Here is a 234,109-nt window from a genome sequence, read left to right as displayed (position 1 = left end):
TCCTCATCACTAATGCTCAGTTCTCAAGATTCAGTCATCAGTCCTCAGCCATCTTTATTTGATATACTTAATGAAATTAAATGCTTTCGAGCAGACTTTAATACCATGAAAAATGAGTTTGAAAACATAAAATCTGTAATCACAGACATAAACAATAAATTATTCACAATAGAGGCTAAGTCTGATGAATTTGATGGGAGACTAACCACTGCTGAAAAGAAAATTTCCTGCTTTTCTGATGTAAATAAAGGTTTAATTGAGGCGCAAAATACTATTGTTGAACTGAAACAAGAAAACAATCTGCAAGATCAATTCTCTAGAAAAAACAATGTAGAAATATCCGGCATACCTATGAAAAAGGGTGAAAATCTAGTGTCTATATTATATGACTTATGTGCTGTCGTGGGTCACAAATTGTGCGACACAGATATTGACACCATACACCGTGTGCGGCCGTACCCGTCCCAGGGCGTTGCAGGTTCACAGCAACAGCAACAGCAACAGCGAGAGGGCAACAGCGATGTGAGTGTGCGCACGTCATCAGTGGTCGTACGGTTCACTCAGCGCCGTCGTAAGGAGCTGCTGATGGCGGCCGTGCGCGCCCGCCGCGGCATCACCACCAACGACATCAATATTCCAGGCCCGCCCACCACCCTATACGTCACGGATCACCTTACACCAACGAATAAATTATTATTGAAGCGAGCACGCCAATTGAAAACTGAATATAACTACGCCTACTTGTGGGTTAAAGATTGCAAGATCATGATTAGAAAAAGTGCGAGCTCCAATATCATACAAATCTCAAAAGAATCAGATCTTTGCAAAATCAAATGACTAAGTGCAATATTAAATTTTAATAACCTAATAATTATCTATGCATTTATTGTCTACTGGTCTGCATCACATATTATAATGTATGTGCAAACAATTATGTACGTATGGCTATATAATTTATTATTTTTATTATTACTATATAACTATGCTATTTACATATATTTTACTCATAAACTAAAAAAGGTACGAGTTCATTTTTATATTTGTGTCCATGTATACCTTTGTATTTCAACTGGTATCACCAAGGATGGTTTGCTTAATAATTCCATATCTTTATCTGTGTATGCAGTTATGTGTATGTTTATATGCATATATCTATTTTCATTTATGCATATGGATATTTATATTTATATCACTACGTGCTCTATCTACTTCCTTTTTTACAATGTCTTCTAATCGTCTTGTCATTTATTATCAAAATGTCAGAGGTCTCCGAACTAAATCTGACTCTTTTCTTCAAAATGTATTAGTTAATAATTATGATATTATCTGTCTATCAGAAACTTGGCTAAATGACTCATTCAATAATAGTGAGTTTTTTGATGCCAGATATCAGGTGTTTCGACGTGACAGAGATTATTCTCTTCATAACCAAATATTTGGTGGTGGTGTAATCATAGCTGTGAAAAATAATCTACCCTCTGTCATTCAAAATAATTGGTTAACTTCCACAGAAGACCTTTGGATTACTATTACCACTAAATTTTTTAAACTAAATATCTGTACTGTCTATATTCCTCCTGGTAATTCTCACCAAACTCTATTAGTTACCCATTTAAATAAAGTATCTGATCTAATAACCAATTATCCAGAGGATCGATTCATTTTACTCGGTGATTACAATCTTCCCACTATTGATTGGACAAAATACGACTCAAATCTGCATCTATTTCCTTCCAATTGTATTAATTTTTCTTCCCTTTCCTTTACTCAATTCTTATCTTATAATAAACTTTATCAATACAATTATTTGTCAAATACTAATAATCGTATTCTTGACCTAGCTATTAGTAGTTTCCCCTTATATATTTCTCGTGCTGACTCTACGCTAATCCATGAAGATTCTCATCATTTATCCTTTTGCATCTCAATAATTTACAACAAATCTTCACCCTTGAATTATAATTATAATAAAACTTTCCTCTTTAGAAAAGCTGACTATGCTACAATTATTCCAATTTTAAGCGATATCAATTGGAATTCACTTTTGTCCAATTTAAATATTGATTTAGCTTGTAAAAAATTTTACGATACCTTACAAAATATTATTGAATGCCACGTCCCTTTTACTCTTAAATCTAAACGTACCAAATATCCCCCTTGGTTTACATCGTCTCTTATTAAAATAATAAAAGAAAAAAACAAATTCCATAAAAAATTTAAAATTTATTCAAATCCCTTAGATTATCAAAGTTTTTCACTATTAAGAGCTCGAATTAAAAAATATTCTTTAATCTGCTTTAGAAATTATATTTCTCTTATTCAAAATAATATTAAAACTAATCCCAAATCATTTTGGTCATATATAAATTCAAAAAAAAATACCTCCTCTTCATATCCTTCCGTAATGTATTATGGAAATAAGTCGGCTTCACATGGTTCTGAAATCTGTACCATTTTTGCTGACTATTTTGACTCCACTTTCAATAGTGATTCTACCATTAACCTTTCTATCTCTAATACAGATACTTCTTCTTGTAACTTATCTACTTTTCATTTTGACTTATCTACTGTACTCAGTCACATCAACTCTCTCAATGTTAATCTTGGTGCGGGTTGTGATGGTTTGCCTTCTTTTTTCCTTGTTAAATGTGCTGTCCCATTATCTCTTCCCATAACAATCCTTTTCAATCTTTCTATGTCGAACGGTAAATTTCCTGACTATTGGAAATTATCTTACATCACCCCTATTTTTAAAAAAGGTGATAAGAATCTTATTGAGAATTACCGTCCTATATCTAAACTATCTGTCATTAGTAAAATCTTTGAAAAAATTATCTATAATTTCCTTTTCTCCAATTTCAAAAACTACATTATACCTGAACAACATGGTTTTTTTAAGGGGAGATCGGTAGAGACTAACCTGCTTAATTTCACTAGTACTCTCACATCTTATATGGACAAACGAATCCAAATAGACGTCGTTTATACGGATTTCTCTAAAGCTTTTGATAAAATCAATCACAACCTTTTACTCAATAAACTTTGGTCCCTCGGAATCCGAGGAAATTTATTTCGTTGGATCTCTTCGTATATACTAAATCGTCACCAAATCATAATTCTCAATGGTTTTAGATCATCACTTAGACATATTCCTTCCGGTGTCCCACAAGGGTCGCATTTAGGTCCCTTATTCTTTTTACTCTATATTAATGATATCTCATACATCTTCAAACATTCCTTTATACTTCTTTACGCTGATGATTTAAAAATTTACAAACCTATATACACCATAGACGATTGTCATAAGATACAAGAAGATCTAGATAGATTCTCTATATATTGTTTAAATAATGATCTTTTTATTAATCTAGAAAAATGCTCTATTTTAAATTTCACTAGAAATAAGTCAATTATTACTAATCAATATCAATTAAATCATTCAATCCTTAACACGTCATCTTCTATTAAGGATCTTGGTGTAATACTCAATGATAAACTAGATTTCTCTGAACATATTTCTTTTATTACCAACAAAGCATTTAAATCTCTTGGATTCCTACTCCGCTCAACAAAACCCTTTAATGATCCTTACGTACTAAAATTACTTTATTTTTCCTTTGTAAGGTCTCACCTTGAATTTGCCTCAATTATCTGGTCACCTTTTTATTTATCCCATATTAATTGTATTGAGAAAGTTCAACTTAAATTTATTAAATCCTTACGCTACCTTTTTCCTACCTATACCCATTCTACTGTTTCCGACATTTTAAAAATCCTTTCTTTTAACAATCTTTCTGTCAGGCGACGACATTCTGATGCTATATTCTTCTTTAAGCTCATAAATGGTTTCCTTGATTGTTCTGATTTACTGAATAAGGTTAATTTCAGAATCCCAGTTCGATACCCTAGACGCGTTGCACTCTTTTCACTTGATCCTTTCAATACTAATTCCCAAAAATATTTTTATCTGCAGCGCGTTTATCGTATGTTTAACGGAGAGCTGAATGAGGTTGATCTGTTTGGTATTTCCCTACATCAATTCAGGTCTAACATCAAGAGAATCTTGACCGATTGATTCATTTTTTCTTCTATTCTATTTTTCCAATATTTCCATTATTTTTATACTTTAGTTTAGTTATGTAATGTGCTATTTAATCATATTATAGCTTTCATTCCTTTCCATTTCATTTGTTTATTTTGTATTTACCTTTTTCATTTGTTTTTTATATTTGTAAATTTCAATTTCTTCTTATATTCTATCTTATAACCTTTTCCAATTATTTTAATACTATAGTTTAATTATGCAATGTACTACATATTTTGTCATGCCTTTATTCTTTACTTTTTAATTTGTTTTCCTTATATTTATCTTTTTCATTTTTGTAAAAATCTATTATTGGACTCGGGTGTTACATATATTATTTATTTACTTTTTGTGTTTTTTATACCTATCTCTGTACATCCTGTCTGTTGATTTTTCAATTAATAAAATAAAAATAAAAAATAAAATAAAAGCATAATATACTAATTACTAGTCCACGCTGCTGGTTATTTATGTTGTATATACACGCTGTCACGCTCTAGGGGTTGTTTATGGTTTTAAAAGGTTTTTTTAATGATTTTATTTCATTCAACATCCAAATCAATGTTTGTTTATTAATTTTATTGAATTAAATTTTAAAGTTCTGATACAAGTTATAACGAAGGAGATTAACACTGAATCTTTTATTTTTTAGAAAATACACTTTTCCCTATTTCTATGTAGTAGAAAAGCACTTCTTTTGCACAGATTTTTTTAAAAAGTACACAAAATTATTCAAAACACTTGTTTACATGCATTTTAAAAATAACACGTTCTGTCTCCTCCAAAAATATACGAGATATAAAAGTGAATAAGAATGGCAAAATTTAGACAATCAAAACAAAGATTATATCCGTATGTTAGATTCGTTAAATTGTATCGTAACGAATACGAGACGAGACACGTTTTTAATAATTCATATGTGAAATTATTATAATAGAATATGTGAAATCACACATTTCATGGACCGAAATCACTTTTTATATATGTATATGTATATTATAAAATTTCAATTCTAATTTAGTCCAAAAGTACACTGTGTTGAATAATCGAAGCACGTCTACAAAAGAAAATTGCCAAACAAACGGGCCGCTTAATTATTTTAATTTCACGCTAAAACATGGTTTTTTTATGAAAAGAGAAGAAAAGCTCAACTTGGCCGGGAAATTATGCGCGGAAAAACTAGTCGCGAACAACTCAAACGCATGAATTTCCACGGGAAATAGGAATAAATTAGCGCGGCGTATTGCCATTAAAAAAATTGCCCTTATATATAAAATTGCTTTCATATTAGTCAAAAAAATAATACATTTCCCCCTCCCTCATACATAATGCAACATTTTCAGTGTGAATTAGCTGTGAACATTTTTGCAAGCAGTGTATAGGGGTATGCGACTTCATTAATTTTCACCCCCACCATTCTTTTTGTTTTTCTATCGATGTTGTTCTTTTGTCCCCTTTTTTTATGTGTGTTCATTTATACAGGCAAAATTAAATAACGAATGTTGTGGAAGCAATTAGACGATTGGAATATTTATTGTAATCAAACGAAACAACTTTATTTAAAAGCGTATGTTTGCTAGTTTATTAAATCGTATTTTATATTTTTTGACATATCATGCCTTGATCTAATTTTGAATACATATAAAAATCGTATATGGAAATAACAAAACCATAAAAACGATTAGATAAAATAATTGCTTTAAGAAACAGATATTCACATCATCAGATTCACTACATAAACCGTACCAAAGTATGAGATTCAGTCAATTCAGAACATCAGACTCAGTCAAGTTAATATATTGATTCAACCAGCAAGTCTTAAAAGTCAGAACAGTGCGAGCAAAAGCTCTTAATAAACAGATTTGCACGTCTTTCAAGTTCATCGTTTCAATATTAGGTCCGATTTTCAAAATCAAATTCTGTGCTTTTAATGTGTATAATATTTATAGTGATTTTCTATATATATAAAAATCAATGTTTGTCTTTCACGTATGCGTTCTTATACCATTCAATTGATTGCGATGAAACTTGCAGGAGTTATTGTGTGTATGTCTGTGATGGTTTCTGTAAAAGAAATCACCCAAAAACGGGAACCGAAACGGGGAAAACGGGAATGAGTGGCTTTGCACCTCATTCCCGTTCTCCACCTGCTTTGTTTGGGTAAAATAAACAAACAATTGAATTTTGAATTTCAAATGTGTTTTTCCGACAATTGGGAACAGATACAAGTACGAGAATGAGAACGAGAACGGGGATAAGATCGATAATTGCATGCATTATAGTGGCATTGCAACGCATGCCGGGTTTAGCTAGTAAGTAATAAAAAAAATTTTGAACAAAATCCAACAACCGGAAGTAGAACTTTTGTCTTGTGTAAATTTTCCTACATTTGCGATCAATTTTTATCGAAAATGCTCTTCTAGCCGGTATGTGTATGTTTAATTATCGAATTTTGTCTCATTGCCTTCTTATATGCCTCAAATACATATGTAAATAAAATTGTGGGTTGGTCACATCTGATTAATTTATTTTATTTTTAGGTCAGAAGTATGTGTTTTAGTAAAAAATAAATAAAAATAATGCCCGTCGTTTCGTGTATGATGAAAAACCAATCACTCTCCGAATAAGAAGGTTTTATTTTGACAGAAAAATACAATATATTCACTCACAATTTTATCATCAATTTCGATTATAGCTCTATTGGTATTTATTTATAAATATATATTAGATTATTAAATAGCAAATTGCTAATAAATTATTTAACAATTAACAATTTTAAACTGAACCCATCAACTATTATATAACATAGTTAACAAAATTAATCATAACTATAATTAGTAACCCTAAAATAATATAGTATAATTCCAAACATTTTATTAAACTTACATTAATAATTACGTGTAGGTAAAATGTATGTATGTGTGCAAAATTTAAAGAAAATCTGCTTAAAAATTCAGCACAAAGTTTTCAGCATTAGAATAAATACGCATTTTTCTACACAAGCAAACATGAATAATATACATGAACGATTTGGTTTATTGTGGACCACGTTAAATTTATGACGGACATAAAACACGCGTAATAAAACCGTCAATTGCAAGAACAAAAGCGCCACTATTAATTTACTCGTATATATGTATGTATGCACATGTGGATGGATGTGCTTATAGCTTATTGTTGTTGAAATAACCCGATGAAAATTTCCAATAAACCCCATAGATGGATAATTAACTGACCTCGTGCACACTTAAATTATAGTTAGTTTGAATTTGATAAGCCTCAGTTTGATGGGAATTGTTCGGAAAGCTAATTTGCAGATGCGGTCCACTGACAATATTGGACTTGGACCAAATATGACCTTACGAGGGACAAAATGCAAACAGCCGAGAGTACATATCACGTCTTTGCAGCGCAAAGGTGATAATTTCACAATTCGACTAAATTGATGTATCAACGCCGGTTTGTTCCTATTTTTCACTTACCTCCTTTACGTTTCACATGGCTTTCGTGTTAGTGGTCATTTTTATTTCTTATCCGATCGTTTTCATACTTTGCCATATTGCTCATTTTGGTCATCAATACACGTTAATGTATCGTCTGCCATTACGTTGAAGATAAAATATCGAATACAATGCATTTTAAAAACGGGGAAAGTAAATCTTCCTGACGTTTAACAAGCGTTGTTTAACAAGGCGTAAACTGTTCGCCATGACACGGCCTTATCAGATTTTAATTGTTTAAACGCCTATAATTCACTCTATATTTTATGAAATTTGCTCTATTGGTTCTCGTTATCTTTAATATATAAATAATTATAGTTTTAACTCTCATATGTATATATAAATTTCAAATTTGGCGTGTAGCTTCTTGTAGGGTAATACACGATATATATTGATTTTTGGCCAAATATGTCAGATTTGACATTTCACGGCTAAAAGTATATCTCTTCACTGAGTTTTATCTGCGAGATAAGTATTCAATAATAAGTTATGTTGTATCTAATTGTTAATATGATTTACAATAAGCTTACATACTTTTAGTTTTTTACAATAAGCTTATTTCATATTCTGTTGGTAGGCTTTTAACCCTCCCTCACCGAAGTGGGGTATGCAAGTGCCGCAATTTTTACGTTTTTCATAATAACTATGTGGTTTTCAAAGCTATACACCCTATATTTCTTGTATTCCTAGAATGAACTACAATAAATTTATTTTTAATAGATTTTGTATGATTTAGAAAAGGGGTACATCGTAACAAAATACATTTATACATTTCTACGTTCCAAAGTATGATTTAAAGGCGGTAGTGATAAGTCATGTTTTTGACTGTTCGCTTGCATATTCTTGTTGATCGATGAAGCAATGCAAGAGAAAAAGACAGCTATATTTTCGTAAGCTATTGTTTTCGTTGCTTTTGGCGCGTGGCTATTGAGTCATGCAGTCGCCTGATGGCCTTTCCTATGTGCTTTTTCGTGTTGATACTTGTCGTTATTTTTTAATACAAAAATAGTAAAAAACATGCTATAGGACTAAAACTTTTTTATGTTGTATAAAATGATTAATAAGATATACATATATTAAACCCATTTCAATAATAGAATTCGTAGAATAGAATTTCAATAATAGATTCAATAATAGAATCCCATTTCAAAATATAATAATAGATTTTAAGAATTTATAATAGAATCGTAGCTCCCTTATCAGGCACAAGAGCTACTCTTATCTGATAAGGAATACATGTCCAACTTTGAAATAAACATTATATCCTGTAAATATATGTATATGAATAAATAAATAAAAAAAAAAAAAGAAAATTTGTATTGAGACAAGCTGTATTTTGATAAAAAAAATACTGGGGTCTTTCTCGGCCCCGGTTCGGGACACTCGTTCGATCTCGACGCTCCGTCCTTAAAAGGTTAAAGTGGCATTTATTTTTTTTAAATATATTAAACAAAATTTATAAGCACAAGTTTATATTCTAGGGTTCATATATAAACATTTAAAAATACAGTATTATAATTAATCAAATACTTTTCATAAACGGTCTTTAAAACGTTGGACAATTAGATGGGTCTTGTGAACTTGTCGACTTTGTGCTCTAAGGACGCGATATACATACATATGTATGTACATAAGAGTTTCATATTTGAGTGTTGGTGTGTGTGTGTGGGGAAAAAGGCATTTTCACGGATGATAATACTGTTACGACCTAATAGCCACTTCATTTCGGGAACATAACCAATTTCGGGAGCGGAAAAGTCTGGGGTTTCCCTCTCGCCGAATTCCCACAGACGTCATTATAGGGCTGTGTAAGTTGTCGGAACCTCGAGGCTATTATCTCTATTTTATTACAGACACCTCAACACTTGCAAGACTGTTAAAATGTGTGTGCTTGCGTATGATTCTTCCCCGGCCAAGGTCATATATCAAAAGATTTTCCGTGGAAATGAATCGCCCCGTTCGGGTCGAAGTATTCAGAATGAGATCCGAGTTTGCATAACTAAGATCTTCAAGTTTTAAAATTTCAACAGGTGGTTTCGGAAAATAATTTATGTATATATGTTTTAAATGAAGTTACAATACGTATAACAATAATAAATCAGAACCGGAACGAAACAGATATTGAGAATCGGAATTGAAACAGGAGTCGGAAATCGGTACTGAAACAGGAATCGGGAATTGGAGTTTTTTTTATTAAATAATTAAGAACTTTGGCTTATAACTTTCGTTATTGTAAGCTTTTTTTTTTTTTTTAATATAAAATCAATATACACTCGCCATTACAGATTTGCTCTAATGCGACGGGTGTTCGCTAACGAAATACAGTAACAATCAGAAATCAGAAATACAGTAATACATACATATACAATCAGAATATATAGCATATAACAATTAAACAGAAATAATAATCATAGAGACATCTATGGATTATTTTTAGATTTTTTTTTTGTATACAATTTTTATACATATAATAAATACGAAATTATAGGGATGTTTATAGGGATATCTATAGATTTCAGATTACTGTGTATAATTATTACAAATTATACACAGGCAGATTTTTGTGACAACAGGATTAGATCTAATACCAATTTTAAGGAACCGTTTCAGCAATGATCAGATAAAATTGGCAAACCCTGATAGAAAAACGATCGATTTGGAGTCACAAAACCCCCAAATCTAACCAGCAGTGGCGAGGACTCGAACCTTTGACCTCAGTGGTGCTAAATATATACGCTACCACTAAGCCAAACTGCTGGCATATATGAGCTTGGAGCTTTTATAAGTAGGAGAGCACAAATGAGAGAGCTTTTGAGACCACTCAAAATTGCATAACTTTTTACTCAAGAGCTTTAAACGTAGATGGCTAGAAAACAAAACGAGTTTTTTTTAATTAAATAACTAAGAACTTTGGTTTAAAACATTAGAAGCATTCATAATCCTGAGCTTATTTTAAGTTGTGAGCTTTGAAAGCTTGGAGCTTTAACAAGTAGGAGAGTAAAACTAAGAGAGCTTTTAATTTTGTATGGGACCTTTAGAGTATGGGACCTTTTGACTATTAAAAATTGGTTTAATTTTTACTCGAGAGCTTTTTTGATTCGGGAGCTTGTTTGATTCGGGAGCTTTTAACGTAGATAGCGAGAAAACAAAACGAGTTTTTTTTTATTAAATAATTAAGAGCTTTGGTTTGGTATAACATTCGAACCCTTCATAATCCTAGGCTTATGCATATGGGAAACTTTTAGGTGATGAAATTGGAAGTTTTTTAATTGTGAGCTTTGTAAGCTTGGAGTTTTTACAAGTAGGAGAGTAAAACTAAGAGAGTTTTTAATTTTTGAGCATGGGACCTTTTGACCACTCAAAATTGGATAACTTTTTACTCGAGAGCTTTTAAAGTAGATACCGAGAAAACTTTAAATGAAATAATTAAGGACTTTGGTTTATTATATTAGAAGCTTTCATAATCCCGAGCTTATAAGTTTTTTAAATTGTGAGCTTTGTAAGCTGGAGGGTTTAAAATTAGAGGAGTAATAAAAATAAGAAAGTTTTTGAGTTTTAGAGTATGGGACCTTTTGACCACTAAAATTTGATCTGCTTTTTACTCGAGAGCTTTTTTGATTGGAGAGTTTTTAAACGAGAATTTTTTATATAAAAATAATTAAGAACTTTTGCTTAAGACTTTACAAGCTTTCATATAACGTTTGGTCACTCAAAATTGGATTACTCGAGAGCTTTTTGATTCGGAAGCTTTTAACGGAAATAACGTTTTTTTTTTAATTTATAATTAAGAGCTTTGGTTTATAATATTTTAAGCTTTCATAATTCTGAGCTATTGAATATGATAAACGTTTGGTTGATGAAATTGGAAGATTTTAAATTTGTGACCTTTTTCAAGAGAGCAAAAACATGCGATCTTTTACCAATAAATAAACGGGCTTTTAAAATTTCGGGCTTTCGATCATGGAACCTTTTGACCACTCAAAATTGGATAACTTTACATTCGAGAGCTTTTTTGATTTGGGAACCTTTAACGAAAATGGCGTGAAAACAAAACGAGTTTTTTTTAATTTAAATAATTAAATAATACGAGTAAATAAAAATAATACAAATATCTATGGAAATTGTATAATATATATCGCATTGAAGACATTCATTATATTCTCGTAAGTACATATGTACATATGTTAAGTTGAATTGCGTAATGTGTGGTTAAACTCCAGATATATATTATTTCAAAATGAAAATTACCGTGAGTCGTAATTTGTATGCTTATTTGTGTGTCAGATTAGTAAATTATGTTTACAAAATAAATATTATTTCGGATTGCGAACGACTCGAATGTTTTCGTGCTTGTTTTGAAAGCTCGTGCTTTCACAACAAATTAAAATTTAATTATGGCAAATTCAAACTACTGAGGAGGGAAACGACAAGATGAATAAAATAAATTTGAGGACTGCTCTTTTTGACTAATTATTTTTTAATACTGAATTAATCACCGTACTGATTACCATGTCACGTGTAAGAAAGTTTGATTTTTGGTTTGTTTTAATTTATACATTAATGCACTTTCATAATTTGAGTTAACTTATTATAAACTTTTAAATTCTGATGTGTATTTCAGAAGCCTTTCAGTGTATCAAATTGAAATTACATATCTATAAGTATAATAATATAATAAATTTGATACGTGAATTGTAAGCGGTGGTTTATTATTATGGTTGTGTAATGTTTGAATGTTTTTTTTAAGGTCAGAATTCAACTCGGTGCTTTTGGCAAGATTAGGGTTAATTTTTTTTAAATGGAAAGAACGGAAGAATGCGTCGACATTTCATTGAAATATTACCATATAGAAATGGTAATAACAAATGTAATAATCATTTTCCCATGAGGGTGTTTTAGAGGGTGGGGAAAAAACCACCAACACCACACTTCTGTCCCGTTTTGGAATTATAAGGGGATCTTATATTCGCCCTACGTTCTCGTTATCTGTAGAGGGGAAAAAAGTACGTTTTAAATGGTCCATGAATATTTTTTACATCGCACGAATGCGGGCGAAAGCTCGCACATGAGAATATTTAATTATTGCTTCATATTCATATGTGGAAAAAATAAAACGTTAAAAATTGTATTCTACATTAACTTGTCGATGAATTTCATCGAATCAACATGTTAATTAATAAGGCTTTTATTAGTTTTATTTCACTGTTTGGTCTGACACTATTTCCTACATTCTTCCGATCGGTTTGAAACTTTGTGATTTGGTCACCGATTGACATTTAAATCGCGTCCCCCAATTCGACGGTGAAAAATAGTCATAAAAAACACGTTTAAGAATCCAAAAAATTTGGAGCCGATGGCAGCTCAGCTTCGCCATTGACCAGTAGCCAGAGAAATGTTATAATAATAGAAATGTCTTTACGAATAAATAAATTGTGTCAATAATACGCGGTACATCTCCATACTACGCTACAACGCACGGTATATAATCAGGGTCATCTCATATTCACTAACGAAATTAAAGTTTTATTTTTATATAGATTGATTTACAATTTTAGTATATGATGGTGTTGGGCGTTGGTGGCCAATCTGTTTCTTTTCTCAGTTGACGGATTTTATTTATCCATTTTTTTGTATTTGTCTGTTCTTGTGAGCTCTTAAATTAACGTGTAACGTATAGTTTCAACAAAAATATGTATAATATAAAATGAACAATGTTTATAATAATTAAACTTAAATAATTGGTTATTAATATAATTGAGTATTCGGCACTACCAAGACAAATGGTTTTACATTTATCAAAAAATAATTTTTACATTTCTCTGGTGCCACCCCTGAAATTTTATGTAGAATGCGGGCGATCGCCATGACACTTTTAAAAACTGCCAAACTACGATGTTAATTGAATAATATGTTACTTAAATGATCAATTTACTTATAAAAATGTATCCCATGTTGTTTATTGTGTGTTTTTGAATGCATCGTGCAATTTTTATCGATGCACTTTCCCATTTTGTGAGTAATATAAACAAACAGAGAAGTTTTTATCGGACATATGTACATACATACGTCGAGCAGCAAGCATCAGAATACGACTGATATTAAAATTATTTGAAAAAGTCTGTGGACATTCCTAAATTGACAACAATATGACGCCTAAAGCCACTTCTATTATTATAAAATTTATCTGCCAGTATCCTTATATTTTTGACTATCATCCACCCACTCGTTTTGTCAGATTTATTAACCCTTTGAACCCTTGGTCAGCATTCAAAGGGTTAATATAGTTGAGTATTCGGCACCACTAAGATAAGTGTTTTTACATTTATTTAATATTAATTTATTAATTTATTTATTAGTCAAAGTGAAGTGCATAAAAGAAACACTACCTCCGAAAGAACTCGCCATTAAGTGAATACTATGTAATAGTATGTTATTGAAAATTTGTATTCGATTTGAAAAATAGTTTAATTTGCAAATTTTGTCATTGATTTTATTAAGGTTGTGCAAATAATGTAAATTTTTCGCAACAATGAAGTGAATCCAAGTGTGAGCTAATTTGACTCGAGCTATTACTGAAAGAAATCGGAGTCAAATATGTAGCATTCAAACAAATAGTGAAAGAAAAAAATATGTTGTACGCAGAAAAGATTACACGTGGATTGTGTCAATGAAAAGCTTGAAAATCCTCGTTTCCATCCCGTGGGAAAATTCCGAAGCAGACGGAATATATCTGACACGGCCAATACGTTACTTGATCCCTACTTATCTGCATACACAAAGGTATAATAACGATGAATGAAATATTTTTTAAATAAATCTTCTTTCATAGCAGAAGTAAATCGATTTTATAAACTGATACTAGAATCAACTTGTATTTTAAAATCGTTACAAAGACTTTCAATATTATTATATGTGTGTATTGGTTGCCATAATTGTCAAGCATTGATACGGGACATTTAAGTGCTACATAAATAAAACATGGAAAAGTAGGTAGGTAATAGTTTATTTTAAAAAATTAGTCTTTTTTAGCCCAATTGTATTTTAACAATGATTTAACTTTTTTAATTAAATCGTTTTCCTCTTTTACATGATGATATAATTGGGCGCAAGTCATTTTAAAATTATACTAGCAAACCAAAATTACTCAACTGTCTCAACTGCCAGCTTATTTCTTTCATCCGACCATTGTGTTGACATCAGGGAAAATATTCTCTCCACATTGGCATTGTGGGCTGGAATGGCAAATATATACTCACATAGTTTTATTAAACATGACTTATGTTCAATATGCTTGGTATCTCTAAAAAACTTCAGCCATTTCTCTTCCATACTCAATTTCAGCGTTGTCTCCCACTTTTCGTTGGTATTATTTTTATTTAAATAATCTTTTAAATATACGAACTGGTTGAAAAGAAGCTCATTGTTTCCAACATCGATGTTCCTTACTTGCGAATATTCAACGGTTCGTTCTATTTCCCCCATTCAGGAACTTGCTTGAGAGTCATCCAATCGAAAGCATTAAATTTTTTGAATGATTGGGACCACTTATCAATGTATTCCACATCAGTGTTAAGGAAATCGACAGTCTGTTTTTGGAGAAAAGTTTAGGGAGAAAACGGGACAAATACGGAACAAATTGTAATACGGGACATGTCCCGTATATACGGGACGTATGGCAACCCTACATACATATATGGGATAATATATGATACGATAATACTCGTATTCCGTAAAGACAGGGCAAGTGTATACAAATAGGGAACGGAATTGAATAGTGAATAATGCGCATACCTTTCTAATAATAAGTATGTATTTAATAGTTGAGATGATGGAGAGCCAGGACTTATTCATCATCGGAAATAGCCATTGTCTATTTTATGGAAACCGCGAAGGGGCGGGATGCCTTCTGGCCGTGAGAGCTGTCAAGCCAACAATGATTGAATGATTCGCATTCTACTTACTCCTTTTGTTTCTTTTCGTGAAAAATATATATTTGTCAGACGGCACTGCTCGCTTATATCCCACCTGTGTGGGTTTAGAAGCGAGAAAAGTGAACAAAGTCCACGTCGAAAGCTTCAATAGTGAACTTAGAACCGACATATATGCATGTACGATTTGATTTAGATGCATGTACGAGTCGTAATTTGTTTTCTCCTTCTGTGGATCGCAAAAATTTGTTGGCAACGTCTCCAATACAGCGATATATCTGCTCAAAAATGAAAAATGCTGGTGAAAATGACTTGTTTAATGTAAGGTGCGCTGAACTGGTTGAGTGGTTGTGGAGCAACGTTCCTATTCCACAGACATTCAATTTTATATATAAGTACATATGTAGTTATAGATATATTAAGCCAGCAGTTTGGCTTAATGGTAGCGTATATGTTTAGCACCACTGAGAACGATGGTTCGAGTCGTCAAACTGCTGGTTAGATTTGGGGGTTTTGTGACTCCAAATCGATCGTTTCTCTATCAGAGTTTGCTAATTTTATCTTATCATTGTTGAAACGGTTCCTGAAAATTGGTAATAGATCATTTCCTGTTGTCACAAATATGTGTGTATAATTTGTAGAAATTATTCACAGTATCTATAGACATCTCTATAATTTCGTGTTTATTATGTGTATAAAAATTGTAATAATAATTGTGCACAAAATCTAAAAATAATTCATAGATGTCTCTATGATTATTATTTCTGTACTTGATTAATTATTATATTCTATTTATTCTGATTGTACTCTATGTATTATTGTATTCTGACCGTTATCATATACTCGTCGCATTGGAGCGATCTGTAATGACGAGTGTACATTGATTGTAATAAATAAATAAATGTGTTTCTGGTACAGCCCTGAATGGTCAGGTACATTCGAGTGCAAGGTAGGCGTGGCGCGATTATTGTCACACTCGTGGCGTGATGCGTTGAAGGCGGGATAGCTTTACTTTCGCGTCAGTAAAATTGTAGTTATGAATATTATTATTAAGAGGTTTTTTCCCTTTTTTTTTCACATTAGTCTTCACGAACATGCATACAACAAATCCTGAAAGTTCCATCTTAATTGGTTCAAAGGCTTAGGAGCCAATTCGAGACCCACAGACAGACATTCATTTTTACATACCTCTTTTTAGCTTGCAATCCATTTGGTCGTGAGACAAAGCTTGGGTTTTTATCCGATCGTTTTCGAACTTTGCCATTTAGCTCGGTTTGGTCATCAATATAAGTGGAAGTGTAATCCACCATTACGATGGTGAAATAATCGTAATAAACACGTTTGAAAACACTGCATCGTTTGACACGGTGACGTTTATCTGTCAAATTCAGCTTTATACGACTATAACTTTTTCTTTTTCACTCTATATTTTATAAAATTTGATTTATACATAGGTTCTCATTATCTCTCATATATATTTTCAGTTCACTCAAAGTGTTATTATATGTATATATAGATATATAAAATTGAATGTCTATTTGTCTGTCTGTCTGTCTATCTCGTATAGGCTCCTAAAACACTCAACCGATTACGATGGAACTTTCAGGGTTTGTTTTATGCATATGCATGTGAAAAAAACACGGGAAACACCTCTTAATAATAATATTCGTAATTACGATTTTACCGACGCGAAAGTTTGAAACGCCATTATGTATTCAAGGAAATTTGTTGGTTGGTAACCACGTTAACCACGTTATCAGTTGGTTTATGATGACAAAGCTAGAAAGAAACGTTAGTAGAGCTCCAATCATCACTTGAAACGGGAACGAGAATTCAATGCCTTATTCTGGCATGCCGGGTTCAGATAGTCAACTATATGTAAATGTCAAGCACGGATGTTTATACCTTTATTTGTGTTATGATTGTTTGACAGGCCACAGTGACGCGTTAGAGTACTCTGTAATGTCACTGTGGCTAATATGTTAAAAATAAAATTTCCCTAATCGAAATCTGTAATTGCACTTCACTTATTGGTAAAGTATAGTATGAAGAAGCTTAAAGCATTATATGCACATATATAATTAATAGGAATGATTCATATTTGAAACCTTTTTTAAAATTTTGGAACAAACATCATTTAATCCACATTAAATTTTTCGTACGATACAAAAATACAAACACTTGTCTCACTGTGTTTGTATTTTTGAGTGACCAGGCCTTATATTTTATTTTATATCTCCAAATATAGTGAATGCAGGTTCTTTATATTTTATGTATTAATCATCAAAGCCTCTATGATTCGCATGAAGACATTTTAAAATAAAACCATTGATTAATATGAACAGAAATAATTATTTTCGCGGGAAGCTCATAGTACACGTGCCTCATGGATGCGAAAGAGAGGGGGAATTCAGTACGTCGCGCTCAACGGTCAGTGTGAGAACGATATCCGCCTTGGAATGACGGCTCTACTTCGGCCGTTATTTTTATAATTTCTTGCATTTATTTTATATTATTCGACGCTTAATCACAATCAAATAATTTTTATAGCTAATTACAATAATCAATATCACAGATTTTGCATCATTTTAACTACATATTTTTAACTGGACGCTTGGTGTCCAGCATAGTGACTTACGGATTTTCTTAGCACAGAAAGGCAAGTGTTAAATAAAGATTAGAATTTAACTTACAAGCTATGTATGTAATTATTTAAATATAGACTGTAATGTATATAGATTCTAAGCAGTCAAATCAAAAGCCTCTGTTATCTAGTAAATCATTATTTTTTGTAGTTTTTCGTAACCTAGTACTTCAAAATAACTCATTCTAATATGTCGAAATATCTTAAATAAAATATATGTAATACAAATAGTATATGAATATCGAAATATCTTAACTTCTAAATATTTACATATGTAGTTCCGATGCAATCTTCGATTGCATCGGCAATAACATTTTTTCATGAATTATTATATATATATATAGGTATATAAATATACAGAAATGGATTCGACATGCATATATAACATGCTTTATATAAATTATGTGATTAATTACAGCGCGATACAATCTTAAAAGCTACCTGTAATTTATTAAGTTAAGCCACTAAACATTCCTTCATTTATACTCTACAAAAGGTATACGTATGTTTATTTTCCTTAAAACCACTCTATAATAACACTCGAGTATTACATCGGTATTACAACCGTAAATCTTACGTTCTAGTATATATATAGAATTACGTATAATACAACGCATCGAAAATGTATGTAAGTATAATGAAATTGCTAAAGATTTTAATTATCTTAAATGCTTTATTTAGCGGAAAATGTCATCTGTGCGCAATTTCAAAAGAAACGATCGTTGAACTTTCGAGTGTAATTCGAGGTATGCTTTAAATCAGCGTGGCGTGTAAAAGTGGTCTAAGCTCTCGAGAAATGACGGGTTTGATTTGAAAAGTCAGCTTTTTTCTATTTATACATAGCTTACGTACTGTATTAATACGATTAAATTATAACCGCATGTTGAAAAAGTTGAAAATGTATTAAAAATTACTTATGTTTGCTTGGGGTTTGGAGTATAGGAGTTTAAAACTAAAAAAATGTTCGAAATTAGTAGCTTTGTATGTACTTGTTTAATAAATATTCCATCTCAATTCTAAGAAATTCAATTTAAAAAAATCGGTCAAGTTTACTGAAAATTTAATATGGGTTGCTTTGTAGGATTTTTTAAAATAAAAAAACCGATATTTTTTAATCAGTCGATCTCAATTTCCTTTCTCAGAATTTAAAAAAATTGGCATAATTATAAAATATGTTTACATATACGAGTATGTATATAGCTGTAATATTTTATGATTAGTTTCATTAATTTCATAACCAAATATAAAAATATATTATAAAGATTTATTTCTAATTTAGACAGAACCTCTACATTGGTTAAATACAAATCTATTAGACTAATAGACTAAACGTCATGTACTGCAAGTTTGTATAATTTTCATTTTATTTTAAACCTATCCACTAATAATAATATATATAAAAACGGACACGATGCTTTTATTTATGTATATATGTTTTTATATACATACATATGTGTGACCGATGGTGTTGGGGAGACGCAGGGAGTGGAGCGTCTGAAATGTGCTCCTGATATTGAACTCCTGACTTATAACGGGTGACGTCAGCGTCAGATGTGCTGCATAAGAGCATACACACACATCCACGAAGATGCACGTACACAAAGTAATTTATCAATTTAATGTAAGTGAATGGGTAGCGTTTAATGAGCGCTCGACTTTTTACAATTAATACGCGCACCCGCCTATAAATTACCTTACACTATATTTATATATGTACTAGCTGAACCCAGCATGCGTTTTAATGCCACAATAACGCATGCAATTCCCGTTCCCATTCCCGTTGCGTTCCCGTTGCGTTCCCGTTCCCGTTCTCGTTCTCATTCCCGTTCCCACTTATCGGAAAAATGCCGGCAGCACATTTGAAATTATTCAATTATTTGTTTATTTTACCCTAACAACGCATGTCGTGACGCGAAAACAGAGCCAAAACAGCGACAGACATAGCCGCGCGGCGACTAAACCACGCGCCGACAAAAGCGCGCCAGCAAAACCACTCGGCGACAAAACCGCGCCACAATCCGCTGCCAGATGCAATTTACGGTAAGGAATAGTATATGTTTCGATTTGGCTTTCTTTGATGTCATATGGGTGGGATTGGATGCGAAATCGAACTCGTCCTTGTCAAGCAGTTCAAATAATGCTGGTACAGAAACATTATACGGAATGTTTCACAATTTATATTCAGACTTATCAAGTCAACAGTCTTATCAATCGTTTCAAATGCGAGTAGCAAAAATTTGTTGTGTGGCTATTTTTTACTACCTATATTGACTATACAATGACTACCTACTTATCGAAAGCTAATACGCCAAATCGAAACAGATACTACTCCCTATCGAGATAAAGCGGAAAGCGGACGGCGGTCAATAAGCGCCCCGACATAACCGCGCAGACATTACCGCGCCGTGACAAAACCACGAGAGCCAAAAACGCGAAAGACAAAACTGCGCGGCGACTAAGCCGCGCGCCGACAAAACCGCGCCAGCAAAAACCACTCGGCGACAAAACCGCGCCAGAATCCGCTGTCAGATGCAATTTACGCTCGCGCGTTATCTCAGTAAGGAGTAGTATATGTTTCAATTTGGCTTTCTTTGTTGTCATATGGGTGGGATTGGATGCGAAATCGAACTCGTCCTTGTCAAACAGTTCAAATAATGCTGGTACAGAAACATTATACGGAATGCTTCACAGTTTATATTCAGACTTATCAAGTCAACAGTTATATCAATCGTTTCAAATGCGAGTAGCAAAAATTTGTTGTGTGGCTATTTTTTACTACCTATATTGACTATACAATGACTACCTACTTATCGAAAGCTAATACGCCAAATCGAAACAGATACTACTCCCTATCGAGATAAAGCGGAAAGCGGACGGCGGTCAATAAGCGCCCCGACATAACCGCGCAGACATTACCGCGCCGTGACAAAACCACGAGAGCCAAAAACGCGAAAGACAAAACTGCGCGGCGACTAAGCCGCGCGCCGACAAAACCGCGCCAGCAAAAACCACTCGGCGACAAAACCGCGCCAGAATCCGCTGTCAGATGCAATTTACGCTCGCGCGTTATCTCAGTAAGGAGTAGTATATGTTTCAATTTGGCTTTCTTTGTTGTCATATGGGTGGGATTGGATGCGAAATCGAACTCGTCCTTGTCAAACAGTTCAAATAATGCTGGTACAGAAACATTATACGGAATGCTTCACAGTTTATATTCAGACTTATCAAGTCAACAGTTATATCAATCGTTTCAAATGCGAGTAGCAAAAATTTGTTGTGTGGCTATTTTTTACTACCTATATTGACTATACAATGACTACCTACTTATCGAAAGCTAATACGCCAAATCGAAACAGATACTACTCCCTATCGAGATAAAGCGGAAAGCGGACGGCGGTCAATAAGCGCCCCGACATAACCGCGCAGACATTACCGCGCCGTGACAAAACCACGAGAGCCAAAAACGCGAAAGACAAAACTGCGCGGCGACTAAGCCGCGCGCCGACAAAACCGCGCCAGCAAAAACCACTCGGCGACAAAACCGCGCCAGAATCCGCTGTCAGATGCAATTTACGCTCGCGCGTTATCTCAGTAAGGAGTAGTATATGTTTCAATTTGGCTTTCTTTGTTGTCATATGGGTGGGATTGGATGCGAAATCGAACTCGTCCTTGTCAAACAGTTCAAATAATGCTGGTACAGAAACATTATACGGAATGCTTCACAGTTTATATTCAGACTTATCAAGTCAACAGTTATATCAATCGTTTCAAATGCGAGTAGCAAAAATTTGTTGTGTGGCTATTTTTTACTACCTATATTGACTATACAATGACTACCTACTTATCGAAAGCTAATACGCCAAATCGAAACAGATACTACTCCCTATCGAGATAAAGCGGAAAGCGGACGGCGGTCAATAAGCGCCCCGACATAACCGCGCAGACATTACCGCGCCGTGACAAAACCACGAGAGCCAAAAACGCGAAAGACAAAACTGCGCGGCGACTAAGCCGCGCGCCGACAAAACCGCGCCAGCAAAAACCACTCGGCGACAAAACCGCGCCAGAATCCGCTGTCAGATGCAATTTACGCTCGCGCGTTATCTCAGTAAGGAGTAGTATATGTTTCAATTTGGCTTTCTTTGTTGTCATATGGGTGGGATTGGATGCGAAATCGAACTCGTCCTTGTCAAACAGTTCAAATAATGCTGGTACAGAAACATTATACGGAATGCTTCACAGTTTATATTCAGACTTATCAAGTCAACAGTTATATCAATCGTTTCAAATGCGAGTAGCAAAAATTTGTTGTGTGGCTATTTTTTACTACCTATATTGACTATACAATGACTACCTACTTATCGAAAGCTAATACGCCAAATCGAAACAGATACTACTCCCTATCGAGATAAAGCGGAAAGCGGACGGCGGTCAATAAGCGCCCCGACATAACCGCGCAGACATTACCGCGCCGTGACAAAACCACGAGAGCCAAAAACGCGAAAGACAAAACTGCGCGGCGACTAAGCCGCGCGCCGACAAAACCGCGCCAGCAAAAACCACTCGGCGACAAAACCGCGCCAGAATCCGCTGTCAGATGCAATTTACGCTCGCGCGTTATCTCAGTAAGGAGTAGTATATGTTTCAATTTGGCTTTCTTTGTTGTCATATGGGTGGGATTGGATGCGAAATCGAACTCGTCCTTGTCAAACAGTTCAAATAATGCTGGTACAGAAACATTATACGGAATGTTTCACAGTTTATATTCAGACTTATCAAGTCAACAGTCTTATCAATCGTTTCAAATGCGAGTAGCAAAAATTTGTTGTGTGGCTATGTTTTACTACCTATATTGACTATACACTGGCTACCTACTTATCGAAAGCTAATACGCCAAATCGAAACAGATACTACTCCCTATCGAGATAAAGCGGAAAGCGGATGCTGGCGCGGTTTTGTCGCCTAGTGGTATTTTGCTGGCGTGGTTATGTCGACGCGCGCTTATGTCGTCGCACGGTTTTGTCTGTCGCGTTTTTGGCTCTCGCGGTTTTGTCGCGGCACGGTAATGTCTGCGCGGTTATGTCGGGGCGCTTATTGACCGCGCGGAAAAGTCGGGGTACCGTATATGCCTACATTAAGAAACACGCAACGGTTCATATATTTCCATATCAGTTCTGCACGGTTATTTAAAGTTGTTAACAATTACACATATGTACGTTTTTAAGACTTAGTCCACTTTTGCACGGTGCAAATAGAAAAAATTCACAGTTTTTTATTAGTAGATATATTCTATATCTTTCAAGTGTACCCGTGCGGCCATTACGCGTGATACCCTTTGTCCTTTTCGACGGTCGTTTTCGTTAAGTCGTTAGTCCACTTTTAAGGTCACTTTTTAACCGAAAGGGTCAAATTTACGATTCTTGCGTTTATCTGGATTATCGTCGTTGCGTGTCGCAGTACTTGAAAGCTTACCCGAATATTTAAAAAACCGCATTGAACTAGAATTTATTCAAAAAATTTAACACGTAAAGCGCTTTCGACCCGCGAGTTCTTTTCAACTTTTTAATATTAAGCCAGCAGATAAGTTCCCGTTAAAAAAAGATCCTGAGTGACATAATCAAGTATCCCAGTTTTTCCCAGCCAGGGTACGGGGAAAGTAATCTATCATCACAGGTGAAACTGTCACATTGAATTCAACTTGAAAAGCTCGCGCTTATATATAAAATACTTGCGCTATGTATGTATGTATGTATATACATATATGCGTTGACTTTTCGTAGCTTTTTCTGAAAAAAGAAAGTTTATTCAGTTTTTTTTTATTTAGACGTACGCGTTTAAATTATTATCTCATCGCCTTCTAAATGTTAATAAGCAAAGTTTTTGATACTAACGGCTTCTTTTTTGTTTGTTGTTTGTTATTTTCAAAGCTTTTGCACACAAAGATAATGCTGCTCGGGTTTTGCCACCTCTTCTTTAATTAAAGTACCGAATTAAAGCCGGAATGGCACGGATGAATAGTTTCCTACCAAGTGCTTAGAATTATTTTTAATTACTGAAATACCGCCGAGGAACATTTCACCGACCGACTCTGTACGACGTACGTAATACATTGCTTATTTTCAAAGTTCAAATAAAGTTTGAATGAGTGAAGAGTGAAAAATATAAAGTCTCCACGTACATGAATAATATATTCAAAAATGAATTTTAATCATATTACTCAACTTAGACTTATGATATTAGACTCTCCACTGTCTGTTGTTTTGTTGATTCCAATACATTGCTTGATATCAATTGCTCAATGTCACATTGCTGAAATACAAGTTTTTAAAATATCTAGTAATAAACAATGGTATCATACTGGCTATTCATCTAATTTAAATATCATATATATGTATATTAGTGGCTTTACCCGGCTTCGCTCGGTATTTATAATATAAATCTCTCTAAGTAGTCTAAAAGTCAAAAGTACGTATTTTCAGTTGGGATTTTTTCCCACTGTTGTTACTATCTTATATTGAGTATTTTCTATTTAAACATGTTTATTGAGATAGTGTTCTGGCCACACTATTTTTTGTTTTTGTTTAAAAGGGTTAATTAGAAGTTTGCTGAATTTTAAATCGGTAAAATTTCGAGCTAAAAACTCATACTAGTGGAGCACGGTTGAGACATCGACCGAACAACACCAAGTTATAGAAAAATCACGCGATTCAAATTTGAATAGGAAAAAATGCGGTCTTATGATATTTATAAATACACTGTTCGAAAAATGACGACTTTTTTATTGGTTCAAAGACGAGATATGACTTTTCTTATACATAGATCTATGCTCAGTAAACACGAATCTGGTAATAAAAAATGTTGATTGGCTCGATATTCGGAAATATGTGTTTTTTAAATCACGCGATTTTTCTATATTGTTCAGTCGATGTCTCAAAATCTGTCAATTTCCTGTTCAAAATGAACATTGGAATCTATAGTCGGGTATTTTATCTTTCATTTGTAGTACTTTTCAGCTTTCAAATCCCTCCAAGTAATCGTCCAGTTCGAATCAAAGTCAAAAGTACGTATTTTCACTTGGGATTTTTTCCCACTGTTAATACTATTTTATATCGAGTTTTTTCTATTGAAAAATGTTTATTGGAATAGTGTTCTGGCCACACTATTTTTTGTTTTCGTTTGAAAGGGTTAATTGGAAGTGTGCTGAATTTTAAATCGGTAAAATTGCGAGCTAAAAGCTCGTACTAGTATTTACACGAATCTGAATTTAATTAAGAGGGATAATATATTAAATTGTCTTTATATGAGAATTAAATAAAATTATACTTAGAAAAATCATATTTCGACTATTCTTGTCGATTAAGAACAAAAATTCATTTATTTTATCGAGGTAAGCCAGTTGTCAATGGAATTTTGTTTAATTCTCATATCTCGTCTCTGAACCAAAAAAAGTCGTCATTTGTCGAACAGTATAATAGCAAGCCATATCTATGTACATACTTCGTGATCCAGAGCAGTTTCATGATTTATTTATGCAACACAAACAACAAATAAATAATTTTAATCACACAATGTAAAAACACTCGACATGCAGTGTTTTAATTAAAACTTCTCAGAGCTAAAAGTTCACACAATAACAGCCCCACTCAAAGTCTCCCGCTTAAGCTCAGGAATACATATATGCATCGTATGCATCCCACGTGCAAGTAATAAAGTAATATGCAATTTTTCATATGCAAACATAGCCTGCACACAGTGCAGCTTCGACAGCGAGCAATAATATTTCCAGAGTTTTATTTCTATTTTTTTTTTTTTTTTTTATGTTTGGTAAGCGAAATTTTCCATTTTCTGCACCGCCTGTTGCTCGTGTTATGATAGCTTTCATATCTCAGAAGAGGCTGCGAATGGCAAATGCACATCTGTGTGTGCAACTCGGGCAGACGTCAGCTGAAAATCTTTACCGGAAAAGTCCTTGCATTTTCCGGATGCGCAATAAACGTCTTTTGAGCTTTCGAACGGCGACGAAATTCATACTTTGCGAAAAGAGATTTATATTCAAAATTGCAAATGGAAAGTTCGTTGTTTTCAATGCGATATGACAGTTTGCTCTAAAAATATAATACATTGTTTGTTATCTCAAGTCCTGTTGTATGCTATATTGATAGGAAAGTTGGTGTTGTGCGCTTCTAATATTATTTCGTCTGCAGTCTTTAATGTTTCGGTAAATGTGGGAATAAATCATTTTGTCGAATTGATTTATTATCAAAGTTCAAAAGTTACGCACCGTACGCCTGCCATTTAACGGTCTCATTATTGCTACGTCAGAAATGCTATTATAATGTAAACGAAACTTTTTGGAATTTTTTTAGAAATAAATCTAAATCATAAATATTTCAAGGTACATAGAACAGAAGTGGACAGATAGAACAAATATATATGTATACACACCAAGCATGATGCAGGAATAAAGAATTGCAGACGAACGGTTTGAATAAAAATAATAATTTATTATAATATAGTTTTATTACCCGGCTTTTAAATAAATAAAAAAATAAAAAAGATTTAAAAAAAAAAATCAAAAAAAAATTAAAAAAAAAATGTATAAAATGCCCCCCTGAACCTTTGCCGTCTAGGGCTACGCCACCTGCGCCCCCCTGAGCATTTTCCGTCTAGGGCTACGCCACCTGCGCCCCTCTGAGCATTTGCCATCTAGGGCTACGCCCCCCTAAACCTTTGCCGTCTAGGACTACGCCACTTGCGTACCCCTGAGCATTTTCCGTCTAGGGCTACGCCCCCTGCACCCCCTGAACTTTTTCCGTCTTGGGCTACGCCACCTGCACCCCCCTGAGCATTTGCCATCTAGGGCTTCGCCGCCCTAAACCTTTGCCGTCTAGGGCTACGCCACCTGCGTCCCCCTGAGCATTTGCCGTCTAGGGCTACGCCCCCTGCGCCCCCCTGAACTAAGGCGAATCAACGCCTAATCTAATCAGCGCCTATGAATCGAAAAAAATAAATCGAATCATTTGTTCGATGACGTCACGGATCTACGAACGAACGAACCAAAGATACATACAGTCTCTTTCATTACGAGGTTTTTATATTTAAATAAATTAATTCTATATAAAGAGTTTCGTTTGAAAAAGAAAAGAAATGGTAGGGACAGGTACGAGTAGACTGAAACATTTGAAATGATCGTGTGATGCTCAGTGTCGCGTGGCTTTGTTACCTGTCTGACGGTAATTGGAGAACTAGTCGTCGTCGTCTGGACATATTTTTTTGGTCTGTATATAAAACAGACGATGATACGATTCAAATGGCGTGATGATGTCGTCATGGCTGAGCACAGTGTTCCTCCTTCATACATGTATGTAGCTCTGACATAATTAGACTAATCTCATTTCATTATACTTATTGAAAAAGCTTATCTGTACACATGCATGTAGGAACACGTGATTCAGGTAGTCAACTAGACTAGCTTGTTTATTTCTCGACTTAAGAGGGCTGTACACCTGAAATCTTAATTTTGTTGCCGTTCCTTTCTTCGATATATATATTGAATGAATGTATATATTGAGTGAATACGACAATATATATCAATATATATATTGAGTGAATGCGACAGTTGCGCTTCCACCAGATAATACGTATTTTAAATCGACAAAATCGAGGTTTCGTATTCTCCTATTTTCTCCTCCAAAACTGGACCAATTTTTAAAAAAATTCATCATCGGTATGAGAAAGATATTTTCTGTGCAACTATTGGCGTATTTTTTTTTAAATCGACCGTGAAATAAGCACGCTGGACTCTTTTCTTGGGTGTAAAAAACGGTGATTTTATAGATGTTTGGCGGCTCCTAGCTCCTATAAAAAATAATTAATCAAAAAAATAAAACGATAGATGCACCCCAATGGTGGATATCCATAGCATATTAAAAAAGAATTTCTCTGGTGCCATAATTGAGGAAGGGAGAAGTATAGTACGTTTATATGGACAAGGCGCTGGTGTCCAGCCCCATTAAGCATGTCAACTTAATCATTTATACATGTACTCTTCTGAATTGTATTTATTTCAATTGAATTAATAATTACGACTCTTTTTTGCCTTTACACAGTGCAAAAAATAAAAAAATTAAAGAGAAAAGACACCTCTATATTACATACAATTTATTATTTTATTTTTACTACTTCCGGTTTACGTACACTGACCAAAACCTCATCAGCTCTAAGTTAGTACATAAAGAATAGCTAAGACAGCATTTAAGATACAAATTGAGCGCAAATGTATGGAAATTTGCATAAGACAAAAGTTTACTTCCGGTTGTCCAATTTGGTTCAATTTTTTTTTATTTCTTAAAATCACTATCAGTATTATACACATTACATATCAAGAAAATAAAAATAATTTAAAAGGTCAAAATAAAATAATGAAATATTGTTTAAAAAAAAAATACTACTTCCGGTTTATGAATTCTGACCAAAAGCTTATCAGCTCTAAGTTAGTACATAAAGAATACAAATATAAATTTTCAGCTTAATACGTTTAGGGGTATGGAAATAATAGTGGCCACAACATTTTTGACCTTTCTAAGAGGAAAAAATCCCACTTCCTGTTTATTAAATTGGATTTTTTTTCATTTTGATCACATTAATACAAGGATTATACTTGGATTTTTTCACGAAAAGTACACATATTTAAGGGGTCGAAAAAAATAGTTGAAGAAACATCGAACAAGAGTAAAATGCCACTTCCGGTTGACGGATTCTCACCATATTTTATATATAACTTGGAAATAAGATTAAACTTTTAGATATGAAATTTCAGTTCAATAAACCAAAAGGTTTCCGAGACAAACATAAAAAATATCGATTCTCTAGTGTAAAAGTACTACTATCGGTTCAGTAAAAAATATTCAAAAAATATAAAGTTATAAAATTTATAATTTTTATTACATGTAAAAAACTTTCAGTCCGAATCAGTTAGCGGTTTGGGAGATAATTGAATTCAAACGCTTAAAATAAGAAAGAGGACACATATTAGATGGGCTGAAAAGTTCGTAGGCTGACACATAGATAGCGCTAATAGTATTAAATCCATATGATTTTTAGTTAGCCCTAACCTTAAAAAGACATGTGTATAAATTTGACAGCTGTCGTACTATTAGTTTGTGAGTTATAGCATTTTGAGTGAAGCAACTTTTATTAGTTTGAAAAAATGGATAAAAAGGAATTTCGTGTGTTAATAAAGCATTGTTTTTCGGCGAACAAAAATACTATTGAAGCCAAGTTTTGGCTTGATAAACATTATTCGGACCTTGCACCAGGAAAATCAACCGTTGAGAAGTGGTTTGCTAAGTTTAAAATAAAACTACTTCCAGTTGAGGTAAAAATATTAGATAATAAAATTTATAATTTCTATAACATGTAAAGAATTTTGAGTCTGATTCGGTTGGCGGTCTGAGAGATAATTGAATTTAAAAACTTAAAAAAAAGAGGACACCTATAAGGAGAGGTACTATTTCGGGTCAATTTAAAAATTTGAAAAAAATTGACGTCATACCGATAAGAATTTCAGTAACCGATACTATATTTCAGTTCGATAGGACAAACAGTGTTCAAAAAATTCACAGACATACATACACATACATTTTTTTCTAGATCATGAAAACGTGATCAGTGATCGATTCTAAGTTCGAATTTTTGCATTATCACAAAACTTCATCTATCGATACTATAGATAAAGTAAAAACAAAAGGGCGCCAAATAAGATTTCTACAAAGGGCGCCAAAAAACATCTACGGCTCTGCCTAAATCAAATGTACGTATTTAATATTATAAACGACTTCAACGATGTACCAGCATTTAAAAGGTAAACACACAGCACAGTGAGCTTATGTTTTGTAAAGGTGCACTTTATATCATCTTAATTCAATTTGGAGCACTCGTACCGGTCTTGTAAATCTTTACAGATCAAATGAAACCATTTGCAATTGCTTTTCTATGGTATTATATGCATATACATATTGTATAGGGTAAGTAAACAGCAAACACAAAAAACCTTCAACCTACATAAATATTAGAGTTTTCAACTAGGAAAATAGTGGAAAATGTTTCATTTATAAGTAATTAATCTATATATTTTATTTTATTTTGCAATTTCCGTTCCCGTTCTCGTTCCCGTTCCCGATCCCCTCACCCTCGGCGGCTGCGCCCCCTACGGTCCCTGCGCCCCAGGCGCGAAGGCGGCTTCGCCCTCGGCGCCTTTGCAAGCCTTCCTTCACTGGAGCCGTCACCCTCTAGGGCTCCGCCCCCGGCTGTGCCTGCGCCCTCAGCGCCTTTGCCCCTCAGAACTTTGAATCCTTTGAATCAAAAAAATATCGAATCGGCGCCTATGAATCGAAAAAATACTACAAACCAACGAACGAAGGTTACATATATGCAAAATACCTTACCAAATTATATATTAGACTAGCTGAACCCGGCATGCGTTGCAATTCCACAATGACGCATGCAATTCCCGTTCCCGTTCCCATTCCCGTTCCCGTTCCCGTTACCGTTCCCTTTCCCATTTGTTGGGAAAACGCAGGCAGCAAAAACATTTGAAATTATTGCGTTGCAATGTCACTCATTCCTGTTTTTGACCGTTTTTTTCACAGTAAGCTTCCCGGACATGCATAAAATAAATCCTGAAAGTGCCATCGTTCCATCGTAGAATAACGCATGCAATTCCCGTTCCTGTTCCCATTTCTCGATGCGTTTCGATGGGTTTGGTGCAAACGATCGAAAAGTGCCAGACAAATTGAACCACAGATTAACTGGATGGCTGCTTTAAACGCAACTCTCGACTTCACGAATGAAAAATTGCACATCAGATGACGAGTAACCTTTCGATGTGCACAGATGCAATTATTAAAATTGAGTTGCATCTTTCTGGCAAGTTTTTAATAATTTAATAAGGAAAAATTCGGAACTTAAGTATCACAAGCACAGAACGTATACAAGCACAGAACGTATGTCGGGACTTCGGGTAGATTTCGCTTAGTGTAAGTGCGAGCAGTGCGCACGCATAAGGTACACGTGTCGTTAATCTGTGGTTCAGTCTGTCTGGCGCTTTTCGATCGTTTGCACCGCATCGGTTTCGATAAGTGAATGTTTCAGTTTCAAATTAGCACTTAATAATGAAATTAAATTATAGTAAAGTATAGGAACGCATACGTGACAGATAGACATACATTGATTTTTATATATATGTAGGATTGTTGTGACTGGTACGTATGTAAGGTTGGTATGAGTGGTACGTAATGTAAGGGTTGGCATGCGTACGCGCAAGTTGGTTACCAACGTACACATTTCCTTAACTACACACTGGCGCTTCATACTTTTGCGTCGACAAAATCGTAATTACAAACATTATTACTAAGGGGCTTTTTCCCGTTTTTTTGACACAGTAATCTTTCCGGACATACATACAAAAAATCCTGAAAGTTCCATCGTAATCGGTTAGGTGGTATAGGAGCCTATTCGAGACATACAGACAAACATTGATTTTTTTATATACAATTATAGATAGATAGATAAATTTTTATATTGTTTATATGTACATTTATATGTATGTAGGAATGATTTTTAAACGAGCCGAGCCGTATGTGTGGTTGGTCAAACTGCTAGGGATAAAGTATGTGTGTGGTATGCATGGGAGAGACCGGATGCGTGTTGTTATGGTCACTTGTTGGAGAACAAGCCCGAAGACATGTTATAATAAATAGTCTGACACTTAATCTGTGCGTTTCGCTTGGAATCCTTCACATCCGGATCCTATATGTATGTAGGTAGTTTTTACCATTTTTTTCATATTAAACAATTAAATATATTTAAAAGGTATTTGAAAAAAATTTGACCGCGTGCGAATCGAACAAAGAACCGACACATTTATTCAATTTTTTTTATTTAATAACTAATTATGCCAACACCCATGCGATGATATTTCATCGGGTACAACACTATTGTATAACATATACATATGTAAATGAAAATGGGTTGGACACACCCGATACTTATAATTATATACACGAGTCGAAGTATTCACAACGTTTCGGCGAAAATAAATAAATAGCATTGTCCTTTTTTTGGAATGGAAGGACCATTGTGATGTAGGTGTGCAAAGAGGCATTTCCATAGTAAAATATTAGGGTTTGCCAGGTTTGGTTCTCGATTGAAAGCATCAACGCGAGGCAAGTGTGTGACATTTGTATGGATGAGGTATTCGCAGGCAAAGCCCCACTCTACGTACCCCCAAGTCGATCTCCACTAAACCGTTTTCTTACCACTCTAAATTTAAGCCAACTTAAGGGTAAACGTACCCGTCACAACGCAAACACGTTAACGGAACGTAAACATCTATGCTCTATTTATATTATATTAGTCAATGCGTGGACACGCCGATAGCGTGTGAAATAGCACATACACATACGAGTCTATATTTAAATCATAGACATACTGGGTTTTTATCTCACGATGACATATTTGTCGCTCATTTAAAAATATCCACGAATTTGTACAGTATATATTTATATGGCTATTTTCAGCATTAACAGTTTAAAACGCCGAATGAGTCTCATTGACACCCGTACTACGTGTCCTTTTATAAGGTGAATCTTACGGTGCCGTCATAAAACTGCGCATACCGAAATAGTGCGGCGACAAAGTCGCGCTACGCATATATATATTAGCAAATATAAACAAGAAAATAAATATAATAACAAGTATTATAAATGTTAAAATCAGGTCTAATGTAGAAGAAAAATTTCATAGAACGCAGGAATGATAAAATAAGAATCGTTTATTAAGTTTGAAAGTGTACTTTTGAATTTATTCACACTTTATTTAAACTTGAACAACGAGAATAGACATATTAAATTTAATTATAGATCCTGAATTATTTTATTTTATTTTATTATATTCTAAACAGACCATTGTGGCATAACAGGAATTCCTAAAGCGCCACAATGGTCAAAAAATAAAACAAAAAAAAACAAAATAACAATTAAACATAAATTAATACATAACGAAAATAATATACTCATCAATTATACATAAAAAAATACATTTGAACATAAACATAAATACATCCATACATAAACATAAAAAATAGCATTTAATAATAACAGATAAAGTAAAAATATCAAATAAAAAAATATAGCATAAGGAATGCCTTGCACCTACAGCCAATTTCAATAAATATGTAAGAAACAACAACAAATACAAAACATCCCTGTAAGGCCCACATGGAAGAGAGTTAATCAAAATTTCACTCATAAATCACAATCAATCATGAAAACAATGATGGGCGCAGACTACCAGATAAATGGGTTAGAGTAATTTCCGACAATTTACGCTCCCCAAGGTGGAAAATATCACATTCAGGGACAGCAGCAACGATTTCATTAAGAAGTCGAATAGCTCTTGGAATAGGAGCCATTCGAAAAAGGACTGTGCGGGCAGGAGGTACAGCCAGAAAATGATGATGTCTACCACGCACATAGTGATTAGGGACATAAAGTCCCAACTGCTCCAGCAACAACGGGCATGACGTATTACCACGTACATAAGAGCAGGAGAACGAAACGAATTAAAAATAATATTGAAGAATCAGCACAAATTCAAAAGTACGCTTTCAAAATAAATAAATAAACAATCCTTATTTTATCATTAATGTGTACTATCGGATTTTTCTTATACATTAGATCTGTTTATAATATTTATATTACTTGTTTTTGTATTTATTTTCTTGCTTATATTTGTTTATATAGGTATACTTGTGGTTTTACCCTGCTTCACTCGGTATTTATATTATAAACCGTTTAAACATCTTATGGTAAACATTAATTTGTTTTTTATTAAATTTATTTGAATCAAAAAAATATATAATTAATGGTTTTTTATTTATATATAAGTGAACTGGAACTGAAAAACTAATGCTGATCCAGAACTGAAACAGGAATTCCAGATTCCGGTTGAATCTGAAAAAAGAATCTGAATCAGGAATTGAAGAAAAAATCGCAATCCAGATCTGAAAAAGGATTCCGGATCCGGAACTGATAAAAGAATCTGGATCAGGAACTGAAAAAGGAATCGCAATCCAAATCTGTAAAAGGATTTCGGAACCGGAACTGAAACAGGAATCCGGATTTGGAACTGAAAAAGTAATCGGCATCCGGAACTGAAACATTAATCGATATTCGGAATTGAAAAAGGCATCCGGATCCGGAATTGAAAAAAGAATCTAGAAACGTAACTGACAAAGTAGTCCGAAAACAGAATCGAAATCGAAAGCGGAATCGTCATTTGATTTGTTGAAACTTTGATTTGTTTTCGATGCTCCCAACCAAACTTTTAAGCTTTACATACAAAGTCTCTTTCAAAATTATATATTAGATGCGTTGCGCAACTTTGTCACTACGCTATTTTGGTTTGCGAAATTTTGTCGCTGCGCGGTTTCGTCCGAGCGATTTTGTCCCGCGCGGTTTTGTCGAGAAACAAAATCTTACCATTTATACAAAAATGTTTTATATATACATATGTCCAATCTTTTTACATTCAACGAAAACATTCACCTCAGAGGTCACTTGCTTGGACTCCAAAAAGAAAAATCTAATAAATTGATCAGAGATTCCGTCTTTTCAAACAGAGTGGTTTCAGTTTGGAATAGTATTCCAAATGAAATTTTATTTCTGATAACCTTAATATGTTTAATAATAAACTTGATGTATATCTTAAACTTGAAGGATTTCTGTAATTGTTCTTTCCCAATATATTATTTATGTTTATTGTTTGGTTTTACTCTCTTATTTTTATTTTAATAGTATCATTTTGAATATGTTTAATTTTTTGTCATATAATTTACATATATGTATAAATCAAACTCCTTGGGTCTATCGGCTTTGCAGCCTCCCCCAAGTATGTATATTAAATAAATAAATAAAAATTCACATATGTATTAATTTTCGTTGCAATCATTATCACATTTGAGGTCGAAGTCCTTTGAAAGTTTAATTCGCCAAAAAAATTTAAATTAATTTGAATGAATTCAATCACCTACTGACGACATCTCACTTCCTACGAAGCTCATATTTCAATGAATAGATACAAATGGCCTATAGAAAGTGATGCTGTTGCGTTCCGGAACAGACTATTGACGGTCTGAAGTGACCCTTAATACAAGTGAATAGCATAGATAGACCAACATATTCTCGCTTGGTGACTTTGAATCGCGACCATGCTAATTATCCACGTCTCTTAAGTGTATGTACATATGTTTATACATATACATATAAAATATAAATATCTACACATAAATACTATCGACAACCCGAATTTGAAAATACTACATTCAAAACTACTGAGTTACATTACATTTTGACATCATAAATCGAGATAAACATATTGGAACTATACATTTATAAACTAAAATAGTAAAACTTTGCTATTTTTAAATCTTTTTTTGTAAAGCGGACATTCATTGGTACATTTACCCCCATATCTTATTTAAACTATCACTATCGCGAGCATTTATTATGCCCGTAAGTGTAATAAACATCGATAAGTGGAAGTGTAGGGGTAAGAGGGTTTTGAGGGTGGGCGAGAGCGAGGGGTTAAATGAATCGCAATGAAAACAATAGTAATAATAATCGTGATTGGTTTTGTTGACGGTTGTGGTAATGAATAGGCGGAGATTTACATAACATTAAGCAATCAGCGAGAAAGAAATTTCTATTGGCTTTGGTAAGATAAATTCCTTCTATCGAATAAAATTTCTCAGTTAAATTATTATCACCTGTCAGAGAACAAAGGAGCTCATTAATTTATCGCTCCTTAAATTACAATTTCATGGTTTCATTTCACCTTTTAACTTAACACCCCATTAGGCAATGTCGACTGATAAAACTCTACAACCGCCACAGCCCCTCGTGTTTATTTCCATAATTATCATTGTTATGTATTATATCATTATTATCATGTTCGGCGTTAATTCGATCTCCAAGTGCATATACAAATCCCCATTTTTTTCTATACATCCAATACATTTCAATATTTGTGATTTTATGTATATTACTTTATTTTGAGGAACATGTCTCTCTCTCTGTATGGTTCAACTCTTTAGCCGAATTCTAATGAGTAGATTTTTGCAAGTCTTTGATTATTTTCACGATTTGAGTTAGATGAATTTCTGAGAGAATCGAAATTTGTGAGTTGATTTTGAACCACTTCCACTCTTCCGATCGCTTTGATATACATATACAGTGATCAAATGTCAAAAAAATAAACAAACGGCATGACGCTAGATGAACTTAATCATTGACGAAATAATATTAAATTACATTAGAATAATCTGTCAGATCGACTTGATGACAGTCGGCTTGTCATACAACTTTATCGTTACCCTCACACAGTTGCACAGTTATAACTAGATATATAAACAAAGTCAATGAAGTTCAAAACAAGAGAGCAAAAAAATGTTTTTTTACGAAGTTAACAATGGCAAGAAGCGCGCGTTTATGTCCTTTGCGGTTTCGTTGCTGCGCGGTATTGTCGGGGTGATTATGTCGGAGCACTTTTATCTGTCGCGCAAAAGTCGAGGTACCATAAACTTTATATTATAAAAAGTTTTTACATTTGCTTATTTGTATATATATGTATATGTATATTTTCACTACACTAATAGATCAAATAATTAAAATTTTAATTTTAATTATAATAATTTAGATTTTTAACTTTTAAATGATTTAAATATGAATAGAATATTTCGTTGATCCCCCCCCCCCCCCCTTTCTTTTTCCCAAAACATCTATTTAATTTATGTACGAGCACAATTAGGATCACCGGGCTGATTGTACCTATAAGTCACTATTCTACCCACCTACATATGTAAATTCTCTGTATGTATTTCTCGCAAAAAATTGCTGTATATTGAATTTGTCTAAACTCCCTCCTCTTTTCTATGGCTTCACTGCCAAGGGATAAGGCATATAATAGATTCTCATATTTACAATAGATACACAGAATTAATGTAGGTGTGTAGAATATTTTGTAATAATCAACAAATCAGACATGCTAGGAGCTCAAATTTACGAGAAACGGGGATAGGTTGCCAATTTGATGGAACCGTTTCAATAATGTTTTCAAATTGCCAAATTCGATAGGAAACGATTGACCTGGAGACATTTTTCCAAGGTTTGGCCAACAACACCGGGCCAGGGATTTACCCATGACCCCGTGGTTGAAACTAACCATTTAACTATGCTGCTGGTTCGGCAATAAATGATTTTATGTTATTAGATTTTATGTTATTATTTAATAATAAATCATTTTATACAAAAGATAGCATGCGTAACTAACAGACTACAGAAAAACATCAGAGTGACGAAATAAATATTTTATATATTGATGAGGTCGTTTAACATCTAACATCTATATAACATATAACATCTATATAACATATAACATCTATAACAATATATAATTTTGAAAGAGACTTTCCATTTATGTTTGTTTGTTTGGTACGTAGAATCCGTGACGTTCAATTTAGTAAAAAAACAAATGAATATTCAAATAAATTTAAATAAAATAAAACTATTCAAAAAAATTTAATAAAATGTTAACTATAACATAGATTGGCCATGTTTAAGCGGTTTATATAACAAATACCGAGCGAAGCCGGGTGAAGCCACTAGTAGGATAAATATGTACATACCAATATTTTTTCTGTTATAAATTTAGATTTTTTTTAAAGAGATATGTATTATATGTGTACATTTGCTGGTTGTTGATATGTATTTGTACATTTGACAAGTTGCTGGTCTCTGCAAATCCACTACGAGAGGGAAATCCCTAGAGACTAGTCTGCCAATAAATTCATAAGTGAATTGTCATCTTTGATATTACATATTTTTTAAAATGAAGATTCGAAATAACTAATGTATGTATGTTTGTTTGAAAATAAGCCGTGGCAAAAGGGAAGAAAAGACCAACGGAAATAATAAAGACGATAAAGTCGCAAGCGCCCTTCTTCCGAACACAATTAATTAACGGGGATTGAACGGATTTAACGCCACAAAATATTAGCATTCGTTAATAATATTTGCTCTGGAGTGTTTTCGGCAAAGAGTGCAAAGTCATCCACGAAACGGTCAGTAAATAAAACGTACCTCTTGCGCCAGCTTTTGCGGTCACGATGTGAATTATTCATGTTCGGGTCTTTACGGCCACGACACCGAAATTCGGACACCTGTATGTACATATGTACGTGTAAATTCATGTGTATACTTGGTCCTGTATATACAGTGATGAAATTATGAATGGGTATACTAATAAAATAAAATTCAGCCATTACTTATCGTCCTATGGGGGAGATTACGGTCACGGAAACTGCCCAATTTTACGATTTCTTCATTTCAAGTCAATTCGCGGTGCTAATAAATGTTTCAATTTTACCGTGTTCTTTGAAATTAGCCAGCAGCATAGTTTCGTTAATGCTAACCACCGATAGGTTCCCGGGTTCGAGTTCTGGGTTGACCTCGATTAAAAACAATATTCAGAAGTATTTCTATAGTGCTGCTGGTTAGAATTGGATATTTGTGACTCCAAATCGATCGTTTTTTCATCAGAGTTTGCCAATATCAAGAGTCTGAACTATTTTAAGGTTTTTATCTGACTTTCATCCACTCGATTTGCATTAACGTAACTAGCCAGCAGCATAGTTTGGCGGTTGCATTAATACTAACCACTGAGAGGTTGCCGGGTTCAATCCTTTGGATTGACGTTGATTAAAAATAATTTATTCCGAGTATTATCTGTAGTGCTGCTTGGATATTTGAGCCTCTTAGTCAATCTTTTCCTATAAGAGTTCGCCGATTTATCTGATTTCAATGTTGAAACAGTTTCTCGTTAAATTAGCAAAATCATCTTACCCATTATGTCACCACTATTTGAATATGATTTCAAGTTTACAAGGTCAGGGACAACCCGTAATGGCATCATGGGAAAATATAAATATATTTATTTAAGCTTCATGAAAATGAAACAAAAGTTGTTGTAAAAAATATTATTAAAAACATGTCTTCTACTTGCTTACTTGGTCAAGAGTTCAAAACTATGTCCAAATAGGGGTAAAGCGTAAATAGACACGAGGATAATATGCTTATCCTATCTCCTAGATATTTAAAAAAAAATGAGGTACTTACAAAAATTCACCACCAGCCAGAAAAATTTTAATTGTTGAAAAAAGTTGAAGGCTAAAAAGTAGAAATTATTATGAAAAAAATATATCTAAAAAAAAAATCAAGGTCCATTTCCGTCTTCACTCATAATATAATAAAATTAATATGAGATAGTGTAAAAAAGTAACTGCTATAACTGTTCAACTACGTAGCATTTGAAATTGTGTGGGTGTGGAAAATATGTCGTCTGAAAAGCCAGCTGTCATCATGTCGATATGACAGATGATTCTGATGAAATTTGAATGATTAAATTCCTCTAGCATCATGTCAGAGACATTCGTTTACTGAATTGACAGCTAATCTTTGGTAATCGGAAGAATGGAAGTGGTTCAAATCAGCTCACAAATTTGGCAAATTAACTTGCAACATGTAAAAATGATCTTTTGATAGAAAATTTGAAAGAAAGTATTATATATAAATACAAAACATTGGAAATTAATATTTATATTATAGTTTAGAATCAAATGAATCAAAAAACAATCAGAACACATCTGAAGGAAGATGGAGGAAGAAGAAAGCGTAAATAAAATATCTAGACATTCAACTTAAGAATAACTAAATTCCGAAGACTTAGCAACGAATGAAATTACCAAGCGTTCCCAAGACATATATTTTAATATAAAAACTGTTATATATGTAAATAATCAACAACTAACTGACAAAAACAGTTCAAAAGGTAAAAAATAATACACACATATGTACGTATATGTAATGCAACGTAACTCTATTCATCGCTTATCATCAACTAGGCAGTCACCATTTTTACACAAATAAACGCTGAATAAATTTTAATCGGATTAAAAGCCTTGCATATGTATATTTTTGTATACACACATTTGTATATGTACATATACACGTGAAATTGGTGTAAAGGCTTTAGTGAAACTTCTGACGGATCGTTCGCCAATTTAACGGCCACACCTAATGGACAGAATTCAACAATGTGATCAAATTGAAAATTCAATTTTGAGATTACAGCGAGTTTTCAGCGTTGAAAATGTATGTATATTTATATATGCGGGCTGTGAAAATGGCGTAAAATCGCAATGGCACGTATCAAGAGCTCTCCCCAAAGACTCGGTGCAACTGTAGGTACATAGTTATATGTTCGTATGTTCAAGTCTTGCTGAAACGTTGAAAATCTCATTGAATTTTTACACTGAAGGTATATTATAGGTATATGTATATATGTCTAATATTGGAATAAGTCCAATTGTTAAAATTCTGACGTTTTTTGAACTTCTGCAGTTATTTTTAAATTGTTCAATTCGTGAACGTGTATAAATCTACCATTAAACGTTGCGATTTTAAGGAATTAAAAAAAAATCAAATTATCCACACCTTGTGTCAAAATTAGGATACAAGGCTCGCATCGAGACATGAGGTGCGCTCGGAGACACAAGTTACGCACGAAGGCACAAAATACTAGACTGGACATCTTAAAACAGGGCTCTTATCTCAAAATGACAAAATGTTAACGTTAAAAATAAACGAATTAATACCAGGGCTGTGAAATTGTTACTAAAAGCGTGAGAAACTGACAGAAAATCATCAACTATCAATAAAACTTTTTTATTAATATTTTCTAATTTTTACTAAATATTAAATTAATACAAATTTGATGTCGAGTATTTGTCAAATATCGGTTCTCTACTGGATTCTATTTTTGTTTTTTTCATGAACGATGACAGCTAGCTGTCCAAATGCGGCTTTCTACTGCCCCTTCTCAACCTACTTAAAAACAGTGGTAAAAGTTTATTTTTCATTCTCATTTTTGCATACCTCCTTTTATCTTTACTTACGATTACAATTCAGGAAAAAATTTGCCTCTTATCCGATCGTTTTCATACTTTGCCATATTGCTCATTTTGGTCATCAATATAAGTAAATGTATCCTCCGCCATTACGATGGCGAAAAAAAATCGTTTAAGACGCGTTTGAAATTTGAATTTCTGAAAAGTGCCTGACGTTTATCCAGTTTTTAGTTTTAAACATAGATGGCGGTAGTAAAATAAAATTGTTCATATATTTATTCAAAATAATTTAAGACTGTACATATTAAATTTGGAAAAAAATGTATCGAACTATAATATAAATATCTGTACACACGTAATTTACTAGTCGTAATTTTTTTTACAAATATATACGAATGTATCAGGAAATTTTCCGGCATTGAAACACTGCAGCAATCACGCGAGTCGAAAAGTTCCGTAGAAGAGCAAAGAGCAAAAAATATATATATAGGCCACATTTCAACTCACTGCGGTCGTTAGCTTGCGAAACTTTTTAGAATTATTTACCCTATTTTGTAAAAATCTTTCGCGGTAAACGAAGAGAAGAAAAACCAAAAAAGAAGTGCAGAAAAAACCGCGCACTTCTTTTTTACACGGCGAAGATTATGTGAATGGTTGGCCACTTAGTGGTCGTCTTTTTTGGCGCACGACGCGTAAAAGCGTCAATTCTCTACTAACTTTTAAATTCATCGTTGTTTATTAAAAAAGTTACCGGAGAGTAAAAAGAGAAACGGAAGTCTCCTTTACATATAGAAAATACAGTAAATATATATTTTACAAGGAAATGGGCTTTGAAAAAAATCACAAGGAAATGGGCTTCGACCTTAAGAAAACTCAGTTAGGAACAAAATTACCTTTGACACTCTTGATGTTATTGACACATAGCCTGGAGACAATAAAGACGATGCACTACAACAACTGCTCTACCGGGCTGCTTCACTACGCAAAGGTCTACGTTTCGCGCGCGCATTCACTTGGGAACGTGCTAGCAGCTTTACATGGGTCTACGTGACTTGACAGAATGTTAAATTACAGAAAACGCAAATATCAGAATGCAAAGATCGAAAATCGAAAGATCTTAAGTCAGCGAAATCGAAAGACCAGCGGACTAAGGAGTGGGGGTCACTACGCTTGCCGTACCGCGCACTAACACAATCACACCGGTGTCGAAACGTAGACCTTTGCGTAGTGAAGCTACCGGGCACTCTTTAGTCTACTGAGGGTTTGCAGGGCATCGCAGATGTTTGTAGAGTGACAGGTGCCTCACTTTGAGGCCACTCTCAGATTGAGAGCGGCCTCCCTACGTTGTCATGTATTTACATATATCGTCAAATTGTTTGCTTGCCCCGCATTTTCTCTTCTCCGTATGTTCGGTGGATGGAGCTCCATCACCGACCGCTATAAATTGACTTTCTTATTTATTTATTACTAGTGGTTTTACACGGCATCGCTCGGCATTTTTGCCAATTTGATAGAGGAACCATATCAACAATGAAATCAGATAAATTGGCAAACTCTGATTAGAAACGATCGACTTGGAGTCACAAATATCCAAGTCTGACCAGCAGTATTAAATATTAGCACGGAATCGAACCTGGCTGGTCAGACTTGGATATTTCTGACTCCAAGTTGATCGTTTCCTATCAGAGTTTGCCAATTTATCTGATTTCATTGTTTATTTTTATTTTATTTTTTTATTTTTGCATACATATTTTCACATACATATATGCAAATATACCAGGAAGGCTTATCAAGTAAACCCCAAATGCGCCTTCCTGGTCCACATAATTATTACATAGATACATGTAAATCTAAACAATATCTGACATCTATCGTCAGATATTACAAATATCGTATTAATACGATAAATAACGATGAATAACTTTCATGTAACAATACGAATTTTATATTCGATAAACAACCACAGAGACATCTATGGTGAGCAATATGGCGAAACCTAAGATATAACAATAACTAAAGGTTCGCAACAGAAAATTGGGAAGGAAACGCCAATTTTACAGGAATCGTTTCAATGAAAATCAGAAAAATTGGCAAATTCTGATAAGAAACGATCGACCTAGACAAATCAAGGTCTGGCCAACAACGAGACTTAGCGGGGAATCGAACTCGTAACATCAAGTACGAAATAATTCAACATTCACCACTAGACCACGCTGCTGGTTATTATATTGTTGAAATGGTTCCTCCATCAAATTGGAAAAGATCATCCTACCCGCTGTCACAAATATCTGATTTTTATTTATGTACAATATGTAAAAAATTATATACAATTCTAAATCCATAGATGTCTCTGTGGGTTATTTAATTAATTAATTAATTGTTAATTTCGTGTTCTTTGGCCTCTCGAAATACAGCGATTTATAGCATTGGGGTTAACCTGTTAGGCCTTCCTGGTATATATATGTATATGTAAAATAAAAATGAACTATGGGCATTGCACTATTCTCCCGATCGTCTGGAATAAAAATCTATTATTATATCCTGCCGCCACTCACAGAATGCAATACTATACTTGCATGCGTTCGAGCAGGTGGCAATATGAAAGCCACGCCTACCTCACAACAAGATTCGATCGTAAGAACACAAAACTCTATCATAAGAATTTAATACAAACATTTTACACCCGTACATATGCTTATATGTGTACTTTGCAAGAATAGAATCGTCTTTTCGAAAATCTCTTTCAGACTAAAAGCTTCATTTACTTTATAAATCCTATGAAAAGAAAAATTATACACGTTATGAATCTTTACATAATGGGAGCACTTTTTATTGAGAGCTTGGAAATTTCACCGGGGCTTACATTTTTGAAATATTATGTAATACTTCGCGTGTGGCTGTGTTTGTACAGTAATATATTCGTTTAATTTCGGAAAAGTTGCGTGTTGTTGACCACACGAGTGATATTCAAACTTCGTTCACATTATATTAAATCTATAAATCGGGGCGCGTGTAAAGGGCTCGAGAATAATATTCGCGTTTTCGCGTGAATTATTTGTACATTTTACGTCATTGAATTTAATTTTTTTTCCCATACGGTCATAAGTCACGAGTTATTGAATGGAATATGCATTGTTTACATTCACCAGGGGATACGTGAAGAGCCAGATTAGCCAGGATTTAACGTTGGAAACAAAAGTCTGCTCCAGGGACGATTGTGAAAATCGGATTACTCTTGGATGTGAAAAAATTTCATAGGAAATAATTCGTATGTAATTTTTTTTAATTTATTATGTTTCAATCGAATATGTATACTCGCCTTTACAGATCGCTCCAAAGCGACGAGTGTACTAATACAGTAATACAAGCATTTTATACAATGCGAATTCGTGCAACCATCATCCAGAGTGACATCTATGGAGAAATTTTTGCAGCATTTTATTATAGAAATCGGCAAACCTCAAGACGCTGAATAAATTGAGATTTATAAGAGAGATTGGAAATGAGATGCTAATTTAAAGGAACAGTTTCAATGAAAATCAGAAAAATTGGCAAATTGTAAAGAAACGATCGACTTGGAGACACAAACCAATGTCTGGCCAGCAGCTACTAGTGGGAGCCGAACCGTGACCACTATACTCAAAATCATAATATGCTAGTCTACGCTGCTGGTTATGTACGCCCCAAAGCTTTTATATTTGGTTTTATAAAGATTTTTTTTAAACAATTATGTTTGTAATTGATTATTCAGAAATTGTATAGATTTCACCATTCAATATTTATGACTCATGATATTTAATTCGTATAGGGGTATTCTTCTAACGGTCGGAATAGTAATTATTTTAGTACGGCTAATTTTAATATGCTAATTTTAAATCCACACGGTATATGTGGTTCCCGGAAAGATGCACTAAATTGCACTGAATAGTAGCGCAGTTTCGAGAAGTCCTAATTTTTATAAAGCGCTCAAATAGGACTTACGCAATAGAATTTAAAAAAAAATGGTTAACACCCTCGGATAACATACAACTACCCCTTGATGCTTTTTTGTGGAATTATATTGCGTTAGTTCTCTTGGAGCATCTTTGAAGGTTTGGATGTCTCGAGAATGCAACTATCTCGAGTGCATTTTCCCGGTCACCGGTATATTTATTTATTTATCTATTTATTTATTTATTTATTTATTTATTTATTTATTTATTTATTTATTTATTTATTTATATATTTATTTATTTATTTATTTACAGATTAGCTCTAAGTCGTCACCATGGCTACATATGTGTCTTGTCCTTGTCAGTGTTTACGTCGGTGTAGCCGAGAGCTATGTTCTGGGACATGTGTAATGAAATTAAATATTTATAATATAATACTGATTCTTCAAAAGGTATAATATTCCGACTGTTAAAATATTGATCAAAATGTATAAAAATAGCATTAATTTATGTACAAGTCATATGAGATGATCGAAACATATGTATGTAGTCATATTTATACATAATAATATGTAAATTAAACATCCTCATTCAGCTGTCACTTTGACACTTGTCCACGCTGTCCAGTTCTAAAAAACAACACCGGAGCGCTGCTGTCTATTTGCCGACTCCACGCTTTGAGCAGACAAATTCTTGCCAAATACACGCATTCGGCAAAGAATTTGCCGAATCCGTGAACTGGGCATCGTGCTTGGATTTTTCACGCATTCGGCAATTCTGTTGCCGAATGCGTGTAATAGACAATTTCACGGATTCGGTGTAACATATATATATGTATAACATTTATCCAACACAGTTTCTACTTACTGTCACTTGTGAGCGTAACAGGACTTTTTTTAGGGGTGGTCTAGGAATAATTACATTTTTTTTAATCAAATGCGCCTGAAAATAAATTTGAAAATAAATAAATAACATTCAGTAATGAAAAAAGTTGACTCTCAATATAATTTTTTTCCAAAAACCAAATAAGTATAAAATATATAAATTTGCACAAGTTTTTAATAAAATAATTATTATAATTTTTTTAAATATGATTGATCTCATAAAAATATCACAGATTATAAAAATTGAGCACAAAAACAGCTTTTATATATTAATGGTTGCACAGGTGCGTGTTAGCGTTGAAATTCCCATGCATTATCGCAATTAGCGAACTGAAATTTGTGTTTTTTGTTTTTTTTTTGTGAAATTCTTACTACTTGATTAAGTTAAGCTTAATCGTCGCCTTTCAATAAGACGATTTTATCTCAGTACGATTTTAATTTATATGTGAAGTATTATACATATTTATAATAAGAAGCATTCTCGAATACATACATATATTCATTGTTAAAAAAAAACACATAAATATACAATACATATGTCTGTACATATGAGTCCTATTTTAGGATGAAAAAAATAATAACTTGTTTGTGCGTTTTCCTCCAAAGCTTTATGCAGCGTCGGTATTATTTGCGAGCTTTTATATTCGCGGTGCGAAAAATAAAGGGCGATTTAAAAAAAAATGGTAAGCCAGGGGTTCGCAATCGCCTCTTCGCGGTCCCGCAAGGGGACGACATTAATCATCGACCGGCCGTTTTATGCTAATAGCAGATGAAAAATAAAATAAAAAATGATAACCTTGGTTTAACGCCGAATTGAACCGGTCAAATGTACAAGCCTACACAGAACTACGTTATTCGTGAGGGTACTAATACTAATAAAATACGAATTATAAATAATAATTGCTGATGTCATTGAATAGATTGCCGTGATGATTTATGACATGTATTTTGGACATCTATTTTTGTCAATTTTAGCATTTTCATTTTGCATTTTAGCGTTTTAGGGCATTAAAAATGTTCAATTTTAGCATCTATTTTTATGAAGAGTTTAATTTTAAATAATAAAAAATTTCGATGAATTTTAATAAAATTTATATACAATTAAAAAATAATAGAAAAATTAAAAATGTTTTGAAAGTAAAATTACAATGAAAAAAACATGAATATAAAAATACAAAGACAAAAAATATGAATATAAAAATATAATACCAAATCAAAATTTATTAAAACTCAACATGGTGCATATTTCTACACATTCTTTTTTGAGATTCGTTCGACGGTCCGTAACAATTATATTGTATTTACTAAAATGCCTTTCAGCCTCCACAGTATTGACGGTACACCAAATAGATTTTAGAGCTGCACAACCAAACTCTTCATATTTAATTTTTATTGCCATCAATAATAGCAGTATATCCGGCGTAGATTCACTTTTTATATTCTCTATTAATTGCCTAAAAAAGTACTGATATTCTTCGAAACATTGAGCCTCTGTTACATTAAACAATGGCAGGTTTCTAAAAAACAAAACTTTTTTCTTTAACATTAATATGAGATTTTGTACCTGCCACAGATGGATTGAAGAGTTTACTCAATAGGAGAAATAGATTTGTCTCATTTAGTCTTGAATGCGATTCTAGTTTTAAGACCCTTTTTTTGAGCAGCCTTTTGGATACACAACTCTTCTTTTGTTTACAGTAGGAGACAAAAGCAGTTACTTGATTTCAAACTGCAAGCTCTGTTTTATCCCCTCAATTGCTTCACATAATAAATGGGTAAAGAGATAGAAAGACCCTTCTAAATTGTCTATTAATTTTATAAATTTTATGCAAATTTCACTTTTGTTTGTTATTTTAGCATCTATTCGCATATTTTACGAATTTAGCATCTATTAGAATCTATTCCGAATTTTAGCATCTATTGAGCATTAATAGCAAAATACCCAAAACACGTGTCTCTAGTGATGATCATTGATCGATTATGAACATCACCTGCACAACTAAATAGAACCCTTATGCATACATGTTCGTCTATGAGCGTCTTGTGTTTTCTTTTTGTCTTGGTTTAAAATAAAAATGCAATTTATGTAAAAGTTCGAGAAAAAAAAACAGCAAGCAGACCCGTGGCTAAAAATCATATCATCATACTTCAACACAGTGTGGAAAATACATATTTTTCTCTAGTCGAGTGGGGGAAAAGCTCCCCATTGCACTGGAAAAGCACTCGTGGCGCTTTCTGCGATGACGCAAGCCTTTTCCCCACAGCCTCGCTGAAATGACAGCCATTAATGGATAATCCTGCGAAAGGTGAAACTATGTATGAATATAAAAATATTAAAATGTGCATTCAATACTCTCCAAGCACATGGCAAGCGGTGCATAATTAAGAAATTTCTTGCGTATAATATGTTATATTCATAGTTTGTGAAAAATCGTGATTGCAACACGGTGCACTTTTATCGCAAATTTTCCGTTGCGGAAATCCCGGAAACGTTCCCAACAGCGTGTCATAGCTTGCACTTCCTTTGCAAAGTACAATCTGCATGCATTTTAGTTATGACGATGCGTGTATGCACAATTTTTTGTTCATTTTGCACGAAATTTATTATTATTATATGTATATGTATATTTATTAAAAAATAAAATTTAACCCAATTGTAGGGTTTATAATATTATTTTTAAAATAAATTTATATTTATCTTCTTCGTCTTCAATACCGTTATCTGAATTTGGGGTTGGTACCATTTTCCAATATCGGGTCGGGTTTCTTCCCCCTTTTAAAAGTTGGGTCAAATTTTTTCTTTCTTTTCAATACCCTTATCCAAGATAGACCTGAATTTTTTCTTTATTTCCATAAACAAATACTGTGTCAAGTTTTTTTCTTATTTAATTCCATTTACCAAATTTGGGTTAGGTTTTTCCTTTGATATCAAACTCTATTATTCATATTTTAGTTCAATTTCTTCCTATTTTTCTTAAATTCCAAAAGCAAATAGTGGGTTGCATTTTTTTTCTTTTTCAATACTATTTTGCAACATTGAGTTTATTCCGTCCATTTCATTATTCGAAATTGGGTCAGGATTTTCTTTATTCTTCTTCAAATTTCATTGACAAATACTAAATCGGAATTATTCTTCTTGTTCTTCTTCAATCTCATTATCCAACATTGTGTAGGGTGTATTCTTCTTCTTATTTTTCTTATTATTATTCAAAATTGGGTAGGATTTTCTCTTCTTCAATTCCACTTTTCATTATTGGGTATTTCTTAAATCAAACTGTTTATAACTGAGTCGGGTTTCTTCTTCAATCTCATTATCCAACATTATGTGGGGTGTCTACTTCTTATCATTATTTTTATTAAAAATTGGGTAGTTACAAGCCTCATATCATATTCAAAATTGGGTAGGATTTCTTCTTCTCCAACTCTGCTTTTCAATATTGGGTCGAGTTTTTTTCTAAAACCACACTGCTTAGAATTGGGTCGAGCTTATTTTTCAATCCCACTATCCGAAATTGAGTTGGGTTCATTATTTTTCTACAATCTCATCATACAATAATGGACCAGATGATTCTTCTTCCTATTCAAAATCCCATTATTAGCAATTGAGCAAGTTTCTTCTCCTTCTTTTTTAATTCCATTATTCAATATTGAGTTGGATTCTAGCTCTGTCCAAATCTGCTCGTGCTGTAATCACTTGGGTTAACCTTATCACTTGTGTTAGAAAAACTGATGAACTTATACCGTTAAATTGGTCTACAAACTTGTTAATACAAAACAAAAAGCATTCCGTATGTTGGAGATATTCTTGATAAAACCTAACCCACCTTCCATTACAGCATAGTTGGTTTGGAATCTTAGAAGTTTCTCTGGCTGTTTGAATGAGGAGTTTGAGTGCCAAAGATGGCCAAGCTGAGAGACTCGTCTGCACTTGCGGTTTGTTAATTTTGCGAAATTTCGTCGAAACGAAACAGCAGCCGCCATATGGTCGAATCGGTGAGCAAGTGGTGTATTATTGTGTTAAGTTTGGTAATTGTGTTAGTAGAAGACGGCTCAGTCTCATATTAGCGAGAAAGTTTAATGTACTTCTGCAAGTTTTGTGTAAGCACACGTGAATGCTCATTTTTAGGTCGGAATACTTAAGACAAGTTTACTCAACTACTTTTGGGCTCCAAATTCAAATTTGCACATTGAACACAATTACTTAATACATCGAAATTATAATAATAAGCATATATTACACTAATGTTGAGACCTACATTAGACTGTATTACACATGTATGTATGTATGTATGTAGTTGGTTCAGTGAAACTCAAAAAAATTGTAAAATGCATTTCTAACAAACATACAGCCAGCAGTGTGGCTCGGTGGTTGCGTTTATGTTTAGCACCATGTGGTTACCGGGTTCAATCCCGTGCTAATCTTTAATATTGCTGGTCAAACTTGGATGTTTGTGACTCCAAGTCGATCGTTTCTTATCAGAGTTTGACAATTTATCTGAGTTCATTGTTGAAACGGTTCCTCCATCAAATTGACAAAAATCATCCTACTCGCTGTTACAAATATCTGAATTTGATTTATGTACATTATATAAAAATTTATATACAAGTCTAAATCCATAGATGTCAAAGGATTAATTCATTAATTAATTGTTAATTTTGTGTTCCTCAGCCTTTCGAAATACAGCGATTTATGTTATAAAAATGCTGCAATGTTTGTTATTAATTGTCTAGGAAGGCACATTGGAGTCTACCTGTTAGGCCTCCCTGGTATATATCTATAAAATAAAATAAAAAAATATGCATTTCTAACATATGTATGTATATACAGACTATGCATTTCTTATATATTCATATCTGTGCTATCGTTGTGTCTGGACGTGTTAAATCGTTCGCATTCTACCATGGAGGATATTGTTACTATAAGCCAGAGAATACTCGCGGACCTTTCAAAAAAAGGATCTGGTGCCAATGTCCTTACCAAGGACAGGGTGCGATACATCAGCGACGAAATTAAAAATATAGTATCCATCGCACGCGTCGCTTTTAATAACCTGGCCTCGCTAAAAATCGCTGTGGAGTCCCTCCAGACTATCCATACTGATGTCGGTGAAATAAAGAGGATGATGTGTCGTCCCTTTCCAGCAGCTCTGGCTCCAGCTGTTTTTGTTGAACCTACAACTCTGCAATCGGGCGAGGTAACATTACGAGAACTCTCCACACTGTCAACTGAATGTAACAATACTACAGTACATAAACAAACATCTGTCAGATGCCCGTATGACATTATAGCGGCATCCTCTACCGTTTCACCTCCGCCTTATTCAGCTTCAACTTCACTCGCGTCTGCTTTAGCTTCAGCATCTACTCCTGGGTGTGCTACTGTTTCTGCTTCTACTGTTTCTGTTTCTGCTTCTCCTCCTTCTCCTATAAAACCTGCGAAATCTTACAGTCAGGTCGCAGCGCTATCTTCTACTGCTTCACCTCTGCCATCTTCATCTTCAGCTACACTTACATCAGCTTCTGCTTCAACATCTGATTATGTTCCTGTCTCTTGTGCTCCTGCTTCTGCTTCTACTGTAGATCCTTCAAATTCGTTCAGTCAGGTCGCTGGGACTTCTTCCGGGAGACTGCCATACACTCGTGGATCTGGAGCACCTGATAAAACTTTACAGGTGGCCACTATTCCGAAATTGAAGAATGTACACGTTTTTAATTTGGCAAATAACTGCACTTGTGATACTGTGAAACAGTTCATATTAAATAAAATTAAAAATAAAAGAATCAACGTTTCTCAGGTTGCTAAAACTGACATGTGCTCGTCATTTAAAATTAGTGTAGATACTGAAACTCTTAATATAATTATCAATCCTGAATTTTGGCCTATGGGTACTGGCATAAGAGAATGGTTATTTCTCAAAAAAATCTCTTCGAAACCGATTGCCCAAACCCGTGACCCGTAACATTAAACTTTATTATCAAAATGTGCGGGGTTTAAATACAAAACTCAAGGAATTCTACAACAACGCCGCTTCTAGATCAAATTAATACTATTCGAAACTATTTTAATAATTCCATGTTGGATTTTCTATTAACAAATTTAGATTGTCAGAATATTATTATTTCAAATTCAGTTGATTCCTTGGTTCCTGAAGACAGCTATCATCCTGCTCTTGATATTCATTTAAAATTAACTATAACTTATTCCTCACTTCGTTTAATAAATAACTGTCTTAATACCTCTGTCCTAAATGGATGGTTATTTACAAATGTTGATTTCAAATATTTAAATGATATTCTTTGTAATTGTCAATGGGAGCGAGTTTTTGAGTGCAAAGATGTTAATTTGGCCCTCTCTAATTTCTATGACATTATATATTCTATTTTTAATGATTGTTTTCGGTTGAAAGGATTAGTGACGAGTAAAAGGATTTATCCGCCTTGGTTTACTAAAGAAATTATTAATCTCTTAAAAAGTAAATATCAAACACATAAACTCTGGAAGAAATCGAGCAATCCTCTTATCTTAAATAATTTCCGTATTTTACGTACGGAAATTAAGAAATTAATTAATAATGCATATAATGTTTATGTAGCTGATTGTGAAAGTTCCATAGTTAAAAACCCTAAGAAATTCTGGAACTTCATTAATTCTAAACGTGTAAATCGTGTAAAGTCGACCATTATGTACAATGATTCTGGATTGTTAGAGGGTGATCAAAACATTGCTAATGGATTTGCCGACTTTTTTAAATCAGTTTTCAATAATCCTACTGATTCCATGGAACCTACCAATGACTCGGAATTTACTTTCCCCACTTTAGCGATTAATCATCTTGACTCTTCCGATCTGAAATATGGCTTTCTAAAGTTAAAAAATATTTATTCTTCCGGTCCTGACTCCATCCCTAATTACATCCTAAAAGGATGTGAGGTTAGTCTCTTAGAACCTTTAAAATTCATTTTTAATTTAATTCTAAGGAACTCTTCATTCCCCAATTTATGGAAATGCTCTAAAGTAACTCCTATTCATAAGAAGGACGATAAATCTTGTGTAAGGAACTACAGACCAATAACTATCTTGTCAGTGCCAGCCAAAATGTTTGAGGTAATATTACACAGATACATTTTTAATCACTTTCAAAGTATGCTCATTGATCAGCAGCATGGCTTTCGTCCGGCCAGATCAGCCATTACCAACTTGTTATGTTTCTCTAATGACATAACCAGCACTTTGGATTGTAATAATCAAATGGATGTAATATATACTGATTTTGAGAAGGCGTTTGATAAAGTTGATCATAAAATTTTGGTTAGTAAATTAAGTTTTATTGGATTTACTTATAATCTTGTTGGTCTTTTTATTTTTTATTTACAGGATCGACGTCAATTCGTTAAGTTTGGGAGTTGCTTTTCTTATGAGTATGTTGCCACTTCTGGGATTCCCCAAGGATCAAATCTTGGCCCTTTATTATTCCTAATATTTATCAACGATATTCAATCTTCTATTCACCATTCTAAATTTTTATTATATGCGGATGACTTAAAAATCTATAAGAGAATAATTGATTTACCTGACGCTCTTTATTTGCAAGAGGATTTGAATTCTATTTATGAATGGGCTAATGTTAATAAACTTCCCTTCAATATCCTAAAGTGTCGGGTCATTTCTTACTCTCGTTCTCGTTCTCCTATTAAATATCCGTATAAATTTCATGATTCTCTTCTTCAGAGAGAATTATTTATATCTGATCTGGGAATAGTCTTCGAAAATAGTTGGAGTTTCAACATTCACATTGAGAATATCTGTGATAGGGCAACAAAAATCCTTGGATTCGTAATCCGTAATTCGTCCGAACTAGGGCTCACTGCCATTCGTCTCTTATATTGTACATTAGTTCGCAGTGTGCTCGAGTTTGGCTCCATTATATGGTCTCCCTATCAACTTCGTTACTCTCTAATGTTGGAACGAGTCCAAAGGAAATTCCTTAGATTTTTATATCTGAAGACATTTGGATTTTATCCATATCTGTTCCCTAGTGCCTTTGTCTTGGGATCTTTGGGTTTCAACTCCCTGGCAAAGAGAAGAGATTTATTTCTTGGGAAACATTTCGTAAAATTACTTAGAGGAGAGATTCACAATCCCACTATCCTGGAGAAACTAAAATTCTGGGCCCCGGAAAATCGTAGAGTTTTAAGAAAACATGATATATTTTTACCAATTAGGGCTAAATCAAACGTGCTCATGAACTCCCCCCTCTCGAGAGCTGTTCGACTCCTTAACTTACTGGCACATTACTTGGACCTATTCGATGCCAGTTATGTTGAGTTGGTGGAACACATCCTAAATAGCACGATATAAATTTTTCAATCTTATTTCTTTGTTTTTATTTTGTGTACATATTTTTTACTTGATTTTTATTATTTTTTTATGATGTTTTTTTTTTTATTTATGATTTTTATTATTTTCTTATGTTTTTTTTTATTTATGATTTTTATTATTTTTTTTTATGATGTTTTTTTTGTAATTTTTATAATTTTTATTATTTGTATTAAAATCACATTGACGCTTTGGGGCAACCTGTCAAGTCTCTGTGGTATTGATTTTTTAAAATAAATAAAATAAATAAAATAAATAAAATAAATAAAATAAATAAAATAAATAAAATAAATAAAATAAATAAAATAAATAAAATAAATAAAATAAATAAAATAAATAAAATAAATTAAATAAATAAAATAAATAAAATAAATAAAATAAATAAAATAAATAAAATAAATAAAATAAATAAAATAAATAAAATAAATAAAATAAATAAAATAAATAAAATAAATAAAATAAATAAAATAAATAAAATAAATAAAATAAATAAAATAAATAAAATAAATAAAATAAATAAAATAAATAAAATAAATAAAATAAATAAAATAAATAAAATAAATAAATAAATAAATATATGTACATATATACAATTAATACGGATTCTTCACCAGTGGTACGTGACCCAAAAGAACCCACAAAAACTTGGGGAAAAATACCAAATACTAAACTAAATAAGTATTATATTTTACACTGCATACTATATAGAAGTGAAACTTTCTTGGGCAAAATTTACACACAACTGAATACATTTGTGAAATAATTCACACGGGGGAGGGAAAGGGGTTGCGGGCAGTGACCGGAAAAATGCACTCGAGATAGTTGCACTCCAAACTTTCAAAGATGCTCAAGGAGAACTGATGCAATAGAATTCCACAAAAAGCGTCAAGGGGTATTTGGATGTTATCCGAGGGTGTTATCCTATTTTTTGTGGAATTCTATTGCGCAAATTATTTTTGAGCGCCTTTGAAACTTATGACTTCTCGAAACTACGCTACTAAGGTGATAGGAGTGCAAGAGGGAGAGGCAATTTAGAGAGTGCAATTTAGTGCATCTTTCCGCGAACCGTTGCGGGCACCTTCACGGCATCCCATTATAGTTTCGTGCAATGTTTCAGTATTTAAACTGAAAGGGGTTGGAGGAGGAGAAGGGAGTGAGATAAGGAAGGTGATAGTGATAGGAGAAGGTGATAGGAGTGCGAGAGGGAGAGGTGGAACAATGTGGTTGCCTTCATATCGTTGAGTGAATTGTTTAAACGTTGTAAAGTTTGATGATACATTTTTAAGTAATCTATGTGTCATCAAACTTCAAGTAAAATAATTTACTCAACTACCGTCCGTGAAGAATTTTTACTTAAAATATTGACTATAATCAAAAACTCAGTTTTTAGTGGGCGTCTAGAAGAATCTTAGTGATCATCTGAAAGACTTTGCTGAACACTTCGAATACTAATTTTATTGACTTAACAGAAAAAAGAAGCTGATGCTGGTTGGATTTTATATACAATATGTAGGTACATATAGTTTTTGGTAGCTTAGGTATAATATTCATCTTGTTCCATGCGAATCTACGTACATTGTATGTGCATATGTAAATTTAATGCTGTTAGCGATATTGAGGTGGTGCGTGCTGTCTACCGCACGCTGAATGGTATAATAAAACGAAGCTACATTGGTACAAAACAAATTCTCTGCTTTCCTGAATGTTGCCAGTATAAAATATATAATCTGCGGAACATTTTATGCTAATTTAATGCTGTTAGCGATATTGAGGTGGCGCGTGCTGTCTACCACACGCTCAATGGTATATATATATATATATATATATATATATATATATATATATATATATATATATATATATATATATATATATATATATATATATATATATATATATTATATTGTGACTTTATGTCCCTAATAATTATGTGCGTGGTAGACATCATCATTTGATGGTTGTACCTGCTGCTCGCACAGTTCTTTTTCGAATGGCTCATATTCCAAGAGCTATTCGACTTCTCAATGAAATCGTTGCTGCTGTCCCTGAATGTGATATTTTCCACCTTGGGGAGCGTAGATTATCGGATATTATTTTAACATATTTATCTGGTAACCTGCGCTCATCATTACTTTCTTAATTTGAATGTGATTAATGAGTGGAATCTTAATCTACTCTCTTCCATTTGGGCCTCGCTGTGATTTTATTTTATTCATATTTTGTTTTATTTTATTTTATTTTTTCTTTCTCCTTTGTACATTTTTATATACTATTTTAATTTTGTTCAGTGTAAAGAAAGAATGGGATTTATGGATTTTATTTTTAATTTTTACACTTTTGTTATTTTTTTTCTCTCTGAATGATGTATTATTTTCCTTTTGTTACTTTTTTTTTTTTTACCATGTTTTCTGCTTTTGATTTTTTCCTTTATTTACAGTTTACTTGTTTTTATATCTTGTTTTTATATATTTTTCAAATGTAGGCCATTGTGGCGCATTAGGTTCTTCCTGTAATGCCACAATGGTTCAAAACTATTAAATAAATAAATAAATAATAAACATAAGCTACTTTCGTACAGAACTGATTTTCTGCTTTTCCGAATGTTTCCAGTATAAATTATATGATCTGCGGAACATTTTGTGTTTTATTTCTATCAAAAAAATTGAGAATAACTTAAGATTGAAGGTGTTTTCTCATGTTTAAAAGGGAGTAGCGATATGAAAAAGGTTTGGAACCTTCATTCTACAGGATACGTGTAAATTTTGTATTACTGTTTTACGGCCAAATTCGATTTGTTCGGAACGCGTTTGCGAGTTTTCTCCGACAAATCGATCGAATTAATTTTCAAAGCAGAGGGGATGAAGGGGTTGTTTCCGCGAAAACCTCATCGCTATTTTACGTTAGAACATAATGAACTTTTTTTTATTTCGATAAAAGCGTACCGGGCCGTAACAAATGTGGGAAGTAATGTAGGTTACGCGCCGCCACTGTCTTTTTGAAGGCTTCGCTGCCAAACTCTCGACTTTGCGAAGCTCCATAAAGTTTGCTCAAAAGGTCTCTGAAAACTGAAAGCGCAAACGATTCATACATTTTATTTTGTAAAATTAAAAACTTTTTTTACGTCATTTAGTGCACTCGTCGGAGAGTTCACATTTTATGTATCATTATCATCATTATTATCATTTGCAGGCGTTCACTATACGCTGCTGGGCTAGGGCGTCTTTTTTTTTTCATTCGACATATTCGACTTCGTATATCTATCTAATTAAAGAATTGATGCATGAGTTAGATGGGCCGTAGGGTGCAATGTCGCTTTCTAACCCAACTCGGTCAGGGCAGCGAATTCATTAAGGCTCAAGTTATTGTGAACGGGCAATATCCCACACTTCGATCGATTAATAGTTGTAATATACATAAATAATATAAGGACCATCCTGCAATGGTCGTCATAAATCACAAGGATGCACAGTGGGTCACCGTCTACTTCATCGTAGTTTTTAATGCTTTTCTATCATATGCTATTTGTGATTACGCAAATTACACAATTATAAAAAAAAATCCTAAAGTAGGCATATATGTGTATAATGTGGTAATATAAAAACGGTGTGTCGGTAAATTTGTTTGTTAATGTGACGAACCGTGGACCAGTATGGAGAGCCTATCACAGCCGAGTATTCGAGACGCAAGAATATGTATTTGAACGTAGTACAGTATGGGGGCCAATCACAGCTGAGTATTCGAGACGCGGGGATTTGACGACAGGCACTGTTGACACTTATACAGCTGCAGCGGTGACCGAGTGAATCGATTTCGAATGCGATTTCAAGTTTGATTTCGTATTTAATTACGATTTTGATTTCGATTTTGATTTCGATTTTGATTTCGATTTTGATTTCGATTTTGATTTCGATTTTGATTTCGATTTTGATTTCGATTTTGATTTCGATTTTGATTTCGATTTTGATTTCGATTTTGATTTCGATTTTGATTTCGATTTTGATTTCGATTTTGATTTCGATTTTGATTTCGATTTTGATTTCGATTTTGATTTCGATTTTGATTTCGATTTTGATTTCGATTTTGATTTCGATTTTATTCTAGTTGTTAGTTACTTGACTTAAAATATATGTACATAACTTCAATTAGCTCTTAATTAATACGATGCTATCAATTAGTGGTGAACGCAAGTACCATCGAGGGTACAATAGTTCAAAATTTATTCTAAAAGGCTCTTATTTTCAAGGCGTTCCGTTATAATGTTTCACTCAGTATCATTTTAGAAACATGGAATTTATTGAACAATAATATACAAAAAAAACAGCTAAAATTTTTATAACGTTATATAATATGAATGATAAAAGCCCACTTTGAAGGTCAATGAAGTCGACCTATAAAACCCTTACCGTGATGCCATTACCCCTTAAAAACGAATACATTCCGATAGAAGAACGATAAGTTTGTCCAGCAATATAACACTATGTAGAACAACCGCACATTACGGCTCTATTTAAAAACAATATGAATGATATTGATCGGCGAATTTTTTCTACATACAGTTTCTAAACTTCAAATTCGTCATTTAACAAATCAAATTCGTCATTTACAAATCAAATTTGTCGTTATACAAATCAAATTCATCGTTTTACAAATCAAATTCGTCATTTTACAAATCAAATTCATCATGTTGCAATTCAAATTAAAAAATTGGATGTATTTTTTTGATATTCATTTTATTATACATAGAGAACTTTATAGAGAATATTATTATGTATAGAGAAAAAGACAATATTTAATACAATATGTATGTATAGAGAATATATCATACATCGCGCGCTCATATTACCATTATTAACCTATGCTTCACCTGTATGGAATAACGCCTCGAATACTAACCTTAGCAAGCTCCAAGTAATACAAAATAAATCCCTAAAAATAATTTATAATACACCCATATATACAAACTTGAAAAAACTACATGCCATATATAATATTCCGTTTGTTACAGACATTACTAACAAACTAACCAGTAGATTCTATGACATAATCACTAATAACCATACTAACACACTTGTGAAGAGTCTCGGTGTCTACAACAAAATGTCTATACCCTAGGTATAACACACAGATTACCTAAACACAATCTGCTTTAGGTCATCGACTTTAGTGAGTCTTTAATTAATATTACATATGTATTAGATGTATTATGAGCATTTATAAGGATTGTAAATAGGTTTTTGAGCTCTTTTTCCTATGATGCTGTAGATTAACATTAGAATAATATAATACTATGATTACTAACCAAATTAAATTAAATTGTAAAATAGGAAATGATCAGTAGATCAGTAGCTATTAAAATATATATAAGATGTATTGTGAACATAATTTCGTAATAATAAAAAGCATTTAAAAATCAAAAAAAAATTCAACTCTTAAAGATTAATTAACAAACTTTGTAAACAATACTCATACCAATTGGGACGAATTATTAACATTCGCAATGCTGTGTTATAATACAACACAACATACCGCAACTAAATTCACACCTTACGAACTAGTATTCGGACATACGCCAATACTACCTAGTTCACTGAATGAATTAGAACCAGACGTAACATATGGAACATATATAAATACGTTAAAATTCAGATTAGCAAAAATAAGAAATCTTGCACGAGAAAACATAATTCGCGCCAAGATACAAGCTAAAAGAAATTACGATAAGAACATTCACGACTACAATTACGAAGTGAGTGACTTAATACTTTTTTAAATGAATACTATACCACGTTCATTAAACAAGAAGCTGACTGCGAACTGGAAAGGTCCATATCGCATATATTGTGAACATAATTTCGTATTAATTAAAAGCATTTAAAAATCAAAAAAAATACATAGAGAATGTTATAGAACGCCATATTAAACTATGATGAATCCAATTGAAGAGTTTTTTTCAAAAATTAAATTTTTTGCTAGGAATTTTCTGACGGATCCTCTATTATATTCTCTATAAAGTTCTCTATGTATAATAACATGATTTTTTTAATTTGATTTGCAAACATGACGAATTTGATTTGTAAAATGACGAATTTGGTTTGTAAAACGATGAGTTTGATTTGTAAAATGACGAATTTGATTTGAAAAATATCTAAATTTCCTGGATTTTCGATATTCACTTCCGGGAAACTTGACAGAAACATAAATTCCGGGACAATCCAACCAATCCGGAATGGTTGCAAACTCAATTAACAACACAGAAATTTGGGTCATGTTTACCAAAAACACAAGTACAGTGCTATGAATCGAAGGGTATAGTTTACGCATCGAATTGTTTCATCAGTTTGGCCCGTGCGAGTAGACCAGTGTGCGGCGGCCACCATTTGTAATTACACTCAAAGCGTTTACAAAACGAAGATTTGTCGCATCACCTCCATTAGCGAGTTATTGAAATTCAATTTGCCGAAATGATTTATGCCCCGTGCATAGCTTACACGTCTCGAACGGGAAAACGGAGAGAGAGGAGTGGGAGGGGGGGGTGCGGGGGAGGTTGTGGAAACTCCTCAAAAGCCTTCGAGCGCCGCCATAATGCCGACACGACCAAAACGAACGAGCGGCCATTGTTAAGCTTAGCGCAATACGTTTCGTGCCCGTATGTTTCGTTTTTTCTTCGCCGGCTCTCTAAAAGCATAATGCCATTTCTATATTGAATGTTTACACACGTACAAGCTTTTCGCGAATTCTCGCATACGTACGAGTACGCGTGCACGCGCGTTCAATGTTGTATACTTTTTCGCGGAATTGAAATCGCGACCTTGACTCGTTCCCTATATATGTAAATAAATAATCGTACATATATTGCAAGCCAATGCTGTTTCATTTATGTGTACGTTGAAGTTTATTTATTTTTAGAAATATTCAACATTTCTAAACAAACTTGATATTCTAACGTCTTAACAAGTTTGGAATTGTCAAAACCTATGAGGTTCGTAGGTATCAAAAAAAAACCGTACAAAAAACCCCCGTGCAAACCCCCCCCCCCCCCCCCCCCCCCCAAAATGACAGTATCTTTAATAAAAAAAGTTTTTTAAAAACATACATCTTCTATAAATTGTATATAAAACTATTATTTTGAATAAAAACACTAATAATTTTTTTTACTATCGCCATCTATGTTTAAAATTAATAAACAAACGTCAACGGTAAACGTCAAATAGAATGTCGGCGGGCAAATTACAAACGCGTCTTACACCATTATATATTTGCACCATTGTAATAGCGGAGGCTTCATTTACTTATATTGATGACCAAAATGAGCAATATGGCAAAGTATGAAAACGATCGGATAAGGGGCAAACTTTTTCCTGAATTGTAATCGTAACTGAAACGTAAAGGAGGTATGTAAAAAGTCAGTATCAATGCTAATTTATTTCAGCCAGAAAAATACAGATTCAGAAATATAGATATTAATAATACATATATCAGATTCTTTATCAATAACCAATTACCAATAATCAATAATAACAAAATCAGTAATCAATAATTACAATTTAAAATATACAAAACTCCAAAATCAATTGTATTTTAAACTCTATTTCTTTTCCTTTTCTCGATTTTACAAATTCCATTATGGATAGTCTAAAAATATTTCAAATATAATAATAGTAATATAACAATTATATATACTTTTATTAATATTTAGTTTCAATACCACAGAACGCAAACGCTAACTGGTGACTAAAAGTCTTTTAAGTTGATATTTATTCTACATATTTAAAACAATAAACTGAAATTCAATATGTCCCATCACACTGAATTTATTCGTATTTATTAATTTACTTTATTATCAATTATTAATTATTAATTACTATTTTTAAACAATTTTTATCCATGGCTTATTGCAGGGGGGATTAATATCTAGGGGGATTTTGGCCGGGGGTATGTGTCCGGGTACCACACCAGTTAGGGCGAAAACACACAGCGATACAAGTGGCACGTGGTTTTTTTTTAGAAACATGTGAAAAAAATGGGCCGTGCCTTGCATATTTTCATGGAACGCCAATCACGCCCCGCCCCAAAATGACCCCCGGGGTATTTTCGGTAAAATTGTATTTAGCCTTGCTTGATAACGGTATATCCCATATTTGAAGAAATATAAGAGACCCCCCACAACGTGGAGCCAAGCACATGATGTGCCGTTCATCGCTGTGTGTTTTCACCCCTAAGCAGAGACTAGGCTGATTGATAAAATATACGAAAAAAATTAAGTTAAATAAAATAACTATGATACTGGTTTAAATGTCGTAAATATTGAATGATAAAATGTATACAATTTCTTATTAATCAATTTCTTATAACCACAACATATTAAATTATAATGCAGCGTAGACTAGTGGTTAGCATATTATGCTTTCGATCTGAGTGGTCACGGTTCGATTCCCACTAGTAGCTGTTGGCCATACCTTGGTTTGAACTCCAGGTTAACCGTTTCCTTTCAGAAATTGCCAACATTTTTGATTTTCAATGAAACGGTTACTGTAAATTGGAATCTCCTTTCCAATCTCTCTTGTCAATCTCAAGCCAGCAGTTTGGCTTGGTGGTAGCGTATATATTTAGCACCACTGAGGTCAAAGGTTCGAGTCCTCGCCATCTGCTGGTTAGATTTGGGGGTTTTGTGACTCCAAATCGATCGTTTCTCTATCAGAGTTTGCCAATTTTATCTGATCATTGCTGAAACGGTTCCTGAAAATTGGTATTAGATCTATACCTGTTGTCACAAAATCTGCCTGTGTATAATTTGTAATAATTATACACAGTAATCTGAAATCTATAGATATCTCTATAGACATCTCTATAATTTCGTATTTATTATACATATGTATAAAAATTGTACACAAAAAAATAATCTTTATGATTATTATTTCTGATTAATTGTTATATGCTATATATTCTGATTGTATATGTATTACTGTATTTCTGATTTCTGATTGTTTACGTATTCTGTATTTCGTTAACGTACACCCGTCACACTGGAGCAAATCTGTAATGACGAGTGGGTATTGATTTGTAACAGTAAAATAAATAACAATTAGATACAACAAAAAATAAAACTATCACTGTTTGATCCTTGTACATGTGTAGCTTGTATTGGTTAGAAAGTTTGTTATGAAGGAATAAACAATGAAATTTGAGGTTATGAGTTGCTGCCGGCAATATGTATACTCACTTATGCCGGGAACCTTACAGTTTATAGTAATAGTTTATTAATAACCTTACAGTAATAGTTTATTAATACTAAGATTGCTTAAGAATAGTTTATCAATATATGATTGTCCATAAATGAGTTTATGTATTTACAGAAATGAACTTTTCAATCATCAGATAAATTAAATCAGCTGATAACTAAAAATAATTGTATGTGATGTATGTATGTATGTAAGCTTATTGTAAAAAACTAAATGTATGTAAGCTTATTGTAAATCATATTAACAATTATATACAACATAACTTCTTATTGAATACTTATCTCGCAGATAAAACTTCGTGAAGAGATATACTTTAAGCCGTGAAATGTCAGATTTGACACATTTGGCCATAAATCAATATATATCGTGTATTATATTACATGAAGCTAGACGCCAAATTTGAAATTTATATATACATATGAGAGTTAAAACTATAAATATTTATATATTAGAGATAGCGAGAACCAATAGAGCAAATTTCATAAAATATAGAGTGAATTATAGGCGTTTAAACAATTAAAATCTTATATCGCCATATCAAGGCGAACAGGTTGGAAGATACGGGACGAACGCTTATTAAACGTCAGGGAGATTTACTTTCCGCGTGTTTAAAACGCGTTGTATACGATATTTTATCTCCAACGTAATGGCAGACGATACATTAACGTGTATTTATGACCAAAATGAGCAATATGGCAAAGTATGAAAACGATCGGATAAGAGATAAAAATGACCACTGACACGAAAGCCATGTGAAACGTAAAGGAGGTATGTAAAAATAAAAGTTATTCAGCGTCCAGCGTGAGGTTTAATAATTTATATAATAAAATGCTTCAAAAATTTCTCCATAGATGTTACTATGGATGATGTTTGTATGAATTAGCATTGTATAAAAATGCTTGTATTGATTGTATTATTGTATCGTATATGTATTAGTACACTCGTGAAATGTTGAGTACATGTTCATGTGTACATGATAAATTGCAATAAAAAATAAAACATTATCTTTAAATCATGTTATGACCTATGAGTTCCAAAGGGACGGTAGAAAGCCACGTTCATTCGTGATTAAACTCTTCTAGCTTCATGTCAGGGACGTTAGCTTACTTCAATGCAAGCTAACTTCCGTATGTCGTGATTCAAAAACAGATCATAAATTTTTGACCGGCATGAACCTAGTGATTGATTTCACACGTAATTTTTTTTTATAATATTATATACATATATGTACATGAATGTTGAGTACATAAATTACCTTGATAAGATAAACCTCAATTATTCCAGCATCTACAAACTTAAAATTCGATAAAAAATCAAGAATGGACATTGTGCACCAAGCTATCGATATATACTATTATATTTGCGTTATATTATAACGATCTCGAAACGGAATGTACGACAATTTGATCGAAGGGCATTGAATCAACGTCACCCCTATTTCGTACACGAAATGCGAAAAGTATGTACGAGGGACACGTGGAGGGGTTGGGGTAAGAGGGAAGAAAACGCGTTTAAAATATACAAATAACTTTTCCGCGTCATTTAAATATTTGCTTTAATCTCCCGGTGCAAATAAATACGAAACGGAAAAGATTATTTCCTCCGGAAAGCTCGCGAAAGCCCACCGAAGAAGTCACCCGCGAAAAATATGCCGAGGGAGGGGCGAGAGAGTGATGGGGGGGTTGGATTTTCCATCCACCAGTGATTTGATATGTACATATTATGTATACCTATTAGGTACGTACAACTATAAACTAACCGTTTAGAATTCAAGTATGTAGTAACTAAATATGCGCTTATTTAAACTAGTCGTCTGGTATGCAATTTTTTTGAAAAAAAAATTGTTTTTTTAATTTATTATTTTGTTTATATCGGCCGATCATGTGAACAAAGTGACATGCGCAAAGCCCACACTATGCCGCGTCTCTTTCCATGATATACGATTTCAAGGGGAGAAAGAGACGGAGCATGTTAACGGACATTCACACGCACTTCGCACGCAGGCACGTAGGTACGCACGCACGCAATAGACAATTATTACCTATTTATGCGACAGTGGTGTTTTTTTTTTTTCGATAACTTTATATATGAACAATCACTGTGCAAGGCTTTTAAATAAATAATTAATAAACTGTTCGTTATCTAGAAACATTAGTCGTGACAGTAATATTTGCAACAAATCTTAAAATAATATATATATTTTTTTTAATTTATATTATATTATCCCATGATGTCATAGCGGTTGGCTTCTGAGCGACATATATGGCATCAAACTTGTACATGTATAAATTTTGAAATCATATTCAAATACTGGTGACATGTTGGGTAGGATGGTTTTTGCCAATTTGACGAAGAACTGTTTCAACAATGAAATTAGATAAATCGACAAACTCTTATAGGAAACGATTGACTAAAAGTCACAAATATCCAAGCAGCACTACAGATAATACTCGAAATAAATTCTTTTCAATCGAAGTCAACCCACTGGATCGAACTCAGCAACCTCTCGGTGGTTAGCATTAATGCAACCACCAAACTGTGCTGCTGGCTGGTTGCGTTAATGCGAATCGAGTGGATGAAAGTCAGAAAATCATCTAAAAAGGGTTTAGACTCTGGATTTGTTTATAGTTCCAATCGTAATACCATAAGATAGTATAATATGTACATCGATCGAGGTGGACCTATACATACATATAAGTTAAAAATTGAGGATGTGCATAAGAAACATTCAAATATTACAAATAAATTATATACATATGTATGTACATATGTACACTTACATACTTCTTACGTAGATTAAATAAATTTACTGTAAAAAACTTTATCTAGATTTTTGTTTTATTTATTAAAAAAAAAGAGCAGTCTAATAAACATCGCAACTTTTTTTTACACAGCGCTTAGAGTTAAACAATAGCCTTGAAACGAACCGTATTGCAATTCCTTAGAGTTGGTTTCAACTTTTATGAGGGTTTTAGTACTTTTTTTCGTATTTCGAACATTTTTTGATTAAGTGCGGATTATAGAATTTATTACGAAGCTAAAAAAATAGTAAAAAACTTTTTGATCTTACCAACAGTTTTGACAAAATCTATTATTAAATAAAAAAACTTTTTTATTTTTCTGATTTGTTACCAACCTCGTCACTCATTCTACTCAAGCGTGCTAACTTAAAGAAGTTTAGAAAATTAAAACCCACATTTTATTTTTATTTATTTTTTACACATGTACACTCGCCTTTACAGATCGTTCCAAAACAACGAATGTACTGATACAACCTTTATAAATACTAGCCTTTTTATACAATGCGAATTCATACAAAGATCATCCTAAGTGACATCTGTGGAGAAATTTTTGCAGCATTTTATTATAGAAAACGGTGAACCTCAAGAAGCTTGAGAATAACTTGAGATTTACAAGAGAGATTGGAAAGGAGATGCTAATTTAAAGGAACCGTTTCAATGAAAATCAGAAAAATTGGCAAATTATAAGGAAACGATCGACTTGGAGTGACAAACCAAGGTCTAGCCAGCAGCTACTAGTGAGAATCGAACCGTGACCACACAATCAAAAGCATTACACTCTTATCACTGATCTATGTTGCTATGTACATGAACGCTGAATAACTTGAGATTTGCGAGACAGATTGGAAGGGGGATACCAATTTTACGGGAACCTTTTTCTATGAAAATCAGAAAATTTAGCAAACTCAAACAATCGAACTGGAGTCACGAACCAAGGTCTGACCAGCAGCTACTAGTGAGAATCAAAGCGTGACTACTCTGCTCGAAAGCATAAAATGCTACCCACTAATCCACGCTACAGGTTACATACTACCACTAAGCCAGCAGTTTGGCTTAGTGGTAGCGTATATATTTAGCAACACTTAGGTCAAAGGTTCGAGTCCTCGCCACTGCTGGTTAGATTTGGGGGTTTTGTGACTCCAAATCGATCGTTTCTCTATCAGAGTTTGCCAATTTTATCTGATCATTGCTGAAACGGTTCCTGAAAATTGTTATTAGATCTAATCCTGTTGTCACAAAAATTTGCCTGTGTATAATTTGTAATAATTATACACAGTAATCTGAAATCTATAGATATCTCTATAGACATCTCTATAATTTCGTATTTATTATATGTATAAAAATTGTATACAAAAAAAAATCTAAAAATAATCCATAGATGTCTCTATGATTATTATATCTGATTAATTGTTATATGCTATATATTCTGATTGTATATGTATGTATTACTGTATTTCTGATTTCTGATTGTTTATTGTATTCTGTATTTCGTTAACGTACACCCGTCGCATTGGAGCAAATCTGTAATGGCGAGTGTATATTGATTTGTAACCACAAAATAAAATATGCTAAATTTACTTGTAAATTAAAATTTTATTTGTATAACAATTTAAAAAAATTAATAAGAGATATAAAAAAGACGTCTTGATGTGAAACGTAAAGGAGGTTTGTAAAAATAGAGGTGAAAATACTGACTGCGCCTAGTTCCAATTACTTAAGAAGAAGTGCAATTAAAAAAGAAGTGCATTCATTGCGTTATAGTCACAAGTGCGTGTTGACTATAAAATACTATATTTTTCTTCAATTATCGATTCATTTTAAAATAGCCCGTTGATTTAAATGTTTCAACAGTCAAAACCCTAGTTTAGACGCACGGTAAATAAAATTTCTGTAAAAAACCTTGTAAAAATATGTATATCATATTTTTACAAGGTTTTTACTAGTTTCACTTCGCCAAACGGTCTGACAAACTTCCAATATTCTTCCAATCGCTTTGAAACTTTGCCATTTTGCCAATGAGGTTTGACCGCCGATAGATGTTTCAATTGCTTCCGCTAATTCGATTGTGAAATACATATAATCGTAATAAACAGAATTAAGAATCTAACCCTTTGCCACTAGTCTGTAGCCTTATATTTTTGACTTTCCGCCCCCCACTCGTTTCGTCAGATTTTAATTATTCAAACGCCAATAACTTTATATTTTTACTAGTCTCTTCCTACTTCGCTTTCGATTTTAACGTCTGATTTTATGACGAAATTTTGGTTCTTATCTGATCGTTTTCAAACTTTGCCATTTTACTCGGTTTGGTCTTCAATATATGTAGAAATCAAATCCGCCATTACGATGGTGAAAAATAATCGTAAAAGACACGTTTGAAAATACCCCATTATCTTTCTCGGTGACGTCTATTGTCCACATTGCCGCATTTGTCCACAATGTTCCGATCAATTTTTCCCTTTTCGCCACCCTCTCACTATGTCAAATTTTAATTGTTTAAACGCCTATAACTTTTTCTTTTTTCACTCTATATTTTATAATCCACACTATATCTTATAAAATTTACATTATAGACTCTCATCATCTCTCATATATGTATATTTATGTAATTCACTAATAGGCTAATACGTGCGTGTACAAACACATAAAAATCGAGAAATAATTAAAAATAAAATTTTTATATTACAATATGAAAGTGGTTCATTGTATAGGCAAGGCGCGATATCATATATGTATTCTAGATCGGCAAACAATATGTCGTGTTTATAGAAGAAATCCCAAATCGGAATCTGATCATACATATGTACATATATGTATGAATAAAGGTATATATGATTTTTAAATGCTTTTTATTATTACTAAACTACATATGTTCACAATAAATCTTATATCTATTTTAATAGCTACTGATCTACTGATCATTTTCTATTTTATAATTTTAATTTAATTTTGTTAGTAATCATTATTCAGTATTATATTATTCTAATGTTTATGTACAGCATAAGAGGAAAAAGAGCTCAAAAACTTATTTACAATTCTTATAAATGCTCATAATACATCTAATACATAATATTAATTAAAAACTCTCTAAAGTCGATGATCTAAAGCAGATTGTGTTAAGGTAGTCTGTGAGGTATATTTTTTTTATTTAAATTAATCATGCACACTCGCGCCTAACAGATTGCTCCAAAGCGGTGAGTGTGCTAAACAGATTAAGACTCGAGAAATTATATATTACACATATTAAATACATAAACAGATAAATCGAAACAACACCTGACATATATGGTCAGACATTACAAACATCGTAAACAATACGATCAATCACAATTTTCATGTAACAATACGAATTTTTACATTCAATAATCATCCTCAGAGACATCTATGGAGAGAAATCTGGTGAAACCTGAGATAACTCAAGGTTTGCAATAGAAAATTGGATAGAAAGCCAATTTTTACGGGAACTTTTTCAATGATAAACAGAAAAATTGGCAAATTCTGATAAGAAACGAGGTCGATCCTCGACAAACCAAGGTCTGGCCAACAGCGAGGCTCTAGTGGGAATCGAACCCGTGACACCTTGCACGAAAGAATACAACACTCACCACTAGACCACGCTGCTGGTTGAGTTATATATATATATGTATATATGTCAGTATTACATATTATTTTTATCTACATATGTATGATTTATGGATGTTGTCATCGACATAAAACCGCAGTGATGTGTGAAAATTTTACTCAGCTACAGAACAATCTTTTTTTCTTCATCTATTCCTTTCATATCTGTTTCATAATGACTTAACAACGCTTTGACAGTCTTATCTGGAAAGGTGGGGGAAGGGGGAGGTAAAATTCGAATCGCGGGAAATTCGAGTGTTACGCACTTACGCCTTACTCCCGAACATTATCAAGTCGAGGGGAACTTGTCGAGATTTATTCAATCACACGCACGTACAACCCCACCCCTAGAAAAAGCGAGCAGGGGTCGTCAACCGTCGACGGATTGACAAGCGATTTTCTTCGAGTGCGAAATTGAACGCATATTCGAATCACCGTGAACAAAAAATAAACAAAAAGAACAACCCGATACAAATATATGTATATAAGTGTGTACAAACACCATATAGACAATACATACATACGAAGAATGTTCAATACTATCATATACATATATATACGAAATTACGAAAGCTAGACCGCTTCCAACAAAACGACGTAAGAATGTAATACGAATAATAACAAAAGAAAAAAGTTATATATATATATATATATATATATATATATATATATATATATATATATATACTGTTTGATGCTAATGTTACCGCTAGGAAAATAGACCGAAATAAAAAACCGCCATCTATTGAAAATTTATTAAATTAATTAATTAATTTCTATCGGTGTTTTATATTGTTTATATATATGTAGGTAGTGAGATAGTTTTTTCATTTTTTTTCACATTAAATAATGAAATATAAATATGAAATTAAATATATTTAAAAATTGGTTTCGTATCAGAGTTTGCCAATTTATCTGATTTTCATTGAAACGGTTCCAACAAATTGGTGACCTTAGCCATTTTCTCGCAAAATCTCCAGTTTTCAACAATCTCGAATTTCGCTGAATTGTATAAAATGCTGCAAATTTACAAATTGGATCATAAATGTCTCGGTGGATGTTAATTGTATTTTTGTACTTATTGTACTTTGTACTAATAATATTTCTATAAAATCTACAATGTTTCTGGTCAGAAAGGCGCATTGGGGGTTACCTGTTAGGCCTTCCCGGTATAAACTTACTAAAAACAGTTGTAAAATAAAGTATAGAGAATATTGAGGCAAAATTATCGAAGTATATACTTCTTTGCATCTATTAATTAAAAAATGGTTACGGTTTCTTTTTCTTAACGCATTCACGCTCTGTAATTTGACGAATTATGTATTTAATGAATATCTTTCAATTACCACTAAAATTATTAAGAAAACAACTCATTGCTATTTCAATCAAAACATTTTTTTTTTCAATTTGACATTACAAATTTTCAGTTTTAAATTATGAATGATATAAATATGAAAACAAAGAGCTTTTAAAAGGAAAACGGATTCATTGCAAGATCGTTACGAAAATAATGTAAAAAAAATAATGTAAGACAAAAGCCACATGCTAACTCTAATGAACGACTCTCATGTGCATGAAAACCTATTTCGAAGGCATCATCAACAGACTATTTGAAAGATTCACTGTCAATAATTCACCCATCTTATCAATAAAATAAATATATCTAATATATAATTTCGAAAGAGATTTTGTATTTAACTATTGTTGGTTCATAGAAAAACAAATTAATATTAAAATAAATTTAATAAAATGTTTACTATTAGATTGGCCATGCTTAAGCGGTTTATATTACAAATACCGAGCGAAGCCGGGTAGAAACACTTTTATAATACATACATATATGTATATATGTATACTATGTATGTATGTACAAAATATGTAGGCCAAACTAAAAAAAACTATTGACAGAAGCGAAATAAATATAAATAAATGGAAGTAAGGGGAAGTTGTCACACATTTTAATTAAATCTCTTTCTTAAGAACAACAAAGTTTGGGAGGCGCTTGAAGTGGATTTTCGCCAGTCATTGCCAAAGGCAAGAACAAAGTGCGACGTATGTGAAGAGTGTAGGGAAGGCAGGGAGACAGTGAAGGAGAGCGTGGAGAAGGGAGTTTGGATAATCAAAGAAAATGATGATGGCGTCTCGACGATAAGGAGAAGTTGAATGGAGCTGCTGCTGCTGCTGCAGATGGTTAATCTCAGATGGAGCGGCAAAAAAAGGGCATTTCAAAAGGGGGTGACAGAAAGTCTCCCTAACCAGAGACATAGTACATAGAGCGCGAGGAAGAAAAGGGCACCAAAATCCGCTCACCTAAATAAAACTTCGTTGAATTATCTACTTGAAAACTTTTGACACTACTTACCCACATAGACCAAATATTCAACAAGCTGAAACCTGAAATTTAAATACACATACGTACATACATACATATGTACGTATGTACGAGTATGTGATTCACATGCAGAAATATTAAAACTCAGTTCTAATAGTATTAAAATAATTATTGAAATATTTAAACTCAGTAAAATTGGCTTTTCCTTCCCAATTTTCGGTTTCAAACCTTGAGTTATTGTTATATCTCAGGTTTCGCCAGATTTCTCACCATAAATGTCTCTGTGGTTGTTTATCGTATGTAAAAATTCGTATTGTTACATGAATTAAATCAGCTGATAACTAAAAATGATTGTATGTATGTTAGCTTATTGTAAAAAACTAAATGTATGTAAAGCTTATTGTAAATCATATTAACAATTAGATACAACATAACTTCTTATTGAATAATTATTTCGCAGATAAAACTCACTTAAGAGATATACAGTGAAATGTTAGATCTGACATATTTGGCCAAAAATCAATATATATCGTGTATTACATTACATGAAGCTAGACGCCAAATTTGAAATTTATATATACATATGAGAGTTAAAACTATAAATATTTAAATATTAGAGATAACGAGAACCTATAGAGCAAATTTTGTAAAATATAGAGTGAATTATAGGCGTTTAAAAAATTAAAATCTGATATGGCCGTATCGTGGCAAACAGGTTACAATACAAGTGACAACGCTTGTTAAACGTCAGGAAGGTCTACGGGCCCCGTTTTTAAAACGCGTTGTATACGATATTTTATCTCCAACGTAATGGCAGACGATACATTAACGTACATATATTGATGACCAAAATGAGCAATATTGCAAAGTATGAAAACGATCGGATAAGAGATAAGAGATAGAGGTGATAAGAGGTATGTAAAATGTTAAGAGGTATGTAAAAATGAGAGGTATGTAAAAATGTTAGATAAGAGGTATGTAAGAGGATGTAAGATAAGAGGTATGTAAAAATGTTATTAATCGTATTTATAGGATGTTTGTAATATCTAACCATAGATGTCAGGTATTGTTTCGATTTACATGTATATGTATGTAATAATTATGTATTTAGATGTCTCGTTAATTATGAGTTTTCAATGTCTTGTAATAAATTAGCCATAGTGATGACCTGGAGCTGATCTGTAATGTCACTATGGCGAAATTGTAAAAATAAATAAATAAACGCAACCACCGAGCCATACTGCTGCCTATATATATGTATGTATATATTTGATTGAATTTATGAATGATTGTATCTATTGATAGATCCTTTGTACATAAAATACTTTATAAGAAAGAGTGGTGGGGATCGATTTTTCCTTATTTCCTTGAATTTAAATCCGTTCAAAAAATACATCGAAGATTTGTACGGATCCAAGAAAGGGAGAATTCGTTGATTACATCCCACGGGAGTGAAAATTTAAAACCTTTCTCGTCACTGCATAAAATCGCAAAGTTGTACATGTGCACGGTTGTAAAAGTCGGGGAGAAATATAAGGCAAGTCTGGAGTGGAAGCCAAATGAGAAAACAGCATAGGAAATAAACCAAGAGACTACTTGATTGCAACGAGTGCAGCGAAATAAATGATTGCGTGCAATTTTTCCATTTTCGCGACGAGATTGCATGCAACGCTAACTACGAACTTTGGGTGCGACACGGCACACTTAATTGCACGAAATTAACGACACGTCTCATACATAAATGACAGTAATTGCATATTGCCTTTAATTGAAATCGGGAGCTGTGGAGTCGTTGAAAATAACAGTGTTTCCGACTCTGATCAGGTTGGCACGCATGAGTTAAAGAATGGTCGAGTTGGTAAACTTGTCAGGTGACGCTTAACGAGCGATCAGTTCGCTGCGGCTCTCCGCAATGTACACAATAAACGTTTTAAACTGCCCAGCGAGTCTTATTTAATATAAGTCTTATATTTTTCCATTGTGCCATTACCAGTTTTGCCCCAAGTTTTTACAAATCTACTTTATTAAAATTTATAACATTATTATTACAAAATATAAATTTGATATCACATATATTCAAATAATGGTGAAGTAGGTTGCTAATTTCTTTGAAACCATTTCAACCATTAAATTAAAATATGGCAAACTCTGATAGGAGTCGATGGATCTGGAGTCACATACATATATCCAAGGTCTAACTATCAACCTGGGCTAGGGATTGAGTCCATGACCCCTCAATTTATAGCATTATGCACGAACCACTGGGCTATGTTGCTGGTTATATAGTGTTTCAGCCCTCCTTCATAAAATAAAAAAAATGAAATTTGTATTTAAGGATCACGGCTGTATCCACGATTTTTTTAGGAAAATAACTAAAACACAGGTTCAATCCCCAACAAGAGTTTATTCAAAAGATAAAACGAAACTATATATAAACTTTTTTTCGTACTTGGAATTGCGGAAAAATTAGTGTATATAAATATTTATATTTATCTAGTAAATTCATACGAATAGAATATCGTGTTCAATAGTTTATCTAACTTTTCATTATTCTTATGACTTTTCCGGCCCAAATTATCAAATTAATTAATCATGCTATTTTCCGAATAGTTTTATTCAAAAACGTTATGAATCATATTGCGAATTATCAAAAATAAATATAATAAGGCATACATGTGTGTATAAGCATAAGATCCCTGTGTTAAAGCCGTAGTTAGTCTCACTTTTGCTAAATCCCGTGGCTATTGCCGTGATTGAAGAATAGGTGAAATGTGGACAAGAAAAGTCCTTGAGTTACTTCCAATATGGTGTAAATGGATGTAAAGAAAGCCACAAGTGAGATATGTGAACGAATTAAGGAAAATGTGTGAGGTTAGATGATGATAATATAATAAAATATAGGTATATAACCAGCAGCTTGGACTAGTGGTTAGCATATATGCTTTCGAACATAGTGGTCACGGGTTCGAGTTTCTTGGTTTGTAACTTCATGTCGATCGTTTACTATTAGAGTTTGCCCATTTATCTGATTTTCATTGAAAAGGATCCAACAAATTGGCAGCCTTTACAAATTTCTCACAATTTTCGAGTTTTCAGCATCTTGAATTTCACTGATTCGTATAAAACTGCTGCAAATTTGTCCATAAATGTTTCGCAAATTTCGACATTTTCAACATCCCGAGGTATGACGATTTATATAAAAAAATATTCTGAAAATGTAATTTTATCCAAAAATAATTTTATCTCTATGATCATATGTTAAAAATATTTATTCATTTATTCATTCATATGAGTTTTGGACCATTGTGGCATTACAGGAAGAATCAAATGTGCCACAATGGCCTACATTTGAAAGAGAGAAGAACACAAAAATAAAATACACTAAAATGCATAAAAAAAAAGAAAAAAGCAAAAGCAGAAAAAAAATGATAAAAAAGAATAGTAAACGAAAAAAGACAAATAATACATAATAATTGTATGTGATGTATGTATGTTAGCATGTTGTAAAAAACTAAATGTATGTAAGCTTATTGTAAATCATATTAACAATTAGATACAACATAACTTCTTATTGAATACTTATCTCGCAGATAAAACTCCGTGAAGAGATTTATACTTTTAGCCGTGAAATGTCAGATCTGACATATTTGGCCAAAAATCAATATATATCGTGTATTACATTACATGAAGCTAGACACCAAATTTGAAATTTATATATACATATGAGAGTTAAAACTATAAATATTAAAATATTAGAGATAACGAGAACCTATAGAGCAAATTTTATAAAATCTAGAGTGAATTATAGGCGTTTAAACAATTAAAATCTGATATGGCCATATCAAGGCGAAAAGGTTGAAGATAGATTATGGTAGCTTGTCGTCACCGTCATAGACGTCACCGTACCCGAGATTGTGGATATTTGATACGCATTGTATACGATATTTTATCTCCGACGTAATGGCAGACGATACATTAACGTATATTGATGACCAAAATGAGCAATATGGCAAAGTATTAAAACGATCGGATAAGATATAAGAGATATAAAAAATGACCACTAACACGAAAACCATGTGAACTGTATAAGAGGTAAGTAAAAATGAAGATAAGGTGAAAAAAATCAAATAAAAGAATAAATAAAATCTTCAAATCCCATTCTTATATAGTAAATATAATATTTATTTAAACATTAGTTTGGACCATTGTGGCATTACAGGAAGAACCAAATGCGCCACAATGGCCTCCATGAGAAAATAAGAGAGAAAAATAAAAATCATAATAATAATAGTAATAATTCATAGATCAAAAATAAATAAAAGGTAAAAGCAGAAAAATTCTATAAAACAAAAGAAAAATATGTATGTAAAAATAAAATGTAAGAACCAAAATACACCTGACGAAATTTTGTCCCAAAAAAATTTAGTACTTTTCAAAGAAAATTTAATTTGTTGTCATAAATTTACGAGCATATCAAAGCGTTGGTGATTTCGATTGTGAGCAATTAAAATCCCGCACGATATGCATACATTAGTCCTCGTCGCGAAGGGGCTCTCGCATTTGTCTGACCTTTAATCAGTGAGGGTGGGAATGGGGTGGGACCGACTGGGACGGGGCAATAGCCGTTCTGCGGCCGGGGCTTTATGCGCGTCGGTGCGACGGCTACCGTTTCGTTTCTAATCTACGCTAATTGCTCGCCGGGATCCGCTACAAAGTGTCCATCCCGGGATCTCGGGAAAAGTCCCCCACCCCCCCCCCCTCCCTCTCACCTCCCAACCTCCCACTCGAGCCCTTTCGAGTGTGAGCCCTTAAAGCGCGGCGCTTTAAGTCGTAAGCTCGCGTTCGATTTGTCAAATTTGAGCTGCAGGGACATCTTTAATACTACTGGCCAATAGATGGCATTCGTTTCGTACGTACCTATGTAATACATGCATAAAATAAATTCATATGACTTGGTAATTTATCGCATAATGTCTTTCCGAATCCGTCACAACGGGCACAACACTGGCACCTACACATATATGTACATATTTATATATACATTCTGGTCTTGTTAATCATCATCATCATCTACAGCAGTGCTTCCCAATTACTTTCATGTCACGACCCCCTAAATCTGAAAGAATTAATTCCCGGCCCCTAAAAAATTATTTTTCTAGTTAAAAGGTTTATTTGACAGTAATTATTACAATTATAATACACATATTTATATTCAGCACAAAATTATAGGAACTTTTTTAAATAAAAACTATACACACATTAAACATTTTTATGCGATAGATGAGGTCGCATCTTTTTACGTAACAAATCGATATCGGGTTCAATGTCAGAAATGCTAACTCACGAAGCATCTTCCAAAGTTTCCGTGGAAAGGCATGACCCTTGCTTATTTTTTAATATAAGTAATGACGAAAATGCTGTTTCGCATAGGTACGTAGTCGCGAAAGGAATAAGAGTTACCAGGGCTTCTTTTCCAATAGCAGGATATTATTGCTGTCGCCTTAACCAAAATTCTGAAATACTTTTTTCATTAAATTCCACTTCAAGCAAATTATCTGATCTGATATCGATCAACTCTTCTTGGGCTGTCCACGTAATATGATCATATTTTAAGGACTTGGCAAATGGTATTCTTATCCAATTGTTCCTTTCATCCTCATTCAAGTCATTTAAGTCAAATATTTTTTGAAAAATAGTATCGATTCGGCCATGTGATCAAGTATAAAATTTTTCACTGAAGTCGGCAATGATATTTCATTATTTGAGAGAAAACATCTCCATGCATCCTTGAATACCTTTTGACCACAAAGAAAGCTTTTGTTGGAAAGTTTTCATATAATGTGTTATTATTTAACAGACTTAAATATTTATTTATTTATTTATTTTAAACAGACCATTGTGGCATAACAGGAATTCCTAAAGCTAAAATTCCTAAAAATATATACATTCCCTAAATATGTAACGTGGAAAAATATTCATAAATGAATATTTATACTTTCAACTGAATATTTTCGCGGCCCCCGCGAGAAATCCTACGGCCCCCCAGGGGATCGCGACCCCCAATTTGGGAAGCACTGATCTACAGTCATTCATCATCCACTGCTGGATGAAGGCCTCTCCAACAAGCTTCCACTCATCTCTATTTTGCGCAACACTTGTACATCTCACCCCACACATTTTCCTAATTTCGTCTACCCATCTTCCCTGCGGTCTACCTGTTACCCTTTTGTATTCTCTCATGTACCATTCAAGCACTTCTTTTGTCCATCTTTCGTCCATTCTTCTAGCCACGTGGTCCACCCATTGCCATTTCAATCTCTTTACTCTATCTACTATGTCCACTACCCTTATCATATTTCTCAACCACGTGTTCCTCTTCATGTCTTTCCTCGTTATGCCGAGCATACAGTGTTCCATACTTCTTTGAGTGCATTGGACTTTGTGTAGCATCAGTGTCCAAGTTTCACATCCATACGTCATCACTGGCAAAACGCATTAATCGTAGATCTTTTTCTTCAGACAGAGGGGCATTTTTGATTTAAAAACTACATTCATTCGTTCAAATGCACTCCATCCTAATTTCATACTTCTGTTTATCTCTTCATCTATACTACCGGACATTTGAATAGTTTTATTTTATATAAATTGTCACGAACAAACAAACATATATACTAAGTCTCTTTCGAAATTATATGTATACCAGAATCTGGCCACGGACTTCGAATCCTTTGAATCGAAAAAAATCGAATCGGCGCCTATGAATCAAAAAAAAAAAATCGAATTTGTTGTCTACGAACCAACCAAGCAAGGTTACATATATGCAAAGTCTCTTTCGAAATTATATATAAGATGAAATATAACATACCGTCCCATAGAAAACTAACTTAGACCATGGCCGATTTTTAAAAGAGGCCGAAATCTTAAGTCAGCGTGTCTCCGTACAAACACCCACCTGCCCGCCGGTTAATTCAACTACATAGTATTATATATGTTACACCGAATCCGTGAAATTGTCTTTTATACGCATTCGGCAAGAGAATTGCCGAATGCGTGAAAAATGTTGAAACATGTTGCCCAGTTCACGGATTCCGTAAATTCTTTGGCGAATGCGTGTATTCGCCAAGAATTTGTCTGCTCAAAGCATGGAGTCGGCAAATAGACAGCAGCTCTCCGGTGTTGTTTTTTAGAACTGGACAGCGTGGACAAGTGTCAAAGTGACAGCTGAATGAAGATGTTTAATTTAGTTTAATTTACATATTATTATGTATAATATGACTACATACATTTGTTTCGATCATCTCATATGACTTATACATACATTAATGTCATTTTTATACATTTTGATCAATATTTTAACAGTGAAACATATGTATGTAGTCATATTATACATAATAATATGTAAATTAAACTAAATTGAACATCCTTATTCAGCTGTCACTTTGAAACTTGGTTATAATATATCACGCTGTCCAGTTCACGCATTCGGCAAAGAATTTACGGAATCCGTGAACTGGGCAACGTGCTTGCATTTTTCATGCATTCGGCAATTCTCTTGCCGAATGCTTGTAATAGACGATTTCATGGATTCGGTGTAACATATACATAAAGTTTTGGAAGCAGTGGTCATACATAACTACATATATAGTTTGGACGCACGAACAGAACGTCATGAATCAAGATCGTCAATATGCAAGTGTGAGTTCGCGAACACGGGCACGCTCGCGAACATGCAATTTCTATAACTTGTTTTTTTTTTCTTTTTTTTTCCGATACACCCCTCGACAAAATCAAACTGTGACACATCCATGCATACATAAATACATATAAGATTATGCGTATTTCAAGCGAACGTGCGTGTATGAAATTATTATAAGGCTTTTTGAAAACCCGTTTTGCGGCGTGTATCGTCAGCATATAAATATTCAGAGGCCATCTTATGAGACGTTGAAGGGTAGTTGACGTACGGTAAGGGTTACATTATATCGGGCAGGTGTAACCAACCGAGGAGGCGTCATTACATTTGCATGTTTATTTGTCGACACGTGCTCGGCTCCGGGAATCGCTCGAATCGGGGAAATTCGATCACTTCCAAGCGTACGGTACACAAAAAACCCCGCATCGACTCTCAAGCTAAATGCCGAATTTCTTTCAGCGAATTTATTACAAACGAACCGCGGTTGAATACCTCTGCTAGAAACACTCCGTAAGCAGCTGTCAACATGTAAGGAAACCTCTGACAGATTTTCTAATAGAAACAACCTTTAGTCGAATACACTAGCGCCTAGTCATGCCTCGTATATACATACATACATACAAATAACATATGTATGTATGTAATTCATTGAATTTATTCCATATTTTTTAAGGTGCCAAACATATTGGGGTGACACAGATTGAGCAGTGAGATGCAACCATTCAACGCACAATGACTATTTATAAAAGGGTAAAATTCAACTTCGTATTTAGAAAATTACTTTGCTCCATAGAACGAATATTTTGCGCATTAGAAGAAAAGATAAAAATAAATACATTTCTGTTAAATACAAATTTTACATGAGCAACATTTTATTTGTAGTACATATGAAATAAAAAAAAATATATTTCGATCAGCAGGTAAAAAAACATGAAATCAATAATGAAAAATATTGTGCTTGGTCATTAAAAGCTCGAGAGGCGTGGCAACCTTGCGAAAGTGAATATATGCGAGATTCGCATATATGTATGTACATACATATGTACATAAGATGCGTTAATGCGCATTTCATTCATTTTAGGTTGCTTTATATTTTTCTGTTGTAAAAGTAAATTATCAAATAACCGCGTTTGATAAGCTACACAATGGATTTGTAGTTTTTCAAATGATCAAATCTTTTTTTATTATTTATTTATTAAAGGGTTTTAGTTTTATTTCTTATATTATTTTTTTAATAAAACATTTGTAAATCGACATGCATATTTAAAACACTGTCAACAAAACGTACGAATATAATACGAACATTATAACGGATCAATAAAAAACTACATATGTATATGTATATACTGTTTGCTACCAATTTTTCCTCTTAGGCAACTGTCTCTGAGCATTTACCGCAATGTTTTGAAAATTTATTTAATTAATTGATTTTTCTATTGGTGGTACATATTGTTCATATATAGGTAGGTAGGTAGGTAATTTTTGACCGCGTGCGGTCAAAAATTTGTGTGTGATTTGGTGTGATTTGGATAATTGTCACATCAAAATCGATCGTTTCATATCCCAGTGTGCCAATTTTCTGATTCGCCATCTTTCTGATTCTGAGACAACATCTTTCATTTCTTTCAGGAATTTACGGTAAAAATTTGAATCTGCGTTCATGTATAGATATCGATCTATATAATGACTCGTGAAATTTGGCTAGGGCGGGTTTTGCACGCGAAGAGTAATTAAGACGGGATAATTGAATTTTAACTATTGCACCCTCGCATAATACCGAGGCAAACTTTGTCGGTAAATGACTATAATTTGTGGCCAACTGTTGCAAACACTGATTATAAGGGTCGCCCTCGTGTGTTGCATCATAAAAAATATACTCTCATACAAAGTGATGCATTGATTACCCCTTTCATACAATTTAAATGTTTTATATTAAATATATACGTATACATATGTGTACAAATAAAGTGAATTGAAATTCTGTATTTAACGTATAATATTCAGCGATACAGCCACCGCTACAGCAACTAATCACCGAGTGTGGCACCCCTCAGTACAATTCTATAAATAGTACATACATTTTGTACAAGCCAGTGAGTTAACTGGTGTAGCATGCTCCATACAATTGCATACATTTGATCTGGTTGGGCAACAAAGTCACCCACTAAGTTGCCCGCAAATCTCCTGGAACTGCTTTAACCTTTTGAGTAGTGAGTTAATTTGAACACCAGAAACGTCTCAGGAGTGAGTTTTTTTTTCGGAATCAACTGACTTGAAAAATCCGAGCGAACACTCTTATTTTGTGGGAAGTTTTAAAGTTGACATATTTCGCTCGATTATATGATTGATTTATTGCCCGGCGGGGTTTTGCCTTGCATCTCAAACCAAATTCTCTCGAAAATAAATCTATAATTTTACGCTAAATTATTTTTATGAGGGTCAAATGAAATAAATTTAGTCAGAGGTTTCAATGTTATTCGTTCGGAACATATTTTATAGTTTTTACATGTGGAAAATATTACTTTAGAAAAAAAATTGTCATCATGTTCAGTCATAAAAATTTAACTGACTTTCACGCCTCGTTAAATTTGGTTTCTTTATTCGAATACAAAAATATATATACACAAGAGTGAAAGAGAAACCTCAGCAACACTTGAAAAAAAACGAGATGCATATATGTCGAACAATGAGAGAGGTAGAGTATTTTGAGTGATTGAACGTGTCAAACCGTACGAGTACGGTCGTACGTAGTTTTCTTTATGAAAAAAAGATTATTATCTGTAGGGTGGGTCGCCAAGTGACTAAACTAAAAAAATATTTAGTATAGTGTAAACGTAATTTTTAATCCATGTCAAAAGATATTTTATATTTTTTTATGGATTTAAAATGTCTTTTCCAAATGTACGAAGTCATTTGGCATTATAAAAAGGATCAACATCCAAAAAGAGTTGAAAACCTGTATTTTATATGCTAATAACGACTCCCCCCCGCCCCTCCTATATTAATTCATTTAATTAACAACATATTACGCCAAAATTTAATATATGTTGAAATTAAACTATATTTCCTACGGGCGAAATTTTTAAAAATAGTTTCCATTCTTTTTTAACTTTTAATTTTTTTATTATATCTTTAATTATGATTTATGAAATATCTTTGAAACTATTTTGAACTTAATTATGATATTTATCATGTAGAGCAGACGTTTTTTTTAAGTATAACTCATTATGAATTTTAAAAAATTAGTAGAGACACTAGAAAGAGTGAAAAGAGAGAAACTCCTTATGTAATGAAGAGATACGAATGGAAACATATGGTTGAGAATAATGTGACTAAAATATGATAGCTAACATAGTAGAGTGAGTGAAGAGAAGTGAAAGCCGGATGAATGGGTTAAAATTGGACATGAGAAGTGTTCGAATGGTACCCAACGGAATGTACAAGCCGTAGTAGCACTACACATATACTTCTATGGTCTCTTTCACAAAAAATAATAAATTGGGGTGCTGCTGCAAATCTTAACTCATATTAAACAAAAAGCAAGGAGCTTACAATTTCCATGAACCATATACGCATTCTATTGACAATTTCACGAAATGAGTAACTATACCAGTTGAGTGTAACATAACTACATATATACATACGTTTCCAATGTTATTACTTTTAATATTTTTTCATTTCTCTCCGAGTGTGTATAAGTAACTACATTCGTTTGAAAGTTACGATACGTGTCGAAACTTATTTTCGTTATTGCAAAAGAAAATATGCATGAGAGTGAGATGAAAACATCCCCTGTCGAATATGTACGAGTATGTATGTTTACGTACTTGTCACGGCGTTGATCAAAGGGAGCACGCGTACTCCAGAGGAAATGGATGATCTTTATTTGAGGGAATAATTTTCAGAAGTGCTCGTAGCCCGATCTTAGCCGCGATTAGCAAATTGAAAATTCGCATCAAAGAAAAACATATCTGAAGACTTTTAATTTGCGATATTGAGGCGCAAAGATGGTCTCTCCGCTCGCATGCCGCGATAATGAAAGAAGTATGTCGGGCGCGTAATTAAAAAAATATATTTATCATATTCATATTCATATTACCTAAATTGGTAGTCATATCCAGATCCGCAGAGAGGGAGGGGGAGTCGGGATAAAGTTCCAGGGCCTGGACTAATCGAGGGGCCCTGTGAAGGGACGTCCGAATAACCGTCCTATTGATTATTGCTATTTTATATTATTCTACATAAAAATGTATTTATTTAATGTTAAATGTTTATTATTTTTCAATCCACGCATTATTTGTGTACATGTGAAATTGCACCCGTTATATCATACTTTCTTATTCAATTATTTTAAAAAATAACAACCAACATTTATGTATGTACGTACATATGTAGGTATAATATTTTTCTAATAGTTCTGATAGATTTTTCGTATATTAAAAGTATATCTATAAGATCTTTTTTTTTTAGTTTGTCATAGGGTCTGAAATTATTTTCCGAGGGCCCGCGATTCCTATCAGCGACCCTGGTCATATCAATGTAAGCTTTTGAAACTTAATGAGTGAATTTTGACTGAATTCTGACTAAAAATGAATTTTTTTAGTCAAGATATTTTTTCTCAATTTCAGAAAAACTGAAAATAAATACGCTATATATACCTATGTATATGTACATTATATAATATGTATGTAAGTACATATGTAACTAACAAGTTATTAAATTTAATATCAAGTAAAATAATAATTTTAATGAAGATACGTCAACCGGAAGTGGCAATTTAACTTGTTTTTCAATAAAAAGCAGACTTTTCCAAAATTTTATTATTTATTATTTAATATTGTAATGATTATTATTTATTTATTATTATTATTATTACTATGTATTATTATTATTATTTATTTATTATTATTATTATTTATTTATTATTATTATTATTGTTTATTGTCATTATTACTGTAGATATAAGGTAATTGGTGCTCGTGGACCGCTGGCTTACTATCACCAATCGCCTAAACGCACGTTCGCGCCAAAAAGGCCTCGACGTATGAACAAGCTGTATTCAACAGCCAATAAGGTCTCGTGACCCATCGGCCAATGAGCTCTCTGTACTGAGAGTATACGTTGTATATAAATATTCGGCAGTTTTGTTCCGTGCTTCATTCGGAGCTGGCTGGTCGACGGATCAAGAACAATAAACTGTATGTACATCTACCAATACTACTGCATTTTTCCCTTCGATTTTGGAAACTACTCTACACGTCCACGCTACATTATGTTTAGAGCAAAACTGAACTAGTCAACCCCTCTTCCCCTCCCCGTTTAACACGATTGATCCATCCCGCAATAAAACGAAAAAAAAGTAAAAAGTGAAAAAGAAAAAAGGTCATGCACGATAAAAGTGCTTACTTACGAATGTAAAAAAATAACAATTGTTAAAAATATTTTAGTAAATGTAATATATCAATGTTTTGCCCGCTGAAATTCAATGTGCTGTTTTTGAGAAGAAAAAGGGAAAGAGGAAGTGCACAGAAGTCAATTTTGTATGATCAAATCTCAGAGCCCCTCCCCTCCGTGACTCTCCAGACGATACATGCGAACAGGTTCGGTGATTACTGGTCACAAAGCACTGGTCACAAAGTCACTAAAATCTCTATAACGGAACATCTGGCAGCCGAAAATCCCATATACTTACGATAACTATCATACTAACAAGAAATTTAGTGCCAAATATTGCATATTCACGATTTTAATAACAAAAATTGTCTTTGTGACGAATAATCCAATTACCATGCAAACCACACACGAATATCGAATATGCAACGAAATGTCAGTGGCCAATAATTGTAAGCAGTTGAACTTTCCATAAAAACCGATAAGTTTCGCCACTGCGATTCACCTAGGCTAAAACGGTCTGTTTTACATTCAGTCTACATTGAGCATAAATACATATGTACTTCTTAATTTAAATTTTCAATGTAATATTCGAAATTTAAAAATAATGAACGACTCATCGTAAAAAAATGGAAAAAAAAGATGAATCGGGATTTGCAACGTTTTCGCCTCGGACGGGTTTCGCACAACACAATGGAAGTAGTTGGATCGCGGTTTCGCGAAATTACTTTTCGTAGCAATTAAAATTCTGCACAAATATTCACCGCATTTTTTAAATTTGAAAAATTTCAAATTCAGAAATTCACCGACCTCTCTAGCTTATCTCACATTCATAAATACATAAAAACAAACAATATAAAAAATATATCGAAAAGTATGCACCTTCATACATTGTAGTACATATTTTGTTTTATTTCAATCAAACACGTACAATCGCCTTTACAGATCACTCCAAAGCGACGAGTGTACTAATACAGTACAATAATACAAACAATATAAGCATTTTATACAATGCGAATTCATACAAACATCATCCACAGTGATATGTATCTATGGAGAAATTTTTGCAGCATTTTATCATATATAAATTGGCGAACCTCAAGACGCTGAATAGCTTGACGTTTGCAAGATAGATTGGATAGGAAGTGCAATTTTACAGGAACGGTTTCAATGAAAATCAAAAAGATGGCAAAGACTTATAGGAAACTATCGACCTGGGATCACAAATCAAGTTCTGGCCAACCGCTACTAGTAGGAATCGAACCGTGGCCACTCTACTCGATAATAATAAGTTAACCATTAGTCCACGATGCTAGTTATATGTATATAAACACATAGTACAAATAAATAATGTAACGGTACCATTCACCGACACGACTCAATCTATAGCAAGCTTTATATTAAACTAATTGTTTTAAACTTTTATAAAAAAAAAATTTCAAATATCAAAGCTTTAGGTCACGGACTTTATTTTTAAACTAGATATTTTACTTACATTACAGATAATGATCCATCAAAAATGATTTGAAATGAAAAATGAAATGAACGATACTTATTACAAAGTAGTTGGTATATAAATCGTGCGCGAACTTTTGGCCGAATGTATACTTGGCCGACGGACGTTAGGCGAACGGACATTTGGCCGATTGTGTATCGGAATTACTCAAAACTCACTGAAAACAGATACATTATTCAGAAATCCCCTCGACATCAATGAAATATTGATAAATTTAAACAATTAAAAATTTCATTCAGCCAAGAGGCATTTTTACATATAAATTGATAGCTTCATATTTGGATCACCCATTAGACATTTTAGTATATTCACTTACATTTACAATTAGCATCAATTTGGTGAGTAATATTTACTGAGCTTTTTGTATAAAAATATAATCACCAAAACATTTATCTATATTTTTTGAATAATGTAAAAAAAAAGAGTTAAGAAAAATTTTAAGCAGAAAAAGTAAAATTTTAGTCTATAATACAATTGTCTTGCCACACGTGGTTTATTATGCCACTGTGCTTAATATGTTTAATGGCAAACATACAAAAATTACAAAATAAAGCTATGAGAGGTATTTTGAATGTGGGTAGATTAAAAAGTATTAGAAGTGTGTTAGATGAATTGCGATGGATGAGTATTAGAATTAGTTTAAAGCTTAGTACATTATCTTTTGTCTATAAGTTAGATCATAAGTTATTACCTAAGTTCTTTAAGGATTATACAACAAGGAATAGATATATACATTTTTATACTTGAAATATTTGAACTAGTTGTAAGTAGAATAAAAAAAAAGAAGACAGCTGGGGGTTTTTTTCACAGGGGTGTGCTCATGTACAATGACCTCCCTGAATGCGTCATGTCTTGGATGCCCAAGACCGTGGTCCTTGGACCTTGGTCCAAGACCGTGGATGCATTCTTGTGAGGTACTAAGAGACACCTCTGTAAGGGACAGTACATATAAGTAAAAACATAAAATTTTAGAGTTAAGTAATTAAGAATGTATTTTCAAATCATTTTATATATTAACATAAAAATGTTTTAGTCCTATAGCATGTTTTGACTATTTTTGTATTAAAAAATAACGACAAACATTGACATGCAAACATACATAGGTAAGGCCAACAGGTGACTGCATGGCTCAATACCACGCGCCAAAAGCGACGAAAACAATAGTTTACGAAAATCTAGCTGTCTCTTTCTCTCGCATTGATTCATCGATCAACAAGAATATGCAAGCGAACAGTCAAAAACATGACTTATCGCTACAGCCTTTAAATCATACTTTGGAACGTAGAAATGTATAAATGTATTTTTTTACGATGTACCCCTTTTCAAAATCATACAAAATCTATTAAAATAAATTTCTTGTAGTTCATTCTAAGAATACAATAAACATAGGGTGTATAGCTTTGAAAACCCACATAGTTATTACGAAAAACGTAAAAATTGGGGCACTTGCATACCCCACTTCGGTGAGGGAGGGTTAATAAATAAATGATATAACAATAAAAAAAAAATATATACATTTCGGCACGCACATACATACATATATGTATTCGGTTGCGTGTTTAATTGTAGAAGAAGAGTCTAGTCACGTTTGAGCGTGAGGCATGTTCGCGGGGGTAAACAAGTCAATCTCTCTGGTCCACGTATGCATTTTCGCACGTTTCGTCTTATCCCAACTTTGGAGGCGTTGGAATCCCACAGGCCGATCCTTACGGCATTCGCCCTTAAATAATATAAGGGTTTAGTCCACCCACGTCGTATTGGGAACGCGAGATCACTCACCGACAAAACGATGATTGAAATTGATGTGGATCCTATTGGACCGTTATTACTGGCCCAGTATCCACATACAATACATAATATAACATATTTTGAATTTTTACGAAATAACTACAGTTGTAAATCGTAAATATTGTCAATTTCATGTTCAGTTCGAATTCAGTATGCGCATGCACGCATTCACGCAAGCACGCACTCGCTCACGCACGCACGCATATAATAATTTTAAATATTGAGATGAAAGGCGACGGAGCGAACAAGTTTGCCAAACACTGATATACACATAACGCTTTTAAAATGATACGCCGTACGCAAAGTGCGTATTTTGAAACATATGTAGTTGGCAATTAACAACAAATGTAATTATAATAAAAGGGTGTCTGGATTGTGATGTCATAGTATATATTTCATCAATCATAAACTGCGAAAGCCTTTCACGATTGCCATAAATTGAATTAGTCGGTCGAATGATGATAAATGAACGTAGATAAAAATAATGCTGTGCAAAAAAATGTTTTGTTTGTTTTTTTGCGAAAAAATAAAGTTCGTATTCATTAGATTAATCTGAGAACTCTAAGGGCGAAATCACACTGCGGTGAATGTGGCACGCGGTTTTTTTTTTTGATAATTTTTAACAAATAAAAAAAAATGCAACGTTCATGGCACGCATTCATGATGTACCATGATCTATGTACATATACCAAAATGACCTTTTGGACCATTTTCGGTAAAATTTTATCGTTGCTTGATAGTGATTGATAACGAATATGGGATACACCGTGATCACTGTCAAGCAAAAATAAATATTACCATACAATTTCAACGACATAGGTCGAAAGTGTCGTTTTGAAAGGACGTGTACCATGCATGCATGCCATGAACGTCACATTTTTTCTGGGTTTGGTGCATCCGCTCTAAAATCGCCAGATTAACAGAACGGCAGCTTTAAACGTAATTCTCATTTTCTCGAATGATAGATTGCACATCAGATGACGAGTAACCTTTCGATGTGCACAGATGCAATTATTAAAATTGAGTTGGATCTTTCTGGCGAGTTTAATAAGGCAAGATTTGGAACTTATCGAATCTTGCCTTATTAAACTCGCCTGAAAGATCCAACTCAATTTTAATCATTACCATTTTAATAATTGCATCTGTGCACATCGAAAGGTTACCCGTCATCTGATGTGCAATCTATCATTCGAGAAGATGAGAATTGCATTTAAAGCAGCCGTCCGTTAATCTGTCGTTCAATTTGTCTGGCGATTTTAGAGCGGATGCACCGCATCCATTTTTTCTATATGTTTAAAACTATCTAAAATAAAACCACGTGCCACATTCACCGCTGTGTGATTTCGGCCTGAATATGCTAAAATCAAAAAGAATATACATATATGGTATTTATATAGTTTTATAACCTAGAAGAATGTTTGTATGAATGATTAAGTTGGCATGCATGAGTAGAATGAATGATGAGGTTGGTAACATGTAATGGGTCGGAACAGTCTGTTTAGATCGTTGTCACACTCCAGCAAGTAAACAATGTTTTAAAACCACTCAACGAGTCTCATTACACTCTACCACCTGTCGTGATCCTGACAACAAAATCCTACACAAATGTATGTTTATTACGGGTCTACGTGATGAGACAGAATGTTAAACGACAGAAAACGCAAATATCGGAAGGCAAAGATCGAAAATCGAAAGATCTTAAGTCGAAATATCAAAAAAAAAATGGTGTATGGTAAATGGTACATACTCACTTAATTTGCGCGAGCAGGATACAACAGGAACAAGAGGAACATGCTTTTCCTCCCGTATTCTGCGCGCGCACATTAATACGGGAGGAAAAGTCTGTTCCTCTTGTTCCTGTTGTATCCTGCTCGCGCAAATTAAGTGAGTATGTACCGTTCGACTTAAGATCTTTCGATTTTCGATCTTCTAGTTCCGATATTTGCGTTTTCTGACGTTTAACATTCTGTCTCGTCACGGAGACCGGTTTATTACACATATTCAATTAAATAATTCAATAAAAAACATTCAATGATTGTTTAAGTAATTAATAAGCCAATTATATTTATTCTGAAATATAAATCTATGGAAATTTTTAATAAAAAATCTAAATATTCAATAAATAACCATGTATGAATATTCATTGAAAATTGACAAATATAACTATTTATTAAAGGTATGAACCTATTTCTTACTTAGTATGTATTTAGATTTTATTATTATCAATTTATTTATTCAATCGAACATGTCACTCGTATTTACAGATCGTTTCAAAGCGACGAGTGGACGAGTGTACAGATCAAGAAACACTTTAAATTAAATATAAATTCATAATTATTATTATATATTTTTACATTATGTACGACATCTATTGTCAAACATTGCAAATTTGCATTGCAAGCATTTACATATATAATGCGAATTCATATAAACATCATCCACAGAGACATTTATAAAGAAATTTTTGCAGAATTTTATTATATAGAAATCGGCGAACCTCAAGACTCTGAATGATGTGAGATTTGCAAGAGAGATTGGAAAGAAAACGCCAATTTACAGGAACCGTTTCAATTCAAATCAGAAAAATTGCCAAGTCTGATAGGAAACTACCGACCTGGAGTCATAAACCAAGGTCTGGCCAACAGCTACTAGTGGGAACCGAACCGTAACCACTCTGCTCCAAAGCACAATATGCTAACGACTAGTCCACGCTAGAGGTTCTATAGTAAAATTTTAATTCTGTAATATACGTATATTTATTTTATAATACACATGTATAGACGAAGTCAAAAATTCTTCGAATGGTCGTCTTATTATCTGGTATTAATATTTTCATCTAATTTATTAGATGAAAATATTAATACCAGAGTTTTGTAAATTTTTCATAATAACCGTAACATATGTGTGTAACTGTATATTTAGGAAACTTTTTTATATATGATCAGATATTACATAGATAATCACGCTGTGAATTGCCAATATTAAATACGTTCGCAAAGTAAGATTAATATTTGCCCGAGAGCCTTCATTGAAACCTTATATAATTAATTAAAAGCTTTGATAAATATTAGTGTAGAAAAGGATAATCTACGGCTTATCGTCTCGCGGTCTCTATTCCTCGCATAAAAGTTAATATAACATTGAAGGACCACTGTTCGAGAATACATAAATATATATGAACATACAGAGAAGACGAAAGCATGTAAAATTCCCCGTAAAATTCTTAACATGCATACATATTACACGCAATGTGATAACGCAGCTTTTGTTTAGATTTGGAGATAATTTAATTTAATGCTACATTTAAACGTGGACTTATCAAGCTCGTTGTATGTACTCTCGGATATTTTTCGACGATAGCAGTCCAAGATTGTTTGTTCGAGCTTTTTAACTTGTTCTTATGGCAAAGTCTCTCGACGGGGAGATGCGAAGGAGCGAAATAAATGTTCCAGGGATGAAACAGGATTAAATTTGTTCCCGGGATGTGGCTGAAAACTTTTAAGCCCCGTGATAAATTAATGCACCCGCACCCCATTACTTTCGATTTATTTCGCGTAATCCGACCACTTTTTGCTAGCGATGTTGTGAGAGCATTTCTCATCAATTCGTGAAAGAATGCTTTTATAAATTAAATTTGTTTTTTTATTTGTACAGGTATACAACCATTTTTATTTTACTAGCATGTCATATATCATGTTAGTAAAATTAATGTATGGTATTGTTTCGTAGGGGCCGGGCCGCACTGTGCAACTTTGTCGGCCGACTAATTGCGTGACACGAAAAAATGTATGGAAATGTGTGCGACAAACAAGTTGACGGGTGTGGCATGTTCCATCTACCTGCATGCATTGGTCTGGTTGCCCTCAACCAAGTCGCTCGCAAGTCGCACGGTGCGGCCCGGCCCTAGGGGTGGGTGGAGGATCCACATAAAAGGCCAAAGTTGCTTCACAGCATTTATTGGGTGATTAAGGAGATCCACGCACTGCCAGTGCTCCGTCCAGAATGCCTTAGTATGGCCTAGAGTACCTGCTTATAAAGAGCAGGTCGCTCAGTGCATCTTCCTCGACACGTTTGTTTACTTAAAGTCATATTCACGTACCAGATATGCAGTCCCGCGGTCTCGCGCTGTCAGTTCTGAGAAATCTAGCGGGAAGTGGCTGGGTGCCGTTACCGACCAATAAGTCCATTCGAGGGTCTCCATTGTTATCCGACAGCACTTAAGCTTGGAGATAATTCTCGAAAACCAATTATAACGGCGGCTCCTTTTAGCATATGCTACAGTATTATTCAAGGTCAATTTAAAATATCGATCATCAAACATTACAATCATTATAAAGACATCTATGAACAATTTTCATTTAGCAGCATTGTACATACATATCAACAAACTATAAGATGCTGTAAACTCAAATTTTGTGAGAAATAAATATGAGAAATGAAATCCAACCGTTTCCAATGAAATCAAATAAATTGGCAAACTCTGAATGGAAACGATCGACACATATACAAGGTCTTGCCAGCAACAACGCCAAGAATAGAACTCGTGACCACACAATCGAAAGCATTACACTCTAGCCACTGATTTATGTTGCTATGTACATCAATGTTTACCAAGTAAGCTATGATTCGGGCGAAGTTTATATTTTGGGCGTGAACTTTTTTTTTCGACTAATAAAGGACGAATATCAGTCTGTAGAAACTGTAATTGTTCTCGCATATTTTGAAAAGAAATAACTACAATGAATACTAATGGAATTTTAGTATCTGCTACATATTATAGCCAGCAGTTTGGCTTAGTGGTAGCGTATATATTTAGCACCACCGAGGTCAAAGGTTCGAGTCCTCGCCATCTGCTAGTTAGATTTGGGGGTTTTGTAACTCCAAATCGATCGTTTCTCTATCAGATTTTGCCAATTTTATCTGATCATTGCTGAAACGGTTCCTGAAAATTGGAATTAGATCTAATCCTGTTGTCACAAAATCTGCCTGTGTATAATTTGTAATAATTATACACAGTAATCTGAAATCTATAGATATCTTTATAGACATCTCTATAATTTCGTATTTACTATACATATGTATAAAATTTGTACACAAAAAAAATCTAAAAATAATCCATAGATGTCTCTATGATTATTATTTCTGATTAATTGTTATATGCTATATATTCTGATTGTATATGTATTACTGTATTTCTGATTGTTTATGTATTCTGTATTTCGTTAACGTACACCCGTCGCATTGGAGCAAATCTGTAATGACGAGTGTATATTGATTTGTAACAATAAAAATAAAATAAAATAAAATATGTATATCCATTCATTGAGTCTATTTTCGTATGCAATTACTGTTAAATAAATACTTTTTTTTCAAACTTTGCCATTTTGCTCGGTTTGGTCATCAATATATGTGTAAATCAAATCCGACAGTACGATGGTGAAAAATTTAAACGTTTAAAAAATGCTACAATTTCGTACTTCTTGACGTATAGTATCGATACGAACTATACGATCTTCTTGATGGTATGTTGCCGTATTTACATACATATATGTACATATGCCTCTCTGCTACCCTCGCGCATTATCAGATTTTAATTGTTTAAGCGCCTATAACTTTATTATTATAGATGTGCATGTACTTGTAATAAATTATAATATTGCATAAGGGTGGATCTGATGGATCGATTACGGTCGTTTTGTTTAGCATTGCCGAAACCTTTTCGGTTCCGGTTTTACGTATCTCGATTTATTCGCAAATGTCTACGTATATCCCGTTACGTTGAGTTGAGAAATCGAGATTGCGTCACGAAATCAAATCCTGGAAGACCGAACCGATAAAACGTTCCAGCATTGGGAGCATTGCGCATGTAACCGCCATTACTGATAACGTTTTTACTTCCGGTTTCCGAAATTTTGTGGCTTTCTTCTAAAGCTGGTGCAGTTTTGTGACCTGTTCACAATTCAATCTCTTATATACATACATACATACATATATTACAGGAGAGTATCGAAAAATGACCGGAATTTTTAAATTAATTCTCAAACAAAAAATATATAGTACTCTCGTAGGGTCACAGTTCAGAACCGGTTGAAGGAACAAAGCCATACTCTAAATCAGGGATGGCAAATACGTGACACGCGTCCCTGACTTGGCACACGGGTTCGACTAGTGACTAAATGAACTTTGTAGCGGATTGGTGACCTTGAATGGGCCGTTATCCAATCTAGGCACGAGCATAAGCCAAGTTGGCGAAGAGCTGACTCCAAATTTGATTATCCTTGAATCGCTTCGGCGAGAAACGACGAGGAGCAAAAACCGGGTGTTGCTGGCGAAAATTAAACCATAACTGTGCGGTTTTTGCATGTCCACCCCTGCCTCATCTCCACTTGGTTGATATTTACCCCCGCGCCACGTGACCCACCTCTCTTCCACGTCGGCTACGGCTTTTTGCCGTATATTAGCGAGACATTATCGCCCCGAGGATGTTATCTTCGTTTATTGTTGTTGAACACTCTGTTTATAGATGTAAAATACAAACATATTACTAGCAGACACGCCCGGCGTCACCCGCGTATACAATTTATAGGAAGGGTAAAATCGAGTACGGAAATGTGTGTAAATATGAATGTTATGAATACGTACAGTTAAATATGATGATGAATCCAAAAGTTGACATTATACCTTTGATTTAATACTCGCAGACTAAATTTAAATAAAAAAAACAATTGAAGAATTAAATTAAAACAATTAACGCGTATGTAAATGAATAAAATTCAAATATTGGGTTTTTTTGAGATCTTCCAGTATGCTTTACATATTTTATTTTATTGTTACAATCAATATCAATACACTCGTCATTACAGATTGCTCCAATGCGACGAGTGTACGTTTTAACGGTCAGAAATACAATATACATATACAATCAGAATACATAGCATATAACAATTAATCAGAAATAATAATCATTGAGACATCTATGGATTATTTTTAGATTTAGTGTACAATTTTATATATATATATATATATATATATATATATATATATATATATATATATATATATATATATATATATATATATATGGAGTTCGGTCTTTCGTGTCATGCGGGGAAGACGTGCTTCTGCGTTCTTCCCGCTATTACTCGCTTAAACCCGGCTATTGCACGAAATTTAATCTAAAAACTTAACCATCTAATCACTTATTTTACTAATTGCATCCTAGTATAATTTAAGTGTAAAAATAAACAGCAAATCGGTCGTAAAAAGCGGTTTTATATCAGTTATTTCGAAAAATTTTGTGCTAATTTTTGTGTCAAATCTGAGCAAAAGAATATACGAACGAGATACATCTCCTTACCTGAATACAAAAAAAGGGTCCTTCGTCAGTCAAGTCGGTCCCACAGAAGCAATAAATCTTCCACATAATTGCTTCCAGCCAAAAATCTTTAACGAACTTTACTTAATAGAATAATAGCAAACAGAAACGGTGTTTCCCAACTGTCTATCAGTTCTTTTTCATATTTAAATTATATTAAAGTAATTCGTGTAATTTTATATTCTTTACTAAAGTTATTATTAAAATATTAAATTGCAAACCGCACTCACATATATAAATCCGTTGTCTCCAAAGAGGCGTCTCACGATAAAGATCTGTAAAAAAGTAGTATAACAATTGCTAATCTATTATTATCATAACTAACTACTTTCACTTACAAAGTAACCCTGTTAAATGGCATGTAATAACTCATAAGTGATCCAAGTGATTCCTAGGATGACTATCTGTCAAAGCTGACCACAGAGAAGAGTCTATGGCGGTAAGAACTCACTCCTTGAATGGAAATCTCTCTCAAGTACCGCCTTTTTCTCAACACATCTTGGATAAATGCGAGAAAAATAATATCCAAACCTCCAACAAGGTAAGAGTGACGATGGATGATAGCTTAGCTAATAGAAACCTGTATTTAGCCACGTACAATGTAAGAACGTTATCGAGTGAAGGAAGTGTGCTTGCATTAGAGAATGAATTAGAAAATATCAAATGGGATATAGTAGGACTTAGTGAAGTAAGACGAAAACAGCAAAACCAAATAATCCTAAAAAGTGGTAACTGTCTCTACTGGAGAGGGCTACCAAATGGTAGAATAGGAGGAGTAGGGTTTCTTATCAATAAGAGAATAGAAAGAAATATTATAGAAATAAGCGACATATCGGAACGTATATGCTATATAGTATTAAGAATCTCGAGCAGGTACACTTGTCAAATCTTCCAAGTGTACGCCCCCACATCTAGCCACCCAGACGAGGAAATAGAAGACTTCTACGAAAAAATACAGGACGCATACGATAATAGCCGTCACCACTTTAAAATAATCATGGGCGACTTTAACGCAAAAATAGGACAAAAGGCAAATACAGAAAGAGCAGTAGGCAATTTTGGTACCGGCCAAAGAAACGACAGAGGCGATCGCCTCATAGAATTCGCAGAACACAACAGGCTCTTTATCACTAATTCATTTTTCAGGAAAAACACCAACAATAAGTGGACTTGGGAGAGTCCTAAAGGAGACAGAAACGAGATCGATTTCATCCTAACAAATGCCCTGCACTCCGTTAAAGACGTTAGTGTTTTAAGTAAAGTAGATATAGGTAGCGATCACAGATTAGTCCGTGCCAAGATGGCCATTAATATAAATTGCGAACGTAGAAAATTAATAAAAGGATGCAGTAACTCTCCAGATTTCGCTCAACTAAGGTCTAGGAAAAAGGAATTCGAACTCGAACTTGGAAATCGATACGGGAAATTAAAACCAGAAGCAGACATCGAGGAATTGAACACTGTAATTAGTTCGGTTCTAACCTCAACAGGTAAGAAATTAGGTGGATTCAGGAAACAGATTAAATTAAGCAAAATTTCAGCGGAAACAAAAAACCTAATTAAGCATAAAAGGAATTTAGATAGGGATAATAATAAGCAAGAATACAATCTAGTAAATAAGGAAATTAAAAAGAGAATAGTCAGGGATGTCAGGGATTTTAACAGCAAGCTAATAGAAAATACCATTAAGAATAACCGTAGCCTGAAAAAGTGCAAACAGGATCTTTTCTTAGGCAAAAACCAAATGATCGCAATCAGATCAGAGAGCGGAGTAATAATTAGGAATAGAGAAGAAATCATAGACAGAGTTTACACGTTCTATGCAAAACTATACGAGAACGACAACGGCCAATTCCCCACTCTGGAATCGACACACGGCCAAAGGGTTCCTGCAGTATTGCCTAGCGAAGTAGAGGCCGCGCTAAAAACTGCAAAGAACGGTAAAACCCCAGGGGAAGATAATATTCCCATTGACTTACTAAAATGTGGCGGCCCCCCCCCTAATTAATATCTTAGCTAGGCTTTTCAGCAAATGCATCCAGAACCAAGCTATACCAGAAGGATGGAATAACGCAACTATCATTTTAATACACAAAAAAGGCGACAAAAGCGATATCAAGAACTACCGACCCATTAGTCTACTTTCAGCGGTCTACAAGCTCTTCACGAAGGTTATTACAGAAAGGCTGAAGAATATCCTCGACGAGAACCAACCTATAGAGCAGGCAGGGTTTAGGGCAAATTTCAGCACAATGGACCACCTCCAAGTAGTTGGCGAACTAATCGAGCGCGCCAACGAATATCAACGGCCATTGTGCCTAGGTTTCGTCGATTATGAGAAAGCCTTCGATACAGTTAGTCATAATGCAGTACTTAACGCTCTAAAAACACAGGGAGTGCCGGAACCCTATGTGGGACTGTTAGCTGCAATATATAAGAATGCCACAGCTTCGGTTAAAATTTTTTCAGGTACAGATAGATTTAGCATAGGAAAAGGAGTAAGACAAGGAGATACAATCTCGCCCAAGTTATTCAATGCGGTGCTTGAGGGAGTTTTCAGGAAATTGGATTGGGATACAGCCGGAGTAAGCATCAATGGTCGCTTTTTGAGTCACCTTCGGTTCGCAGACGATATAGTTTTAGTAGCTCGTGATTCAGCTGACCTACTTATCAGACTAACACAGCTGGACAGGGAAAGTAGAAAAGTAGGATTAAAAATTAACGTAGATAAGACTAAACTAATGTTCAATAGTTATTGCATGCCTGATAGCATCCCCTTAGATGATAAACCAGTAGAAGTAGTAAATAATTATTTATATTTAGGTCAAATAATTGACATGTCTGGTAGTAAAAATGAAGAGATAAAGAGACGTATGAAATTAGGGTGGAGTGCATTTGGACGGATGAATGCTGTTTTTAAATCAAAAATGCCACTCTGCCTGAAGAAAAGGATCTTTGATCAATGCGTTTTGCCAGTGATGACGTATGGATGTGAAACTTGGACACTGAACGCCAAGATGCAAAATAAAATCCAATGCACTCAAAGAAGTATGGAACGCTGTATGCTTGGCATAACGAGGAAAGACAGGAAGCGGAACACGTGGGTGAGAAATATGACAAGGGTAGTGGACATAGTGGATAGAGTGAAGAGATTGAAATGGCAATGGGCGGGTCACGTAGCTAGGAGGATGGACGAAAGGTGGACAAAAGAAGTGCTTGAATGGTACCCGAGAGAAGGCAAAAGAGTAAAAGGAAGACCGCAAGGAAGATGGGTGAACGAAATTAGGAAAATGTGCGGAATGAGATGGATGAGTGTTGCGCAAAACAGAGACGAGTGGAAGCGTGTTGGAGAGGCCTTCATCCAGCAGTGGATGGCGAATGGCTGTAAATGATGATATATATATATATATATATATATATATATATATATATATATATATATATATATATATATATATATATATATATATATATATATATATATAATAAATACGAAATTATAGAGATGTCTATAGAGATATATATAGATTTCAGATTACTGTGCATAATTTTTACAAATTATACACAGACAGATTTTTGTGACAACAGGAAATGATCTAATACCAATTTTTCAGGAACCGTTTCAGCAATGATCAGATAAAATTGGCAAACTCTGATAGAGAAACGATCGATTTGGAGTCACAAAACCCCCAAACCTAACCAGCAGTTTGACGATGACTCGAACCTTCGGTCTTAGTGGTGCTAATTATATACGCTACCATTAAGCCAAACTGCTGGCTTATATTGTTATCATTATAATATATATAAAAATGGACGCGATGTGTATATGTATGGGTATGTATGTATGTGGCAGAACGTTGACCAGTATGGGGATTTCGAAAAAACATATTTTAGAACACCAGGAGTATATGATGTGCTTAGAGATATTTGTATTGTTCATGAACTGGTTTGTATTATTCACATACTTAATATCCATTTGCATACATTTACATACATAATATAGTCGACTAACCAGTAGAGATAAGACACACCATTGATTTGTAGTAAACCTAATTTAATAAGTAGCACCATCGATTTGTGGCACACCTAATTTAATAAGTAAAACCATTGATTTATAGCACACCTTAAATACCGACTAACAAAAATTGTACGACACGTGTCTTGAACACTTCATTGTTTTAAAAAAAGAAAAAATATTTAATCTCTCATTGGAACGTGACATGATAGTATGTATGTATGTACATACTTTTTCAGTGCCCAATAATGTATAATTTATTGACGAAGGCGTAAAACGCGTTGCGTCGTTAAAGTTCAAATTTTCAAATTGGCAAGTTGCGACACCCCGCTCTCCCCCAAGGAGGAAGGTGAAGATGTGACTCGATTGATAATTGCCGTGAACACAATTAACCAAAGTCTCCCGACGAGTGGGTGGGTGGGTGGGTGGTGAACGAACCATTGTGTCTGTCCAAAGTCGTACTGAGAACCAACTTCGAAATCGAATCTGAAAGCAGACGTTACGACACTCGGCACTGTATTGTAATACACCTAGGTGTGTATTATACAGGTATGTACGTACATATTTGTCGTACTCGTAAGGCGTAGATGTATTGCAAGACTACTCAAACAATACTCCGTCAGAATGACTTGCATCGGCGTGTGCGTACGCTGTCGTTTGAAACATCCCTCTGATCAGTTTTTTCAGCCCAGACACTACATCAGAGGCTCTGAACCATTTTCAGGGAACCTACAAGTTGAGGTTTCCATCACTTGTAAAGTTTCCCACTAACGTTTGGCGATTAACGTATGTATCGATTTTCAATATTGTCATACATTTGCTCCATGTTTCGATACATGTCTCATCACGTATGGAGCAAATGTACTACACATCTCTAGATATGTACATTTCGCAATCATTATGATCATGATACAATTCTCAACGTACCTATTTATGAATGTATATACATTAGGCTGAAGTGAAAACACTAATTTTAATATCAAGAAAACATTCTCATAGATTTTAAACAATGTCTTGTGCCTTCAACCAATCGATTTATCTTGACAAAAAGTGAGTTTTTTTCATATCTTTATTTTGAAAACTAGTTTAGATTTTGAAAGTATTAAAAAAATAAGTTTAAAAGAGTCATTTATGTTAAGTTTTGGCTGATTAACGAGAATTGAAAGTAACCGTTTCGCCCGAAAGTCCGCATACAAAATCCGCTGCGCTCGCAATGGGTGTTTGTATGAGAGAAGCGATCTTTTCAGAAAATCGTCATTTTTTTCATGTTCCCGTGATTTTTTAGAAAATAAAAGTCATTGAGAGCTTTCTTAGGTATATATGCACCTTTGATCTGAACATAAAAAATACGAGTTTTATACATATGAGGAGGCCGAAATAATTATAATAATGACATCTTACGTCAACATATAATAGGCATATCATTCTGGCGTCCTTATATTTCATAAAATTTGTTAATTTGTTGGATATTTATGTACATATGTATGTACTCAAGAAAACTTTCAGCGATTTTTTTTCGAAATAATCACGTTAACATGGAAAAATGACGATTTTCTCATCCATGGGAAATATGGCACTGTAGGACCTCTAGAAATATTACGAAAAAATCGTATTTAGATATTTGACATACTGATTAATAATGAGTGTGTTAAATGTCTAATTTTCATTTTATTTATATTCATTTTTATTTTATTTATATTCCTAATATAATATAATATAAGTAGTTAATATATTTAATGTGATTTTTTCTATTACTATTCTAAAAAAAAGTAGATATATGCAAAAACCTACTTTCGTCGAAATAAATCAATTGGTTGGAAGCACAGGACATTATCTCAAATAGATATTTTATTTACTTTTCGTTTCCTTGATACAACGCAATTTTTCCATTAAGTCCATTGACGAAAATCCAAAATTCGCGATTCTCGCTCTAGCCTACAGTCGCGGTTTCGGAAACCGGAACACCATAGAAAAATGTGATTTTGCGTGAAATTTCAGTGATCTTAAATAAAATAAACAATAAAGTCATTAAAATGGTAGATTATATCATAGTGCTTTATTTTAACGACAATCGTTAAAAAAAGAAACAACAACAAAAAAGGTAGGGAGAATTTTAGTCCGACCCGGTTTTTATGACCAAACGCAGTCTCCACAGTTGAATGAAAAAACACAGTTGAGCGTAAACTTTTAATTTTATTAGTCACATGGTATTATTTACAAATTATAAAAACTTAATTAATATTTTGTTGCGGCTCCTTTTAATTTTATGACGGCTTTTATACGGTTAGGCATAGAATCTATTAAGTTTCTTAAAATGTCGATGGGGAAGTCTTCATACCATACTTTTTCAATGGTCTCTTTTAATGATTGATGGCTAGACACATTTGTTTTACTAATCCCATATTTAGTAGCCATCCATAAATTTTCAATTGGGTTTAAATCGGGACTATTCCCAGCCATGTTAATGTCTTTACACCCAATTCCTGCAAATAAACCCGAATCTAAAAAAAAGTAACAAAAATATTTAATTTTTTTGATCGAAATATTATTAATTACATTCAATATCATTAAATAAAATTAATACTCACTAATTTAGTTCGATGACAAGGGGCAGAGTCATCTTGGAATATGACATCATCAGAATTTGAAAGATGGTTTTCCATTGATGGGATAAAACTTTCTTCTAGAATTTTTTTATATGCTATTCCGTTAATGGAATCTTGCACAAACTGTGAGAATTCAAAATGGGGAGCTACAGAAATGAATTGGGCTGTAGTAATTCGTTGACCATACCGGTGACCAAAAGCAAAGAAAAATAGCATTCATATTTGCCATACTGGGAGGTCTGCAATCTGCAGCCCATATGGATGACAAAAATAGTATGAATATGTATGTACTATACTGGGAGGCTGCAGCCCGCAGCCCATATATATGGACGAACCGCCACTGACATACATACATACATATCTATGTATGTAACTCATCTCGTTGTTGCATTTAAATATTGTCATCTCGTTGTTGTATTTAAAATGAATACAAATACCCACCACAGTTAAATGTTCTTATTAACAACAGTCTTCATGTTGACGTACATATATTTATTGTACATTATATATGTATCCCTAGACTCGCAACCCCCCTGTATAGCATCTCCATATTTTACAGTATTTCATACTACCTTAATATACATACAAATATACACTCATTATTTTTACGATTCACCGCGATTTATTGCTTGATACACACATATGTACATACTTGTGTACGAGCATCGCGTCGTATTTCAGTCCAGGTTCCAATTATTCAGCACTTCATCCCGATGCACTTTGGCGCATGTTTGTCCTATTTTGCCAGGATAGAATGTTGGATTTTCATCGGTAAACATGCCATAACTCGTGCAACGGTAATTTTACAGCCTCGCACGTTATTGGATAACTCCCGACTCCGGTATGCGGTCAAATTTGACAATGAACATTTCCTAAGCCTATCCGTCTCTGATCGTGTGAGTATGTCATTCGCCACATTGTAAGGCATTCAACATTGCACTCAAAATTTATTCATTGATATTATTGTTTGGTATTCATTATTCAAAACACAGATGAATAAAATTATTTCTATTTATTTCCCACTGCCTTTTTACAGGGTATGCTAGGCTTTGAATCACCATCTTCGAGAAGAATTATTGCCATTTCCAAATATTTCTTTGGAGTATTAAACGAAATTATTGCCCTTAGATTTTATTGGAATGTAAATTTTGGGCGCCTGAATGCGGTAGAGCTTTGCGTCATCGTTTACTTTTTCAACCTATTCCTGCGAAAACGTCTACTTTCAATAACTCGTCTCTTGTAAAGGCTTTCCGGTTCCTTAATGTGAAAGATGAACATTTGAACCTGTTCAATTGTCATGTTGGTGAGTTGGTCAGTTTCATGAGATTCAACACAAGTCTATTTAAATGAGATGAATGATTATAATATTTATTGTTCTTTTCTTTTTTTGTAAGACTGGGGTGACACTTTGGGGCAACCTGTCAGGTTATATTGGTCATATTATTGTTATTATTATTATAAAAATAGTAATACAATTAAAAAAAGTAGTTTGAAAGGAATGCTAAATTCCGCCATAATTTCAGGTCGGGTTGTTCTCCGCGGTTGTTAAGCTCCGTCATCAGCCCGGCGTTGCCCAATTATTTTTATCGTCTTCCATTTTATTATTCAGACTGCGTTTGACGTGGGAGATGCGGTTGAGTCAAACAGGAGATAGGTACCCAGTCGTAAAGCGAAATGGTTATCCACATTTTGAAAGGCGAGCAAGCGTGACCCAGAACGAGCAAAGGGGGAGACCGCTTACTATATATATTTCGGGACGTTCAGATTCACCGACGATGCGTCTGAAACCAAAAACGCAAATATTATATATATGTATGTATGTATATAAGGTATAATAATTTTATTTGCAATAAGTACCTGTTCGTCGAAGGGTGAATTTTGTCCGTGTAATATTAATAGGCTTAGCATAATGCCGGGTATGGACGGGTCGTCGGTTGGTTTAAACCGGAAACGATTACGTTTATTAAAGTTAGTTTCGGTGGGTAGTGGCCTTTTGGCCGGCGATGATCCCACGAACGCACAGGGGTCACCCTTTATATTAAACTCCGGGCAAAACTCTCGTGGCTAATTTAAATATGATAGTTAATAACAGTGGTGTAGTGCTAAATAAAAAAGAACCAGGTCGGTGTTTAATTTTTATGACCCCCCCCCCCCCCCGCTTTTTTCCTTACTAAAAATAAAGTTGTATCCTAATATTGGTAGTTGAAAAAATCAATTAATAATTAACAAATATTCTTAAGAGGGCTGAACAGCAGCGCCTTGTCCATACAAACGTACTATACTTCTCCCTTCCTCAATTATGGCACTAGAGAAATTATTATTTAATATGCTATGGATATCCACCATTGGGGTGCATCTATCGTTTTATTTTTTTTTGATTAATTATTTAGCCGCCAAACATCTATAAAATCGCCTAAAAAAATACGCCGATAGATGCACAGAAAGAATCTTTCTCATACCGATGATGATTTTTTTTTAAAAATTGGTCCAGTTTTGGAGGAGATAATAGGAGAATACGAAACCTCGATTTTGTCAATTTAAAATACGTTTTATCTGGTCGAAGCGCAACTGTTGCATTCACTCAATATATATATTGATATATATTGTCGCATTCACTCAATATAAACATACACTCAATATATATATCGAAGAAAGGAACGGTAACAAAATTAAGGTTTCGGGTGTACAGCCCTCTTTATTGTTGAAATTATGATATATTTTTTTATATTTTACAAAAACTTCCATAATGCACCCTCTTCAACATCAAATTTTGCAAAACTGGTTTTGTGTGTCAACAGCAACATTTGCCTTTAGCAATGCTAAAATCATTAGCCAGCAGCATAGCTCGGTCGTTACGCTTCTGCTTAGCGTCAAGAAGGTGCCGGGTTCAATCCCTGAATGAAAATGAATTTTTCAGAGTATGCTGTTGGTCAGACCTGGATTTGTGACTCCAGGTTGATCGTTTCTAATCAGAGTTTTCCAATTTTTTCTGATTTCATTGTTGAAACGGTCCCCGGAAAAAAAATTGGCTAAAAATCCTTCCTACCTACTATGTCACCACTATTTGTTAAGTTTGATTGATGTATAATAAAATTTATGTACAATTCATAGATGTCTCGTTAATTTGCGAGTTTTTCAGTGTCTCGCAATTCAACGACTTGTAATAAAAATGCTGCATTTGTATTTGTAATTGGCCAGGAAGGCGCATTGGGATTTACCTGTAAGGCCTTCCTGGTATATATGTAAATAAATAAATAAATGTATGTATGCATACATGTGTCAAAAATCATCTATCAAATTTTAACATGTGCATTTAGAGATGACTATTCATTAAGCTGAGTTCCCTCATTTTATCTATCCTCAAGTGCGTATGGTCAATAGTTTTGTGGCTTGTGTGGTTTTAGATAAAAAATCCAATAAAGTTCATTAAACGTCTTTTAAGTTTTGAATGTGCTCAAATTACTATTCGATTGTGGTCATCAATTGTTAGAACGAGAGTCTGCTCACAATATTTGGAATACAAAACTTTATGTGAAATGTTAGTCAAAATATTTTTTAATTGGACTCGAAAAACAATGTTTATATCAATTTAAACAAGTGCCAGGGTGGCGACCTGGCTCAAAAAGAAGTACCAGATCGGTGACCTGGCCCGACTACACCACTGGTTAATAATAATATCGGCCCGTTGACATTGAACGATTGATTTTTTAAAAGTATTAGTTGTCACGGAATTTTTTTATTTGTCAGTGAGAAATTTTTAGAGACGCTCATAAATATAAAGCAATTCACTGTATCGTGCGAAAAGAAAGTTTTACTTACAATAACAAAAACTTTCGTGAGTCAAATCTGTTAGTAGACAAGTTTATGAGCATCCACCACGGCAGACAAATTTGTAGAAACTCATAAGCTTTATGTACATAGGTACTTGTCTATTGACATACATATGTATATATTTATCTGGTTTGGTGATTATTCCGCAAAAGTGATTTCGCGCAAGTCACTAAAGCCTCGATCATGGAACATATGACACCCAAAAACTCCATCGATCGAAAGCTACACAAGCGAAATATTGTACTAACGAGAACTCGAGTGCCACATGTTCCGTGATCGTGATTTTAGTGACTTGCGCAAGATCGCTTTTTTTATTATTACTAACCTCTTAGCTTGCAAACGATTTGGTTGTGTGACGAAGTTTGGGTTCTTATCCGATCGTTTTCAAACTTTGCCATTTTGATCGGTTTGGTCATCAATATAAGTGGAAATGGTGAAAAATAGTCGTAATAGACACGTTTGAAAATATTGCATCTTCCTTCATGGTGAGGTCTATCGTTGACGGTGACGTCTATCGTCCACACTGTCCCATTTATCCACACTGTTCTGATCGTTTTTTCCTGTTTTGCTTCCCTCTCGCTATGGCAGATTAAGCACTTTGCCATACTCATGATCAAAGTTGATGAGAATTGGTGATTTCTGAATTAGGTTTTTTATATATTGTCTTAATTTTATTACAAGGGTTTTCTTCTATGTTTGACTTCGCAAACGAATGAGCTAAATTTCCTACGGTCTTCCGATCATTTTGAAACTTTGCCATTTTGCGTGTTTTGGTCAACGACGGAAATTTCAATATAATTGAAACGCATGCCGGGTTCAGCTAGTATCTTAAAACATTTGCATCATAGGTTCTCATTATCTCTCATATATATTTTTACTTCACTCATTGGTTATATATTGAATGTTAAAATGTTTATATTATAATGATGATTCGATATGCTTGTTATGGCCATATTTGTACCTCAAACTTAACTGTCATTGTGACATTTGAGATTGTGACTGACATCGCGCTATACGAATCGGTCGAACTTTTTGTTTTGTTTTCAACTAGTTGACATGGGATGGGGTGCATCGAAATGCCTACAACGTCTATTTGGTCGCATTATTGCGGAATAATCCGTTTACGTATGTATAACGCCAACTCTTCATACGTCTAAAGATCTATTCATACTATGCAGGCAACAGCCCGGCACAGCAGTGCACGGAAAATACTACTTCTATTCATATTATACACCAGCGCACGTTCAAACAAGTTTTGGTCGAGTACAAGGAGAAATCGGCTTACATATGTATATGTAACATACATTGTAAAACGCGACGATACGGCGCAATATTTCTTGCGTCGTATCTTCGAGTCAATATTGTCATAATATGTCGTTTCCGAAAATATTCATATGCGCATGCGCACTTTCGTTAGTACGCATGCACTCACTGCTATGACGTCAAGTCATGCGTGAATATTTCGACAGTTGCGGAAGAAAACCGGTTTTGCTTCATTCGTTACAGTGACATGTGCTGCTGTATAGTATGAATGGATTTTGTCAGCTACTGCTGTTCCGTCTACGCCACGTCAGACATGAATATGTCCATATAAAATGTACCAATGAATACTTTTCGTAATGCTGGTTACGTGCAGTTGCCGGTACGTGCCGTGCTAGTTTTAATTGACCTTACAATAGCATAAAAATCTGTTTGATTTTCGTCGATAATCGTTTCATCGTTACAATATGTCAGCGGGCTGCAGCAATAAAATATCGCTGATTGATTACACAAAATTTGCATACATAATAAGTTCAGAAAAAAACTTCTTCAACGAATATAAAATTTATTTTATATTTTAACATAATATTAAATATTTATTATAACGACATTAATTCCACATTAAAACAACATATTTCAATATTTGTATTGAATTTTAACATATTCTTAAGCTATAATTTTGGCTGTATTCGCCAAATCATTTATACATACGCACAGACAATATTCCTTAAAATAAAAACATTTTTCGATTGTCTTAAAATAAAATTCTTGTTGTCCTTAAGCGGAAGAAGCGGATGAAGAATGCAATTTAGCCACCATGTGATGACTGATGGCACACAGGCGTGGAAGAGCTGCCTCTTCGAAAGCCACAACCTCCCTCACCTTAAAAGCCTTCATACGATTCTTCGCAATCATCTTTCCCATCACTCTGAAGCGAAAATCATTATACATTAATATATTCAATATACATTAATATATTCAAATGGCGTAAAGACAAAATTCGAGCGAATGAAAAATCGTAGTAATAAAAACCATCAATCAATTCCACAAATTTCAAGTCTCTTATTAAAATCGTATACATTAGAGGTTCCAAATATGTACTCCACTTCACCAACTATCCGAGTATCAAGTAGTAAAAATTGAAAATAATAGAGTATCCGGACATATTCGACTAATTTTAATTTTTAATTTTTTTTAATCAAAATCAAATAATCAATTTAAATTTAATTATCATTTAATTTTTTTAATTAAAATCAACAAATCATTTGAAAGTAACTTACCTCAAAATTTCAAATATCACTAGTTTAATCTTATCTTATATACCTATATAAAACCGAAACGGTTTCTTCAACGTACATACATACATACATATATTCGGCCGGTCTCCGTGACGAGACAGAATGTTAAATTACAGAAAACGCAAATATCGGAAGGCAAAGATCGAAAATCGAAAGATCTTAAGTTTAAAGATAAAAAAAAATGGTGCATGGTAAACGGTACATACTCACGTACATACATACATACTCACTTAATTTGCGCGAGCAGGATACAACAGGAACAAGAGGAACAGGCTTTTCCTCCCGTATTAATGTGCGCGGGCAGAATACGGGAGGAAAAGCATGTTCCTCTAGTTCCTGTTGTATCCTGCTCGCGCAAATTAAGTGAGTATGTACGTGAGTATGGACCGTTTACCATGCACCATTTTTACTTTATCTATGTACGTAGTAACAATAGATGAAGTTTTTTTTTGATCTTTCGACTTAAGATCTTTCGATTTTCGATCTTTGCCTTCCGATATTTGTGTTTTCTGTAATTTATCATTCTGTCTCGTCACGTAGACCCATATTCGGCATCGAAAAGTACAAACGAAATTATCCCTTATTCGCTAAGAATAACATACATAGTTAATGGCTCATCTTCATTTTAGTAACCATATCGGATAAAAATATTGAAATGTAAAAGAGTGAAATAATTTCTTTTCAGCTTCCAACCTTCAAGGCAACCAGGCCGCAATCAGTCCAACCCAAACTCAAACACGAGTGCGATAGTTAAGTCGAAGACAATTTTAAGAAATCTAGATAAACGAAACATCGACTGCACTAGCATCTACACAGTTTCGTAAAATAATTTCAAAATTTGAAAATATTTCATCAAAATTTTTATATTTTATTGGCTGAAAGATTCGGTAAAAAAAAGTTCGAGTACATATATATACCCGAGTATCGAGTACTTGAGTACTCGGTTTGAAAACTCTAGTATACATCACGATACACTGACAATTTCGGTCATGGTCAAAATCATAAATTAAAACTAACTTAAAGAGGCGTATTCACATGCGTTTTTATTACATGTAAGTGTGTGAATGAATAAAAAATTGAGTCACGAACCTCAGGCTTGAACCAACTTTTATCTCGGGCAGAAGAAAATCGATTTCGTAAAATACGACTTGAAGTACGGGACCGCTCGTATCTCTTACGAGAATATGTTTCTCACATCCGTTGCCCGTTTTCACGCTGACGCATCTGGCTGAAAGAAAAAATCAATCAAATTTTACATACATACATAGTATATCTAATTTCAGTTGACTTGGTAGTAAGCCTCTTAACTAAGACAGTTCCATATAAAATTATACTCCAATGTGGGATTTAGTTTCCTAGCCTACATAGAAGAATGTGTGTATGGAAGAGTTAAGGAATGATTGAGTTTTCATTTGTACATATGACGCTTAGCGGACGATTAGATCGTTGTGGCGCTCCGCTGAATAAGCAATATTTTAAACCGCTCTCAGTCTCGAATCTTTTTACTCTACACCCTATGACTCCTGACAACCAGATCCTATACTAAAAAGCGATACTTATTTGCAAAAATATACCCACAAGAAACAGGTAAGGTTTTTGATGTAATTTTCGTACTCCGTTACAAGCCGTACGTATAAAAGTTTCACTTCAAAATACATATAATAATCAAAATTCAAAAAGAAATGAAGTTCAACGCATGAACTGAAACGTCTAAATAATCCGATTTTGACTCGTCGAATTCAATAGGCGCATTGAAATCGAATAAATTCTTTCATATCCTGCTCACGTGTGTGTTCAAAAGTGAGTTTCACATCACATTTGGGTCACATAATAATTTCAGTTTCAGGTTTTGAACATTCTGTTTTACACTTCAAATCAAATTGACTACGACAAATTTCAGCCTGTAATTAGTTGGACAGTAAGTCAAATTCTTTTGATCAGTTTTTAAACTAAATGGACAATTATAACTAAAGGGCGGAGGTTGATTAAGGCAATACGCTTTTGAGGCATTATGGTTAATGCTAACTATTTGTTGAAAACCATTTTTTATTGAAAGTGTTTTGTATTTTGGGATTTCCTTAATAAATAGCCGAAGACTAGTTATTAAAAAAAATGATCAATTATAACCAGACTTAAGCGGTCAGGATGCAATACCCCCAAAAAATGGTTCACTATTGTCAATTGCTTTTGTCCTACAAAGCAAGAGAGCAAAAAAAAGGTTAGTGAACCATTTGTGTTGGTTAAAGCATCCTGGCAGCCTAAATCTGGTTATAACAAAAGATCGGCGTTGAAACGATGGTTTTTGTACAAAAAATTAAGAATTTTTTTGCTCTTTTGCTATCTAAACTAATGGAGCGGTCTATTGTTATTTGACAAGCTTCCAGCCAACGCCGAAGACTAGTTATAACTAGTCACCGGAGCCTGAGGGGACCGCGTATTGTTCAAAGGTTGTAAATGCATTGTTAAAGGTTTGCCGAACCTTTTTTACAAATGATTTGCAACAATGGAACAATGGATAGCACTGTGACTATCCAACCTCTAGTTTTAACAAAGGAATAGTTTGTTATTATGATCAGTGGTCAGTTATAAATAGTTTTCGGTAGTGGAGCGTGCTTTTTGCAGGAAAGAGGGCGCTTTGGGGCTATTTTCCAGGAAACAGGGCAAACTACAAAGCTAGAGAGCTAAAAAAAAGATTCACCATAAAAATGAACAATGGTGCGCAGGCTCGCGCCGGCCTATGGTTATAAACTCACCGATATATACCAATATGTGAACAATATGTATGTTACAAAGTGTATTTTCAGTTGTAATATATTCTGTAAATACTGTTTTTGGTCATTCGTGTACCATATTACGATAACTCTAAGAATGTGTTTAAAACAAAAATGTAGCAACTCAATTTTCTAGTCGAATAACGTTTTCACGAAAACCTTACCTCTCCATCTTACGTGGTACCAACTTATAGTTTATTTATTTATTTAACATACTTGGGTGAGGCGGCAAAGCCGATAGACCCAAGGGGTTTGATTTATACACATTTTATCAATCTACACATATTTGTAAATTAAATGAGATAAAAGTAAAATACATTCAAAATGACAATATTAAAATTAAAATAGTTAAACATTATTTTCAGTTGTAATATATTTTGACCAGTTAAAATGTAAATCACCATATGAATCAAATTACGTGGGTTAGACAGAATATATTCCAACTAGATAAAATATATCAAAACTGAAAATACAATTCAACTACATATAACGGTAGTCGGTACCAAGTTAGATCGAATATATTCCAACTACTCAAAATATATTACAACTGAAGGATACACTTCGACTGTAACATATACACACACTCACCGATAACTTCGAAGACATGATCGACAGCGATCTCCTGCAGGATCTTGTACCACTTGATGACCTTGTCGACGGGACCGGTGAAGACTCGCATCCCAGCCGCGAATATATTCTGAAATTTTATTCAAATCGCATTATCTACAAATCAATCAATTCCACATTTAAACTGGTCCTGGGGATTTAACTTCAATTTAGTAAATCCCCTCGAAATGTGATATTTTCACGACCGAAATAAATATATTCACACGACCGCATAATTTCTCACAATGGAGGTATCTTCATACTCTTGGATATATTATATTATATAATATATTTTACATATGTACCTACATATGTATATGATACGTCGACCTTTTCCTTGTCGAAAATAAAATCACACCGTGCAAGAAATTTCAACCTTGCGCGACCGCAACGTACCTATGCTACAGTATATAATTTATCGCGTTAAACGTTCGTCTGATGAAGGAAAGGTGGGATGGGTCGGCGAATAGGGAGACCATTTTTGCAACGTAAAAACCTGGAACGCAATATGTTTCTTGAAAATACATGAAGCTAAAGTAATGTAGCACTGGTTTTGGCAGTCAACTCATGGTTGTGTGGAACTATAATTGACGTTTAACTTCAAATGTCGATTACTCTTACTACCCACTGTGACTCTTCATCTACTACCCACTACTTTTCATGTCGATTACTCTTACTTTCACTACGCAATTCAGCCAAATGACAAATTAAGCCAGGGAGCTAAAGCTTTGTTGATTTAAATAAAATTTGAAAATAAACATCCACATTTTAATGGAAACTCTTGCTAAGTTTTTACTTTATAATTTTTCACACATTTACTGTAAGTCACCTAACCAACTAACTAGTTATATTCGTTATTTGCTCTACTCAAGGATTTAAGTATCAATTGTGACAGCTGAATAATTGTCTCGTTCTCCGACAGAAAGCCTTTCAAACTTCGTTAGAAGGGAGGAGAGGGGGGGTGGCTGAGGATATTGTGGATCAACTTCATTGACTTTTGAAATTAATTGAATATACGTGCAATAATCACAAATTCATAGCAGCTTTAAGCACACCGTCACGAAATTTGTAGTTCTAAGTTAAAAATTAATTTATATAAGCTGTACAAACATAATGGTAGTAGATATATAGATATAAGTTGATTATTTTTAATTTCGGACGTAGTTCCGTTTACTTTGTTTAAACACTTAAGCTTAAGACTTTTTGCGGAAATGAAAATTCTCAAAATGCTGTTTTACAATTTTTTTTATTTATTTCATGTATCACTATTTAGCGAATATCATTGGATTTTGACATTCGATTAATTTATTTCAATCTAAATAAAAAAACTAACATACAATACTACCTAGTCACCAAGCAACCCAATTATCATAATATAAATAAAAACGGACGTGTTGTGTGTGGATATGTGACTATGTGGGTGAGTATGTGGCAGACGCGTGGACACACACCCAATCAGAGAAAAGTATTCGAGACGCGGGGAAGCGTGGTAGCTGGCAAGTGGAGGAAGAGGGGGTGTGGAGAGTCATTTGACGACAGGCATGTGCGACGTTGGGCCGAGCCATGACACATACACACACACACACACACACACTTCTTTCATCATTTCGAACGGGTTGTATTGGTGAGCGCGTAATTCGCGCACTTTTTATTACGATTAATATTACGTGCGCCTGCGTGCCTATAAATTACCTAACTAAATATTTATATATAGGTATAACATATAACTTTAATTTAATTCGTGTATCAATTCCTTTCCGAAACCACCCGTTGAAATCAATGGGCAGAACACTAGTTATTAATAAAAAAAAACGTCATTCTTGTTCTTCCAACGATATTACTATTATAGTGTAGACGTGTAGACTTGTAGAGGGACTTTCGAGATCGGAGTGAAAGAGTAGCGGTAGAGGTTGTTTATTGTTTTTAATCCGTCACCCTGCCAACTCTGAATGAAGCACGTACCAAAAGCGCTTAATATCTATACCCAGCGGGTATTCTCAACACAGAGAGGTCATTGGTCAATGGATCGCGACACCTTATTGGCTGTTGTACATAGCTTGCTACGTCGATGCCTTTTTGGTGCGAACGCGAGATCAGCTGATCAGCGATAGTAAAACAGTGGTTGACGAGCACCAATGACCTAATCTTTACTTTATGATTTTATCTATTATATTTAGAGTGATTTTAAAGTGAACACTTCTTGTATCATCTTAACTATCGCTTACAGCGTATGTATAATAGTTCTACGTCAAATTGTCAAAATGATGATTGATACTCCAACATTATGACGATAGGACTAATAAAAATACGTAACAATGAAAAATTTAATTAAACACCCGATGAAATTAGATCGTACGGTATACCTTTCATCGGTGGGCTTAGAAAGAGTAAGAAAGCGGTAACCGGAAGTAGGAGTGGTAGGGAGGAATCGTCGACAAAGGATACACGTGTAAAATACGCGTCGAAAATGTTGTGAATTGTTGATGAAAATCTAGGGTAGATATGTATATGATAGAATAGAAGTCCGACTGGAATGATACAACTGGATAGCGAGTAAACTGTGTTCCCTGTAAGTGTGTACCAGTACGGTGGCTCCCAACCTTTTTCACTCTAGTTCCCCATTCCATCAGTGGTACTCCTCGATGGTATTTACCGACAGTTATAGATATATGTTTCCAATCCAATTCAGATGGAACGCGGGATATAGAATTAGAATCGTAAAGAATGGCACTCAACACGAACTGAATAACCAACTCAAACATTCTAATGCAATCTAATATAGCAATGTAATATTCGTAATACAAGTTATACATATGTACATACAACTTGTCATAATTCAGCCAGGAGCATGGCTCGGTGATGGCGTTGATACTAAGCACCAAGAGGGTGCCGGGTTCGATCCCGTGAGATGACCGTGATTTTATTTATTTATTTATAGCAAATTTCTAACGCTTATATGTATAACAAAAGGAACAACTAAAATTATAACTATGAAACATAATTAACAAAACTATAATTAGTAACCATAACATAATATTATATAATGCCAAACATTGCATTTATTAAACTTATATGATTACATTATCTTCCACAGAGGTATCCATTAATACCCTTCAAGAAAGCACCAATTTTTATAACCAATCACTTACATACTGAAATTCCTACCTACAATATAAACTAGCGTATCATCCGCAAACATATTAACAAATTTACATGCCTCAAATACTTTAACCAAATCACTAGTATATAAAATAAACAACATAAGTCCTAATTTAGAAACCTGTGGAACTCCATATAGAATAATTAAATTTTTTGAAACTCTTTCATTGATTTTTACATTCCGTCTTCTATTATTCAGATAACATTCAAACCAACTTAATACTTTTCCACCCAATCCTAACTTACTTAATTTATCTAGCAATCTTCCCCTATCTATGGTTTCAAACGCTCTTTTGAATGCTGCTGCTCAGACTTGGATATTTGTGATTCCACGTCGATCGTTTACTATCAGAGTTTAATGCCAATTTATCTGATTTAATTGTTGGCAAAAACCCATCAAACTGGCTAAAAGCCAACCTACCCACTATGTCACCACTATTTGAATATGATTTCAAAAATTTATTATCTATAACATAGATATCTCGCTATTTTTCTTATATATGTATATAGTAATATAACCTCCCTAAAGTACTACGCAATGCTTCATGTCTCTTGTTTGCAGACGCCGTTAAACTATTATTTGCTGTTAAGGATGAGAGGCAAGCCTCTCTCCTTCAAGCTGATATTAACGCTGTTTTAGAGTTCAGTTCCAGTTTATGGCTTGAACTGAATACTAGTAAATGTGCCATTATGAGTTATGGACGTGCAAATTCGCTCTATTTTCACGGATATTCCATTGCATCCGTATTGTTGAAGCGCGTGGAATCAATGGTCGACTTGGGTATCACTTTTGATCCTCAATTCACCGTTCACAACCACATCAAGACAATCGCTGACGTTTCCTTTCGTCGACTTGGATTTGTCTTGAGATATGCTAGATTATTCTCCAATCCTTTGTCTTCTCGCTTGCTTTTCAATTCGCTTGTGAGAAGTAAGCTAGAGTATAATGCGATTGTGTGGAATCCGCATGAAGCAAATTACTCTCTGATGATTGAGAAAGTGCAAAAAGCATTTCTTCGTTTCCTATATAGGAAAGAATATGGGTATTACCCATATCTCTACCCCACTCCTTTCCTTTTGGGCATGCTTGGGTATAATTCCCTTGAACTTCGGAGAAACTTCTCGTTAATTCGTTTCGTTCTCCAGCTATTGCGTGGTAATACGTCATGCCCGTTGTTGCTGGAACAGTTGGGACTTTATGTCCCTAATAATTATGTTCGTGGTAGACATCATCATTTGATGGTTGTACCTGCTGCTCGCACAGTTCTTTTTCGAATGGCTCCTATTCCAAGAGCTATTCGACTTCTCAATGAAATCGTTGCTGCTGTCCCTGAATGTGATATTTTCCACCTTGGGGAGCGTAGATTATCGGATATTATTTTAACATATTTATCTAGTAACCTGCGCTCATCATTACTTTCTTAATTTGAATGTGACGAATGAGTGGAATCTTAATCTACTCTCTTCCATTTGGGCCTCGCTGTGATTTTATTTTTATTTATATTTTGTTTTATTTTATTTTACTTTTTCTTTCTCCTTTGTATATTTTTATATACTATTTTAATTTTGTTCAGTGTAAACAAAGAATGGGATTTATGGATTTTATTTTTAATTTTTACACTTTTGTTATTTTTTTTTCTCTCTGAATGATGTATTATTTTCCTTTTGTTACTTTTTTTTTATTATTTTATTTTACCATGTTTTCTGCTTTTGCTTTTTTTCTTTATTTACAGTTTACTTGTTTTTACTGCCATTGGGGCACATTAGGTTCTTCCTGTAATGCCACAATGGTCCAAAACTATTAAATAAATAAGTATTTGTATTATTCTTGTATGTCTGCTCACAGTGAGTATTCTGTAATGTCACTCCGAGCGTACGTATGAGGTGTTGGGTGCACATTCGCCGAAGTATTCGGACGAATGCTCGGCTAGTTCGTCGAGTGAACTCCTGCCAATACTCTCGGTTGGGAATCACTGTTCTGGTAGATACGTGTGTAGGTAGGCGAAGCACGTCGCACGAGATTGATTAAATCCTGCCAAAGTTCTCTGTGGCCGCACAACTGTTACCTCTCTGTGTCATTACCGAATTTTGCGATATAATTCTCCGACAAACAGGGACGACTCGGACAACCATTTGTTGTATCGAAACCGATACGTGTTCCACAAATGGTGCGTACTCGGACTTTGGAGTGTTTCGCCAATACGTACGTTTTAACCCACGCTTTGTTTCGATGCTTGTTCCTGATTCGATTATATATGTATTATATCTACTAGCCGAATAGCTCAGCGTTACAGCGTTAGAGCACCACGCTGTAAATTGAAAACTGTAAATTTACATAGTGGACAAACAAAAAAGTATTCATTTTGAAGTTTCAACTTTTTTGGCGACATGAGTATTTCTAGACCAGGTGTGAAACGAAACGCTTTTAATCGAACCGATCAAACATGATAATTACGTAAAATGTAACTAAGAAATGTAATGTGAAAAATGTAAATGTAAAGTCACTCGACCCGCGATGGCCAATTACATTTCGTTTCAGTTTCGCATTGAATTTTGGTCAAGAAATACAACATTGTTCGTGCGTATCCGGTGGTAGGTAGCATTTAACTTATTTTTTGTTAGTTTTTAGTTCGTGTTTCGTATTTTGAAATATTTACATTAATAAAATTTAAATATAAAATTCCTAAGTTGTTGATATTATTAATTTATTTATGGAATATGTATATATTTTAAATTAATCGACATTTATATTTTTTAGACGATAAAAGTACTTGTCAATGTCATGCTATGGACAGCAAAGCTTACAATAATATTATTAAAGACCTTGCATTGAATTATGTTGTAATAATATTGTTGCGTAGGGGTGGGTGGAGGATCCAAGTAAAAGGCCAACAGTCGTTTCACAGCATTTATTGATGATTCAGGAGATACACGCACTGTCACTGCTCCATCCAGAATGACATGATATCGCCTACGTACCGCCTTATAAAGGGTAGATCTCTCAGGACGTCTAATCTGTTTACCTGTTGTATAGTCACGTATTCGGATATGTATTTCCACGACATTGGGTCTCCCCGTACCGATTCTGAGAAATAACTAATAACGGTCATTGTTTAGCCTAAATGCACTTAGAGTCCAGATATAATCCTTGGAAGTAAGTGCATGTACTTAGTTAACCGATAACAGATATCCGTTGGTCTAAGTGCAATTCGCTCAATCCGCGGCGTACGTAACAATATTATATAGTTAAATAATAAATAATTAAAAAAAAAATAAAGAAATTATTTTATGTCCTTACGATGTTGCAACGCTTTGCACGAATGCAACAGCATGCTCGATTCTCGTAAGTCTCACGCTACATATGTACATTGTTTCGACTATAGGACGCAGACTCATAGAGTAGTACGCGACACGTGTTTTTTTTAGATATTTTTGCACTTGCAAAAAATACACTAGGACGTCTAATCAATGCCATCGCATCCTTGGAAAAACTAGCCCCCTAGATATATTTCACCTTTTTATGACGTATTACGTATGAAAACCAGAATACACGTATTACAGGCCACCAGAATTTTTAAATATTGTTAAACGCAAAACATTATACTTAATGTCTTGCGAAATATTTCTCGAAATGAAGAAAAGTGGACTTATATGTATGCTTAGGTCAGGGGTCGTCAAACTATTAAATAAAAAAAAATCTATTTAATCATTTGTGACGTTACTGTCACCAACATTTCAGAGGACACCACCCTCGTCAAACACCCGTTACATGATTCTCATAATCTTCCATGACTGATATATGTACAATGTACAACATGAATTTGGAACGTACAAATCAAATGACAAAAAAAGGAACATCAACTATTCTCTGGAGATTTGACGTGAGGGGGCGGGGGGGGGGGGCAATTTTTCCCCAATTTTTTCATCTTTTACGATCGTCTCAAATTAAAGCGACGCGTTTGTCAAAATTTTAACGGCACCACTTGGCTCCCTATAGCCAGGTTTAGTATGGGGTGTAAAACGTTTTCCCACACGGAGGGGGGAGGGCACGAGCGAACACTTCATATTGCAAACTTCCATGCAAATTGGAGGTCGTTTCTATAAAATTGAATTAAATTTTCATCTCACACCGGAGCACGAGGGGCGGGGGAAGAGGGGGGAGGGGGGAGAGAGAGAGCAAAGATGGGGTAGATAGGGGAGACGACTGCTCCTTATTTCAAACCCAACGAGATACATCTTAGCGCATTTCATTACGATTCTCTCCCACACATATATTACATAATACTATGCACGTAAGAGGCTGTAATATTTTGCAAGCGAAAACACATTCCTGCTCCAATTTTGTTTTTTATGGTTTTTCATCTTCTTTTCGGAGCTCGTAATTGATTGCATCTGGCCTTCTTTTTTTCCCTTAAGTGGGCACTTTTTATTTAAATTAATCGTCGCCGGGGCTTTTCAGGAAATGATTATACAAAAGGAGTAATTCGGCTCGTAGATGCCAATTAATAACGCAACCGTTTTTCTCGGCGCACCGCCATCTTAATCTTCCTCTATTATGTCTTAATAGAATTAATTTGCTGAGCGCCAGAGTAGGTACGAGCGCGCTTACTTGCCACAAAAGGAAACGAAACCCTAGCTTTACACAACGTTCAAAATGGTACCGATTTCGCAAATTAAATATATATTTTTCCTTTATTCAACAATATTAAAAAATATGTACGCACACCAGTGGTGTGCGGACTGAAAAGTATTATTTTTGAAGCTTTAGTAAAAATACATATTTCTACATTTACAACAAAAAGTTGATACATCTATCATGCGTAGATTTGCACACACTCGAGAAACCAGTTTAATATGAGAAAATACCATAGGTCATAAACATAACGCAACCTTAGAGATGAAACCAGCAGCATTTATCAGTGGTTATCGTGTAATACTATCAACTGCGTGGTCACGGGTTCAGTATCTGGCCCGTTGCTGATGGCCAGGCTTTGGATATATATGATTCCAGGTCAACCGTTTCCTATCAGAATTTACCAATTGACAACCGTTTCCTACAAATTGGCAACCTCATCCATTTTCTCGCAAAATTCATGTTTTCACCATCACGATTTTGTTGATTTTTAAAATGCTGCAAAAATACAATAATTTTTTTCTAATTTATCCAAAGTTGACTCTATGATGCTCTGTCAAATTGCTCTATAAATTGTATATCGACGTTCATATATGCAGGGCTTTTTTTGAAAAAAGGTGTCGGAACTCGCTTCTTGTCAAGTTTTTTATTGGAAAAGATTATATTACATATATGGAATATTCGTTTGAAACATAAAAAATGCTGAGAAAAAAAGGTGCCGAAACGCCGTTTTTCTCCGCGTTACATGGAAAAAAAGCCCTGCATGTATGTATAAAAAATAAAAATAAAAGATTATTTTATTTTCAATATACTGTTTTGCCCGTTGACATTTTAACAGGTGGTTCTAGAAATGAATTGATACGTAATTTGAAATCAAAGTAAATCTCATGATTTTCAAATTATATTGCAAAAAATATTACCTGTGTATTCAATTAAACCAAATTGTTCATGGAGACACATTTATATCAACATATGAGCATTAGTTCGTGAGCATGTTATTATAATCGAATCGAAATTTTGAATTCAAGCTATGAACATATGCGTGCGTGTATATGAGGATACTTAAAGAATAGTCTTTCAATTTGTTGGAAAATATTAAGCGACTTGTTGACGTGAATTGGTCGTTTTCCTTTTCCGAAGAAAATTACCGAGAAGTCGACGAATTTTCCCCATAGTATAAAAAAGATTGCGGAACGTGCAGTTTAAGGTGAATAGGAGGGGGTGGCAAATTACCCACTTGAACGTTTTATGGTGTGATCTCTCGCGTATTTGAAAAGCGAATAACAATTCCTAAGAATTGGCCTATTAAAAAGAATTTTCCTTTCATTTCAATAAAAAAAAATTAAGCTGTTATTATACCTACATATAATATCAAACGCACATACATACACATTAAATATATATTTCACGTTTATGTTAATATTTATGTATACCTTCTGCTTGTCGAAAGTCATAGTTTTGCCTGCATTGCTAATCCCGGAACGACGACTTTGGACCACTGCAGAATTGTTAACATCGTCTTGATTAGTCTTGGATTCTGAAAATATTTAGAATATTGTATATTTATATCATATAAAAGGCTAAGCCATCCGTCCGTCCGCGTATACGATATTAATAATTTCATACTTATAATTAAAGTGCGTGTCGCAAATCGTAGAGCTATGCAAAATAAAACAGCAGAAAGAGCGAGACGGCACGTTACATGGTGCGCGCTCTGGTAGCGGCGCGAAGCGTGCGCATGGCCAGGCGTATTTTTGCGTACAGCTTTAGTACAAATTTTCATACTCCGGACCAATAAATAAATATTATATGGTAAACGGACTATTTTACACATTGCGATCGCGCACACGACAATCGTTGCCTCGAAAATCGCGAATACTGAATATCTGGCCCTCGAGTTCTCGTTAGTATAATATGTATGTAGTTCACGTGTATAGCTCTCGATGAATGGAAATTTCGGGTGTTTATTAGTGTTTTTATCCAGCTTCGCTCGGTATTTGTAATATAAACCACTTAAACATAGGCAATGTAATAATAAACATTTTATTAAATTTATTTGAATATTCATTTGTTTTTTTACTAAATTCAACGTCATGGACATGGCATATCTATCGTATATAATAATGGGACGGGGGTGATCCTGAAGGATGCGGGGGTAGCGGGGGTGATTCGAAGTGGGGTTAGGGGGGGGCGTACGCAATTTAATCTGCCGAAAACAAAATGCTGTACTTCGTCAATTCTATTAATCGTACCCGAGCAACGCCTGGTAATGCAACGTCCGTTGATACAAACATAAATCGAGTTTGTGTTTTAAATAAATATTAGATAAACTACTTCAAAGAAATTTACCAAGTTCAATTATAAATTTCTTAGAGAATTATCAATTCCTTTTCAAATCCATCCGTTGATGTATCAACGGTAAAAACACTAAATAAACATAAAAAAAAATAAAAATTTTGTCAAACTTAAAATAATAAAAAATGAATAGTTCAATAATTAAAAAAAAATAAAATAAAATAATTCTGTTGAATTTTTACTGACTATCGATAAAAAGCAGTTCGTTCATAAATAGCCGCTATATTTGAAATTCACAAATTATTATCACTACTTATTTATAATTCTTATAAATAAGTAGTGATATAAATTATTATCACTACTTACTTATAATTCGATATGTCCAGAATCTCGACAAAGCAGAATAAACTCATTACAAGCTACCAGTGTATTTTAAATATTAAACACAAAGAATTGTATTAAATGTTTTGCAAGGTATTTATCGAAATGAAGAAAAGTGGACTTACGCCACTTACAAATATAACGGCTCAAATAATGAAAAAAAATCACCTATGTGTTGTAAAACACACTCTGGAAGTGACAATGCTAAATTAGGACAGTCTATTTCTTGATTCGATACTACGTAATTATTTTTCAATCTAATATAAAATTTCGAAAGAGACTTTGCATATATGCCGGGGGCGCAGGCGCCGGATTCTGGTATACATATAATTAAGAAAGAGACTTAGTATATATGTTTGTTTGTTCGTGACAGTCAATTTAATAAAAAAAACAAATGAGTGTTCAAATAAATTTATATAAAATAAAACTATTCAAATAAATTTAATAAAATGCTTACTATTAGATTAGTCATGTTTAAGCGGTTTATATTACAAATACCGAGCGAAGCCAGGTAAAACCACTAGTACACAATATTTTCACCTTCGAAGATTCTCTCTACGTCACATACATTTTATATATTTGTATATCTATGAATTTATAAAATTTCTCATTCTACGAAAATGTCGAAAAATGCTTAATTTACGAATGCGGCACGCAATTTTTTTTGCCGATTACATGAAATGCCTAGTGCATGAAATAAGCATTTTTTTAACATTTTCATTAAATGAACAATTTCACGAATCGGATAAAACACATACATAAATACATATATGTATATCTAAATAAAAGTTTTTTTTCAGATGAATTTTTCTGTGGAGTACCTATTCAAGAGCTGGTGCATGAATGGAGGTAGGCGCCTAGGCGTCGAATAATAAGATATAATCAAAGAATGGATAAGGCAAGGCAAGGTAAGGCATCTCTCGTAGCCGTCAGGCATCGCCAGTGAAATCACATTTCGAGTCGTAGCCGTGACAATATTCTCGCATATTGGATTTTCTAAAATAACTCAATCGTCGCTTGCCGTATTGAATGCAGCATCCGATCCACCCGTAGCAGTAGACCAGGGAGGGGTAGATACTTCACTTTTGATGCAACCCCTTCAGCGTCCTATTATCCTTCGCGTTGAATAAATATTATATGATATACATATCTATACGAAACACTTTATCCATAAAAACATTTCAGAGTAATCTGATTTTTACACCTGCATATAACGGATTTAAATCGAAAAAAATAACTTTAGATACACAGGGTGAAACGGAAACAATAATGACCGGTAACTTGAAACGTTTTACGGCACGCGTTTTGTGTATCCGTGCACACTTTGTGTCCTAATTTGGAAACTATTAAAAAAAATCATCATAAATATATGAAATCTAATAACGAGCGGAATTGATTAACTTCACTAGTATTGTTTAAAATCTTAAAAAAAAGACAAGTTAATAAACCCAACATATTTTATTAAAGTCTCTGCTTGCTTAACCCTTTGACTGCTACAACAACGATAAATCGTTGTTTTGAAATCGGCGAAGATTGCTACGATGATCGTTGTTGTCGTCATTAATTGTCGTATTTCAATACTTTCTTTGCCAGCGCATCAGTGGCACGAAACATTTTTTTTTTATATACGTATTTATATTTATTTTTCAATCAAGCTTTATAAATATTTATCAATTTTTTAAAAGCTCTTCAATTTTGGGTTCATCATCAAAGTAAATTTCGGGTTTGTTGTCAAAGTCATATAAGGAGTTATTACTTGGGAATTGATTATTGTCGATAAATTCATTTTCAGTATCAGTAGAGCTGCTGATTTGTCGAGTTCCTCGGCGAGGAGCTATTATTTCGCTTTTGTCACTTTCACTGTCCGATAAAATTTTGCAGAGTTAAAATAAATGGCAAAAAACAATAGAAATCCGCTTTCAATTATATAGGTCACGAGAATTCGTGCAATCAATCAAATGCAACTGAAATGCATACAAAATGTTTATGATACATGTTGAAAAATTATTTGATTATTAGAAACTTCGCATCCTTGTGTGTCTCGCTCACACGTACACAATTAAAACCAAGAAAGAAAGAGAGAAAGACCGCTACCTGTTTCAAATGTATCGCATGTTTTAACAACGACAAATACATCGATGTCTAAAAATAAATTATTGAAAAAAATAATGCGTCGGAAACAATCGTCAAAACTTATTTAGTGTATATATGTAGGTATCTCTTTCGCAAGCACGCATGTAAAAGCAAGACAGAAAGAGAGAGCGCGAGTCCACAACTGCTTCTTAAAAATGTATATAAAGTATTAAAAAAAATACGCGCGTTCGGCGAAGTAAGTATGTAAAAAAATATATTATATTTATTTTTTTATAAAGTAATTACAAATGTTAGCATTTTTCGCTTGGACATTGAAAAACCTCGTAGCAGCAAAGGGTTAAGTCATCCGCTAATAATATCAAACGACAAAAACTTTCACGGTCTATTTATCACGTACAGCAATCCTTGTAAGAAAAACTTTTAAAAGCGCTTTCCGTCTCGGGAAAGTGCAAACTTCGTACCGAGAAAAGTTGCGTTAAAAAAAACACAAAATCCTGATGCACAGAATGTGCTTGAATCGTCAATTTTTCAGATAACATTGTTAAAAACGATCCAAGCGCAATTTTCGTGCTGGACTTTTATTGTGCCCGTGCTTTAATTGAGTTTTCAGCGGCGAACGGACAATTTAGCCTGCGGAAATATGCTTTCAGCTGCTGCATTTACCGTTTTTTAGATTTATCGGTCCCTTGATGGATGTAACCACTAGGCACAATACTGCCAGTGAAACAGTGTTTTGAAAATTGCTACACTTATGGCACACTTTGCCCCTAAATCCTTAATTAAATCATTAAAAATATCAAAATACAACTTGTCTAAATGATTGTCCATCTGGTGTAGGATGACACTTAAATAAAACGTACATGCTATCTCCCTCGCCACCTCTCGACCAATAGCATTTCGCGAGTACGAATGTTCTACTGTCTGCACGGTCTAGAGGTAGTAAGAGAGATAGCATGTAAATTTTTCCTAAGTCAATTCCTAGAGGGGATCAAGTACATATAGAACAAACTAAGTCACGTGATGATCAAGCCTTGCATCTCAATGATCATACTAATGAGAGACACGTAGCATGCACGGAGACACAAGACACTCACACATACACACGGAGACAGCTTCAAATATTTATTTTATTTTATTTAATCAATCATGTACTCGTTTTACAGATCGCTCCAATGCAGCGAGTGTACTATATATGTAGATCAATAAACGTCAAATTATATATAAATTCATAATTATTATACATATATTTTTACATTATACACAACATATACATATGGTCAAACAAATAGCATTGCAAGCATTTTATTCAACACAAGCATTTTATACAACACAAGCATTTATGTAATACAAATTTATACGATCATAATCCACAGAAACTTTTGCAGCATATTTTTACAAACCGGTGAACCTCGGAGACGCTAAATAACTCGAGATTCGCGAAAATTCAATGAAAATCAGAAAAATTGGCAAACTCTGATAGGAAACGATCAACGTGTAGTCACAAATCAAGGTCTGGCCAGCAGCAATACTAGTGGAAATCGAACCGTGATTACTCTGCTCGAAAGCATAGTATGCATAGCTCGAAAGCATACTAAACTTTCCTAATGCATGCGCGCTTTATGTGTTCATGCGTTGTTGTTTATTTTGTACTTGGTTATATAGTGTGGTTTTTTTATTAGAACAGTGATGTGCGGTTGTTCTTGTGCGATATTCATGAACAACCGTCTCGTTCTCCGACAAAAGGGTCTCTTAGAATGTATTCGTTGGGGGGTGGTGGCCTCATGTTGAGGGCTTTAAGGGTCGAATTCTTTGACCTTTAAAGTGGGCTTAGAAATATGCTAAATTTTGCAGCATTTTATTATACAAACCTACGCTGAACAGCTTGAGATTTGCAAGAGAAATAGGAAAAGAGATGCCAATTTTGCAGGAACCGTTTCAGTGAAAATCAGAAAAATTGGCAAACTCTGATAAGAAATGATCGACCTGGAGTCAAAAATCAAGGTCTGGCCTCGAACCCATGACCACTCTATTTGAATGATTTATATGCTAACCACTATTCTACGCTGCTGGTATCGAATAATGAACTCGAAATTATCAGCTTCACGATTTTTGTAATATATGTAAGTACATATGTATATTAAGTCGATTTGATCCCAAAGTTTCACAAAAGATTCTCAAAAAAGAAAATATTTCTCTTGTGGTAAGTTTTCAAAATGTAGAATATCAACATTTCTATATTAAAATAGTAGTATGCCTCAATGGTAGCGTGTATGCTTAGCACCAAGTGATCAGTGGGTTCGATCCACTATACTGCTGGTTAGATTTGGGGGTATTAGTGACTCCAAATCGATCGTTTCTCATCAGAGTTTGCCAATTTCATCTGATCATTGTTGAGACGGTTCCTCAAAATTGGCAAAAAAATCATCTTTCCTGTTGTCACAAATCCTCTGTACTTATTGTATGTACAATTTGTAAAAATTATGTACAAATCTAAAATCCATAGATGTCTCAATGGATTAATTCCTTAATAAATTCTTCAGCTTCTAGAAATACAGTGATTTATGTAATAATAAAATGCTGCATTGTTTGTAATTAATTGTCCAGGAAAGCGCATTGGGGTCTTCCTGTCAAACCTTCCTAGTATATATCTACGTAAAAATAAAAAGTAAAATCATATTTCAACTGTGTATGTAAATAGACAGTTGATAACGAAGTTGAAAACTAATATATTGGGAGCCACTGCTGACAAGTATAAATGAATATTGGAGTAGATCAATTTGCATGAACAACCAAAAGCTCGTTAGCACTGCGGCTTTTCAAACTCCAGGTTTTTTTTTAGAATCGAATGGAAATACGCGAAAGGAAGTAATTTTCTCCGCTCCTCCAAGCATTTATGATTATCAACGCTTGCTGGAAAACTGTGAACTTTTCAATTTCACTAAAGAGATAGAGAGAGCTTTAAAAGCAAACAATCGCCGTGGCGGTATCAAAATGCATTAGTTACGGCTTTGTGGTGTTCTCCACCAACTCCCAACCCCCACCCCCTTTATCCCTTGTCGAGTAGAGGCCATCGGAAGGGAGATAGCGCCACCGCACTGCACTGCAGAATATCTATTCAGTAAGCGAAAATCAGCCAAGTGTGAGGCGAAACTAAAATGATGGCATAATTTAGTTCGGTCAGCCTAACCGTGGTGGTTTTTAAAAGTGAGGAATTTAAAGTTAACACCTCAACCGATACGTCGTACATTCGATACGTAATATGCACAGCAAGACCGACCATTGCTCAATAGTGAATGAAGACAAACAATTAGCCAGCAGCATAGCTCGGACGTTAAGCTTCTGCTTACCGTCAAGAAGGTGCTGGGTTCTATCCCTGAATGAAAATGAATTTTTCAGAGTATGCTGTTGGTCAGACCTGGATTTGTGACTCCAGGTTGATCGTTTCCTATCAGAGTTTGCCAATTTTCTCTGATTTCATTGTTGAAACGGTTCCCGGAAAAAAAATTGGCTAAAAATCCTTCCTACCTACTATGTCACCACTATTTGAAAAATTTGATTGATGTACAATAAAAATTTATATACAATTCATAGATGTCTCGTTAATTTGCGAGTTTTTTCAGTGTCTCGCAATTCAACGACTTATAATAAAAATGCTGTATTTGTATTTGTAATTGGCCAGGAAGGCGCATTGGGATTTACCTGTAAGGCCTTCCTGGTATATACATATGTAAAAATAAAATAAAAAATAAAAAAATATACTCGTACGTATGTTACGGTCATTGTTATAATCCGCTTACATAACGCTAGGGGTTTTACCCGGCTTCGCTCGGTATTTGTAATATACATAAACAGCTTAAACATGGCAAAACAATCTAATAGTAAACATTCATTTTATTTTTTTATTAAATTTATTTGAATCCAAAAAAAAATAATAATCGACGATTTCGATGTCGTCGTCATAGAAACTTTGATTTGTTTTCGATGCTCCCAACCAATCTTTAAACCTTACATGTGTACATACAAAGTCTCTTTAGAAATTATACATCAGACGTACGCACAAAAAACGTATGTTTTTCATGGACAAGTATAGAGACTTGAGACAAAAAATAAATACCTATATTATAATTACCGGAAGATTGCGCCGTGAACACTGACAGGAACACATATACATACACGAAGGCATATACATACACATGCTTATTTGGACGTGGACGGCCGGGCGAACGTACGGGGATGAAATGAGGAGGGTAGTGTGGGGTGTGAAGTGAGAGGGTGATAGAAATTGAAACCGCCAATGATCCAAATTGAAACCATTAGCGACAATAGTGTCAGGTGTGGTTCATATATCGATTAATTTCCAAAACTACCTGCTTAAATATCAACTTATCAACATTAATAATAACTGTTTAATTTAGCGTACATATGTACATTTGTATAGTTCAATGGTCAGCGTATGCTGCTACCGACTATTAGGACCTTGTCAAATAGCTCTTTTGTACCAAAAACCGCAAGATTCATCAATTTTATCGAAAAGAGCAAACAGTAGTATTTAAACGTAACGGGTGAATTTCGTCGACGAATTCGTTACCGCCAGGCAGACGGGAATTTGCAGGCTTCGCTTAAATTGCTTACCATTTCAGATCGGGCCTTTAAAAGCAGTTGGCCCTGCTCTTATTTTAAGGGGCCTCGGCCCTGCTTCTACATATTCAGAGGCCTCGAGTTCAAACCCCGATTTTAAAAAATCATGTGTGTATGTACGTTGGAGATAATTCGGACACAGGTGAGTAAGGTTGAAAAACAATAGAAATTGACAATAGTGAACCCATTTTGCACGCTGAGCGCTGATGTCTGGTTATAACTAAAGATCGACAAGAGATCAAAAAAGCATGGTTTCTCTAAGAAATTGCCAATAGTGAACTATTCTTTGTACGAATAGCATCTATCAGCTGCCTAAGACTAGTTATAACAAGCACCACCATTTTTTTTAATTATTTATTTCATTATTTCTTTATTACTATAAGTACATAATTAAAAATATATAAAAATCAAATCTGTCTGTCACATATGCGTTCCTATACCATTAAACCGATTGCGATGAAACTTACATGAGTTATTGTGTGTATGCCCGCGATGGTTTCTGTAAAAAAATCGCCCAAAAACGGGAACGGGAATGAAAAAACAGGAATGAGTAGCATTGCAACGCAATAATTTCAAATATGTTCGCCTCACCACCTGCGTTGCTAGATTAAAATAAAAAAAACAATTGAATAATTTTAAATGCGTTCGCCGCCTGCGTTTTTCCGACAAATGGAAACGGGAACGGTAATTGCATGCGTTATTGTGGCATTGCAACGCATGCTGGGTTCAGCTAGCTACAAATAAAAATCAACCAAAGAGTAAAAAAATCAACGATAAACTTGCTCACGGTTGTTTTGATTTCCCATGAAAGTCGAAGGGGGTTTTTCTTGGCCACTTGGCGTGAATCTTATTTGTCGGCTTGGAGAAGCTAAATCGCCGCTGGGAGTGTTTGAAATCTGTCTCGGCGTATTTTCGCGCGAATTTCCAAATCCGAACGGCGACAACTCTTTGAAAATCAACGGTGTTTCCGGTTTCTGATTGGTTCGATATGGATGGAAACTGTTTAAGTGCGGCCTCTGAAAAATTTTGTAAATATACATATTTTATTTTTCATATTGTGTCATATTGGCTCTAGACAGTCACTCCAACACGCCTACATAACTCATTTCAATAGTGTTTACATTCGACAGAATTCATATTGATCAAAACATCTTATCTGACCAATAAGAATTGAGTATTTTTTTCCCTACTGCAAACAGCTTTGAAATAAGATACATACATACATATATAATCAATAGATACATTTAATATATGTATATGTAAGCAAACATACATAAACAACAAAAAGGATTTTTTCTTGTGAAGGGGGCTGAAAATTACACCTCTTATCGGAAAAATACTATTCAAAAACACATATTTTGTGAAATTAAATTAATTTTCGATTAGATTTTGCCCCATGAACAATCCTTATATATCATCTCATCACCTAGGACATTATCCTTCTCTACACACCCGGTCGACCCCTACGGCTCTTCACAGTGTAAAGGTCTATTTATTTTATCCAATAGTTACAGCCCGGCACAACAGTGCATGGAAAAGACTACTTCTATGTATACTATACAGCAGCGTACGTTCAGACAAGAAAAGCAAAATCAGCTTACATATAAATAACAAAGCGCGACGATACGGCGCAATATTGCTTACGTCGTATAGTCAATATTGTCACAATATGACAATATGTATGCGCACTTTCGTTAGTACGCGTGCACTCGCCACTATGACGTCACGTCATGCGTGAATATTTCCACAATGGCAAAAGAAAGCCGGTTTTGCTTGATACGTTTCGGTAACATGTACCGCTGTATGATATGAATAGATAGATCGTGTCAGCTACTGCTGTTACATCTACGCGACGTACATACGACGGAACATATAAATGTACTAAAGAATATTTTTTGTACTGCTGTTTACATGCAGTTGCCAGTCTGTGCTGTGCTAGTTTTATACGTTTGTCCCTTTAGAATCAGTGCCGTAGCTACCACATAAAAAAGTGAGCAAAGCAAAACATGATGTTTGACAGGGGGCCCAAATATATAATACATACATATATACACTTCATAACAATTTAGACTAAATATTCTCGGATTGCTGGCCATTGAACACAAAAAAGCATCGAAAATTGAGCTTAAAGTACTTATTAGTGTTTTTACAAACCTTAAATTGAGAAAGAAAGATCTTGAAGGTCGTTTATCGAATAAATTACAAAAAATAATCCCTTCAAATACAAAATAAAACGACATATTTTGGTATCCTGGTTGTTTGGATACGTACAGCGCACACAACACAAAGACGTGCTCCACTAGTACGAGTTTTTAGCTCGAAATTTTACCGATTTAAAATTCAGCACACTTCCAATTAACCCTTTTAAACGAAAACAGTGGCCAGAACACTATCCCAATAAACATGTTTCAATAGAAAATACTCAATATAACATAGTATTAACAGTGGCAAAAAATCCCAAATGAAAATACGTACTTTTGACTTTTGATTTGAACTGGACGACTACTTAGAGAGATTTGAAAGCTGAAAAGTACTACAAATGGAATATAAAATACCCGACTATGGATTCCAATATTCATTTTGAATAGAAAATTGACAGATTTTGAGACATCGACCGAACTGTTACCAAGATATAGAAAAATCGCGTGATTTAAAAAATGCACATATCTCCAAATCTCGAGCCAATCAACATTTTTTATTACCAGATTCGTGTTCACTGGGCTTAGATCTATAAGAAAAGTTATATCTCGTCTCTGAACCATTTTCGTGTCGAACAGTGTTATTATACATTTATGTATGTAGAAAATATGTATCAAAGATTAAAAATTAAATTAAATTAAAAATGTAGGAGTATTTCCTAGGATATTCTTTATGAGACACAATTCATTTATGAGTTCAATAAACACCAACTTGTTTGCAATAAGGATAAAAATAGTACCAATTTTCAAAATGGTTGTACATCACCCGTCGAATGACGGGCTAGCCGCTTAGTACATAATACATATATTATATTTGTATAGTAATATTATTATACACAATTAAATATGCGATACTAACGACTGCACCGTGAAAATTTGGCACATTACCAAACTTGGCAATATTGTTATTGGAATTGTTGCGATACAAATCGTTGTCGGCTATATTTCCGAATTCGTTGCGGTTCGCATTCCTGTTTCGATTGCATTCCATATTTTCGCCATTTTCGCCAAAGTATCGAAGCTCGGCGAACGAAGTAGCGGGCTGCACCACCATCGGCATGTTGTTTTCGAATCTGAGAATAAAATTTGTGCTATACAGCTATTGTTCGTTATTTCGGTGGAATCAAATCGACGCTAAAATATGTAGGAAAATTTCATACCCGTAGATTGAGTCCTGTTCGCGTCTTGGCGGATTTACCGGAATTACTGTCATTTGCGGCCGAAACGTAGCTGAAAACATAAATATTTGCATTGTGTCGAGAGTGCCAAAGTATGGATGTTGCAGTGCGAATGCAATTGTAATGAAGGTGTGAATATTTTACATGAACGGCTGCTTTGAAAATAGTTTTCGATGGAGTTCTGGTTGCGGGCCATTTTGTACGCTCTCCGGTTCGCGGCGCGTCACTTCACTGAAAAAAGGCGTGCCAACCTAAATTGTCGCAGCACTGAACCGACGCTACGAAGCACTGGCAACACTACATTTGTATATCAATAATTAAAAATCACCATAAACAAGATGCATACAATTTGGGACTGGAATAAAATTGCAACATCATAATTAAAAAAAATACGTGGTTTGAATGGGTCTAATTTTAAATTATCATTGAACGATAATTTATGTAGTATGTGGATATTTGGCTTTTTTTGGCCAAAACACTTCGGTATATGTGAAATCGGTCCCCGTGACGAGCCCGAATGTGAAACGCCGGAAAATGCAAATATCGGAAGGCAAAGATCGAAAATCAAAAGATCTTAAGTCGAAAGATCAAAAAACATTTAAATTTTTTACGGAAATATTTAAAAAAAATTTGTCCATCATCCACAAGCTCCTTATACAGTGTCCAAAACTCTCCTTCGGTTTTTCTATTTTTTAACATGGGATGCACATCAAAACGCCTATGTGATTTTGTATTGCCTTCTTGAGCTTCTTCTTCCAACAACAGCGCGATTATACATAATTTTTCGTTCGATAAACGTCGAAACATTTTTGCTGACTTGTATTCTGACGCGTAGCTACGAATTATGCATTCATATTGTAAGTACTCGACAATACGACGTAAGCAATATTGCGCCGTATCGTCATGGCCTGTAACGTATAAGTAAGCTGATTTTGCCTTGCACTCGGCCAAAGTGATGTAAGCGTGACGTGACCGCGACGTGTAGGTAGATATGAATAGAAATGTAATAAAATGACATATTTTAAACGGAGTCGTGCAGTGCTGAAGCCATGCAGTGCTGTTAAGTATGAACAGACCTTAAACCTGTTCGTCACTCTTAAATTAGGATGGGCATTTGCTCGACAAACGAATAACCCTTTTTTTGCTTAGCCATATTGACGACTTGGAGCAGTTCTGTAGTGGTTCGGTGATTATTCCGCAAAAAGCGATCACTAAAATCTCGATCACGGAACATCTTTCGATTGACTATTTAGTGATAATTTTACAAATGCAAACTTTGATAATTGGATTATTAGTCACATTGCGGTGGTCAAAAAGACAATTTTTGCCATTAAAATTGCTTTGCCATTAAAATATTTGACACTCAAGCTCTCGTTAGTATGATAGTTATCGTTAGTATGATGGACTTTTCGGCTGCCAGATGTTCCGTTATAGAGATTTTAGTGACTTTGTGACCAGTGCTCACCAAACCGCAAACTTTATGTAGCAGTTGAGTAACGCGATGAAAGTTGTGTGTTGGCAATAGTGCGAACGAGCGCGGGAGACGCTTGTCAGTTGTCAGATATCAGTTGCGTTTTAGAGGAAGCCAGGTTCTTCAAACGAGGAGGCAAAATGCAGGCGGCAGCTGAAACCGAGGAGCAGCCGAAACCCCGCAAACAACTCACTCAGGTGCAATCCCACTTTAAATCTCGCATAACCTCAATCTGACACCCCTCGCCCATCACCCCTCTCCACTCAGAAACAATGCTCAACTCTGACCTCATATACTTACACGGCATATATTTTACCTCAACTGACGGTATTCCCAACAAATACAAAACAATTTCAGGTTATGTTTGTCTAACTTAATGAGTCAAACCCCATCAGTGGCGACCCGTCTATATTGACTACGGGCCTGCAGCTTTCACAAAATAAAATTAATGTTCATGTCTCATTGCCATCGTTCTTAAATCATATTTTGATTCACACTTTGATTGTTGTGTTAATGATGTCCTTTACTTGGTTAAGTTTTGAGGCTAAGGATAGCAGCTAATTACCCAACTCCCTCTTCATCGGATCGGGCAAGTGGGTATCGCCTAAAGATTCACCAACGCTTGAGTTTTCACTTCGCTTAAATACCGTCTCTGTCAGATGGGCAAAACATGTCCCAACCTGAAGAGCCATTCATCGCCGTTTTATCTTAACATATATAAAGAAAGCAAAGCGAGTCATCCCTGCAGAATTGAGGATATGAATTCTCACAGGCCGCTTCCGAGCCCCACTCTAACGCTTTTCATTTCAACGCCTTATATATAATATCGATATAAACAATGTAACTTTTATACTACCTACATACATTAAATACAAACATTGTGTAATCACTGATAGCATGAACTTTCGATAATCCGTTTCTAACTAACTAAATATTCTTGCAATACATATTGTAGTTATAGAAACCATTTTTCAGTTATATTATACGTCTGTGTGTGCAGTACACTTATATAGTTATTAAATTAGCATACAATTGATTGTACTTTTAAATTTCATACCGTTTAGTAGGATTCTCATCGGGTTTCGAAAGACATCTCTGATATATACAAGTTATTTCGATCTAGATCTTCCATTCTCAAGATCCAGATCGTTAACTATTTTATTTATCTTGTATTTATTTCTTATAAATATTCTATTGTCACGTTTCTGCCAAACGGATCATAAGTTTCTGGAAATATAATATATTTAAATATTTAAACAAAATATGCCAGGGATTCATGTAATATATAATCACAATGAATTGAAAATACTCTTTTAGATAATAACAATGTGAATATTTATAATTATACTAATTTACAGACTAAGTTGCAGCCGCTGAGACGTGGTTTTAAAACACTACAACATGAAGCTACCGATAAAGAAAATTTAGCAGGAAGGCCCACGAAATTGATAACGTCAACCAAATCAAAAGAAGCTCCCGTGTAAGTTTTATCACTGTCGCTAAATACTGTCTGTTTGTATGATTTAAATAAATCAAATTTTATTTCCATTCATAGAGAACAATGGACTGAAAGCGATAAGAAGTTTGTTCATGTAGGAATTCAAACCGAAGTCGATATTGGATTTAATATAGAAGAACTGGTCAGTGCGGATGAACCGTCGGAAGGCTATTGGAAAATCGTAGCTGAAAGGCGAAGGTATCAGTGTTTCAAATTTTGTTACAATCATGCAAAACTTCATTATTATTAATATATTGAGACAATTTTTCAAAGCAATAATAATAATGTAAATATTTTTTGATTGATTTCAGGGTTACTTTAGAAGAGGCATTGGAAGAAAATCAAAAACTTCACGAAAAATTGGAGAAACTTGAGAAGGAAACCGAGTTATTGAGGGAAATGGTCGACGAATCCAAGAGTATCGTTGACGTATTATCTGTACGATGATTCACAATATTACGACTTGAAATGCTTTCAAAATTCCGTGTGTATTAAAGTTTTTTGAAATCTTTACAGGATATGATCAGCGAACAAGAATCTGGAATCGACTTAGCGGAAGCCAGCACCTCTAGCGTAAATGAAGAAGACAACTCGACAGAAAAGAATTAATTTTAAGATATTTATATTAATATAAATTATTTTTACATATGCTTGAACGACTGAAACTAGCATTACTTTTTTTTGTTTTTTTTAATATTTCATAGGATAAGATTTGACTTGCTATATGTACATTAGACGTAATTGAAATGATGATTGAAGTTTTTGGTTTTCTTGGGTGTTTTGTTGAAATTCCAGTTTTTATGATATTAATAAACAATAGCAAATAGTGCGACTATTTATTAAAGCAACTAAAAAAATCTTTTGTATATGAAAATTTATTAAAAATTTTAGCACATTCAACTTCAAAAAATAACAATAAATAAATAAAGGCACGATTTTACTCATTTATAGCTTTTCATCGGAACAAATTCGATATCAATTTGTCGATTTGATTCTCCCATATCCATACTGCGAGCAGTGGATTTTTGGACAACTCTACCAATAGTTTTCTATTAATACCGAGCGGCAATATGCATCGAACTTTTCTGTTTATACAACCACTTCCGTTAATGTAATCGGAAGACATTAAAGTATATATAAATCTAGCGTAAGAACAGTCAATATTATTCGTACTGCTCGAACAAACAGCCATGGGAGATCTGATAGTCTTCAAATAACCTTCGGTTAAGATCGGTATCACATAATTCACCTAAAATCAACGCAACTCATTAGTCGTTATAATAAAAATTATCATAATGTACATATATTGAAATAGCTCACTTCATCAAAGTAATATCTTATATACTGTTCAGGATTCGTCAACACATCCAACTTTTCATTTTCTAAGCAAATAACGTTTATTTGTTTATTTACTACTTGTTGATTTTGTATCGTTTTGTAAATACGCTCAGCGATATCAATACCATCGTCGAAATATGTTAGTAAAATACATGGCTTATTGATTTTCATCATTGCAATCGGTAAGTCGGTTTCTTTCGATTCGACGTCGTCTTTTTTACTCCAGCGTAGAACTTCTGGTAAATTGTTGGCGAAATAATTCGGCTTTATCATCGTGTCATTTCCAGAATTCGAATTGTAACCTTGATCGCTGTCTGTATTATTTAAAATATCCAACAGGCTCTTCAACGGATCGAATATTCCTTCAATCACATCAAAACGCTCCATCTTAATGAGCGACTGAATAATTTGTTCGAAATTGGAAGTCTCTCCTTGACAAAAGACTCTCAGTATTGACTCGGTCGGACACGCCTTCATAGAATTATCTATATACTGAGAACAAAATCATTTCACATAAATACAAACACAATGAGATGGAGAAAGTTTAACATATATGGTTAACAAACGTTGATTTCTTCAGCAGTAAGTCCCAAATGGTATCCTAGATCTTTCCAACCAGACGTATAGAGGTTATCTATCGTGCCGCCGATTCGCCTTGCCATGTTGATGTAAATCTTTTGGCATAATTGGGCCGCCGCATCGGTGCTAATTTTCTCCCGGTGGAATAAATAGCTGGCGTGTAGCCTTCTGGCTGTCGTGCATAAGTCATTATATTCCGTAATCCGACTGTCCAAGTTCGGTATTTCAACACTCAGAGTTGACTCTTCGTATTCAGATGTTAGCTCTTCACTGAAATAATAAATAAAATATAGATATTTATCAAATTGCTTGTATAATAATACAGATTCTCAACTGTTGAGAGGTTGACTACGATACAAAATCCAATACCAAAGTAAATTCCAATCTAAATGTGAACTTAATAAGACTACTGAGCAACTCAAATCCCTTGAAAGGGTACTTCCGTGTGCTTACAGAAGAAGCTGCAACCAAGAGACAAACTGGTTGCTGTAAATGGCATGAAATTTGCTTTAACATACACTGAGGTAAATATTTTGAAGCTGTATGATCACATTAAATCTTAAGTTATTATATTTTAAAAAAATATAATGATAACTTTTTTCCTACATTTTTAAATATTTTTTTATATGCAAATTTGGTCTGGTAACTAAGATGATCTAATGGTTACAAGGAACGAATTGGAAACAGGAAAAAGTTAATAAAAAATACTTCAACGTTATCTACCGTATAAAATAGCTTTAATAAAATTTAATCATTAAAAGAAAAATGAAGATGAAAAGGTAAAATTGATTTGGAGATTAGCAATACTATAAAAAGATCTATTTTACCTGTCCATGACGTTTGAGAGAACATTAGTTGACGGACAACTGTCAATGAACTGCATTTAGCTTTCGACATTGGTGCCAACTTAAAATTACAGCTGTTTATCTCATCGGTTTTTAGCTAAATGGAATTTTTACTACTAGATAAGTAAGTAATTCAACGTCAAATTTTGAATTCGTTATAGAATAATAACAAGAATTAATCTAAAAATCATAAATTACAAATCGGACTCAATAAACTGAAGTTCCAACGTTGGCCATGCAATAGTCGTAGATATGGACTTGAATTATTAAAACAATGCTGTAACGACAATTGTCCCTAAATATACAAAAAAATATTACTATCAGTTAATACCTTAACAAGAGCACCATAAAATATTATTAAAATAAAAATTGAGCTCCACAACATATACGGTGACATTTAATCCACTCTGTAGATATATAAAGTTTGTATTGTATTTATTAATATACTCCAAAATATCGCCCTTCCCTTGGAAAATTTCTGAATTCGTGGCTGATGACTACTGCGGTTTGGTGATTATTCCGCACAAAATTATCTCGTACATGTCACTAAAATCTCGATGCTCGAAAATCTGGCACCAGAAAATACCAATTACCCACACGAACTATCATACTATTGAGAACTCAAGTGTCTAATTTTCCTTATTTGTGGTTTTCGCGGCAACGATTGTTGTGTGGGCGATCACAATGTGTGAAATAATCCGTTTACCGATTCCTGCATAGCCTGCGACTTAAGTTTTTCTTCCAATTTTCAGCCAGTTGAAATTAAAGGTAGACGGATTATTGCGCAAATTACGATCGGACGCACGACAATCGTTGCCACAAAAATATCTATATAAAATTATAACACTCGAGTTCTCGTTAGTATAATATTTCACGGAATTGATGGAATTTTTGGGTGCCAGATGTTCCGTGACGAGATTTTAGTGACGTGCGCGAGATCGCTTTTTGCAGAATAATAACCGAACCGAAATAAAATTGGGTAATTGGATTATTAGTTACAATCATACGTGCATTTTTTTCTGGCAATCACGACTCGATGATGTCCTCATATTTTTACTTTTTTATTTTATTTTATTCTTGGTAGGAAATATCACATGTACTTGCATAGCAGTGGTTCTTAGTTAACAATGTTTTTGAAGATTTGATTCCTGTTATTCTGAATGTATTTATAATACAAATGCACCGACAAAATCGCACAACGCATATATAATTAAATGGTAATTGGATTATGAGTCACATTACGATCGCCCAAAAGACAATTTTTCCATGAAAATCGCGAATACGGAATATTTGGCAGTCGAGTTCTTGTTAGTATGATAGTAATCGTTAATATGATGGACTTCTCGGCTGCCAGATGTTTCGTTATAGAGATTTTAGTGAATTTTGGGCGAGCGCTTTGTGACCAATAATCACCAAACCATAAAATTGTATACTTACGCCAAATGATACATTGGTATCAGTTTTAATGATCCTCGAATTCGATTACTAGATTTTCAAATAATTTTATTTTGATTTTTCAATATGAAAACGAAATAAACTTGATAAAAAGCATGGTCGTAAAAAAATGTGTTGTTGTTTTTCATGGCGGGTGTGTCAGCGTCGCGGTCGTTTTAAATCGACGCAAGGAAATCCTAATTTCTTCTGAAAACAGTATATTATTATTATTTTGAGCTTTGAAAATAATCAATAAACATTAAATATGCACTTACAATGATATTTATGCTAATTTTAGTAATGGACGCCAACAGCAATGACTCTCAGCCCATGTCAGTAGGCAGTATACTTTCCATTCCAAAACATAACCACCCCAGTAAACCATACAGAAATGAGTGTTCAGAAAATGGTTTTAGATCCATAGAAGAAATACGTAAACTCACTTGCAACTAACAATCAAATCACAAACAAAAATATGTAGCAACAATTAAAAATTTCCTTACATTTGATTCACAGCTCCGATATATAGACATATCTTCCAATATCCATACTTCAACAAAATGCAATCGCAAGTAATGGACGACGTGCTATACAGCGGTAAATACGTATAAAATACACTACTTGTTATGTTGAACATGTTTTAAACGCATCATTTTCCTTTTAGATAAATCTGTCGTCGTTTCTGCACCAACCGGCTCCGGAAAGACGGTCATTTTTGAACTAGCCATTGTGAGATTGATGATGCAAATGAATAATTCCAACTATAAGGACGATTTTAAAATAATATATAGTATGCAAAATACAAATATAATGGATGTAAATATATATGTGTATATGAATTTATATTTAAATTGAATTTCAGTGGCTCCGACAAAAGCTCTATGCACGGAAAGATTAATGGATTGGTATGGGAAGTTTATCAAATTAGGTTTGACTTCAATTGAAGTGACGGGAGATAGCGATACGTTAGATTTCAATCAATTAAAAGCTCATCGGTATTTTATCATTGCATTTTTATATTGTTATGATATGTATATATGGTGTATAAAGTTTTCTTTATGTTTGAATTGAAGAATCATTATGACGACACCTGAAAAATGGGACTCGCTCACAAGGAGGTGGAAAGACAACAAGCAAATGGTCGAAATGGTGAAATTGTTCATCATGGATGAGGTTTACATTGTATAAATATTTATAATTATGCAATTGGATTTGTGTTTTAATTTGATTATCGAATTTAAGGTACATTTATTGAATGAAGATGTGCGTGGACCAGTTTTAGAAGTGGTTGTAAGTCGAATGAAAACAATTCAGGTATATTTAGAATATGCTTATTATATAAGTTATATTTTAAGATTGTTTTTATGTAATTTTATACTAAATATATACAGGAGGTTATCCATACGACTTATTCGAAAGATGGTGATATCACTATGAAAGAAGAACAAGGCACTAACATACGTTTTTTAGCTGCTTCTGCGACTATTCCAAACGCTGAAGATATCGCTGCGTGGCTTCAAACTAAATATAAACCGGCTGTTTGTTTTAAGTATGCATTTGTTTTATATGATTCTTTTCATTGTTGGTTTATTTTATTACTATTGTTGATGTTTCAGTTTGGGAGAAGAATACCGATCGGTGAAACTTGTCAAGATTGTCGAAGGCTATCCATGTCGCGACGGTCAAAGTCTTTTTAAGTTTGATATATTTTTGAATTACAGAGTTAAGACAGTTATGGAGAAATATTGTGGCGGAAAGCCGACATTGGTAAAGAGTTAGACTATACTTTGAATATTTAATTCAATACATATTTGTATACAACTTCAGCTGAATAAAAAATGATATAAATTGAAATAGTAATATGATAAAATCGCACAAATGAGAATCTTATTGCTATTAAGAAATAAATTCACTTATAATTAGAGACTTGTATTTGTAGCATTTTATGATAAATGCCGAAATTTCATTGAAATAGAAGATTCTCATATTTCTATTTCAATTTTTTTATTCGTATAATAACTTATGTTTGATTAAACTGAACAGTAAAAAAAATACTGGAGACGAGACTTTTAAGTTTGATCCATCGAATATGACAATGATTTTTGTGGTTTTCTTCTTGTTTTGGCTTTTATAGTCTCTTACTCAAAATTTTGTATTATTGCGCCAAAACTGAGCATTAGAATTAATTTTCAGATGTTTTTTCTATTGATTACGATTTTTTATTGCTTATAATTAATTATCTATTTAATTTTAATTGTTAAAAGCATATATTTTTTTTTCTCAACTATGTATCTATTGGGCCAGTTTTATCTTTCGCCACGTTTTAAAGGATTAATTTTCAATCTTTTCTTTTTATTTTTCTAAATGTACTAATTCGAGTGGTAAATGATTTTGTAAAAATATTGAGATGGAAAACCAATCCTTCTAAATTTAGTGAAATATAATGGATTCATAACAGCTTGAGAAAAAAATATTTTTGACTGAAAATTCGCTAGATAATTAATTAGACGTATTTTAAATCAATAAAAAATCACTATCAATAGAAAAAACATCTGAAAATTGATTTCAATACTCACTTTTGGCACAGCAATACTAGATATTGAGTTTAAGACTACAAAAGCCAAAAATCTTTTTGAATAAAGAAAGAAAGCAACGAAAATCATTGTCATATTCGATTTTAGTGGGTCAAACTCAGTAAATATTGCTTAGTCTCAGCTTCGGTAAGTAAAAAACGTGATTTTTTTGTTGCTCAGTGTTATTAAAACTGTTATGATAATTCATAGATCTTTTGTAATACCCGTAAAAGCGTCATGCTAACGGCTGAAACCTTATCGAAGGAACTTCTATTTCACTTCACCAACGGGCAGGCTACAAAATTCACCGAAATGGCAGCAAGATTGAGCGAAAAAAAGCTACAGGTTTATAAAGAGAAAAATTCAATCCAATATTAACACCAAACACGATACTTACATACAAAATAATACTATATATCGATTACAGAAACTAGCCATGAGCGGCATCGGCTGTCACCATGCTGGATTTTTGCACAGCGATAGAAACATAATCGAGCAAATGTTCAGAGCGGGAAATCTACCGGTGCTCATCACCACATCTACGTTAGGTTTGTAGAAAGTCATCGCGACAGATTCATATATTATCTTAGCCAGCAGTATGGCTCGGTGGTTGCGTTTATGTTTAAATCCCGTGCTAATCTTCAATGCTGCTGGTCAGACTTGGATATTTGTGACTCCAAGTCGATCGTTTCCTGTCAGAGTTTGCCAATTTATCTGATTTCATTGTTGAAACGGTTCCTCCTTCGAATTGGCAAACACCATCCTACCCGCCGTGTCACCAATATCTGAATTTGATTTATGTGCAATATGTTAAAGTTTATGTACAAGTCTAAATCCATAGATCTCTTTATGAACTAATTCATTAACCCTTTGAGTGTTGACGTCTTTTCTGTTGAAAGCATTGCCACGCTGAGAATTTCGCCAACATTTTTAACTACAATTTTTTAGAAATCCAATAGAAAGCAGGTATAAAAATTGTACCTAATCCAAACCTCTACCTTTGAATCGCAGTCGACTATTTTTTTTTGTATTTTTATTGTAGCAATGAAATGTTTATTACAATTTTTGTTTTTTCCTGCCGCCCCATAATGTTGTCGAATCATTTCTATCAAAATATCGTCAGTAGATACATATCTCTTAACCAAATCTTAAATGAATAGGGCCAACCTTAACTTAACCTAACCTATCGTGACCCTTAAATAAATAGGTGTTGGCTGCTAAGCTATCTTTTTTTTGTGAAAATATTGATGAAATAAAACTAAAAAAAATGATATCTTAGCAGCCAACACCTATTTATTTAAGGGTCAGGATATGTTAGGTTAAGTTAAGTTTGGCCCTATTCATTTAAGATTATGTTGTTAGGGTCAGTATTCAGTCTCAGTGTCACACGCGAGAACTGAGACAGTGAGACCGCATATTAAAGTAAAAGTTTGAAGGTAGATCGCATACTAAAGTAGATATGTGAAGGTAGACCGCATACTAAAGTAGCACCTCCAAACAAACCCTAGATAACTACCGTCAAGGATTTCGAGTTTTGTAAAGGTGTCTTTAGACTCTCTAATATATCTTGCAACAATATAAAATAAACAAAACGAGTCTATTAATGAATGTATTTTTCCAAAACTAGTTCGATCTTCTTCTTTGTTGTTAAAATGTAATGCTCACAATCTAAATGCCAAGCCACAATCTAAAATACTCAGCAGTTAGAGATTTCCATCGGGACATTCTGCTATGGTTATAAATACAGAAATTCCGTTGTAAACCAGTCTTAATAAATGTTGACAAATAAAATGACACAGATTACACGACTCATGTTCAATGCTTTTTATTATTAATAAATTATGTTCACAATACATCTCATATCTATTTTAATAGCTACTGATCTACTGATCATTTTCTATTTTACAATTTTATTTAATTTGGTTAGTAATCATAGTATTATATTATTCTAATGTTAATGTACAGCATAATAGGAAAAAGTATTACCTATTTTCAATGCATTATTTTTCAATGCTACCTGGAAAGTCTCAGCGGGTAGTATTCTTGTTTACTTTGTACAAGCTGCAAATACAACGCCCGTTGGCGTTTTTCAGGCCCATGGACTTGTTAGCAAAACGCCGATCAACATTCAAAGGGTTAATTTCAGCGATTTATGGAATAAAAAATGATGCAGTGTTTGTAATTGGCTTGGAAGGCGCAATGGGGTTTACCCGTTAGGCCTTCCTGGTATATATATCTATGTAAATAAAAAATATGCATGTATTTATTTTTCCAATTTTCAGCAATGGGAGTGAATTTGCCGGCACATCTCGTCATAATCAAAACCACACAACACTATGTGAACGGAGCATATACTGTAATCATATTTTTCAATTCTGAATTCAACTGTGTAATAGATGCATATAATGAATAAATTATTCAACGTTTTGTAGGAATATGAGGAGAGTACTATTTTGCAAATGATGGGTCGTGCAGGTAGGCCTCAATTCGACGTTGAAGGTGTTGCCGTCATCATGACTAGAAATCAAGATAGGGTTTGTATTGAAATTAATTAAATATTTGTTTATTTTTACATGCGGTTTATTTTTCTTTATTATTTTTTTTTTTTTGCTTTTTTTACATTCATTACAAAACGGTACAGATAAATAATAATATATATATATTTTATAAGACAAGGAAAAATGCATAGTTTACATCAAATATCACATTTTTTAAATATAATATAACATAATATTATATTATAAAATATACATACATATACAATAATTAAAATAACAATTAGAATGTTAATATAAAAATAATATATGTTTTAATTCAAAATTATTACTGTCGAGAGTTGTTAATTTTGAAAGAAATTTCTAATGATTTTGTTTTATTCAACGATTTTCATTTTAATAGGGAATAATATAAACTGCTAAAAATCTCATTATAACGCTTTATAAATCCATATTTTATTATTGCATTTAAATTTCAGTATTTATAGTGTTTGATGTTTACTCCCTATTTATGTACATATGTAGAAGTGTTAAAAATTAAATATTTGAGTTGCTGCCGAACGTTTGGTTTTAGAATTTAGAAGACTTTAGCGTTGTCTTCGAATGATATTTTGGGTACGAAACCACTCTCTCCGTCGACGCTGTACTCCACTTTCATCAATCGTCCGTCGGGGAGCAAAACTTGGTACCCTCCGGTGACTCGACCGCTCTCGTCTCCGTTTTCGTTCTTGTTGAAGAACAACGTCTTCTCCGGATCTTTCACCTCGTAGTTGTACTCGTACTGAAATTACACACACAATTCTCGCGTACAAAACGTTAATTATATGTCCTAATTGATTTATGTAAGTGTGTGTGTGTGTGTGAAGTGGTGTCATTCAATTTTCATGACAAAGGGTTTCCAACAAAAAATCTTTAAATATAATTCATACTATAGTTTCAGAAACCATGAAACTAGCTGTTTTTTATATTACATATATTTGTTTGAAATTGCAAGAAGTTACTATATATATTAATTCATTATAACTCGTCAATTCATTTCAGAAAAATATTATATATTTTTGTTATTAAATTATATTCCAGTAACTTTGGTACTATATAAACGAGCAATCAAAGAAATGAAATTAGATTAAATGTTATTATTATAAATATCTGAATAACATACTATTATAATATTATAATAATATATAGACCTGTATTTTTAGCATTTTTCATTTCAAGATTCACACTTCATGCAATTTTTTTTGCATTTATTCTCTCATATTATGTACTATTGGTTTTACCCGGCTTCGCTCAGTATTTGTAATATAAACAGCTTAAACACGGCTAATCTAATAGTAAACATTTTGATTAAAATTATTTGAATAGTTTTATTTTATTTGTGCTCATGAACTCCCCCCTCTCGACTCCTTAACTTACTGGCACATTACTTGGACCTATTCGATGCCAGTTATGTTGAGTTAGTGGAACACATCCTAAATAGCACGATATAAATTTTTCAATCTTATTTCTTTGTTTTTATTTTGTGTACATATTTTTTACTTGATTTTTATTATTTTTTTATGATGTTTTTTTTTATTTATGATTTTTATTATTTTTTATGATGTTTTTTTTATATTTTTTTATGATTTTTATTATTTGTATTATAATCACATTGACGCTTTGGGGCAACCTGTCAAGTCTCTGTGGTATTGATTTTTTTTTAAAATAAAATAAAATTGACAACAAAACAAACATACATACAAAGTCTCTTTCGAAATAATATATTAAGATTATTTCCTAAAAATTGTCATTTTATACTATTTTTATTCGTTATGTTAACTTCAAATTGTAATTATTTCCTTAATTGTGATTCAAGGTATTGAAACTGATTTTTTTTATTTTAAAAATCTTCTATTCGCATTCTATTCGAACCATTCTATTCGCTAAAATGAAATATGAAAATGCTTAAAAATTGAGAAAAATATGTCTCTAATAATATCGAAACATTCCTAGCACTGAAAGTTTTGTATTAGTTTCATTTAGTCTGTTATTTATGAATAAATAAGCGGGGTCTAATTTATCATTGAGGGTGTGTAAAATATTGAACAAATGAAAATTCAAGATCCGGTTCCCCAATTGAGACTATAATGTGCTGTAATTTAATTTGCATTTATCTTTTATCAAAAATAATCCATTACCAAACAAAAAAGTTTTTGTGGAAACCCTTGGAAGACTTCTGAATGACAGCATTATATATATATATATATATATATATATATATATATATATATATATATATATATATATATATGTGTGTATATATGTGTGTGTGTATTTACCGGCATCGGAGCTTCGGCGGGAGCTTGCGGAGCCGCCATGACGACCGCTGCAAACATGATCAACCCTGCGCCGAGGAGAATCATGCTCTTGTCGCTTATCATGATCACTGCAACAATGAGCATTTGAATATGAGATGTCGACGTCGGTATCAGTGCAATTAATCATCGTGGCAGCGCACACGAAGCGGTGATCTCTTAGTTTAAAAATTTGCCCATAGGAAAAAAATGAAAGAAGGCAAGCCTTGAAAAGTGTTTCTGGTCTTTGTGTTTGGGCTTTGGCAACTGAAACTGACAACAATGCGCCCAGGTCGCACGCTACGGCCATTGTCTAGCCCGCCAATTATCACACGGCGGAGCAGAATTTCATTTATCTCGGAAATCGAATTGATCCAGTGCTCCAGTGGGGATGTTGCGTCACTCCACGGTCAGATGAGGCCGTACGATTGTGTACGGAACTCGCTCGTTAAAATTTATTCAATTAAACATGCATATTGTTTACCCCACATATCCATATGTACATATTTATATGCTTTATTTCACATCTACAAAGGCAGTATTGAGATACTTGTGCAATAAATCAATAAAGCCATCTATATATGTATATACATGTATAGAAATGGTGTACCATCTCACAGTACTCTAACTTAGATCGTATGTGGTTTTTGAGAGGATTTGAGTGTCCCCGGAGTCAAATTGTCTCCATATATAAACAGACACCTGCCTGAGCAACGCCAAGTAATTTATTTAGTTTATAAATAAAATAAACATTGCACTGTTTGCATACATATTTATATACAAAATCTAGAAGACTAAATATCGAGGGTATAATTTTTTTTTGTATATAAACTTAATTTGGTTTCGTTTGTTTATTTGATTTAATTTATTTTATTCTTCGTTCGTAAAAAACAAACCCATATTTAACTTACTGTTTATAAGTCTACTCAGTTTTATACACAAAAGAAAAAACTCTAGCATTATACAGGTTTTACCTTTTTACAAATCGTATTAAAACGTAAATATAGAAGAGGCTTGTAAAAATTTAATTTGGTCTGCAAAAGGTTGAATTTGATTTGCAAAAGGTTGAATTTGATTTGCAAAAGGTTGAATTTGATTTTCAAAAGGTTGAATTTCATTTGCAAAAGTTTGAATTTCATTTGCAAAAGGTTGAATTTCATTTGCAAGAGTTTGAATTTCATTTGCAAAAGGTTGAATTTCATTTGCAAAAGGTTGAATTTGAATTGTAAAAACTGTATAGAATCACCGTCTTCACAATTTTCTTTAATACAAAACATTATACATATGTTGTAAAATTATATCAATATATTCAATATAAATTTGTAGTGTGGAATATTTATATATAGTTTTATCTAAATTATCAGTTTAAATTTTATTGTATAGTGCCCATTGATATTTAAATGAAGGCTTTGTAGAGTGTTTAAAGATATGAAATCCATATTTTGAACTTTAAGAACCTTTTGGTAGCACAGAAATAGATGGGTTTTTAATTTCATATATACTATTGTATTTATGTACAGTCAAATTACATTATAAAGTACGCATAAAGTCCTCTCAATACTGGGAATTCGTTATTTTATTATGCTTTAAAATGAAATTTAAGTTTATATATGTGCATTAATTAGTCGTAAAAACAAATCAAGTTCAAAGTAAAAATTAAACAATTGAATTCACTTTTAATTGAAACAAAATGTAAAATGCAGTAAAAATAATATAAAAGTGTATCGAGAATTAAACAAATGAATTCACTTTTAATTGAAACAAAATGCAATCGTTATTTGAATGATGCAAGCTTTTACTAAAAGTTTCAATGCAAAGTAAATTTAAAAGTTTCAATGCAAACTGTCACGTTTGAAAGTTGTGCACTTTACGTATTGAAAATGAGATGGTTTCGTTTGATCCCCGCCATCGGTTCTCACCTTTAATTTCCCGTTTAGGTAATAAACACAGAACCACAAATACACACACGAACACTTAAAATTTCTCACAAGACTGGTATCAATTCCAATGTGAGTCTGCGTTTATATACGCCATCACTCTACCTGCACTCTCCCTCTCCGTATGAAATTGAAATTGTATTCTGTCGTATCTGCGATGCGATTTACCCTTGATTTTCCTCTCTTCGAATTTTCCTCCATTGTAAAATGCGTTCGTTTGCTCGTACGTAAACTCAAAACCGATCTTGACTCAATATTATTTACCAACGGTGGTTTTGGAATAAAATACATAAATATACATAGTAGATTTTTTGTATGATGTGGAATGGAAAAAAAATCTACTATGTAAATTTTAATGGCTACTGATGCAGTGATCATTATCTATTTTACACATTGTTTCTTGTTAGTCTAATTTATAGTATAATTTTATTTACATGTAAGAGGGCTGAACACCAGCGCCTTGTCCATACAAACGTACTATACTTCTTCCTTCCTCAATTATGGCACCAGAGAAATTATTTTTTAATATGCTATGGATATCCACCATTGGGGTGCATCTATCATTTTATTTTTTTGATTAATTATTTTTTATAAGAGCTAGGAGCTGCCAAACATCTATAAAATGGCCTCTGTTTTACACCCACGAAAAGAGTCCAGCGTGCTTATTTAACGGTCGATTAAAAAAAAAAATACGCCGATAGATGCACAGAAAATATCTTTCTCATACCGATGATGACATTTTTTTAAAAATTGGTCCAATTTTGGAGGAGAAAATAGGCGAATACGAAACCTCGATTTTGTCAATTTAAAATACGTATTATCTGGTGGAAGCGCAACTGTCGCATTCACTCAATATATATATATATTGATATATATATTGTCGCATTCACTCAATATATAGATTCATTCAATATATATATCGAAGAAAGGAACGGCAACAAAATTAAGATTTCAGGTGTACTTAAGGATTAATAGGAAAAACAGCTAAGAAAATTTATATGTAATACAGTTCGAAACCAATGAAATTAGATTTTTTCATTTTTAAATGCTTTTTTATTATTACGAAATTATGTTCACAATACATCTTATATCTATTTTAATAGCTACTGATCGACTGATCACTTTCTATTTTACAATTTTAATTTAATTAACTAGTAATCATAGTATTATATTATTCTAATGTTAATGTATGTAGAGCATAATAGGAAAAAGGGCTCAAAAACCTATTTACAATTCTTATAATTCATACATCTAATACATAATATTAATTAAAGGCTCTCTAAAGTCGACGATCTAAAGCAGATTGTAATCTGTGTGAAACCAATGAAACGAAGAAAGTTATATGTAATGAAATCGATAATTTTCAGCAGTCGTGTTATATTATGCTTTCAAATATGACATAATTTATGTAAAATACGTATGTATATTTTTTGATGAAAAGTATTTAAAAAAAAAAAAATATTTCTCACTACCGGTGCTACCGAAAAAACCATTAACCGGTATTTATTTGTTTTTGAAAATATTAATTAATTAATTAATTTTATGGCTTCGCCTGAATAACAGGTCAAAAAGGATGTTGAGTATTGACTTATTCTTCGACTAATCCATAAAAACTAGCTGATGCAACGTTTTCTTTTAAATTAACAACAATTCAACTAACATAAAATTGGACTTTTTATATTTACCTAAAAAAAACTACCGGTACTACTAAAAAAACAATTTACCGTTATTTATTTGCTTAGGAAAATATGAATTAATTTATTTTAGGGCTTCGGCTTACCGACTCCTTTGAATAACAGGTCAAAAAGGATGTCGAGTGTTGACTTATTCTTCGACTAATCCTTAAAAACTAGTCGATGCAAGGTTTTCTTCTAAATTCAAAAGAATTCAATTGCCTCAAAATTGAAATTTTTATATTTTATTACTACCGATAGTCCATTTAGTACTACCGGTTGTCCATTTTGTACTACCGCTAGTGCTGAAGGTTGAATTTTGTCCAAAAACCGACAGAACCGGTTTTAATAGTACCGGTATTGTAATCCCTAGTATGTATCAATTGCATGTGGTCAGGTAAAGCCAGAGAAATGTAATATTACATTTCTCTGGGTAAAGCACCATAAATGTTCATATATCTACATACATATATTTTTAAAGTTTTATTTTATTTATCGAAAAATAAACATACATATGTATGCAGTACATAAAATAATAATAAAAACAAATAAATGTCAAAATTATCAAAAGCAATCGGCACAATTATTGAGTCATCCAACGAATCAACAATGAAAATACGTCAACAAATGCATCATAAGCTTCAGCGATCTGTAAATACATATGTATATCATATGTATGTACATATGTACACATTGTGCAATTCGAAACCCCACCTTTTCAATATCGACGTTTCGCTCATAGCCAATTAATATTTATTATTGTTGCGTGCTAGTGTATTTTTTTCTTCATTTAATTTTGAAACGGATGATCTTTTGAATGGCGCCATTATTTGTAGTCGGTTTCGCAATATGTCAGTACGCACAATAAATGTACCTATGTGTGTACAGTACAGGTCAAACGCTATTCACCTGAATATTACCTTTATATTCGCATAAGGTCAGATGAGTCGTGATAGAATTATTAATATTTCCTAAGGTCGAAGAGACCTCAGATGCGAAAACAAATTATCCACGATCTGACAGGTCGTCAATCGAATTTGAGATTTGCGGAACAATGTGCAAGTATCTGTGATGTCTTTGAACTGATGCCTAATTGAAAATTCTTTATCATTATGCTGTCGAATGAAGGTTCAAAGCTTGAGTGCAATGCGTCGTGAGCGCATGTGCAATTATTATTGCACAATGTGATGTTTCCATTGTCAATTCCAAGACCGTATGAATAATACCGAAGATTTATGAGTGATCTGATTTGTATGTTGTGATTTTTGAAGTGTACGCTTCTTCGGGGACGATTCGTCGAAATACGATTACGGAAATTGTATAACGAAATGTCCAGCGCTGCTCTAGGCCCTGTCTATATTTCATTTCATTAGTATTTGCAATAGGCAAACTCCAAATTTCGAATCCTATTGGTTGAAAACAGAGAAATGTTATAATAATAGAAGTGCCTTTACGAATAAATAAATTGTGTCAATAATACGCGGTACGTCTCCATAACTACGCTACAACGCATGGATATAATCAGGGTCATCACATATTCACTACAGAAATTAAAGTTTTATTTTGATATAGATTTATTTACAATTTGAGTATATGGTGGTGTTGGGCGTTGGTGGCCAATCCGTTTATTTTCTCAGTTGGCGGATTAAATTTATCCACTTTTTTGTATTTCTCTGTCCTTGGGAACTCTTAAATTAACGTGTAATGTATAGTTTCAACAAAATATGTATAATATAAAATGAACGATGTTTATATTAATTTAACTTAAATATTGGTTATTAATATAATTGAGTATTCGGCGCCACCAAGAGAAATGTTTTTACATTTATTTAAAAATAATTTTTACATTTATCTGGTGCCACCCCTGAAATGTTATGTAGAATGCGGGCGATCGCCATGACACTTTTAAAAACTGTCAAACTACGATGTTAATTGAATAATATGTTACTTAATGATTAATTTACTTATATAAATGTATCCCATGTTGTTTATTGTGTGTTTTTGAATGCATTGTGCATCTTACGAGTAATATAAACAAACAGAGAAGTTTTTATCGGACATATGTACGTCAAGCACCAAGCATCAAATACGACTGACGCCAAAATTATTTGAAAAGGTCTGTGGACATTTCTCACTTGACAACAATATGACTCCTAACGCCACTCCTATTATTATAACATTTCTCTGGTTGAAAACCTCAAAATACGCGGTATTTGGTCAGATAAAAAAATAAGAATCGCATATTTATACAGGGCTATTCTATGTTTCACTTCGCTTTTTAGTCTCATTCTATTCTTACATTCTTCCGATTTTTTTGAAACTTTGCTATTTTGCGCGGTTTGGTCAACGATAAAAATTTAAATCGCTTCCGCTAGTACCATGGTGAAAAATAATCGTAATAAACACGTTTAAAAATGCAAATATTTTTGTCATATTGGCCTTTAGTGGTCATCAGCCTCATATATTTGACGTTCCGCCACCCTCTCGTTTTGTCAGATTTTAATTGTTTAAACGCTTATAACTAGAGGTCGGAATCTGAAGGGGCCGGAAACGTGCCGCCTATTGTTCCATTGTTGTAAATCCTTTGTAAAAAAGGTTCGGCAAACCTTTAACAATGCATTTACAATCTTTGAACAATAAACAGCCCCTTCAGATTCCGGGCTCTACTTATAACTTTATCTTTTTCAAACTATATCTTATAAAATTTGCATTATAGGCTCTCATATATACTTTTACTTCACTCATAAGTTATATGTATAATGAATGTTAAAATGTTAATATTATAATTTTGATACATGTACATACGTACATATGTGTTACGGCCAAATTTTAAACGCGTATCTGAAAGTTGGACTGTTTTCGTATTTTAGGCTCGATTTTATATTTTTATACTGCGATATTTTACGAACATTTTATCATACTAGATTTTATAAGACATTTTAAAGTCATCCCTTTTCCCAAGTCAACCTATAGGTTATTCCTATCTACTGCAAACAGTCGATTTTTCGGCACCGTCATAAAACCGCGCAGGACAAAATTGCCTGAACAAAATCGCGCTAACCAAAATAGCACGGCGTCAAAATCGCGCATTATAAGTGCGAATATTATAAACTCACCGATATATACTCATTATACATAGATGTTTCAGTCAAAGTGTATTTTCCAATTGAAATATATTCCAACTGGCGTTTTAGGTCATTCATATTCGAATACAATTCAACTAGCAAATTATATCTCTACAAGCGCAAATACACTTTGAACAATGCGCGCTAGTTGTAATATAACAGTTTTTACAATGTTTCTACGAATGCTATAGAATTCAATAATGCGTAAATGTTTGCTAGGTATTAAAAATAAAGGAAATGAGTACCGTATAACGATAGCTTTGAGAATGTGTTCAAAACAAAAAAAATGTGACTTTCCAACTCAATTTACTAGTCGAGTGACGTTGTCACGAAAACCTACCCTCTCCATCTTATTTGGTACCGACTTATAGTTGAACTGTGTTTTCAGTTGTAATATATTTTGACCAGTTGGAATGTAATTCGCCATATTAACCAGCAGCGTGGTCTAGTGGTGAGTATTATATTCTTTCGTGCTTGATGTCACGGGTTCGATTCCCACTAAGAGTCTCGTTGTTGGCCAGACCTTGGTTTGTCGAGGTCGATCGTTTCTTATCAGAATTCGCCAATTTTTCTGATTTTCATTGATACGGTTCCTGTAAAATTGGCTGTTCCTTCCTAATTTTCTGTTGCAAACCTTGAGTTTCGCCAGGTTTCTCACCATAGATATCTCTGTGGTTGTTTATCGAATGTAAAAATTCGTATTGTTACATGAAAAATGTTATTAATCGTATTTATACGATATTTGTAATATCGAACCATAGATGCCAGGTATTGTTTCGATTTACATGTGTATGTATGTAATAATTATGTATTTAGATGTCTCGTTAATTATGAGTTTTCAATGTCTTGTAATAAATTAGCCATAGTGACGACCTGGAGCTAATCTGTAATGTCACTATGACGAAATTGTAAAAAAAAAAAAAATGGATTAGACGGAATATATTTCAAATACTCAAAATATATTACAACTGAAATTACACTTCAACTATTACGGTATTTGGTACCAAGTTAGATGGAATATATTTCAACTAGTCAAAATATGTTACAACTGAAAGATACACTTCAACATATGCATACATATGTACATACAATTTGGTATTTAAACGATGGCTGATTCTCACACTTACAGTAATAATGGTTCGGAATCGATTTGTAAAAGGACACTTGTGTTCGAAGTGCTAGTTTTCATTCGCTACCTGGCAACTGTAAAAATGTCGAATTCCGAACGACGAGATTGCAATATGCTGCAGCCAGAGTGCATCAAAATGTCATCCCAGTAACAATGCACGACGAGATGATTCAGCGCGTTGCGAGATAGACGAATCTGCCGCGGAATTTTTTTTTAAACAATGCATCCGAGACGGAAAATGCATCTTGATTTATGCATGCTGCGTCGTGTTTTCGATAGTCTAGTTGCGTGATACTCAACCAGTGGACCCTTTACAGTAAATTAAGAACCATTACTACAGAAAGATTTGTAGGGTTTTTTTTGTTTGTGTTTACTTTTTTTTGTGGAAAAACTTCTGATCGAAATGTATACTTTTTACGAAATCAAACTTTTTGCAGTTTCGGCTGGCCTAAGCTTTTAGTTATGAAAAATCGATTTGATTGGCCAGACCTGGATGGGATATCAAGCTGTATAGCTTGGTGGTTGTATTCATGCTAACCACCAAGAGGTCCAGGGTTGAAGCTCTGGTTTGAACTCGATTGAAAAGAGTTCATTCGAAGTATTTTTGCAGTGATTTTGGTCAGACTTATTTGCAACACCAAGTTAATCGTTTACTAACAGAGTTGAAACCTATTATTTGTCACCGCTATTTGAATGTAATTTCAAACTTTCAATATAAATTTATGTATGTATATACAAGTTCATGGTACCATGGTTTAATTTTTTTTTTAATACCCCTCCCTGCCTTCCCCCAAATGACATCCCCGAGGGAGATGATTTTTATTTATTTTTTTACATATATACCAGGTAAACCCCAATGCGCCTTTCTGGCCAATTACACACCATGCAGCATTTCTATTACACAAGTCAATGAATTACGAGACACTGAAAACTCGTATCATCTATGAATTGTACATTAATCATATTCAAATAGTGGTGACATAGTAGGTAGGAAGCTTTTTAGCCAATTTAATCGGGAACCGTTTCAACAATGAAATTGGAAAAATTGGCAAACTCTGATAGAAAACGGTCGCCCAGGAGTCACAAATATCCAGGTCTGATCAGCAGCACTACAGATATACTCGGAAAAATTCTTTTCAATCGTGGTCAGCTCATGGGATCGAACCCGGCGCCACTCGGTGCTAGGCAGAAGCTTAACGACCGAGCTATGCTGCTGGCTATTTATTTGTACTAATTGTTTAAACTGAAATCCAATAGTTTTTAAACCAACAGAGCTCGTGTCTTAGCGTTTATAGTTACTGTTAAAAATAATTCAATACTTTTAATGAGTTTTTCCCAAGGTTGAGACCTATTTTATTAGAATTTTTTAAATAGAAATAGGGGAAATAAAAAGTTTTGACAAAATTTTTAGTCTATTTCCCAGACTTCTACTCTACTGGGCATTTTTAAACTACATTATATTGAAATAGGTAGTGACTAGAATTTGAATTTGCTAAAATCGTTATTGAACATTTATTTTGAAATTATGAGACCCTTTGAAAATGTTCATACTAATTGACCCAAGCCCAAAAAAAGATTGAATACCACTGGTCTAGCTAAAGTGAAGTTCAGACTCATTGCTATGTACATCTATCGACAACAATTGTTATTGCGGAATTATTGTTACTGAGTGATTATTTTAAATTGTCTAGAATTTGAATTATGTATGCAAAAAAATAATACTATATACCTATGTATGTATATATTATAATATACTGTAAATATTCAATTATCAACACGCAGTTTCAATTTTCATTTCCTATACACCTTTCTTGTATAGGACATAAAAAAAATCAAAATATCAAAAAGTATAATATTATTCATTAAAATAAAACCGTGTGAATTTCACGGTTTATAATACTATTAAGTACTGAATGTTGATTGATTGATATGGTAAGCAATTAAACAGATAACATTTATCTGATATATCGTAGTAGTTAATTAAAATTTTGGTAGAAAATTATATTGTCATTATTCACGAGTGCAAAAGAGATGCCAATTTTACAGGAACTGTTTCAATGAAAATCAAAAAAATTGGCATACTCTGATAAGAAACGATCGACCTGGAGTCACAAACCAATGTCTGGCCAGCAGCGGGACTCTAGTGGGACTCGAACCCGTGACGACTCTGCTCGAAAGCACAATATGCTAACCACTAGTCCATGCCGCTGGTTAGATTGAAATATATTCATTCCTTTCTCAATCTGTTTTGGAACTTGTCGACGATTTTATTTTTATTTTTTTGATGACAAACAACGTGTAACCTTTTTCGTTTCATGATTATAGTTTAATTGGGAAACCTTCAAGCCGAATATCTATATGTGTAATTAAATGATGTTCTGCTCGTTTTGATGTCAAATTAAAAAAAAAAAAAAACAACAACAAAATTTAATTGACTCAGTTTGAGGAGTTCAAGCGGATACGTCTACAGCCTTGACCAGTGAAATAACCTTTTTAGAAGCTGTGTGAGATGCGCATGCTATTTTTCCCGGGCTCATTGTTCGTTCCGCGAAAATTCTTATCGGTTTTACTCAATTTATTTTTATTTTTATTTTTATTACAAACATCATTGTGCAGTTCGCTAAGTATCACTTATCGCAACCATCAGTCCGTAAATTCGAGATTGACGGTCACTCGACAACTTTTCTATTGATTGTTTTCCTCATACTCTTACATTTCCTGTCAGACCACACAATGCCTTCAGTCACACAATAAAGTGTCTGTCTGGACATCTTTGAAAAAAAATGTAGGAGCGGTCGATAGTGTAGGCTGCATTGAAGTAGAATGGATGGAATTGAAGTAGAATACATTATACTTCAATGGTAGGCTGTTATACTTGAGGATTTTATCATCGAACAGTTTTTGAAGTGAAAACTTCTCTATGTGAGACAGTTACGAAATGTGCTGCTTCATGTAGCAAATACATACATACATATGTATATAAGGTGAAAATTATTTTCACGCTCGTTGTAAAAGATCGAATACAGGCATGTACATATCTCCTACTCATGCCTCGCATTTTCCCCCCTCTCACTCCTTCTAATTAGTAATGACGTAATTCTTATTATATTTTTAATACAAAAATATACATATTTTCCCATGGTGCCATTACGGGTTGTCCCTGAGCGATACCTATGGTATTAATCTGGACATGCAAATATTAATTTATCTATATGTATATTTATGTACATAAATAAAATTGAAGATCTGTTTGTCTGTCTCGTACAGGCTCCTAAACCACTCAACCATTACGATGGAAATTTGTTGGAAAATCACCTTTCGTATTCTGATAACGTTTCTGCGCCTTGTCATTGAGCTACATAAATTGGTGTGTAATAATTTTATTTAATAGAATTGAATATCTATATATATATATATATATATATATATATATATATATATATATATATATATATATATATATATATATATATATATATATATATATATATATATATATATGTATATATAAAATTGAATGTCTGTTTGTCTGTCTGTCTGTCTGTCTCGCATAGGCTTCTAAGCCACTCAACCGATTACGATGGACCTTTCAGGATTTGTTGTATGCATGTCCGGGAAGCATACTGTGAAAAAAATACGGCAAAAAACCTCTTAATAATAATATTCGTAATTACGATTTTACCGACGCGAAAGTTTGAAGCGCCATTGTGTAGTCAAGGAAATGTGTTCGTTGGTAACGACGATACCAGTTGGTTTATGACGACACGGCGTTGAAGAGACGTTGTTGAGCTCCAACCATCACTTGAAACGGGAACGGGAATTGCATGCCTTATTCTGGCATTGCAACGCATGTCGGGTTCAGCTTGTAGATTATAAATTTGAAATCATAGCCAGCGGCCCGGACTAGTGGTTAGCATATTATGCTTTCGAGCAGAGTGGTCACGGGTTCGAATCCCACTAGAGTCCCGCTGCTGGCCAGACATCGGTTTGTGACTCCAGGTCGATCGTTTCTTATCGGTATCAGAGTCGGCCAATTTTTCTGATTTTCATTGAAACAGTTCCTGTAGAATTGGCATCTCTCTTGCGAATATCAAGTTATTCAGCGTCTCGAGGTTCGCCAATTTGATTATAAAATGCTGCGAAAATTTCTCCATAGATGTCACTGTGGATAGTGTGGATGTTTGTATGAATTCGCATTGTATAAAATGCTTATGTATATTGATTGTATTGTATCTGTTTAAGTGCACTCGTCGCTTTGGAGGAATCTGTAAAGGCGAATATTAATCTTCTATGAAATAAAATAAAATATTAAAATATTGGTGACGATTTGTAGGTAGGATGGTTTTTCCAATTTGATGAGGAACCATTTCAGCAATGAAATCAGATAAATTGGCAAACTCTGATAGAAAACGGTCGACTTTATGTCACTAATATCCAAGTCTAGCCAGCAACTCTGCAGAAATACTCGGAATAAATTCGTTTCAATCGAGGTCAGTCCAGGGCTTGAACCCGGGAACTATTCGGTGCTTAGCACTAACGCACCAACCGAGCTATGCTGCTGTATGTAATGTAAACCAACGTTATTTGTTTACACCATTTTGTCTAGACGCGTTTCAGTTGCATCCAAAAGTCTCACTTCTACCGTGCATGGCCTCACACATTTTCAATGCAATTTAAACGTTGACAGTTTGGTCACTTCAAGGTTTTGGAAAGAATCCATCCCTCAATCCAATCGCATTGAGGTTTACCTGTTAGGCCTTCCTGGTGTACATACTACATTACACAACGTAAATATGTACAATACATTAAATAGAAGACAAAAATTTGACACATTTTTTAATGACACCTCAATTTATTATGTCATGTCATTAAATTGAGCATTTCAATTTAATGACATGAAATTTTTATTGCTTTTCAATTATTATTATCATGTTAAATAATTTTATGGCGACATTGAAACTGTTGCATCGTGCATTTTCAATGGCACAGTGCATCTTAATGCAATTTTGTATCTATGTATTTATGCAAATGCTAAACGTTTAACTATTTATATATATGTATGTATGTATATAAAAATAAACATATATATTCGACTAATAAATTTAAGAACGTGCTTCAGATTTTTATTAATCAAGCCGGATGTTAATATTGATATATCGTTATATTGAAAAGATGACCCATCGGTTGATGTAATTGATGTTTATTTTAATGGCTGCGTTTGAAGTAATTAATATTAATGCTATTCACTTCATCATTATAATGAGAATATTTCAATTTTCATTACATATTTGTGCATATTTATGTACAATCATCATTTGGGTAATAAATAACGCTACCGTAGACCGTCTACCGTGCAAAAATTATATTGTTAACTGGCTTAAAATTAAAATTATATTGTTAACCTCGATAAAATAAACGAATTTTTGTTATTAATCCACAAGAATATGATTTTTCTAAGTGGAATTTTATTTCATTCTCATATAAAGATAATTTAATATATTATCCCTTTTAATTCAATTCAGATTCGTGAAACACGAGTAAATATAAGCACGAGCTTTTAGCTCGCAATTTTACCGATTTAAAATTCAGCACACTTCCAATTAACCCTTTTTCAACGAAAACAAAAAATAGTGTGACCAGAACACTATCCCAATAAACATGTTTCAATAAAAAATACTCAAAATAAAATAGTATTAACAGTGGGAAAAATTCCAGCAATGGAAAAAACTCTTTCAGTTTTATTGTTAAAGGGGACGAAAACAATTTTTTTAAATTATCGGTTTTCTGTCTCCTGTCAGTATGTATATTTTAATTTCTTTTTTAAAGTCGAGGTTATTTTAATTTACGTTATTTTGTATATTTGTCTTTGATAACTCCTTATTTAATTCTTCATTCATCGTCAAACACACAATTGTTTCATCTTCATCCGAATCTAAAAGAGTTTCTTCCATTGTGGAATCGTCAATACAAGAAGGATATACTCGCTTCATAATAGTTTCACCGTAGGATATATAGGTATATTCGCTTTTATTACAACATTTAAAGAATGTTTTGTTCGGTATAAAATTAGAATTATTTAAAATTTGTGTAATATAAAATTATAATTATTTAAAATTTGTGTAGAATCAATTTTAGGCTTCTTCTTTCTTTGATTTTAATTTTCAACTCTCGGAATAATTCATCGGTAAGGTCAAGTCCTTCTACTAGTGAAAATCGACCAAAAAACATACTAGCTGCAATTGCAATTTTTATTTTATTTGAATTTTGTTCATACTATATTTTTATTACGTATTTACTTTATTTTTATATGTTGTGATTTTATATTAATTAACTTATTTTGCCTTTTTTCCTGTCAAAACCCCCCCCTTGACAAAATCCTGGCTACGCCACTGGTCTCGATAATCGGGTGATTTGGCGATCTTCCCTCTCAGATGTACACCTTTTCAGTCCGGTCCCCTTCTTACGAACTAAGGTTCCAGATTCGATTTTTTTTTCAATAATATTGAAATAGTACTTGAGGAACATCCCATTTTGTTGGAAATTGACCGCGATGATAATCCAGTGCTCGTCTAAGTCGCGGTTTTTACTTTTTGCTCCGATGATGATTGGGCGCATTTGTTCATGTTGATTAATTCGTCTTCGATTTTGATGTTACCACAACGAAATCCCACCCACGAAATTGAACCCAAATTTTAGTAAACCATCATATTCAAAATATTTGATCGTTAAAACCCCAATACATAAAAGTATAATGTTTTTATTGCCTAAAGACCGTAAAATAACAAGTGATGCGTTTTATGTGAGCGCGACTGTATGTATTCACCAATTTGATGAGGAACCATTTCAATAATGTAATCAGATAAATTTGCTAATTCTAATGGGGAGCGATCGACTTGGAGTCACAGATATCCAAGTCTGACCAGCAGCTCTGCAGAAATACTCGGAATAAACTATTTTCAATCGAGGTCAACATAGGGCTTGAAGCCGGAACTTCTCGGTGGTTAGCATTATGGCAACCACTGAGATATACTACTGGCTTATATAAGCCATTAAACATTTTTTTATAACTTTCAACGCCGGGTATGGCTGTATTTTATGAGTGTATTCTACAAATGTATCGCTAGCTGTAGAATGAAGGAGTGAATCGGTTTGAAAAAAAAAATTATAGTGTTGCTTTAGAATTTTTAAATCTACTTTAATTATTTTAAAAATAAAACTAGTAAAAAATAGAGTGCATTCATGTTTCCTGTGCGTGTTTGCACGCTAGCTTTATTTATTTTAAGTGGCTAGTGTTTGACCAAAAACGTTACGTTTATTTGTCTGTTTTGTTTTTAAATTTTTAACAAAATTAAAATTTAATTTGTAACGTCTTAAAAATCGTGTCCAAACAAAATGTCAAGGTTAAACGGTCATGGTTGTTTTTTACTGCCACTAATAACCAAATACGTGATGTTAGAACTCGCATTGGCTTGGGGATGCTTGTTAAGTTTTGAATTTGAATTTATTTATCTTGCAATTTTTGCTTGACTAAAAATCCGCGTAACCCTTTGAGTGCTATCGTTTTTTCTGACCACGCTGAAAATTTCCAACTAGAGTTATTTAGAAATCCAATATAAAGCAGGTATAAAAATTGTAGGTAATCCAAACAAACCCTAGATCATTACCATATATAACTACTGCCGAGGATTTCGAGTTTTGTAAAGGTGTGCTTAGACTCTCTAGTATATCTTGCAACAATATAAAATAAACAAAAGAAGTCTATTAATGAATGTATTTTTCCAAAACTAGTTTTGGAAAACTTCTTCATTGTTGTAAAAATGGAACGCTCACAATCTAAATTCCAAGTCACAATCTAAAATACTAAGCAGTTAGGGATTTCCATCGGGTAATTCTGCTATGGTTATAAATTCACAAATTCCGGTGTAAGCGAATCTTTATAAACGTTGACAAATGAATGACACGGATTACACGATCCATGTTCAATGCATTTTCAATGCTACATTTAAAGGGTTAGCAGGTAGTATTCTTGTTTACTTTGTATATGCAAAATTTACAACGCGTATCGTCGTATTTCAGGCCCATGGACTTCTTGGCAAAACGCTGATCTGCGTTGGTCAGCATTCAAAGGATTAGGGAATCTCCGTCAAGTCTTTTTAATAGACCAGAACGGTTTAAACATGGCGATAAAATATAATTCAATGCCCTAATAATACTAATTTAAGCTTGGCTATTTTATACTAGTGGTTTTATCCGGCTTCGATCGGCATTTGTAATATAAACCGCTTAAACATGACTAATCTAATAGTAAAGATTTTATTAAATTTATTTTAATAGTTTTATTTTATATAAATTCATTTGATACAAACAAACATATATACTAAGTCTCTTTCGAAATTATATATATACCAAAATCTGGTGGCCCCTCCGGAGTCTTCACCCCCGGAGCCTTCTCCCCCGGGGACTTCGAATCCTTTGAATGGAAAAAAATCGAATCGGCGCTTTTTGGATTTCGCACTGGACATTCCACGACCCAACAACTAACAAGACTAACTGAACACGTGACGAAGAACTTTAATATGAAGAGAAGTACCGGAATGGTATGTCTCGACATAGAAAAGGCCTTCGACACGGTTTGGCACGATGGACTCATTCATAAGCTCCTTATTAACAAAATACCAAACTACCTAATTCTCATCATCAAATCGTACTTAACTCGTAGAAAGCTAGTGGTTAGCGTAAATAATGAATTATCGTCTCCAAAAATAATCGCAGCTGGCGTTCCGTAGGGGAGCTTGCTTGGCCCACTCTTGTTCTCCATATATATAAATGACATACCTATTCCAAAAAACTGTCACATAGCCCTATATGCAGATGATACAGCTTGCTTCACAAGTAGCAAAAAACCAGACACTATCCTTAAAAATCTTGAATTTGCAATTAAAACAATGACTGAACACTTCACTAAGTGGAAAATTCAAATTAATCAAACCAAAACAGACGCCATATTCTTTAGTGTTAGAAAACATAAGCCAAGTTCAGATCTGAAAATCCCCTCTGGAGAAAGTCTGAAATGGCAGTCAGTAATAAAATATTTAGGAGTAACGTTTGATAAAAGAATGAGATGGGCACCTCACATTGAGGCAGCGAAATGCAAGGCGATGCGGGGTATATCCTCAATATATCCAATATTTAATCGCCATAGTTCTTTATCAACGCTAAATAAAATAAAATTATATCGCGCGCTCATATTACCATTATTAACCTATGCTTCACCTGTATGGAATAACGCCTCGAATACTAACCTTTCCAAGCTCCAAGTAATACAAAATAAATCCCTTAAAATAATTTATAATACGCCCATATATACTAACCTGAAAAAACTGCATGCTATATATAATATTCCGTTTGTTACAGACATTACTAACAAACTAACCAGTAGATTCTATGAAAGAATCACTAATAACCATACTAACACACTTGTGAAGAGTCTCGGTGATTACAACAAAATGTCTATACCCTTCAGGTATAAACACAGATTACCTAAACACAATCTGCTTTAGGTCATCGACTTTAGATAGTCTTCAATTAATATTATGTATTAGATATATTATGAACATTTATAAGGATTGTAAATAGGTTTTTGAGCTCTTTTTCCTATTATGCTTTAGATTAACATTAGAATAATATAATACTGTGATTACTAACCAAATTAAATTAAAATTGTAAAATAGAAAATGATCAGTAGATCAGTAGCTATTAAAATAGATATAAGATGTATTGTGAACATAATTTCGTAATAATAAAAAGCATTTAAAAATCAATCAAAATCAAGAATCGGCGCTTATGAATCGAAAAAAAAAAATCGAATGTGTTGTCTACGAACCAACGAACGAAGGTTACATATATACATACGTTGAAAGTCTCTTTCGAAATTATATATTAGATTTAAATGGTCTTAATTAAAATACAATTAAATGTCATTTGATTTAGTTAAAACAAAATCGCCACAAAGACGCCACTGTTTGCTTTGCTCATTTCATGAAATAAGCAAAACAATTCCCACAGACGAAATCGATATATATTTTGACAATTTCATGTGAAAAGGAATTGGCTTGCACCATTCATGAATTCAGCTTTTTTTGAAAATTTCATGAATTGAAAAATCGCTTTTTTATCGCATCTTGAAGGTCGCCTGTAATTTCAAACCATCAACTTCCCCTCACCGTCCGGAAGATTTCCAACGATTTGTCTCCGGATCACAATGGCCATATTTCTTCTGCAGACGAAGGCCATTTTTTTCAAACCCCTGTATTCGCAACGAGCTCCGACACATTTTCCCGCCTTTTTCTATCACACATACTTGAGTATAATATATAGCCGCGGTTGATTTTTTCACGGCAGGTAGTGTTGTTGGGTAACTTCATTTGATTTCACATTAGGTCTAGCTAGCGTGTGACGCTGATAAAGAATGGTGTACACGAAGTTCAACCATTTTCAAAGGTTACCCGACACGACGGCGTGCACGAATGTCAACTTCTCAGACATGTCGCTTTGTTAATTCGCAAAATCTCTACATTTTCAATTATCGCACACACTAAATGCTCGCTGCTCGTCCCCAATCGCGTTGACTTCTGTAGCGATACATGTATCGATACAAGTTACGACATATGCATCTGAGAACATTGCTAATACTTGTAGAGATCTGTATCGCGATCATGATATTTGCGACGTATTTAATGGTTATTAAAAATTTTGGGTCGCAGAATCTTTTAAGATATGAAATATTTGCTCAATGCCCCCTCCCCCTTCATTCAACCTTCTAAGCCCGTTTAAAATTATTTTAAAATGCTACAAAAAAAATAAAGATTTAAAAACGTGTATGTGTGTGTTAGCATGTACTTTTCGATACGACGTAAATTTTTTAATTGACCGGAAATGGTACCTGGTAATGGTTTATATCTGCACTCTTCCAATCATTTTCAAACTTTGCCATTTTGTTTATGTTTTTCTCAGAAACCTTTTAGTGTATTTAAATGAAATTTTATATCTACATAGAAGTTTTAACTTAATACCAAGTTATATATAAAATTTAGTGAACACATGTCAACCAGAAATGCAAGAAGGAAAAAATTGTTTTTATTGAGAATATTCTCTACTATAGTCATTTAATTTTTATGGGTCACTTTATATTTTTACATGTATGTATGTAATTTTATATATTGTATATAATTTAATTTAGCTAATTTCTGGCTCCTAAATTTTTCGTAGTGAGAGATGCTACAATTAAATGTGTATTCATACTATCCAGCACTGCAAGGAAACCGCCCGGCATAGCATTGCACGAAAAATACTACTTCTACTCATACTATACAGTAGCGCTCATTGTCCGAGAGCAAGGAGAAATCGACTTACATATACATTACATACAGAGCGCGATGATACGGCGCAATATTGCTTGCGTCGTATTGTCACAATATGACGTTTTAGAAAATATCCATGCGCATGTGCACTTTAGTTAGTATGCGGCACTCCCCACATATTTCCAAAGTGGCCAAAGTAAACCGGCTTTGCTTGATACGTTACAGTGACATGTACTGCTGTATAATATGAATAGATTTTGTCGGCTACTGCTTTTACGTACACATTACGGAACATATGAATGTGTCTATATATGTAGATTGTGCCAAAGAATACTTTTCGTACTGCAGTTGCCAGTATAAATAGACCATAAAATGTGTGACCAGCATATTACTCGAAAAATTGACCGATTGAATTGACACTTTCAAAATAAATAAAATATTCTTATTTTATCATTACTGTGTTTTATCGGATTTTTCTTATACATTATACCTGTTTTTAATATTTGTATTACTTGTTTTTGTATTTATTTTCTTGCTTATATTTGTTTAGGCTTGGTGAATATTGCTCACAAATCGCTCGCCCAAAAGTCATTAAAATCTCTATAATGGAACATCTGGCAGCCGAAAAGTACATCATACTGACGAGAACTCGAGTGTCAAATATTCCATATTAGCGATTTTCGTGGCAAAAATTGTCTTTTGGACGATTGTAATGTGACTAATAATCCAATTACCATTTGTTTATATATGCGTTGCACGATTTTGTCGGTGCGCGGTTTTGTCAAAGCGATTTTGTCCCGCGCGGTTTTGTCGGGACACAATAAATCACTACGTAATTGGCCTACATTTGGATTATAAATACAGTCGAAATAACAGGAATCAAATCTTCAAATATAGTGTTAACTAAGAACCACTGCTACGCAAGTACATACATGTGATATTTCCTACCAAGAATAAAATAAAATAAAAAAGTAAAAATATGAGGACATCATCAAGTCGTGATGGCCAGAAAAAACTGCACGTATGATTGATGATTGAGTTGTTATTTTCATTGGTCAAAGTTAATTACCCGGTCATTCTCTTTCGACGCGTCTTTAAAGTTCCCGAACGGTTGTCGTAGATGAGATAATTGGTTTCGGATAACAAACAATAAGCCGAAATCGAATACACGTTGCGATTACACACGACGCATAATCCCAATTACACGTTACAGTGCGCAACAATCATCGTACACGCTATTGTTGATGAATATCATTCGACACTATTTATTAATTAGTTCCTTTCACATTATAGCGTAGAAGTTGTTACGTTGCACTTCGCTCAGTCGTAACGTTTTAGAATTCGTTCCTGTGCAGATTACAGTGTGCAATTTCATTTTACTTTATATGTATTATAATACAGTTTGTCCATATGAGAGTCGCATTTTGATGATGCAAGTTGATCTTGCTCAAATTATGAACAATACGATCGGTGTGTCGTGTGTTCAGTTTTCCCCTGCGAATTATTTTTGCGTAACGTGTCGCACCATTCTCTCGGAACGATTCCGTTATTATAAAAGGGACAATATTTAATTTCTCCCCAAATCATGTATTTTCTATTACGTTATTATTCGTATAACTGTGTAAATCTGGGTACTGATGCGGAGATTTAGGACGAAAACACACATAGAGGCACGCGGCACGTGTTTTTTTTTTTTTTTTAGATACTTTTGCACGTGTAAAAAAAACGCTAGCACGCATAATCTTTACTGCGGCATCCAGTCTAAAAATCACCCCTGGAGTCTTTTTGGTGATATTTTATCCTAGTAATTACTATATTTGAAGAAATTTGGTAGCAAATAATAAGATCGTACGAATTAACAATTCCCAGCTGGAAGCCACGAGGACTAAACATGATTGTCTGTGTGTTTCCGCCCTTATAAACAGACAAAACTATCATGGCGTCTCTAACTATGAAATCTGTCATAGCTAAAAACACGTCGACGTACTCCATGATGACAGTTGCCTGTCAAATATGGATTATCAATATTTCGAATTGTACAAATGTGAATAAGAGTTGCTAACGGAGGAAAGATAGCTCTTACTACGCTCTTTTTTTTACTTGATACAAGAGAACGCTGAATTAACGGTAGCTTCGAATATTCTACATTTATACAATTCGAAATGTTTATATTCTACATTTTGAAAACTTACCACAAGAGAAATATCTTCTTTTTTGAGAATCTTTTGTGAAACTTTGGGATCAAATCGACTTAATATATGTACTTAAATATATTACAAAAATCGTGAAGCTGATAATTTCGAGTTCATTATTCGATACCAGCAGCGCGGACCAGTTACGGAATGGTTACTGTTCGATTCCCACTAGTAGCTGTTGGACAGACCTTGGTTTGTGACTGCATGTCGATCGTTGCCATTCAGAGTTTGCCAATTTTTTTAATTTTCATTGAAACGGTTCCTGTAAATTGGCATTTCCTTTCCAATCTCTCTTGCAAATCTCAAGCTATTCAGCGTTTTGAGGTTCGATAATTTCTATAATAAAATGTTGCAAAAAATTCTCCATAGATATCTTTCTGGATCATCTATGTATGCATTCACATTGTATAAAAATTGTGCCCATAATTATGCAAGTGGTATAAGTCAAGCAAAAAAAAATTTTTTTGAAGTCGATTTTATCGTTTAATGTCGCTTATATTGTAATCTGTATGTAATTAGCTACATATATGTAGTTTTTAAAATCCAAAAAGTCATATTTCATAGATTTTTCTTTACTTTTTAATTTTTTTCAGATGCGTTATGAACAACTGTGCGGCGGACAAAGAGCTGTGGAAAGTAAATTGCACCGACATTTAGCAGAGCATTTAAATGCTGAAGTAGCTCTTGGAACCATTGGCGATCTGCTTTTGGCAATGGATTGGCTACGATCGACTTTCCTCTACGTTCGTGCTACGAGAAACCCATCACACTATGGCTGCAATAAATTGGCAGATCGAGAAAGCATTGAAAAACGGCTGCAGGGTAAAAATATCGTATTCAATTTTTTTTATACTAATGTAATGTTTTTCCCTCTGAATCGTAAATTAGCGCTATTCTGCTTCTCGATTCGACATATAGATATACATACATATGTACGTCACAGTTAAAATATGGTTTTTCTAAGTGGAATTTTATTTTATTCTCATATAAAGACAATTTAATATATTATCCCTATTAATTCAATTCAGATTCGTGTTAATACTAGTACGAGCATTTAGCTCGTAATTTTACCTATTTAAAATTCAACACACTTCCAATTAACCCTTTTAAATGAAAACAAAAAATAGTGTGGCCAGAACACTATCCCAATAAATATGTTTCAATAGAAAATACTCAATATAAAATAGTATTAACAGTGGGAAAAAATCCCAAGTGAAAATACGTACTTTTGACTTTTGATTTGAACTGGACGACTAATTAGAGAGATTTGAAAGCTGAAAAGTACTACAAATGAAAGATAAAATACCCGACTATAGATTCCAATATTCATTTTGAACAGGAAATTGACAGTTTTGAAACATCGACCGAACAACACGAAGATATAGAAAAATCGCGCGATTTATAAACATATAGATACATATCTCCGAATCTCGAGCCAATAAACATTTTTTATTACCAGATTCATATCTCGTCTCTGAACCATTTTTCGTGTCGAACAGTGTAATGAATCAAGAAAAAACCTGTATATATACTGTTTGCTACTAACATTTCCTCTAGAAAAATAGCCCCATGAGCATTTACCGCCATCTATTGAAAATAAGTTTAATTAATTCATTCATTTTTCAATGTGTTTTTTTATTTTGTTTATATAATATGTATGTAGGTGTAGGTAGGTAGTTTTTACTGATAATACACCCTGAATTAAAAAAAAAAAAAACAAAAACCACCCGCTGAAATTTTAACGGGCACAACACTAGTGTCATATATAGCACTAAAATAAATTCGCAATTAAAAATATTTTTTTATTTTTTACCAATCACATTTATTTATTTAAATCTTGGACCATTTGAAAGTTTCAAACATAATTGAAACAACCGTCTGATCGCATTTATTACGGTTCGGTTAGTCTATGTTGCCAGTGAATTTATCAATCTGAAATATCCACATTTTATACTGAAAATAAACAAATTCCAGACAACCTAACCCACAATACGTCTTTTGAATAGATTTTTAATTTAATATTATGCAATAATATGCCTGTATATGTACTTCATTCCCGATAAAATATTTAACGATGGCGAAATTTTGACGATATACCGGTATTGCAATCCCTAATATCTAGACTAAAGTGTTGCGTTTCACTTCCAGACTAGACTAACTATAAAAATTTAAAGCTATAAATTTGACTTCAATTTCTACGACTCCACGCACCGATTGATATGTATGTATGTATGTTACATCCTAAACGATCTACAGTGAGCAAATCGAACGAATTTCAGCAGTAATTTTTTCCCCGTTAACAGTTGATTGCCGAAACCATTTTTGCGAAAAGTCTCACGCCGTAGCATTGCGTTGTTTGTAGTCAATTAAACATTGCTCAAAAGTAAAATGGTAGGTGCGATATGGGTATTATTAGTGTGGACGACTATTACAGAGATTATTAATACGTTTTGTAACGATCATTTGGGAGATGTGTGTATGTATGTATGTATGTATGTATGTGCATCGATCTGCGGAGTTCAACGGCTAACTGACTGATGTCCCTAAGCAAGGTTGTCTTGTACACAAGTGAACGTTAACAATTCTATCATAATCACCTGAAATTAGTCACACTGGCAAATGGATCACGATGTTCCTATTCATATACATACATATATTTTAAACCTTACATCGTTTACTTCAACCAACCCTAACCATAGGCAAAGAGCGCATGCGCAAAAGAAGCACACCAGTTAGTTCTGGGTTGAACACACTGATTAAACGGTAAACGGGTTACATCCCAAATGTGAATCGCTACCAGGATAACCGCCGCTACGAAAATCGCTCGCGCGGATCTCCTGCCGCACGAAAATTTGTCGCACAGGAAAATTGCCGTACAGAAAACTGCACAAATATTGCTCAGAAAATGCTTTTTTTCACGAGATTTGGTCAGTTTTCTGTACGGCAATTTTCCTGTGTGAATACCGCGCGAGCGATTTTCATAGCGGTGGTTGTCCTGGTTGCGATTCACATTTGGGATGTAATCACCGAACTGATTAAACAGATGCTCCAATTATATAACAGCCAGCAGCATGGCTTGGTGGTTGTGTTTATGTTAAGCACCGAGAGGTTGCTGTGTTCGATCCCATGCTTACCTTCAATGCTGCTAGTCAGACTTGAAGATTTGTGACTCCAAGTCGATCGTATTCTATCAGAGTTTGCTAATTTATCTGATTTCACTGTTATATAGAATTTACGTACAAGTCTAAAACCCATAGATGTCTCTTTGGATTAATTAATTAATTATTAGTTAATTTCAAGTTTTTCAGCATTTCGTAATTCAGTGATATATGTAATAAAAAATATGAATGTTGCCGTCAATGTTCTTAATTTGCCGAGCAGATGAAAGTTGAAAATAAGCCTTCAAAGAGCTCGAAACAGTGCTGTCATTTAGTGGCTTTCTAAGGGTATCCGGAAGTTGATATTTCTTTTCAAAACGTAAATTTTACTGAAATTAAGCCACATTTCTATCGAAATACACGCTTCCAATCAAAACGTCATTTTCGCAGATTTTATCAAATTCTGTCCAAGTTATCAAAGCAACTGCCATTATTGGGGCTAATACGAAATTCCAACCGGGCATTACCGGCTAATGGAATTTTTGATTCGACGCCATTATTATTTCATCGAGATAATGCCATTGCCTCGAATCGATTAGGCTCAACCGTGCCCCGACCGAAATTCCGACGGTCGGTCGATTCCGCTCACCTCAGGGTTATAATAATCGCAACATTGCATGTCTGTCGATGATGCAACGCGCGCTGCGAGAGCATCTGCCCATAAATATGTTGTTGTATTTTTATGACACACTTAGTCGTAACATTTGTGCTCGGGTCGTTTTATCTTTGCGCCATCGTCACGTTTTATTGCCGTCTTCAATAAATAAACAATAATCGGCTCATTAGTGCCCTTTTGAAAAATAACGATGATATAGCGCTGTTTGATATTTGAGCGCGAAACGCGCCTATTTGCGTGTACGGATTTTGCTCTAGATTTTAATTAGCGCGAGCCCACTTGCGCCCCGACTGTTATGTGTTGAATGTAATTGTTTTTATGCGGATTAATTTAAAAGTTATTAATTTGTTTGGTGTACTTTACGACACGTCACGAGTCACGATACGTTGGTTTTATTTGCGACATGTCTCTTGACAGAGTGCGCAAAAAGCGTGCGAAAATTTACCATTCTATTCAAATTCGCGCTTCGAAAAAAGGCATCGAAATCATACAATGCAAATTCGGTCAAATTAGCAAATCGATAAATCGATAATTGATTGCGTTATTGCTTCGGCCTTTACCGTGTAAAATTACCCACGATAGAAGGGCGAGTGTATGATTTGACGTAAAAAGTAAAGGTAAAGTGCAATTATAAGAATCCAATTTTGTCTATGATAGGTTTTTGTAAATTGCTGTACATATGTATTTTGTCTGTGGGTAGACGAATCGATCAAAATGTTTGCACAACACGTGACAAACCTGCTTATTATATTGTTTTTAAGTTAATCTTTATTTATAAAGATCACGTTCAACCCAGTAGAGTGCCTTGGGAAAGGTATTCAGTGCTTTTCGTATTGTCTTTTGGGGGATAGATTGAATAATAAATGAACGCATATAAGATTTGCATATTAACACTTTGCTTGCGGGTCAATCGAAATTGCCCCTTGCCGTGTATCGGGCATATTAAAGAAATTTTTAAAAAGATTTGTCAAATTATGGAAAATATCAACAAAAAAAATTACGAAAACTTTTATAAATGTTTGTAAATTGAACAAAAAAATGAATCCTATCGACTGACTCGAATAAAATTAAAATTAAAGTTCTGATGATTGTTTAGATCCTTCTAATTAATCGATTAATCGAAGTGTATTAAAAAAGGGGTTACCAACCTTTTTATACAACAAAATGTGAGAAAAAAACCTAAAAATATTCCCACCATATCTATGATATAAATGATTGCAAAATTTAAAATAAACCCCATTAAGAATGGATTACGACGAAGACGAAGAGTCGGTGGTGACAGTGACAATATGAAAATAAATTATGACATATGAAAATAAATTTGTCTTGGATTGTTTTTTCAGTTTAAAAATTGTTGTATTGCAAGGTTGGTAAACCCTGTGCTAAAAATTAAAATAGTCAAAAATTTATTTTATTTTAAATTTTGCAATCATTTATAGCATAATAATGTAGGATATTAATATAAAATGATTATAATTATGTATAATGATGTGGCTCATGCCTAACAGTTGGTATTATACACATATGTATTAATGTTAAGGTTGGTACTCCCGAACCTTGTCCGGGGGCGACAGGAGTCGCGCCTTGACGCAACCGGGTGCGTACGCGCATCGAGTATTGTTCTCAAATAAACGTATAAGATTGAATTGAGATCGCTTTTACTTGTCTCTCTCTCCTGCAATCCTCCCTACTACCCAGCGGACTTCCTATAGTAATAATAACTTTTTTATTCCAGATAATAAATACAATACTATAGAATAATAATAAAAAATAAAATAAAACATATAAATAATAAGCGTTAAAAGGATGGAAATATTTTTAGATTTTTTCCCACTTAAATTTTGTTGCATTTAAAAATGTTAATGACCTACCCCTGTCCACGGAAATCACCGTCGGAGAGCATGAATACAAACGAAGATCACAGTCTCCCGCTGTCAAGCGATATGACTCTAAATACTATAATCTCGGTTTCCCGCATACAATGTGTTAAATCTAGAACGGCCACCTTCTTTCAGATCTTACCTATTTTCGATATCGAGATGATTCCACACAAAATTGGCATCGCCATCTCTTTTCTTTTCACTCATAAACCGACGCGAATAAAACGCCGCGTGAAAAAGACGGCGCTAAAGACTTAAAGACATAACATATTTATCCACATTTTTTACGAGACGTTTTAATCGCATCGGTTTGGGGGAGGTGTAGCAGCCAATTTGGCATATATTATAATGGTTCTTTGGTTCTAATAGTTTTTACTAGAAAATTGTGAAATCTGATTCACCCCCTAACCCTTATTAACATTTTCTTTTTTTTAACCTTTCTGCAGTTCAACATCAACTGAGTTTTAATTCCAATTATGTTACATTGCAGAAATTTGCGTGAAATGGATGAACGCTCTAACCCGAGCTGGACTGCTAGTAATGGACGGAGACACTCAAGTGACTTCAACAGAGGCCGGAGTTCTGATGGCTACATACTGTTTGGACCTGGACACGATGAAACTGATACTCAAAGTATTACATAAACAATAAACCGTATCCAATAACAATTATATGTATTAAATTATATCCGTATTTTAGATTAAAGGTAACGAAAGTCTTAGCGACTTGTTGAACATGATAAGCGAATGCCACGAATTCGAAGATATTGCACTGCGAGCCAATGAAAAGAGATGTTTGAATCAGTTGAATAAAAATTCACGAACACCTTCGTCTCGATTTCCTTTACCGGGAAAGATTCAAACTAAACATATGAAAGCTAACTGGTATATATATATTATTGTTTATGTATTAATTCAAATAACAATCGCCTAATTCTCTGACACTTCCTTTCCTTAAAGTCTCATCCAAGCCGTCTTCGGCAGTCTGCCTATCCTTGATCCTTCTTTGAACCAAGAGAGTGTAAAAATAATCCGGCTAGGTGAAAATATAGTCAAATGTATGCTATACTTAATTTTTATTATATTATATCGTTTATTTAGAGCGCATTGATGATAACTCCACAATATTTTATTGTTCAAGGCGGGGTTTTAAAGATCAAAATAAATCAGGGGCACTGAATATGGAAATTTGTTTTCATAATTTGCTCCAGTTAACTGTCTTTCAATTATAAATTCCATTTGTTTTTATTTTCTAGTAGTGGAATTGCCCGGCATTGTTTGAGAGGTTAAAAGTTATAAAAATATCCCTTCTAAGACATGAATGTATTATGCCAAATTTGATGGTTCAGAATTGCAATTCTGAACCATCAAACAAATACACTCGCATGTTTGTATGAGAGCACTTCTAAAAGTCTTTTAGATTCAAATTAGGATAGCTTAAGATATGTAATATATCAAAATTAAGGCTCTGAGGCTTTCTGACACCTGCTTAACCCTTTGCCTGCCAATGACCGCTATAGACGTCATGCGTAAAATGCCATTAGCTAGAATGACGTGACTCACTGCGAAAACAAAATACTTCAGAAGTGATTCACTATTTTTAAAAAAATAGTGTCAATTGAAATCTTTGGTCACTTGAATAAATGTTAAAATATATATTTAATGTCGAAAGCTAGACTTACAAATTCGCTAAAAAAAATTACCGCCAAAGTTGCAACAGGCAAAGGGTTAAGTTCTAAGTTGGGTGTCTTGAGATATTGTATTAAAGTCGAACCACCGACATACAGACATTCATTTTTATGGTTCGGTGATTACATCTCAAATGTGAATCGCTACCGGGAATAACCACCGCTACGAAAATCGCTTGCGCGGTCTCCTTTTTTTCGATTTTCGTAGCGGCGGTTATCCTGGTAGCGATTCACATTTGGGATGTAACCCGTTTACCCATTTTGATATGTGTACATACATGTGGAATTTAGATTTTTAGCCTAGAAAAATGCATGTATGAATGATTATGTTGGCATGCATAAGATGTCAACTTGTACACGTGACGCTTAACGAACGATTATACTGTTGCGGCGCTCCGCCGAGTAAATAATGTTTTAAACCGCTCATTGAGTCTCATTTCACTGCACCTCCTATGTCCCTGACAACTAGATCCTACACACATGTATAGATTAGTATTTTGCCCGTTGAAATTTTAATGGTATATTTATTGATATATTAAAATTCATTGATGTATTAATATGGAATATAAAAACAGGAACAAAATTTTATTAATAACTGAATTAACACAAATTGTGGTCTTATTACTAATGTGTTCTAAGGATACGATACGTATTATAAATAAGCCGATCGTTGATTATATTTCCCATACATTTCAGGTATTGTTGCTTATTTGACCCGTTCGTCATACTTACATACTGAAAAGAAAATATTTAAAGTCATCCTGAATTCGACTATCCTCGCAAAATGTTTCGCTGCCAAAATGTGGGATAATAGTGAATATTTATGCCGTCAACTGAACGGTATTGGACCTGCATATGCATCGGCTTTGGCCACTGCCGGGAAAACTTCGTTCGAAGCAATAAAACAGAGCAATCCTAGAGATCTAGAAAGAGTGTGTATAACATTATTAAATATATGTATATTTTTATTATTATCTTGAATATGTACATATGTAATATGCTTATAAAATTTTAGATTATAAACCGAGGACCACCGGCTGGCAACGTTCTTAAAAAGCAAGTATCGCTGTTGCCTATCTATGGCATTAGTTTGGAAACAGCCTCTTATAGAATGATCAGCGTTAATGTGTGTGTTAAAAATGCTGAAGAATTGTTGGCCAGCGATGTGACGACTACCGGAAATAAGCACAAAACTATATTGATAGTCGGAAGTTCTGAAAATGAGCTTTTGTACTATGATTGTATAATGTAAATGCACGCATTAGTTTATATCAGAACTGTGGAAAATGTGAATACAATAATTTCATACAATAAATTTCATTTTAATTTTCAGGGATGTAAATTTGCTGAGTTTGCCGTCTGCTAAAATCACTAGGAGATTTTATCTAAGGAATAATCTTTCGCAAAATATTACCATATTTGCACATTTGATCAGTCATTCATGGGGTAAATTATCGGTACTATATTATATAATCAATTTTTTTTATTAGTTATATTACATTTAATTCAAATTTCAGTCGGCTTAGACGTTCATACTGATATGTGTGTCAGAAAAATGCACGTTCAAGATCGTGATATATTTTCAACCGTCGATACGATTCAATCATCTCAAGAGGACAACAATGGAGTTAAAAACTTTAAAACCAAATTGTCAAAACTCAATTCTAATAAACCGAATCAAGATAAAAATAAGTTGAATCAATCTACAGCCAAAAGGCGTAGAGATCCCGTCGATTCTTTATATGCGCAGGAAGTTAATTCGAGTCCAAAAGTATGCCATTTATCAATTTTTATTGTTTGTTCAGTGTTTATTATATTTTAATTGTATTAAATGGTTCTTTTAGGTGTTGAAAACTATAGAAATGCCCAGTGAGAGTGCCGGAAATCTACCAAACAAGGATTTTCAGAGTGCGTACGATTCGATGGACTTCAATATGTGGAAAAAAATGATACAAAAAGACAGTTCGTCACAGATTAATGCAACTACATCTGTAAACGAAATCAAAGAATCTTATGAAATACCTCGAGAGCAAAATATATCCGAAGCTGTAAACGGAATCAAAGAATCTTATGGATATCCTCGAGATCAAAATATAGCCGAAGCTTTAAACAGAATCAAAGAATCTTATGGATATCCTCGAGAGCAAAATATAGCCGAAGCTGTAAACGGATTCAAAGAATCTTATGGATATCCTCAAGATCAAAATATAGCCGAAGATGTAAACGGATTCAAAGAATCTTATGAAATACCTCGAGAGCAAAATATAGCCGAAGCTGTAAACGGAATCAAAGAATCTAATGGATATCCGCGAGAGCAAAATATATCCGAAGCTGTAAACGGAATCAAAGAATCTTATGGATATCCTCGAGATCAAAATATAGCCGAAGATATAAACGGATTCAAAGAATCTTATGAATATCCTCGAGATCAAAATATAGCCGAAGCTGTAAACGGAATCAAAGAATCTAATGGATATCCGCGAGAGCAAAATATATCCGAAGCTGTAAACGGAATCAAAGAATCTTATGGATATCCTCGAGAGCAAAATATAGCTGAAAATAGAATCGCAGTGAATAATTTTCCTGATTTTACTTTAGGATGTTATGAAGATGTTGAATTTAATAACGAAGAAGTTTCAGGTCAATCTAAGTTACACGAAAAGATCGACGGTAAAATTGACGAATATGTTGATATGTTAACGCCGAGTGATTCGGATATTGACAATGCCGAATTCGGCAATGAGGAGATTATTCAAAATCAATGCAATGATGAAAATTCTGAAATTCCCAATGAGAAAGTTGACGCACGTGTTCCGAGTCAGAATGAACAAAATAATTTTGACGAATTGCATGAAAAAAATCAATCTGTAACACGAATGGATGAAGTCGATTGTAATGAAAATTGTATCAGTGAAAAATTGAATATTGTTAATGATTGCGATGATGATTTTATGTTGAATGATGACAATTATTGGAATGGTGAAACCAATCCTTTCGATTTTGTCAATACGAATCAAGAAAAACACATCGAAGAAGTTCCAAGGAAAGAAATAGAATTGTACAATTCAAATGTTCAATTGAACTTGCTCGATCCAAACGAAGAAAAGCTAACTCACATCAAAGCAGTAATCAAGAATAGATTCAACAAAACGATCAATTTGGAATTGAATTATTCGAAACGGTCGGATTCTTGGATTTTCAATGAAATTAAAGAGCCGCTATTTCCCGACACGAACGTATTTCAACCGAATAAGAACATAAAATGCGTCACTTGGAAGAATCCACTCGTTTCAACTCCAACCAATACAACAAAAGAAGCCACGCAAATTGTTTTAAACATCAAAGAAAAACCTTCGGAAGATGTTATCACAATTCCCAATGTCGAAATAAAAGCTGTGGATTCTAAACAGTGTTCATCGGAACGGATCGACCATGTAAATCAAGGATTGAATAAACATACTGACATAGTCTTCGAATGCTTGAAAGCTGCATTCAAAAATCAAACAAGGGAAGAAGTATTAGAAAAACACAACTACTTGATGAATTGGATCCGGGTGTCTCCGTTTGAAGATTCCGTACACGTTGAAGATGCTGCAGTCGAAAAAACACCTGATAACAGTCAATTCAAATCTGAAATAAGTTCGATTTTAAAAAAGTACCAATTAAAACATAAGGACATGACACAGATTGGTATCAACAGTGTGGATGAAACCGGGTCGGTATGACTGGAACTATATTTTATATGTTACAGTGTTGTCATCCAGCAGTATTTCGACATATGTAGATTTATAAAAAAAATGTTTTTCATAATAATATACGCATTGAATGAGTACTTGTTGGAAGCTCGTCGTCATGGAAATTGGATTACAATACTGTTTACATGCAAAGGTTTAATGATGCAGTTTATTATACATATAATGCATTACATTTTCAGATCAATGGACGGCAATTTTGAGGACATTTCGGAGCAAGTAAGAACGGAACCAAGTCCGGAAATCGACACAAATCATCTTTTGACCAATCAGAATCAATCCAATCCGTCTGCTGCTGATATATTATCATTCGACGATTATCTTTCGAACATGTATCGCGATAAACCAGACTATTCTATAAATTACCCAATGGAAGACGATCATTTAGAATCCAATGTGAAAGTCTCCGATCATGTCTGCAGCGACGAATATAATTTCCAAGGGTTTAAATCAAACTTGGCGACTCAAAATTATCCGTGGCTATCGCAGAGTTCTTTCAAAGCGTCTCCGAATTTCGGCAAGAGTCATCTGTCAAGTGTATTCAAGCCGACGAGTTCATCTCAGCTATTTTACAAGCCCAGTCGTTCCGAGGAAATGTTCTTCAAAAGTAAATTCGTCGATCGTGGTAACGCCCCGGTCTTTTCGGAGTTCCGTTCGCAAAATATCAATGCACGTCCGCACGGGCCCGTGTTGAATAACTTCACGGGCAAAATAGACGTACGTTCGAAATTGAAAATAGACGCTTTGAAAGAATTCGAAAATACCCCAAAACGAAAGTTAGGCAACGTGAAAAAATTTTCAACTTATTTTAAATGATAAAATCGTCCGTAAGAAAATTGTTTATGATTAAGTTAATTTTTATTTTGTCCTTTAAGGTATTTGTTATCCCAGTTTAGAGCGTTTGGCGGTTTCATAACTGATATCCGACACTATAATATTGCATGTGGACAAGTATTTAATCTGGGCTCCACTGGCATTTCAAATAACATTACTTGCTCGTGAACTTACATAGTATTAGCCAATTGATTAGGTATCAGTTTATAAGGAGAACACGCTGCAAATTTAGCGTTAATTACTTTTAAAAGTTTCCCAAATTGTTAACACTGACCGATATGCATACGAATTGGCAGTATTTTATTATTTAAGTTTAATTTCTATAATATTTTTGGCCCATATTCATATTATGCGCATAATATACATACTTATGTATGATGTTTTTAACATATTTTATAGTTTTAGTGAAAAAAGGCCATGCTTTATTTGATGTAACCCATCAGAAGTGTAAACATACTTAAATGATGCTATTTATTGTAGTTGTTAAAATCTTGACATAACATACTGTTAGTGAAATGAAGGCCTTTTCTCACTCCATAGAAAAGATGCGCAGAAGCAATATTCAGTTCATGATCTTATTGTGCGCATCTTTTACGCAGAGTGGGGGTGGGCCATTGCAAATAGTGTCTTTTATTTTTCACAATTGAATAATATCATAAATGAGTTATACTGTTTTAAAATTTTAATTATGATTGTTGTGTAAGAAATGGACCACTTAAAATCCACAATAAACATCTGAAACGTACAATGTGAGTAATAAATCAAAATCACAACATTATTTTTAAAGCAAACATTTATTAATATTCATTACAATGAGATATTAGATAAGTATTACGTGTCTATGACAAATATTATTACATACAGAATACTCGACAGATAAAAAATTATATAGGCAAATACGGTACATATATAAACTTCTGTCGTGGTGTTTTCTTTTCTTATTCTTCTTGTCATGCTAACAAAATCTTTATTCAACTATAGAACACTATTTCTATAAAGCCAAAAGGTGTCAGGGGGAAGAGGGGGAGGGGTGGGGGGTGGGGTGGATAATTTTATCAGATCGGGGAACATAGAAACGTCACTTATCTATTAAATTGAATGAAATATTTAAAAATAAATATAATAACAGTGCATCGAGACGGACTGGCTCGTATCGTCACAATCCAATCCGTCTCGGCAGCACTAAAACATTATCATTTAAATTTTCTAAGCTTTGCCCATCTTAACATTACCAGTGAACGAAATCCAAATGAGTACCAAAACAAACAAACAAAAAAAAAAACCTTTCTTCCACTGTTTCTATTAAAATGGCCACGAGAAAAACGATGATACAATATGTATATCACGTCACGATGATTCGTGGAGTACAATCTCTATACTTTGCATCAAAATAATGCCTATTTTCACAGGCGGCGAGGATATCACGATCGCGCGCCATATTCGAATTAAACTTAAACTAAAGAAGACAAATTCCTTATACGAAACACATAATCACCGTTCAACATGCAAACATTCCTCACGAGTAAATTAAAATAGTAACTTCATTAAAGTAATAATACATACAATTGATAAATCATCAGAGATTACAATCAATCAATTTCACATAGAGTAAAAGTAAAGCGTTATGTAATAACACTCTCATACATATATAAAAAAATCAGCAACGTTGAAAGTAAAACGACATGTTATCCTCAACGCTGCAATATTTTGATTATATTAGTGGAGATATTCCTTGATAGGGACACACAACGTTTAACACCAATACGAATAATGTAAATATAAGTATGCAATGCATACAATGTGTGATTGAAAAGTTTGACTGGACATCTAACGGCACAAATCGTACATATTGCATACATTTATAATCTTAAGTTCTAAAAACTAATAAAAAAAAAGCATAGTATATAATATTTGAAAGGTAAAGAAATACATATTCATTTGTTCGAAACAAAACAAACGAAAACTTCAGATGAAAACAAAATAATTTTTCAAAACAAATGAAAATATAATTTTGAACAGCATATACAATGCCTAATTATAACCTCAAAAAATACTGAAACCTATGTAATATATAATTATGCATTCATCAAGCTTTTCCAATCACAGCTTGTCCATGCGTTGAAACGTTACAGTCTTACAGGATACTTTTAATCACTAATATGAATACGTATTATGTCTCGATGCATTGATTTATAATCTCGGATAAAATATTTAACTTCCACACTCAGAAAATTCCACTAAATCTATGCAAAGTATAGCTTGTATATATGTATGTGCTTCGAGTACACATGTGTTAACTTTAGAGACGGCCGGCGTGTGTGGACCACTTTATGACTCTGTTTATGCGCGAAATGATCCGATAGCTCGATGATTGTTTTCAGCAACAACAATATCGTTTCATTGATCACTTTTGAACAATTGCTGCAAACCTAACCTAGCGAGACATCGACAAAATCATAAGTTCAAAATCATACGATTGATATTTTCAAAAAAATATGATCATCAGGCCATTGTACGAGTTGTCGCGATACTTTCATTTCATATGAAATACTCTATACTAAAATAAAATGGTAATGATCCAAGTAACCAGAGGCTACTCACACGTCATCACAACGTCTTTGCTGGATTCAACTTACCATGATTGTCAATCTGAAAGGTGCAGTATCGGACCTGGTGAATTAGTTGCGTTAATTTAGCCTCAGAACTTTCAAATAATGAGTGAAATAAAGCGCTAATAAGAGATATAAAAAAGACGACTTAATGTGAAACGTAAAGGTTTGTAATAAAAAATAAATAAAACCGCACATAAACAAAGTCATAAAGTGGTCCAAAGCCTCGTGTCGATTGCATATTCGTATGCCAAGTGTGTTAGCATATTTTTTTTGTTTTTAGAATTCAAAATTATGACATTTTTGCAGACTGATCAACGCAAATAGTGCAATGCTTGTTATTTTTTTAATTTAAGTATGTACTTAACATTACATCAAAAAAAATTATATATCAAAATATATTCGATAATTATCATTTCAACACCAAAAATACATGAAAAAAAAAATAATAAGTTAGTTATAATAGTATATAACAACGCACACACTTAATAAGATAAAAATTATTTATAGCATAGATCAGTGAGAATCGATTGATTATTAGCATCGCACATTCGACGCGACCGCGCCCGTCGCATCCCATCAAATTCACTTCTTGGTCATAATCTTGAGGTATTCGAGGGCGTTCTGAGCTGCCGAGGACTGGGCGTCTTTGCTGTTTTTGCCGACACCGTAGCAGACGGCCACGGGAAGTGTGGAAAGCTGCACCAGGCATTGAAATTTATTCGTTATAGATTTCTCTTCAATTTCTACATAAGTCACCTCGAACACTTGCTCGGAAGCTATCTCTTGCAGGAATTTCACAAAATTGAAATCTTTAGTATTCAATGGGGTACCCTGAAATTTTATAAATACATAATTTAAGAATTGGTACTGTAATTTTGAGTGAAATGTGTTTTACAAAATAAAATTCGCCAATAAAGGTCCATTCATACACGAAACAGTATAAAAATTAGGGTTGTCAGACGTCTCGATTAATTAGCATTGACACCGTTTTTAACCGTTTGCCAATAAATATAGCGAACAAGCCCTGTACGCGGAACCTTTTTCGCGAATTTGGCAATCGAGTTTTCGAACTTAAATACAGATTGTAATATTTACTCAAGTAACCAGATATGTTAATTAACACATAAAGTATTATTTTAAACAATAAAATACATAATATATCTCGTAGTTTTGGCTTAATTGTCAAATAATCATTCTTCATACAATTGAGACGTATCGTATAGCCATTGTTCAACAGACGTGACGTCACATAAACGAGGTTTCAGTATGGTTCCACAAAACCACTCATTTTGACTGGTATATATTCATTTTAAGCAAATTGAATAGATGGCATTCAACTCTCAGTAATATATTCAACCAATTTTGAACCTTAAAACAGTTGAAATAGGCGCATATAAGGCTCAAAATCTCGTGCAAAGTTCAGAAATTCTATGGATGACAGCCACGCCACAGACTTGTCGCGCAAAGCTTCCATAGAAGACGGCCGCGGGAAAACGGTTAAATATCGTGTCTCGGTGTCCTGAACAAACTTTTCAAAAATCCTAAATTTTCAGCTTTTTCAGATTTACAACTTTTTAGATATCTAGAACTTTTTGTGTCTTACACATTTTAGAGAACTGCAAGTAGAAGGGCTTTTAGCTCTGAATAGGGCAAATAGCACTATTCAAAGTATGTAGCTGAGGACAGAGTAAGGATGGGAATTCTGTTTGCCGACGTTCTAGGACAAGGCATGTGAAGAAGAAAGTGCAGAAGGCAGACAAAAGTAAATATCAGGCATCGATCGATTCATCGTGAATCGATAATTTTCATTCGCTCACAAAGCTCGTCTAATACTGTTGATTTTTTTCGGAGTTTCGGACTTGCAAGAAATCTGACAACCCTAAACAGTATAAATATGTACATATGTGCCATAGCAACATTGATAGTTATGTACATTGAGATTATGGTCAAAACTAGTTTAATCCTTCGACTGCCAAATGACGATAAGTTGTTATTTTCAGTTCAGTCATTCAAATTCATATTCAATAGTGTCAAAATAAAAATATATTCAATGAGAAAAAATGTCACACACAAAAAGAGGATTACAAAACAATACATATAACTAAGGTCTACATAAATGGATGAGACAAATATGACGCCATTCCATATTAAATCATTCATAATGATGAGCGCAGGTTACCAGACAGATAAGATAAGCTGTGACAGCATCGATTTCGTTAAGAAAACGGATAGCTCTTGGAATAGAAGCGATCTGTGTGGGAAGTGGGAACAACCAGTAAATTATAGTGTCTACCACACAAGTTCTTTGGTATATAAAGTCAATGAGAAATTTCTACAAAATTCAAAAGAATTGCATTCTCACTCTAGCTTATAATTCTTTCCTATATAAAGTTGATATTATATACTATTAAATTTCATTAAGGCTTTGTTCATTGATTATAAATAAAACCTTTACCAAAATATGAAAGTCCAACCCTACAAACATTCAAAGTATTCACATAAATATACATTGTGCGGAAAGATATGTACCTGTAGCTTGGCAAGGACAGGTCCCACATTTTGTTTGAGGTGATTGTGGAATTGAGCCACTTTGTGACTGTGGCTCGTCGTCAAAGTGGAGATTTTGGAGACCTTCATGTCGGCGTAACGCGCCGCCGCGTTCGCACCTTTCTGACCGAGCTGCAATACAAATTCATCATTATATTACATTATTCGATACTTTACTGCTATCGTGGGTCAAAATTATTAGTATTTTCATTCAAAATTATTTTTTCTTTATTTGTTTTATTCAATTTTTTCGTTTCAGTACAGAAAAATAAGCTTTATAATTATTACAAGAACGAGACATCTTTCCAAACAAGATGATTTATCACAACGGCCATGAGACGAAGCTTTATCATGGTTTGCGTATTCCTGGAATTGTAGAAAGTCCACGTACTGGTCCTATAAAATTTGTGGCTGCCATTCGTTTATTATATTTCTAAGGTCTAAGGAATTGATGTCGGGCAAACTGTGCAATGAGGAATTGAGCATGAACAAGAACACAACCCTCGGCTGGAGTAGTTACATGGGAGAAGTTTGCGCCGAGTCCTCGAGTCCTCGAACCAACGGCAGCCAAAACAGAAGATCGGCAGCCGTTGATCGTTAAAATCGATGAGAGCTTGTTCAAGAACCAATTCAGCCGAGTTCTTCCTCCACACCGGATCTTCGGTAGACTATGCCGGGAGACGTGCAAGTGTTTTTTGGTCAAAGAGCCCAATCCCATTCCAAAAACACATCACTTTTGATTTGTATAAAAGTGTTATGGCCTCCATCATATCATTTATAATATGAATATATAAATGAACAAATGAAAAAAATAATTTTGACCTGCGATAATGGGGAAATACATAATATTATATCAAGGTCTAGAATTGAAAACTCACCTCGTCATCACGAGTGAGATCCTGATGGGTGTCTTGGAGTAGCTGCCACATATTGTGAGCAGCCTGCCGCTTGGCCACCTTCTTACTCTTGCCCCGTCCGACCTCCCGGTGGGACATCAGAACGCATGCCACGGTGAAGATGCGCTCGTGAGGAGCGCCGTTCCCGCTGCCTTCTTCCTGTTCAGTGACGTACCGTGGAGGGGGCATAAACCGCTTCATGCACATCTCTTGTAGCCATCCTATGGGGTTCACCTCGTATGACGCATCGCCATTGTCGGCGTTGTCCGAGCCGGTGCCGTTCGTCGTGCTATCCGGCTGATTCTCCCCAGCTAATTTGTCGAGAAGGGTTTTGGCTGCTTTGTGTTTGGCTAGTTTTTTAGAACGTCCTGTACCAATGGCTGAAAATCAATTCGGAAATTATTAGAAAAGCCCACTTTAAAAGTATATCCATATCTTCTCATTCAATAGCATAGAATTATCCTATCCTATCTTATACTATTGTTGCGTAGGGGTGCTTCACAGCATTTATTTAAGGATTCAGAAGGTCCACACAGATCCAGCGCTCACTCCAGAATAATCTGCTCTACCGTGTGTACCTCCTTATAAAAGACAAGTTGCCCATCACAGCTTCCCCGATCCATTAATGTATCTATTGTGTTGCCACGTAGGTCTACCCTAGCGAGTCACACGTACTCGCCTCAGTTCTGTGAATTCTAGCGGGCACTTACTGAGTCCCGTTTGGCCTAATCTGGGGTCTCTATTGTTCATCCCCGAATGCACTTAGACAGCGGATACTCTCTGCCGTGTTCCCATGTTACACTATTCAATAAGCAATCCTTGTACATTTGTCAATTTCAAGACAGATTGCCCTAAATCAAGAATATGGCCAAATATGGTGATAATAATGGGTAGGTATGAGCCAATTTCAGAGGAACCTGAAAATGATCTGACTTAGATGTCACAATTACTCAAATGAGACCATCAACACCAGCAACTAACCACTGAACTATACTACTAGTTACTTTTTTAATAAAATAGGATGAATTTGCCGTTTTCTGATACTAAAAAAATATTTACTTTCGAGAAAATTTATTTAAAAGGTTGGTTTCTGCAAACTAATAAAACAGATAAAATGAAATAACATCTACAAATCGAACAGAAGAGCAGTTTACAAAACAAACAAAACATTAAACTCACCTACGACATCGGAAACGGTGACACGGTAGCGAAAAATGGGCTCGTGGATTAAACCTTCTATCTGAACGAGTTCATACTTTGGTACTGTACCGCGCCTAGCTAGAAGCTCTTGAAGAACAGAAACTGGAGTTTTTGACGGTATGGAAGCCATTTCCTGAAAGACAATAATAAACATTATAGCGAACCACAATGACAAGCGATTATTTGCAACACATGAAGTCTACCAAATGTTTGTTTTTACCAAAAGAAAAGTGTAATTAGTATATACTATGTAGTTGTTTTACCCGGCTTCGCTCAGTATTTGTAATATAAAGAGCGTAAACGTAGCGTTAAAAACATTAAAAAAACAAATAAATATTTACTATTAGATAATAGTAGATATTTATTTGTTTTTTTATTAAATTTATTTGAATCGGAAAAAAAATCGACTCGTCATAGAAATTTTGACTTACATACAAAGTCTCTTTAGAAATAAATAGATTTTTTAATATTTTTGTTATAGAATTCATTATATGAATTAATAATACGGAATTAGTAATAAGTACATACATAATTACCACAGAGAACATTACATATATATTGGAGGTTTTAAGTGCCAAATCCATTATCCTTACGGATTTGGCAAATTTCAATATGACATGTATACAGTGTAACTTTCAACCCAATCAAAAATTAGAAAAAAAAGAAATCACAAATAAGAAAATCAACATTAGGGCGAAATCACACGGGAAGGAATGCGGCACATGGTTTTTTTTAGATACTTTTAAACATGCGAAAAAATGTAGCATGCCTTGCGCAGACCGTCCCAAAATCACCCCCTGGAGTGTTCTCGGTCAAATTTTATCATTGTATTTATCCTTGCTTGACAGTGATCGATAACGGTGTATCCCATAATTGAAGAAAGGAGAGTCCGGCGTGATTTCGCCCTTACAATCAGGATCGAGGATAAATAGCATTAAAATCAGAGATTCAGTTATGAAATTTACTTTTAGTGACTCCATTGTCCCAAGACGGGGATACCGTTACGTCTGACGTACAAAGCAAAGCTTTTTAGGTTCACAAGAGTCGTTCATGATGCATTGACTCATCGGTATGAAGCTACGTAGTATCTTCATAGATGAAACAAAGCATACATTTCGATAACGACTTCTACATTTCATTTCCGATCATTACAAATGAGTGAAAATTTTGGCTGAGTGCAGTTTTGCAAATCCGAGGAAAAAAACTAGACTATTTCCATAGAATAGGAAAATTTTTAATCGATTATGGTGCCAATCTATCGTATATTATTCTTAATTTTATCTCAACAGTTAGCTGAACGATTTTACTACCCTTTTTGTGAATTAATGAACGATTTTATCAACAAAAAATTTGATTTATGAATAAACCAGAAGCTTATATAGGTTTTTCATTCCAAATTGACATTTTTTTCATTTCAAATTGACATTGACATTGAAAAGGAATCAATTTGAAATGAAAAAGATTCAATTTGAAATGAAAAGATTCAATTTGAAATGAAAAAAGATCAATTCGGAATGAAAAACCAGTACTTACATGATCTGTTATCGGAGGGAAAGTTGTTATTATTTGATACAAAATTTTGTATTAATTAACTGAACATTCTATCTTTGATAACGGATATGTATTACTGCTTCTTTGAAAGACTTTTGAATTGTCTCAGATATGTATTACTGCTTCATATGAAAGAGTTTTGAATTAGTACGAAATGAAAGTTGGCACATATTTTGATCGTTTTTAAGTCCAATTAAATTTCCATCGTTAGCAATTATCATCAAAATGGTTCAAAACGATCGAAAGACTAAGACTCGAAAGACTAAGAATAGAAACGGAATCATAGAAAAGCCTTGTAAAAAGTATGTAAGAGTAATTTCAAGAGTTGTTCAGATCGATTTTCAAGACAAAATCGACTGAAATCAAAGCGCAATCCTTCACATGCTAGCAAAAAAAAAAATTAAAAAAAAAAAACCAGCATTTTCATACTCAATAAATTATTCGGTAGACCACATACTACAAGAATACCAGCTTACTCTTTTGGCGGCTTCGTGTATGGACGTAGTGTCGCCGGCAATGGTTCGATGTCTATTCGGCGGCACTCTTCTAAATCCCATTGGGTGTCGAGTGGTGTGTTGCGCACTCTGGGCCATGGCCGGGCTCTGGCCAGACTGTCCTTGCATATTGTGTCCCGGCTGTCCGGCCATATTGTGCCCCGAATGCATGACCGTATTATGTCCTGGCTGTCCAACCATATTGTGTCCGGCCATATTGTGTCCCGACTGTCCGGCCATACTGTGTCCGGGGCCGTGCATATTATGTCCAAGCTGACCCACACCCAGAATGTTATGTCCAGGTTGCGGCATCTACGGCAATACCACCAGGAATATATATAATATATATGAGAATATAACACTCGGACTGATTCCGGAACAAAATACAACACCACAAAGTGTTCTTTGTTCCGGAATCACCGTATTTAAACTAAGATGTGTTGTTTTTACCATTTTTTATACGATTAAATCAATGATAACCAGCCAATGTTTATATTCACATATATAAATAATGAATAATCTTCAGTGCTATTGTAGTATGCGACCTACAAAATATAATAAATAATTTATTGAGTCATTGAATGCAGTTTTTGAGTATTTTAAACCTTCGCAGCCCTGTGATTGTCAACTAGTCTACATATATACTTTTCAAATTCGTTGTGATCTTTAAATGAAGAAATTATGTTTAATCACTACTTTTTGCAATGCATCCAAGTAGACATCACAGTGGCTCGTGGGATTTTTTCAGCATTGTAAGGGGAAGTTAAATTATACATATTTAAATTGTTGTTTTGAACCAGATGTTCTAGAACTGGCTTAAAAATAATTGGCAACTACATTACACTATAGAAAATCTGATAAAATTAGTCTTTTATAGTCCTAATTTTGTATAAAATTAACGATACTAAAGCTAATACATTGAACCAAGCCAAAGAATTTGGTTTGGGTTCTAATAAATAGCTTCTTTTCAATGAGGATCTGATACGATTAGAAATAGGACAAACAATCGACGAGGAGGCATAACCAGCTGAAGAAGGATTTGTCAAGTGAACAAGGAATAAGCAACCAGCTTTAAGCGGGCATTTCTTTTTGGCAAACCACTTTAACCCAAGAATACTACCCGCTAAGCCTTTCCAGGTAGCTTTGAAAAAAAATGCATTGAACATGGGTCGTGTAATCCGTGTCATTCATTTGTCAACGTTTATAAAGACTGATTTACACCAGAGTTTCTGAATTTATACCCATAGCAGAATTTCCCGATGGAAATCCCTAGCTGCCGAGTATTTTAGATTGTGAGCATTACATTTGAACAACAATGAACAAGATGGAACTAGTTTTGGAAAAATACATTCATTAATAGACTCGTTTTGTTTATTTTATATTGTTGCAAGATATATTAGGGAGCCTAAACACATCTTTACAAAACTCGAAATCCTCGGCAGTAGTTATCTAGGGTTTGTTTGGATTAGCTACAATTTTTATACCAGCTTTCTATTGGATTTCTAAATAATTCAAGTTGGAAATGTTGGCGAAGTTTTCAGCGTGGCGGGCTTTCAACAGAAAAGACTTCAGCACACAAAGGGTTTAAGCAGCATTTTGCAATACAACTGACTTTCTAGATATGCATCCTATCCGTAAAGAGAAGCTTTATTTAATACTAACTGGCGTAGCTCAGTCTGACAAAAGTTCTTCTTCAAAGGGTAAATTAGATAGTACAGCAAATTAATGGTCCTAAATTAAAAACTGGATTTTCATAGACTATTAATTTTCATATATAAGAACTATGATTATAATTTCGACTGTATTATGTTTTCTTCCCTAATAGGTCCCCAGAATTTTAGCCAATTATAGTACAGCACTGGGTAGTAATCTTATATTAATTTGTTGAAATTTTGTATCATAATATTGAAAAAATCATAGTTAATTGTAAAAATTCTGGAAATAAAGTTTAAAAGCTGTTGTATTTAAAGCGTTCTCAATATCGAGGGGTTATTATAATGTTGAGGTTATGTTTGATTGAATGAAAACAGTGAGCGATTTGCGACAGGATGAGTCAAATCGGAGCATGCGAGTTACTGGAAAGGGGGCGGGGTCGCGGAGAGACGAGGTGGCGAGATACTCGCCCGTCTAGGGGTATCCCCGTTTTGACACATTGACAGCCGGTTCGAGACAGGGATTCTCCTCGGGAAATCGAAAAGGAGTCGAGGGTCCGCGGTCCGGGTTGGAGACGTGATGGACGCGAGGGTATTTGGCGCGAAAAGCGGACACACCTATTAGACGATAGTCCTGATCAGCGTTCGAGAAGCGCAAACAGCCGGCCGACAAACGGGGCTCGAGCCATTGAACCATTCAGATCATTGCCATCTAGCGGCGAGCGTCGAAAGTTGACTACTTCGACACTTGCTTGTTACTAGTCGCCGCTAGATGTCACTTTTTATTAATTATTTAGATTCAACTTCCGTACAAAATAAATTCACTTTTGGAAAGGTACTTATTTCAGGAAATACTATAAAAATTCAGATGTGACCAACCCCCGATTTTTGAGGAATATAAAAATTATATAAAAATCAAAATTCGGTAATGACGTACGCATACAGCTATAAGAATATTTTTTATACAAGTCGAGTGCTAATATAGGGAAACTCACACAAGATATAATTTCGGCTGTCGAATTTTGTTAGAATTTTTTTATTACTTAATATCACTATAAATATTATTATAATAAGTAGAAATAATTTAAATAGTCTATCAAAATAAAAAAAAAACTACTTCCGGCTTACGAATTCTAACCAAAACCTTATCAGTGATACCTTCTACGGTTCCCGAAATAATGCACTGAATAGTGGGGCAGTTTTGAGAAATCCTAATTTTCAAAGCCGCTCAAGAAGAACTTCCTCAATAGAATTCCACAAAAAAGGGTTAGCGCCCTTGAATGACATACAAATACCCCATTACGTTTTTTTGTGGAATTCTATTGCATTAGTTCTTCTTAAGTATCTTTGAAAGTTTGTATGTCTTGAGAGTGGAGCTCTCGTGAGTGCATTTATCCGATCACCCAACTCTACATACATACATACATAAGCTAGTACATAAAGAATACAAACATAAATTTTTAGTTCGATAGGTTCAATAGTTTCGAAAAAGATCGTGTGGTCACAACATTTTTTACTTTTCTTAAGGAAAAAATCCCACTTCAGGTTTATTAAATTTGTCAATTTTTTATTTATTTCCATGACATTAATACAAATACTGAAATTTTTTTGAGAAGAGTACAAAAATATTTAAAGGGTGGAAAAATGGAAGAAAATTCGATTTTTTTCAATAAGTACAAAAAAAATCTTTTTGGTCTTTAGATGCCGAAGTTCTTCAAATATAATACATGTACACATATAAAAACGGACGTGATGTATGTATGTGGCAAGTGCACCGACAAGTATGTAGATTAAAAAAAAAAACTAATTTTACAATTATCAAGACTTATTATATCGATTTCGACTGCGATTTTGATTTCGGTTTCAATTCTGATTCCAGTTCCAGTTTCGGTTCCAGTTCCGGTTCCGATTCCGTGTTCTATTTTAATTCTAATTCCCGATTCCTATTTCAGTTCCGACTCCCGATTTCATTTTCGATTCCGGTTCCAATTCCTTTTCTGGTTCCTATTTGAACTCCGGTTCCAATTCCAATTCCGGTTTCAACTTTGGTTCCGATTTCAGTTACGATTACGATTTCGACGACAATTGTTATTCTTTGTTATTATTATTATACATATAACTTTATTTGAATTCATGCATCAATTCCTTTCCCGAAACCACCTGTTGAAATATCAACGGGCATATCAGTAATCTCTAATAAAAATATTGAAAATCGGCTTTTATATTTTTTTTAATCAAGAAAGTGATCGATTAAAAATAAAAAAAATTTCAAGTCATTAGCTAAATTAATTCCTGATAAATCGACAATTAAGTAATAAATATTTTATTGTTAATCAATTAAATTTCATTGCTCTAATTGCTGAACTAAATCAATTCTGGTAGATACCGGTATTACATGTAGTGGAAGTCGGTACTTTTGGAATCCCTACTCAAACTAATAATTCATTCAAATTTATTACATGAAGAGATTATTCAGCGCAATTTTACTACTTTATTTATTTACATAGACATTAGGGGACATATATTTTGCATATTTGTGAAGCATTTTGCACGAAATATCAAATATTGAAACTGTAAGGAAAAAGATTGCATTTGTCAAAACTCTGTCATTTTCTTCCTTCTATCAAATTTAGTATTGGAGATTTTTTTTCTTCGATAAACACCGGGTAAAATCCGGAAATGCACAAGCTTTGCTCAACAATTCCGACTAGTACCTACCATAATAAAATTGGAATACCGCTCTTTCATTGTTTTTGAAGTGATGCTTGCATGCACGTCGGATCGTGCCCTCACGTGTCATTCTATTGCACTTGCACCGTTGGCGGTTTGATGCATATTCTATCGATAATGCAGGGAATTTTATCCATCTATATAAATGCAACGTACAGATAGAGTGCATGTGTGTTGCACGAAGCCGCCAAACTGTCAGTGAGCAACACGAAATAGTCATTTAGTAACGAACGGACTTCTAATAGACACAGACAGAGCTTTCGCTCGGATCAAATTCGACCCTTTTCCAAGCTAAACGCTTAGTATTATACTATTGTTTCGGGAATAATGACCGCAATGACGAAGGCCAAGTAGTCGTAATTAAGAATAGATTGTACGTACATAAAATACTTCGCGTCGTTTCAATACTTAATTACGTGTAAACAAACGAATCGATTACGCCCTAATTGTGATCCTTGAGACATCCCCGCATCGTCCGACCGCTTTTGTCGCATGTTTGATGACACCCAGTCGTATTATACGAAAAAACCGTGGACCTTGACCAAATGTGAGCTCGGTTTATTAGTTGTCGGAAGAACAGTGATCTCAAATGGAATATGAGTAGGAAAAAAAATTAAAATGTGATTGATTTAAAATTAAATTGAAGATTCCGATTCTTTTTATATCTTTTAAAATCCTAGAACCAATTCTAAGTTGAAATATTGTTGGTTTAAATGAAATATACATCAATATCAAATTATTCAATAAAACATTTATTTAAAATATAGATTCTATAAAATTAAAAAAAATAAATCAACTTTTTTTTTTAACCTAAAAAAATGATTTTACAATACATATAATAAAATTTCACATTTTGAATTACAAATCACCTGTCAAAATAAATTGACCATTTATTTGAATCCGTGACCACTAATAGTAACCAGTCGATATATCATATAATTGACCATTTATTTGAATCCCTGACCGTTAATAGTAATCAGTCGATATATCATATAATTGACCATTTATTGGTCGTTAATTATATTTAATAATTAACCAAAAGCATTTAAACTAACTGTCCAATTAAATAAAGGCATTTTCAGAGTATCTATTATATGTAAATAAAATATTTATTTTTACTAGACGAAGTACATACAGACTTTTTATTGTTAAAAAGAACAATTTTTATTAGAGGAAGTTTTATTTTAATATTTTTTTTTTATTATTAGACGAAGTTTTGTGATCGTGACAAAATTAGACTGTTTTGTATCCGGAATGGATCACTGATCATTTTTTCATGACTTAACCACTTCATCGCCATAAGCACACCGGCGCGCGCTCCTTCGTATTTAAGGCTATAACTCGAAATTAATTTTGGTTCCTTCGCAGTGACATCTAAAAATATCCTGTCATTTTATCGAAATTGAAAAATGTCAACGGTTTTTGTTAGTTTGTGATATATTCAAGAGGTTGTGTCAACGGTTGGCACTAAACACATATGTATAATAAAATAATCGAATCGGTTTCTAGAATCGAAGTGGTTAAAAAAAATTTTTGTTTATTTTGGAAACACTTTCACACTGAAACTTTGATTTGGTTAATGAAATGCTAATCGTTACGTAATAAATATATAATTTAATTTTTAATTCGACCAGAAGTGGTACTCCTTATTTGTATGTAGGTAGGTCTCTTTAGAAAATGGTATTTTTTTTTCTCAACCGGAAGTAGTATTTTAACTCTCGAGCTTCGGAATTTTTCCGATTTTTCTCCGAAGCTGTTGATTTAAAAGACGATATCAATCATAAGCCAGCTGTTTCAATCAACTTAATCAATATTAATTAAAAAACCAAAAGTTGATCCTCGAAATGGATTAAATCTACATTCATTAGAACGATTTATTTTATGAACTCCTTACTTACGTATTTAGAATTACTTATATTCCAATCTCCACTTCGATCTGTCAAAGTCGTACTCGAATCGAGTACACTTACAGCCTTCGCGCGCACATTAGGGTCGTTTTCCCACGAACTTATGGGTCACGATCATTTCAAAAGAGGCAACTCAACGACTCATGTCTCTTCACCATTCAGACCACTCAATTATTCAAAGAAAACAATCAATTATACACGGTTTTGTAGACCGCTTTCCTCGGACCTAAGGTCAATCGTACAACTCAAAAGCTGTCGTCGTTTTACGCGACGCAGACGTCTTTTTTGAATTTGAATTTGTTTTTAAATAAACCAAAGCATATACATTCATACACACAGTCATCGTCCATGTAGAGTTTTGACGTGATTTACCATGAAAATATGATATGTATATTTTAATAGCGAGCCGCTAACGGACATGTGGCGACGTGCGACCATTATCGACTTTTTTTTGTTGTCTATTTCCCGTTGAATTTGTGTCTTTTTCGCGGCTATGATGTCGAAGCATTGTTGTGTGTTTCGTGTGAAGTGTACGTGAAGTGAAATTGAAAAAAATGCCAGTCAGCAAAAGCATGGGAGATGGGAGAGGTGGTGGTGCCATAGACAGCTTGTACATTCATTACAATCCGCCGAGATGTGAGTATTTCTTGTATTACATATGTATATATCATTTTAAGCCCGCTTTAAAGGTCACGGAATTTGACCCTTAAAGCCCTCAACATGAGACCCCCACCCCCCCCAACGAATACAGTCCAAGAGACCCTTTCGTCGGAGAACGAGACGGTTGTTCATGAATATCGCACAAGATCAACCACACATCACATAAAAAAAACCACACTGTACATAACCAAGTACAAAATTAACAACAACCTTAACCTCAACTGTCACAATTCCGCGTCGTCGTCTGACCGCTCCTGGCTGTCACTGGAATGTCTTCGGGCATCCCGGACGAGCCCCCAAATATAGAATCCGGATGTGAAGGATATAGATAATAAAAAAAGTATTGAAAAAATAGTAAACAAAAAACCACAAATACATACACTCACCTAAACAGCAAACGCACACTCACACACACACACACACACACACACACACATATATCATATCATTTTTAATTTAAAATTACAATTATGTTTCAAAAAGCAGCGTGCCTCGGTGGTTGCTTTGATACTAAGCACCGAGGGGTCACCCGGTTCTATCCTGTGAACTGACTACAATCTTTAATGCTACTGAATAGTCTTTAATGCTGCTGGTCAGACTTTGATATTTGTGACTTCAAATCAATCGTTTCCTACCAGAGTTTGCAAATTTATATGATTTCATTGTTGAAGCGGTTCCTCCATCAACTTGGCAAAAAACACCCTTCCCAATATGTCACCACTATTTTTATTTATTTTTTACATTTTATACCAGGAAGGCCTTACAGGTAAACCCCAATGCGCCTTCCTGACCAATTACAAATAATGCAGCATTTTTACTACTCAAGCCAATGAATTACAAGACACTGAAAACTCGTAATCAAGGAGACATCTATGAATTGTACATAAATTTTATTGTAAGAATTTACAATGGAAGAGATGAATTGAACTGTAGTAGCTCGTTGACCATAATGGTGACCGAATGCAAACAAAAATAGCATGCATGTGTAATATACTGGGAGGTCTGCAGCCCCACTGGTCATATGGACGGCAAAAATAGCTTGCATATTTTATTTTATTGGATGCGGTGCATCCGCTCTAAAATCGCCAGACAAATTGAACGACAGATTAACAGAACGGCAGCTTTAAACGTAATTCTCGTTTTCCCGAATGATAGATTGCACATCAGATGACGAGTAACTTTTCGATGTGCACAGATGCAATTATTAAAATTGAGTTGGATCTTTCTGGCGAGTTTAATAATGCAAGATTCGGAACTTATCGAATCTTGCCTTATTAAACTCGCCTGAAAGATCCAACTCAATTTTAATAATTACCATTTTAATTATTGCATCTGTGCACATCGAAAGGTTACCCGTCATCTGATGTGCAATCTATCATTCGAGAAGACGAGAATTGCATTTAAAGCAGCCGTCCGTTTGTTTATTTGGCGATTTTAGAGCGGATGCACCAAACCCTATTTTATTATATACATAGATACATATATACCAGGAAGCCCCAATGCACCTTCCTGGTCGATTACAAACAATGCAGCATTTTTATTACACAAGCCAATGAATTACAAGACACTGAAAACTCGCAAATTAACGAGACATCTATGAATTGTACATTAATCATACTCAAATAGTGGTGACATAGTAGTAGGAAGATTTTTGGCCAATTTAATCGGGAACCGTTTCAACAATGAAATCAGAGAAATTGGCAAAGTCTGATAGGAAACGTTCGACCTGGAGTCACAAATATCCAGTTCTGACCAGCAGCACTACAAATATACTCGGAAAATTCTTTTCAATCGAGGTCAGCTCGTGGGATTGAGCCCGGCACCTCTCGGTGCTAGGCAGAAGCTTAACGACCGAGCTATGCTGCTGGTTAATTTGAATATGATTTCAAAAATTTATTATCTAAAACATATGTACATATTTAGATATCTCGCTAATTTTCTTATATGTGTCGAAACAGTTTAATTCGTTGAGTTTTAAACAATGTTTTAACCCACACAACGAGTCTCATTTTCTATATCCTGTCTCTACATATATATTCTGACAACCAGATCCTGCATTTTTTATGATTATCACTATGGTAAATAGACAGATTATTTATGTAAAATGTCATTTGGTTTAGTTCAAAAAAAAAATCACAGAAGTCTGCACTGTTTGCTTTGCTCAGTTCATGAAATAAGCAAACCAATACTACACATATGTATAACGAGTTCGGCAGACATTTTAAAAATCAAAGAACTTATCCACGAAATCAGAATTTTTTGACAATTTATTTTAATATTGAGATCTTACTTATCTTACTTGTTATTTTTGTTACATATACATACATATTATCATGAAATCTAGTCAACCAGTTCATCGTGTCAATGGCGACGCGTCCTTGTAACCGAAAATATGCTGACTTTTCAAAAATGTAAAAGGTCTTAACCCAGAAAGTGGATCTGAAAAGAATTGTATACGTCGGATATTTCATACAATGCATACATATTTATATATATATATACGACTGAATAGAACGCTATCTAGGTCTCGTTTATACATAGAATATTTCAAAATTAAAGTTCACACCCCTTGCACTGTTGAACTTAAATGGGCTACCCCTATTTGAGAATGACCTCACAAACAAAACCTGTTGTACAAAACCAGTATATACATATGCTTTCGATCATTGTAGTCACGGGTTCGAGTCCCACTGATAGCTGCTGGCCAGACCTTGGTTTGTGACTCCAGGTCGACCGTTTCCTATCAGAGTTTACCAATTTATCTGATTTTCATTGAAACAGTTCCAACAAATTGGCAACCTTTACCAGTGGCGGCTCGTCCATATGGGCTGCGGGCTGCAGCCCTCCCAGTATAGTACAAATGCATTATATTTTTGTCGTCCATATGGGCTGCGGGCTGCAGACCTCCCAGTATCGTAATATGCACGTTATTTTTGTTTGAATTTGGTCACCGGTATGGTGAATAAGTAAGTACAGCCCGATTCATTTCTACAGACCCCCCCCCCCCCGCCACTGTGAATTCTCACGAGCAGCCACTGATCTTTTCCCATTTCTCGCAATTTTCGAGTTTTAGGCATCTCGAATTTCGCTAATTCGCATAAAAATGCTGCAAATTTGTCCATAAATGTCTCGCAAATTTTGAATTTTGGAGCATCTCGAAATTTGACGATTTATATAAAAAAAATGCTCCGAAAATTTTTATCAAAAATTTGTCAAAATAATCCTATGATGGTTTGTTAAATTTTGTATTTCGATGTTTGGCCAGGAAGGCGCATTGGAGTTACCCTGTTAAGCTTTCTGGTATATGTATATGTATGTAAAATAAAAATATGCGCACTTTGCATTAGTTTCACTTTTATAGTGTGTATTGTCAAATACACGGAAAACTTATGTTTTCTACTATCAAAATATATAAAACTGATCTTCAGCTATGATTCTACCCATTCGATGGCTCAAAATGATCTTTGATGATGAAACTACCTACTGCGCACTGGGCCAGTCATTTTTCAAGCCTCGCCCATCGCGTACATAAGAGCTATTTAAACAAATAGTAACTTATCACTTTTGTGACAGTGATGTGTGATTTTTGATATTTTCGAAAGCGCAAATTATTATACCTCACGAAATCGCGTGACTGACATTTTGAGTGCTTCTTCTGATCGATGATTTTCACTTACCGGTCGCAATAAAAACCGAATGCTCTTAACACCTGCCGTTTTCGTGCCATAAACGGATATATATAATCGAAGCCGGCGCGATGACTCATCTTCGAACAAATATGTAGCTTTATGGTTTCCAATAATAAGAGGTTGTCGCGATGACTCAAACTCATATCCAGCCAAGCAAACAAATATAAGTGGATTCAGATTAATTAAGACACATTGGGTCAAAAGATTTTGTTTCACATACATAAGCCAGCAGTTTGGCTTAGAGGTAGTGTATATATTTAGCACCACTGAGGTCAAAGGTTCGAGTCCTCGCCATCTGCTGGTTAGACTTGGGGGTTTTGTGACTCCAAATCGATCGTTTCTCTATCAGAGTTTGCCAATTTTATCTGATCATTGCTGAAACGGTTCCTGAAAATTGGTATTAGATCTATACCTGTTGTCACAAAATCTGCCTGTGTATAATTTGTAATAATTATACACAGTAATCTGAAATCTATAGATATCTCTATAATTTCGTATTTATTATATGTATAAAAATTGTATACAAAAAAATCTAAAAATAATCCATAGATGTCTCTATGATTATTATTTCTGATTAATTGTTATATGCTATATATTCTGATTGTATATGTATTACTGTATTTCTGATTTCTGATTGTTTATGTATTCTGTATTTCGTTAACGTACACCCGTCGCATTGGAGCAAATCTGTAATGACGAGTGTGTATTGATTTGTAACAATAAAAATAAAAATAAGTAAAAATAAATACTCGACTGACTCTAATAAACAAATATATACCAGAAAGGCCTAGCAGAAAAACCTCAATGCGCCTTCCTGGCCAATTATGAACATCGATAAAAAATTAATAGAGCAATTAAAGTGCACCTCACAGAGTGCAGCGGTCGGAATACTTGCCATCTCACTTGCACCAACGCTATCTGCGTCACAAGCATGGACCACAAGAAAGCCTTTCTAACGCAATTACCGCTCGCGTTACATAGTACGTTTAGATAAAAAAAAAAAATATATATATATATATATATATATATATATATATATATTTTTTTTTTGACTTTTAAAATTCTCTAGATAATTAATTATAAGTATTTTAAAGCAATTAAATATCACAATCAATAGTTAAAACGTCTGACTATTATTTCCGATACTCATTTTGAACACAGCAATACAAAAGCCTTTTATTTGAATATAAAATAAGATTAATTAATTAAAAAAATTATATTTAATTTTAAAGTTTTAGTAGTTAAAAAGAAAAAATTTAATAATTTAATAGAAAAATATTAATTATTAAGATTATTATTAAAAATATTAATATTAAGGAGATATTTAATGATAATATTAATTATTATTGTTAAAAATATTAATATTAAGGAGATATTTAGAGTTAATTTATTATAAATTTTATTAATGAGAATTTTATTTTCATTATTTATTATATAGTTTATATATATTATAGAAATATCAATTAAATTTAATTTAAAAGTTATAAAGATGATAAAAACTGTAAAAATTGCGCAATTTTTAAACGCTCATATCTCGTAAATGAGAGCGAACCAACAAAAATCATCATCATATTCGAATTTAATGAGTCAAACTTAGTAAAGATTAATTAGTTTAGCTCTGGTAACTCAAAAACGTGATTTTTTGTTGCTCGGTGTTGGAATTACAGCTCTTGCCAAACCGTCGTTTCCTTGTAAATAAATATGATTATTTAAGTCCATACAGAACTTAATGATGAGTTTTAGACAGCTTAAAAGCCTTTAAAAAATACTGCAAAAAACCGATCAATATTCGATACAGACATGACCGATTGGAATCTTCCAGTAGCTGCAATAAAAACAATGAATTTTACTGCCGATAATAACGATATTTAAAATGAACCGGAAGTGATTACGACATGCAAGTAAAATGCACATTGTCATGGGAAACTAATCTAAAATATACATATGTATATGTAAACGTATTTTTATTTTTTTAAAACCTATGGTTGTGTCGTTTGTATGAGGAGCTTCCACGCCAAACTGTCATTTATCATTCATACTGTCTTATCTGTGTAAATGATCTGCACGTAATACATGTATGAACGTATATGTATTTTTTTTATGAAAATTGTTTGTGTATTTGTAAAATTGTAAATATTCAGTCAGTGTCAAATTTTTTAAACATCCAATTCAAGATTCAAAAAAAGGCGTATCCTTCAAAGCTCATATAACGAAATTCAAATGTCAACTTCACGTGATAATTATTAATACTCGGTCGATTGTATGCATGCTTTTTCTAGTACAGTAGGTGGAAATGTGTGCTTTGATATTTTCAATAAATGGTCAGCATATCTAGAACGAAAATCCATCAACTGCATGAACCATTGATTTGAATACATTATACTGTCAAATATTTCGACAATAATAAACAGTTTATTTAATTTCATAGAACATTAACATTCGCCTTTACAGATCGCTCCAAAGCGACGAGTGCACTTATACAGATACAATAAAATCGATATATAACACATACGAATACAAATATCCGCATTGACATCTATGGATAAATATTTGCAGCATTTTATAATCAAATTGGCGAATCTCAAGACGCTGAATAACTTAAGATTAGCAAGAGAGATGGGAAAGGAGATGCCAATTTTACAGGAACGTTTCAATGAAAATTAGGCACATGCCTAATTAGGGGCGCTGTTTCACTTACAATTACAATTCAGGAAAAAGTTTTCCTCTTATCCGATCGTTTTCATACTTTGCCATATTGCTCATTTCGGTCATCAATATAAGTAAATAGATCCTCCGACATTACTATAGTGCAAAAATATCGTGTAAGACGCGTTTGAAATTTGAATTTCTGAAAAGTGCCTGACGTCTATCCAGTTCTTAGTTTTAAACATAGATGGCGGTAGTAAAATAAAATTATTGGTATTTTTATTCAAAATAATAATGTTATAGAAGAGATAATAATAGAAGAGGTATGTTTTTAAAAAACTTTTTTTTAAATAATAATTATTTTTTTATTATAAAATAAAAAAAAGAAATTGGCTTTCTTTAAAATTGTGAAACGTTTTATATTCAAATTAATTTATCTACTCGAAGTAACAACACCGACTATAAAATATAATAATTTATGGGAAACGCACGAAATCAACTATCAAATAGCAATGAATAAAATTATAAAATAATAAACTGTAGTCGGTAAAAATGTTTAATTGGAATTTTATTTTAATAAAATACTGCCAAAAAGTGACGTTATACGAAATATTGGAAGTATTGAATAAATCAATAAATTTATAATCAATTTGTGAATTAAGTCAAACAGAAATATTGTTTTTGTAACAAAAATTTGGACTTACGCCATAAAAATTATTCTCGAATACTTTTTCAATTTTCCTTAACAATCAAACATTACTCTTTTCCATATAACATATTGAATAATTACATAATTCTATGTAACTTCGTATATTATAATAGTAGTAAAAAATAATGATATACAAAGGCAGGTATAGACCATGCGAACATTGGCAAACGTGGCGAACATGACGAACATGCGTTCCATCACCATCACAAACGAACATACCAGTGTGTGTGTCGCTTATATGTATGCATACTCAAATTTTTATTTTGAGAACTACAAAACTGTATATACTGTTGCGTAGGGGTAGGGTCGGAATCCAAATGAAAGACCAAAGTCGCTTCACAGCATTTATTCAACGATTCCAGAGGTACACATGAAACCGTTGCTCACTCCAGAATAATCTTATGTGTACCTCTTTATACAGGACAAGTTGCCCACCATAGCTTCCCCGATCTATTTATTTATATATTGTCTAACCACGCAAAGGTCTGCCATAGTGAGTCTATTGTTCTGTGAGAATTCCAGCGTATCCTTTGTTCGGGCACTTACTGAGTCCCGTTAGCCTAATCCGGGGTCTCTATTGTTCACCCACGAATGCATTTAGACAGTGGATACTCTCATCAGTATAATTTTTGTGTTTTATATTGCATCTAACCTGAAATTGATAAAAAAAATAATGTATAAAAATCAATTGGTCTGAAGCCGACCTTAGTGGTATTAAGTCGAGCTGCAACCTGTTGTTATAACATAAAATATGCAAGCTTACACTTTAGATTGATCACACTGTTATTATGTACAGTCGGCGTAGATGAAAGTTTAATAAATGAAGAAATGGGATATAAATGATGAGAAATATTGTAATGAATCAAAATTTATTTAAGATGGGTTTTAAAAGTGTACTGACAATTTCATAAGTACAATACTTAGGTTAAATTAGGGTTTATGTTTATTAAAAAAAAATTTTGCTACATTATTGCACCGCGAGCCTGGAATTTTTTCATGGATATTTTTCATGATATTTAAATGTAGAACCCGTACGTACACCCAGGCTTATATTTTAATTTAATATTTCAGTTGCTATTTTATAAAGATTAATTAATTTTATAACTGTCTTATGCAATGTTTTGAACTCGTGAAACAGGTTTGGGCGTATTTAAAATATATAGGAAACAAACACATTGGAACCGTATAAATTATCATTAATGATGAATATATTAGATACTAGTGGTTTTATCCGGCTTCGCTCGGTATTTGTAATATAAACCGCTTAAAAATGACTAATCTTATAGTAAACTTTTTATTAAATTTATTTGAATACTCATTTTTTTATTAAATTGACTGTCACGAACAAACAAATAGATATACTAAGTCTCTTTCGAAATTATATGTATACCATAATCCGGTGCCTGCGCCACCGGCGCCCGCGCCCCCGGGGACTTCGAATCCTTTGAATCGAAAAAAATCGAATCAGCGCCTATGAATCGAAAAAAAAAAAAATCAAATATGTTGTCTACGAACTAACCAACCATGGTTACATATATGCAAAGTTTCTTTCGAAATTATATATTATATATGTAGACATTTTGCAAAAATATACCCCTTTTACTAAAATATCATGATATAAAATACGCCTTCGTGAGATAAAAACATTATGAACATCATTTAAAATATCACAAATTTCGTTTATCACGTAAATTCATTCAAAATTATACACTTTTATAGTAAAACTTTAAAGCAATATTGCGCACTGACTGTAAATCACCGGGTTTATCATTTTAAAACATCATTCCAACTCTATTCAATTTTTGAATTATTATTGCAATTCAAGCGAAAAATATCGGATTTATTGCGATTTTTAATGGGATACTTTCTAATATTTGTACCTTAAGAGGGCTGTACACCCGAAACCTTAATTTTGTTGCTGTTCCTTTCTTCGATATATATATTGAGTGAATGTACATATATATTGAGTGAATGCGACAATATATATCAATATATATATATTGAGTGAATGCGACAGTTTCGCTTCGACCAGATAATACGTATTTTAAATCGACAAAATCGAGGTTTCGTATTCTCCTATTTTCTCCTCCAAAACTGGACCAATTTTTAAAAAAATTTCATCATCGGTATGATAAAGATATTTTCTGTGCAACTATGTGCGTATTTTTTTCTAAATCGACCGTTAAACAAGTGCGCTGGACTCTTTTCGTGGGTGTAAAAAAGAGGCGATTTTATAGATGTTTGGCGGCTCCTAGCTCCTATAAAAAATAACTTATCAAAAAAATAAAACGATAGATGCATCTCAATGGTGGATATCCATAGCATATTAAAAAATAATTTCTCTAGTGCCATAATTGAGGAAGGGAGAAGTGTAATACGTTTGTATGGACATAGCGCTGGTGTCCAGCCCTCTTAATATATGTACATAAGTATCAATGATATGTGTAGTTCTACGTCAAAGCTAATAAAAAACAAATTTACGAGTAAAACTATAATACTATTGTTTCAATTTCGAAATTCAGTTTTGAGTATATTTGATGAGATTTAAATGATAAAATAACATTTATGAAAATTACACTTCTCCGAACAAAGAGTCATAAAAATTATAATACGCCTTAATAAATCAATTTTGAGATAGGCATTGCACAAATTAATTATATAAATTCGCATAAATAGCAATAACGTCACTGCAAGCATACATATATATATATATATATATTACATACAAAGTCAGAAATGTTATATTTTTTCGCAATTTTCTAAAGGCTATATAAACTTGCACGCAATACTAATAAGCAGCATTTTATAATGGTCATTACGAGCATCAAGTACTTCCTCCATACCATTTTGAAATCATCAGTGAGTCTTCTTACAATTTAATAATAAGCCATTATTTTTATTTAATAATTCACATATACGTACATATGTATATTTATAAGCGATTGATTTTTCCCCCAGGGCTAATTTTTATTCGATCTCAGATATTATTATACTAACGCGTTATTCGTGCCATAACAATAATATAATAATATTATACCTGCCGTAATAAATACAAATCGAAAATACCACCCCAAATGAACAATGGCGAAATTACGAAATGCGATGCAAATCAGTTTGTAATATAATATAATGGTATTAGATATGCGTAAGTTGGGGTATACTATAAAGCTTTGAATGTTGCCATTTGTAGCATTGTACGGGTGCGGCAGAGTAATGCGCAATTTAAAAATAATAAAAAAAAATGTTTATATATTGAAAATACGTAATTTTGCAATATTGAAAAATACGTAATTTTCTATTGTATTTTATTTAAAATATATAAAAATGTTGATAATTTAATCGTAGATTTTAATTTAATATTCAGCGCGCATTGTTGCGGCATACTAGCTCTGTAGATTGATTGCCGCACTTTTCGGCATAAAATCCTATCTTTTGGCGAAAAAATATTTTCAATTCGAACAGAAATAGTTTATTTCAGATTTTTTGGATTAGTTTTAATGTCAAAGTTAAACGGCGCTGAATTTTTACGGTCGATAGTAATAAGCGTGGCGGATTTGGTGCCATATTTAGAATGCGCTTTACTACGCCATTAATGACATTTATAAATACATTAAATTAATAATACGTAATAAAATATTACCGCTGTTTATAATGGTGGAAGAAATTTTATTTTATTTATTTTTATTTAATCAAAATGTGAATTTTGCTTCAACCCGTTTCTTTGCCGCACTTAATATATGATTTTTTTTTTGGCGGGAGTCTAATTTTTTTATATATAGTTTTAAAAGTTGTTTAAATTTATAATTTTAATTTTCCAGTGGTGGAGGCTCGTCGTTGGGCACGTGGGGGTGACGTGGAACGCCTGCAACGTGCCGCCCTAGGCGGCCATGGTGGAAGATTGCTCAGGCTTAGATTGCCAGCAGCTACTATTAGAGCCAAAACTTTCCTCAAAGGTCTACCAGCTCTTGTAGATAAATGTGAACAGCTACACGAAGCTGTCACAGATGGAGACCTTCAACAGCTCAAGGTAAATGCTTCTACACATGTATTTATAAGACACTAGCTGAACCCGGCATGCGTTGCAATGCCAGAATAAGGCATGCAATTCCCATTCCCGTTTCAAGTGATGGTTTATAGCTTTACTAACGTCTCTTCAACTCCGAATCGTCATAAACCAAATAGTAACGTGGTTTATCAACGAACAAATTTCCTGGACTACACAATGGCACTTCAAACTTTCGCGTCGGTAAAATCGTAAATTAAAATATTATTATTAACCTTTGAAGGACGGAGCGTCAAGATCGAACGAGTGTCCCGAACCGGGGTCGAGTAAGACCCCAGTATTTTTTAATCAAAATACAGCTTTTCTCAATACAAATAGGTTCAATATATATCTTATTAATCATTTTATACATCAACATAAAAAAAGTTTTAGTCCTATAGCATGTTTTTGACTATTTTTATATTAAAAAATAACGACAAGCATCAACACGCAAACGCACATAGGTAAGGCCAGCAGGCGACTACGTGACTCAATAGCCACGCGCCAAAAGCGATGAAAACAATAGCTTACGAAAATAAAGCTGTCTCTTTCTCTCGCATTGATTCATCGATCAACAAGAATATGCAACCGAACAGTAAAAAACATGACTTATCTCTACCGCCTTTAAATCATACTTTGGAACGTAGAAGTGTATAAATGTATTTTTTTACGGTGTACCCCTTTTCTAAATCATACAAAATCTATTAAAATAAATTTATTGTAGTTCATTCTAGGAATACAAGAAATATAGGGTGTATAGCTTTGAAAACCACATAGTTATTACGAAAAACGTAAAAATTGGGGCACTTGCATACCCCACTTCGGTGAGGGAGGGTTAAGAGGTTTTTTCCCATATTTTTTTCACAGTAATCTTCCCGAACATGAATACAACAAAGCCTGAAAGTTCCATCGTTATCGGTTGAGTGGTTTAGGAGCCCATACGAGACAGACAGACATTCAATTTTATATACATACATATATACATATACATATGTAGAATAACCATTTCTTCTAGAAAAGAATTTTGATGAAATTAGATGAAACTACCATTTCGTGTCGAAAAGGAGATCTAAATATGTAGGTCCGAACATTGAGTAAACTCGTCTACTACATACCTAGATTCGACCCACTATAAATAAATAGCAGAATAGACTAGTGGTTAGCAGGTTGAACCCGTGACCACTTTTTTCAAAGCATATAATGCTTATAAAGCATATAATGCTCTGAACAAAGTGGTCACTGGTTCAAATCCCACTGGTTTCTGCTGGTCAGACCTTGGATCTGTGACTCCAGATCAATCGTTTCCTATCAGAGTTTGCCAATTTATCTGATTTTCATTGAAACAGTTCCAACAAATTGACAACTTTGCCCATTTTATCGCAAATCTCGAGTTTTCAGCAATATCGAATTTCACTGAATTGCATAAAATGTTGCAAATTTGTGTATGTTAATTGATATGTGTTTACTTTGTATAATACTAATAATACTTGTATCAAATGTACAAGGTTTCTGGACAGGAACTAGGATTACCTGTTAGGCCTTCCTGGTATAAATTAAAAATAGAATAAAATAAAAAATAAATAAAATGATATTATCCCAAAAAATTAAGCTCTGTCTACAGATGCGATGCTCAAACATTTCATGCTCGGTCTTTAAGATATTAGTCGTAACGTGACGTAGTTTCTATATGTATAATATAATATAAACGAAATGGTTCCTAACATAATCACGTGTGGGCGATTTCGGTTGAATATTACCTATATATGTATATGTATGTACACGTATGCTATATATGTATGTATGTACAACGTGTATATAAAATATAATCATTCGATAAGATGATAAAGTTGAATTCTAGCTTTATTAACCCCTGCCGAGTGGGCGAACGTAAAAATATATTGTGATTTATATGTGAGTGAAATTTCTCACAAGACCTTTTTGGTTAAGATTATATGTACTTAATATTACGATTTTATCTTGAGACAATTCCATGAGTGAGGGCTTACTATTTTTATATATTTTTACTATTTATTTTATCTATAGTTTAGCCGTCGTATCGCTGGTTAAAGGTCAATCGAGGGCAAAAGCTAAAAATTCATTATGCTATAAGGGTTTATATATTTACATGTTTTAATACAATTTTCATCATGCTGTCATGACTATTGATCGGATTGTAATTGTAGTAAGATCATACCTGCAAGGGTCGAACTAATTTTCCTAAACATAATTCAAGCCAGCAGCATAGCTTGGTGGTTGCGTAAATGCTAACCACCGAAAGGTTGCCGGGTTCGATCCCGTGGGTTGACCTCAATTAAAAATTATTTATTCCGAGTATTTCTATAGTGCTGCTGGCCAGGCTTGGATATTTGTGACTTCAAGCCGATCGTTTCCTATCAGAGTTTGCCAATTTATCTGATTTCATTGTTAAAACGGTTGCTCATCAAATTGGCAAAAACCATCCTACCCATTACCCATTAACCAGCAGCGTGGTCTAGTGGTGAATGTTGAATTATTTCGTATTTGATGTTACGAGTTCGATTCCCCGCTAAGTCTCGCTGTTGGCCAGACCTTGATTTGTCTAGGTCGATCGTTTCTTATCACAATTTGCCAATTTTTCTGATTTTCATTGAAACGATTCCTGTAAAATTGGCGTTTCCTTCCTAATTTTCTGTTGCGAACCTTTAGTTATTGTTATATCTTAGGTGTCGCCATATTGCTCACCATAGATGTCTATGTGGTTGTTTATCGAATATAAAATTCGTATTGTTACATGAAAGTTATTCATCGTTATTTATCGTATTATGTAATACGATGTTTGTAATATGTATATGTATACTGAACATAGATGTCAGATATTGTATCTTTGTAATAATTATGTGGACCAGGAAGGCGCATTTGGGGTTTACCTGTTAAGCCTTCCTGGTATATTTGTAAAATAAATAAATAAATAAATTATGGCACCACTATTTGAATATGATAATCTACAAATTTATATATGTACAGGTTTAGTGCCATAGATGTCGCTCAGCGGCAACCCGAAAATGACATCTTGGGAAAAAAATTTAATTGGGACCATAAGCCTTTTTGCAAGTATTAAATTATAAAATAAATTTTTATTTTATAATTTTAAAACAAATTTACTTTAGATCGTTGATTTAAAAGAGTATTTATCAGTTGTTTCCACTATAGTACATATTCATGCTATTTTTGTCGTCCACATGGGCTGCAGACCTCCCAGTATAGTAAATATGCAGATAAAATTGGCAACTCTGATAAGAAACAATCGATTTGGAGTCCCCCAAATCAAGATTCACAAATACCCCCAAATCTAACCAGCAGTATGGCGGATCGAACCCACTGATCACTCGGTGCTAAACATACATGCTACCATTAAGCCATACTTAAGGCATGTGTTCAATTGTCCAATCACTTACTATATTTACAAATGACAAATCTTTCTTTAATTTCAGACGATCCTGGACCGGGATCCTGCAAAGAGGCGTCTGGCCCTGTGCAGGGACAGGGCTGGCGTGGGACTTTTGCACAAGGCTGTATACTTCGACCACGAAGACATCACTAAATATTTAATCGAGAACTATCCGACGACCGTACACATGAGAGATAGCGTAAGTACCCACACACGATCGATCATTCATTTGACCTTAAACCAAAATGCTATTTTACCCGAGGACAATCGTCCGCTTCCATAGTATGTATTTCTGCATGACCTCATCATTCTATGGTGGTCTATTTTTTTTTTTTTTTTTGATGAAAGCTAATCAATAGGATGACGATATTTACGTGTAAGATTGATCGAGCCACTTTTTTATTTACACTAACTCTATTAGTCATCGTTTTCTTGGTTAAGAACAATAGTATCTGGCACTTTTGGATACAAGTACTTGATATGATTTTTTTTCTTATATGATTTCACGTGAACAATATGAACGCTTTGCTTTGTAAATCCTGTAGCAAATGAACTGCTTTATACATTTTATCATCATCTTCATATATACATATGTATATAAAATGATTGAGAAAATGCAAAACCATATCTTCGTTTGCCTACATATATAAGAAAGAGTATATGTAGGTTTAACCCATATCTCTATACCACTCCTTTCCTTTTGGGCTCATACTTGGACTCAAACTCAAACTTGGACTCAAACATATTGGGCTCAAACATATAGAAAAAATCGGTCTCCGCGACGAGCCAGAATGTTAAATTACAGAAAACACAAATATCGGAAGGCAAAGATCGAAAATCGAAAGATCCTAAGTCGAAAGATCAAAAAAAAGGGTGCATGGTAAACGGTACATACTCACTTAATTTGCGCGAGCAGAATGCAACAGGAACAAGAGGAACAGGCTTTTCCTCCCGTATTCTGCGCGAGCACACTAATGTCCTTAGTCCTTTCACATTCACCGCTGTCTGATTTCGCCCTTTGTAAGCCCGCTTTAAAGGTCAAGGAATTTGACCCTTAAAGCCCTCAACATGAGGCCACCACCCCCCCAACGAATACAGTCCAAGAGACCCTTTCGTCGGAGAACGAGACGGTTGTTCATGAATATCGCACAAGAACAACCGCACATCACTGTTCTAATAAAAAAAACCACACTGTACATAACCAAGTACAAAATTAACAACAACGCATGAACACATAAAGCGCGCATACGTTAGGAAATAATTTCGCCATATAATTCCGTTGAACTTCGACGAAAATTCGCACTAATTCGTTTTGCTCTCCAGCTTCTACGTGGTAATACGTCATTCCCGTCGTTGCTGGAACAGTTGGGACTTTATGTCCCTAATAATTATATGCGTGGTAGACATCATCATTTGATGGTTGAACTTCTGCTCGCACAGTTCTTTATCGGACGGCTCCTATTCCAAGAGCAATCCGACTTTTCAATAAAATCATTGCTGCTGAGCCTAAATCTGATATTTTCCACCTCAGTGAACGTAGATTATCGAAGATTATTTTAAGCTATTTGTCTGGTAGCCTGCGCTCATCATGTATGTGATGTATGAGTGGAATTTTAATCTTCTCTTTTCTATTGGGGCCTCTCAGGGATGCTTTTTATTTGTGGCTGTTTCTTATATATTGGTGTTGGCTGTAGATGCAAGACATTCTGAACTTTGAATTTTATTATTTGATACTAGTGGCCTGGGTGCACACAATTGTGCATCCGGTAAAAGATCGCAATTCGAATCAACGGAAGCCGCCATTTGATCGGCTGACATAAGCAAAAGAATTATTGCATGCGGTCATCTGATGTGCAATCTATCATTCGAGAAAACGAGAATTACGTTTAAAGCTGCCGTTCTGTTAATCTGTCGTTCGTTTGTCTGGCGATTTTAGAGCGGATGCACCAAACCCAGAATTATTATATACGATACCCACTATCCAAAGCGACGCGCATGCGCAAAGCCCACTCTAATGCCCACACTATGCCGCGTCTCTTTCCACGATATATGATTCTTATTATTATAATAGTATTGTTTTTTTTATGATTGTGCATACATGTATTTTGTCTGTGTATATATAATATGTATGTACATATGTATTTTGATTTCTCTCATCTCTCTATATTTTTGGACCATTGCGGCGCATTAGGGACTCCTGTAATGCCACTATGGTCCAAACTTAAATAAATATGAAGGATGTCATCAGACACATCCTTAAAATATATGCCACTCTTAGGCAAATTTTAAAATACAATAATCCAATAAAAGTAATTAGGTTGTACTCACCAGTTGAGAATTGACGGTCCATTTTTGGACTAACTGTTAGTACCAGTGCATGTGCCTTTTATATTAAATCTTATCTCTCATTGACACATTTCGATGATGAATATATTTCATTATAAGTTTTTTGGTGCGGAATATTAATGAATGGTAAGCAATGTCTTATTTTATAATATAATGGTTAGTGTGATTGGTTTTAATCAGTTTCTTGCCGCTATGTGATACATGTCGATGAATATTTCATGTGAAAAGTATTAGTTGTTATTAATCATATTGATTAGTCAGTGTCCTATACAAAGGGGTTAACTGTTCTTATTTCTATTAACTATTTATTGTTCTTAATCTTATCACTAATGATGACTTGTCGATGTATACTTTATATGTATATCTTCTGTGTTGAAAGTCTGTTATCGATTATGCAGGCCCTGGGAAAATAATAATTCTAGGCCTTTGTGTGAGGAAGGAAAATTAGAAAATAAAATATTCTTCTTTTCGCCCATTAAATTTAATAAATAAGTGCTTTTGATAACAACTTTTTCAGCGCGACTTTCTTTACGTACGATAGAGTGAATTGATTTAATGCGGCTAAGCGTATTGCAAAAATTTTCACCTGAGATTTTACGTAAGGAAGTTTCTCTTATATAGAGTGGAAGTTTAGTTGTTGTTGTTATTTAATAGTGTAGCGTATGCTAAAAGGAGCCGCCGTTATAATTGGTTTCGAGGATTATCTCCAGGCTTAAGTCGGCTAACAATTAGAGACGCCCGAATGCACTTAGCGGCGGTAACGGCACTCGGTCGCATTCCCGTGGAGTTCTCAGAACTGACAGCGATAGCGTGGGACTGAATATCGTGGAAATGCATATCCGGGTGCATGCCTAAACAATAGAGAAGTAACCGGACGTCGAAGATGCCCTGAGCGATCTGTCCTTTATACGCCGCGGATTAAGCGAATAGAATCCCAGAGACTATGTGACCGTTCAAGGGTTATCTGTTAACGGATTAACTAAGTGATTGCACTTACTTCCAGGATTATATCTGGACTCTAAGTGCATTTAGGCAAAACAATGACCGTTATTAGTCCTTTCTCAGAATCGGTACGGGGAGACCCAATTTCGTGGAAATACATATCCGAATACGTGACTATACAACAGGTAAACAGATTGGACGTCCTGAGAGATCTAACCTTTATAAGGCGGTACTTAGACCATATCAAGGCATTCTGGACGGAGCACTGGCGGTGCGTGGATCTCCTTAATCACCAAAAAATGCTGTGACACGACTTTGGCCTTTTACTTGGATCCTCCACCCACCCCTACGCAACAATATTTTATTTTATATATTTTATTTATTTATATATTTTATATATTTTATTTATATATATATTTTATTTTTATTTTTATGTTCTTCCCGTAGCTGTTTTTGCTTTTATTTTTTTATTTTATTTATTCAACCAATCATGCACAGTCATCTAACAGATTGCTCCAATACGACGAGCGTTCCGTACAGATTAAGAATTATATATTGATTAATTTATCACATAAACACCCATTTATTAAACGCGACATCTATGGAAAATCTATGAAAAAAAAATTGCAGCATTTTCTAATCAGCGAAAATCGAGATTCGAATTTTTGCAAAAGGGATAGGGAAAGGGTTGCCAATTTGTTGGAATCGTTTCATTGAAATCAGATAAATTTGCACACTCTGATGGGAAACGATTGACCTTGGAGCCACATATCCAAGGTCTGGCCAGTAGCATACGAGATAGAAATTGTGACCACACAGTTGAAAGCATTACATAATATTTATTCATCTATGCTGCTGGATATGTATGTATATACTAGCATTATGATTATTCTGAATTATATATTATATATACTTTTCCTGCACCCTTCGTATAAAAAAGCAAAATCACTCGGTGGTTGCATTAACCCTTTAAGTGTTGATGTCTTCTGTTGAAAGCCCACCACGCTGAAAATTTCCAACTAGAATTATTTAGAAATCCGATAGAAAGCAGGTATAGAAATTGTAGCTAATCCAAACAAACCCTAGATAACTACCGCTGAGGATTTCGAGTTTTGTAAAGGTGTGTTTAGACTCTCTAACATATCTTGCAACAATATAAAATAAATAAAATCTTTATAATCTTATAAAATAAACAAGGTCTTTATAAACGTTTAAAAATGAATGACATGGATTACACGACCCATATTCAATGCATTTTATCCAATGCTAGCTAGAAAGGCTTAGCAGGTAGTATTCTTATTTACTTTGTACATGCTTAAAATAAAACGCCTATCGGCGTTTTTCAGGCCCATGGACTTTTTGGCCAAACGCTAATCGGCGTTGGTCAGCATTCAAAGGGTTAATGCTAACCACTGAGAGGCTCCCGGGTTCAAGCCCTGGGTTGACCTCGTTGAATAGAAATTATTCGGAAGTATTTCTATAGGGCTGCTGGTCAGACTTAGATATTTGTGCTCCAAGTCGATCATTTCCTAGCAGAGTTTGCTAATATATCTGATTTCATTGTTGAAACGGTTCCTCATCAAATACATATGTCATCAAAGTCGATTTTGTTAGTTATGCATCATGTATCATATAATAGTTGTTTTACCCGGCTTCGCTCAGTATTTGTAATATAAACAGCATAAACATGGCGAATCTAATTGTAAATATTCATTTGTTTTTTAATAAATTTATTTAGCCAGCAGTATAGCTCGGTCGTTAAGCTTCTGCTTAGCGTCGAGAGGTGCCGGGTTCGATCCCATGGGCTGACCTTGATTGAAAAGTATTTTTCCGAGTTTATCTGTAGTGCTGCTGGTCAGACCTGGATTTGTGATTCCAGGTCGATCGTGTCCCATCAGAGTTTGCCAATTTTCTCTGATTTCATTGTTGAAACGGTTCCCGGTAACATGTATCTATTATGTCACCACTATTTGAGATTGCTGTACAATAAAATGTATGTACAATTCATAGATGTCTCGTTAATTTGTATGATAAAAAAAAATGCTGCAATGTTTGTAATTGCCCAGGAAGGCGCATTGGGGCTACCTGTAAGGGCTTCCTGGTATATATGTAAAAAAAATTGAATCCAAAATAATATATATCGAATCGTCGTCATAGAAACTGTCAGTTGTTTTCGATGTTTAGTACCAATCAACATTACATACTTACATAGTTACAAAATCTCTTTCAAAATTATATATATATATATTAGATGTACATATTTATTTTTAAGCAAATATATATGTATGTGTGGTTTGATCTATAAAAAAAAATTTCAGGATGGTCGTACTCCGCTCCATTATGCTGCAATGTCTGGAGATCCTGAAGGCGTTGCGTCCATCTTGATTGCTGCTGGTGCTGAGAGGGCTCCTCAGGACCTTCGTCAGCACACTCCAGCATACTACTTGACCAGGATCAGCTTGTTGGATTTGCCCAAGCCGAACCCGAACTCGCCCAGCAACGGCGAGCAGCTTTTAAACTGTGAGTCATTGAAATTAAAAAAAAAATCATACAAAAAAAAATTGTAACAGTCGTGTATGCTGTCGTCGAAAGCGTCGCCATTTTGGTCGTTTCCATAAAAAAATATGTCGAAAACATACATACATACATACATATAGATACATAGGTCACATTGACGGCGCGTGAAATCGAACCGTGTAAAATACAATAAAATGGAGACAGGCGCGTTCAATCAATCAATGAATTTTCTATTGATTTTTTTTTTTTAGTAAAGTGATGTCAACTATTTAGACTTTAACTTACTGGTGTTTGCTTTATTAATTTTTATATTAGTAATTTTATTAATATTATGCCTATTGATATATTGTACTATACATATATCAACGATTGAGGTGATATTAGGTTAATTGATTTATAATCAAGTGTAATTTTGAAATATTTCATTTACATATATATATAGGGCTTTTTTGTATATATGTAAATTAACGCACTGGGACGGAAAATTAAAAAAATAAAAAATCAAATTAATTTTGTTTAATTTTTAATTCGCTCCAAGGTATAGGAAAAACTGATTTAATTTTAATTTAAACGATATTTGAATATAATTTTCTTTAATAAAAAGTTTGACAAAAAATGAGTTCCGGTACCCTCTTTTTTAAAAAAAAAGCACGAATAGGTTGTGGGTTTGAATTCCGACCGGAATCAAATAATCTGTCAGAAGACTGTATACAAATTTTAAAAACAATTTTTATTTATATTAATAATAATGATTTCAAGTAGATAACGTCATCACATCGATTTGACAGACAATTCTGAGGAAATTTAAACGATTTCGCTTCATTTGATTTAATTCTTCTAGCATCATTTTGGATAGTTTGAACTTGAGTAGGATTTTTTTATATGCCTATATTTTATATTTGAAATACTATAATACGAATAAGTTGTACATACTAAGATCATCCAATAGATAGCTTCTGCCTAGCACCGAGAGGCGCCGGGTTCGATCCCATGAGCTGACCTCGATTGAAAATAATTTTTCTGAGTATATCCGTAGGCTGCTGGTCAGACCTGGATGTTTGTGACTCCAGGTCGATCGTTTCTTATCAGAGTTTGCCAATTTCCTCTGATTTCATTGTTGAAACGGTTCCCGGTAAAATCGGCTAAATATTCTTCCTACCTACTATGTCACCACTATTTGAGATTGATTAATGTACAATAAAATTTATGTACAATTCGTAGATGTCTCGTTAATTTGCGAGTTTTTCAGTGTCTCGTAATTCAGCGACTTGTATAATAAAAAAAATGCTGCAATGTTTGTAATTGGCCAGGAAGGCGCATTGTGGTTACCTGTAAGGCCTTCCTGGTGTATATGTAAAAAATAAGTAAATAAATATGCCGTAAATATAAACATACGAAAAAAATCCACAATTTTTACATTTAATACGTAAGTAATAGCTTGCGTTCGACTCTTTCGTATACAACCCCTGTCCGTATATCGAAATCAACACAGCTGGCCTAAATAGGGGTTGGAAAAACAGTATTTACGTGGTCGCCACGTGTGATATACCAGTCAGTAGACAGAAGACACAAATGGGTGCGCACGTCCTTAACATTTGTCCACACAAACACTGAACAATCATCACATATTCACAATCAATACAATATGCATATCATGACGTGGAGTCGTCGCTGATTCGCATTCACACATTAGCACATTAGAGTCATTGTCAAACTCGCCACTAGTACCGACGTATATATTATATTATATGATCATATTGCACGTCACTGTACAATGTAGGTGGTTGTTGTATGTTGGTATTTTCGATTGATGGTTTATCTACAAAGACCGTATTTAGAAATAATGACGACTGTGCCGATCGAAAGGAAAACTCTTAGGAAAAATAGGCGACGCGTTATCGAAAAGAGTGATGGTGAGTTTTGTGCTAAAAGTTACGTTTTTGTCTGTTTTCATTGGTTTTTGTTTTCACTTTGTCTAGAAATATACATACGTATATATGAAGTTTTGATTGATAAAGTGTTGTTTTTGTGGGAAATTTTGATTTGTTCTTTGTTTTGTGAAAGATGATATTTAGCGTGTTAATGTTGTTTGTTGAATTGTAAATGTTGGTTAATTTTTTTTTTTGCTTCCTTTCAATAAATCTATGCTCTTTCTAAGTAAATTAACAATTTTGATTGCATTTAAATTGATTTAAAAATATATTTAAGAATTCAACAATGAACTTTTATACATCATTTCTTAGATCTTATAAAATATGTCAATAAAATCATAATATAAAAGATAATATTGCTTTATATAGTAAATATTAGCAAACTTAATTGGAAACCTTGATACATATGCTCTGTCTAAGTAAATTAACAATTTCGATTGCATTTAAATTTATATAAAAAAATATTTAGGGATTCAACAATGAACTTTTATGCATAATTTCTTAAATCTTAAACAATATGTCAATAAAATCATAATATAAAAGATGCTTTATATCGTAAATGTTAGCATACTTTATTTTAAATCTAGATATATATGCTCTTTCTAAGTAAATTAAATATTTTGATTGCATTTAAATTAATATTAAAAAAAATTTAGGAATTCAACAATGAACTTTTATACATCATTTCTTAGATCTTATAAAGTATGTCAACAAAATCATAAAGTAAAAGATAATAATGCTTTATATAGTAAATGTTAGCAAACTTAATTGGAAACCTAGATACATACATATTTATCTAAAATTGTCGTTCTTTCGTGAAATTTTCTTCAGTGTGTTTTATAAAATATGCCCCTTGTTTGATATGTTTAATAATAAGACATTAAAGGTATATGTCAATAATGTTAATTTTAAAGATAGGTGTCAAAAGCAAGACGAACATAAAAACAATACTCTTAGGCTAAAGTTTTTAAAAAAGAAGTTCGTTCATCAAAATTGTACAAATTTGAATGCAGTATATTTTGATTTCGATTACATTATGAATAAAAATAGACCAATTTTCTAGATTTCATTAGAAGTATAGACAATTCCTACTCTTATATTTTCATTTCAAGAATTTTTTTGACAGCATTGAAGAACATTTGGTTTCCTGCAAGTTAAATTAAAAAAAAAAAGAAATCTATTTTTTTTCAATTGTATAGATTTTAATGCGGTATTAGTTAAATCTGATAAGATTATGAATGAAAATACACTAATTTTTCTCAATTTCCTTTAATATTTCATTAGAAAGTATAATCAATTTGTATTCTTATACTTTTCGTGGGTTTGTGGCCACAATTTAGAACCATTAATCCGTACACATGTATATATTTTTTTAATATTTATTAATATTTAAACTATGGAATTGAAAATGAGGTTTTTTTTAAACACATTCAGTTATTTATACAATGAAAATACAACCCTGTACTATTTTTTAAATAAAGTTTTTCCCAATTTAGCGGATTATACTACATTATTAAAATTCAAATTAATTATTAATATATAAGAAAACTTCATCGTGATTTATGCACAATTCGAAAACAGTCATTGAAGTGATTGATTGGTGACGAACTTTCCATTCGTTCGATCCCATTCGAAGCATTCCAATATGTTTCGATCGTATTTTTACAGTACATGCGATTAATAATTCAAAAAGCGACGGGTCGACATGTCTGAAATCGATTATGAAAACATCGGCCAACTTTCCCGATCGACATTTCCACATTCACCGATGTAATTATCCACTTTGTGGAACTACGAGCGGTTCGACTTGAGCCTGTATAAGTAAAACTCGAATTGAACATTGACCTTGGTGTTTGATGGAACTTTTCATACTTATACTATGGGGATTCTATTTCAGGAGGTAGAAATGCGTAGTTACAACTCCAATGCAACATTTTGTAGAACAAATTCAAAAAGTAATAACAACAAGGCCAAAAATGTCGTATTTTTACGCAAATATGACATTTTGTCATTTTGGATGGGTATATTTTATAAAATTAGTAGATTTTAACGGCATATTTTGTGTTTTAAATAAAGACACACCTCTGTTGGAGGCTCTTGTTAACTTTTACTTTTATAAATCAGAACGGAAACATGAAAAAAATGATGATTTTTTAAAAATATCGCTTCCGCCATACAAATAGCCGTTGTGAGCTTTGTATGGGAGCTTCTGACTAAACGGCGACTTTGAATTCTTGTTAATCATTCAAAACCAATCATATTCGATCCAACTAAACTAAAATAGTTGACTATTAATCGTCTATTTTATTAAAAAAATAATAAAAAAGTTAAAACTGTTCTAAAAAAAATTCTATGTGAAAAACACCAATTTTATTGAAATTTCTGTCTAGATAAATTGATTGCTTGTAGGTTCAGAAATTTGTTTAAAATTGATCATTTTTTTTATTTAACAACCCCTTGATACGATACACGTTTTCCACTATGTTTATAGTGGGAAATCTAAAATTTGTTAGTGTGTAAAAATGTGCAAAAAATCCAACATGAACAATGCAGTAGGATTATTATAAAAGCACGCTTACTTTTGCATGATTTGGCACAATCGTATTCTTATCTGATTCATATATTTAGAATAAAGCTTATCATGTAGCAAAGCTTATCACAAATACACAAGCTCGTCATAATTATATTTTCCAATGTATTCATAATTACTAGTGAGCGTTAGAAACAGTAGTACTTTGTCATATAAAGTGTCACGTTTGATAATATCGAGTGTATTTATATTTGTAATATCAGATGTATCGTAATCTCCAATCGTAATTTAGAGTATGTGTGTGTGAATTTGAATAAAGCAAAGTTATTAATTGCAGAGTAATATTGCGTGATTATGTGTTTTACGAAATTTTAAGTATAACTTCACATAAATTTTCGCGTAAAAAGGCGTCGTCGTGCCCAAAGCCATTGTTTTCTTTTTTTTCGTCTTGATTTCATAAAATTATGAGATAATCTTTGACCTTAGGAAAATTTGAATTTTGTCCTCTATGCTAATTTTATAGTCTTCCAAATTTTTTTTGTAAATGAATGTACCTAGTGTATGTGTAATCTTGATACGTTGCGAGATAAAATCATTGCGAGTATGTACGCTTGTTATTTATTAAAAAAATAATTGAAATTTCTTAAAATATGTATCCACATTTTATTTATATACGTATCTAATGAATTTTGAACTATTTTCTAGAAAAAAAAAACCGTTTTTCCAATAATTAGAAAATATGATCATATTTTCCATACTAAATATGTAGTATGAAAAACAATCCTTTGTGTCAACCTTCTAATAAAATAGTGTATAAAATATGCATACATTCCAAGATTTTATCTCATATTTGATCACTTTCCTCAAATTGTATACAGAATTGGTCACTTTTTCTCTCAATTATGAATAAAAGTTATTTTGAAATACGGACATTCCAATGCCTTTTTGGAATGAATCAAAATTGAATACTTAAACTTCGTCAGACCCAATGCAATGCATTAACTTTATATTGTTATTAAAGCCATTTTTTATTTATTTTCACGGAGACCTTTTGTATATCAGTGTACATATCTTATATTATTACATTGCGTTTAGTGAATGTTGTCATGTAGTTTACGAGAATTATTTTATATGACAATTCAGGTACAAAACCCGGTCACACCACTCCAGGTATGCCATATTCATTTTCGTGTTCATAAATAAATTCAGAAAAATACAAAAATAATTTCCATGCCTTTTTATGTATTTAAATTTCAAATAATTTATATAAATAAAATTTATATACGAGTCACAATATTTGAAAGCGGCATGTACAATTTTCAGTTCCAAAAACACTATTCATGTTTGACCTACATAATTCACAAATTGCTATCACTTATTTTAATTCGATATGTCCAGAATCTTGGAAACGAATAAACGTACTATTACAGGCCACCCGTATTTTTAAATATTGTTAAACGCAAATCATTTTATTTCATGTTTTGCGAGATGTTTCTCGAAATGAAAAAAAATGGACTTTTGACATTTCCAAAAATATAAAGGTTCGTATAAATATACTAAAGAAAAGAATTCCACAAAAAATTTTCAGCTTTCAAAAAGAAAGGCAGATTCTTTCATATAATTAGCTAGCAACATAATGTAATGCTTCCATCCTAGTGGTCACGGTTAATTCCCTGGCCCGGTACTGCTGGTCAGACCTTGGATTCGTAGCTCCAGGTCGATCGTTTCCTATTAGAGTTTGCCAATTTATCTGATTTCATTGAAACGGTTCCAATAAATTGGTTACCTATTCTATCTACAGCAAAAAATCGAGTTTATAGCATCTCGAATTTGTTGATATATAAAATTTTGTGAAATGTTTGTCAAATTTGTACATAGATGTTTCTATGCTTTTAATTGGTTAGGAAGTTTGGTTAGAAAGTCAGAAATTGAATTTAGTTTTTAAATTAATTTTAATGCAATATTCATTTTAAAAAAATGGAAATTTTCCGGAGTAAAAAGAGTTTTTTTTTATTATTAATTTATAAACAATAAATATTATTATTTCAAAAGAAAACCTTTTATTCGACCTCAGATATCTGTTTCCTAATTTCGAGCAAATATTTTTTTTATTACATTATATTTTCGATTGAGTGTATTTTTATTCAAAAGTAGTATAATCGCAGTTGATTTTCCTACTTCGTTTATTTTTTACTTGTCTTGTCCTTGAGGTGAATTTAGCTAAGGCCTTCATTAGAGGCAAAATTTGACGCAATATTTTTTAAATACGCTATTTTACAAAACTTATCCATATTTAAGCTAAAAACTTTACATCTGACGTCAGCAATACCTCGATTCTCAAACTTTTACTCGATTTAATATATCTTCAGTGTTGAACATTTCCTTTTATAGTGCCAAAACAAAAAACTTACATAGTTATTCTTATGTGGGAGACAAAATAGGAAAATTTGGGAAAATTAGAATTTTCCCCTAGTACAAAGGATAGCGTGGTAGCGTGCCTAACACTTATTGCCTTCACACAACTTGCTAAGAAGTGGCTTAACACGCGAACCACATTATTCGGTGGCTTATTGAATCGTTACATCAAGACAAATGTGAAAATTGAACACAGAAAGTGTCGTCAACACGTTCGAAATATACTTCAACCAATAATGATAGCCTCATATAATCGGAAAAGGCGAAAAAATGGAAAATTCCCGAATATTACATCGACGTAACTATCGATTAGCAATTTCTCATTGTACGTGTGTGTGTGTGTGTTTTAATATCGATCGTACATTATATACGAAGGCACATATTCTGAGAAATTAAATTATTTATAAATGTAAACATATGTATGTACACACACACATAAAATAAAAGGCCATTAAGTGTCTGCGGTATATTTTTTTTACAAAAGTAATGTCTAGCCGGACGCTATTTACACAGACAGTCGAGGAAATTAGAGCGAGGGTTCGACGACACGTGTCGATCAATTTTCCGGTTCGTTATGAATTTTTAAATTTTGTCCTACATGTTTTTACGTTATTGATTTAAATTTCAGCTGAATTGGTGATTAAGCCGTCTAACATCAGGATCTGGTGTCATGATCGCGATCTTGGAAGGCTCCAACAGGTCGTTTGGAGAGGAGAAGGTGCTCGTCTTAGGAATGAGGTCTCCAGTCAATCTACAGTCAAGAGGTTTCTCGAGGCAGTACCTCACATTATGGTAACTTGATTATTTATTATGACAATTCATTTTTATTTTGTTCGTGAGAAAATTCGACCACGTATATAAACCATAATATATAACCAGCGGCGTGGATATTATATGTACGGCATATTATGCTTTCGTATTGTGCTTTATTATTACAGCATATTATGCTATCGAGCAGGGTGGTCACGGGTTCAAGTCCCACTAGAGTCCCGCTGCTGGCCAGACCTTGGTTTGTGACTCCAGGTCAATTGTTTCTTATAAGAGTTTGCCAATTTTTCTGATTTTCATTGAAACGGTCCTGTAAAATTGGCATCTCCTTTCCTATCGCGCTTGCTAATCTCAAACAATTCAGCGTCATGAAGTTCACCAATTTGATTATAAAATTCTGCAAAAATTTCTCCATATATGTCACTGTTGATGTCACTGTATAAAATGCTTATGTGTATTGATATATTAGCATATTATGTTGTCGTATTATGCTTTATTATTACAGCATATTATGCTTTCGTGCAGAGTGATCACGGGTTCGAGTCCCACTAGAGTCCCGCTGCTGGCCAGACCTTGGTTTGTGCCTCCAGTTCGATTGTTTCTTATCAGAGTTTGCCAATTTTTCTGATTTTCATTGAAACGGTTCCTGTAAAGTTGGCATCTCCTTTCCTATCTCGCTTGCTAATCTCGAGTTATTCAGCGTCTTGAAGTTCACCAATTTAATCATAAAATGCTGCAAAATTTCCTCCATAGATGTCACTGTGCATATTTGTATGAATTCGCATTGTATAAAATGCGTATGTGTATTTATTTTATTGTATCTGTATAAGTGCACTCGTCGCTTTGGAGCGATCTGTAAAGGCGAGTGTTCATGTTCTATGAAATAAAATAAATACAGAAGTTATGAATTTCTGGTGATCAGAAATTTGTTTTATTTTAAAATTGTGTATATACAAATTGTATTTATGTATGTATGTACATTGTATAATATTATATTTTCATTGTATAACATTAACTGCGCCTAATTTTCTTCTTTTATGCAAAAAGAATTTTCTCTTTGTCGTATATGTAATATACATTGCATAAAATCAGGCGCTTTTTTCCCATACTTCGTAACCATTGTAGAAAAGTATTATACGAGTATGTTCAGCACCTTTGTTTGTGTTCATGTATTCATATACATATATATATATATATATATATATATATATATATATATATATATATATATATATATATATATATATATATATATATAGGTATCCTTCGGAAACTTGAACATATAAATGATTTGACCTTGACATCTAGTAAATATACCCAGCTCTGCCCAAACCAAAGTCACATTTTTTATTATTAAATACATACATCATGCCATGACAAGAATAACCACAAGGCGACATACATATATGGTTAGATGAATTATTTATAAATAAATACTAACAATAACAAACATAACAGTACACAGAATACAAATAGAGACATCTATGGACAATCAACAAATTTTTGATACACAGAAAACTTGTGAGAAATACATTATGTAGGTAGCTTTTATAAGATTCAACAAATTTTAGATGCTAATAACTCGAATTTGCGAGAAACTTAGGGGAAGATAATGATTTATTGAATCCGTCTCAATAATTAAGATTGGTTAATTGGGAAAAATTGGGAAATCCCAACAGAAGACGGTCGATCAGTGTTTTAATAAACACAAGATCTCGCCAGCAACGTATTTGGCTGAGACTTGAAGCCACAACCTATATATCTACTGGTTTGCAATAGCTCTACAAGTGCACTAAGCTATGGCTTATGAATTGTAATTCTAATTATTTAATTTCATTACTATACAATTCCAATTGACTTTTAGGGAACCATCAAAGAAATTCACACAGCAGTCATTGAAAATGATTTTGAAAAAGTTAAATCTTTAACAGAAGACCCAGTCCCTCCCGTCATTCTATCGAGCAAGGACATTAACGGAATGACAGCACTTCATAAAGTACATCTCTATATATACCTATATACATTTTTTTATTTATTTTAAAAGGATTAAATAAATCTTTAAATCATTGTCTTGTAATCTAAAATAGGCAGCTGGAATGGGACATGCCAATATAGCCGAGCACATCGCAATCAGATACCCAGAAGCTACATCGATACAAGACAATGATGGTAGAACCCCTCTCCATTGGGCAGCATTGCCTAAAGACGACGACGAGACTTATAATTTACTTTTAGAAAATGGAGCTCCTGAAGGAAAACTTGACAACGTAACTATCCAATTAGATAATCATATCGACGCTAAATAATTTGGGTACTGTTTATCGATGAATTCCGTTTCAGAAAATGAAATCTGCAGGATATTACAAGACAAGACCCGGAGATTTCGACAAATCGCTTCTGGGGGTCATACCAGACGCCCCCAGAATTGCTTCCGTGACATATCCAAATTCCTGGGACTGGGATTTGTTGAAACCGATCGGTGAACTCAAGAGAGCTAAAAAGAAGACACCTACGCCTATTCCAGAAGTGCAACCGGAAGTCGATGAAGCTGCTGAAGACGCTTTAACTGCAAAAATCTTGGAAAAACCCAGGCCGAAAACGCCGATTAGTCCTGAAGTCATGACTCACGACATGCTAGTAGTTGAAAATAGCGATCATTACGATGATAACACAGAGCAGATGGACTTGGAGAACGAATTCGAAAGGGATCTGATATCCGAAAATGTGAGGATGTTGTTTTAAGTTCAGTTCTTAGCTGTGTGTTCAATTGCAGAATTTTGCTCGGCTTCTAATATTATGCCTATTTGAGAGGCGGGCCATAAATAATCACCCTATTTGTATTGGCTTTAATTTTTTGAAATTAAATGTATCGCATTTTAATTTCAAACTAATTAACAATTTAGAAACAAAGGTAATGATTTTAAAAAGCACATATAAGTTCATATGTAAACAAAATAAGTGGATTTATTTTGGCTCGTCTGTACTGTCATACATAAATTATTTACACGTGTGTTCGAAATTGTGCAAGTCCAATTTTGCATATTTAAAATTAACCACAGGCGCACACATTAAAGCTTCTTTTTCCAAATATTGAGTTCTCAGAACGTTCTTCCATGAGATTGTATTACAGGTTTTAATTTTATACATATATATGTAAATATAATACATTCGAATAGAATAGTTGTGAAAAATTAACGAATTATAAATTAGCTTTGAGCACTAATAAAACGAATAGTATACATAGTAGTATAGAAATCGTTTGATTAGGAGTTTCATTTTAGTATAATTCTAATTGAATGTGTTAAATTCATGATAATCGAGAACTTTTTTTATAGGATGTAACCGAAGCTGAAGAAGCGTTTGAAAAAAGTGTGAATAATGAATTAGATAGAAGCTACGAAGTTGAAGAAAGATTTCCAACGCCCGTTGACAGGCTTAAAACGGCAAACGTTACACCTAGAATGCTTGAACTAGAACCAGAAGTTGAACAGAATAACAATGAGGAGTCTCAAGAAGAAGAAGAAGACGAAGAACAAGAAGAAGAACAAGAAGAAGAACAGGAAGAAGAACAAGAAGTAGAACAAGAAGTAGAACAAGAAAAAGAGCAAGTAAAAGAAAAAGAAAAAGAGGCTTTGGAAGAAAAAGAACGGAATGAAATACATCACAATGGAAACCATTTCGATCACGAATCCGATGATGAAAAGAAGAAGAACGAGGCACCACAAGTCGAAGATGAAGACGTTGACGATTATAAAGAACAAGAGATGAACAGTAAAACTCCTGAAAACCTGAACAAATCTGAATCTGAAGATGACGATGACGTACATGTTCGAGGGGAGAGTGAATCTGAATACGATGAACTTCATAAGGCGGATACTGCCGATGTTTTAGATGTTGAAAATATGAAGAAGAATCACGTCAGTCCCACAGGTAAAAAAAAATGTTTTTATAGTTCGAACGAGCTGAAATTTGGTTCGGTTAAGCTTAAACTTTTTTTAAATTTTTGTTAAGAAGCTCAAGATTCTACCGGTCGCCTTTCGCAAGGAAGCGAATCAATCATTGAAGGAATAGTCAATGCTGATCCTGAAGTAGATTCTTTGGATGCTGAGCAAAAAGGAGTTAGCTATACAAATGAGGTAGTTTAAATGCTAAAAAATACCTGGATGTTAAAAAAAAAGCACAGTACTTCTCATATTCAAATTTAACACATAGCACTTTTACGGAGTTGTGTGAAGTATGAAGCACACTTTTTGCACTTACATTTTAATTTTGAGAAATGCTGTGCTTGTAGTTCAATAAATGTTTGTAATTCAAAATAGTATAAATAATAAAGTATTCAGTATTGTGATTACTTCTTTTTTCGAGAATCATATACATATGTATGTAGTTACTATTGCACATTGGTCATTGATAAGATCTGGGTATTTAATGTAAGCTTCTTTTCGAATTGGCTTGAAGTCCCTGTAACTTCTATTTAGGTATCTATTTCTTCCTTCAAGTGTCTCCTTTCAGATTTTGACTTGCTTCCTTATTGAAACCTTTGTCATTTTCAGACTGACGTAAACGTTGATGACGAAGAAGTTCAAATGCTAATCGACACTTGCAATATGGAGCAATTGGCCGCTTTGGTGCTGAACGGAGAAGGAGAGAGATTAGTAGGACAAATGTCCCAAAACGGTGAACTTCAAGCCTTTCTAGACAACGTGCCTTCCTATATGGTATTGTTTTTTTTATTTCTTTCAGCATATTTTTAGCCTTTTTATCTCAGAATTCTAACATGGCATTTTAATTTGCAGAACAAAATCAAACGAGTGCATTTGGCAGCTCGTTCTGGAGGTCTAAAAGAACTTCAATCAGCTTTGGACAGACGCAAATTTGCAATCGCTAGAGATAGATGTTCTCCTAGAGGTGCTACACCTTTGCACGTTGCTGTAATATTCGGACAAACTCCTATTTTACGCTATTTAGCAGCCAGGTATACATATATCTGCATATTTTATAATATATCATATATTTTCAATTAATTTTGTTCAATTATAATTAAATAAAATGAAAAACAATTTTAAAATAACGAAGTAATAGTCAATGTAAATAGAGTGATCATTTTTGGCCCACCTATCGTTTGTAATTAGTGTCGTGATATTATGTAAATAATTTAAGTGTACTTAAAATATTTTTAATTTTTTATCATTTCAATACAATTTACATATTCTTAAATTTTACTTCAAATAATAAAAAATAAAAATATATTTCTCATTAAAAATATATATTCATTCATAATAAGGTGATTCATTTTGGACCATAATGCTAAAAGTTTCATAGTTCGGACATTATTAAGTTGAAAATATCAACATTTAACTGCAAAATAATTGTTCAAGTGTAACACAATTCATTATTAAGCGTTATACCATTTAATTTGCAACTTAATAGCGATAAAAAATGTATTGCGCATTAAACATACATACTGTGTCGCGTGTTCTGGGTCATACGAACATGCGACGATTTTATCTCATTCGTATGCAGTAATCGATATATCATGGCTCTTTTTGCTCTTATTTAAATTAAATATGATTAAATTAGATTTCCAGAGACACTTTCGGCCGTGGATTTCGAAGGCAGGACAGCCCTGCACTATTCTGCAGTTCTGAAAGATAACGGTCATTACTACAATCTCCTGCAGAGCATGGGAGCTAACCCAAAAGATCAAGACGACGTGAGTGCTGCTTTGATTCAATTAGGTTGAAATTGTAATCCAATTGTAATCAAAGCTTTCTCATATCAATAGGAGGGTCACACCCCAGAGGAGTTCGTGAACAACGACAAGTACTTGACCCACAAGGAGTTGCTGAAGGACTTCGGAGCAGACGAGGCAACCGTGGAAGATATGCTCAACGACAAAGGTATAATTGCACGTGGAACGCTATAGTTGTAATAACAGTAGTTTTCGCTTTTCGAAGCACGTATTAGATAGTATACTTTGACATTCAGACTGTCAATGTATTATTTATTTTGTGGCAAAAACAGTTTATGTCGTGTGATTTGCACTACTTGATTTTTTGTTGAACGTTTTCGCTTTCAATCTATCGCATAATGTTTTCAGGTAAGTTTTTTTTCATGTTTTCCATTTTATATCGTAATTAAATTGTGTCCATTGAGAAATGAAGGAGAGTAGGTTCACGACATTGACTGTTTTCGCCGTCTTATTCATGTGCATACTTAACATATTTTTTTGGTCAGTATAAGTGGTCTAAATATTTGTTCAGTATTACAGCTGAAACTGACTCATTGTCTGATCCAAGCATTTTTATTTGAAAATATGTAATATAGTACACTAAGAAGTAGCATTAGATTAGAGCTTGCCGCCCTGTGATGGATAACGAGTGACCAGGATTTATATTTTATTTTATTTCTTCAAATGTACTGAATGCAGGGTCTTCATATTTTTTTTGTATTCCTCATCAAAACCTCTTTGATTCGGATGATGTCATTATGAAATAAAAACAGTGATCAATATCAAAATAAATAACTATTTTCGTCGGAAACCTCTTGTATACGTGCATCACATATGCGAGAGCGAGGGGAAATTCAGTACGCCGCGCTCAACGGTAATTTTAAGAGTGATATCGGAATGATGACTCGGCTTCAGCCGTTATTTGTTATATTTCTTGCACTTATTTTTTTCTAAATTGAAGTTTGATCCATGATGAAATGATTTTTATGGCAAATTACAATCATTAACATTGCAGGTTTTGAATTATTTTGGCTTAAAACACACATATTTAACTGGACGCTTGGCGTCCAGCACAGTGGCTAGCGGATTTTTTTAGCACAGTAAAGCAAGTGCTTACCAAATCAACCTAGATATAGTTTAAAATGGGAGTAGTCTCTAAAAGTAACCTAATGTTCTATTGGCAACATTTACATATAAGATATCCGTCAATGACCCAATCTCCGTCATCTTTTCTTTCAAATTTGAAAAATGTAGTCAAAACTTTTACAAAAAAATGAATCATATAATTAGATATCCATTTTTCAATAAACAGATAGTTACAAATATTTTCTGAATTAAGAACAGTTGAGGCCAAATACTGATCAAACATTTGACAAATACTGACCGACTCAATTTCGCTTTGAGCATACATACATATGTAGATATTAAATTAAAATTTGTATATAAAATGTTAGTTAACAACGACGTATGGTCATCGAGGAGGGACCTGGCCGATGGAGATATTCTGCTACTGCTGGAGCGATGTTTCCAACTTCTTCAAGATAATAGACTTCGTTCAGCCAACAGACCACCTCCAAGTGCTTCAGCCAACGAAGGACCACCTTCGTCCTTCTTGGGCAGGTTCCTCACCAGACCTATCTTCGACAGAATAAAGCACAGATATACTAAGCTTGACCACAACCTCTTCGACGTGATATGGCCAGCCGTTAAAAAGCTACCCAACAATAAAAATGCTATAAACGCTGTCGAAGAAGACTTCAACGGAGGCATAGTAGCACCTGACTACTACGCCTACCCACTATTTGAGGAATTTCTTTTACCTCTAATCAAAGATTTACATTGTATCAACATGTATTCTGACTTACAAATGCATCCAGAATCTCTATTCCTCCCTACCACTCTTAAGAAAGAAGATGAAGTTGATTTTCAACCATCTTATTTACCGATCAATCTAGATTTAGACCCACCTGGAAATTACATCTTAAATGGTACTATAGAATGCAGTAGAAACCTTGATGAGTTTGAACTGCCTTTAAATTTGAACATAGGACAGTTGGAGTGTGTAGAAAAAGCTCTGACCAACATAGTACTCAGTGAGGATTTTACTAAACTATTCTTTCCTACAAACCCAGACCCAGACGAAAAGATCGGAGTGTATTACACGATGAACGAAGTCTTGGAGAATCCATCAGAGATAAGGACAATTTTAGCAGCATCTGGATTATTGATACCACTGTGTGACAGCAAGGAGATAGATGATGATCAGCGTCTTCACGGAAAACACTGGCCTTATGGAAGAGGAGTTTTCATCACACACAATCACAACTTGGCAGTTTGGATCAACGTTCAAGATCATGTCAGAGTCATGACTTGCACAACTCACAACAATCCAGCTGAAATTGGAAAAGCGTATTCCATACTAGCACTAACTATGATCCACTTTGAAGACAGGCTCAAATATAAATGGGACGAAAAGTTGGGTCATCTTTCAGCCAGGCCCAGTTTCTTGGGTAACTCCCTCCGTATCAATATGACTATAAACGTGCCATATCTGAGCAAAGATTCTGAGAATTTAAAGAACATATGCACTGTGAGAGGTCTGAACCATCGCGAAACTCTGACTCCAGAGATGATCCGAGTTGGAAACTATCAAAGTTTGGGCCTTACAGAACTGCAATCCTTCTACGACTATACGACAGCCGTTTCAAACATTTTGCAATTGGAAAAAGATTTGGCGATGCAAAATTCGATGCACATTGCTGAAATGTTTGTGAACATCTTTAGGAAGAAGCGCAGCAGTTTGGTGGATTCAAATCATTAAACATAAACAAACAAAAGAAAAAATATTAGTTTTTAGAACACTCGTTTGGTAACTTTAAGTATATGTATGTACATAAGAAGCTTTTACTTTAATGATTCATTAGTGTCAAAGTTAGGATATGAAAACAAAGCCCTATAGCACGGGAATCTTCAAGGGACTTCTTACAAGAGCATCGGATTCATTTAGATAGGTCAGTACCTGGATTAAGATTAGCTTTTGTGATTTGTCGTTCATATTTTTCGTATGCCGTAAGGTTTTTTACTGTTTTTTTCAATTTATTTGTTCCGTGTTTTGTTGGCACAGTGTTTGACCATAAGATATGCTCACTGAATCACGCCGAACC

The 234,109-nt window shown here is 33.8% G+C and overlaps 7 protein-coding genes across 9 annotated transcripts; 3 read left to right on the top strand and 4 right to left on the bottom strand.

The window, feature by feature from the left end:
* Window positions 1-108,617: 108,617 nt before the first annotated feature.
* On the bottom strand, window positions 108,618-132,980 carry LOC143913667 (uncharacterized). The gene is made up of 6 exons (XM_077433623.1): window positions 132,773-132,980; window positions 130,503-130,731; window positions 121,741-121,844; window positions 112,498-112,606; window positions 110,228-110,366; window positions 108,618-108,768 (listed from the first exon to the last, which is right to left on the bottom strand). Exons 1-6 carry the CDS (start codon window positions 132,971-132,973, stop codon window positions 108,618-108,620), a joined length of 933 nt encoding a protein of 310 aa, XP_077289749.1. The 5' UTR covers window positions 132,974-132,980.
* Window positions 132,981-134,587: 1,607 nt separating this feature from the next.
* On the top strand, window positions 134,588-136,906 carry geminin (geminin DNA replication inhibitor). Its single transcript, XM_077432885.1, has 5 exons — window positions 134,588-134,759; window positions 135,921-136,042; window positions 136,118-136,258; window positions 136,372-136,498; window positions 136,577-136,906. Exons 1-5 carry the CDS (start codon window positions 134,703-134,705, stop codon window positions 136,667-136,669), a joined length of 540 nt encoding a protein of 179 aa, XP_077289011.1. The 5' UTR covers window positions 134,588-134,702; the 3' UTR covers window positions 136,670-136,906.
* On the bottom strand, window positions 136,760-139,039 carry LOC143913217 (uncharacterized). Its single transcript, XM_077432884.1, has 4 exons — window positions 138,805-139,039; window positions 137,965-138,247; window positions 137,381-137,890; window positions 136,760-137,309 (listed from the first exon to the last, which is right to left on the bottom strand). Exons 1-4 carry the CDS (start codon window positions 138,858-138,860, stop codon window positions 137,016-137,018), a joined length of 1,143 nt encoding a protein of 380 aa, XP_077289010.1. The 5' UTR covers window positions 138,861-139,039; the 3' UTR covers window positions 136,760-137,015.
* Window positions 139,040-140,409: 1,370 nt separating this feature from the next.
* Window positions 140,410-181,171, top strand: LOC143912681 (uncharacterized). The gene is made up of 24 exons (XM_077431977.1): window positions 140,410-140,472; window positions 140,555-140,689; window positions 140,773-140,853; window positions 140,921-141,046; window positions 141,119-141,251; window positions 141,330-141,429; window positions 141,499-141,570; window positions 141,648-141,805; window positions 141,873-142,023; window positions 143,040-143,174; window positions 143,257-143,377; window positions 145,112-145,185; window positions 145,262-145,363; window positions 169,670-169,898; window positions 175,221-175,363; window positions 175,430-175,614; window positions 175,690-175,787; window positions 177,114-177,349; window positions 177,433-177,665; window positions 177,751-177,863; window positions 177,935-178,188; window positions 178,262-180,132; window positions 180,352-180,945; window positions 181,045-181,171. The coding sequence occupies exons 2-24, from the start codon at window positions 140,557-140,559 to the stop codon at window positions 181,169-181,171; spliced, it is 5,469 nt and encodes a 1,822-aa protein (XP_077288103.1). The 5' UTR covers window positions 140,410-140,472; window positions 140,555-140,556.
* On the bottom strand, window positions 145,852-149,645 carry LOC143913641 (pro-resilin-like). The gene is made up of 3 exons (XM_077433541.1): window positions 149,577-149,645; window positions 147,643-147,749; window positions 145,852-146,105 (listed from the first exon to the last, which is right to left on the bottom strand). The coding sequence occupies exons 2-3, from the start codon at window positions 147,742-147,744 to the stop codon at window positions 145,902-145,904; spliced, it is 306 nt and encodes a 101-aa protein (XP_077289667.1). The 5' UTR covers window positions 147,745-147,749; window positions 149,577-149,645; the 3' UTR covers window positions 145,852-145,901.
* A 615-nt stretch (window positions 181,172-181,786) lies between the features above and the next one.
* LOC143913311 (protein Loquacious-like) lies at window positions 181,787-192,654 on the bottom strand. Of its 3 annotated transcripts, none has more exons than XR_013260701.1 (7): window positions 192,574-192,652; window positions 190,286-190,615; window positions 188,238-188,391; window positions 187,041-187,438; window positions 186,145-186,294; window positions 183,912-184,446; window positions 181,787-183,339 (listed from the first exon to the last, which is right to left on the bottom strand). XR_013260701.1 is itself a non-coding variant. In XM_077433011.1 (7 exons), the coding sequence occupies exons 2-7, from the start codon at window positions 190,754-190,756 to the stop codon at window positions 184,198-184,200; spliced, it is 1,284 nt and encodes a 427-aa protein (XP_077289137.1). In that variant the 5' UTR covers window positions 190,757-190,848; window positions 192,574-192,652; the 3' UTR covers window positions 181,787-184,197. The 3 variants fall into 3 exon arrangements, 2 of the variants coding, with proteins under 2 accessions (XP_077289137.1, XP_077289136.1); XM_077433011.1 differs by adding an exon at window positions 190,754-190,848 and having other exon boundaries at window positions 181,787-184,446; XM_077433010.1 differs by having other exon boundaries at window positions 181,787-184,446; window positions 192,574-192,654.
* A 14,445-nt stretch (window positions 192,655-207,099) lies between these two features.
* Window positions 207,100-233,766, top strand: LOC143912680 (uncharacterized). The gene is made up of 15 exons (XM_077431976.1): window positions 207,100-207,155; window positions 208,115-208,323; window positions 211,809-211,964; window positions 217,372-217,573; window positions 225,075-225,238; window positions 227,079-227,210; window positions 227,302-227,481; window positions 227,555-227,938; window positions 228,550-229,144; window positions 229,226-229,332; window positions 229,768-229,932; window positions 230,011-230,189; window positions 230,795-230,927; window positions 231,000-231,114; window positions 232,400-233,766. Coding segments are annotated over exons 1-15 (4,089 nt in total). The 5' UTR covers window positions 207,100-207,154.
* The last annotated feature ends 343 nt before the right edge of the window (window positions 233,767-234,109 follow it).

The sequence above is a fragment of the Arctopsyche grandis genome, chromosome 6 (genome assembly GCF_051622035.1).
Source record: "Arctopsyche grandis isolate Sample6627 chromosome 6, ASM5162203v2, whole genome shotgun sequence".
In the NCBI taxonomy this organism is placed as follows: Eukaryota; Metazoa; Arthropoda; class Insecta; order Trichoptera; family Hydropsychidae; genus Arctopsyche; species Arctopsyche grandis.
Note: the sequence above shows the minus strand (reverse complement) of the source record. Positions and strands in the feature narration are given on the sequence as shown.

What these genes read in the sequence shown, in the direction of transcription:
- LOC143913667 (XM_077433623.1), bottom strand. Translation starts at nt 132,973, where the DNA reads ATGCCGATGGTGGTGCAGCCCGCTACTTCGTTCGCCGAGCTTCGATAC. An exon ending in CAAATTTTCACGGTGCAGTC is followed by an intron (nt 130,732 to 132,772) that starts GTTAGTATCGCA and finishes AAAATTTTTCAG; the next exon opens with AGGCCGCACTTAAACAGTTT. An exon ending in AAAGTTGGTTCAAGCCTGAG is followed by an intron (nt 108,769 to 110,227) that starts GTTCGTGACTCA and finishes TTTTCGCTTCAG; the next exon opens with AGTGATGGGAAAGATGATTG.
- geminin (XM_077432885.1), top strand. Translation starts at nt 134,703, where the DNA reads ATGCAGGCGGCAGCTGAAACCGAGGAGCAGCCGAAACCCCGCAAACAA. An exon ending in CCCGCAAACAACTCACTCAG is followed by an intron (nt 134,760 to 135,920) that starts GTGCAATCCCAC and finishes ACTAATTTACAG; the next exon opens with ACTAAGTTGCAGCCGCTGAG. An exon ending in ATCGTAGCTGAAAGGCGAAG is followed by an intron (nt 136,259 to 136,371) that starts GTATCAGTGTTT and finishes GATTGATTTCAG; the next exon opens with GGTTACTTTAGAAGAGGCAT.
- LOC143913217 (XM_077432884.1), bottom strand. Translation starts at nt 138,860, where the DNA reads ATGCAGTTCATTGACAGTTGTCCGTCAACTAATGTTCTCTCAAACGTC. An exon ending in CTCTCAAACGTCATGGACAG is followed by an intron (nt 138,248 to 138,804) that starts GTAAAATAGATC and finishes TTATTATTTCAG; the next exon opens with TGAAGAGCTAACATCTGAAT. An exon ending in TAAGATATTACTTTGATGAA is followed by an intron (nt 137,310 to 137,380) that starts GTGAGCTATTTC and finishes CGTTGATTTTAG; the next exon opens with GTGAATTATGTGATACCGAT.
- LOC143912681 (XM_077431977.1), top strand. Translation starts at nt 140,557, where the DNA reads ATGGACGCCAACAGCAATGACTCTCAGCCCATGTCAGTAGGCAGTATA. An exon ending in TGAGCGAAAAAAAGCTACAG is followed by an intron (nt 143,175 to 143,256) that starts GTTTATAAAGAG and finishes TATCGATTACAG; the next exon opens with AAACTAGCCATGAGCGGCAT. An exon ending in AACAGTGTGGATGAAACCGG is followed by an intron (nt 180,133 to 180,351) that starts GTCGGTATGACT and finishes TTACATTTTCAG; the next exon opens with ATCAATGGACGGCAATTTTG.
- LOC143913641 (XM_077433541.1), bottom strand. Translation starts at nt 147,744, where the DNA reads ATGATAAGCGACAAGAGCATGATTCTCCTCGGCGCAGGGTTGATCATG. An exon ending in CCGCCGAAGCTCCGATGCCG is followed by an intron (nt 146,106 to 147,642) that starts GTAAATACACAC and finishes GTGTAATTTCAG; the next exon opens with TACGAGTACAACTACGAGGT.
- LOC143913311 (XM_077433011.1), bottom strand. An exon ending in TACACGAAGCCGCCAAAAGA is followed by an intron (nt 188,392 to 190,285) that starts GTAAGCTGGTAT and finishes ATTGTCTTTCAG; the next exon opens with GAAATGGCTTCCATACCGTC. An exon ending in CACCGTTTCCGATGTCGTAG is followed by an intron (nt 187,439 to 188,237) that starts GTGAGTTTAATG and finishes ATTGATTTTCAG; the next exon opens with CCATTGGTACAGGACGTTCT.
- LOC143912680 (XM_077431976.1), top strand. An exon ending in GAATCACGTCAGTCCCACAG is followed by an intron (nt 229,145 to 229,225) that starts GTAAAAAAAAAT and finishes ATTTTTGTTAAG; the next exon opens with AAGCTCAAGATTCTACCGGT. An exon ending in TTACGCTATTTAGCAGCCAG is followed by an intron (nt 230,190 to 230,794) that starts GTATACATATAT and finishes TGATTAAATTAG; the next exon opens with ATTTCCAGAGACACTTTCGG.